Source organism: Sparus aurata, chromosome 12 (genome assembly GCF_900880675.1).
Source record: "Sparus aurata chromosome 12, fSpaAur1.1, whole genome shotgun sequence".
Taxonomy (NCBI): domain Eukaryota; kingdom Metazoa; phylum Chordata; class Actinopteri; order Spariformes; family Sparidae; genus Sparus; species Sparus aurata.
The window spans coordinates 3555181-3829503 of record NC_044198.1 but is presented as its reverse complement, the minus strand read 5'-3'; the positions used below and the strand labels follow the sequence as shown (position 1 = coordinate 3829503).

The window sequence follows — 274323 nt, the reverse complement described above, 5'->3', positions numbered from 1 at the left end:
GTGCACATCTATTTAGGAATATCAACTGAAACACGCTGTCAACTGAAATCTAAATCATTTATTTTGGAGAGGAGCCTTGACCGTTACCACCGTGCTGTGGTACCTCAACATGGCAACTGGAGATCGATAAGGATCCATAATACTCACGGCACCATTACATCTAGAAACTCAGTACTGTGGAATTAACTCCAGTGAATACTTTTAATCTATAACGTTAAAAATATATATAAATATAAAAATATTATATATCAGCAATTTCATTGATAAAATATAGAATTGTAGTTCCCTATTGTGGCCGCTGGATGGCGGTGAAAATCTTCATACTGTCCATCCCTATCTAGTAACTTCCCGATTGTCAAGGCAGACACGATTTCATAATAAAACTTCCGGTAAGAATTACAAATATATATATATTATCGTCATACTGGTGTAATTTCATCCTGTTTGAATCCTTGTATCAAGTTACCGCCGACTGTATTGTCATGTGACGCTACATGAATGGAGTCCTATGTTGTCATCTCACATGCTCAATGATACTTTGTAATGTATTAATAATATATTTGACATTTTTACTTTTTACCCCCGTCTTTGATTAATTTTTGAGTTAGTATTGAAAGAAACCTAAATATAGCTATAAGATTACAGATGTAACCGTGACATCACAGATCGTGTTTAAGAACTATTATTGTTATAAGTGGGGTTAATGTCTAAGAAGTTAAAATAAAGCTGGGCAGGATAGGTTAAAAAAAAAACACAGACAGTCATCGGCCCTTTAAGGAAGCCAGATTTTCTTTTATTTTATTGGCTCCATGTGGCAACAGAGGAAAAGAAAAACCCATCTCATACAGGAATTGATCTCAATCTTGGGAAAGTGAGAGTACACCAGTCTTTGGCACTTTCTATTCTAAACAAACATGCTGCTCACAGAGATAATCATCTGTGCATTTTTTTTTTAAAGTGGAATTTTGGAAAATACATTTGACAGTTTGACACTGACTGAAAACCACAAGAAGCAAGTCACACATGTTGCTATAAAGGAAGGCTGCAACCATCTTTTTGCCATTTTTACATGTATAAAAAGTTAGAAATGACCCCTGCATATTTGCGGGAGAAAACAGGATTGATCAAACGGCAGTTATTTGCAATGTGTTTCCAAGAGATGTAGACATGCCTCTCTATGGGTGCGGGTCCGTACGGAGCAGTGGCTCTTGTGCTTGTCATTTCAAAAACAAGTTGATTTCTTGTGCTCCAGTGGATTCTAATGCTGGTTATGCAGGGCGAGCACTGATTTGATCTCACTAGATCACTCCCCTACAACCAACCTTCGAATCCTCCACGTTGCTAGTTTCTCTGCTTCTTCGACACATTTTCTTGGAATGAATGTTTGAAAAAAGTGCATAGTGGCAGCCTTAGAAAGTGAACCGCTCATTCTGAGGGACATCAACAAAAAGCAGCTTTTCAGCGAGAATGTTACATGTAGTCGAGACATTTTCTGCAAGGAAACTATTCAAGATTCAATTTAAGCGACTGTTATACAACCAAGACTGTACAACTAAATAATAGCCATAGTAGCTGGCTATGCTTCTCACAAAGAACAAAAAAAAAAAAAAGTTGTTATAAATGAATAAACACAGTACTTGTGAGTACTTTCATGGGAATGCATAGGAATAAGAAAAAGACAATACACCCCGACATGGGTCCAGGGATGCAAAGATGGGTATACTGTCATATTAAAAAAAAAGGCTTAAAATCAGAGTGAAACATTTACTCAATAAGGCTAAATCAAGTCACAGCACATGAATCACTTCAGATATCCTCGAACACTGAACAAAGATTTCATTGTAGGTAAAGACAATGGCAGCAGAGGGAGGGAAGCCTCATGTTGCTTGGTTTTGTCACAGTGTCCAGTTTGCATAAGGCTTTATAATCCCAGTGAGAATAGTAAACTCTGCATGATGTTATATCAGCCACCACCTCTAACTTCTGATAGTCAAGCACACTATCAAAAAGGAGGCGTAATTATTCTTTTGTGTGCACAAGCTATCATCTTGTTGTTGAAAGTTAATATCTTGTTATCGTTTTATTTGTACACATGGTCTTGTTAATCATCTTCTTAGCAAAATTATTCACATTTTTTTTTTTTACAAGTTAATATCTTGGAAATGTCTCCTTCCCACAAAATGAATATCTTGTTCGTACAGGGATATAGTGTATCTCGTTAATACCTTGTTTGCACAAAATTGATAACTAGCTGGCACAAGTCAATATCTTGTTAATATTTCACACCCATACATTTATATTTTGTTTACCTAAGCTTTGTATTAGTTCTCTTGTTTGTAAAAGTTAATATCTTGTAAATGTCTTGTTTTCACAGGTCAGTATCTCATTTGCACAAACTGCCTTATTAACACAAGTTCATATCTTGTTGACATTTTGTTCACACAAATGGTTTGCACATGCTATTTTCTTCATAGCAGTTATGTTGAGACACATTTCAGACAAATTGTTCTGTTTGCACAATTTGAATCACACAAGTTTTTAATATCTTCTCCACAAAATCTGAACATCTTGTTCATGTAAAGTTTTTTATTTTTTTTAAACCTGTTACCTTGTTATCTTGTGCACATAAGATCACTCAGATCACTCAAAGAAAAGACTTCCAGGACTTGGGCGGTTCTGTAACAAGCTACTCTGATATACTCAATATATTATGTGAAGCAGGAAATTACAATTTCATCATGCAGAATCCATTGACGCTAATGCACCATGCTGCTAGGTAGCTTCCGTGGAAAGGAAAACATAAAAAAAATAATAAAATAAAACAAACCAAAAAACAATATATTAACACTCATATGATGCATAATCCTGTTTCCATTAGCATTAGTGTTTGAAAGAATGCAAGCAAATTCAAATTCAGACTTTTTAGTGCTACATAATAAATTAATTGGTTGTGTTTATGATTTTGCTTTAAATAAGAAGCACAGAAGACGTCACTACAGCAAACATTCATAACAGAAGCTAAAAGTTATCGTTTATATGTTTCTCTTTATAGTTATAGCTATGATCAGAGTACAGTGTCACTTAATTGTTTTGGTTTGTTTCAATTAAATAACGCTTATCTAGTGCCATCAGTTCAAAATGTTTGCTATTTTCATGGACTCGAGTTCAGCAAACACACCGTAGAATAACATATAAACGTTTTTGAGAGTTTTTGAGACATACAAACCTGTCAACATGCAATATTTGACAATTTAAATGAACAAATTTCTTCTCCTGACCTGATTGATGCCCAAACATGTCATTTTTTTTTAAGTCATGATTGGCATTAATCCCCATCAACAACATTGTATTAGAGCACCACTGGCTGTAAAACACAAGGGTTTTCTAATTGTAAAGTCACCGCAGAAACAAGCCGACATGTTTGACACATTTCAGGCAGGAGCTGTTAAAAAGTGACAGCAGATGGAAAGTTCCTACAGTAAAATGTTTTAAATCACTGACTCACACAACTTTTACTCTTTGTATAAAAGCAGCTCACAAGTGTGAAGGGCTGGCATGAAAAGCAATCACATGAAAGGATTTTTCTTTTTTTTTCCCCCGAAAGCAACACAACAGACAAGATCATAACAATATCAAACTTGGTAAAGTGCAAGCCTACAATATCTTAATCGTCATAACTGTCAACACAAGGGAACATGGAGCTTGATATTACAATGAAAATTGAAGAAAATGTATAAACTGCTTACTTTCCCAGACAAATGTAAAATGGAGAAAACAGTGGTAGTTTTCCTCTGCCTCTCTTCAAGTCATGGGAAAGTTGGAATGTAATATCTTTAAAAAATGGCCAAAGAACAAACTGGCCGCATGAATATTTCACTCCTCCTTTCAACTTTCAATTTCAACTTCATGTTTCATTACACATTCTATAGACTTACTAAATACTGAACAAACACATTTGTGCCAAAACATCGCTTTACATTATCTGTACACATACTCTAACAATGTCAATAAATATTACAAACACTAAAAATCGTGTTCTTCTTTTGATTTTTGTCCATTCAAAAATCTTAATCCCAACCAGCCAGGCATTGGCAACTTCCGACATTGATGCATCATTTGAATATTTTGGTCAAGGGCAGTTAACTGTCAGCTGGTTTCAGTTTCAGCATCACATCAGTGGCCTGTTCAATCACTCCCCCTGCTGGTGCCAGAAATAAATCACCAGCGGCAACAACCGACACACTCTTGTTACAGTACCTGCCTTCAGCCTGATTCCTACTTCGGGGTATGTTAAAATGTGGAGCACAATTCAAAACCAATTAACGTCTTCAAACAAAATGTAAAGGCCTGAAGCTAAACTAGCAGCCTGGACAAAAATATATTACATCCAAGCATAAATGTGCGTAAAAACAACCATTTTTAAATTGATAAAGGATAAGGCTGGTGATATCATAGATTTTTTTGTAATTATCCACAAATGCCATGGAAAGTCCCAAACTGTCACTTTATGTGACCTACCAACAGTTATAATTTTGACTCAGTCCCACACACACTGTGCTGCTGCCTAAAATAACTTTAAAGGGACCAAATGTGGATTAATCCACTGCTGAAAATAGTCCCTAACAAGTACACCATTTCATCCTGTTTGAGTCTAGTTTGCTATTTCTATTAGTTTTTAACAAATAATGTGGTCAATAGGAACCAATGTGCTCAATTGACAGGCAGGGTAACAATCGAGTGATGGACTAAATTGGATTGGATGGATTAAATATAATTAAAAAAAAATAACAACCACAGCCTTAACCTTTACACAACGACATTTCATGGCACTCTGCCTATATGAGATGTCTAGTGTGCAAACCAACATTTTGATCTAAGAATGGCAAGCACATTTTGAACATTTGCTCATTATGTTTTGGATATGCCTTATCTTGAAACAAATTGCTTAAGCAGGTACGGGAGTTTACTTTTCAGCAAATCAACAATTTCCTAGAAATGTTGTCATTGCAGTACCTGAAATATCCGTTTCATTCACAGTATTGACATAGACCTGCTTACAGACACTGCCACTGTTGAGCCCCTCTGTTAGTGGGGTAAAAAGGAGGGTTACTATGGTTCCTTTAAATGATAATTAGTTAGACGCCTGCATTCCCTCGAGAACATTTTTTTCGGAATTTGATTTCGGAACTGGATTCATATTCCATAAAATGCTTTTGAACCCATTCCTAGTCTTTTTGTCTTATTTTTTATTATTTGTATCGTATTCACATCCAGTAGCTCATTTAGGTTCTATCAATGAGGATGGGAAAGCTTTTTATTCTTTTCTTAATTTTTTCCCACGTTTTGGTCTGAAGTAGTTATTATTGAATGTTATTGAGTGCTAAAAAACACAGTTTCCAGCGGGAATTAAAAACAAATGTGACTGGTTTTCTCTTTTTGGGTCTAGAGTTATGATGGGCATGCCATGGCTTTATTGGCTGCACTCAATTTGGCCCTGCCAGTGTACTGCTTGTTACATAGCAGCAAGTGCAGAGAAACCCACCTACAATGGAGAGCAGGTTCCATTTGATAAAAAAAAGCAGCAGATGGCGGAGATATTGTGGTAACCTTTAGTTTAGACTTTTTACAGCTTTTAAATGTCAGCAGAGACACTACATTACCTTTTCCAGTTGGGTCCAGCCACTATAAGCTTTACAACGCTATAAATACATTTGGGTTTTTTTCTTCAAGCCTGCTGGTTGGTATAAATGACATGTGAACCCACCTGGTGGACAGCATATGTGCACACGGTCCTGTTTGTACTACACTGAGTGTCTGCACACACAGACCTTTTCATGCATGTGTCGGCTGGACCCTTACGGGGGTGCGAGTATCATTTTGCTTTTTCATCCCTCCTCAGCCCCATGCGTCATCTTTTTTCACAACAGTTCGATTTTTTTGTGGTTCCAGTAACAGAGTGAAGGTGGCAGCATCTGTAAGCTTAAAGCAGTGGATCAATGGCAGAAACACAGCATCAAGTAACACGACTGTGGTGTTTTGGCTAGTAACAAACTGTTGCTGTACATGCCATCTTATCTTTACACTCAGTCATCTCCTCTGTTCTCAAACTAGATTGTCTTCATTTGTTGACTCAACAACAAATGTACAGGCCCATGCAACACATGCGTTAGTTCCATACTTCCCAACTGAATTCCTTTTGAAATCCTTAAAAAGGTGGAGACCATTCTTTGTGGAAAAAAGAATAAAATGGATACATTTCTTTGCCTTTTTGCATGCAAATACAGCACAGTGATATGGAAAAGGAACAACTACCACTTTCAAATGTACAAGGCCCAAACAATGGGCAATTAAAGGTATCATTTAGATTGCTGGTTTATGTCATGAAGGAGAGTGATACCTCTACAACACATAACAGAACATGACCTCATGCACCTCAGCCTGCTACAAGTTAAGCTGTTATACAGTGAGCACTGTTTGGCAAACACAAAAATCCAGAACAGTAGTAACATTTTTGGTGAAATCTTTCAAATTTCAACTCAGTGTGTGTATAATGTGCTAATACTATATATGTTTTGAATATTTAGGAGTGTGTTTTTCCGCTCAGCACCAACCCACTCTGCCTTCATACAGATAGATAATGTCACACCTGGAAGCTGCCCAGGACTCTCCCATTCTCTATCCCTTAGGCTAACACAACCTTCATTTTAATAAACAATGATAACTGTTATTCAAAAACACAAAACCAAGACTGCCAACTTCTTTACAATTATCTGACATGAGGAATAAAGTTTAGAACCTTATATTTGGATGGGAATGTTGAGTTGAAATGTTATTTGCAGCCTCTCACTTGTTGGTTTTCTCTTATGTCTTACATGATGCTTATATTTATGAGACAAGCTGCCGACACTCAATATGGGGAATTTACACAATGTTAAACTCTCTTGCTTATCTATGTGAACATTTGGATGTTGCACTACACTTGCTTCCACGAGTAACAGTTAATGCAGGACATGAACTTGTATGTGCTGAATCAGTTATTTCATTACCTGTAAAAAACAGAGTGACAACTGTGAGGGCTCTGGCAGTTGAGTCTGTATGTACACGGATGCCATTCAGCCCTGTGCCAAGATGTTAGTAGGCTTCCAATGAATCATCCCAAAATAGGCTCTGCACGTCCAGCATGGTCGCCAGGTCCAGTATATGCTTCTGTAGAAGGCTGCTCTCCACCGTGTCCTGTTTGGGGAGCTCAGGGTACGACTCTGGAAAGCTCCGGGACTCCTGCCAGCACAACATGACACACACAACATGACACACCTGTGAGTCCCGCACATATCACTACAAACACACTTTGAGGGAATGGTTGGAAGGGAAACTATTTCCATCAGCAGCAGCTGCAATGACTTGTTTTGGTGTTTCACTGTGGAAAGAAATCTCCTGCAAACATGTTACTCCTCAGGTCATGCATGTTACACCAGAGAATTTGATGTCAGCTCCCAAAGTCGCAGATACATAATGTGCCTCATTTTCTCCAGTGCACAGTTTTTTACAACTACTATAAATGTAGTTGTAAGAATATGTCAGAGGCAGAGTCTGCCAGGTGCCAAATGTGGGCATAATTTCAGTTTGGCGAGTAAATCTCGTAAGACTCTCCTCCGCATTGACAGTCTGTACTGAGAGTCAGCTAACAAAAAACTCTGCCGAGCGTCTCTGTTGTGTTTTGGTGTCGTTTATCTCGGTACATTCATCTCTGCCTCTGTCCTCTGCTGTTTGTCTGTGCCGGAGTTTGACACACTCAGTGGGACTTCATGATGCATTTAGGTGCACACCTTAAACTCTGAAATCTAACTTGCTTTGTACAGCAAAAGATATGTGTGCCAACAGTGGCGCCATGGTGCATCTCATAGAAAACGTAAATGATAGTTGTCTTGGCATTAAAGTATAACAATAGCAAAGCCAAAAGTGCTGCACATTTGTTTTAAATCAAAAGTCAAATAAAACCAAGGATTTGGAGAATCATAACACACCCAATACCCACTGATAAAGTCGCAGTCAAAATGGCAGTCTTCAGTTCCAATGATGTCTACAGCTCTCATTTTTCTGTGATCAGTCCTTACTGATGGTGATCAGCAGACTAGCTTTAGTATTACCAGCAGCACCTGTGCTATTGCAGTGCAGTAGACTGTTATGAATTGTGGGATTCACTTAACTCTGAATAGACGAACCGGAGTGCCATTAGCACGAGTGTGCATCCAGTGTGAGTTTAAGTGTATTGTGTGTTGGTATTTTTGAGAAGTGGGACACACTTTGATATGTGCCTGATGGTGCGTGTTAAGTGCCTGGGTACTGCGACAGACCCTGCTCTTAACCATACCATGCATTTTTGCTATTCAAATAAAGAATGCCACTTCCTTAGGAGAACGACAGCGGCAGTGACTCACCCGAAAGAGTTTATGCAGTCTGAGTGCAGCTGAGCAGAACACAAAGCGGATGAGCAGCAGCCGGAGGAACTCGTCACCAAAGAATTGTAAAAAGGCTTGATCTGTGGAACAGTGAAAACAAGTATTTGACTAACTGGCTGATCAAGACATATTGATAAATGACAAATGATTTTAGTCTTAAATATTTTTATTCAAAGAGGTGAATGACGTTATTGAGGCGCTGGAATGCAGCAAACATTGAGCATCTCCTTTTACGGATTTGACACAGTTGACCATGTTATGCTGGACTCCACAATATTTGTTATCTGGGTGTGTACTGAGTTGGTTTTCAAATTACTTGATCTCGACAAAGTTTTTACCATTATTAGATTATAGTGATTTACTCCTTCCGAATGCTCCTGATAAGTTTCTAAAGAACTTAATCTCTCCTTGTACTGGTTTCCTCTTATCTGTGTACATACATGTGTAAACTAAAATCAATTTACTCTTGAAAAAGAGATTTAAATTGCAATGAGGCCATTACCTGGTTAAATAAAGGACATATACAGTCATCAACTCACAAAGAACATGTATATCATGGCAGTCTTCAGTTCCAATGATTTCTACAGCTCTCATTTTTCTGTGATGGAATGAAGGGTCGGAAACTAGTCAAACTACTTTAGCACAAATACATTAATGAAGTTTGGTTAAATAATTAATTTATTAAACGTCTTCTGAAAATGTGACCAAATCTGCTGGATCAATAATATACATACAGTAACTTGAACGATCAGTTTTGGTGATTAGAGAAAGTTGTGTGAATCTCATGTTCTTTGTAGCATGGCCTCTTAACTTCTTCTGAATGATTCTGATTGATAATAGCTGCTGACTTTTCTGGGCCCATTTTAACAGGGCTTGTTTGATACAGCCATTAGACTCAGCCACAAACAATACAATGGGAAATTCTAAGGAGCTCACCATTGATCTGATCTTGTGGATGGCTATCAAGCACCTAACTGAGGTGAAGATGACCAAGAGACATTTAGCCAAATATTAGAATTACTGTATGTATATTTTTGATCCAGACAGATTTGATCTCATTTTCAGAAGACCTATCACAAATCTAAAATTATAGGACCAAATATTATTATTTATGTCTGAGCATCTCACTGTAAGCACTGAAATGCATTACTTTTCCCATCCCAAAAAAAAAAGAAAAATCAAAAACATTGATGAATATATAATTTCATGCTCTACTACCATCTTAATAACAGCAGAATAAAAGAATCTAAAGATGTGCTACCTATGTTCCGTGACCGAGTTATCATCTGCCCAATGTCACGATAGACTTTACGAAGGAATTCTTGAGCCCTCTCCCACAGTCCTCGTCGCACGCTGTTCAAGCCGCACACCGAGGAGAAAGCCAAGAGTGGGCTGTAGAGGAACAGAGTGAAGAGACTCCCACGCTGAGACTGATCTGAACAGGTGAGCAGAGACATAGCAGAGGTAAAAAGTGAGAACATAACGCATTTTCTAAACAGAGACCCAAGCCTCACTAACTTCAATAGTGAAATCAAAAGGCTGACCTAGAGATGTGAGTACATCATAACATACATCTACGAAGGACATTTTAACACCAAAATAACTAAGATTAAAGTTATTTTCTTGGCGTCAATAAATTCCATATGCACACCCAAACCAACAATGAACCAAACCAAAAACTAGGTACACTGTTGCACTGGGTGAAATGTCCCTTCATTACCATGAACACTGTAGTTTATTATGACTCACCACACATGAACCATTCTGCTGCCTCAATATGATTAATCCACTGCTGAACATAGTCCTCAACATATTCACGTTTACCTCCTGTTTGAGCAATGTTTGTTAAAAACTACGGTGAAGAAAGTCTGAAATATTTGTGAGATGTTTTTAAAGTTTTATGTCTTCAGAAGGAACCAATGGGCTTGAAGCTGACAGCCACAGACAGTATGTCACAAAATCTTGAGATGGACTAACACATTGTTACCACCAGACTTGTCCTTTAAAGAACTGTTGTTCACATACCTTGTACACTCTTGGGATATACTGTAGGTGATAGTAGGCACACCAGAGGCTGGCCAAACAGATTTGTGAAATTCTAATGGATAAACAAAAGACAGAAGGGGTCAAATTAATAATACATTAATAATAACAATATACATTCACAGTGTGAACTATTACATAAACCATATGTTTATATAGTCCTCTCCCACCACTACTACCCTACTCCATGTAAATAGTACAGTTACAGCAACAAGAAAATAGTCAGCATTATAGACAGTTACCTTAACTTGGGGAGTGTAAACAGTACAACTAAAGCCCAGTTTTGTTTTTTTGCTGACATATGTTCACATTTTGGCATTATTAAATATGGATAGGTATTGCTTCAACTCAAGAAAAAAAACTAAAAACTAATCGCATTATAAAGTGTAAAGCTGTACAAATAAGATCAGTTTCACGGTATAATGTGATCATTTATATTGTCAGAATGTGATAATTATATTGTATGAACGAGATTAATTTCACATTATATTGTGATAATTTATATTTTCCGAACAATGTTATTGTATGAATGTGACCATTTATATGATTTGATTAAGTTCAACTTCATGCCTGGGTTGAGACAGGGCCAGATTTTGCTATTATTGAGCACCGTGGCAGGCATCGTGATCAGCACGTGTACAGTAAGGAGGATTTTGAAATGCATGGGGCTGTACAGAGGAAGGAATCAGTCGTTGTCTGGAGCTAGCATCATTTCTCATTGATCAACTGGAGGCACCATGGATACAAGCAACCCAGCACACCTAATGACAGTCCTATCTTTCTACATGGAGTTTGCCTTTGATAGTGATCAATAATGAATAAAGATGATGATAACAACTCAGTTTGACCGTGTATGAGCAAAAACTCCATTTAACTGGAGCAGGAGGAGTACTGTGGTGCATCTCTGTGTGTGCGTAATGTGGTACAAGGATCTCAGTCCTCTGATCGGACTGGACAGGTCATAAGAACTATCATTCTGATTAACATGGGATGGGGTGTGGGTGGGTAAAATAATTCAAGCTACTATTCATGCATTTAAAAATTATTCTTACTGTACACCTGCTGATCACGCTGTTCTCCACCATGCTCAGTAACAGCACAATCTCACCCTGTATCAGCCTAAGCATGAAGTAGAACTTAATCAAATCACGTAAATGACATATAATGACAAAATAAATGATCACGTTATAACGTGACAGTGTTTTGGTTTGTGTTTTTCTTGTGTGGCACCAATACACTTCCATGATTAAAGGTATGGCATTTAACTATTAAAAGTTTCTTTTTAAAATGCAAATAAAACTTTAAAATGTGTACAGGAAATTTTGGAGTTATAAGACCATCTAATTTATGATGCCAAGGTAAATTCTATGACATTCAATGATATCTGATTCTGAATCGAAAAATTTATTTTCAGATATGATACAAATTATGTGGATCTGGTGTTATTCTGTCTGACATGTTTTTTTCTGGTAACTTAACCTCTATTGACGTACCTTGTAGGCTGTGCTGTTTGAAGAATCCACAATGACAAAAAGTGGCTTCCGGGTGAAAGGGAATAAATCCCCTGGATGAAGGCTGCAACATAAACAAATTAATGTGAGGAAGCTACATCTCTGAGGTTGCTAGTTGAGTGCACATGGTTAGAGTATCTAAGCTTGCTGTTAACATAAAGTAGGCAGCATTCAGGTCTAGCAACTACAGACTAACTGTTAAAACAGAAGCATGAGGAATTCACATTCAAAGGCATGAACAACCTTCTTCTGTTAGACATTAGGGGATATTTCAGATGTTTAACTTTTACTAAAATGTTTTGAAAAATGACAACAGATACATTAGAGAGAAAAATAATCTCCAACCAGTGCATTTCTTTCTGGGCCTGATTCCTCTTCTGCACCGTCTCTCCATTCACCACGTCTCGATTTGTATTAGTGAGAACTCCTCCAAAATCATACGGCCCTACAGGAAATGTTCAGAGATAAAGGCTTCAGTTGAAACGCATGGTTATCAGATACGCCACTGCAACTCTACACTACATTGGTTAGCATCACTGCATTGCATTAGCAGGAGCAGCTGATTTAATGATGTATGTTACAGATTTCAGACAGTTGATCGAGCACCTATTAAGTCCTCCACCTGCACAGTCTGAATATCCATGTGGCTTAAGCAGTAAGGATGGGGCCATTATGTCTTGTTGAAAAAAGAACTGAGGTTATTCTATAGATTGCTGTGACAAATCACAAGACACTGACAGAGGCCCATTTAATACATGGAATACAAAACCAGTGCCCTCAGGAAAGGGAATTAATTCCTCAAAAAGTGAAGGCCCACTGCTTTATTCAAGTGTGTTGGTAGTATAAAGTACATCAGGTGCACCTGTTTGTGTTTCACAGATCAGATTTTACTATCGCCCTTGTTTTTTTGGAAATATTTAAAATTGCTGTCGTTATCTGTCTGTTAAAGTAATGTCTCTGTCATTCAGACGTCACCAAAATATTTGTTGTAGCTTCATTCAGCCCAGTGCTCACACCATATCTGGCAACTCGTGTGTGAGAAGGAGCTGTGGTACTGCTGAGGAACAGCAGAGAGTTCAACAGTTATGATATCACTATGCATCATTATGGCATTAAAAGACAAATTGGCTGTTTTTCTCAATTAATGATAATCATTAACGGGAGGAACATTCAACTCTGCTTCTCACAGTGTATCTTCTCATTCATTTTCACATTATCTATCTATTATATAGGGAATTATGCGAACAGCTTTAGAGTCCAACAGTGCAAAATATTCTTTTTAAATGTTCTTTTTATGTGAACAGTGCTTCCCAGGGCTTCAGACTAACTTTTTACAGAGATTGTTCTGATGCATTTAGGTGCACCAGCACATAATTTAGATGCACAGAATAACACACCTTAGTATCTTAACACATGTACATGACTGTAAACAGGATTTTAGGCACAAATACATATTTTTTGTACCCAGGAGCCCTGGTTTCAGATTAAGCCAGCTTGGTGTGGACAAATACATCATCAAATACCCTTTATTTTTATTCTCAGAAATATTAGCGTTTTCCACATAATGGTGAATGTCAATAGACAGGAACAGTAGACCGATGGAGGAAATTGCACATTAGTTAATCGATCGGACAGTCATGTTCTCTCAGTTGGGTATTAAAATAAACTTGAAAATGCTAAAATGGGTCGCCAAATTTGCCTGGGTGGCCCACCCAAGTGAAGGCTTTGTGTGTGAAGCAATGCTAACATGTGAAAAAAATTAGTGGTCCAAAATTTGGCATTGTACCTTCATAATCTGAATGCCCAGTAGGGAAGACTCCAGTAGCTGACAGGTACACTAGCAAAACGCTGTTGGCAGGCAATTCCTGGGATGGGGAAAAAGATAATGTAGCAAAGTAATGGGATTATGTTAGATGAAGTGATGCAGATAATGAAAAACCTCCCCAAGTTAGTACACGACTTGATCTTTAACCCATACGGTGCGATTTAAGTGAATACTGACCTTAAAAGAGGCAGACAAGAAAGTAAAAAGCTGGCTGAATGTTGGCTTGTACAGCAAATATTTGTGAGGGTTTTCTCTTTTAGCTGGCTTCTCACTGGGCTCCTGTGGAGACACATTTTATCGATTTACTCTTCTTATTTCAGTTTAATCTTGCTGCACTGAACACAGCATAACCAGTCTTGTGATTGTGTGTTAATTTGTTCATTTTACATTTATCACCGTGGGGAATGATGCAACTCTGGAGGGACTGATGCATCTCACTCAGCACTCAATTATAGCATAATTACATAGCTGCTATTACAGGCCAAAACATGGTGACATACAGGTATTTGCTACTGATTGGCCCTGAGAGAGACTGCATCATTTATGAGACATAACATGTTTACTGTTATATCCAGACAAGGGACTCACCAGCGTTCCTTGTTTCGAAGTCTGTGTGGCAAGGTTTACAGGTTCCCTCTCCAAAGCTTGAAGCATGCGGAACATATCGATGGTTAATTCGCTAAACTTCACCTAAAAAAAAAGAAGAAAATATGTACTGTCAAGAGAGCCTTTAAAGACAAATCAGGGATGCTGTAACTCTAAGAACTGAGCAAAAATGTATTTAAAATCCTCTTCAAATCAGGGATTTTAGTGTTTGGTCAGTCAGCTATTATAACAAGCAGAGGCATTCAAACTACTAGTAACACCTCCCAAAAAAGCCCTGTACTAGTTATGGTTAGAAACAAGACATGACTGAATAATTTTGTGGAGCAGTACATGGCATGCAACATGAATTTATTAGGACATGCATATCTATCTATACAGTAGTGAAACTATTAATCAAGAGAAATAAGAAGAAACAGAGTAGGGCTGAACGCTTCAAATTTTAGTTAAAGTCAAGCTTCAGCTCAATATTCACTGTGTGATAGATTTAAATCTAAGTTTTACTCGGGTTTCTCGTGTCGTTGTTGTAGGCATAAAAGCAGTTGCCTTGGGCCACGTCTGTTTGGTGAGTATGATTGGTACACGAGGATCATGGCACCTCTGATGGCAAGCATGACTGTCACACTAGAAAGACGGCGTGAATTTATAAAACCATTGACACACACATTTAAACATGGGTCAGACGCTCATCCTGTAGCAAAATTAATCACAGCCTCCGTGATTTGCTGATTACGTTGTTTCAAATCCCGATTTCTATTTAAAATCAATTAATCATTCAGCCGTAAAACAAAGACAACAGAGCTGGAGGTAATACTGGTAAATTCAATATATCAAAAGGTATTCAGTGTGTGTAATACTGTTTTCTTCAATATAACTGGTGAACAACACTGTTCATGTGTATGGATTAGAATTAGTGGGTTAAAACCTGGTTGTTACAGTTGCCGATGATTAGTGCATCTGCAAGGACGAGCTGCCCAACCACCATGCCTTGTTCCAGTGGAGGCACACTTCCCTCCTGCAGCCGATTGCTGGTGACGACGACAGAGTTGTTGTCATTCAGAATGACCACTGGATCTGCCTGGTGGGGAGAGAAACACCATGTGAGAGAGGCCGATCCAGTGTACTGGGCAGCAGATAACTTTATTTATCTAGCTGTCAGTCCACATGAATACTGCACCATGATTTTAATTTCAGTAACTCAATGTGTATTGCAGACATTTTTCTTTTATAAGATAAATAAAGATGTTGCTGGACTTCAATCAAACAAATATGTAACATGCATGATAGCTAGAAAGCTTTGTTGCATCTTCGGTCGGTACCTCTACAAAAGCTGCCACCTCCTGTAGAACCAGATTCCATTCCAACTGGTCCTCTGTGTTGAATCGCTGTGTGTAATCTTCTATCTCCTCAGATAACTCCTGCAGGTAGCAGACAGGCATGAAGTTCCAGTTGGCGTCATGCAAATTTGAATGCACATTTTTTTCACAGTACTGCAAAAGTTTAACCAGTTCTAGATTTATAAAATAAAGTCTCATACAACTTCCTTGAGCCAGACCTAACTTGCCGCAGTATTCTGAACAGGGAAAGTGGAGGCTACGATCAGAGTCAGCGCATCAGTTGAGATTTGATAAATCCCCTACATATTCTCAAAATAACAGTCAGTCTTTTGAATCAACTTGCCAAAGACGGGCTCATGCCAGGTAATAATGAGGAGGTGGAGAAAGTTGGTGACTGTGTTGATCAGTCTGTGGCCATGCTGGTCAAACTGACTACTTCTCTGATAAGGAAAAGCAGGATATTTTGGACATTCAAGTTTTACCAAGGCCATATCAAGTTCTGCTGTCACCTTAATGCAGAAAAGGTACAAAGGCAAGATTTATGAGCATGAGAATAAGGCCTTGCAGCTCCATGATCCATTACAGAATGTAGCTGCCTGGCAGGTACACTTTAGCCCAAAACCATCTTCGTTTCTCCATCTCTACACAAAATGAAGGCCTCTGTTGTGGGGGTTTTCAGAGCTCCTGACATCCCCAGCAAATTCGTTAATTTTCTTGTGCTCTAAAGAATTGTTTTAAGATGTGTGTTAAGGTGTAGAGGCAGATATACTGCAGGCTTCTGCTATTGTGCGACCAGGAGGTTGATAACACCAAAACAGGACACAGCCCTTCTGGGATTTATTCGGTCTTCTTCTAAGCCCAGCTGTTAGCTAGGAGACAAGGAACGTTTAGATCCACAGTTTGGCAGGGTTGCAGGCTGTTGGAGTTGATCTCCAACATTTTGTGGTCAGACTGGACCCTGTGCACCAGAGCCACAGCATGATTACATTCTCTGTGACTATCTAAATTAGCATATTTCCTGACAGAAGGCATGTAACTGAAGACTGAATGGTGTTTGGCAGCAATTAAGTTATTTTTTCTCCACACAAGCAATCAACCAAATGTGTCGCCAAGTGCTGTACCACTGTTCCTCCAGAATGGTTAAATAAATGGAACCAGTTTCATTACATTGCATACTATAGGATTATCTGTGATAAGATAGAGATTCTTCTTCGTCGTCTTCTTCAAGTTCTATTGTAAGATGTATTCCCAATTGGGGTGCCTTGATGTATGTTAGCTAGCTAAATAAATACATGAACAAGTAGTTATAACGGAAAGCAGTTTTATTCAAAGTTTTTCGCAATGTCCTGAAAATATATTGAACTGGGAACTCAAAACTGAGATAGCAGTGAATAACACCATTATACCCATATATTATAATTTTACCAGATTTCTGAAAAACTCAACTAGCAGGTGAATGAAGCAGTTCCTCTTAGGCCGTTTGGTTAAAAATTACAGAAAAGACTTTACTTATCAAGGAAACTAAAGTCTGGTTCCAATTCTCAGAAGAGCAATAGAAATACAAACACAAAATCACAAACTGGCATGGTTCGTCACAGCCCAGGACAGGAAGGCTCTACAGCGCTGGGTAACCATCTACCATCTTTAGAGCATCAGTGACATCAGTGAAGTGAGATGTCTGCACAGAGCTCAAAGATACTAAAAGACAACACCCACCCAGCCACAGTCTGTACAGTCTGTATTGATGCCATCTGACAACAGATACAGAAGTATCTGCTGCCGTACCACCAGACTACAGAGCAGCTTCACTCCTCAGACTGTGAGACCTCTGAACTCATCCTCAACACTTGATCATAAAATAGCTATTTTTTGTGTGTATCATAAAAGGGACTACAACTTAGATTTCATTTCAACCCAGTCATAGAATGAAAATGAGTTGGATTCACTCAGCATATTGTTGTAAAAAATAAAACTCGGTCCATACCTTCACCAAAACTTTGACTAGGTCCATCTTGTTGAGCAGTAAACAGACGACTATGTAGCGAGCATAATATCGGAGCTTCTTCACAACTAATTCTGGCCTGATAAAAGACAAGAGAAGACAATATGATCTTGTTAAGGCAAATAAATTTACATCAGACATTTTTCAATTGTCTTTCATCAAGGCTGCTACTACCATTACCAATATTTTTACACACAACTGATAATCCTGGTTTTTCTGCCAGTTATAATGGTTGAGAAATTAAAAAGGTCTGATAATCTTCCATATTTGTTTTCTTGTCTCCAAATCCCATTTGCAGACCCAAACCAACACAGAATGAGTTAATGTATAATGTGTGTATCACAGTCCGATATATTATCTTTCTCTGTGTCGCAGAGCTCCATTGTTGTCCAAAAACTATTGACTAACACATCAATGAGGAACACTGTTGCCCTGGGAAACATGTAACTTCATTACCATGTACACACACATCACCCTGCTGCCACATATACTCACTCTCTAGAGATTCAGATAAAAAACTCTTTTAAAACAATGCCCAACTAATGAAATACTTGATAATCTTCAAGATTTGTATCCTCAGAGGGAACTGAACTTTTGGCTTTAAGTCAGCAATTTGACAGGGATTTGATGACAGTTACAAAAATAAAGAATATCCCCAGCCTTATTCATTTCACAAAACCCTATGGTGATATTATAAAAGTGACCTTTGGTCATATTTTATTGAAGACAGAAGAATTTTTATTTTTTTTTTATAAAAAAGCACAGTAAATGTCTAAGCACTTTAATATATATAGCAAATGCATCTATATCCAGAAACAGTTTCTTATCATTTGAGAGAAAATGTTTAGAACTTACCTGTCTTCTTTGTTGACCTGAAAGTAGTAGGAGCGCTGACGGATGGCTGAGTAGAATGAAAAGGCCTCATTCAGGTAACTTGTTTCTGAGGTACGAAGGCTTGTAAATCAAGGGTAGAAAGTAGGCGTTATTTTCTCTGGAGTGGAAAAATTTTAATACATTCATAACATTTCAACACACTTCATAACTTCTGATTTAGTTACATTGACAAATAGATAAAATACAACAAACTTAAGGTTACTGTTCCTTAAAAAAAAACCTATTTTGTTATTAATAAGTGCAGTGAGACAAAGGTTACACAAGTCAGCATCAACCCCAAACCTTCATACACAAAAATCCATGGTTTTCTTTAAACGCAAGTACCACCATTTCCAATGAAAATCAATCCATGTGACTCAGGCTGAAATGTTTGCGAACAAGGTAATGATAAAGTTTTATTCTTGTTACATTTGGTTTTGTTCTTCCCCACCCTCTGAATCTCTCCTGGACGTTATAGTGACAGGTGACCAAGTGAAACACACAGGTACTTGAGTAAAATTAGAGATTTCTCTGGATTTTAAACATTCTGAAAACATTTGTGATAATGTAAGAACACAACTTAACGATATACACTTTTGAAGTACCTCGCCTTACTGTTTCTTTTTCCTTTCTTTTGTTATTGTAATGCAAAAACACCAAGGCAAATTCCTTGTGTGTGAAAACCTACTTGTCAATAACATAGAATAACACACAGAGCACCCCTTCTTCTCTGCTGCTTGTATCATTTCATCTGCAGTTTCAAACAAGGATATTAACAATAACATGTCCAGAATGAGAGCTTAGTTCCATCCTCCCTCTCAGATGGTTGGACAAAGCAACAGAGGAAAACAAACAACAGTGGGGCAGTGAGAGCGCTTGCTGACTTACTAATAGTGGTAGTAAAGCTGTCCAATTTTGGACGCGACCTCCCCAATCTGCCATCGCTTCAAGCCATACCGACTGTCCAGAACCTGCCTGTCAGTAAATGAAAACATAAAATACTGAGCACTAGAATGAGATAACTCAGAACATCTGGCAAATTACACTGTTTCTTTACCTGTTACATGTGCAGCTGTGTTTGTGTTAACATGAAACATATACAAATTAAGACCCATTTAGAAACCTTTTGAACCATACTTGATGAGAATATGGTGAAGACTAGTCCAAGCAAGTTCAAGTGATGTATTTTTTCTAAACTCATCTCGAGTTCTAAATTACTTAATTGAAGAATTACATCCAGATGCAACATTTTTCCTTAATTCTTGTGTGTGAATGTGATGTTGAATTAATGGATGGGACAGCTGAATCATAGCATCTTCTTTATTCATACCGTGAACCACATATTTCAAACATGGCACTCCACCAATTCTATCTTGTAAAACACTGTGAACTAATAAGAGATGGAAATAACCTGTGCTGCTGCTGAAACTTCCACAGCTTAGTGTAGACATCGAAAGTCCGACCAAAGTAGGACTGCCACTGCTTGTGTCCATACTGAGGAAGGTCTCTGTAGCAAAGAATACAATAGAGGGAAGAGGGGAGAGAAGAAAAAAACCAGTCTCAGACAGAACATCACCATATTTCTACAAACAAACAGTCAAGCATTTTGGGAAGTACAGCTGTTTGCGTCATGGTGTTTTAGTAATTTTTTTTAACACTTAACACAGGGTAATATAAAAAGGGTGTGCATTAGGGCTGGGCGATATGGCCTTAAAACAGCATTACAATCATTTTGACAAGATCAAACGTCACAACATTTTTTGATTGACTACCTCGATATGGATATTGAGAAAATATTGTAGTGATGACAATTGGTACTTTCACAAAATGTTATGCCAATGAGCTTTCTGATCAATAATCATCAGTAATGTAAATATAAAGACTAAGTAGCTAAAGACAAGTACCAGTACAACAGTCTGGTAAGTACAGAAAATGACATCTCTTTAATGTAACGAGTCTTAGTGCCAGGAAAAAATTACACTTATAAGACGATATATCATATCATATCACGATAACAATATAATATTGATATTTTGTCCAGCTCTAGTGTGCACTTTGGAATGTCTGAGATTGGATCCTGACTTTTTAAAATTTTCAAATAAAGCACACTTATGCAAAAAGACAAATGCTTTTAAGTTCAAAAGATTGTTTGCAAAATATCTGCACGGAACGCTTCATCAAACAGGTTGTTGGTCAACTACAGTACATAGTACAAGAGAGGGGTAACTCATGACACAAAACGCAGTTCAAACTAAGCACTGCTGATCAAATATGGATCTAGATTGCTGATCAAATATGGATCTAGATTGCTGATCAAATATGGATCTAGATTCTGTTATTGTATGAGCTGTTGAGCTGTAACATGTGTACGTTGGCAAACAGGCCACCATTGCTTGAAACCGACAAGCAAAACCCAAACGCCATCCAACTCTCAGAAAGTTACCCACCAATTGTCACATTGTCTTGTCACTGTTATAAGATACATTATTATCATTATTGTTATTAATGTCAAATTGATTGAAAAATTAATACTTTACATTGAAGGATCTTCCCAATTATTGAAATCAATTAAAGTAACTATTTCCATCATATTTCTATGATTTATATTTTATTTATTTCAGTATTTATTAAATTACATAAATATAATAAACAAATAACAAAGAAGATAAGACAACTGTCTTGCAATATTCAGTACCAATTCTTATGTCATTAACCATGTATATATAAAGTCCTTCTTGTCCTATTTTCTACTTCCTTTCATCAATTCATAGGCTCAGTTGACTTCAAAAGACAACATCTGGCCCTCAATCAACCTTATTAAACTGAATTATATATTGATGAAGAGATGTTTTTCATGTTACATTTATTTCTATCAAATCGGATGATCAGACGCAACAGCCAGATGTATACTTATTTAAAGCTGCAATCTTTAGTTTGTGCACAGTGATCAATGTTCGAAAAAAGCTCTGATTACTGTAGCTAACTATGAACCCTCAAAGTTAAATAAAATCATCAGACGGGGTACTGAACTATTTCAGTCTTTTCACATGGGTCAGAATTTGTGAGCCCTTTGAAATGGGTGTTATGTGGTCACAATCAAGTAACTGGCAGTGATTCAAATAAGACATCAAGGTGACAGGGTGAAAACAGGCAGTTGATTTGTCTATTTTTCCTAATCAATGACTTTTATGTATCCGCCTATCCTGGCCCTTTTCTTCCTCACTGTCAGTATTGTCTTGTTTGGCCCACCACCAGATGACAGGTTCACCGACTCCTGCTACTCCAGATGGCCAATCTGTCGGCTTGCATTCTACAGTATTTCTGGGCTTATTGTAGCACCTACTGTAACAATATGACAACAAAGACATCCAAAAAACTGAATAATATGAAGTGTCAGTTCAGTCAGTTAACACTCAATCAGAGGACTTGACCTTGGCTTCGATTAAAAGAAAAAAACAAAACAAACTCCAATTGGTAGATTTTGGTGGGAGCAGCCAGGCAACCTTCTTAAAAACTTTGGTGCATAACAACACTGATAAAAGTTTCAAGTTGGAAGTGAAGCCGTTTTTTATTCTACAGGCACGGGTAAGCTAAAAACATTCCCTACTGTGCAGTGAAGGGCATATCTTAGCTGCATTCTATATAAGCAGCTAAATTTGACTATTTTGAGCAATCTCAGTCTTTTAACCAAAGAAAACAAAATAAGACCTTTCCTAAAGCTACAAAAGAATATAGAGAGGAAGTGTGTCTCCTTCACTCTCTTACCACACCCTTACAGCCTAACACTCTCTCAGCAGGTAAGTTGGATCTTCAATAGACTGATGAGGTGAATATTTAGTTGATCACAGTAATAAGCTGTATATGTAGGTTGTTTGTCACTTCCAGTATTTCCTCTACATTCATTTAGGAGTGGCGGCCCGCCATATACAATTTTCTTTGTATAGTATATATAGTATTAGGTTTTAAACAGCATCCCAACTTTTATTAAATCAGGAGTTGTATCATATACCGCTTATATAAATATAAATACACATCACCGTATGTTGATCTAAAATGAGAAAATGAGCAGGGCAACGCTGAGTGATGCTAACAGTTGCCAAGTTTGTTACCATCAACACGATGTCTTGTCTCTTAAAATTCCTGATTAAAGTTTGTTTTTAACTGAACCTTAACCTTAACATTGTAACAACCCATGACAGTCAGACATGATACACACCCAACCAGCACCCTTCCACTCCCTTACATAACAAGCATACTCCTTCCTGCATTGGCACTGAGCATTGGCACTGGACATACGTCATGCACGGCCCAATCATCCAACATAAACATACTTCCTAGGGATGCTTGGCTGGATTCTTTTACATATCACTCCTGCACACTGCATGTTTCCTACAACTCACTGCTGGAAGTAAATGCTTGATCACAAAATGCAGCCAAGCAGACAGGAGACAACAAGGTAAGTAGAAACTGACCTTAGCCCATTGAAGAGTTGTTTGGATTTGTCCAGGAGATAGCAGAAATCTGTAACAGTCTTCCTCTCGCCTAATGGAATATCATCCTCAGTCTCAGCTCCAGTCATGACCCTGACTTTTCACACCTTATTACAAACAAAAAGAAATAATGTATGTAGCCTGCAAAAATGCACAGCATTTAAATAAATTATTGATTCATTACAAATATTGAATCCAGTGGGAACCAGACCAAAGGCTAATTGTATCAATGTTCATTTATGATTTCTAATACATCAAACAAGACATACATTTCAACCAGTAACAAGAACCTATAGAAATCTAACATGCTGATATCCTTACTGCAACTTAATAATGTTACTATTTGCAAATATTGGAGTTGCCCTACTTAAATATTAATAGAAATAAGAAACTATGGAGGAAATGTGTCACATGGTCACCTTTTTTAGGATGACCTGGGCTGTCCCAGATTTCATTCTCACAGTAGCTGCAACCTCCAGTTTGCTGAGATGGATGTGCAATCAGGTCAAAGCAGCACACAATCTGGTCGCAATGTTCAGCTAACGTGCCTTATTAAAAACATTTACAGCCTATGTAAAGTTTATTCTGCCATGAAATGACTGACTATAGGTCCACTGGCAGCCCTCGGAGATGTGTCTGTGTGATGGAGGGTGGCTGTCAGTGTCGCCAGAGAAAGTGTTCCAGATAACCTTAGCTGCTGTACTAGGAATGCACAATTTGAAAAAAACCTTCATCTTGCTCATCTTCTTTATCGTTAAGAAGCGCCTAGACATATATATGACTTAAATTTCATTAACAAACAGGTTCAAATCTGCAGACGCTCTCTGTGCAAGATTTGAATCTGAAGACGCCCGACAGATCTCATTCAGCTTTTTAGAGACTGGTCTCTTTGACGTGAACATGACAAGAGGCTCGCGGACGCAGTGATTGGATGGAAACACTATAATGAGTCGTTCGCTACAAGACAAAATACATAAAAGACGTCTGAGTCAAAGAGGTTTAGAGAGAAGCATGTCAGTACATCGCTCAGGGGTAGCTGGTGTGTTTTCAACCCATTACTAGCTATATTCAATATCTGAAATTCTCTCCTAAGCTACAATGTTTAGTGAAGAGCTCAGTCAATATTAACGTGCCTTACTGTTAGCTACTGATGAAACCAAGCTTAGTTGGGCGTTAAGCTAGAACACAGCTATAGCACACTAGTGTGTAACGCGAACAGCTTTCTGTCATCGCCAACATCGACGAATTAAGTCAGGGCACCTCTCCATTAACGTCACAGCAAAATAACGTCTGGTTAATAATGGCTGGATAACAAAGATAACCAGTGGAAGCGAATATGTGCAAGTTAATAAAGACAGGTTACACAGTCCGCCTGCAGCGGCTGCTTGTGTAATTCACATTCATTCTTACCTCGCCAGCCGGCTAACGTAATGGACAGGAGGACCACCGTGATGCTTTCAAAAATCAGAGCAAAAGCCACGACGAGCTCTGTCGGTGAAGCGCGACTTTGTTGGCATCTCACTGTGTGTAACTGAGCCTAGACCGCTATGTACCGAGCCGTACCCCCCGACAGTGTGAGCGGGACTGCCGTCCGTTGACGCTGAAATGCTACTCCGTATGAAAGGTTGTTGTCCTGTGACAGGCAGGCAGGAGGAGGAGGCGGTAGGGTGAGGACAGGACCGCGACAGTCCAATACACTCTGACTGGCTAGCTGCTTCCGGGTCAACCCTGTCACACTAAAAGCACTGACAGAACGCCAAAACACGTAACAATGTGTTACAATGTGGGAAGTATGTGACAACAATGAATTTTATTTACTACAGTCCGACTTTACCGGGAGACAAATAATCAGATTCACATGCGTGAGCAATTCATAAATCTTAATATGCATTCATACATTTAAGCAAAATTCTTATTCAAAATTCAAAACACTCTATTTGTCCCCTTTATTTATTACTGGTGATTTAAAAAAAATAAATAAATAAAAAAATAATTCATAAGCTTCAAAGTTTGTACGATCATTTAGTATCATCACCAAGGATTAACCTGCCAACCTAAGTTTGTGGTGAGCTATTGTTTTATCTTAGTAGTTCATCTGATTTTAACTCAAACCCTACCCAGCAATATTAATAAGGTAAAGTCAATACGTCAGAAATTGCTAAATAGAAGACAAAAAAGTACAGTACAACCAGTAAGAACCATTGGGTTCACCACGGCCAGGGTCACACACTGGGCCAAGTTTCAGACAATAGGATGTTAAATATCAGTGAAATTAAAAAAATATTGTGTTTTAAGTGTAAATGTAAAAACCAGTAACAACAGAATAGGACAATACAATAACAATAACAATAGATGTAAGTTAAGCACAAGAGTATTGACAATGAAATTGAAAGTAAAACTGGCAGTGATATTGAAGGTAGTAAAATAAAAAGTAAAAGTAATACTGCATCTGATAATAAATGTTATATTGTATATGATAGTAATAATAATGAAAAGTAGTATTACACATGTTGAAAGAAGTGACAAGGCCTCCTGTGGTGTTCTGTGGTGCTCCTTGGTGGTCTCGGTCCCTGGAGTGAGAGTCAGTAATCTGATAAACTGCCTCCAGGGATGTCACTCAGTGGTTAACTTGCACTTTTGCTAATGTAGATTCCCAGTTTTGAAAAAGAAAAAAGAATGTGTGGAATAAAAAGGTGATCCATTTGTCATCATTTGTTTTTAACCAAATTATAAGTCCAGCAGTGTTACAGGGGTGCAACATGGCAGCAAAAAACATTACCTGCAGTCCAAAAAGCTGCAAACAAGGTCAACTATGATTCTAATATGAAGTTTTGATTCATGGACGTTTGATATTTGCTTTTCTCAAGCCAAGACAATTTTGGCGAAAGCACCCACAAGCAATAGAGAACCAAAGTGACACCCCTTCTGGTTTGCACCAATGGATGATATTTTGGAAGAAAAAAAAATGTACAGAAGACAATAGGGAGAGACAAACATTTTTTGGATCCCATTGAAGTCATGAATCATACATATGATGTTTGTGAATTTAAAAAGAGTTTTTCCTAGTAAATAAAGTTGTAGTTTCTTGTAACTAAAGATAAGTTGCATCTAGTTTTGTTACAGCACTCAGTGAACTACATCATCTTGCTCAACACACGTCACCAACACCAACATGGCCACCAACTGTGCACAGCAAAAGTATTTACAAAGGTGAAAATCACAATAAATCTGCTCATATTGACAACTGCAGTTATTTGAAAGGAGAGCTGGTCAGTTCTGTGAGCTGCTCATATACAGGAGCAGCTCTACAATGTTTAAGTTATGGTTTTTGTTGAGCATTCAATGAGACAGCATCCCCAACTTGGCTGTGTAGTCTTTATAATGACATATTTTCACAGTCTGATATTTCATTTGTTTGATGACAAACTGAGACTTTATTGACATGAAAAATGATCTTTTAATTTGACAAACATCATAGATGTGATACATGACACGATTCAAATAGGATAACAAAAATAATTTGTCTCTCCATTCTATACCAAACAGCTACAAGTTTTTCAGGTATAAGGTCTCGTGAGGCAAACCGGCAGGGGCGTGAATTCAGCTTGCTATTGTCATTGGAAGGAATCTGCTTTGCATTCATTAACTTGTTATATTTTAAATCTACAGCAATGCTAGACCAATGGACTGATTTACCAAATCTGGTACCTGCATTACCCATGATGCAACTAGCCACTGAGTGACATCACTGGAGACAATTTATGAGATTACATGCAGCTTCCTCTGGAGCCACAAGGCTTAATACTACTTTAACAGATATGTAGTGGTACTCCCTGACACCTATAAATACACTTTAATGTGTGCACTTGGTTGAATTACCCTTTAAGTGCTTAATAAGATTATGAGCAATGCAAGGAAATTACTGTATGTGTGACTATTAGACAATATGTGACCGTCAGTAAACCAAATTATGGAGATTATCTATCAGTCCAGTGTTTTCTATCTGATTCAGAAAGAAGAAGAATTACCTCTGAAAAAGAGTAGAAGTATCAACTACCTCAAAATTGTGCAGTACTTGAATAAACATCAATTTCCACCACTGGATTGAACTGGTGTCAGGTGGGATTGAGAACACACACTAGAAATATTTTTACATATTTGATATTGGATACATGGACACATTCGATTGTTTAGACTACACCGTGCAGATGCTTTTAACCCACTGGGTTAAAATGGGAACAGTAAAGCCTGTTCCCTCATGATGGTCATCAGCTTATCACATTTTTCCCTTTTCTGTCACCTGAAGCATTCTTGCACATCAGCTTGTTCTCATTTGGTCCAGTTAAAAATCACGAACCATGCAAGTTGGGTCCTGTTCATGTAGCCACATCAGTGTTCTCTTTGTCTTTGCTGACATTTGGTCAATGTTATGACTACATTATAACAGTAGGTTTTTGGCAGAGTGACCACTCTTCAAAAGACTTTAATGAATCATGTTTTATTGAAATTACAAAACAGGGGAACGTCAAATAAAACCATTCTCTGCTACAAAAACAACTATGGAGCTGAGCTTGGACTGGAACATTGAGATTTAAATTTAAATGATATTGCTTATAAAAGCCACTGTTGCAGCAACAATTCTTCACACTACCAAAGTAGTCACATACACATAGTGATGAGGAAATGCAAAACTAATTGCCATTTTAAGACAGACACTTGTGGATATTTGCCATAAGAATACATACCGTCTGTAGAACAGGACACTTTAAAAACAATAAATTAATAAGAAAGTCTAAAAATTAGGCTTAAAATGGAAAACCCCCCAATTAAGGCAGAGGATGGACTCAGCAGCTGTTTATACAGTGGGTCTGAGGTGTTAAAACAGAAGCAGTAACAGTTTGTTTCTTAATTCCAGAAATTAGAAAAGTAGTCTTAAAAAAGGCAACTAATGAGATCAAACTACTCGAAGACATATACAGATGGGTGAGAAGGTAAAGGAAAAATCAACAAGTGTCAAAGAAATTCCCCTCATTTGGCATTTTGATGAAGGTGGTGGCGAGCACATCGACTGAAAATCTCCCATAGGTGTTCCATTCAATTGAGATGTCATGAATGAATGAATATGGTTCATATCATTTTCATTCATCAGGATAGAAATGTTTCACCACAGCATAAAGGTGATCACTCATAAACAACTTTGTGTTGATTTGCAGTGACCGTTCCCTCTGAGGGGACGAGTGGACCCAAACCTGATGAGCAAAATGCCCCAACAGCATGACCGCATCACCATTTGTTACATTTCTCATCTCATTTATTCAAGTTTTCCCTTTAATTTGTCACCCGTCTGTAAATCACTTTATTTGAATGTGTATTATTTGCATCTTATTTGCTTTGGTGGGATATATAGCATCAAAATTAAGCCATTTTACATTTTCTTATCAATAAAATATGAGGACATTTCCAAGTATCAGTTTCTCATTGGGGCTAGAAGAGGATGTTTCTTTCCTAACAAAGTGAGTGCGGTGCAAACAGACTAGCTTTGGAAGAAACCTTTTGCTTCTCAACATACTGTCGACCTGAAGGGATGCAACTCCCATGAATATCTTAAAATAGGTTGCATATAAATACGTTTGAGAGTTGAGATCTCCAGAGGGCGGGGAGGAGACAGAACTGGCTCTTGTCTTTATAGGAAGTAAGGGGTGGTTGTTCGGGGAGGTATGACACGCTCGGAGTCAGGGACGGCGCGGAACAGCTTGGGCTCTCGTCTGTTGACGTCTTTGAAGACCATGATGGATGCGATGTTTCCACAGCGGTAGCAGTAGTTGGGCGCCGACCACACGGTCACCAGTTTCTCATCAAACATGAACTTGTAGCCTTCATGAACTAGCTGATGTGCACGGCAGATGAGCTTCAGGTTGTTGATGTGAACAAACTATAAACAAAATGCGAGCATTACTTTCATAAAACTGATGCTACTGGTCAAAAGGACGTTTTTTCCACTGATTTATTTAAATATTGGCAACACATCCTACCTCATTAGTAACCTTGGAGCCAAACAGCCAGCCTGCACCTCGTGGACTAATAGCCCAGGTGTCCACATCCTCTGGATCAGACCACACAAGATCACAGAAGGCCCCCTTGTGTGGAATCTCTTGGTTGCGTTCGATGGTGCGGATCTGGTCCAAAGTCTTGATGTCAGGTGAAAGACCACCATGGACACACAGGACCTGCTCATCTATCAACTGGGATTAGAGATTAAAAGATGTCAAAATCAGGCAGTTTGGGATAAGAAAGATGTGTTTGATATGGTATGTAAAGTAAAAAGTAAAAAATAACCAAAAAGAATCTCATGAATGAAGAAACCTACACACCAAATATAAGGGTTAAGGTTAATCATCTAAGCTAATATACCAAAATGGAGATTTGCAAACCTCACTTTATTCTGCCTCTAACCCAGACAGCTTAGACAGTTAAATCAAACTTTTGGGGTGGCAGCATACAGTTGTAGCCAAAACTCATTTTACTTTACCAAGTACTAAGGGTGTAACTGTGCAAGTATTTGTCATTGGTCCAGTGAATGTAATCATACAAAGAAGTAGTCTGACTGTCACACTATGGCGAAAGCTTATGTCAATGGGCACAATTATAATTCCACACTCCAACCCAGTTAGTGGTGGTAATGCACCTGAAAGTTGTTTTCCAACCACATAGTATTGGTGGATTGGACAAGGTGGGAACACATCAAAAATGCTAACGCATAAAAGACTGCATCACCCAGATGTGTCAATCACCAAATAAACAAGCAAAAACACTAAACAAAAACCAAGACAGCCATCCAAACATTTGAACCCAATGTTTAAAAGCAGCCTCTAGATGTGAAAGCAAACAGAAGCAAAGACATTACCAAAGCAATGTAATGACATTTATTTACATTTCACATCAGTTTTACATGAAAATATGACCCATGTGATAGTTTACCAAACCAACAAACAAAGATCAACACTTTTGCTCAGAAGTGGAACTGAGGTACATTATATTTAGGTGTTTAAGCAATATGGGTTGTTGTAGTAGAAGTGCGTTATAATGGAATGCCATAGAAAATGATTCCATATAATTGACCCTGCTTTGCTGAGATTGTCAATCACTTGTAATTTCTTATGTTGTTTTATTAATTTGTTTTTGTGTTAATAAATCATTGGTTATTTTTCATGGGAGGTCATATGTCAAAGAACTCTGTTTTGTAAAAAAAAATAAAAAAATGAAGTGTTAAAAAGAGCAAACACTGTTTGATGTTGCACTATGAAGCAATGTAAAGCCGTATTTAGTTTCTCTACTATCCACCTGTGAAACAACCTTCCTGAGAACCTGATATCTGCTAAACCTGTTTAGAGCTCAGTTAAAGCTCATTTAAATCAGGGCTCACAACATTACTGTTTATCATGGCTTACTAACATCTTAGATACATAACATCTTTTTACCCAATTGCTTGCTTTTATTTTTACTTGTCTAAATACTTTTTAAAATGTCCAATGTCGCATTATTCAGACATTTCTATACACCTTTTAAAGCACTTTAAAATGCCTTGTGTCTGTACAGTGCTGTATATAAAAAAAACTTGTTTTGCCAGGGTGCCCCAATATCTCAGTTGGTGTGCATCCCACAAACAGAGGCTTTGTCCTGGGAAGCAGTGGCCCATGCAGGGTTGCTACATGTCAACTTTCCTTGCTCTTCATCTGTCCTACGAAATACAACCACGTGAAAAGGCCTAAAAATAAAATAAATAAACTTGCTTTGTCTACAGGCTGTACCAACTATCATAAGTAGTATTATACTTGGTGAAAACGGTAACTTGCACTACTGTCAGTTGAAAATAACTGAAAAGAAATCTAGCCTACAGCATTTCGGATTTTCTTACTTCTCTTCCCATTTTATCAAACCATGATCCCCCCATACTGAGGTACATAGCAAATTGTGACTTCTGTGTACAATGACACCCATGCCAAGTCCACTAAATACTATTCCTGAAGTTTGTTTGTTGCTGTGTGAGCATGAGTGAATTCATGTATATGTGTCAGAATTGTCAGGAACAAGCACTATGTTCTACAGGCAAAAAGCATAATGCAACCAATGTTAAAGAACCTTAAATGAACTTACAGCTGCCACAGTCAGCATGTCAAAGACTTTTGTGCAATACCGCCAGGCATTTGCATTTCCATATTTTGTTTGGCACTCATCTAAAAAGAAGCAGAGCATAAATGGAAACGTGGTTTGATTGGCTGGTGAAAAAAAAAAACATCTGCATGTATCAACAGTAACAGTGAGGCACATGTACATACCATAAAAGCCGTACACTTGTGTTATTTGTCTGCTTTCATGGTTTCCACGTAGAAGTGTGATACGATCTGGCCACTTTGCTTTTAAAGCAAGCAGGTGTGTAAATGTCTCCAAGCTATAATATCCTCTGTCTACAAAGTCTCCCTAAAAGGTGGAAAAAGAAGACACCATCAGAGACACCAACACATTGAACTGCCTCCATATGTGCATTCAAAAAACAGTTCAGTTTTTTCCTGGATAAAGTGCATCAAGGGATGCACAATAACCAATTACCTGCTTCTCATAGCATGATAGTGATAAGATAACTGATAATTTCACTTATTCAAAAAAATAATTTTCTAACCACAACCTGTCCTTTATACTTCAAAAAGCTTTTCTTACTTTTAGGTGTGCATTTTTTATTCTATTGCAACATAGAAAACTTACTTACCATGAAAATGTAATTTGTGTCTGGAACTTGACCTCCAGTTCTGAAGAGCTCGCAAAGATCATAAAACTAGACAGAAACATGAAGGTTTGTTAGTTTGTTTTAAAAGGGAATAGACTAAGGCTGTTTGAAAATACCACAATTTCAGCAATAAAAATCAAACAAACTCCAACTATGACAAATTGTACACAGACTGATATAAATGTGGACACTTGTTTTATAGCATAATACGTTTATAAGAATTGTCAATCTAGTAATGAAATTCATGGTTACATATTTGGATGCTAAATGGAGAACTGGTGTCACTTATCAATATATCTGTCGTTACTTAGGCTGTGAAATTCACAGGTATGTCGATTTATCTTTTTTCCTGCTACTACATTCCCAAATACAAAGATTTTTTTTTTTTTTACATTTTAAGAAACAAGAAAATGGAAGTGACTGTATATCAGTAATCTCAGTGTCCAGGCTGGATCTCAATATTTTCTAAAGGACAAACGAGAACAAGAAACCAGTTGTACTTACCTGACCATGAATATCTCCACAAACAGTAACTGGAGTTGAGACCGGCTGAACATTTGATTCTTCCAGGAGTAAATCACAAACATAATCACATAGTCTCTGAAAAATAAACATGATTTCAGTAAGAGGTCCCCTTTTACGATACATCATCATAACAGCAAAACACTGCAAGCTAACATCACACATAACCAAGGTTATTTTACTCAATGATGAGAAAAGAGATGAGTTGAGCTTTTCGTAGGCTTTCTATGTTTTTGTATTAAACCTTCTTTTTTTTTTGTATTAGTATTAGCCAAAAAAAGTCAGCCAATCTGAAGTCAAAGAGCTAAAATATGTGCTGGCTTATACAATTCTTTATGGATCTAAGTAACCTCCAAACCAGCATCCCCACAGTGACTGTGCCAGTCTCACGGTGGCTGTGGGGCTAACTAGGGTAAAAAACAAGGATTACCGCTGACAATACAATTGGAGCCCCATAGATACTCAATCTTAAGGGTCGATGTGATACTGACATTAGTAAGTGAAAAATCCTGATATCCTGGTATATCGGTCGATACACAATTTTTTTTTTTTTTACAGCAATCCCTAAAATATGGTTATCAATCAATATGTTACTGAGTCAGGATATTTTAGTTTAACAATAACATCTAATGTCTAACATTTCAGTACACTGATAGAGTCAACTTACGTGGAATGTAAAAGGTATACATTATTGCACGCATTTTTCTCCATTATCATTTTAAAAAAATGGTTTCATGTCTGCACATATTGGGCAACATATACACTTTTACAGATATATCTGTTGATAATAGGCTGAGAATATATAGGTCGGGCTCCCGGTACAATCGATCGGAAAGTGGTTTACAGTAAACTTTACATTACCCCGATTTAAAGTCGTAAAAATATAAGTTCGATCGGAAATTGATAACCACCGATCAATAATTGGCTTGGGTTTTGAGAAACACTGATTGATATTTTCTAACATTTTAAGGTCGAAACAAATAATCGAATAAAAAAAGCAAATAATCGACAATGTCAATAATTGTTAGCCCCATTTTACTGCACAATTATCAACTAAAGGTCAGAAACTGTCAGTGCAGTTACTACTGGTTTCGACTGCTGTGTGACAGCAGTATTTACAAGATCAAAACATAATTGCTGATGACTAGACGAGATGTTAGCTGACATGTTTGAGGAAGACGACCAACAGTTTAGCGATAGCTCTGAGGCTCTTTAAAGCAGATACAGGTTTCTAAATTAACCGTTTTGCTTTCTTGTAGCACATGTACATAGTACTTGCCTTATGCCTGAGCGCCACACATTTGAGACTGAGTAGCTATAGCGGCTAACGATACACACACTGATCTAGTCTGCCGATTAAACTTGCTGGCGGTAGGTTGCTGTTTGCGCTGCCGTGGTTGCCATGTCCGCATCATTCGTAACATTGAACTCTTATAGTAGCAGTCAGGGCTATCGCTTCCTCTTTGACGCTCCTATACACACGAAGCTGTTCAACCGCCTTTATGGACACCGGTGAAGCTGGTAAAATGCGCATACAAAGAATAACAGTATTTTCTATCACCAAGGAATAATTAATGCTAGCAGTTTAGTTAACGGTACTAGCCACGCTTGTTGAACAAACTTCGTACAGTTACCGCGTTTGCTTCCACTGATATGACCAAACCTTAGCCTAACTATACTATTTCAGCTTCTCGAACTCACCTTTAGATCATTTTCCGGCAGGTATTTGCAGTGTCTTGCTATTTCAACGTACTTGTCGAGGTCTAAAGGCGCCATTATCAAAATGCTAACGCCAGAAGATTGCTAAAGTAGTTAGCCGGCTAGCAAGTTCCTTTCCTTGTTCCTCTTCGCCGCTCCTTCGTCTTCAAGTTCCATCACGGCCGTCGACTCAACTTATCACATCCTGTACCAGCCTTCAAAATAAAAATGTGTAAGGACGAAACAGCCTCGTCCTAATGAAAAACACGTTCACTTAAATGAGCGAAGCGATACACCGAGTATTCCCTAACTTTTACCAACTTCCTCAATTTGTACATTGTTTTAAAAAAACAAATTGGCTTTTTAAGATCCTTTACACTGAAGGTCAGAGTAGAGTGGCAGTACCTCCGGCCGACTTCACGCTCTCTTTACCGGCGTTTGTCGTGCAGGGCAAATGTAACAGCACCCCCTGCTGCTATATACGCAAGTGTCTCTTGCACAATAATATGTTATCATAAACATGGTCTTAGAAGTGTATTTGTTTGTTATTGTATTTACTCCGGTTCTTTTGGTCATTTTAATCACATTTTTAATCAAGTTGTGTCACAGTTATGCTGTGAACGAACGGTTCCTGAAATTCAAACATGTGCCATTTCACATTTTCCTGTAGCCCTGACAGCAGAGGGCAAACCTGACCAAGTGACAGAGAGCACAGGACAGGAAACAGCTGACTTTGGAGGACCCACTTCAGAATCCTCCACTGACAGAAAAAGCACTTTCTTGGTAATGTTGCAAACTTAAGAGCAGAGTTGTGGATTTCATGGACATCCAGGCATTACTGGAGTCCGAATTCCTTATTTGTTCCAAGTAGTATTTACAGCAGTGGATAAAGTATTACAAATTCCTTTAATGTAACACAATCCAATACAAACCCTGCACAACGTAAAGCTTAGGCTAATATTGACTTGAGTCAATCAATTTTATCCAACACCAATCACAAACCCTGGATATCATTAATTTAACTGTGACCAGATTTTATTGTCTTGATAATCTATTGAACACACTGTACAGGTGTACATGTTATGCCCGGAATGTAGTGTAATGTTTTAGAATTATTAGTTTTTTCCCCCCCATGTACATTGTCCTATTTTTAATAATTAGGAGAAACAGGTGATTTTACAAGGTACTTCAAAGAACTTTAAGTTTTTGTTGATTCTGGTGGCCTTGTGGACAAAAGTAGAAGGTCTTTATGGCCTTATGGTGAAACAACGCAAACCTTGTTGTCATGCTGTAGCACCGGACTAGAGAGCTGCTTCTCTCCTCAGGCTGTGAGACTCCTCTTTTCATCATCACCATAACATTTCTTTTTTGAAGATTCATCCTACCCGAATAAGTCAGACTCCAAGACATTAAAGGATAAGTACACCCAAAAATGAAAATGTAGTCACTATCTACTCACCCTCAAGCCAATGGAAAATTGTTGTAGTTTCGTGATCCGCAAAACATTTCTGGAGCCTCACAGCAAAACGGTGTTGCTGCATTCTTCTGAACAACTGTAGCTGGGGACTTGTAAAACAATAAAAGAACTGACATACAGTGCATAAGATGGCTCCATACTGCTCGTTTGGCATTATCCAATTCTTCAGAAGCCCTGGGATCCCAAACTGATTTAAAAAAAACATTTAAAAAAAAATATATATATATTTATATATTTTTTACATTTGTATCACATGTGCCCAGCTCAGGCTTTTAGCAGAATGCTGCAACACTGTTTTTCTGTGAAGCTCCAGAAATGTTTGTTTGGACTACAAAACATCACATGACTTTCCATCTGCACGAGGGCGAGTAGATAATGCCTGAATTTTCAACTTATCTTTTAAGAATACCAACAATAATTACACCGAAATAACTGGTCTTTTCACTGATTGACTTGTTTGCTTATGTAGGTCGTATACAGTATACATTGAGACTGATTCATAACCAGTTAGAAGTTCCTTCTTGTACGTTTAAGTACAGGGTCATAAGCCAACAGTAATTGTAATCACTTTTATGTGGTATTCTATATATACATGTGATCCCTGTAAAGTTGTCCTAGTTCACAAATAAATGTTAAGCATAAATCCTGTGTAAATTTGTGTTAAGGTCAGATGTAGCTGCTGCCAACTGAACCATCATCAAGCTCCAACACAACCCAGTTATTACTCAGCATTCTCACTCAGTCGGAGGAGTTTTCCAAGCTCAGATACAGCTGTCTGAGTGTCAAGTAGTGTGTGATGAATTGTTTCTGTGACCAAACATGAATCTGCATCAACCAGCCAGACATTCCCACTTCCGTTGTTCTGAAGTTGTCTCCCACAAAGAGTTTGCATTGTGTTGCCTTCCAGACAGTGGAGCAGCTGGTCAGGTTTTCCAGCCCCTGCGTACATGAGGAGCAACTTGTTCTACATATTAGAAGAGAAGACAACAATAGTTCCACACAGGAGCTGCGGTCAAATGTACAGCAGAATCACAGAGCTGATGTTTGTTGCAGGGAAAAAAAAAAATCTCTCTCTGGTTGAGGAGCACATAAAGTTTGACCAAACAACTGGGTCATTTGTAGAATTCTTGTTCTTGTTTGAAATAGTTGAGATGGAGAGAGCCGAAGCTGTGCACCTGTGTTTACAAAGCATCCACAAGTTACAGCAGATGTTTGTGTTGTTTCTCTATCGTGAAGACACTGTGGTTAAGATCTGGTCAGGTTTACGCACAAAAGCACTTGGGTAGGGTTAGGAAAGATTATGGTTTGATCACAAGACCTTTGGCAGGTTTGGGGTTACCATCTGCAGGAGACCTTCCTTGGAGAAACAGGACCTCTCCTCATTGTACTGGAGCTGGCTCTGTAGTTGCTTCTCTTTTTGGATGTGCAGCCTGTAATCTCCCCTTCTTCTCTCCACCCAGCATTAGAGAGGTTCTTCAACCATTTTGACAAGGCATCCAATCTTGTCAGAGGACTAATGAAAATTTGTTTTTAATGATTTTTTTTTTTTTTTTTTAAAGTCCTACACCAGCAAAGAAGGAATCTTTCCCTTTATGTATCACTTCAGCTTTGTGATATGCCATGCTTTCTTTCACTAATGAGTTGCTGATCAGGTGTTCTCTGGAGGATGTGGTACCAGGGATAACAAACTCTTTTTGGTTCCCAAATTCCCCTCTAACATCATTTTAAAGTTATAATAAGATGAGATAATGCTTTATTGATGTCCTATACAGAAAATATAAGTGCTGTAAAAGCATAGGACAGAATACGCGCAAGAATAGTGTGCAAACATCTTCACAAATGAAGTTGTTTAATGAAATAACCCAAGTACTGGCAGACATATGAAGAACCTGATAGCAGGTAGTTAATTGGTATAAGAGTATTGGTTAGTTTCTAGGTCTCTGTGCAAAATATAATGAAGCTGCAACTTTCATACTGCACATGTAACCAATTAACATTCATTCTGCAGTAGTCACAGATGTTTTTTTTTTGGCTCCAGCTCCAATCTGCTGTGATGGAAACATGACAACCAGATGGGCAAGCAAATTTTTTCTCCATTTTCATTGGTGAAGAAAGAGACGTTCGCGCTTGAATACTCTCTCCATTGGTCTTTATTCAAGCAGCACAATCAGCATTGGGTTTTGAAAAAGAGACTGAAATAAAAGATAGAAAAAACTACTGTTCCCGTTCAAATAGAAAGACAACTTCTTTCCTGGCAATGGGAGAGGAATCTATTTCCTACTCACAGCAGGTTTCTTCTTGTTTAAAAATTATATAAACATGCTTGTTTGGTGGTGTAAAAATGATGTAATAGAGCATGGTGTGCACTGTACAATACTGCTGCAAAAAGGTTACATCGAACCAAAACCAGATTCCTGCCCAAGAACCCCTGAAAAGATTCATCTTTGAGCCATCTTTGGAAGACTGGTAAAAGAAAGTAAAACAGTATAGACTGTGTTGTCCTTTAAGCTCAGTTTGTTCATTCAGTTTATTCGGTCACGAAAACAAAGAGAGTTTGATTATTTGTTAAAATCAGGCAAAACATGTATTCTCATGAACGTTTCTTCATCAAACCTACAGACTGATCCTTTAAGTACAGTACTTGAGTAAATGTACTCTCAGTTATTCAGTATCGCTGATGGCAAGGACTTCTAAACTGACAAAAATGAGACCACAGACCCTTGTGATTATGTCCCACAGCTCCACATCTGATGAATGAATCTGAGAATTTTTATTATATATTTTCACCACACAAAGTGTATACACTTATGGTTGGAATTAAAGCGAAAATAAATGACTTCCCTTCCTTCTGCGGACCCCATGGAACGCCCTCAATGGCTCCTGGGGGTCCCCGGACCCCACTGTGAGAACCATCGTTTTGTCCCTAACTTAAAGTAAGTACAGCCACACACACACACACACACACACACACACAACAGCAGCTGGACATCGTCGTTATTTTACGGCATTCAGTTCCTGCCTTGGCTAGTCCGTGTTAACCAGAGACAGGCTGCGTGAAAGGGGTTAAAATGACGTGTGTGGAGCACATGGAAACTCGTAAAAGTGTCACTTGAAGAGGACAAAGACATCCCGCGGTGAGCTATAAGATCCCTGCAGTCGTTCATCCAGCAGCACTCACCGAGCCTCCTCCTCAGCTTCTCCTCTCTCGGCTCTGCACGCACAGAGTCTGTCAGCCTGCGTCTGTCTGTCTTCCTATCTGTCTGTCTGCAGGAGACGAGGATGCGGGCTGTCGTGTTTTGCGGCAGCATCTTTTCTTTGCACCTTTTTCTCTGCGTTCATTGTCTGCCGGTGCACGACCGGAGGACCGGCAGCAGGCGCAAGCTTCAGGTGAGTCAAAGCCAGAGTTTACAGCAAGGCTTCAGAGGTGTGCATGGAAACGCAGGAGAAAACAGTGTGCTGCACGCTGAGTGCGAGTGTGTGAGTGACTTGTTTCAAGACAAAGGACACAGGACTCAGAAGAAATCTACGGGTGAATATATTTAATGAAATGATCATTAAAGCCTCGCTGGGCGCAGCGGTTTAATGACAAGTTCCTCTGAAAAGTCTTGAAAGGTGCAGCAGCTAGACGTGAGGTAAAGTGAAGTGTCTGCAGTTATTTAAAGGCAGAGCTGCAAACTCCTGACTAGTTCCACACGAGGCTGTGCACTGAACCTTTAGTTCAAACAGCCACTCTGAATGCCTCTGTGCTAGATTTTTCTCGCTGAATGGTATGAAAGAGATGAGCCTGCTCAGTGAGGGTGTGTGATGGTGGAGTTATCAGCAGGACAGAAGCAGCTTCATGAAATATCTGACAGCTGAAGTTAGTTCTAACCCTGGGACACTCAGTGGTCAATTCACTTGTGACGTATGGAGGAGATACTGTATTTTATAAATGGAAAGGAGATTTTATTTTGGAATTACACATTTCTTGCGAGAAAGAAAAAAAATGCATGCTATGCCATTGTACTCTATCCCTGAACTGGATGTTTCAAACTTTCTGCAGCTTGATGGATTCCAAGTCTTCTTTCCGGTGTAGCTATCAACAGCGTGAATGTGGGAGTCAGATTAAGCAGGCAGAGGCAAGTCATCTGGCAACCGGTGGGGGGGTTAAAAAAAAAACTCACTTTGCTGACTCAAGGAAAAGGGATCAAACAGCTACTTAAAGAGAGGGAGACAGACACTCAGTGAGGGAGTCTTTTGTCCGTGCATCTGTGTCTGTGGAAAACAGAACAACACCGCCACAGCATCAAACGCCACTTTTCATTTTTATGATTGTCAATATTTGAGTGCTTGATTTTAGTTGACTTGTTGTTGACAGATTAATCTCAGTAGCATGCAGTCAAGCCCTGACAGCCTGTTGTGTGTGGACTAGAGGCCGAGTGATTAATTGGTTTGGTCGATTGGACCGTTTTCAAACTATTGTTATCGCTGAACTTTTGCATTGAGGATATGCTGAGGCTATCATCATCATTTGAAGGCCACTTCTGCTGAAAATATGTAAATCCTCTTATACGCCCTCTCCCTGTTAATCTTAAGTGAACAAACTGACACAGACAGGTAACTGCTGTACGTTAGCATTAGATATGCAGCAGCCATACATGCGCCACAGACTTTAATTAATGTCATGTTTTTCAATTTAGACTGAGAGAGACTAACGTTACATCAGAGGTGTTCAGTGGCGTGCGCAGACTTTTTGAAGGGCAGGGGCGAAAAAGAGGGGCACTTTAGCGAGCGTTTTGGCTCCCAAGAGGGCGCTTTAGTGCGCGTTTTGGCTCCCAAGAGGGCGCTTTAGTGCGCGTTTTGGCTCCCAAGAGGGCGCTTTAGCACATGTTTTGGCTCCCAAGAGGGCACTTTAGCGCGTGTTTTGGCTCCCAAGAGGGCAGTTTATCATGTTTTAACCAGCCAAGGGGGCAGTTTAGTGTGTTTTGCCAACCAAGAGGGCACTTTGGCATGCTTTTTTGGCTCTCAGGAGGGCACTTTAGCGCGCGTTTTGGCTCTCAGGAGGGCACTTTAGCGCGCATTTTTCAACAATTGGGCCACGCGGGGGGGCCACTGCCCCGTTCTGCACATCACTGGAGGTGTTTTTTTCATCAAGTAAATTCTCCACTCCATGAAGTACCTTCCACCCACTACTCTGGCTCTGGTTAGAAAATGTGGGCTGACGTTAAATCTTTGCGGTCCTGGAGCAATGTTAAATGTTTGAACAGCTGATTTTACCGGAGGCTTATAAGTTTGGCATTCAAGTCATATCTAGTCTTGCATAGCCAGACCTCATCTGACCCGTTTTCAGTTGGTCTCAAATATATAACGAGGCACCATAACCTTGTCCACAATAAGGCAGCATTCCCCCCCCCCCAGACGCATTGAGGATGTATTTGGGATCTGATTGCTTAGACCACCATGAGAAGTGGTCGGGCTGCATATGTCCACAACTCATGGAACCATGATAGATTTAACGTGGACTGATCATGGTGCATTTTCATTATGAGGATGATCGTCAATATTCTCACTTGAAGAATATTGATATTTTATCACACAATGTACAACAAAGTGAAACTGGTTCTCTGCATTTAACCCTTCACGGGGTAGCAGTGGCCCGCCAACATACAGCGCCTGAGGACAAACTCCAGAGTGCCTTTGGTCAAGGGTGCTGACTAGATAACTGACATAATGTGCATGTTTTGACAGTGTACTGCAGTACCCGGAGGCACAGGGATAGCATGCAAACCCCACAAAGAAGGGCCCTGCCCAGTGTTTGAGCCCAGGACCTGTGAGACAGCAGCAATGACCACCGCACCACTAAACAAATATGCACTCAATATCTTTGAAACATTCTTAATTAAATGTAAGGTAGACTTATTCTAGTGTGTTTTAGTGCATAATGAGTATTATGAGTTTTAAGCATATTTTGATGACTATCAGGATAAAATTGTTTTTTTCGCAATTATTTTGTACCATAACATTTTCGTAGAGTCAAAGTGCAACAACACTGCCTTGCAAACCTCTTTTAATTTCTGGTAGACAAAGCACAGGGAGTGCATCGCAGGTTAAAAACAACAGCACTTTCGGTCTCCTGATTCTTCTTTCTTTCCGTGTGTCTTAGTCATAGCAAGCTTGGAGCTAGGTGGGCATGTTTCAGAAACCAGGCTTCATTCAGCTCCACATATGCTCCAACTCTTTACCCATTTTTGATCAACCGGGAGTTAAGTGGAGACGGGCGCTGCCAAGATGGCGACAGCCAGTATCACACGCTTTGAGCTTCAGCTCTTCAGAACCCTCTGGGTGATGTCACAGTTTTTCTGTTCACTTTTTCATATAGTTAATGCTGTGAACAGAACTGCTGTCCATACACTTCGCTAGTTTGCTCTACATTAATAGGAAGCAATGGCAATATCAGTATGTCCATTTTCTTTAGTTATGCATGTACAACTACATTTCAGAGGAAAATGTTGTACTTAAAACCTAGTTACATTGTTTTGTCTGCAATTACTAGTTACTTTTCACTTCACTTTCACAACATTTCACACAAAAACATGGACGTACTTACAAAAAATGTACGTAAGTGATAATGGAGAAACGGATTTGTTTGAGTGAAAATGAATTATTGCTAATGAATTGGAAATAACAATCTAAGTTCAATTCACCAAAACAGCCAAAGCATTTACACTTAGGCCATATCCACACGTACCAAAACAATCCTTTTCCCCCGTCTTCCTTGGCATCGTTTCAAGAATATTTGCGTCCAAACGGATCCACTGTAAACAACTCAATACGCTGTATTTGATATTCCAGCCTATAGGTGCCGCTTGAAATTCACCAAAAACGGAGAAGAAGAGACGGAGCATGCACATAAAGCTTGTGCGCTGCATAAAAACAGACAGTAGAAGGAGAAAGCCCTTCGCGGTGGATCTAAAATGATGTGGCGTATGCGGTTGCCCATAATCTTTTTTCGCTCAGCGTAGGGGCAGAGGAGCCCTAGTAACCCTAACAGGCTCAATATCTTCTGCGGCATGAACACAAGCATGTAGTCCGCCATTGTTGTTGTTGTTGTTGTTATGAGACAGCGCGGGGTTAAGAGGTCGAAGGCTGGAGGTCGAGGGGTCGGGCGATTGCGTCGTCGATACGCAAAGTATGCGGATTCACTGTCCAAACAAGAATACAAGGGCAGCAAATTTTTCCACTTAGTGACCAGGTTTCAAAAAAGTGCTTTAAAAGGCACTGCATTTACAGGATCCACTTGGACGATCGGCCAAAACGATGCAAAACAGGTGCGTTAACACAAAAAAGCGTTTCCATGTGGATGGACCCTTAAAGGACGTGAGTAATGTTTATAGCGAAGGATCCACCTCTCATCTCCATTCATGCTCATCCTCTTTATCCTGCAAACATTCCCTTGGCACTTGGCATAATCAGCTCGTTTGTCTGCAAAACACAGCATGCCTGCTGATATCTGCGGTTAAATATTTACTCTTGAGAGATTTCTTCAGCTGTGTGTACTGTTTATGTCATGTTTGCACCAGTTATTCCTGCCAAAGGATGTCTTTTGGAGTTAATCTTATCACATTTTTAGTGGGGTGGTTTACAGGTTGAAATCAGCCCCCTTTTTTTTTTTTTTTTTTTAATCCCACCACATAAAGTTAGTCACTTCCAGTGTTGTCAGATCAGCATCCTCGAAAGCTTTGATAACACACTCCCTGTGTTGTACAGCAGACGACCTGATGTCATGACTGAACAGGGAATTTCCAGACATCTGCTCACTGTGTGTGATGCAGCTTTGTGGAGGTTGGAAGAAAAGATTTGTGTGCATGTGTGTGTGTGTGTGTGTGTGTGTGTGTGTGGTGCATACATTTTCTTCAGTCAAGTGCATGTTCATACCTGCATGCGCACATCGTATTTACATGTTTGAGTGACAACAACAAAGACTCCCCGATGTAACAGATGCCACCTATTAGATAAAACAACAATGCTCCCCTCTGTAGGCAGGCTCAGCACTTAATTTGGGTTGAAGCTGGGGCACGTCAGTTTGGGCGAGACGCCAGAACCACAGAATCCTGTGGTGACATGTTAGCTCCATCTCTACATACATACACAAAGCTTTGTTCCAATGGCATGTGTGGCTTTGGTTTTTTTTTTTTTTTTTTTTTTAAATGAATATTTGCCTCTTGCCCACAAACTTGCTTTAGTTCTGTCACTCACCATTCAATTTAGCAGCCTGTCAGCTCAACTGAGACTGTGGCTTCAACTTTGTTGAAGTGGTTAAAACCTCTTCAACCCTGCTGCAGCCAACACTGGGCCCATTTTTATGATTGTTGTGCAGCTATTGTTAAGACCGATGGGAGTTTATTTTAGGTTGCATTGTAGATCCCAATAAGATATAAAGCTGATAAAACTTGCGACAATGTATTTACAAGAGACTTTATTGTCCAAATAATCAGTGCAGTGGAACAGCACTTTTATATCAGCACATATCCAATAATATATATGCCGATACAGATATACTGTATCTGTGATTGGTCAATATCAGCTAAGAGTTTTGGCCAACCAATATATCAATCAGGATCTAAATGTGACTGTGTGTTTGACAAAACAAGTACATTTGAAATGGTAAATTATAATCAGTATTTTTACAATTTCTGACATTATATAGAAATGGATTGTTATTAGAATGGTGGTAGTATAGTTCACTTCATTTTTGTTTTTTAACTGTTATTTTTTCGGCTTTACTGCGGAAAGTATCAGCCTACATATGACAGAAATACATTCATCAGCATTGGAGAGGAAAGAGCAGGTTTTGGATTAAGAACAATTTGAGACTGTCGCTGCCCATGGCAGCTTTCAACCAGCCGGACTGCCCCAGGAAGATCCAAGATGGGAGCCTTACTAATCCAGCTGGGTTTAAGGCTGCTCCTGGCTGATGTCCAGTTGCAGGAAAAGGAAATGGACAAAATGGAACTCAGCTGACAAAACCCTCCTAACCCTGTTGTGGCCACAGGGACCTGCTTCAGAACAGCCTCTCAGATCAAGCTGTTGCACTGCACAGGCAGATCGCGTTCTGAGCTAATGGAGCGCAGGACTACAGCTGAACAAGGAGAGGCGGACACATCACTGATGCTCGATCACACACAGTTAAAGTTGACAGTGGCCTAGTGTTGAACTTTTGACACGAAGATGTCGACTATGTAATCATCACCGTCTCGTTGCTGCTGTTTACACTCGCCCTGACGCAGATTGGGAAAAAAATGTGTGTTGATTTTTATTTGTATATAAATAACTGTATATACGTCCTATGTTTGTGTAGCAGGGAGAAGTTTACAAACTCATTCTGTTATGCAACTCTTCGTGGTATAACGACAAATACATTTTTTTTGTACCCTGAATCATCAAAAATCGAAATTCCTTGCAGCTGCTTTAGCTTTCTGGGTAAATTACAGTGAAACAACCATGTATTGGATTTGTAATAGGTGATTAAATGGGTTCATATTCACTGCTTTTGGGATTGAAGTTATGATTTTAAATGTGGCTTATTATACCCATCATAATGCAACAAACCACTCCTCTGTTCTTGACAGCATAATGAGTGGCTGGATTTGGGCTCGATAACACACCTGAGTTCATTCCAGGTACTTTGGTGTTTTCGAGGCTGACTCAGGGCCAGTGTGGCTTTGTTGTTGTTGAGTATTTGAGCAAATATCAAACCATTATCCTGTAACAGTAGAGCTTTTTGAAGTTTCGCTTAAGCATGAAATTCATGTCATTGATTGTCCTGTCTTTACACAATTGAGGTTACGTTGCTTAAATCTTAAACTCAACTATTGTCCGTGAAATCAAATTAATCCTGTTTGTTGCATCATAATTTTCACGGGACAAAGAGCACAGGTGTTCACCTTACTTGACAGATTAGTGGCTGTTGGGATTTATCTAGAGGAGATTCATAAATCACGAGTTCATTCTGACAAGCACTTTATTACAGTAGCTTAAAGCTCTGAAGCTGTAGGTGGTCTGATAGCAGATGAAAACAGTACACACATATTTTCCACAGTGACCTGTAGTAACAGTCCCCATGTTTTGTTAGAGAAAAATAAGTCTTCAATTATCCAACAACTAATGATTCCGATGACAGATTATTTTTGTCAGGTGTTTCTTGTTGACCCCGGGGAAAATAGACCTGTTTACAATTGTGACATATATCTCAATGATGTGAGATTAAGTAACACCAGACAACCGTACACCAGCGTTTTGACAGCTCTCACCCAATAATTTCCACCCTCCAGCTAAGATCTCAGCCACATCAGTATACACTGGTCTAGCTTTTTGTCTGCTCGACTGCAAATGGCCCACTCAGCGACTCTAAACTGTACCATCATAGGCTAATGGGACAGCTGACACTGCTGGCTTTAAACAGTCAGATCAGCAACGCAGACGCCAAACTGTATCAGCAAGTAACCGACTTTACTGTGTGAGGAAGGAGTGTCTGTGTGTGACGGCCACCTGGTACAGCCCCGTATGACACTCAGGAAAATGATGTGTTTCAGATTCTGAGCTGAAGCTCTGAAATGTTGGTCAGACAAAACAAGCGTGGGATCATGGGAGTTGTTGTCTTAATTTTTAAACAACAACCATTGCCAAGGAAACTATCTGAAGTGACTCAAGCAGAAATCATATTCACAGGCAGGGGAATGTTTTAAAGTTCTATTGAAGTTTGGTCATGTTTGCTGACTTCTTTCCTCACGCTCTGACTTTCTCCTGGAAGTTCTAGCGACGGGCGACCAAATTAAACGCAGCATCACCTTGAATAAAATTGCAGATTTCTCTGGATTTGAATATTTGGGAAAGTGTAACTACAGGTTCTAGTCTTTTTTAGACAAATCTACATAGAAGTGTTGCATATTATACCTTTAACTGATAATAGAATTTATACATTTTATTATGACACTGATAAAAAAGTGTGATGGCCTTGGCCCTGATGCTGATACAACGCTGCAGAACAGTACAACCCTACTTTGGGCTCAGGAAAATTTAGACATTTCACTGAATCATTAATAATTCTTATCAAAAACACATTATTTTCAGCCTTGCTGCAGTGTCAGATCAATGCTCATGGTCTCATGTTGGGACTGTTACTTGCTTCTCATTGCCTGTCTTTGTCATTGGAGTTTCCAGTATTCTGTAATTGTCTCCACGGATCACTGCTACAGCCAGGTTGATAAACAGGGGTGAAGATAAATCCACTTATCAATCCCCAAAAAGTTAAAAAGTGATCTCTGTGCTCTCCTCCCGTCAGTAAACTGCTCGAATCAGAGCAGATTCTGATGTGACGTTTATCCCTCGGGTCTGGCTTAGCTCCGACACTCTAGCCACTTCTGATCAGCAGAGAAGTGGCTCCTCTGCAGTTAACACTCTGCATATGAATTATAAAGACTTGATAGCTTGATAACTAAATAAGTAACTAAGTAAGCTATCTAACTATGTGGCCCCTTAGAATTTAAGGTTTGTTGCCTCATTATTCAGCTATTCTTAACTTCTTAAATTCCTAACTGCATTTTTACAGTGTTAGGATTGATTTATTAATATTAGAATATCAGCAGGTAGAACTTCAAAGCCAAGTCTTATCAATGAAAACACAGGTGCACAGATAACTTGTTGTCTGATCTTTCATACAACTCACCGGGATCTGTTGAATCACATTATATTTGGATGTTTTGAAGGACAGTCCGATGGGGATTCTGGGCGTCAAAACACAACATTATTTCAGAAAACACATTATTACAGAGAATTAAGCAAATGTTTTGTGCTATGAGTCTCAGGGCCATTGTACAACCTGCTATCGAACCATACTCAAAACAAAACAAAGATATAAGAATAAAAACACCGAAGTGTTGTGCACCTGTAACATACGTAAATTTCATCGACACACAAAACAGGAAACATGCATATGCTGTCTACATACATACGTGCACAGTCGTCTAACCGTCCCCACAATTCACTATAAAGGGCTTTTTTTTTTTTTTGGCTTTTACATTTTATTAGACAAAAAGAGGATACAAGTTTAGGGCAACAGACTGGAAAGACATGAATGGAAGCTTATGCCATGTGTGACAGATATAAAAAAGTTTCAGCTCCTCCACGTACACATGTCATTATGAGTAGCTGAATATACATATACACAAACAAACAGACAGCCACAGAGACAAACAAACAGTGCTGTCTTAGACAAAAACAACCATAAGAACAAGAACATCAGGGGGTGGGGCCATATCATTCATAAATAATTCATATATGATATACAAAAATAAGAATGGGGGGAATCCCCACCAGAGACAGCATCCAGTTTTAACATTTCACCACAGCAGCATCATTAACATCGAGTGCAAAGTAATTCAGGTAGCCCACTATATGTTGATCCATGCTGTGTTTTTCACTTATGGTCTACTATGCCCTTCAACACAATGGTAGCTAGTCTTGAACCAATATAAGTCAAGAATGGGGACCAGATTCGATAGAATACCTCAGTCATACATCTGGACCTGTATGTTAAGTATTCCATGGGCAACATGTCAAAAATAACCTTATGCCATCCAGCGATTGTGGGGGGTTACTATAAAGGGCTTTTAACACACCACCAGTTACCTGGTTTGGCCAGAATTTAGTTTAGTGTTGAGGAGAAATGTAAGAGAAGATGGAGTTGAACAGGAAGCTGAATTTTATGGACCGTGAACTTGAATGTGATTGATCAAACTAAAAGACGGAAACCAGTATTATTTGGAGGCATAGTTATGGTTTTCGCAACAAAATGAAACAATTAAAGCGACAGAATCGGTAAACGCCACGAGTTCAGAGCCACGGGCTTTGGAGGAGTTAAACAAAGTGGTTTGATATCAAGTGGGAGGCCACTGTGTCATGTGGCACAGCCATTACACACGGCTACAGCCCTTATACAATACTGGTTGCATCTGAAAGTATTCTTACTCCCCAATAATACAGAAAAATATTCTTTATTTATGTACATAAAGACCATGTATTTATTTGTTTATTTACATGAGGATCATTGTCTTTATAATTATCATAATGCACATTGACAAACATTTACAGACGACAGTAAAAACGATTTTAACAACTCGCACATCACTGTTAAATCATTGTGAACGTTTTTCAAACATTAAATGTAATCTTCACATGATTTAGTGAAAAAAACAGCTCTAAATATAATGACACCCTAAATCACACTTTACCTGTCCTCGCAACATCACACTAATCAGACAGAAAAGACTGCATTCATGTGTACTGATATGCACGTTCCCTCCCTCTGTGGATTTTCATACATTTGGAAAACTGTGTGAAAAGGGTTGTTAGTACATTTTACATGAGTACACGTGGTTTGCATCAGTATCATCAGCATAAGAATGGATATTGTCTAAGGATCAGTTGAAAAATAGCTGTTGTTTATCATGGTTAATGAAGATTATGTGTCATTGTGATGACCTCAGTGACTGAGCCTTTCTTCGCAGGGATGGCCTCACAGCAGCAGTCATGTTGGTCCGAAGAAGAAGGGAAGACATGAACAGGACACACTGAACAATCAATACCATTTGAAGTCTGCACTGCCACCTAAAAATGACACAGAGTTCTGGAAGCGTCCTCGTTGTGGAGTTCCGGATTATCCAACCTTAACGCAGGTGGACCTGTCATACTTCAGCCTAAAGAAGAAGAAGAAGGGAGGCCTGAGTAGACAGCAGCGCCAGAAGCGGTTTGCGCTGTTTGGAGGGCGCTGGGAAAAGACTGACCTCACTTACAAGTAAGAAACACAAATACTCTGTTGGTTAATTCAGTCGTTCAGCTATTTACCTCAACTTTTGTCACTGTCATTTGATCCAGAATGTACTGATGAATGTTTTGATAAATATAAAATCAAAATCAATAAACATGATATATTTCGAAATTGGTCGTTGCTACAGCTAAACAAATCAGTCGTCCATGGTGATATATCAGTCATTATGATCTCATTGCAAATAAATCAGTATGGTTAGTTAGGGGTTTTAGCATTTCTCTGATTGTTGGTGATTTTTCGGTCAGATTGCCGATAGAATAAACTATTTTAGGTATATATTATATTTAGGTTGATATGTATCTTGGTGTGATGAAGAAATAAAAATGTATTCCCAAATACAATACCATTTTGTTACTGGCCTCAAAAATTCAGTTTCCGTAGGTCCACGTTCCTGAATGATACTGGATTTAGTTTCTCTGTCTTTCTAGTTAGATTTCAACTTGGTTTATCTGTCAGTGGAACTGTTTGCATGTTTATTTTATACTAGCAAAGCAACAGCTCTGTTCAGCAAAGCCTTTTTCTTCCAGTCAGAGTAAAGACACTATTCACCTGCAGAAAAAAAACCCAATCCATTTTATATTAGAGCACTTGATGAAACAGAACCAAGCTGTTGGCTTTAGTTTGAGGTGGACCTCATGTATAAAAAACGATAAGAGGGGGGTGGAGACATTTTTTCTTTGCAAGATTTCAACTTATGGTGCAACTTGTTTGTAGATTGAGTTTATAAAAGCAGCAAAGTAGGCGAGCCACCTTGTTGATTGTGGAATCCTCCTGTAATTCGAAGTTGCGTTACTTAACAAATATTATCATAGAGACATTGATGTTTATGTTTTTACCAGGTCGGCCGTATGACAAAAGCAGAGTTCCAAGTCAAGTCAGCACTGGCACTGACTTCTGCCAGACTATTTGTGTGGGTGAAGATGTGCTTACACTTCACACAGACTGTTGCTACATTGCAAAGATCCCTGTGCCGTCAGTAAAAACATTCACAAAGGGACTGTGCTCTGTAGGCTTTACCAGCATAGCTGTATGAGCACTCAACCAAACACAAGCTCAAATGTGACTCCTTCAGGGAGGATGACTTTTTCCCATCTTCAAAGATTTACATCCAACCTAAAACATTAAGCTGCTCACATCATTATTTCTATATCCGCAATGAATCAAATGACTGTGTGTATGTGAAGGGGTCACTGGGAGTGACACACTCTCAGACAGTTGTCTCTCGACTCTGTGGTTCCCCTCAGCTCTGTTTTCAGTGGAAAAGCTTGACAAATCCACTTTGCAATGAAATTCACCGTTGGACTCACATTTGTTAGGTGGCCAGATGCAAGATTAAACAAAAAGAAAAGTTTGCTGTCTAATGTCTAATGAATGTGTAAATGGGCAACTGTTTATAAACACATTTGGCATGATTAATTCATAGTATGTTGTGTTGTGTTTACAGGTTGTTGCACTGCTCTTAAGTTGTTTAAACTTGCCACTGAGTATAAAAACTTCTTTCTCTGAATAAGTGAAAAACGACTATGAAAATATTGACGTGTTAATGTTTAGCAGTTATAATGTTTGGCTTGTTACACAGAAACATCTGGGAAGTCATCTATAGTAACTGTTTGAAAAAGGGCAGGAACTATCAGAAAACACTTGGCAGGTGACTGGTTAACTTCAACTAGGGCTGCACGATATTGGAAAAAACTGACATTGTGATTTTTTTTAACCCTGCGATATATATTGTGATATGAAAAAAATACAGGAATTTTCATCAGATGACCTGAATAGCACGTTATGTTATGCTCCACTGCTGCTATCTTGTGGACAATTAACCTGCACTGATCTCACCTCTTTTTGTGAATGTTACGAGTATGGCTTCTGTCTGTTTTTTAGAGAAATGTTATTGTTATCTTTTATTGCTTGCTTTTATTGTGCTGGGACTTGAGTACATGTTTCATTCTATCATGTGCAAACGTGAATTGAATGACAATAAACAAACCTTTGAACGTTTTGAGCTCTCCATCTTAAAATGGAACATTCTAGCTTCATGATTACATTAAGTAACTAACAATGAGTGATTAACAGGTGATTCAACCTTTTATTCAACGACTGAAATCAGTTTTTTTGTTTTGGACGACCGTCAGATCTTAGTTGTGTTACCTCTCGTTGTGGCAACAGATGCAAGGCACTGTCGACACAGAACACGTGTTTGGTCAATATCATCCTTATTGTAGCTGAAATATTTCCAGATAACTGACGTTGTTTTTCTTTTTGGCACCAAGTCTTCGTATTTCGCGATTTTCTCTTGTTCATTGCTCATTTTTCAATGTTGTTACCAGCAACTCATTCCATGTGCAGGGGCGTGGTCTGCTTCGGCACACTGATTAAGAACTAACTTGATTGGTGGACCGCTGTGCATGCAGAGTCTGCGATGGGATGATGAGCCTCCTACATCGCAGGCCCTGCGATGTGACTATTGCGCACACGTACATCGCGATGACGCTCTAACTTCAACTAATCAGATTAACCACAGGAGATGCTGCCAAAAGAGTCAGTTGGTAAATCAAACTCATGCCAAGGTCAGTTGAGAGAAGAGCATGTAAGTCTTTTCCATGAAAAAAAGCCTTCACTGCTGTTCTTTGCTCTTCCTTCAAAGGAAGAAACCCTCCAGTTCTTTTAAATAATGCTAATGCTATAATGCTATACCTAACCTTTAAAGGAGCCGCATTTGTTGTTTTCAAATGACCACTTGTTTCTCTTGCTGGTCATTCCACCTAAACCACGCTCATAGCTGCCAGTGGTTCCTCAGAGGATAGATGCTGATTGGTCCAAACCACCAAAATTATTCAGCCACAAGCTTACAGTTTAAAGCCTGGCAAAATGAATTCCTGAAATAACATGAACATGTGATGTTACAAATACAGCCCTCTCACTCGGACACTTAGCTGTGGCAATCAATACAAAGTACAGCTGAGGCTGATGGAATTGTCATGAGTATTGCAGGTTTTAGGTGATAACCCAAAGCATTGGACGATGTGGAATTTTGACGATGTCAGAAGAAAAGAAATTAGGAGAGTCAAAGTATTGTGCTATTATACTGGGATATTCACAAGGTCTGTGGCACCAGTGGTTGTAATAGTTAACTTACATGAACATGTGGTATGGGTGTGCTTTAACTTTTCTTTACACAGCAGGACACACAGCTTTATATCTGTGTGGCGTGAAGGAAGTAAAGAGGTTCATATTGCATCCTGTCTGTCGTGTCTGAGCTCGTCCACACAGCTGAACAAAAAAGAAAGAGCCCATTCTCTAACCTTTAGAGTGTCTGATAACAAAATATCACAAGATGTACTGCGTGCAGTGACTGTCATGTATGTGGATATACTGACGTTTATTAGTATTTATTTTTGAAGTCACTGCACCTTTCCTACAGCTGCAACACGCTGGTGTTGGTCCAAGCTTTTACAAACTTACCTGAACTGAATGTGTCCAGTCATTTCATGCTCCAGTTTCCCAGCCTGTGTAATATTGCATGTACAGTGTTGGAGACAGTTCATTTACTTACGTTAACTACATTAATCATTTAAATGATTTTTGATAAGGAAATGCCTTTCTCCGAACCATTACCATTGACTGATGTTTTTAACATCAAGATGCCGACCATATTATCTGCCCAGAGATTTCAGCTCTCTTTGTTCCCTCTATGTAAATTCCTCCAGATGCAAATTCAAAAATGAAAGATGAGATCATCAGCAGCAACATCACAAAGCAACCAAATTATTTCTTTTAATTGTAGCTGGTGAATTCAATCAAACAGACCTCAAAACTTAAACAGTTCCAGCAGCACACCACATCCCCACCAGCGTAAGAAATACCCTGAACCATGTTGACACCAACATTCTTGGCAGGCACAAATCTCTCCCCTGCCCTCACTTTGGCCCATCAGACCATATCTCCCTGGTTCTCCTGCCAGCTGATAAAAAGGATCTAACCACCTATTAAAGCTGTTGAAATGTGGATGGATAAAGCTTCAGTCAGAAGTTCACACTTCACATGGGCTAGTTCAAAGTCTGGTTCAAACAGCACCAAAATATGTTGCATACAACATACTCAATCTTTCTGGAAAGCTTCATGTCAGAGACTTCCTTCTTTGCCCACATTGATAATATTGTACCAATGAGGCGTCCCGTGCGACCGCATCCCTTTGAACAACTTTGTAATCCAGACTTGCACTGCAGTTTCGTTTTGGAGACTTTGAAGTTTTGTTTCATATGCTGTGTTTTTCAAAATATAGTTATTTTTGTTGTGAGCAGGATTATTATTCATCCGTTGGCAGTCCCATGATGCCTTGATTACCCACTATAAGACATAACCCTCTTCCATTTAAGCCCATTGCCGTTAAACAGCATGAGCATAAAGTATTTTTTTATGTAGCCTAATATGTGGACAATAATACTTCAACTAAATAGCGTGTTGTTAACGATATGATGAGGATGAAGTCAAACTAATTTTGGATACATGTGGCGTTATGCGGTCACTGCTTGCAACATGATTAATGTTAATTAACCAATACACAAGCTGGCAAGCTCACAGCAGCTGACAAAGGCTAACTAGCTTAAAGCTAAAGATAGATGCTAACATTATGGCAACATGATCAGGGGAAACTTGAAGAAGTGCAATGTTGTGTTCTACTGATCAACACTGGTGTAGAAAAGTAGTTATGAACAGTTTTTTCACGAGTGCTCTCTAATACAGCACATTGATGTGTGTGTGTGTGTGTGTGTGTGTGTGTGTGTTTGTGTCCAATAGGATTGTTCGGTTCCCTTGGCAGATGAGTGAGGCCAAAGTGCGGCGTGTCCTGCAGGAGGCATTAAGTTTGTGGAGTGCAGTGACACCTCTGACATTCAGAGAGGTAACGGAGAGGTCCGCTGAGAAAGCCGACATCATTATTGACTTCAACAGGTAAGAAAGGTTCACCAGCAAGCAACACAGTACGCATTTATAAAGGAATGTACTCCTCTTTACAGTAGTCTGTACTGTAGTCTCTACACAACACAGCCACTTCACTACACAACAGACAGATCTTTACCTTACTCTAACCAAGTATTTTTGATGCCTCAACCTAACTGTGTTTAGGGTGTATCATGTAGTAGGCATGTCCTGAAGCTACTGTGTTATTGTAGAAGGACCTACTTGCCCTGCAAAGAGTAAGGGGAACTTTTAAAAGCAGCTCTCAAATGATCACGTGATTAATCACATGGCATGTATGGCAAAAACAGGAGGGCCCAAAGGCTCAGGAGGTAGGCAGGGTAAGAAACAAAAAGCAAACTTTTTCAAAATAAAGCTGTAAACCAAACACAAGCCCAAACAAAAAAGCTGGCAAGAGAAAAAGGGCAAGAGCAAATCAGAGAATAAAGAACCATGAAATTGCATTAATTGCATATCCAATTCATTTGCATGAATGCATGGCCTTTTATTATGAAAATTTGCCTTTTAAGTAAATGGTGTGAAATTAAATAGCATAATCCCATCGTGCCCAGCTGTGAATGGGAATCAGATGTTTTTTGTTTTTTTTAATGTTCCAGAATACAGCAAATTATAGTATAATTTACAGTGAGGAGTTATGCTCTGAGCATACATTTTTAAAATACTCTCCAAATGGAGTGTTGAGAAAGAGTTTTAGGGGTGTTACGAGTTTGAGTCAGAAAACACCCAACAGTTCATAAAATGTGAATGATGTGGTCATGGCTACATTTTGTATCAAAGGACTGAAACTGATCCACAATTTTAGTCCACATTGACAGCTGTGGTGCTTACTTATTTTATTAGATTTTTTGACAGTTAAAGAAACAGGTAATGGCACAGTTCATCAACATTGTTGCCGGACAGCATTATTACGTCAACGACTTCCATGCAACAAATTTTACATTAAGGTTTATGGACAAGGGAGTTTAAACAAGTTTCCATGTTTTGAAGTGTACAGGGCCAACAGGGGAAAACTGTGTGAAGAGTTTTGAGGAATATGTGTATGTAACCAAATGTTTTAAAAAAACGTTTAAATACAGACACATGTTTGCAATAATCTCAGCAATCCGACCTAGACATAAATCTGGATCCTTTTGTCAGAGTGACCGAGGAAAAACTGAACCAGCTGTGTCCCGGCCAAGCTCAAGGTCTGATTACAAACATGAATGAAAGCAACACAGTGCTTGTTGGCAGGGATTTTAATAGTGTGCCTCAGGCTACATTTTTCTGCTAAGATGAATCATTTTGCTATTCAGTTTACGATACTTCCATGTCATAACAACTCTGCAGATTCACTTTGTTACATTACATTACAGTTTCATAACCACTCTGCCAAGCCCTCTTTAGTTTGACCTGTATACACATTGCTTTCATAACTCACTTTCTTTCCTTCTTTTGAGGACAGAAACTTTAATGTTAAGTTCAAATTGCATGTAAAAGTAAATTATCATGCCCTCTGCCCGGCTTCTGCTATCTATCTAAAATGTTATCTTTATGGAAAACATGACAAAATGGCAAAAAATAATTCTGGATTAAAATCTGCAGACAGTATATCCGCTGAAGTTATTACAGCCACAAACTGAGTGAGCCAGCTAGCAGCTATGGCTCCTAAATTATTTAAGCATGCGATACTTTCATGTCCCCCCCCAAAGTCCAAATAAATCAAATAAATATGTATTAGATCAGATGCTAATGTAGCCTGTTATATGTGAGACCAGATGATTACAAGTTACATAACCAGAGTTGTTTTGCCACGTGTGTTTGAGATGCTCCGCCAAAAAGCTGTTTCAAATATAATTGCGTGAATCAAAACCTTTGGTAAATTAAAAGGGCGGTGTGTGGACAGAGTTTAATATAATAAAACATTCAGAAATTAACAACATTTTCAACAGAATGGGAAGAAACAACAGTGTTGACTTTATATCGAATATGTCTATGTAATCAGCTAGCCCCGGCCAATCCTGTTTCATAATACATCCTCTGATAGCCAACCATACGTTTGAGCTGGGAGTGTGCAAGTGGCGAGTTCACTTCTTCAACTTCTTTTAGCCTTTAGTAAAATAAGCAACCGAAAAAACTCACAAAATGTCAAGAAATGAAATACTTTTAATTCAGGTTTGTCTCTCCTACTGAACTAAGATGAGCTGAATTGCAATATTAACTCATAGCAAAGCACACCTCCAACTTGACATAAATTAATATATATCAAATAAAACCATTTTAAATCTCCCTCATTTCTAAACCCAGAGCAAAAGCAACATGAAGAGTGCGGCCCCGTTCACGTGGAGGAGATGATACATACTGTTTCAGATTATATATAGATATATAGATATCAAAATCACCAACCAATAAAATGTGAGCATACCTGGAAGACAAAAATTCAGAAATTTCAGATGAGAAACTACGATTTGCTTTAGCAGGACCATAGATATTTTTTATAGATGGCAGCTGGTCTAATTTACTGGTTAAGATAAAATCATTTAGAACAAAAGTTTTATTGGCCAGAGACCATATATTTAAGAGGGCACAGCTAACCAGAGGAGTGTAGTTAGAATTTGTATTGCAAGAATATTTGGTCAGTGGATGGAGATTTGCAGTATTAACCTTGTCACTCAAAGCTTTTGCTCTAGTAGGGTGACAACAATGTGACCAGTTAGAATAATGTTGTCTATTGGTAATGACAACAGGGATGGAGAGAGACTGGACAGCAGTTTGGTCATTCCACAAGGGGGAGCTGGTGTGAGTGAAGGGTGTTACAGTCCTTACTGTGGGTACAGGGGAGAAAGAGAGTTCAGGTAAATCATGTGATGTAAAGCAAGTGCTGACAGCTGAACAAATTATCAGCAAGCATATGTCCGCTTAGCCTGTTCAGCAGAAGACGTCTCTTCCAAACAGAGGATTACTCCCAGAACAGGTCAAAGTTGCAGATAAAACCAATATTGTGCACTGAGAATGCAGACTGGAGCCAGGTATGAAGGCTAAGAATCCTGCTAAAATGCCTGAAATCCTGAAGTCCTTACCAGCGTTTCTCAGGATGTCCAGGATTTCTGTGGCAGAAGCTCCGGGACGGCAGCGCATGACGGCATTTGTGAAACAGTTTTATGTATAATAGAGTTTCCAACGATCAATGTAGTTAGGGGGAGTAGAGGAGTGAGGGACAGATACCAGAGACGAGCCCCATTCATACAGACTTTTCAAGCCGGGAGTATTGCGCCCTTATTCTGCCCCACCTTCTGTATGTAAGATACAGTGACAGAATGGAAGGACAGTCTCGTTCCGCCTCTGATCTGCCAGCGGAGGTAGTAACATAGCTGTAACTGAGGCAAACAGACTTCATTGTATAAGGGTAAGCGGCGGCGCAGAACAGGAGTGTGATGTTTTGATGCTGTTCACGGTCTGACAACTCAACATTTCAAAACACTGGATATCACTTAAAATAAAAGACGCTCAATAAAAGAAAGACACTTAAACCCATAAAGCCATGTTACAAGACTTAACAATAGTAATGTTGTTAGCAAGTAGTGTCTTTGGCAACATATATCAGAAATGTATACAAAAAAGTCTGTCTTACCCAAAAAAACAGCACCTGTCCCCAGCAGCGAGAGCGAGGCAGCTCCTGCAGTTGAAAGGCGGTGATTATGCGACCTGATTTAGAGCAAAAAACTTGAACTCATGTCTTTGTCGCCCTCCACTATTGTGTTGTTGTAGTTAGTCTTTGGCAACTTATAATGAAAGTAAAATCACCAAATTTATTGAGGAAATGTAAGCCCTCCGTACCAAATCTTCATAAGGGTTAGGAGTGACCAGCCTGCCTGAGCTCCATGGAGGATGGTGCAAAACACATGCAGCATCTTGGTCTGTGGTGGCAGCAGCTGTCGTCCGGGCTGGAGCTGGGTCTTTGGCATCAGTTGGCTGTGCCATGGGATCAGTCGGTAATATGGCTAAGTGGTTTGGGAGAAGTATGGACGAAGTTAGGCAGTTCTTGCTCTTTCTTCTTGCAAAGAACTACCACCTTAGACCATGCAGTCTTTGATCTGGGAGTGGAGCAGAAGAAGGGCTGGCAATGAGATGATGGGTTCCAGAGGATGGTGTCTGAAATAAAAGAGTTCATGGCGGAGATCACTTTGGACTGTGTGGCCACTGTGTCAATGAAGTCGGATAGCAGAGGGTCCTTTTTCCGCAGTTAACCTGAGAGTTGTCAGATATCCTCTTCAAGGTTGAGAATGCCCTTTATTGTTTCTGGTAGTCAAGGCAGGGCATGGTCAAATTAAACCAGTTGAAAGCTCTGGGGTCTTTTCCAGAGTGGAGGCTCACTCTGTTTGCCATGTTGTGTGTCCCCATGGTGGCTGTCAACGTTATCCCCTTGGAACCATGAACCAGCTCCAAAAGCTAGCTGATCATTAGCTAGTCTTGCTGGATTTACCTGGTTGGCCAGTTTATCTGGCGATCAGATGGTTGACCAGTTTTGTGTAGCAGGTTGCTACTGCTAGTGTTACTGGTCAGTTAATTGCATACCTGCATGGCCATGCTGGTGTACCTACTCCAGTCTGGGATAACAGATCTGGTAGTGATGGAAGAGTAGCACTCTAGTACCTAGTATTTAGCTTGTAATTGTAATAAGAGCTTGAATGGTATTACGAGCTGGTCATTTGTAATAAGACCTGGTAGCTGACTTACTAGCTGTCTAACTCTAGCTCACACCCAGTTTAAACTGGTCAAGCTGGTTACCAGCTGATGTTGGATTTTCTGGAAGGGTAATAATCCAACAGCAGAGGAGATATTTCAGACCAAAGTCTTGGACTGACTGACTGCCAGACAGACATTGTGATCCATTTAGCCATGCTGCTAGTGTTAAAAAAAATAATAATAATGACGATTGACTAAATCAGATGTTGAAGCAGTCATAACAACCAATTACCTCACTAAGCGTGTTGGAGAATCAAAGGGGACTGTTTACATAAACCCATGTTAATCCCTTTCTTAATACACAAAAATTTAAATTACAAACACACAGTAAATGGTGGTTTTGAAAACATTTAAAAACCCAAACAAGAACGCCATAAAAACAGAAAAAAAACTTGATTTGTGCCTCCTGGAAATAATAGTTTGAGGAAAGAAAACATACACTTCCTACTCCTGCTCTTGTTCATTTAATATTCAGCAACTATCAAAGGAAAGTTTGTCTCTCCTGGCCGGAGTAATGTCCAAGTTAACAATTCCCAGAGCATGTGTTCATGCAGCTGTTTTATAGAGAGGAGGTACCTCTGCATCGTAGTTCTAGGATGGTAACAGTCGAGTCAGTTTTATTAATACAGCACTAGTCCACCACAAAATGTATCTCATGACACTTTCCAGTTGTGTGAACATACATAAAATGGGCGTTCCAAAACAATTACACAGGCAGCCAACATTGTAACTACAAATAATTTACCTACCTGGATTTCCAACTGCATGCAGAAATAACTTCAACTGTGTAAAATCACATTGCTTGTGCTTGTGTAGGTACTGGCACGGTGACAACTTACCATTCGATGGTCCGGGAGGAATCCTCGCCCATGCCTTTTTCCCGAGGACACACAGGGAAGGAGAAATCCACTTTGACTATGATGAGCATTGGATTGTGGGCAACGATGTGGGTGAGTGCATTTACAATGCTTTGGTTAAACAGTCTCAGTTTAGGTTGAGCAAAAACCGGTCTTTAAAGGGGTTTTCCTTAAAACTGCACCTCCTTTGTGTTCCTACTATAGACAACAGTCATTGTCTGATTTTACCGTCACTCTCCCTTTATCCTTTGCTGTAATGTTTAGGCACAGATCTCCTACAAGTGGCAGCCCATGAGTTTGGTCATGTACTGGGCCTGCAGCACTCCCTGGAGCCAGATGCTGTGATGTGTCCTTTCTATAGTGACTCCTACCCGCTGCAGCTGAGTGAGGATGACAAGAGGGGCATCCAGTATCTGTATGGCCCTCCTCGGCATGCACCGCCCGAGATGACAGAGACCAATGAGATAGACATTGGAATGGTATGACAATAATACTGAGAGTGGACCTCAAAGCTACAAATACTGTATTTCAAGATTTCAACAGTCTTGTTTTTTGGAGCCTCACATATTGGTCCACAGATAACAATATTCCTGTTATGTATGTCATTGTGCCCCAGCCGGATGCCTGCCGAACAAACTTTGATGCCGTGTCCATGATCAGGGGGGAGCTGTTCTTCTTTAAGTCTCGATATGTTTGGCGTATCCGCGATGGGCAGCTGCAACCAGGCTATCCAGCCCTAGCATCACGCCACTGGAGAGGAATTCCTGATCGCATCGATGCTGCGTATGAGGACAAGTCGGGGAACATCTGGTTCTTCCAAGGTTAGTCATGACACAGAAGCTAATTTGAAAAGGCTTGGATTTCTAAGAGAATATGTTTTCTCCAGAGAGAACTACGAAAAATGTATTGCTGTATTGTATTGTATTTAAAAATACAAAAACTGAAAGAAGATCAATATTAGAGACCCAAAGTGTTTCAAGTATCAGTTGACATGTATGCAGTAGGGGTATACGAGTTAGGGGTTAGTGGTTAGGTTAGGGTTTGGGTCCAGCATTTCCTGGTTCTCCAAAAGACAGGTGCAGTTTGATCTGGGGTTGCACATTTCTGGGTCTTCTTGGGTTTGGGAACATATCTTTGGATCTGTGATAACCTCTATTTCACTACTAAGACTGAACAAACACTCACCGAACTTATGGGCCAGGTGTAATCAAGGACATGGGTAAAAACAATATTAATGTTAGTCTTTGACATACAAAGTCCAGGTAAATGAGGTTCAAGTTTTGGGTTATATTCTTTTTTCCTACGACAGGTGACAGCTACTGGGTGTTTGATGCCGAGAGGAAGATTACAGGACCTGATTCAGTGAGGCAGCTGGGTCTTCCTGTTTCAGATATTCACGCAGCTTTGAAGTGGGAAGACAATCGTATTGAGAAAGTCTACCTATTCAAGTCCTATTCATACTGGCCCTTCAGTCTTCAGGAGAATCGAGTTGAAGATGTCCATCCTCGTAGCATGCACAAGTGGGAAGGAGTCCCCAGTCATATTGATGCAGCCTTCCGGGACAGATATGGTAAGGACTGGGAGCTGGGTAAAGCTACATGTTGACTTTCATATTTGTGTTCTCTGGCTGACTGTTGCCTTCTCTTGCCCTCCAACAGGCTACGCCAATTTCTTGAGTGGGCTGCACTATTGGAAGCTTGACCCTGTTGAGTTGAAGGTGCTAGAAGGCTACCCGCGCAGCATTGGCATGGATTTCTTAGGCTGCCATTCTGTCTAAATAAGTTCATACACCACATACATCTGTTAAGCTTGTGAAGAGCAGTGGGTTGATTTTTCAGCTTTTTCCCTATACAGAACACTGTTGCTATTTTGGAAATATACTTAAGGTTATTGTATTTCAATAAGACGTCTCATAACAGCCCGTTCTCACTCCTAACATGTCAAATACAGCAGCCTGAGTGTCAAGAGTGATTTTGTTTTTAAGTGATGTTACGAAAGCTAAAGTTAATGTGCGTAAATTCCACAACTTATGTTATATGATGTACTTGCGTTACGTTTAGTGACATGAGTTGATTTACTCACCGGCATGATTTAACCCAAGTATGTTTTATTCCCAAACCTAACTTAGTAGTTTTAGTGTCTAAACCTAACCGTCCTGAGACTGTTTGACAAAGTTAACAACAGTCCAAAAGTTGTTTTAAGTCATAATATGTAAACTATTTGTCAGGAAGCTGTTATTTTTTAAAGATTAATGGGATGTTGTAGATTACACATTATTATTATTATTATTATTATTAACTGTGGAGCCCAACTAATGCTAGAGTGGTAAGTAAAGCATCATAGCTTGAAGCTTAAGGCCACTGACTGTGCTGCTGTATTTGATGAGTCGGGAGTGAGAACGTGTTGCTCAAAATCTATTTAAATATTACAGTAAAGTCTTGCCAAATCATTGCCAGCTACAACCAGATTCCCTTTTTTTTTTTTTTTTTTTTTTAACAATGGCTTCGCATTGGGAAATACACATGAATGGTCTCTAGATTTTACTGTGAAAAGTCAGTCAGTATCTGCTTATCTTTGCAGGGCCGGGGATGATTTTGTCAATTTCAGGTGGGAATACACATCTAAAGAAGTATATCTAAAATTGTGGATGGTTGAATTTGTCCATATTTAAAGAGCGTCTCCTCTCTAGATCTTGGATTGGTCAGTAGTGCAGCACTGACCTGTGTGGGTTGAACTCTAGTACAATGTGAATTGTTTTGCAGTGGCTGTATTCTGGAAAGAGCCACCACAAGTTAGGAGTGCAAGCAGGATTTCCAGGCTGGGTGCAGGTCCTCTTTAATCTCTGTAGTGAAAAGAAAAAAAAAACGCAAATCAAACAACACCTAGTTTACCAGCAAAGTTGAGTCATTTATTAAGGTATCAAGGGATTAGGTCATACAACATGCCTGACCATGTCTAAATGCAAACATGATTTGTTTGAAATGACCACACCCGGGGTGAGGGCATAAAGCCTGCCACCTCCTGGGTGAATTCTGAGGATTGAGATATCCATAATATATTCTAGAAGTTCTCTGAAGAAGGTCTAGAAGGTCTGCCCCCTGTTTTCTGGAAAAATACCTGTGCCACCCTGAGATTGTTGGCATGTGTCTGCTTGCGTACTCAAGAACTGAAGACCAGTGTAGGGCAAGTTCCCTGAAAATGTAATTATTCATTCCGTATTACTTGTTGAAAAAAATTACTAATTGTGCATTAGTTAGTCAGCACAGTGCCATTAAAGGTGTTCTAAAACAACAACTCAAAACCTCCACACCCATAGGTTAGATCCTGTGTATTAAACATGTGTAGAAATAGAAAAACAGATACTGTGATTGAACAAGGCAGTCATCCGTTGTACAGGTATTAGCTTTGTCCCATTGACTGCACACAGCATGGAGGTAGAGCGCTTCACTGTGAGCTTCACACCTGCCAACTATGAACAAAATCAGCTCATTCCTGTATCTATACTTACTACTGGCAACATTAGCAAGAACAGACAACATAGTTATGTTTGTCAAATTTCTCCTCTTCTGTTGAAGGCTAACCAGGCCCTGCACCAAGTGAACACATCCTGTAACAGTCTCACCACTGAACGTAACCTCACATCAACCCTCCATCTAACTCCTTGTGAGACATTATCTTTTTGGTGACACAGTGACCATCTTAAAGCACATCATCTTTTAATTCGCCATGTTTCTGATAAGGCTTGGACCGCTGGTAGATGCTGTCGTCCATACACATACGTATACACTTAACCTCTGCTCTTCCTTACATATGTATAAATCTTGGCCCTTGTTTTATTTCCAAAACACGTAAATCTCAACTGTGTTTTGACTGCCTCAAACACTGACAATTCTGCTCTACAGAAGTTTTCCAACGAATAACAGAAAGAGGACTTTGCTGAACTTTAGGAGCAAGAAATCCAGACCAGCCATAAAATCACTTAATTTTTATTGATGCAGGGCTGTATTGTAATGACATGACGATTAATAATTTTCTTCCAGTCTAGTATTTAACAATTATACTGGCACTGACTGTGATTAAAGGTTTTTGCTTTTTTTGTTCTGCAGGTGATGAGTTTATGTCACAAAGGTGACAGGAGAATGTTATTCATTGACAGTTAGTATTGGAGATTTATTTGATCACACTGATTTCTCTAAAGTCACTGCAGCATGCCCAGAATAAACGAAGTGGTGTGGTACATCTTTGAATATGTACGGTGCTATGTAAGGTGTTATGTTTTATGTGCATGTATTACACAATTGAAAAAAAAAAAGTTATTTTTTACAAATAAATACACTACTTTGGTGCAATTTTTATGGAGCCATACAATAATCCCCATTTTCTGCTGAAGATCTTTGTTTCCATCCTCTGATTGTCTCTGATGATCTTCAGAAGAGATGAGGCTGTATCATTTTTCAAATGATTAAAAACCATATTATGTTTGGCTGACAATATAATGTGGTTTGACATCAATGTTGTGTTTCAGTCTTAATCAGAGACTAGAGACAGAGCTTCACTATGGTTTGACTTACTGTATATTTTAATCGATATTGTATTTGTTCATTTGTGTTACTATTTTGTATCAGTGCAGGACACTGATAATTGCATTGATTTGTAAAATACACTGTGGTGTCACAGTCCAGTGTAGCGTGTGCATGGTCAGGCGTGATTTCACATGTCCTGACAAAAATGTTTGATCTATTCTGATGTACTCTCAACATTCACTGATCTTTGTGCCTTTATATCCACTTGTTTGCGTCAGATTATGTATTTTTCGTGTGAATAAATCTGTTGTTTTTTTTTTTACCTAAAAACCTTTCCTATTTCTGTAAGTGATATAGTTCATGCTTTCAAGAAAAAACTGCTCACACTATGCAGAGCTTCAATATCTTCTCATTAAATGCAGCAAAGTGAGTGAATTCACTGAGTGTGTGGTGAAACCTTTGACACATATTTGCAATCAATCTCTTAAAATGGGAATATTTCCTAAAAAAATGAAAATAGCAAAGGTCATACCAATATACAAGACTGGAAGTAGACATGAGCTGTCAAATTACAGACCTGTCTCTTTACTGCCACAATTTTCAAAAATACTAGAAAAAATCATGTATAGCAGATTAAACGATTTCATCACTAAACATAACATATGGATTTAGGGCTAACAGGACAACTTCACTTGCATCAATGGAATGTGTTGAAGAAATAACAACTGCAATAACCTGGAGGGCTATGAGCTATTTACCACCAACAGAGTGAATAAGAAAGGAGGAGGAGTGGCACTATTTGTAAATTGTGATTTAAACTGTAAAAAAATAGAGAGTATGTCAGTACAAATAGAAAATATTATGGAGTGTGTCACAGTAGAAATAGACATGGATAAAACCAAGAATATAATAATAAGTTGCATCTATAACACCAGGATCCTGTATTGAGTCATTTAAAGGTAAAATGATTGATATGTATGATAAGATGAATGATAAGAAAACTATTTTTGTTTGTGGAGATTTTAACATAGATCTGTTAAACTCACATGATCACAGTAAGACAAAGAATTTTATTGACACATTGTACTGTGTAAACTTATTCCCTACCATCTTACAACCAACTAGAATAACAGCTGACGGTGCAACGTTAATAGATAACATCTTCACCAATACAATTGAGCAAAGAATAATAAGTGGACTGCTTCTAAATGATATAAGTGACCATCTTCCTGTTTTTACAACAGTGCAGTATTCATATGAGATGCAAACCCAGACAAATCCTGATTCTCACAAGAAGATTCGGTATAGAACACCTGAAGCCATTGAAGCTCTTAAAGGGGACTTAAGGGAGCAAAGATGGACAGACATTTATTTAAATAAAGATCCAAACAAAGCATATGAAGAATTTCTGTCTGTTTTTGCCACCTTATATGATAAACACTGTCCCATAAGAACAAAAAAAAAGAAGAAATATGATGACAAGCCCTGGATTACGAGGGGACTAGAAAATGCTTGTAAAAAGAAAAACTTACTTTATAAACAGTTTTTAAAATTGAGAACAAAGGAAGCTGAAAATAAATATAAAAAATATAAAAATAAATTAACAGGTATAATGAGATTCAATAAAAAGGACTATTACCACAAACAACTAGAAGAGCACAAAAATAATACACAGGGTATATGGAAAGTGCTTAACAGTATAATTAATAAAGGTATAGGAAAATCAAATTATCCAAATTATTTTATTAAAAAAAATCAATCAATCACAACCAAAACAAGGGAGATTGTAAATGACTTTAACAACTATTTTGTGAATGTTGGTTATAATTTAGCCAAGGAAATTGTGAACCCAGTAGTAAAAAATGATGTAGACGAAAGCACTATTAACATAAACCCAAATACCATCTTTCTTAACAGGATAACTGAGAGGGAACTAATTGATGTGGAAAAAAATGTAAGAATAAAAAATCCACTGACTGGATTGATGTTGATATGGCATTAGTAAAAGATATTATAGATAGTATAGCTAGACCCATATCTGCAACCAGTCATTTCAAACCGGTATATTCCCCAACCAAATGAAAATAGCAAAAGTCATTCCAATATACAAAAATGGAAATAAACATCAATTTTCAAACTACAGACCAATTTCTCTACTTCCACAGTTTTCAAAAATTTTGGAAAAATTATTTATCCATAGACTCGATCATTTCATAGAAACACAAAACTTATTAAGTGAACATCAATATGGGTTCAGATCAAACCGATCCACCACAATGGCTGTTATGGAACTTACAGAAAAAATATCGTCAGCAATAGACAAAAGGGAATACACAGTAGGTGTTTTCATGGACTTACAAAAAGCATTTGACACCATCGATCATAATTTATTAATGACGAAGCTGGAAAGATATGGGATCAGGGGCATAGCATATACATGGTTAAAAAATTATTTAGATAATAGAAAACAATATGTGCAATTAAATGATGAAAAATCTGACTTGCTGAGGATAACATGTGGGGTCCCACAAGGTTCTGTGCTGGGTCCAAAATTATTTATTATGTACATTAATGATATCTGCAATGTGTCCAAGCTATTACATTTTGTTTTGTTTGCTGATGACACGAATTTACTTTGCTCTGGTAAAGATCTGAGGCACCTTCTGGACACAGTGGAGAGAGAACTTGGAACGATAAAAAGATGGTTTGACATTAATAAACTCTCACTTAACTTAAATAAAACTAAATATATAGTATTTGGAGACCGTAAAAATTCAGATCAAACACAAATTAGGATAAATAATATTGAAATACAAAGAGTTAATATAAATAACTTTTTAGGAGTTATTATGGATGACAAAATAAGCTGGAAACCACATATAAATCATATAAAGAGCAAAATATCAAAATCTATTGCAATATTAAATAAAACAAAATACATCCTCAACAAATACTCATTACATTTATTGTACCGAACATTTGTCGAGCCATACATTACTTATTGCATAGAGGTCTGGGGGCATGCATACAAAACAATTACAAAACCAATTTTCATATTACAAAAGAGAGCAATAAGGATAATTAACAGGGCTGATTATCGAGACTCAACAAACAAATTTTTCATAAACCTACAGACCTTAAAATTCAATGATCTTGTGGACTATAAAACTGCTCAAATTATGTATAAAGTAAATAATAATATGCTTCCAGATGGTGTCCAGAGGATGTTTCAGACTCGAACCAGTCGATATGAACTAAGAGGGACTTATGTGTATACAAAAGCAAAGGTACGAACAAATGTGAAACAAAGATGTATATCTATTAAAGGAGTCAATCAATGGAATAATCTAGAATTAGAAATCAAACTGTGCAACACACTTAACAGATTCAAAAAGTTATTTAAAAATAATATTATTAATAAATATAAAACTGAATTATAAATACCACTGTGCTCATAAATTGCTGTATGTAGAATATGCAGGTTTTTTTTGTTTGTTTTTTTTTCCAAAAGATTTTTTTTTTTTAAATGAGCAAACGGAAAATGTTAATTTAAGAGGGGTAGGCAAAATAAGCTGATGCTTCAGCCTACACCTTTTCGGTCAAAGTGTATTGTATTGCTTGTTGTGTTTTTGTTTTGATTTGTTTTTGTTTTTGGTTTATTTTGTTTTTGTTTTGTTATGTTTTGTTTTGTTTTGTATTTATACTTTTATATTTGTCTATTGTATTTGTTTTTTTCTTACAAGACCGTATTAAACACACTAAACTAAACAATAGAGAAAAAAAAATATGCACTAGGAATATTCCTAGATCTAAAAAAAGCATTTGACACTGTCGACCATGATCTTTTATTAAAGAAAATGCATAGATATGGAGTCAGAGGGGTAGCACTTTCCTGGTTTGGCAGTTACCTGGAGATTAGGTGTCAGTACGTTCAAATTAATAACAACTTCAAATCTCAATTTCAGAAGGTCAGTTCCCCAGGGCTCAGTACTGGGACCAATGTTGTTTATATTATATATAAACAGCATATGTAACGTTTCTAAGTTATTAAAAATAACTGCAAAATAACTGCACTACCCCAACCCTGTTTGGTTACCTACAAATAAGGCACTACATCTAAACCCATACAGAGTGGGATAAGATTAAAAGAGACCCAACAGGTATTGAACAATATTTTATTATGTTGACGTAAACATCTTTCAACTAAGAATCATGTCTCACATATTTATAGAATGGCAGAATATACTTTCAATGTATAAGAGAAGGGGCTAGAACTCAATGTGATAACCGAAGACAGGACGTGGGAGGTTGTGTACTGACAGTCACAAAGGTATTAACAGTAATCTATGGAAGGAATTTGATTGGAAGACAAAAATTATAGATATAGAAAAGATATTTCAGGACTGCACTGGTAATCAGCATTTTATTCAGATTAAAGATCTCCACTTTGTTGGAGGAATTGTCGGATGACGGGAGATCATTCACATGTTTTCTGGGAATGTCCAGTATGACAGGCATATTGGCAGGATATAAAAGGGGAGATTGAAAAGATAATGAACATTGCCATTCTAATGGATCCTTTGTTATTTGTACTGGGAGTACCTCCAGAAAATGTAACAGAAAAAGATCAGAGGTACTGCGTCAACTTTTATCGATTGCAAGAAAAAGCACAGCTGTAACAGACAAGAAGACTGAAACACGTCTATATAATTAAGTATAGGACAGCAAAACTGCAAATGAAGATAGAATTTATTCTTCAAAGATGGACTCCAGTTATGTTGTATCTAAAGACCCAAGCAAATAACCAGATGCTATTGAAACTCAACTCAACTAAACTCAACTTTATTTACAAAGCACTTTAAACAGCCACAGCTGGGACAAAGTGCTGTACATAAATAAGAAATAGAACGTAAAACATAAAACACAGAACAAACAATATAAAAACAATAAAACAATAACAATGATAAAACAATAAAAACAATAAAACACTAAAACAACAGCAGTCTCATGCTGGGTTGAATGCCAAAGAATAAAAATGGGTTTCAAGATGAGTTTGAAAAAGATCTCCACTTTGTTGGAGGAATTGTCGGATGACGGGAGATCATTCACGTGTTTTCTGGGACTGTCCAGTATGACAGGCATATTGGCGGGATATAAAAGGGGAGATTGAAAAGATAATGAACATTGCCATTCTAATGGATCCTTTGTTATTTGTACTGGGAGTTCCTCCAGAAAATGTAACAGAAAAAGATCAGAGGTACTGCGTCAACTACTATCGATTGCGGGAAAAAGCACAGCTGTAACAGACAAGAAGACTGAAACACGTCTATATAATGAAGTACAGGACAGCAAAACTGCAAATGAAGATAGAATTTATTCTTCAAAGATGGACTCCAGTTATGTTGTATCTAAAGACCCAAGCAAATAACCAGATGCTATTGAAACTCAACTCAACTAAACTTTATTTACAAAGCACTTTAAACAGCCACAGCTGGGACAAAGTGCTGTACATAAATAAGAAATAGAACGTAAAACATAAAACACAGAAAAAACAATATAAAAACAATAAAACAATAACAATGATAAAACAATAAAAACAATAAAACACTAAAACAAGAGCAGAGTCTCATGCTGGGTTGAATGCCAAAAAATAAAAATGGGTTTTAAGATGAGTTTTAAAAATGGACAGTGAGGGGGCTTGTCTGATGTGTGGTCGTTCGGGAGGTCGTTCCATAGTTTGGTACTGGCAGTAGAAAAAGCTCTGTTCCCTCTGAGCTTCTGCTTAGACCTCAGTACCTCCAGGAGCAGCTGGTCAGCTGACCTGAGGCACCGAGCAGGAGTGTAGGGATGGAGCAGCTCAGAGAGGTAAGGCGGGACGAGACAATTTAAAGATTTAAAAACGAATAAAAGAATCTTAAATTGAACTCTAAAGTGCACAGGTAGCCAGTGGAGGGACACCAGAATGGGAGTAATGTGTTCCCTCTTACGTGCTCCGGTTAAGAGGCGAGCAGCAGCGTTTTGGACTAACTGGAGATGTGTGAGGGAGGACTGGCTGACTCCAAAGTGAAGTGCATTGCAGTAATCCAGCCGAGATCTAATGAAGGCGTGGATTACTGTTTCAAGTACTTTTGAGCAAGAAAGGGCTTCACCTTTGCCAGCTGCCTCAGGTGAAAGAAGCCGATCCACACAGGTAAAATAGAATGAAAAGCCCTTTGTCAACGAATGTTCAACAATGTTTGATATATATACATACATACATACATATATATATATATATATATATATATATATATATATATGAAATATTTTCTCCTCATTCATTTAGCAGTGGGTCAAACCAGAAGTTAGAAGTGGCCAGTGGAAGTCACCAGTCCACATGCTCTACCCGCAATGGAAGCAACACAGAACATTTGGGTCATTTTATACCTACATGTCAAATGTTTTTTGGATTCATGTGCCACTGAGTAACTTTCATAGGAACGAATGTTGGCTACTCCAACACTGTATCCAGTTTCCACCAGATATTTATGAGTGTCACACTGGAAGTCCCTGATTTAGGTTGGATGTAGCCACGCAGCAACTGATGCGTGTAGTTTTGTGTAATCCCCTAAAAAGGAGATGCACCACTCTATCATCCTGCCTTGGCATCTTAATGACTGTACAGTATGTTAAATGGCCACAAGGCCAAAATCAGTCATAAGTCCCTTAAAAGTAGGCTCAGTTATTCGCTGCACAGTTGTGGTGAGAGCACCTCAAGATAAATGTGCTGTCTGCAGTTTGAGTAGCAGGAACTCTCCCTGAGGGTCAGCAGGTCTACACATGTTCACACAGAACTGATGTGCATTTGTTATTTGTGAACTCTTGGAGTACCAGATTAGTGGAAGCCTGATGGTCATGAGTCACTTATTGAACACCACTTATAAGTGTAAGAGTGACATAGAGGAACCAGAAGAAACAAGAAACATGATGACACCCCCTGATCACAAATAGAAAAAGTATGTCATTTATAACCTCCGGGATGCTGCTGCTTACCTACAAATTATAACTTACGTATTTTTACTAGATCTCATCCAATGTTGTGTATTACCAGCACTGCACAAAAGCACAAACTGGCACTGACCAGAATGGAAAGACAAGTTTTAGATGGGCAAAGGAAGACAGACATTGGACAGAGGAAGACTCTGTTATGGACAAACAAGTCTGATGTGTCAGTCAAACCTATGGGAGGTGCTTCAGGAAGCGTGAAGTAATGTTTCTTCAGATTACCTCAACAAACTGACAGCTAGAATGACAAAGGTCTAAAGGGCTGTTAACTGCTGCAAATTGAAGATTCTGTGATGAGTTCAAACTTTGAAGGACAAAATTATGACTTCAAGTAAAAATCATTATTTCTAACCTTGTTAAAGTCTTGTCTGTATTACTTTTCATTTGGGAACTCATTAGATAAATTAAAGTGTGAGTTTTCATGGCAAACATAACATTTTTTGGGTGACCACAAACTTTTAAGGGAGCAATAATGTATATGTTAAGTTGATAAGGTGAAGATTTTAATAGATTTCCTTCGTATGGTTTTCAGTTTATTCATGTCAAATTTGTGTTGTTAAGTATTTGTTTCTTAATAAAGTGCCACTGATGTTTTGGTTTTTGAGAGGAAACAAACTGAGGTTCGGAGTGTAAAACTGAATGGCTGCATACTGCACCATAAGTGTAGAATGCTCTACGAGACATGCTGGTTTTTTACATGTCTGTCCTTCTGTCTTGAGAAGATGAGTCACATTCCAGTCATCCTGCTGTGGTTAGATTGGCATGTGCAGATGGCTGCATATGATCAGACATGTAAGATTTTCATTGTTTCAAGTGTGTAATAGTTCTAATGCACGGCTTCTCATGCTGAAATATATGAACCGACTGCATCAGCAGGTAAATGACTGCCGTGTTTGGCTGCCTCTGACATTTTGAGTCCGTGTTAATTGAAATGCTACACAGAATACAGTGATGGGAGATATACAGTGCCTATAAAAAGTTTTCAACTCTTAATTCTTTTCTCCTTTTATTGCTTTTATAAATAGAGTCATGGTCATCTCTTGTTTTATATCCTGCCATTGGACCAAAAATGTTACAAAAAAAAAATTAAATGATACAAAAAATGTATTAAAAAACATATGATGTAAAATAAGTGATTGCATTTAGTAGCACCTTTGGCCTTAATCATAGCACTGAGTCTGTGTGGCTAGTTCTCAATCAGGCTTGCACATCTGGATGCTGCAATTATACCATACCCATTCTTCTTTGAAGTCCAGCCACAAGTTCTCTCTATTGGATTGAGGTCTGGGCTTTCACTCGGCCACTCTAGAACATTCCCTTTGTTGTCTTTAAACCGTTTCTGTGTGGCTTTGCCTTTATGTTTCAAGTCATTGTCTTGCTGGAAAATAAACCTTCTCCCAAGTCGTAGTTCTCTTGTAGACTGAGTCTGGTTGTCCTATAATTTGCTGCATTCATTTAACCTTCTACCTTTACAAGCCCTCCAGGGCCTGCTGCTGAGAAGCACCCCCACAGCATGATGCTGCCTCCACCATGCTTCACAGTGAGGACGATGTGTAGTGTTTGGTGTCTGCCAAACAAAGTCTCAATAGAACAAAGACCCTTCTTCCAGTGGACCTTGGAGTCTCCCACATGCCTTTGGATGAACTCTAGTGGAGATTTAATGAGCCACTCTTCCATAAAGCTTCAACTGATGTATTTAACTGAACTCAGGGGAATGTTCAGTGACTTGGAAATGTTTTTGTATCCATCCCCTGACGAATGCTTTTCAATAACTGTGTGTGAGTGTTCTTTTGTCTTCATTGTGTAATTGTAGCCAGAAATACTGATTAACCAGTGACTGGACCTTCAGACACAGATGTCTTTATAATCACTTGAGACACATTCACTGCAATTGGGTGACTTGTGAGACTACTAGCACCAATTAGCTGGACCTCTGTGGACCTCTGTGGTCACTTTAAAGGGGGTGAATACCTAATAAAGGTACTGTTTAGAGCAATGTGTTACTGCTTCCAATTTCTGCAGAGAACAAACATGAAAAATAAACATGCACTGTATTGTATTAAACTGATTCAGTTAGCTAAATAAAGTGTGTAATGAGCAAAAACTAAAAAAAGGTGGAGAGGGTGTGGTCATAAAACACTCCTATCTTTGCCCCATGTGGATGACATTTTGGGGGAAAATGATGCTAGAAACTGATAAGAATTATTAAAAGCATGTTGTTTTGGATTAATGACATATTTTACAAATCATGGAGCAAATGACACTGATATTAAAGGGAAGCTTATGGTTACAAAAAAAAAAAAAAACATGGAGGAAATGCCTTCATTGTGAAAAACACTACGCCTGAACTTGCCTAAGAATTGGAATTATCATTTAATAAAAATTAATGCGGATTGTGCTTTTGGCATCCCCTTCTCTTGTATTTTTGAATTGTTTCTGTCTTTTAATCTCAGATGTTATGTGCTTATTTTTAGGTTTGTTTTACTTTATTTCACAAATGTTATATTTCTTTTTGTATAAAATTTAAACTTTGAGATTGTTACCACTTCGTATTTGTCACATTTTCTTTTGCTACAATGAAAATAAAAGGTCAAGGATGAAAAATATGAAAAGAAAAAAAAAAGTATGTGTCAAACTTCTTTACAGTGAAGAATTCTTTAAGATGCCTTCCCCAACGGTTAAGTTGATCACATCAGATATGACATGTGAGGTATCATAAAAAGTTAGGGTTAGGGTTAGGGATAGGGTTTGAAGCATCTTGGGTATGAACCATCTGTGGAGCTCCTATATAGTGTTAGTATGTAATAAACGCTTAAAGATGAAAAAAATAACATTACCATTACAAATGTATATTGGAAGACTAAAGAATTAGCTTTCTTTGTAAACAATTTTTTCACGTGTTCATCACGAATTACCAAACCAATTGGAATTCTTTTATTTGCAGATACAACAGAATCCCACTCATGTCTTGATGCTGAATCAACTGTCTCAGAAATTGGAGGGTTTCAACTTTTTTCAGATTTTGTGTAAGTTAGTAAGACCTGACTTTTTTTTTTATGAAAGTAAAGAAAAGGAGCATCTGCTGCTCCAAACCCGCTCTCTCTGGAGGCATCCTAGATGGGAGCTGAGACCAAGTCTGAGCACTTCACATTTATTCATGCCACTTTGTATTATTTCAATAGTATGACTCGTTTATTTGAGCACAGTGTCTTCCCTGTCTCTCTCTGTTCTCTATTCAAGCCTATGGGCGATTTGTTAAAGTTGGGTTAGGGACGCTAACTGGATTTTTTTTGTGGCAATTTCTGCGACAGTTCTCAGGATATTATTTTGTGCACGTTAACCAAGGTCCTCTCTCCGCTCTGCTAACAGAGAGTAACACTGGTTAACATTAATCTAGAAATTAAGACCACTAGGGTCCACTAACATAAGCTAACAAACAGCTAACACAACACTGAAGTTCCTTCAGAATAAGTGCAAAACCCTGAATTTCTCAGGATTGTACAAGTTTAAAGATAAAATAGGTCAAAAATTGCTGCGTTAAAATATCTACAAATGACTAGACCTTTGTTATCTATGTTAAGTTCTGTCCTTCCATTATTCCACATGTTTACAACATCATGCAAAGTAGAGAAATCTTTTTTTTAAATCTAAGTTTACTCAAGGTAACGGCGCGTTTCATTTGATTGCCTGTCACTACAACTCCAAGAAAGGGTCACAGAGTGAGGAATGAATTTCATCAACGTGACTGAACATTAGGGGTGGTTAATTGGCCAAAATTTCCCGATTCGATTCGATTCCGATTATTGACGTCTCGATTCGATTACAAATCGATTTTCGATTATTAACGATTATCGATTCAATTTTCAACTATTAACGATTATTGATCTTCCATTTAACATCAGTCTGCTGCTGAATTATTTCACTTATCTTTTGAGTAACACCTCACTGCACCTTCAATATTGTATAGTGTAACTGTAATATCAAAATTAAATTTGTTTTAAATGTAGTGTTTCACTGTTAAAAGAAAGCTGCCAAGCTCAGCAGCCGGACTCATGTTAGAAGCATTGTTGGTGACGAGAACCAGGGCGTGTTTCTCTATTCCCCACTTGTCTGCCATTGCTTTGAGAAACTCACACATATTTGCGCTTGTGTGGCTATCATCCATAGCTTTCGTCTGAAGTACGTAGAACATTAGCTTCCATTAACTGCTGACATAATGAGCTGTAACGGTCACGTATGAGACTGTAGCTCTGGATGTCCAGGCATCACACGTTATTGCTACCCTGTGAGCAGAGTTGAGGGACACTTGCAGGTTTGAAAGGTTTGTCTCCTTGTAAAGAGTTGGAATCGATTTTAAGTGTGAAAAAGCTCCGGGATGGAATAATATATCTTGGCTCCAGACTGTGGACCATGTAGCGGAAGCCAGTAAGAGAAGTACTCCAGTTTGTATTACTATTTCCAAAAAAAAAAAAAATATATATTTTTTTTTTAATCGATTTTTGGAAATTTAATAATCGAATCATTATCGTCAATATTATGATCGCGATTAATCAATAATCGATTTTTTTCACCACCCCTACTGAACATCATTTGAATATAATTATATTATGTTGGCCATGAACATCCCTGCCTGATTCACAATGAAAGACCTCAACTCCCATGATCCCACACATCTGCAGTCTTTCATTTTGCCTGAGTCCTAGATAGCAGCAGAAATTACAACTGTAGTTTAAGACCCCAATTTTTTCAAAGTGACTTATACACACCCAGATTCAGTCAATGCCCTCTTTAAGAGGGTGACTGATTACTAAATAGACAACTGCAGCCACACACTTGAAGTTATTTATCTAGTGATGAACAACTGGTGAGAAATCAACAAAACACTCAATTAAAAAGACACACAGGTTAACAAAACAACATGTTTTCAACAGGTTTTTTTTATTGTTATTTTTCATATAAAAACAAGTCCACTATAAAGGTAAAGCAATTTTACAAAAGAAGAGAACAAGTAGCAACAGTACATACATTAACATCATTCTCTGGAGTATGTTCAAGTTGAAAATCATCACTTTAAAAGACACCATTGGTTCTTGTCAGCTTGTTTTTCCACTCCCAGTAACACAGAGGCTCCAGTCTGCTGACACTGATGTAATGTGAGGCACAGCGCAAACAGAAGTAACAGTGGGAATAGTTAGTCCCTCATGCTTAGGCTACAGTATGAACTACCTATGTTTCAGCATGCAGATGAACAATGGCGCACAGAACTGATCAGAACTGGTACCAAGACCAGAATGTGAAAACTCTTTACATATCCAAGCCACTGTCACTGTCTGAAGACTTGTCTGGACAGCAGTTACATTATCAGGGATTGTTGTAGTTTGATTTTACACATGCATACTGGTCATTTCAGTCAGATGAAAACACTTACATCACCCACAGTATACAGGAGAAGCCAATACACTTTAATGTAGCTCATCAATGTTAACTGAATCTCCTGTGTGAAATATTTTTATACGATTATGGAATCTTTCACATGATGATTTGTTGGCAAGTCTGCTTACCATTCGCATCATCCCAGTTTGTTCCCAGCTTTTTCAGTCCTTCCAATAACTGCCACCAAAGTCAGAATTATCAAAGCTCCAATCACAGGGGCATTATGTGCTACTGTATTTCTTGTGTATCATGCACCAAGATTTGTTTTCCAAGTCCAATTTGAGTTGTTCAGTTGATAATATACCATAATATGTGGAAACAAAGGCCCATCACAACTTCTCAGAGCCCATGGTGACATCTTCAAGAGTCTTGTTTTGCCAGACCAACAGTCCAAAACTCAAACATATGTAGTCTGCAGTGATATATGAAAAACATATTTGACACCTTTTCACTGTTTTCTTGGGGAATAAGTCAAGCAACAACAAACACACACTCACTTTACACAGAGCCACTTCATGCTGGTGGAAATGCATCCAAGACTGACTGAGACACATTCTAGTCAGATGTTGAACAGGTGTAAATGCATCTGTGTGACCAATAAGTATAAATATTATTGCTTCCTCTAATAGTGTCACTATCTCAGTGAGCAGTCTGTGGAAATGTCCACTCACTGCCTGTTGTTCTTACATCCATGGCCTCTGTTGTAGACACAAAAGTGTGATGACGAGTGTAAATGAAATGTCTTAAATTTAATGAAGATTTTATCCAGATACAAGACACCTGGCACGGCGAGTGGGAATGGGGCCTTTGAAATGTTAATATTACTTTTAACTTCATTGCATGTGGTTCTGTGAGTCAGTCCTGAGACACAGAGCCAATGTTATTGTTTTTAGATCTACCCGTCTCTCTTTCCTTTCAAAGATGTTTAAATGTCCGCTGTGAAAAACACCTTCAGAGGTTGATGAGGCCAGGATTTACATTAATGTGCTCAATCATAGACACATAGATAAATTAAGACCTCTGTTAAACATGTCATAAAAGTCTGAAGAATTCAACAGGTGTAAGAGTTGTCCTTACAATACGGTCCAGATCAGCGTAACAGCACAATTAAAAGATGTCATTTCACTAACCAGTCATATAGATACAGTTAACCCAGTCAGTGTTCTGTACTGTGGCTTGACACATGTGATGTGAATGCATGGTGTGGTGTGTAGCAGTAACTTGTGTAGCAGACATAAGAAAAACCTTCAATGTAACATTAATGCTGCTTTGATCTGAACTGTTTCCATGAGCAATGTGCTACAGGCAGAGTAAAACATGATGACCTGTGTGCAGAGGAATGCCTGGATGTGTGTGTGTGTTGTGTCCAGTCGGTGGGGTGTCCATGGAGACTGACCACATGTATGTGAGTTCATTCATGCTTCCATCAATGTCCAGATGCTTCATCAATGCTTTACTGATGACCTGTGTGTGGAACTCCAGAGGACACATCATCTGATGTAGCTTCATGTCGCTTTCTACCAGGATGGAGCCGTGTTGGCCAGTCGTCTCATGCGCCTAGGAAAAAGAACGTTTATTCACATTATCATAACAATTCAATGACAAAGTGTAAGAATAATCTGAGCATCAGGGTAATAATGCTGTAGATAGACAAGCAATCCTGCTATCTGTGTGTTCACAAGCAGACACAGCTGCCAGTTTATGGAGTCCTCTGTCCTTACTGGATATAAGTGGGCATGGATACCAGAAACTTTCTGTTCTCTCTTACTGCATGAGTGGTGGGAGGAGAGACATGTTACTGACCGAAGCCGTAACAGTCTTCAGACAACTGCTTTGTCCCAAAAGCATTCATGAAGTTTGGTTCAATAATGAATTATTTATAGGTCTTCTGAAAATGTGAGCAAATCTGCTGGATCAAAAATATACATACAGTAATTCTAATATTGGATTGCACGTCTCTTGGGCATTTTCACCTCAATTAGGTGCTTTTGATAGCCATCCACAAGCTCCTGGTAGTCCTGACGGGATTTTTAACCACTCCTCTTACCAGAATCAGTAAAGTTCAGCTAAATTTGTCGGCTTCCTGGCACAGACTTGTTTGTTCAGCACAGTCCACATGTTCTGATGGGGTTCAAGTCAGGACTTTATGAGGGCCATTCCAAAAGCTCAGTTCTAGCCTGATTTATCCATTCCTCTAGCACTTTTGATGTGTGTTTGGGATCAATGTCCTGTTGGAACACCTAACTGCACCCAATTTTCTGACTGACGATGTTTAGGTTTTCCTGAAGAATCTGGAGATAATTCTCCTTCTTCATTATTCCATTCACTTTCTTTAGAGCAGCAGATCCACTGGCAATACTACCAGGACCATGCTTGACAGTGGGTATGGTATTCTTGGGGTCAAAGGCCTCACCTTTACAATCACAATCCCTTTATTGTCCCACAAACAGGGAAATTTTTTTCCCACAGCAGCCAAAGGACTGACCAGTTTTCTCTCAGCAGCAGGTCAGTGTTTCCTCTACATTCATTTAGGAGTGGGACCCTAAATTAAATTACATTTAAATTAAATATATATTTTTTTTTATTTATTGTTGTATTTTTTGTTATTATTTTTTATTTTTACATTCAGCCTTTAAAAAGCCATTTTCCATGCCAGTCATTCAATAAAAAGGGGGATTATGCTGGGCATAAAAGTAAAATCCGCAGTCAAGTGTCATTTGTTTACGCCGCCACGGCTCCCCGGAGAGCCTGCCCCCGCTGCTGAAAAAAATCCTAGAGGAAACAGTGCAGCTGATAGTTTGTGTTTCCTTCCTGATTGTGGCAGCGACTCAACTGTTTGTCAGAACTTTATTCTAACAAACAGCTGTTTCCACAGTTGATCTTGGGACCTGTAACTGCTTTGAAATGGCTCCAATAATGAGCTCTTTCAGATCAATATTGGGACTTTCCCATTGTAGTGTTTGTGGCTATGTCTAATTGCTGTATCAAACAAGTGCTTTATAAATGGACCCAGACAGTCAGCAGCTGTTATTCATCAGAATCACTCAGAAGAAGTTAAGAGGCCATGCTACAAGGAACATTTGATTCACACAACTTTCTATAATCCCCAAAACTGGTCGTCCAATTCACTGTATGTATATTTTTGATCCAGCACATTTGGTCCCATTTTCAGAGGACCTATAAAAAATTCATTATTGAACCAAACTTCATGAATGTTATTGTGACAAAGTAGTTTGTGTTCCACTCATTCCATCACAGAAAACTGAGAGCTGTAGGAATCATTGGAACTGAAGACTGCCATGATATACATGTTCTTAATGAGTGAATGGAAACATCTCACCACAGACTCTATATATTCATTGAATAGTCTGACCTTTTTGTATTTGACTGTCTCACCTTGTGTTCCTGTCTTGGTCTCGGATCTTCTTCTCCATCTCAGCATCTGTGAGGGTCTCCAGTAGGGGGCACCACTGATCTGCATCGCCTGTGTTGCGGATGGCAATCTCTACTGTGGGGAGTGGGTTCTCACTGTAGACAAATTGCAACACTAGCCATCGTCAAATGTAAACAGTTGCTGTTTGGATAGGTTAAGGCACAAAAACATGTCAGTGTAGACTACAACTACAAGTGTATCGTGTGATTTAAACAGCTTTTTGAAAATGAGTGGATGATTGACCTGAAAGCATAGGTCCTCTGATGCCAGCTGAGCTGACCACGAATGCTGTAGGCGATAGTGGTGACAAACTCTCCTCCAAGACCAAGCTCAGAGCACAACTTCAGTGCAAACGACTCCGGTGAGTTCTCTCTCTCTGACATGTCCCACTCAAACTGGTCCACCAGAGAGATGTTTCCAACGTGGATGTTCAGCTGAGGAACAAGATAAACATTATCTACACGTTGATGTTTCTATACCAATTTCCGACATATATACCAGTCCTACAGTAGCAGTATGTGCTTTTGATTCCCTTGTCTTTAATATTACAAAGGCTAAATCTCAATTCATCACTTTGTGAGAAAAAGGCCTGACATTCTTCCACCACTGGAAGAAAAACAGAGGATAGTCTTGACAAGACAACAATGAGCTGTGTAAAAAGTGCAGTCTGTGTGGAGACGGTTGGAGGGCTCATTGTAAAGCATGTGTTTTTAAACTGTGAGGTGCCTCCACGGGAGGGTACGGATTAGTTGAAGAGGGGTGTGAAGGGAGAGGCAAAGATACTGCATGAGGTGAAAGGAACAGGTGCATGTTGGTGATCTAAAACAACAGGAAGTACTACAGTTTGGCTGCTTGACACGGTAGTCAGCGGTTAGCAGGGCTGAGTCTGGCCAAATTTCAAGGGCTTTTCACCTCCTTAGGGGTGTTTTATTGTCTTTAACCATCAAATCACAATATTTAATGAAGCTTTTTTGACAGAGAAAAACAGAAAATCATTGTTATATTCTAAATTGAAATCAGTCTCTGCAAATTTAACTTCTTGGCCATCGAATGCAACACACTGAGGGGTTGCTTGTTATTGTTGAAAAATCCTGGCAATAAACCTGAAAACAGTCGGTATGACATCTGCGACTTGGGAGAAGACTTGTGTTCCAACAAGACAGTAACCCCAAACACAAAGCCAAAGCTAAACAGGGACAGCTTGAGAACCACAATGTGAGTGTCCTAATGTCAGCTGAGTCAGAGTCCTGATCTCAGACCAATTAAGAATTTGTGACTGAACTTGAGAAGGGCTGGTCAATTGCAATATCCGACCTGATAAACAAACAAGACAAGTGGGAGTAGATATTTAGACAGTGGGAAACAACAAGCTATGCATCTAGGAAATATTTTAGCTGGTTGAATGTTATTCAGTATTACTGAAAGCCTGCCCCAAAGAAGTCTTGTTCAAATCAGACTAACTGCTGGAGATCTGGTGCGGACAGAGATGCAAATCAGACCAAACTCTGAATTTATGAACACCAGAAACACATTCTTTACTCCCCCATTGTTTATCCAAGTATGTATGTATGATTTTCTTCATGTTCATGTGTTATTTATTTTAACTTTATGTTCATTCTCTCTTTAAAAGGTCAAAAAAAAAATAATGTGGCATGTTCTGGTACATTCCCTGTAAAACTACCTGATATTTATGAGGAATTATTATTCCTTTGGTTTAGCACAGACCTTGATGATGACTCTCTGGTCTGCCTGCTCTTCTAGTATGCTGTCGGTGGGGTAGGATTCTATCTGCTGGCGAATGGCTGAGGCAATGGCGGGAACAAAGGCCAGAGGGTTCAGATCCAGGTCATCACATAAAATCTCAGCAAACATCTCCGGGGTCATCAGTTTCTCTGAGAAATAGCAGATTGGTGAGGTCAGACAAAAGAACACAGTTGGAAAAACTTGACACAGCAGAAAGATTAGACAGGAGACAAACTATACGTTTTGGAGCTGGCTGATGTAGATATTTACCGTTCATGTTCCAAGTGAAGGCGTCTCGCAGTTTCTGTCCGTCAATCTCCATATCTAGACGAATGGGGACCAGCGCCTCGACCTGCGCTGCGTTCTCATGGATCACTGCAGGGTCGTGGTCATCAAAGCTGAGTGAGACACAAGACACAACAGAACTCGTTGTTGAGTACTACTGTTTTTCTGAGCAATTCTTCATCTTCTTCTAATATGTCTTACCACTTACACATTAAGATCAGTACTGTTTTACAGCTTCAACAATTAATTGATTTGTTGTCAATGATTAATCGCCAAATGTTAATTAATCAATTAATCAACCATTTCTTATATTTCTGTCTAGGAAAAGTTATTTAGAGATACTCATCTTTATCGTTTTATCTCCCAGCCCTAAAAGAGCCCAAAGATACTAAAAGACAACACCCACCCAGCCACAGTGTGTTCACCCTGCTGCCATCTGACAACAGATGCAGCAGTATCTGCTGCTGTACCAGCAGACTACAGAGCAGCTTCATTTCTCAGGCTGGGAGACTCCTGAACTCATCCTCAACTCCCCCTTTTCCAAAATAGATGTAAAACAAAGGACTCACACATGGTTTCGTATTTTAAAACCTTGCAAGTTAAAAAAACAACAACAAATGTACATTTATCTTTAAGTGATTACATTAGAATGTCTTTGGAAAGAAATCAATATGGGTGACTCTCTGAGGGGTCCCCCCCCCGACTCAGCCAATTATTATTCCATTTCACCAGCTTCATCAACTCTTTACATTTCACTTGAGATAATGCCTCGACTAACATGTCACCGATGTGACAAAACTTTTATTCATCTACAGTGTTTGAAAACCTATCGGCAATATTCAGCAGTCTATGATAGACAATTTAGTACCAATTTCCCTCGTTACCATCCCTCTGCTGCAGCTCAGCAAGAAAACTCTATCCAAGAAAGAATCAACAATGAAATTTCATTTTAAAAAGACTATCTGTGGAATATAAATTCACTTAATTTATTGTCTTTGTCTTTCCATCTCTCCATGCCCCTTTTTTCTGGGGGGGCATGAGCCATATTACTGAACCTTTTGTTTGACATATAAAAATAAACATGGTTCTCACCACAGGGGGAAGGTCCTCTTCTTGTCACGCCCCATTCGGTTGCGGTTGATGGTGGTGGAGCAAGGCACGGCATCGAGATGATGAGAGCTGTTGGGCAGCGTGGGGACCCACTGACTGCTTCTCTTTGCTTTCTGCTCTCTTTAGAGAAAGGATAAAAGACAATGTTATACAAACTATTTAGTATACACTTCCATAAAGTTTTAGGACTCGCAAGAAAAAGATTAAGATATGCTGACTAAATTCTGTTTGGGGCCAGTGTAAAGCAGGTCAACTGAACCACACATTCACTATCATTCTCAAACTTATTATTTTAAGCTTGGAAAGGAGTTCAATGTTTAGGCTTCAGTCAGTCATCATCTGATAGACATTTACCTGAGGTAAGCTGGGGGCTCTGTGCTGATGGACACCGCCTTGTATTTCTCATCATTACCCTCGAAGATTTCTTCACATTCTGAGGCCTTCAGCAGAGTAACACTAGTGGCTACAATTGGACAATGGGCAAGAAAACAGAGACACATATCAACTTAAAGGTCCAGTGTGGAGGGTTTAGTGACATCTAGTGGTGAGGTTGCCGCCCTTCCCTAAACTAGCCACTTACAAATGTGAGAAACACAAAAAGCCCTCTCTAGAGCGAGTGACTGGTTTGTCTGTTCTATAGAAACATGGCAGACACTGTGGAAGAGGACCAAAGTTTAATAGAATCACTTGTAGCAGCAATCATTGCATATGACCTATGGACTTCTAGACAAGGAGTAGTGCAAACTGCTTTTTTCAATGTCCATTGTAAAAGAACAAAAGCACAAGGCTCACCATGTGATGATGCTACGATTTTCTTCCTCTCCTCCACTGAGGCCAGCCTCCTCCATAAAGATGGATATCTTTTATACAGGGAGCCTCTGAACATACGCAGATAGTTTCCCACCTGGTGAGCAGAAGGCAAGTATTTCAGTAAAAAATCAATAAATAAAATAAGAAAAAAACAGATGGAAACACGAGTGGTCTTGCAGGATAATGCACACTGCCTACAAAGCTCTGAATTATTATTAAAATGTCATAAGTCTATGCCAAAGCCTTTTTCTTCTTTAAAGTAAATATTGAGTCGAGCCAACTTTGGCAGCATCACAGCCTCAATTCGAAGTGGACAGGTCAGTTTTACGTATTTGGAGACTAAATCTTTCAAAAAGCCCTCAAGCGCTGTCAAGTTTCAAGGGGAGGACCTATTACGATTGTTGCTGGGACTGAAATCTCCTCCTGAGCTGGGGTTGTCATGCAGACTTCCCTGCATCAGGTTTTCCCTCAGGATTCCTCTGTATTTTGCTGCCTTCAGGGCCTCCTGTGAAGAAGCATCCCTGCACTTCACGATGCTGATGTTGTGTTGTTTACCAATCATAGTGCTTAGTCTGAATATTATGTCTCATCAGATCATAGAAACCTCAGTCTCGAGCATGCATCTAGTCTACTGACATTGTGTTCATCTTAAAACCTAAACTTGGTCTGGGTAGACCACAAACACCCCAATTGTGTGAAGGAGCGGTATCGCAGGTCCTTCCTTCCTGCTGCTGTCAGACTATACAACCAGCACTGCTCCATATAGACCTCACCCTGTACTCTGCACTGTGCAATAACTCTGTACAAACTCATTTCATCACCCATATTTATTATACATATTTAAAATCTGTACATAAAAATTACTGTCCATTCTTGCACTATATCATGTAAATATGTATATACGTCGATTTGATTCCATTTTCTTCCTTTTTAATTATATTGTCTATTATATATTGTCTATTTTGCTATTGCTCTTGTCTTAATATTCTGCTGCTGCGACAAACAAATGCCCCCGTCTGCGGGACATTAAAGGATTTCTGATTCTGATTCTGAAAAAAGGACACAGTTGTAAGTATAATTTAATAAAGATTGTACTATTTTTTCTTTTCGTCAACAACTTTCTGACTGCTGATAAAATATCAGACGTCGATTAAGACTGAGGGGTGACATTCTTTTTTTCAAACACAGAACTCTTATGCACGCTACTTCGTGTAACTTAGTAACGTTAGTCCAGTACAAGTTCCTTTCTCAAAGGCAGGCTGCAGTCAGAAGTTACAGCTAAAAGCAAAAGCTGTTAGGTCAGCTGTTAGCTGTTTGACTTGGAACACCGTGCATTATTTTTGATTTGCCGGTTGTTGGCCTTACTTTACTCTGTTGTAACCCGCTATTCATTTTTACGCATTTCTTTGTTTATGCAGCCATCATTTGGGCTCGTTAGCATGCTAGCATCAACTAGCCAGAAGGATGGAAACTGAGGCTAACGTGCGGGCGCTCGGCATTAAAAGTCAATGAATAGATAGTCACATACCTCCGACCCAACCATGTAAAAGTCCCCATCTTGTTCTAACTGGAATTTAACTGGCTTCTGGCCAAACGTTTTACTGAGAGCCAATTGCATCTTTACACATTCGCTAACCAGCTAACTACTAAGCTTCTCTCTCTTCTTCACGTGTCTTCGTGTCCTGTGATAAAGCTGGGAAATCAGAGAACTCCTTGAAAAAAAAGCTCTAACTTCAGCTTTTTGCGTTACAAAACAAAAACATTAACTTCGAGAATGTCTGCTCTATACGTGTAAAACGATATAAAGCGAAGCCGACATTAAATTAAAAACAACAACTACTGCTGCTATGAATGTCCCGCTGTAAAAAGTATAGTCAAAGGATCAGCGATGTGGATTTTGACGCCTACAGTGTGGGCTTTCTTCTCCGAAAATCACGAACGCGACATTAGCCTTACTCTCAATTCATTTCAATGTAGAGGATCAATTTCTAAAGCCCATTACCGCCCCCTACTGATCTAAATCGGGATCAGCTCTGTGAAAGTTATCTAGTGTTTCCACCTCATTGGGGATAACGCAGAAGTTCTTGTAAACGTGTGCAGTATTACAATAAAAACTCAATATTTATATAGATTAACACAAAACACGTGAAGCACAAACATGGATATCTATGAATGTAAAGATGACACTGAAATCCAATACATTATATTAACTTTAAGACATCCCTTAATAAACAAAATGTTTAATCCTACTACAAACTGAACTTATTCCTACTCACAAGCAAAAAAAATTGGCCAAACATTCCTGATAGGTATTAACAACCCATTCCATACATGCTGCTGGGCTAGTAACCTGGATCACATGATAACACAGACACAGTCTACATGTGTGCAAATGTATTGTCACATAAAATAATACACTTGGTAATTTTTTGACAGTGGACTGTGTATCAGTGGCGGTTCTAGACCAGTTTTAATAGGGGGGCCAGGTTGGGGCCGGCTTTTTTGTTAGGGGGCACATACAACCCGGAAAAAAGGACAAATCCCTCATTCAGACAAAGCAGTGTTTACAATTTCAGCAATTTTGATTGGGTGGTAAACTGCTGAGACACTTTATTTCTGCCTTTCCCTTCAGACTCAGAGTTACGGGGGCACTGGCCCCTGCTGGCCCCCCCTTAGAACCGCCCCTGCTGTGTATTTAATTGTTTATTGCATACCTAAATAGCTGATTTAATGGAACAGTTCACCCAAAATTCAGTTGTTATCTCCTCCCCCCATGTTGATGGAAAGTCAGGTTTGTAATCCACAAAACATTTCTGGAGCTTCACAGCAAAACAGCATTGGGGAATTCTCCTAGACAACTGAAGTAGCTGGGGACTTTTCTTAAAACAGAAAAAACATCAAAGCAGCTCCCTGAAGACATGAACACAAATATCCAGAGAAAAATAAAGTTAAATGTCTCCACACAGCTCCTCCTGCCCTGTGGAAGCTCCCAGCACCCAAATCGATTACACTTGGGTTATGCCAGATGAGCTGTAGGGTTGATTCTGTTTCTTCTTTTTCTGTTTTAAAACAGGTTCAGCTGTTTAGGAGAATGCTGCAATGCTAACTTGTTGTGAGGCTGCAGAAATGTTTTATAGAAAAATGTAACTTTGGCCGACTTTCCATTGACAAGGGGGTGAGTAGATGACTGAATTTCCATTTTTGAGTGAACTGTTTCTTTAAGGCTGTTTGTATCAAATGAAATAAAAATGGAGTACAGCTAAGAAAACCCCCCAAAACCCGGACTAAATTAATTAAACTAATTTGTTGAGAGGTCTTTGGTTTCACGCAGTACTGCCTCATTTGAAAGAGATGAAAACCAAAACATAGTTTGCCACACACATTTATTTTTTAAAAAAGTGAAATGAAAAAAAAAGCACTTGCCATCTGAATAAATTCATTCTGATAATATTTTACTGCTGTCATTTTTCCCTCTTTCATATGACAGTGGTTGTATATCAATATTTTTTCTGAGATGAAGACAAACATCACCCGAGCCCAAAGGCTCACCGTCCAAAGTTCCATTCGAAGCTTGAGTTCTCTCCAATAGTCTTAGAGCAACGATCTGGCATCAAGAAGAGTTTCTGAGGATGATTTAAGCCCAAATACAAACACAACAGACGGTTATCTCCAAACCAGTTCTGGTTGTTTGGCATTCTTCATCCAGAACTAAACAAACATGTCAAAAACAAAGACCATGTTTGTCCCCTTCATTTCTCTGAGGGAATGTCCTTGGAAGTGACCTGATCGGGGGGCATATTTATCCTCCAAGGCGCTGTCCCTCTCCCCATGCAAAGCCTCCTGGGCGCTCCTCAGGCAGGGGGTTGTAGTTGGCATCCTCCTCTGGAGTGTCAAACAGCATCTTTCTGTGGGAGACACACAGAGGAGGATGACGGATTTCTAAAGACACACATATTCATTCAAAGTCGGTGTGGTGATTCTTAAGGCCACACATCATATGTACAAACAGACCATACATCTCTGCACGGCTGTCAAATTAAGAGAGGTAGTTTTTCTACAAGTTTCTGATATCCATAACAATTTATTCCTTTGTTTTATAGCTAAAAATTAGCTTATCGCCCACCAATGAATGTTAATAATCAGAGGAGATTCGTACACATTTCATTTGAATATGCTAACTATTATTAGCTCTGTCAATCAGCTTCCAGATCACAACAAAGGAAGAGAGAAGGAGTGAGGAATGCAGATTTTGTTCTCACTATTTGTTTATCCAAAACACATCATGTGCAGATACTCCTTGGAGACCAACAGCAAATGAACTAACACGCATTTGGAAGAAATCAGTCATTAGCTATTCTTTGAAGTGTGTCATTTCATTTTATACAGGCATTTCTTCTGTTGGGTTATAGTGTGCTCCTCCATTCATCTACCATAGGCTTCAAAAGAACTGTCACCACAGTCTAGCATCAAGCAAAGCATAAATTAACAATCTGTCTTTTTTAGTTTCCTTGTTTGGGGTCCCCTCACTGTGTTTCTTACACAAACTTACATGATAGATGGGGTCCTCAGCCACCTTCCACCACCTGGCTGGTTGGGGAAAACATCCTCCAGAAAGAAGTAGACATGACCAACAGCGATACCTCAAGAAAGATTTGAAAAAAATGTAAATTATGTTACATACTGGACACCACCAACCACACCACTTCCCCTTGGTTCTTAGCATTTCACCAAAGCACCAAGTAATTCTGACAGTGAGCGGTACCTAAAAGATCCACGATGATTGAGTTCCCCAGGAGAAGTGAGAATCCCATCAGCACCCAGGGCAAAAAGGGTGCCTGGAAGTTCAGCAAGCCAAAGAAATTCATACGCACGTTTGGGTTTCTCCGACTCCACACGTACACCAACATGATAGTGAAAGCTTGGCCCAGGAACACCAGACTCACAAAAGTGCCAAATATCTGAAACCTTGTTAAAGAACGTGGTAAATAAATACTGTGAAGACTGAACAAAGCTGGTGCCAAAAGATGCTGTTTTAATAGGTTCTAGCATTAAAATTTTATGTTGATGGCCAGGTACTGTTGTGCCTCAGGAACAAGCAAGGTGGAGTTAGTGTTCATGACATCAGCGACAGCTAGACACAGTGGTTATTGTCAAGTATGAGCTTTAGTTTGACACAGTACCTGCTAATGAAAAGCGCCACGGGCCAGTGGAATTTTAGTAAAAGTCAGTTTGTTATGTGGTACATAAAGTCCATCCATCATCTGAAACCGCGTATCTTTTCAAGGTCTCAGGGGGGCTGGAGCAGATCCCAGCTGACACTGGGCAGTGGGGTACATCCTGGACAAGTTGCCAATTCATCAGAGGGCTGACGTAAAGGGACAAACAACTATTCACACTCAGGGTCACACCTATCGACAATTTAGAATAACCGATAAACCTAACTTTGCATGTCTTTGGACTGTGGGAGGAAGCCGGAGTACCCAGAGAGAACCCACACAGAGAGAACATGCAAACTCCGCACAGAAAGACCCTGCCCCGGCCCGGTCTTGAACCCAGGTCCTTCTTGTTGCTGAGCAACAGCGGTAAACGCTGTGCTGCCTGTACATAAAGTCATTCAGACTTATTTCTTGACAAATAATTGAACACAGTGTATCAGTATGCATAAAAAGAGGTCCACTCCATAGCTGTCAATGTGGATGAAAACAAATGGTTTAAATGGAAGCTGTTGAAGCTGTATTTTTGGGTTTAGTGCAATATAACTAATCAAGAAGTTGTGAGTGAGAAGTCTAAATCTTTATGGTTTCAAATCAGCAAATTGGGGATCAAAATCTTACTAACAGGAGAAATATAGAATATTTAAAGGAAGCCAGACTGTCAATCAAGGTCTGACAGTAAGAATTGCTGCATGCTGGTTGGTCATGTAGATGCCTGTGTAACACCACTGACATAGACACACCGTTTTCATGTACAACTGCCATCAACCAGCAACATACCACTAGTCTAAGTGGTATGCCATTAACAACAGGCATGTGGCACACCAGTGGTGTATAACTGTAAAAAGTGTGTGTGTTTTTAGCATTTCATAATAAGCAGTGGTAAACCACTAAGTATCTACATATGACACTTGAATGGGAGGGGCATATCATCCACCACTTTCTGATCTCTGTATCACTCACTTCTAATTTAGCAGCATCTGTACTGTATCCCACAAGCTTGCAGTTAGGAGAAAACAGTAGCTTCAGATAAGAATCAATTGAAATTAGGGCTGCACCTAACAATATTTGTTATTTTTTTAATTTTTTTTAAATCAAATAATCTATTGATTAGTTTTTGAATTGTGTAGCCTTAAGTTTCACTTTCACGTTGGTTCGGTCTTGTCCCCCAGTTTAAAACACAGTAATGATCTGCCTCATCCTGGTTGTTTCTGTTATTTTCAATCAGTCGATGAGGACAAACGATCACTAGTAGGACCAGCATGCCAGTTGCATAACAACATAGCAGCTTTGTCTTTCACCAAACCGATCAGCAGGGGTTCCCAACATTTCACACACACAGACCATGGAGTGACACTCCCACACCACCGCCATCGATTACATCGATATGTTGCACCAGCCCTATTTTAAATAGTTACTGTACACAGTACAAGTGCAGTGGATTGTAATCAAGTGAAATTCTGATCCAACCTGTAATAACAGCTTCACATTCACAAACACAAATCACTTGTGGAAGTTAAAAGGGACCATTAGCTGCACTAGAGAGCTGTCAGTGTTGAGGTTAATACAAGTAATAATTGACTGAATTGTTAATTATGCTTCCTTATCTGCAAGTTCAAATGCTTTTTTTAATGTCACATTCACGTGAAGGATACAGTCATCAGAAGGCCACCAAAGAGGAACATGAAGACAAAGTCAGCCGTGCGTCCCCTGAAAGAGCCCTCCTCTAGCATACGACAGTATCTGTACCTGAAAGCAAACGTTAAGGAAATCTACAGAGATTCTGATATGACAATGTTCCAGACTTCATCATCATCATCACCTAAATAACACATCATACCTATTAATGTCAATGCTTTGAATGATTAATGCAGGGTTCTCCCCAGACGGTGGAACAGCGGCGCTGCGCCGCTATACCGCTAGGTCAGCGCCGCTATACCGCTAGGTCAGCGCCGCTATACTCCGCGCGTGACGGTGACGAGTGTCCGTCCGTCAGTCCCCTGGTTGACGGCTAGGAGCTTCCGGCTGATGGCGATGAGCGTCCGTCCGTCCCCCGGCTGACGGAGTTGATGACCGTCCGTCTGTCCGTCCGCCCGTGTCTCTCACCCCCCGGGACTGACGTTGACGAGCGTTCGCGCACCCCCCCAGACAGACGGTGCGCCGCTACACTAAAAATTTCTGGGGAGAACCCTGATTAATGTATTATAAATACAATATACATATAATATATATATCATATATATTATATTACACAATAGTATTAAACAGACGCGTGCGCGTGTGCACACACACACACACACACACACACACAAACACACGTAATTAAGTCAGACTCGAGAAGGATACAGAAAAATCATATTGAACAGGAAATTGAAGCCAACTGGACCAAAAAACAGGAAGTTGGTTATTAGCCGCCATACCTAGAAAAAGAGAAAGGGAGAATATTCAGCTGCATATAACATAAACACAGAGTGAGATCAACACATCCAGAGGTCATTTCCTTGGGTCAAAATTGCTTATCAAGCTGCATTTTATAAGAGATGCTAGGCTTTGCTTAACTGCTTAATATCTAGTCAACACAGTGATGAGGCGATATTTTGTTTTTCTTTAATATATATATATGTCAATAAAGAAATTCAGGAATTTACACCAGATAACTTGAAGTAATCAAGTGTTGTAATCTTAACTTTCATCTTAAATGCAATGAAGAACACAATGAAACACATCTCAAATCTGACAGAACTGAGTTAAGTTGCTGTACTTGACATTGCGCATCCTGTTATGTGACTACTGCACATATGCACATTGTGATGTCGATTCTGAAAGGATATATTGTGCAGCCCGATAACCAATCCACTGACAGTCTCATTAAACATGATGGATGTGCAGTATTTTTGACAAAAACTGATTCTTCAATACAAATGTAGCATTTCTTTTTAACCCTGATTTTAGCCAATGCTCTTGTGTTGGAGCCTGCCGCCTGTCTCAGTGTGACCTTAGTTTGACCGACTGCTGTGCCTATAATAGAACTCTGATGTTAATGTTTTATCAAAGATTTGATTGGCTGTACTGAAATATGATCCCCATTTATGTAGACAGACACCTGATGATATAGTGATTTACAGAGCACCCGTGTGCTCTAGGAGACAAACAAATGCAATTTAATTTTAGGTGGTCTTAGGTTTAGCAGTACATTTTGGCTAACTAATGTCAGGTCGCTGTATATAAATGTTATGTGCCCTGAATCCACCTCCTGAGGATGAAGACAGGCACTGGATCAGCTTACTCACCTGGTAATTCCTTAGAATCAGATCCGGATTGAAGTATAATTGAAATGGTGTGATGATCTCGAGTTGCTATGAGAGAAGACAAAACAAAGATTATAGAGATTTTAAAGATGATAAAGGTATTGTTGTTTCAGAACCAGCAGTCCAGACACAGCCCATATTCTACTTTGTTTCTATATACAGGTAGGACTAAATGTAGTAAATATAATCTGGTTAAATTATTTTTACAATTAACCTCATTGACAGGAAATTTCAATGTGTGCAAGTTTTCCAAAACTGACTTATCTATGTTTTTTGTTTTTTTTTAAAGTTACTATTTACTTGAACCTGTAGAATCCAGCAGCATGAAGCAGCTTGTTGTAACAGAACTTTCAGTGGTGTGTGGCAGAGATGAAACTCTGAAAACACCTTGCGAGGAAAGTCAACAGTTAGTCTCTGAATACTAAATGTGGTTTCAGCAGCTGTTTTTCCAAATCTCTTCATGCGCCCAATCAATGCCTGACATCTGTCACCAGACAGCTTAACAACCATTCACAGCTGGACCCACCCAGCCATAGCAACCCACATGAAGCCTGGTTGGATCAACGACCCACAAGTAATGACTCTGTGAGGACACCCCACACAGAGTTTAAAACCCTGCAACTCCCCTACAGTTAGTTAGAACTGACGAAGCCTCTTGGATGAAAGGTGAGACGTCTTCAAGAAAGTGAAACAAGTCCAGTTGACCTTACGATACAGCACTTAGATTTACCATGACTGGATGACTAAGAGCCTTCTTCAACATTTGTGCATCAGAAACCAAGGGTGGCACATCAACACATTATTTCCTGTTTTGACACGTATCAGTCCGAGCACACTTTGAGAAAAAGTGCAAAACAAAACAGTTTTCACTGATGCCTTTTATCTGACAGTTATATTTTCATACTGGCATTTTTCTCTCAAACACCTTTTATCATATCACTTTTTTAATTCGTGTCACTGTGTGTGTGTGTGTCACTGCCCACATTTCAGCCCCCTGCCTCTCTAAAACTAGCAAGCTAAACAACTGTTTTACTGGCACCAACAGATGATTCAGCCGTCCCTATCCCTTCAATGGCTGCAGTAAGACACAATTGTATTTAATAGCCAGTTATTTAGAATTTTTCTGATCATCAGTATCAGTGTTTTATGTCCAATTGCAGATATCATGAATTCATTTTCAAACGCTCTTCTTTGGCTCTGATGCAGCATCCTCTTTCTGACTACAGAAATCCGTCCGTGGTCTCACGCTTCGTAGCCTTTCCGCAGATCACAGTCTAGAGCCCAACTCAAATACTATTTCTCTATTTTGGGGCTTATGAACAGTTTTCAGGTACTTGTGCTTAACATGAGCATTTCCACTTCAAGCTACCTTTCTTTTCTTTTTCTTTTTACTTCGTCTCCACTGCAATTAAGAGAGAAATACGGTCATTCTAAACTGAACTACATTTATTTTACGCCAGGAATTACTTTGCACATTCATATCTGCCCTGAAATATATCATTAGTTTATAACATTAAATTATATGTAGTAATTAACAAAGAGTATAAGATGATAGCTAGAATAAGCTCAACTATGTCCATCTGAAACATTATATACACCTCTATTAACACATCAACAATAATAATGATAATGTAATACAACTTATACACATCTCTGAAAGAGAGGATTCTGCAAAATGAACCCTGCCTATACCTAACAAACAACTATTCAGGCCTTAAGTACAACTTTGAATGCAGAACTTAATAGAGTCCAAGTCCTATATCTTTACTCTGTTAATTAACAGACAAACAGATAGATAGGCTACATGATCTGTATGTAATAACAGATACTAAAAATCACGAGACATAAATATTATATTTATAGGTTATATTTACATATAGTATATATAGTACAATCACACAGACAAGTATAGTTTAGCCAGACTCTGGAAGATGTCCAGTGTTAGTTCCTTTTATGGAGATCAGCATAGAGTCAGCTGTTACCTGGCAGTATTAACAGCAAAAGACATATCAGTGAGTGAACCCTCAGTAGACTGCTAAATTATGCTACGGAAACGCAATTTAGCGAGCGCTTACTGGTTAAATGAATCCAAGGCTCCAGCCACATGTAGGTGCGATTTAATCTTTTAATAATTTGAATTAGAGAGTTAACATTCTGGATAACCAGGTTGAGACACGTATCCTTCTCGCAGGTGCTATAGCTAACCAGCTAGCAGCTAAGTAACGACGTTACGTCTATGTTAGGCGGCACCAAGCTATGTCCCTGCCAACACAATGATAACACGGATGAGTCTTACCACTGCAGCAGTTGTAAGGACACAAGCAGTTGTATATGCCCTGGTAACAACGGGAATCTGTAAGTACTCCTGTTGTAGTGTCTGGTAAGCCATTTTGGACAGACTGAAAGCTTCCGGCACTCTCTTGACACGTCATTCCACAAAGTGAAAGGTGTTGCGTTCATGCACGTAGGACAAATTGGAAAAATGTCAACCACTCTCTCTGTGTATACAAACGTGCTTTTGTATGTGTATACTTTAAGCCGTGTGTGGTTGTGTTGATGGCATTATGAGTTTCTGTATTTACTCGTTTCTGTATTTCAAAGGAGGGCTATCATGTCCGTCTTAAAATTGTTTTATTTTTTTGTTTAGAGATATCAAAATGCATCTATTGAAGCACAACAACAAAATTGTGTTATTTAAATAATTTTGTAAAGTGGGATTTAAAATATAAATATTACCTAAAATCTTTTAAGTTCTGCCTGCATATGAGAACACTCATGGGCTTTTGCAATTACATTTAAATATCATGTTTTTACACACGGTGATCTGTCATGCAAATTGATTTTTTTTTCTTTTTCTTTTTCTCTTAAAAATAAATAAATCATTAATTACGGTGTGGTTCATATCTTCCAGCAGGACACTTGTCTTTTCCTCCAGAGTCAGGAAACATCAGTGAAACATCTCACCCTGAATACTACCTGTTCCACCTTCTACCCTCTGGGTGGCGTTACAGAGCAATATATAATGTTAATGTCACTTTTTACATTTAACGTGTGTGTATGTGTGTGTGTGTGTGTATTATACATATATAACACACATATATTTTTTTAAAAACATTTATAACACATCAGTTATAGTAATGAGATCCTTACATGATACAAATTGTCCCATAAAACAATATTGCAGAAAAAAAGAGATCATCCATGATCACAAGGGGATTATAAAACACCTGCAAGAACAAAAATACACTATACGAAGATTTCATAAGACAGAAAAACTAAAGGTGCAGAAAATAAATACAAACAATATAAGAATAAGTTAGCTAATATTATAAAGAGATGTAGGAAGAACTTTGACAGTAAAATGATAGATGATTGTTATAAATATTGTTAATACATGTAAAAACGAGGATATCTACTGACTTGAAATCAAATAGACATAACAGTAGTGAAAAGGGTTATCGATGGGATTTCAAAACCACTAACAGCCATCTGCAACCTTTCATTCCAAACCAGTACATTTCCAACTAAAATCAAAATAGCTTAAGTCATTCAGCTGTACAAAACTGGGATCAAACACCACTTTACAAAGCACACACCTGTTTCTTTACTTCCACAATTCTCCAAAATTCTAGAAAAAGTTTTTGATGAATAACTGGACAAATTTATTGATGAACAAAAATTACTAAGTGACATTCAATACAGGTTCAGACCAAACATCTCAACATCACTGGTACTAATTGAATCAATTGAAGATATGCTGTTGGGTTATTTCTGGACCTCAGATAAGCATTTGAAACAATCAGTCATGAAATACTGAGTTAAAAACTGAAATGATACGGCATCAGGGGCATAGTATTGAAATTGGTTAAGAAGTTGTCTGAGTGGCAGGCAACAATTCATTCATTCATCGTGTTTTGACAATGCTTGTGGCATCCCCCTGGGGTCAGTGTTTGGTCCCAAATGGTTTATTCTGTACATTAATGACATAAGTAAAGTATCCAAAATATGGAAGCTGGTATTATTTGCTGATGATACAAATATTTCTCTACAACAATAATTAGAGGTGATCACTGCAGAAAATCCTTTCTGCCGATAACAGTCTAGAGCCCAACCCAAATATTATATCTCCATTTTTGGGGCTTATGAACAGTTTTCGGGTACTTGTGCTTAACATGCGTATTTCCACTTCAGGATACCTTTCTTTTCTTTTTCTTTTTACTTAGACTCCACTGCAATTTAGAGAGAAATATGGACATTTTAAACTTTGCACATTCATATTCGCCCTGAAATATAAAATTAGTTTATAACATTAAATTCATTGTAGAAATTAACAAGGAGTACAAGATGATAGCTAGAATAAGCTCAACTGTGTCCATCTGAAACATTACATACACCTCTATTAACGCATCAACAATAATAATAATGCAAATCAAGTTATATAATAAACTTATACACATCTCTGAAAGAGAAGATTCTGCAAAATGAACACTGCCTATACCTAACTAATAACAATTCAGGTAATTCTTAAGAACAACTTTGAATGCAGAACTTAATAGAGTACTCAATAAAATACAAGTCCTGTATTTTTACTCTGTTATTTAACAAACAAACAGATAGATACAAAATCTGTATGTAGTAACATATACTAAAAAGCATGAGACATAAAGATTATATTAGGTTACATTTACATTACAGCATATATAGTACAATCACACAGACAAGTATAGTTTAGCCAGACTCTGGACGATGTCGAGTGTTAGTTCCTTTTATGGAGATCAGCATAGAGTCAGCTGTTACCTGGCAGCATTAACAGCAAAAGACATATCAGTGAGTGAACCCTCAGCAGACTGCTAAATTATGCTACGGAAACGCAATTTAGCGAGGGCAGAAAAGGGGAAAAATTAAAAAAGCGGTTTGATAAAAATAAATTATCAATACATTTGAATAAAAAAATATAAAGCAAATGCTCAGATACAGATACAAATAGATGGTGTCAACATTGAAAGAGTTAATTAATACAAATTTCTTGAGGTGACAATAGGCGACAGACTCAGCTGGAAACTGTCAAGAAGCATTTCAAGCCACTACTGAGAAAGAACAACACGAGGAAGAGAATTGCTTGGTCCAAGTAACACAAGGAATGGACATTAGACCAGTGCAGATCCGTATTTTAGTTTGATGAGTCCAAATTGGAGAGTTTTGATTCCACCTGCAGTGTCTTTGTCAGGCGCAGAAAAGGTGAACAGGTGATTCCTACATGTGTGTTTCCCATCGAAAAGCATGGAGGAGACGGTGTGAGGGTGTGGGGCTGCTTCGTTGATGACACTGTTGGTGATTTATTCATAAGCTGCCAATGTTCATCATTTTATTTTTCAGTTACACATTCATTCATTCATTCATTCATTCATTCATTCATTCATATCTTTTGCCTTTTTCTCTTGATATTTGTCAACTGGCAGAGGCTACATTAGCACGAACATGTTTAGGAATCCCACGGGATTTTATTGTAACCGACAGAAACAGAATTATTTACAACAGGACTGTGGAAATCCTAAAAGAGACTAAACCTCTTCAAGACGAGTTTGAGAGTTTTAGAAGTGTGTGCGAAACCTGGAGGATTCCATCTCAAAAGTTGAAAATCCCGTTTCAGAAACCATCTTCTACATCCGTGTTGTACATTTGTGTGTTTTCTTTTGCTCACATGCTCATGTGTTTCCTATCCTCCACGACAACATCTCAAGCTGTTCACTGTTGCTAGCAGGGGAAGTCCTAAGTTGCATCGTAGTGATGAAGATGAGGCACGGGGGGGGTGACAGGATGTAGATTCTCGCGATAGTATCATGCGCTCGGTCCATTCAGTGCATTCAGTGCGGCTCCTGTAAAGATGGCGGTCAGCAGCATCCGAGGCCGCCCGTCACGGAGCAGTCGGATGCGAGGTGAGGCAGAATTTCCGCTCACGACGCGGCTTTACCGCATTCCCAACGAGATTTCACATACTGCACTACCGCCGACAGAGAGGCTGTACCGTCACCTGCTGACCTCATTCCTAACTTTGTGTTTGTGCTGACAGGTCGGAATGACAGCGGGGAGGAGAACGTCCCGCTGGATCTGTCCAGAGGTAGGTTTGAAGTGTGGGAGCGGCTGACACATTTAGGACTCAGCAGCATCACACTGAACTTCACAGTCACTGTCTGTCTGCCTGTCTGTCTGTCTGCCTCACCGCTGTGTCATGCTTTTTTTCGGTGTAGAGATGTTTCTGTGGGTGATGTTATGCTGAAACAAAGTGTTCAGTGCTTTGACTTTTACTGTCAGTGAATCCCCGCACGTTCTGCCTGCGTGTTTACCAACTCAGTCCTCACTGTCAAGCTACACAGGTTTAAGCGTGGTATTTCCGGTCTAGTCAGAACTTCTAGTTCGATAACCTACTGACTTTTCAGATAGTAATGCAGACAAAGTTAGTATCGCTGTTATTAGTAATGGCGTTAACAATGCAATTCTCTGCGCGTGTCAGTTTCCAAAAGCTTTAAAGTGGCACTATGTAGTTTTGGAGAAGAAATTCATACGCAGAATTTAGATATTTACAATATGAATATAGTCTGTTTGTTTATTCAGTTTATTCTGTCACGAAAACAAAGAGAGTTTGTTTATTTAGTTTATTTAGGCAGCCAATGAAGATCTTTCTCTTCTCATTAACATTTCCTTAACAAAACTACAGAGTACTTCATTCATTTAAATTTGATTGTCCTTTTTTTTTTTACCATGAACAAATGAAACAGCAAAAGAATAGTGCATATGAAAACAGGCAATTCTAATGATACGTTCGAAAAGGAGTGAGAAGAAGTGTGTAACTGTATCTAATCCCACCCCCTCCCCATTAATCTTTAGCTAAAATACAGCACAGGCTTCCTTATTTATTAATTTCTTATGAATACATGAATAAATAAATACGTTATTATATGTGTTTCTTTCAGAAAGTTACTTAAGTATGTCACACATGTCACTGATTTCCAAGATGTCCATTTGATAGGTGTTTAATAGTATGGTGTGAAGACTAATATAGATTTAGATTTATATCAGCCGCAGAAATGTTAGATAATATAAACATATACACTGCATGAGCGTAGCTATGGTAAGAAGGATTCACATTTACTATCATAACACCCTTTGCTTTAAAAAAGAGGAAAAACATACAAAATCATCGACCACTGCAGTGTCTGTTAAAGAGACTGACTTTGCATCCTAAGCAATACGTGAATTGCTGCAAACTGCTAATACTATGCTCTTATTTTGAAACGAAAAGCTGCCTGTTTTGATTGAGACCATTTTGCTTACTTGATGAAACTTCCAGTAAAGGAATTCATGGGAAAGTTCCCTCAACAGATGGACATGTGTTTGGGGAACATGTTCCGAATATCATGCACCCAACACCTTTTTGTCCTGAATTAAAGAATGTGTTAAAAGGTGCTCTTTCTGAGGCCAGTAATGCTCCGCCACAATAAATTATGAAATGCCCTAACTACTAATAGGAGAAGTTGCATTGCAGTCAGTGTCTCTGTCTCTGCAAAGCATGTGTGATTTACAGTAGGCAGACTGCCGATGGCATTATTCTGTAAGACAGATACAAAATATATGTATAGAAAATGCTAAAATGGGTTGCCAAAAACTTGAGCAGTTCTCGATATACCTGTGCATCCCACCCAGAAAAAGGCTAAAAGTCTATGTGTGGGAAACACTGCATTTGTGTGTTACTCGTGTTACGTGCAAGTGCTTATTTTCCAGAAACAGCTGGATTACCATACGTAAACTGTAACTCACAAGGAGACTCTGGTTCTCTCTCTTCTTTTTCCCCCCATCTCCTCTCTGTAATGTTACGATCATGAAGTAAAGAACGTTTCCCCTCCAGCTCCAGTCAGCAGTCAACATTACAAAACATAAACACTCGCGACAATGGAGGTCATCTCCACAGATCTGTGTTGCAGTCAGGTTGATAAACAGGATTGAACATAAATCCACTTCTTGGTCCCCAGAGTTAAAAAGTCATCTCTGAGCTCTCCTCCTGCCGATGAACAGCTCCGGATAAGAGAAGAATCTATCTGTTCCTACAGAAGGTCTGGCTCTGCACCAGACTCTCCCCTCCAGATCTGGCCCGCTCTGAGGAGCTGAGCAGCAGCTTTTAGGCTTGTGTTGGGGGCATTGCATATTGTATCTTTAAAGAGTTATGAATACATTTATTGAAATAATGATGCCATAACCTAATTCATAACTTTAGCAGGCCCTTTTGGTTTTCTAGTCAATGGCTAGTCATGCACTGGTGGAATGTGGGCTCCTCATGTCAGTGTTTCTAATGTCCTCTTTATGGCGGTCTCATATACATACATTTCATTGACCAGTGGGACAGTTCAGTGTTTCTGTCAATCAACTTCATCCCAGTGGCTGCCATTAACACTTGTTTATCAGTTGTGGGTTTTTGTTTTCCAGTAATTATCGCTAATAATTGTTTTTCAGTGTTCATGATTGATTTGCCACTTGCACTTAAAATCTGCACGTTCACTAAACCAGAGAAGATGATGTTGATCTTGTGGTGTTTTCAGTAAGGGCACAGCACACAAATGTAAACTTTATGAAAATCACAATGCAGCCAAGTGTAAGTGTTAACAGTCAAATCACAGGAGCTGCGATTCCTGATAATGATTAAATGTGTGACAAACTGTATTATTATAAAGTACTGTAAATCTGCAGAGATGTCCTGATCCACAGTATCTTGTTCAGCAGATATCAGTAAACAAGTTTGTTTGGTACAGACCCCAACAAATGTTTTCAGTTTAAGTGAAAATTGTGGTGAAACAAATGATCATTCCCACTAATCATGAATCATCTGTCGAAATAATCAGGTTTTTTTTTTTTACCATATTGTGCCACCCTATTTTTAGCTACCATTTCTCACCTCAGTGTTTTAAGGCTAGCAAAGTACAAACATTTAAGTTGTCTGAGCACACAAGAGATGTGACAGTGTCCTCATTACAGAGAAATAATATCCCTGTTAAATCACAGTAATCTGCACAGGAACTCTTCATTCTGTGCTGCATCATTTCATCCTAGAATAGAATGCCAAAAATGGAAAGAGAAAATGATGAAGGGTTCAATGCACCAGAGTGACTTACTTTATAGCTACTATCACTTTCTGACTTTCATCACATTAAAATCATCGGTGTGGCCGAATATAAGTTCTGCTGTTCTCATCTTCATGTTGGGAATATACTAAAAACAATTCCTACATTGTAATATATTTTTTTTAGAGCTGCAATGATTGACAAAAAGCGGAATTGAAACATTTAAGCTGTGGATCTGTGCACGTGGCAGACAGAGGGAAATAGTTCCTTTGCTGTGGGTACCAGTATTTACTCTCACTGTGTTTAATGTTTTCATTGTTTAGGTTTGACACCCTTCATTATGGTCACACTTTTTCCATTGACATCAAGTTGTAGTGTTACTTTGGTTTACATATAAAGACTATGTTGCCATTGCTGATTTCAGATCCTGCAGACAACCTTCGTGAGATCCTTCAAAATGTTTCGAAGCAGCAAGGAGTCTCTAACATGCGCAAGCTTGGTAACCTCAACAACTTTGTCAAGGTTTGTGACATTCACATCTGTACACCCTGCTGGACGGTTTGATAGTCAGTGACAATGCTCTCGGAAAATATAGGTACACTACCTGCTCTGAAGTTGTGTTTTTCTCCCCCACAGCTTCTCTGCAGTGTTGGCCACTCAGAGGAGAAGCTTGGCTTTTCATATGAGGAGATAATTATTTGGTGAGTATTTGGACTCATCGACAGTTGCATAGTTTTTCTGCTGGAGTATTCATGTTTATATGTCTTTCCTGATGTACCTCTCCAAAGCCTTCGGTTAGCATTGTTGAATGAGGCCAAGGAAGTGCGTGCAGCTGGGTTACGAGCTCTGCGTTACCTGATCAGAGACAGCAGTGTACTAGAGAAGGTGCTTCAGCTGCAGGTGGACTACTTGATTGCGAGGTGAGGGAACACTGCACAGCTGAAAGAGGCTGAATTCAGTAATCAGTCGTCTTCATGTCATGTAGTAATATAGTGGGAAGGCCCGCTGATTCTGGCAGTGTTTGTACTGTCATCATAACGATTACCGTAATGTTCCTAAATATAGACACACAGCACTCTCCCAGATGATGTAAAAATCCTGAGGGTTTAAGTTGTGGCCACAAGATTTAATTTGGAGAAAAAAACCCAGAGGAGCAAATCACACTTCATGTCATTTTAGTTGAGAAGAAACTTGGCGCCATAGTCATTGAATTCATCCATATTTAAAAGAGAATTGATTCAGTGTGTTTTCATTTTTCTCAACAATGTAATATTGAGCTTGTTCCTACCATGTATCTTCAACTTTAAAAAAAAATCCAATTTCCAGATATTTATATCTGATATCTAATTCGGCCACACTTTTGTAATGATGATTAAACCAGGGGTTTTCATACCAATTGCTGCAACTGTGAGGCATGAAATATTGTCGATAGGGTAAATGAATGGTGACTTTCAGAACCAGGGTTGCCTGAAACAAATCTTCCTACCTTGCAACTGTCTTGTATGAGTTATAACAGTGGCAATGTCCTTTTAATAAACCTGTCCTCTCCTTTCTGTCCCAGGTGTATAGATATCCAACAAAGTAATGAGGTTGAAAGAACACAGGCTCTCAGGCTGGCACGCAAGGTGAGATCCGTTCTATCTTATAGTTGAGAAAAAGAAAAATGGATAGAATAATTTCTAAAAAGATAACACTATAGGCACACCTTCAATCAATTAGCTACCCATTTGTCTTACAGTTCAGATGAGTGGTGCAAGGATTTTTGGCAGAAAGGTGAATTCAACACCTCTCTGCCAAAAATCCTTGCACCACTCATCTGAACTCATCTGATCTTTATAAGTTTCACACAATTAGCTACCCATTCTTCTTACAGTTCAGATGAGTGGTGCAAGGATTTTTGCATCTGAACTGTAAGAAGAATGGGTAGCTAATTGTGTGAAACTTATAAAGATCAATGAAGCAAAACCAGAAATATCCATCCATCCATTGTCTGTAACCGCTTTATCCCTTTGGCGGGAGTTTTTGCTGGAGCCAATCCCAGCTGTCTCTGGGCGGGGGCAGGGTACTCCCTGGGCAAGTCGCCAGCTCATCGCAGGGCCCTCAGTGATGGCAGAGGCCGCCATGCAAGGTGCCAACCGCTCATCAGGAGCAATTTGGGGTTCAGTATCTTGCTCAAGGACACTTCGACATGCAGCTCAGCTCAGCCGGAGCTGGGATTTGAACCAGCCGGCCAAAACCAGAAATATCTTTTTTTAAATTATATTCTTTCTTGTCAAAACCTCCCTGCTTACATCACCCACAGTTCAACTTCACCATTGACATTTAAGTCAGAGATTCAGTTGTGTTGTACTAATCGTGGTTAATGCTGCCTCGAGCCACGCTGCCTCAGTTAAAGATAGGGGTGGGCTGCAGAAGTCTGGTATGTTCAAGACTTCCTAACTCCACTCCTAACCCTACAGATTCATTTCATTCTCAAACTTGTGGTCTTTAGCGTCAACTGAAGCTGAGTCAAGTGACTCACATCACTTGAAGACATATCAGGTTAAATTTGGCCTCAGACCAGAGGAGCCATACAAATCACATGCTGTGTCTTGTAAGTTGATAAGATGCTGTAGGTATAATAGTTGCCTCAGTGCAAATACATATCTCTTTTATGCATGACAGGAATGTTAGTGTTCGAACAATAGTCCTGTACTGTATATTTGGGTGTTGTACTATTATCTTTTTTATGATAAATGAAAATAAATAAATGAATAAATAGATAAATGAATAAATAAATAGATCGATAGGTTAACATGAAGTTAAAAAGAAATAATCATACATCTACAGGTTTTCATTACTACTTCTTAGAGAAACTTTCTACAGAAAAGAAATGTGTCTATGAAAACTGGCAACAATGTGGTCTGTGTACCACCCCACATCCCTGCCTCCTCACCAATCCCCTGCCCATCAGACTTCCCATAGAAGGCTTTATACGTTACTAAAACCTCTGTCACCACAAATATCGGTACCACATGACAATCCATGTAGGTGTTTGGATATTTCCGTCCGAAACATCGTGGAAGATCATTTGACCTTCAGATTGACAAACCAACATTGCCATTCATATAGCCACACCACTAGCATTGCTTAAATGTAACTGCCCTGTGTGTTTGTGCTGCTGCCTCATACAGATGATCACTGTGAATGCACTGCTCTTCCCCTCCTCTGTCACCAATTCCCTCATTGCCGTGGGCAACGATGGGCTGCATGAACGAGATCGTATGGTGCGGGCCTGCATTGCCATAGTCTGTGAGCTCTGTGAGTACAAACAAACTGCACACACACACACACCACAAACGCACACACCACGTGCACACTCTCAACCTGACGTCAGCAGTGTAACAGTGTTGGCAGAACTCTGTGTGGCCCCTTTATTCTGCAGCCTTGAAGAACCCTGTTGTGGTGGCACAGCGGGGCGGACTCAGCACCATTCTTAAGAGCGTGACCGACTGTCAGCTGAGTCGCATCAATGAAGCTCTCATCACCACCATCCTGCACCTCCTCAACCACCCTCACACCAGGCAGTACGTCCGCTCTGATGTTGAACTCGAGGTACTGACGCATCACAAACCTAATATTCTGTACAAAACAGCTCTTAAAATATGTGTGATGGTATTTATAAAACACACATCTCACTTTTTTTCAGCAAATCCTGGCCCCATATACAGACTTCCACTACAAACCCACTCCCGATAAAGCAGACGGGCAGCTCAAGTGAGTTTGATGTCTCACTGTCTGTTGAAGCATGTAACATAAACCTTGTTTTTGTCACTGTTAAATATGTTTTTATTTCTGGTCCATAGGGAGGATAGGGAGGATCGATTCTTGGCCAGTAAAATGTCTATAGTTGCCTCATTTCGTTCCTGGTCAGGTAAATGGTGTAATTTATCTTTAAATCATGTGGCGCTTAGAAAATACTGTTTCTTCTCTACATCATGTTCATTTATGAATGCCTCATTAACCTTTCCATTGTTTATAACATTGCAGAATATTATTACTCAGCGAGAACATGTGCTGTGTTCCTCTGGCTAACTCTGGCCCCTTCACCTTGCAGGCATCATTAACCTCTGCAAGTCAGGCAACTCTGGCATCCAGTCTCTTATTGGCTTACTCTGTATACCAAATATGGAAGTGCGGGTAGGTACTCAGAAGAATGTAACAGTCAGATCTGTTTGCTCTGTGAAAGGTCACAACCTTCACCCATCAGCTAAAGGCTTTAATGCATATTTGTGTTCCAGCTGTGTTCATTTTGAAATATAAAATGTTTTTCATTTCCTTTCTAAATTCTTGTTTGAAACCATCATTTAAACCCTGCAAATACCCCTCCAAATACGGTTTTGAATTCAGAGGATTCCCAAGCGGATTGAAGTTGAGTTTCAGAGAAATGTGTATGTGCATTCACAAGACACAGAGTATTTCATTTTGTTGGATGTGGATTTTTACAACAAAAACATGGTAACTCTAGGTCAGCATCATAGGCAGGTGTCAAGTGTTCATGACGTATTATACATGTATAGTGGTCAATTAAATTCAATTACATCTTTTGGATTTACAACACCACTAATTCAGTCCGTCGAGGAAGTTATGATCGGAGAGACAGCGAGATCCTCCCAGTGGCACTGGCAGGTAGTGGCACTGCAGTGGCAGTCTGTGGCATGTCCGTGGCATCTCCTGGCACCCGCTCAACAGGTCAGAAATGCAAGAATAAAATAAACACACGAAAAATATAAAATCTATATATATTAAATATTAAATATAAGGATAAGAATAGTACAATATGTAGAATATTTTACATTCACTTTAACGCTATGGAACAAATATAAATATATATTTAAATAATATTAAGAAGTGCAAAACAAAGAGAAATTGTGCAAAACTTTGTACATTAAAATGTATAAACAAGTAGAGATGCCACGGACATGCCTCAGGTTGCTGCAGACTGCCACTGCAGTGCCACTACCTGCCAGTGCCACTGGGAGGATTTCGGTGCTACTGGTCCAACCCCCTGAGCTTTTCAGCAAATATGACCAATCATTGCAGATTTCTGCGAGTTTTACAAATCACAGTAGTCCCCCCATGCAAACATTTAGCCCTAGCCTAGCTAGCTCTATGCTAATGTCCACCTAATGTAGTTAAACTGTATTTCACACTACTAGTGCAGTGCCCGTAAGAAAAGTGTATTCCTATAAAAAAAAGTGGGAGGTTAAGCAGCTTTTTCATGGATGGCCAAATGAGGCTGTGTTTGAAGGTGGGACGTCAGGGATATTTAGGTTTGTTGTGAAATCCGATATTCCAGGATTGGCTGTTTTTGACTATTTTTGATTTTGCCATTATATTTCACCTTAAAAGCTATTTACTTGGTGTCATTATTTTCAGCACAACCTCACATGTGTGACTGTACAGTTCTTTTTCATTTTGACAAACTGTATTAACACAATGGACCTAAAATCACAAAAAAAAACATAAAATCCGAGCTCAGGTCTGCCTGAGCTCCTTCCAGCTGAATGAAGAGCTGCACTGCCTGCTCCACATTCAGCTTCTCCTCATTATTCTGACTCATTAAACAAAAAACCGACTCCACTACACACTAAACACACTACACCAAACACTACATAACACACTAACTACACACTCCAAACAAGCTAAATGTCACAAATCTCTCAACTCTCAATATCGCAGTCTACACACCGACCGTCGTTGCCTGTCAATCATCCGCCTAGGTCCCTCCCACAACTTCCTGTTCCTCAACAACCAAACTTGCTGCTTGGACACTTTCGTGACAAAAGCCCGCTTTTACCATTTCTTCCTGCACCAGACACAAAGCAAACGTGACGGCAATGTTCGCGAAAAAGTGCGGCGGACATTAATTACCCTAGGTCCGGTTTTGGACATGCCGATGCGTCCGGTCCGTCGCCTCGGGAGGTGGGCCGTGTAGCTAGCGGCTAGCTACACATGAACATCCACAGATTCCGATAATCAGGTATAAATCTGCTTGTTTCTTCAGGTATGTCGTGGGCTTGAGCTCTGCAGTGATTGGCTCTGGTGGACAATGCTCGGCGGAATTTGTAAAGCATTTATGAAATAATTTATTCACGGTATCATTGCAGTCCAAACAAATGCTTAGATGCACACCACTGAACCACGCAGCAGCCATGTTGAAAGTCTCGGGTCAGTGTTATCCTTATCCGCAGAGATATTTGACCAACAGACAAATACACACACAGAGATTCCTTGTATTTATAGATAGAAAAACATCCGCAGCTCACAAAACGTGGGCCAAACCTCCGTGGGGTATTGTACGAATCATGGATCAACTACGGTCCGTTACACCTTTAAAATTAGCATTAGCTAGCTAATTATCTTACCGAGGTGAGTCTTTATCACCCAGTGTGCCAACATGCCTTCTCTTTAGATGCTCCATCATAAAGATTGTGCTCCCATGCCAGGCAAGGTCAGCTATGTAAATGTTGCAGTTCACAACTTTTCTGGCCAAGTTAAAGAGTGGAATGTCTCACACTTTAGATGAGTTTGGTCGTGAAGCTGTTGCCATGTTGGTCACTTCACTCAACTCCAATGAGTGTGGTGATGCCCCATGTCAGAGCCTGTGTGAAAAACACCCCAGATGACATCACCAACTGATCGACAATTAAATTCAACGGCAGCTAGAGTGGACAATGATTTTTTGAATACGTTGAATATATTTGTTACACCCCTAATGGAGACATGATTAGAAGTAAAAATCTCATAATGTTGAAGCCTGGTGTGCAAGATTTACTCCAAATGGCAAGTAAAATGAAAGAAATCATAGTGTGTGTGATATACAAAAAAAACTGCCTTCATGTGCTTTACTTAGGTCCCCATTTTCATTGCACAAAAGCACCCAAAAACATTGCAACATGTTTCATACATTTTTGTCAGGCCTGGACTAAAATGAGGACTCAAAATTCAACAGACTTTTATTCTGAAATAGTTGGGCGTTCAAGACAGAGAGACAAACGAATAGGCTATAAAACCTAACCTGACTACACTGTCGGCAAGAGACAACAAAACAAGGAAATCAAAATCACTCCGGGAGGAGGAAAACGAGAAATCAAAATCGCTCCACACAGGGAGGAAAACTAAGACCAAGTAAAAAATCTGATCTAAGAAACTAGAAAAACAAGGACACTCCAAAAGGGAGGACAGAGGATAACTATCTACTCTGATCTGTACAAGAAAACAAAGTCGCTCCAAAATGGAGGGAAAACAAAAGGCCATTTCTGAAAATGAGAACAAAAAGGCACTATCAAAATTTACAAACAAAAAAAAAAAAAAAAATCACTCTTCTCGAGGCACAAGGAAAACAGAACAAAAACAACATAAACTTTGAATACTTATCAAGACAAGACTGTGACGAAGGAGACAAATGAAATGAAGACACAGACTATTTAACATATGAGGGAGAGGGGAACAGGTGGAAACAATCAGGAATCAGGGATGACGTCAGACCGGGGACACAAGAGGAAGGGCAAGTGACCTGAAACGATAGGGAGGTTAGATTTTCAAAATAAAACAGGAAGTTCACAAGACAAAAAACCAAGACAAGACAAGACCTCACCGCTGTGTGATAATTTTTTAGAAAAGCTGCCATGAAATCAGACATGTTGGGCTACAACGATTCCAAAAAGCCCACTTAATCCTGGAGGGATAATCCATTCTACTCTAAATAATCTACAGACTATAGTGTCAACAGTCATTAAAACTACCATCCACAAGAGTCTCTGTTTTGTCCTTATTTATTTTTTATGGCATAGACACCTTTATTAAGCAGCAGACAGATAGGAAATATGGGAGAGAGAGGGGGATGTGACATGCAGCAAACGACCTCCGGCCGGGATCGAACCGGGTCGGCTGCTTTATATGGCATGCGCTCTAACCACTCGACCACCTGCGCGCCTGTTTTGTCCTTATTTAGTTGGTTATACACCAAACTCTAATGTCTAAATGTTTTAAACCGAAGGAAACTGCTCCATGATGTTGATTGAGAAGAAAAGTGAAACATGGCTATGACATAATCAGTAATTGATTTTGTATGTCATTTCTATTCCCATTGTGTGGCTGAACACCAGCAAGCACCAATCAAATGACAGAACATTAGTTTTAGGTTTCAGCATTTTTCAGCATTGGAGCATATGTAAATGACCTAGGTCTGGTTCTGTATTTTCGTTTTAATGTGTGTGGACCATGATAAGCCCAGAAACAGCTGGAGGGCTCACTGAACTAATTTCACTGATGCTGGTCGGACCACTATTTTACATATACAACCTTGATTCCAAAAAAGTTTGGACACTGTGTAAAATGATTTTTTTTTAAAACAAACTAAAAACCAATGCAGTCATTTGCAAATGCACTGTGTTTACCAACAGCAATGTTTGATCATGTGTTTGACAAAGTTGTGAAACTCATCCCATCCTTCCCCTGCTTACAATAAACCTGTGGATGTGGAATTACTTGTTGAAGGGTGAATATATAAAAATGGAAAAGCACACACCTGTTTTTAATCATGTTTTACAGCGCTAAAATCACATATTTTCCCCCACAGAAAGGTTTGTTGGAAGTGTTCTACGATATCTTCCAGCTTGTCATACCTGTAGGGACTGCAGACTTCAATGAAGCACTTACTAGTGTAGGTGGGTATGGTCACATCACTTTGATCAACTCCTTTATTTCAGGGTTCATATGGGTGCTTGAAATCCTTTAAAGTGCTTGAATTTCAATGTTGTGTTTTCAAGGTCTGAAAAGTGCTTGGATTTTAGTTTAAGTGCTTGAAAGTGCTTGACATTATAACTCTGTGTCTTTAACAACTTTGGGATCAGACTGGATAGTTTGCTTATTACAAGGAGAAATAAAATCAGTGTGTGTGTGTCGTCACACATGCAGCCTGGTAGCAATAGAGAAGGATGGCTAAGGAGAATGTGAATTTGATGCAATTTGGACTGATGACATGTTCAATATTAATAAACTTTGATGAATAAGCGAACAGCTTATAAAAATTTATGTCATAAAAGAAAATTACAGGGTGCTCTCAGGTCTCTCTTTGTCTCGGTGCAAGTTTGCCTGAAGAACGCCAAGTGACTTCCCTTTTTTTGGATAAAACTTTTATCAACTTTATTATTAACTTTATTTTCTAAAGTTTTTGCTATTATGAAACACAATTTTAGATGTTTACAGCATAATACAATGTACATAATTGTGATAAAAAGTGAAAGAAAATAATCATGAGTATATATATATTCCTGTAGATATGTATTTTACCCCAGCGATAAGGTGCTGGAAACCCTTAAAAGTGCTTGAAAAGGGCTTGAATTTGACATTAAAAAATGTGTACGAACCCTGTTATTTGGACTTGTCTGAAGTTGTATTAGAAGCTAAATTGACGCCGTTTCCTGTTTAGACCCCAGTAGATTTCAGGACAGCTGGAGGTTGTCAGACGGATTTGTGGCTTCAGAGGCACAAACAATTCTCCCACGTCGACCATGCTCAAGGTGAATCCTGTTTGTAGATATTATCTCATGAGCACTCGTGTGCTGAAAGATGATGTAATTGAGATAACTGAATAGAGATTTAAAGTTGAATTCTTGTTCTGTTCCAGGCCGAACCTGATGGACAACTACCTGGCTCTGGTGCTTTCTGCCTTCATCAAGAGTGGATTACTAGAGGTTCAGTCATTTACCACAGAGTAGATGTTATTGGTTTTATCATCCTGTCAGCATTTGTATCATTCTGTGTCTGACCTCCGCAGGGTCTGGTCGAGGTGATCACAAGCAGCGATGATGCCATATCTATACGGGCTACCATCCTGTTGGGAGAACTTCTCCATATGGTAACTCCCTCCTATGGCCCAATTTATTGATCCAAACTGGAAATTCCTAAAATAGTTTTTGTGTATTAAAATGCTTCTCTCACCCAGGCCAACACCATCCTCCCTCATAGCCACAGCCACCACCTACACTGCTTGCCCACCCTCATGAACATGGCAGCCTCCTTTGATATTGCTCCTGAGAAGAGATTGTGAGTACCTCACCCCAGGGGTGCTGCAGATGGGACAGGCTTAGTGAAGATGATGTCAAACTAATGTCCAATTCTAATGTGTTTTCTTAAACAATGTCAAATAATTGAAATAGATGCTTTTTGCAGAAGAGCAAGTTCTGCAGTCAACTACCTGAAGTGTTTTCATGAAAAGAAGAAGCGAGGAGCAAAACCTTACAGTCTGTATTTGGACCACATCCTCCGCACATCAGGAACATCGCACTACTGTCGAGACCAGCACTTTAGACCTCAGAGAGACATTTTCATTGTCAAGGTACACACATGACCACATATTGATCACATATTCCTGCAGTGTGTCTTATGCGGTTTCAGGGCTCTATGTTTTTTACTTAAAGTGAAACTCTCGCCAAAAAGCAACCAAGGCTTTATTTGTGATGGAATATCAGTCAAACCTTACTGTAAATGCATAATTACGACAAAAGAGGCACTTTTAAGATTCACCATAGTTTTGTTTTCGGGCAAGCTAATTTTCAATGGGGTGCAGGGGCACTCTGACATTAGCATAAAAATCGATATTTTTAAAACAGTAAGAAGGCTCGACACAACATGAAAATTTGCTCGTAGCATCACCAGGGTCTCTACACATGAACACGAGCATTGACAACAATGTTCTCAATGCTCGTGTTCATGTGTAGAGAGCATGTAAAGACCCTGGTGATACTAAGAGCAAAGTTTCATGTTGTGTCGAGCCTTCTTACTGTTTTAAAAATAGCGATGCTTTTTGATCCTAGCGTAAAAGTGTCCCTGCACCCCATTGAAAATTAGCTTGCCCGAAAACGAAACTACAGTAAATCTTAAAAGTGCCTCTTTCGTCGTAATTATGCATTTACACAAAGGTTTGACTCATCACAAATAAAGCCTTGGTTGCTTTTTGGCGAGAGTTTCACTTTCATGAATCTCATGAAGGTTATCAGCAAGTTTTTGTTCTGGATTTAAAAGGAAAATTTGGTCCTGAGCTCTGACTATGGTGGAGTTGTACATTTGGGGTGAATGTTTAAGTGGTGGTGAACATAAGAAAGAAAGAGGGAGGAGAGTTAAGATGTATGTGTGTCTGTTCGTGCGTGTCTGTGTGTGTTTGTGTTTTGTGAATTCGCTGACCAGGTTCAGGGCATTTAACCTGTTTTGCCATATACAAATGATGTCAAACTGACCATGACCAGTTGTGAGTGGTGCTTTGTGCTAGAAGCTATCTGTACCCGTGTATGTGTACATGTCTGTGTGTGTATGTGTGTTTGTGTGTGTCTCTGTGTTTGGGGAAGGGAAAGGGAAGCTTTCATCTGATTTCAATAGAGCACTGAAATGCTGCAGGGCCCCTGCATTGCAATTGAAGAAAACACAGGGAAAGATTCTGAAGGAAAAGTATAAAACATCTCCACAAATCTTCACTGATTTGACCCAAGCAGTAAAGAAAATACAGTCAAATACCGAAATACAACGAAGTACAGAAAACACAACTGAATACAGATAAATAACGTAGTGTTGTCTGTGTTTCACTTTTAATATTTCCATCACTTTCTGAATTGGGTTGTGTTTTCTGTGTTTCTCAGTTTGCTAATGTTTCTCGATAATATTCCCATTCAAATTTCTTGGTGCTTACAAATGGAAGAAAAATGAGACAACACCTTCAGCTCAGTGTCTACTCTGCAATTGAAAGTATTCTCACGTTATCCACAACAGTCTGGTTCAACAGTTCAGACATTCATACCCTCACCGCTGGAACAGCTGCAGCACGGACACTGAACAGGTTAATCCCATCTATGTGTGACGGTGATATGTGTTGTGCATTGTGGTCCTGTGTTTGTTCTTATTCCCTGTTAATTGTGTATATGCCATGATGAAGATGAAACCACACAAATTCTTCCGCCGTAGCTCTATATTCAGTAAAGTTAACTTTAATGACTGCATATAAAATTCTATGAATAAATTCTATGTTAAGGTTCACTTCAACGGCTGGGATACGTTGTATGTTTATGTATCTAAAAACAATTCAAAAATAAATTGATCTGAAAGTAATTATTAGATACAACAGCTGAAGGAGTCTTAGGAAACAGGATGAGAGAGAAGTGAAATGACATGCAGCAAAGGGCCACAGGTCTGATTCCAATCCTGAGCCACTGCGGCGAGGACACAGCCTCTGTACACGGGGGGCTCACTCTCCCAACAGCTAGGGGTGCCACTCTGAGGTGCCACAAACCAAATCCATCTCTCAATGAGTAATGAGTTAGTAGAAGTAGAGAACAAATTCATTATTTTATGAGCTACTAAAGCCAGCTGTGTATGTCCTGTAGGAAACTGAGGATGCTCTGATGACCAACATGAGAGACAGCCACATCCTCAACCACAAAGAGAACCTGGACTGGAACTGGTGCCTCATTGGAACCATTTTGAAGGTAAAGGTGTGAATGATCTGTGCTTTCATTCGGAAACAAACTGGTAACTTATTCTTGGGATGGATACTAATTTCTACTAGGTGGGGGTCATCTGCAGTTTTCCAGCTAATATTGCTATAAAGTACAAGATGCTTTTAATGGTCTTATATTCTATTTTTTGTTTTATTCTTGTCTCCAGTGGCCAAATTTAAGTTTACGTAGCAATAAGGATGAACACGTGCACAAGTGAGTTGTTCTATGTTCATGTGCTCTCTCATTTAGTTTTCAGCACACTGATAAACAAAACCTCGCACATACATTGTTCGTTTTTTTTTTTTCCTGTACAGATTTGTGCAAAGGCTGCTTTTTTTCTACAAGCCCAGCAGTAATCTGTATGGCAGCCTGGAGCTGGAGCATCCCAAGGCTAGACAGCTCACTGTGGTTGGCTGCCAGTATATAGAGTTCCTCCTGGCATCTGAAGAGGTGAAGACAAACAGTTGTCCCCAACTAGTAGCACTTCTTTACATTTCTTTGCATTCGTTGCAAGTTATTTCTGTTGTTTTACAAATGTGTTTGCTGGATTATCTCAGGTTTGGTTTGGAGGCTACACAATTCAAACAGGGCGATTTTTTGCGGTGTGGGTCTGACAAAATGTTGCTATTTATTGCATTAAGGGACGCTTTTGATCCAATGATTTTTATTCATGTTAGTGTTGTGGCTGTAGGGATGGAAATGACAGTCTCTTGATCAGTCCATTACTTTGGTCCAGACTGAAATATCTCAACAACTATTGAATGGAAATGTTGACAATTATGGTCCTCAGAGGATGACTTTGATTGCTACTGACTTTGGTGGTCACCCTCCGACTTTTTCTTTAGCACCGTTATTAGTTTGACATTTTTGTTTTAAAGTGAAATGTCTAGCAAGCTATTGTATAGGTCTCCTTGATGGTTGGTTCAAACTTTCATAGTTCCCAGAGGTTAAAGCCCCTAACATTTTTTGATCATCAGGTAAAAATCAATTTCAAGATACTTTGGTTTATGATTGAATACTTACCAGACTTGTTACATTACCCCCAGCCTCAGCTGTACTTACCAATTCTCATCATGTTAAAAATACAATCTGTCATAGATAGAGATGAGACTTAATGTTGCTCAAATATGATAATAACAGTGTGCATTTGCAAATAACCCTGGAGTAGTTGTGTAAAGAATGAAAAAAAATAGAGATTTAATTTGAAATCCTCCTTTCTCATCTCCACACACCCGGTCAATCACTTTGTGAGGTGAATATGAATCTCGAATTATTGTTTAAGACATTGTTGTACACAGCCCCACTAATTCCACCGTAAGAAAGGTGTGGTGAGAGGGGATTTCTGAAGCTGTTTGACCATCTGACATGCACTTCTGATGGGGTATATGGGTCTTTTAAGTCTTAAATCAAGAGAGATTCTTCTTTTATATATACACGAATCTTGTGAGTTATCCAGTGCTAAATAATTGGAGTACTGTTTTTATTTTGTAGACATGAACAACACATTACCATAAAAAGCTGACATTAGCCTTCTTGGAAGTCTTATGCTTTGAGAATCAGAATCAGAATTCCTTTATTAGTCCCGCAAACGAGGACATTTCTGTAGTACAAAAAGATACAGAAAAGAGGAAAAAGCTCAATGGTAAGAGAGAGCTGCTGTAACTGGCTGCCACTCATGCGGCGCCATCTTTATACGAGCCAGTTTCCAAACTGGTGCCCTTTCTCATGCTGCTTTGATAGAAATTCTTTCTGGTGTTGATCCACCAAATTCAGTACCTACTATTTGATTTTGGTTTGGCTTGGTTTTAGTGTTTTACTGAGAAAATGTAAAACAATATTCAACAAAATTGATTTACCTGAAGATGAAGGAATGTGTCACCTTTTAAACTGCCTCCCTGTCAACCCGGCATCCTAATCAGTCCCTCCAGAAAAACGCGATTATGTGATCGCATAATTCATTGCATAATCAGGCAAAGTCCGCGTATTTATGCGGGGGCTGCATTTTTTTCGAATACACCGCACTTTCGCCGCATAAATTGCCTATTTCCACGCAAAATATGCGGGGCTTGCATGATTTCATAATCCCCGCATTTTTATTGCAATAAAAGTCACATATATCTTAGCAGAAAGTTGAAAAATGTTGCCTTTACTTCACACAAGAGCAGCCATTTTCCCCTGTTGCCATGGGAACGTTATGAAGTGACGTAATTACACGACGTGAACATCGTCGAAAAGCTGAAAACCCCGCGATGAAGCCCGCAAATCAGTCTCATTTGCCAATAACAAAATCATACTAGTTTCAAAAACCTTCCAGTTGTAAGTATATTAGTAGTATGTACATTTACGTTACAGTAAGAGATTGCACTTGCATTGGAAGCACTTATTTTAACAGAAGATGTCTAAAACAGGAAGCACACATTTTATTTTTTTATATTTTATTTATTCATTTTTACAGAAGTTGTAGCATATTCCTTTTGTACAGCTACAGAACTTGTTTGACTCATCAATGTTTTGTAAGTTTGAGCCATGTGTTTATTAAGGTCTGAAATAAAACAAGCTGAGAACTTAAATATTCCCAGCACTTTCTGTGATGTAGTATGCTTGCATATCATAGGAAGTAATCAGAAATGACTCTATACTAGTAGCCTAGTGAGAACAGGGTGTTGGGGGAATCACTTTTTTTTCTCTTTTTCATCAAACCGCAGTTTTTGCAAGTTCCTTCGAAGTTCCCGCAATTTCATCGCATAAAATTGCATAAATATCCCACATATTCCATCGCATTTTTTAAGAAAATGTGCCGCATAAATCAAGGATTTTTGCCCGCAACAATCACAAAAAAACTCCGCGTTTTTCTGGAAGGACTGCCTAATCCACTTTTGATTGTCTGTCAGGAAGGTCAGGCTTACCTGGAAGACCTGGTGAGGGACATTGTCCAGTGTCTCTTCTCCTCTGCTGGAATCAAACCTGACCGCAGTCTGCAGGGCAGTGGGCTGCTAACCACACTCAGCCAGTACTACTTCCTCTTCCTAGGCACCCTGTCAGCCAACCCACATGGTGTCAAGATGCTAGAGAAGTGCAGTGTATTCCAGTGGTAAGCATCTATTTTTTAAATATGTGTTAGCAGACAGATTTTCGGACGTAAGGAATCTTTTTATGCAACGTAAGGAATCTTTTTTTTTAAAATAATCTTATATTTATACAATTATACAATTTCTGTCTGATAGTCGGTCAGGCAATCAATAACTAGACAGCTTGTCATGAAATTTAGTACAACATTTGTGGTGCAGACAGATACATTCTAAGGACTTTAGTGATGCCCTGACTGTTCCTGTGCCACCAGCAGGTTAACTTATTCTGTGAAATATTTAACCGGTAACCCAAATGGACTGACACCTAACATGGTAAGGATGCTGAGAAGGTTCCCAGACGATGTCTCCTATTGACTTTGATGATCCCTGGACTTTTTTTTTTAGCGCAACCATGAGGTTGACATCTGTGGTGTTGAGTGAAATGTCTGCTGATGGCATTGAATGGGTTGCCATTACATTTGGAACACAAAATTACATCCCCCTAAAAAAATCGTAATCACTTTAGTTAGCCCCATACAATGTCTACACAGCCAATGTAGTGAACTAGCACATTAGTGTAGCAACAGGAGCATCAGTCATCTGTCTGTGTCTACAAAGAATGTAGTCATTGAGTCAAGTTCACCTGCATTTTGGCTGCACTCAGATTCCAATACATAATCACTGTAAGTATAATTGTGAAACGTAATAAACTAATCTGAAAACGTAATGAATGCATGTGTAGTGCTAGTAAACGGTGGTGCGAAGGACTCCTGTGTAGACGCAGTATTTTTCTAGCTCTAAAAATGACAAAATGATAATTTATGACCTAATATCTGCAAAACTAATAACATTCCCATCAGCATCAGCTGTACTTGTGTTTTGCATAATTAGCAAATGCCAGGTTCAGATGAATATATTAGCAAGCTAACTTATTATATATTTGGCTGCCAAGTCTTAGTCTTTTTTTTTAAACATTTGAACCAGACACAATCAGATCTTATTGGTCACTGCATCTTGTTGGATCAATCTTTCAAGGTTCTCTTCTCCTGATCTTGTCATTCAGTCTATAACCAGCTGCTTCCTCCCATTTACTCTGTCAGCTTGTTGAACGTGTGTAGTCTGAAGAATCAGGAGCACCTTTTGAAGCTGACAGTCTCCACGATGGATTACAGTCGAGACGGTTTGGCTCGAGTCATTCTGTCCAAAATCCTCACCGCTGCCACTGATGTAAGGGTCGACACAACTCTCTCTGACATCTTCACCGCAGCATTCTCTGGTGTGATCAGATACATTAATCGTTTGTGTAATGTATGGCTCAGTACTTAACAACTATCAAGTGCACTTTTTAACTATCACTCATTGTAACCTATACGTTCTTTTCAATATCAAGTCTTTTAGCAGGAGTTAAAAATGTCTCTGGGCAATGAAAGCACTGAAATGTTGACAGTTGAAACTGCACACAGCCTGTTGTTTAACAGTCAACAATGTGTAACACACATGACACACTAAGTAAACACAATTTGAGAGCCCAGTTATTTGATTTGTGAAATTGGTCATTATAACAAATCAAATATCTCTTCTCATTTCTTTAACAACCATGTCAAAGACATATCCTGTGGTCATGGAAAAGATGTTACACTGTTTCAGAATGGTCATATGTATCAAGCAAAGAAAACAAGATTGCTGAAACTACAAAAATTGGGTTAGGAACTGTCTGACGCATTATTAAAAACTCATTCTAAAATCAATTAAATTAAATTTAAAAAATTCACTTTGGGGAAATCAAATGGTATAAAATCAGCAATATATGTTATATGTCACAGTTATATTTAATAGGGAAAGTAAGAGCATTTCCACACACACAATGCAAAGACATATCCAGGAATTGCGACTAAACAGCTGTGGTCTCTGGAGCAATTGGCAAAAGGTAATGTGTTCTGATGAGTCCAGATTTACTCTGTTCCAGAGTGATGGGCCCATCAAGGTAAGAAGAGAGGTGGATGAAGCAATGCACCAATCATGCCCAGTGCCAAACTTACAAGCCTTTGGGGCAGTGTTATGATCTGGGGTTGATTCAGTTGGTCAGGTCTTAGGTTCAGCTATGATATGTGCCCAGATGGCATGAGCATATTCCAAGATGACAATGCCAGGATTCATCAGGCTCAAACTGTGAAAGAGTGGTTCAGGGAGCATGAGACATCATGTTCACACATTGAAGGCCACCACAGAGTCCAGACCTGAACCCCACAGAGAATCTTTGGGATGTGCTGGAGAAGACTTTACGCAGCAGCCTGACTCTCCCATCATAAGTACAAGATTGTGGTTAAAAATGAATGCAACTCTGGACATAAATAAATGTTGTAACATTGCATAGCCTTATCAAAAGGATGCCACAGAAAATGCCTTCCATAATCAAAGCTAGGTGCTCTAAACAAAATATTAGAGTGTGTGACTTTTTTGGCTGGGGAGTGTACATATAGTGTCATGAACAGATGCTTTAAGGTCAGAAACGATGGGTGCCAACCTGTATGTGATCAGATGTCTAACTATTATTACAATGCAGAAGGGCTCAACAGCCATGCATTTACATTGATTTACAACTTTTTATAGATTTTTTACTTTTCAGTGTGACTTCCAAAAGATGAATAATCTTGGTATCAACATAACTCAGATAACTCATGTTAGGATGGTGTCAAAAGTATTGTATCAATCAAAATAAGTTGTATCAGATAGTGTTTGACTGTATTTTCTTGTCTTTTATGGTTTGATGACACAGACCTGCAGGTTGTATGCCACTAAGCATCTGCGGGTCCTACTGCGTGCCAGTGTAGAGTTCTTTAGTAACTGGGGCATCGAGCTACTGGTCACCCAGCTTCACGACCGCAATAAGACCATTTCCATGGAGGCACTGGAAATCCTTGATGAAGCCTGTGAAGACAAGGTGAGGGAGCAAACCAGCCCAACATAAATGATGCATGAAGTGCTGGTTTTAAATCACTGGCACTTAAAGAGCCTCACGTGTGTTCTTCTTCAGGCCAACCTGCATGCACTGACCGAGATGAAACCTGCACTCACACACCTGGGGGACAAGGGTGTACTACTGCTGCTAAGGTAAACTATCCATTCATCCATGGCAATAGACTTGTCAGTCTGACTTGGACTTAATTTATGTCTCTGCGGGAGGTGGGGTAATTTCAACATTTCCTTCTGGGCATGCATTTGTGAAAATCTAATCCCTACCCCAGTGACTATTACAACTATAAATACCTACTTTTTTTCTGAGTCTTGTGTTATAAAGTGGATCTACAATTTTTTTTGTTGCACCATCATACTAGTGCAGTGCCCATTCCACAAAAGGCTGTTCACCACATATTACATGCGTTAATTATGTAAAACGATTACATAAAAGAACACGTCCCATGATTCACAAACAGAAAGGAAAAATTATTTGACAAATGTATATGATTAATTTGAGTGTTTCTGTTGTGTGACCGAATGGCTTTGTATGACTTTTACAAAGCACTTTGTGTTGTTGTTGTTGTTGACAGGTGCTATACAAATACTTGTTTCTGTTGTCACCAGGTTTTTATCTATTCCAAAGGGTTTCTCCTATCTCAGCGAGAGAGGCTATATCACTAAACAGATGGAGAAATGGCAGAAGGTACATTTCAACCAGCGTACATCCACCATTCTGTTTTTTACCCTTGACATTAATGTTCCTGTGTGCCCTTGCAGGAGTATAACTTGAAGTATGTGGACATGATAGAGGAGCAGCTTAATGAGGCCCTCACCACATACCGCAAACCTGTTAATGGAGACAACTATGTACGCCGCAGCAACCAAAGGTGACCTACCCTGCTTACTGTACTGCTTACTGTATTTGAAACACAAATACAAAACACAAAACAAATATAATGGAGGCACGTGATTTACAGCAGCTCCACTCCTTTCACCACCATGATAAAGCTATGTGCTGGGATGACAGTGTTAGTCTGTTGCTTGGTTTGTCTTTCAGTTGGTCTGTTGTTCCGTGCACCACTTAAGTCCTGACAAACATCTCATAATCTACTGGATAAATGCGCAAATGTATTGTTCCCCGGAGAATTAATTGTAATGATTTTGGTGATCCCCTGACTACTCTTCCTGTGCGATCATCTGACCACAATATTATTTACGAGATACATTTCCAGGAATATACAACAAAGCTTAGTTGTAACTTAATGCAGCTTTGTTCATGTATGGTATTACAGGTTACAGAGGCCAAACGTTTACCTTCCTGTGCACTTGTATGGTCAACTGGTTCATGATAAGACTGGCTGCCAGCTACTTCAAGCACAGGTAACTTCATCTGTTTGTTACACATTACCTACACACAGATGTACATCCTGAGAAGCAATTAGAGGTGTGTTTTTTAAGCAATGGCCAGGTTTCAAGATGCTCCAAAACTATTGGAACCCACAGACACCTACGTGGGGTTGTTAAACCTATACATGTCATTTAGAGATGTAATTTCATACTTGAACAGAGGGTGGCGCACCTCCACTATACTCCCTCATAGCTGGATTTGTTTGTTTCGCATGATCAATTATGTGCAGTGCAGTACAGTCAGTTTCATTAGATATGTTCAATTACATGTTCTAAAAACTTCCATCAAACTAATGAAAGACTTATTTCAGATTTGTGTAATTGTGTAATTTGTGTACATTCATATTTGCTGAAAAATCTCAAGTTAACTTAAAGTGAATTGATATTATAAACACCATCACTTGGGATTTTAAGGATGAAGTGGTCTCATTTGAGTACATTAGGGAGTTAACTGCTATGCAGCCATCTTTGATTTGCGACTAGCTGCCACAAGCAAGTAGCTTAGTTAGCTGTGGAGCTCAGCCTGTTAGTTGATGAAAGTCGTCCTGCACCACAACCTCGGATCATGCGGGGTACAAAGTGGTATTACAAAACACAACGGGCCAGGGTTTAAACTAAAATGCTGGCCATATCTGAAACATTGCCCATTTAATATTTTTGTACCTCACAGCTGAATCACAACTCATAAAGCATTTGACTCATCAGGTGACAACCGTTCATTCGTGTACACATTTTAAAGCAGGTTTGTAATTTTGGGCTATTGGGGTTTTGGGGAAATAAAGGGGTATAAATACCGTGGGGTTTACTGTGGTTGCTCTATTCAACAGGAGCTAGCTAACACTGGCTTTTTAATTTGATGATGATCATCAAGTTGGCCTAGTTTTTTATCTGACCAGGAAAGTAGCATGAGTAGTTTAGTTAAGCTAAGGTTAAAAACTAAATAGGTTTAGTTACAATGTGTCTGTGGACTTTGTTGTTACTGTTGCTGCTGCTAAAAGGAGCCTGTTGGTTAAATATAGCTTCAGAGATGTAGCAGGCATATGATGGGCTGAAAGGTTAGAAGGATGTGATGATGCCATTGTCATGAAATTCTATCATAAAATTGAAAAAATAAGCATTAATATTCTAATTGTAAAACTTTATTTCATATGAAGTCAGGTCATGAGTACTAAACCTTTACTTTAATTCTTTGCTTTAATTACTGAAATTCTTGCTTTAATAATTTTAGATAAACATTCTTTGGGCCACTCAGCTCAAAGCCAGGATGATCAAGGAAGGCAAGATTAAAGATGTCATACCACAGAGTGTTGGCTGCTTTGATAGGGTGTCTTTTATCCCTTCTTTCCTCTTCCTCCTGCAGAATGTGGTTCCTGATTTGAGCTACAGTGTTCGATCTCCTGCCCTGGACAAATGGGAGGGCATCAAACAATTGAAGGCAGCACTTTGGGCTTTGGTCAGCATTTATAATTCTGTTATGATTTCAATTTAATATTTAAAATGATGCAGTCTAAGAGAGGGAAATCCACAGTGGATGTTCACCAACTGTCTTTTCTACCAGGGGAACATAGGCTCATCTAACTGGGGTCTGAACCTGCTGCTGGAGGAGGGGGTGATCACTGACATTGTGGCGCTTGCCTACCACTGTGAGGTTCTGTCCATCAGAGGGTAGGACTACAAAAGTGCTTTACTTTGTTTTAACTCAGCTCACTGCACAAAATGAAGGCACATACACAAACCTCATAAAAAAGTCATAGCCACATTATAGGCTTAAAATGAGGTTATAGTATTTGTTTATATTTTAAGCATTATTCCATTGATGCTGAGCTGATTTGTTGCAAGTATTAAATCTGGTTTGAGTGCTGAAACACGACACGTATGGGTAAAGCCAATCCAAGTTCAAGAAAATAAAAAGCTGTCATAGCACTGACATTACTTCATAAATGATTATCTACACTGGCTGCAGTTCAGTTTAGAATTGATTTTGAAATATATCTGCTTGGTTACAAGGCCTTAAATCGTAGGCCCTTAAATATATTTGTAACCTGCTCAATGGCTACAGCCAGATCCTCAGACCATCAGACATGTCTCCTGAATGTACCTAGAATTCAAACTTAATCAGGTAAAGGTGCATTTGGTCATATTGGGCCATCCTCTGAGACAAACTAGCTGGTGATCTGTTTTACTGAAACTTTATCTTCTTTGCTTTTGCAGGAATAGAATAGGGATTATAATTACTTTATTTTATCTATGTCTATAAATATGTGTATGTCTACATTGTGTGGCTGATACGGGTCTTTTTTTTAATTCATGTAGAGTATTGATATGTGTTTTCTATCTTATTTGTTAACCCTTTAACTTGTAAAGCACATTGAGTTGACCTGTGTATGAAATGTGCTATATACAACTAAAATTGACTTGACTGTGGCTTCTGGGCAGGGCGTGTCTGTATGTGCTGGGCCTTATCAGTAAGACGAGGCAGGGATGCGACACGTTAAGGCAGCAGGGCTGGGATGCTGTCAGACATAGCCGTAACACGATGTGGCCTGTAGTCCCAGAGGAGTTGGAGCCGCAGTCCAGACCCTTCAACCTCATGTCCTTGGTCCCCAGTACTCTCATGCTCACAGAGTCCACTGGCTCCAGGCACAACGGCGAGAATGACTCTGTACAACCCAGTAAGCCCAAACTCTCCAATAAAGTTAAAGAATGATTTGATTACTTTTATAACTCTGTTACAAGAACTGCTGCTGTGTTATTTGCAGGAGTGTATATGCTAGATGATGAGAGGCTAGAAGGCTGTGACTTCTCAGAGGAGTCCTCTTTGTTCATGTGCCCCAAACTGAAGGACCGAAGCCCTTTCACCGTGCTGGCCTCATCCCGCTTCCGCAATCGCCTTCTCCATTCGCTGTCTCTCCCTGGGAAGAGGCCTTGCACCACCCCTAACTCTAAAGGCAGCAACCCAGGCCAAGCAGGAGAGCCGGATGGAAAACAGGGGCTCAGACTCCCTATTGCAGAACCTACCAGCCACTCATTTGTAGCAACAGATCTTTTCCCTATTAACAATGGCCATCTTTCTAAAAGCCCCTCAGGTGTGGGGAATAAAGCCATTGAAATTAGCGGGAGCACAGCCAGTATTGGGGAGGTGGAAATGGATGGGTCAGGGGTGAGAACTGTTGACCACCAGCGGGAGAAGTGTAGCTATGAGCGGTTGGCTGAAGATGGGCCCTCAGGGGGCAGTGGAGCCCAATTTAAAAGCCGCAGCCAGAGCTTTAACACAGACACCACCACCAGTGGCATCAGCTCCATGAGCTCCAGCCCCTCCAGGGAGACCCTGCCCTCCACCATAGACACCGACTGCGTCAGCCTTAACACTGTGGTAAGCGCCCAGACCATCCAGAACGTGCACTCACTGACACCCCAACCCTGCTCCACACCACTCTCAATTCCCAAGTCCTGTTCTACCTCTCTTGTCCCTCCTGGCTCCTCCCACACCTTGCCCCGCAGAGCCCAGTCCCTCAAGTCCCCCTCAGTGACCACCCTGAGCAGCTTAGCTGACTGTAGCATATACTCGAGCTCCCGAGAAGCTTTGGGATATGCCACACTGAAGTATTCCAGTTCCCACAATGGCTGCACGAGTCCTCGGGACGCTCTAGGCTATGCCACCCTAAGGAGGCTGCAACATCAACGCATCCAGCCCTCTCTGTCCCACAGCGAGGCCATGGCCTCCCCAGCCAAAGACATACTCTTCACAAATGTCATCACCATGAACACAGGCAGTTTGGACTCCAGACTCACTTCACGAAGGTATCAGTAATGTTTAAGATGTTTGATATTCTTTTCTTTTTTGTCTATAAATGCAGAATTATTTAAGGCAACACTCTTAACCTACAGTATATTAGCTGTCACAGAGCTACTGTACAAACTCAAAACTTCCTCCATCTGTCTTTATAGGTAGGCTTTTAATGTAAAAACAAGCTTTCATGCTTTATAAGAAATGGGAATACATGATGGGTACAAACACCTTCATAAACCAGTGGCTCCTCAAATGTGGCAACTCTGAATCAATTTATATATCAAATATAAGAAGAATGTACACAAATTACACAGTTCCACAAATCTGAAACAAGTCTCTCATTAGTTTGATGGAGGTTTTTAGCACATGTAATTGAACGTATCTAGCGAAACTGCATTGCCACTGCACATAATTGATCATGTGAAACAAGATGATTATTTTGCAGAAATACAATATGGACAGTAGGAATGAAAACTACTAATACTTTATGTGCCTTTATCCTATCGTCATCTCTCTTCAGATTTCTGAAAGCTCTCAGCTTTGCATCTCTGGATAAGGAGGACCTGCTGAGCCCAATCAACCAAACTACACTGCAGCGGTCCTCCTCTGTGCGCTCCATAGTGTCCAGTGCCACCTATGGCTCCTCAGATGACTACATAGGCCTAGCTCTGCCTGTCAATATCAACAGTATGTTTCAGGTGAGGCTGATAGTCTATAAGAATGCTTTTTGTTTAGAAAACACCAGATGACCATTATGATTCTTCTCTGTGAAGCTGAGGTGAGTGGGATGTGACCTTTGTTATTGGACTCCCTCAGATTAAAGAAACACCATATTTCCAAAAGAGGATGAGCCCGCCTTCTGAAGACCGCTCTGCTAAATTCTTCTCTGGGGACTCTGATGGTGAGAATTTAGAGACAGGACACTTTCACTACTTATCACTGTCAAATGAACAGTTAGTCCACAGCATGTTTTGCAATCCCATCAACCATTGCTATTTACTTTAACTTAGATAAAGCTGGAATTTCAGCGTTTTATACAATCAAATACAACTCTAACATAATTGTACATGTTATCGTGTTGAAGAAGTGAGGACTTTAACCTTTTATACATTCAGGCTTCTGGAATTTTACTGGGGATGTAATTTGCTCCATCTCATGAAGTTCTCCATACTTGCATATAAGGGAAAAGAAGAACATTCTGTTGTAAATTGATACACGCATTGATTTTTGTTAATGCCTGGTTAACAGAGCTGGAAACCAAAGGCACAGTGTACAGCAAAACCAGTAAAAGTTTGTACTTGGAAGTCTGTGTTGAGACCCGTGTTTGAGCCTATACCAGCTTAAGTATGTTTTCAGTGACTGCTGTGTGTATCCTCAGGCCCCAGTGATGAATGTTGCCCAGCGAGGCTTCGCGCTCAGATCAGTATTACAGAGCTGATGGCAGTGAGCCGGGCAGAACAGCAGCAGATGCTGGGCTCAGAGGAGACAGGCCTGCAAGAGCACAGCGATAACAACTGCCTGTACTGCGCTGGACTGTCTGTACTTGGTGTGAACTCCCATGACAGCAACCCAGGTGGGATCCTGTTTCTGGTTAAATGAAACTGTGCAACACACATTGTTATGGTATATCTGTTAAATAAGCTGCCAGTTTTTCACCAAAATGTTTTGTATTTCATATAATATAATTTCCTTTCCTCATCTTCTTTAGATCTAACAGAGGTGCCCCTGTTCTCAGAGTGGTACAGTGCACCTCCAGCAAATCATATGGAGGTCATGGTCCAGGCCAAGCTGTCAGGGGGGTCTTTATGCAGTGACACTGTGTCCCAGGGATCTGGGGCTAGCGGTCGCAGCACAGAACTTGTTTTGGGTAGGTACTGGACAGAGTTTTAGTCCAACTTTCACATTTGAAGTTTGTAACTAATAAGGTACAAGGTTAATCTATTTATTGTTTTACATAATGTATGCAACACTGTACATTATTATGATTATTATTACTATATTTATTGTTATTATTGGCCAATAAGTAAGAAGGTTATTGCGATTATTGCAATATTGAAATTCCATCTGATAATAATAATACTAATAATGAATAAATATTATGTTGGATAATAGGGAGCATAGCTATAGACCAAAGCCGCCACCCGGTTTATAGCAGTAAGTGCTTTCCATCCACCTGTTTTTACATGGATTTTGAATTTGTTTATGAGAAAACAAAAACTAAAATTTCGCAAAAAATCATTTCATCGTTTGTCTCAGATGGAAAAGTTGCTGTATCAGATGCAACGAAGCGCATTAGAAACAAACAAAATAGGGAAGCAGGAGTGTCATATTTCTGTCATGTTTACCATTGTTTGAGCTTTCACTGGAGCTTTTCAATGATGTCATCTCATTGTATCCTCTTCTTCTGCGATGTCAATGGCACCGACTCGAGAATTAGCCTCACCAAATATTCATCCTCATGAACACACCCCTAATCTTCACCTAACAGTCGTGGATGGATTTTGTTTTGTCAGTTTTTTCTGGGAAAGCAGTTAAAATTTGGATGGAACCCTGACTGCTGTAACTTCAGAGCAGAGGCAACAGTGAAGTGAATTTAACACACTGAAGACCGACCAGTGATTCAGCTGGGTCGATATATTGGCTTGCTGATATTAGATGATTATAGACAATATTATTGGTATAAACTGCATGAACTTCCATATTAGTGCATCTCTTGTTTCTGATTTTTACTTTTTACTTTTTTACCTTGGCAGGGGTGAAGTCCATTCCTGAGGATGCACCGGCTGGCAGGGTCCTGCTGAGAAAAGAGGTTCTCCGTCTGGTCATCAATCTCAGCTCATCTGTGGGGACCAAAAACCATGAGACCAGTCTGTTAACGTGAGTCTGACCCCATCTTTAACCAAACAAAGTTGCTTTGTTACATTTAAAGTACATTGCTTACATCTGTCAAGCCTAGTCTGATGTGTTTTGTAAATGTGTTTTCCTGGTAGGATCAAGGAGAAGTTCCCCTATGCATTTGATGACATCTGTCTATATTCAGAGGTCTCCTACCTGCTGGCTCACTGCATGTTCCGCCTGCCCTCCCGCCGCTTCATTCAGGAGCTCTTCCAAGATGTGCCATTTATACCAGTAAGGAGAAAAGTATTTTATATTTGTGATAGATGTGTTGAGGTGGTCACGACCCCAGAGAAAAAGGTTGCTGAAAGTGATACAAACCTGCAAGTAGCCAAAGAGGTCTAAAGGCCAACAGACATAGTGGTGTCCTTGATGTGATGCAATTAATGCTCTGTCCTCTTTCAGAAGGCTGAGCTCCCACACTATACATACACTGGCTATGAGCACAGCTGCTCTGCCTGGCTGTGTTAGTTGAAGCTGTGGAGGTGATTAATGCTCAGAATATGGCTGCAGTTGTGGTTGAATGATGCTATTGATATGGCTAAGGAAGCTGTACTGTGTCTAACCTGTACTGCTCTTTAAGTTATCAGTCTAGCTGCAATGATAGAGACTTGTGCCTGAGTAGTCACAGTAAAGTGTTGCGTACTCGACTTGTGATCACATTATATCATGATATATTTCAGCCCGTCCGTCGCAAAACGCAGTGCAAAGGATTGCAAAAGATTTTCAGAAAGAAATCCTTTTCCAATTTCCCTTGCTTTATTGTCCGTGGTTGCCTTGGGGGATACGGTGACCTGCAGTGCAAAGTTGAAAAAGCTGAACCGTAATCATAAACTCCAGATGCAGCAGCAGCCTTCCTCCTCTCCTGCAGTAGGTTATTTCAAGGCGTGCAAATCCCAAAACTGACAACATGAAATTGATTTATGAATCTAGTAGAGGCAAAAAAAGTGACTAAAGTTGTATTGTCAAAAAATGAAAGATTAAAGGTTAAACCCAAATGTAAATAAGACTAAATTATGACTTGTATGTGTTTAGCCAGCTGTGTTCCCCTTTTAATGAAAAGATGGTTTAGATTTTTAAATTTTTTTATTTTAGTTTTCTTCTCAATGTTCAGTGGACAGGTGGTGAAAAATGCTCCCTTAAAAAGCATTCACAATGGCTGACATGTTTCAGCAGCTACAGCTACAGTCTTCAGCTACAGTCTCCAGTATCTTAAGTCACATGCTCAGCTGAAACAAAGTCTCCCTTCTACTTTGAAAAAAATGCACAACTTTAAATGTACCCACATGTGGTGATTGACTGCCTGTCTGTTTCTCAGATGTATGAAGAGGCAGAGAGCATCCTGTCCTTGTCGCCACAGAAGGCCCCATCTCCACGTCCTGACATTTGATTCACTGCTCTGTGTGCCTGCTGAAGCTTAAGTCAACCTGAACTCAACTTTGTGAAGTCCCTATCTATCAACTATCAACTCTCAACTATCCTTGAATAGTCACTGACCTAATACACACACATCCTCACTGCAACCCCACATCCTCTCCAGCTGACAGCTTTACACAGGATGACACACGTCCGTTGATGCCAGCTAAGGTTGGCTTTCCTTATCCACATGGTCCCCTCAACCTTGTGAGGCTGTTACTCAAAACACATGAATTAGCACAGCTTTTCCCAAAGTCGATCTTTGAAATGATACTAAAAAGATGATGTGTCAGACAGTTCCTCTACATTTGATACAACACTAAACTTCTCCTCATTATGAGATAGGACTCTTTTGTTGTGGATGGTGATTGGTCTTATGGCACATGATTGGAGGATATAAAGCAGATGGAGTAAAGCCAGGCAATCATCAGATTTTTCCTTTTCTCCTTGTAATTTAAGTTATTTTAGCACCTATTAGTATGTATATTAATACAACATACAAGCATTTGAGAGCCCTTTAAGCTCTTGTTTTCATCATTACACTGATAATGGAGGAATCACTTCTTCTCACAAGGTAGCAATTACTGTATTCACTTAAGTTTGCCTAAAAAAGAGAAAGGTTTCAAAGGTTTATAAAATCATTAAATGTAGTGTGATTGTTGTTGTTTAAGGATACTAGGTGATTTTATTTATAAGTAAATCTGATCAATGCTAAAAAATACCTGCATCTCTTGACTTTTTATTATTTTGTTGGAATAAAAGCAATCTCAACCACAGTTGAGTGGTTGATATAGTTTTACTGAGATTTGTACAAAGTCGTCAAAGTGGAATCGACATTCCTGAGAAGTACAGGAAGAATTTAACCACAGGAAAAAAAAGATACCTGCTCTGTAATATCAGCAGGGTCCCATGTTGATGAGTTTTTGTCTGTGACAGTTAAACATAGAACTGTTTGGATTTTGACCTTTTTTTCACTCAATGCAATCTAATGAGACTGAACTGTTAGTAATCTTATTGCAGAAAATGTAAGCACAGCATGCCATTAATAAAGAGAATAATGAGAATAATAATAATGCTGGGGGAGTCCGCTGAGACTGTTCTCCATGCAGCTGTTGATGAGAGACACTATAGAGATGTTTTGTATAGACATTGCCTGTGGGTTTGGCTTTAAGGTTTGCTCTGTTTTGGATGGAAGTTGAAATTTTATGAAGAGACTCCTGAGTTTGAAAGTTTTTGACATGACCTATAGCTCGTTGTATCATATTTTAATTTTGATATTGTGGAATGACTAAATAATGTTTTCAATGACTGGTGATGTTTGTGTCCTTTACTGTTCGTCATAGTTACACTGGGACAGGACATGACATTGATCATCTTCTACAATTTCCTTGACTGTGAGATGAACACTCCTGGTTTTCATTTCAACTGTATTTACTGTAGAAACCTGAACATCAAACCTTTTCTTCACCATCAACGTTCAGTTTGGTTGTCCAGTAGACTGTACCTCGTGATAACAGAAGAGGTGCCCGTTTGTTACTAAACAATAAAGTCATTCAGATTGTTACTCCCTTATTTCCTAACTTCAAATCTTGTTTCCTTGTACTGCACTGGTACTTGTTTAGTTGAGAAGAATTATATATACCTATATACATAGGTTGGTTATGTTTTGGGGTCATTCTCAAACTATTAAAAGCCAAATTAATATGATAGTTTTGTAAAAAAATAATTTTTTCCAGTTATAGTTGGTCAAAATGAATATATTTGTTTTTATTTGATCTGTATGTGATGACAGTTATACTGGGTTTTTTATGGAGCAGTAAGCAGAAAAACTTCAGGAAAACTAAATATTGGAAAAATTGAAATATGACCTAGTGAGGGTGCTAGATGAAAAGTCACAGAATTATAATCAAGTGATTACAATTCATCCCAAGAGTTGTCCCCTTGACTGACAGGCATCTACGCCTAAAATGAAGACATGTAACGGGAACATCCAGAGGAGCTGTGTGTCATCCTCAATCAGCTCTATCCCCAGGACCTGGGATTTACTGAAAATATGGAAACCCTGAAATCACACAGCATTAAGAATTAAACAATTTTCTGTTTCCAAACACACACACACACACACACACACACACACACCGACACTCACACACAAACCGCTTCTCAACACCTTCAACAATGCGATATATCAATTTGTTCCCCCTTGTTTATTTATTGTCTGGCTGTCTCCAATGTGTACACTATCTTTGTTTTTCAGACGCTGTCATTCCTCATGTCTCTCATGTCTTGTGTTGCATCACAAAATTAAACAAAAAAGGTTAGAGTTGGAGTACAGTTTTATGCTAATAGATATTAGTATGTATTTCATTGAACACTGATTTATTTTATTACATACGGAAAGTATTCCCAGCGCTTCACTTTTCCCACATTTTGTTATGTTACAGCCTTATTCCAAAATGGATTCAATTCATTTTTTCCCTCAAAATTCTACACATATTACCCCATAATGACAACTTAAAAAAAGTTTGTTTGAGATTTTTGCAAATTTATTAAAAATAAAAAACAAAGAAATCTCTTGTGCATAAGTAGTCACTAGTCACCTCCTTGCACTTGCACTGTCTCTCAGTTTGTGAGGAAGGCCTGCTCATATTCCTACCATTTCTTAATGATGGATTGAACTGAACTCTGGGGAAGTTCAGTGACTTGGAAATGTTTTTGTGTCCATCCCCTCAGTGGCGGTCCTAGCTTGCATGAAGCCCTGGGTGAATCTGAACTTCAATTAATTGAGCTAAATCACAGCGAATAAATCAATTCAATGTATTTGAATTACAGATGACTTTACACTACTAATTAAAGCTAGGGTTGGTAATTCTGTTCAGAAACACTTTTTAACTGTATTTGTATACAATCTCTTAACATCCAGATAGCAATCAAAATACAAAATGATTCGGAAAAAAATCCATGGTCTGTGGCAGCAACAGGACTGTAAAAACTTAATCCAATCAGTTTTAACAGTCTGAAGATATTGTATGGAACGCCTATCTATAGTGGGCTATCAGTGTTGTCTGACCAGTCCAGTTTATTGTTTAGATACGCTCCGACGAACCTGTAGTTGTCCACCATCTCCACCCCCTCCCTGTTTATGGAAACAGGTGTTGGGGGGCTCTTCCTGCACCAGAAGTCCACCACCAACTCCTTGGTTTTCCTGATGTTGAGCTGAAGGTGGTTCCTGCCACACCATCCTACAAAGTTCAAAGCAGGTAGACGATGGTATCCTCCATGCCGATGTCAGTCTGGTATGCAAAGTGCGGTGGGTCTAGGCAGTCGAGCCACTGGTCCTGCAGCCTCTTAAAGGTCTTCATGACATGTGACATTACAGCCACAGGTCTGAAGTCGTTTGGAGCACTGTGGCATCCCTTCTTTGACACCGGGACAATGCAGGATGTCTTCCAGACTGCTGGCACCTTTTTTTGCCTCAGGGAGAGGCCAAATAGGATGCGTGAACACTCCTGCCAGCTACTCCGCACAAGACTTGAGCATCTTTGGGCTGATATTGTTGGTCCACTGGCCTTGTTGGTCCTGGTCCTGGTGAGCTGCCATCTCAACTGGTCTTGATGGTTGGGGTTGTTGTTGTTGTTGGGGGGTTGGGATAGTTGGGGATGTGGTGAGGGGATGACGGCCTTTGGTCTGGACAGAGACCTGAGAGAGGGAGAGGGTGGTAGTGTTGGGAGGTTATTTGCAGAAGCTGTCATTGCCCGGGTCTTGTGATGCGACAGAGAGATGGGCAGTGTGGGTGGGGGAGGGGGGTGTAAGCCCGGCCCCAGGTGGGGAGTCAAATCTGTTAAAAAAACAAGTTTAGCTCTTCGGCACATTTCTTTGTCCCCTCCACTGCTCCTCCCGCCCTTTTCATGCCTGTGATGTTTCTCAACCCTGCCCATAACTCTTGGGGGGGTCATTCTGCTGCAGCTTCCCCTCTATCCTGTTCTCGTAGCAGGCTTTAGCTCTCCTCAGTTCCCTCCTCAGCTCTTCCTGGATTTCCTCTCGTGCATCCTCATTGTCCTCTGCCATGAAAGCTCCCCTCTGCTGGTTGAACAGGATTTTGATGTCCCTGTTGATCCATGGTTTGCTGTTGATGAAGCAGCAGCAGGCAGTGGTCTGATTTGACGAGTGGGGAAGGGCTGTGTCATTAGCCCCATTCACACTGCCCTTTGAGTGCGTGGATCCTGTGCCAATTCGCATCCTCCTCTATGTGCGTACCTGTGTGAATGGATAAGCTGGTGGCGCGGAGTGGGGGCATGTTGGCATACTGCAAGTCCAAGGTCTTGTCCCCTCTGGTGTTAGTCAGTCAGTGTCTTTTGAAATGTTAACAATGGTTAAAATCTTTGTTTACTATGACGAGAGTGTTAACAGTAACAAGAATGGCTGCCAAAAACTCCAGGGGCAGTTAGTTAGCCTTAGTTCCACAGCTAACAGTTTGATATCTGGCGTGCATGTTATTGCCTTCGTCGTAACATTTGGAGTCAACAAAGAAAGTAAATCCATCATCCAACTTCTTACCGCTTTGTTTGTCCCTGTCTGCCAGAACTAACAAGTAGCTAGCTTGTTCCACTGAACAGCCTGGTATCTTCCTGTTCAACCATGTCTCCATCAGGCTCAACACACTGCACTCCAGGCAATCGCGCTGTCTGTTTATTCCAATTGTACTGTAAAGTGTCAAAATCATAAAAGGTATACAGTTTGTGTAGTGTTATTTATTAACATGTGTTCTCATGAACAGTCTTACATAATTCAGTTGTTATCATTAGTGCATCATGTAAAGTATAAGAACTGTAATGGGTTGGTTCTTTATGCTAGTAGTGTAAAGAAAGGGCATTTATCATTTTCAAGATTTTTCTCAAACAATTCAGAAATAATGCAAAATAAGGAGTAATTACAGAACAATATAAATAGGTGTCGAGCAGAGTTTCAGCACTTGATGGGATTTCTCCAAACATGGTCCTTTAATTCTAACCGGTACCCTCAAATGAGCCCAAAATCTTGCAGGTTTGAAGCTTGTATTCAATAAACTTGGTGTTCTGTGACAATCTCACTGACTCTGTGCCCTGTATTGGATTTTCACAGCCAAATTCACTCCTCATCATACTCTGCAATATGAAATAAGTTGTTGACACGTCCCATGCTGGTGACCAGCATGGGATGCTGGTCACCAGCATACCAGCATCAATATACCAGCACCAGCACCAAAACACAACATATGCTGGTCTATGCTGGTTTTTCCAGCAGGGTAGGTGGTGTTTTTCAGGAAATATAGCACCAGTAATTTTCTTTTTTTTTAAGGGCAACTGGTAACATCCACCACAAGGGGGCACACTAAACTCAACCTGTGCAATCTAACTATTGACTTTTAAATTCCTAATTATTTAAAAATCATTTGATTAATGGGGGAAATTATTACAAAGCTTTACATTGTTATTATTATTTTTTTTTAATTACTGTAAATGGCTGCTGATGTCAGAGACCAAACTACATTAGGATTCTGATGTTTCTATGGGTTACTATACTATATTTATAGGATGACCTCATCATCACCTTTTTTCACCCCCTGAACTTGTAGAAAAACGCATCACTCCGACAGCGCTCACAACTGGAAATTGCCAGCTAGCTGCTACACAAATAACCAACCAACCACCCGCAGGCAGAACCCCGACTTACCAGCTACTGACTTCAGTTCAGCTGTTTCAAGGCTTTGAAATGAACAAAGTTCCATCCATATTTGATAGGTTCTGGAAAGGAAAAAAAGGAACAGACTGAAGAAAGCTGCAGGCCAGACGTTGCATATTAAGCCCAGGGTACTCTGATGTTGGATTTGTATTCAGCGGACCATGCCCCCCTGTGTTCCAATTCCATCGCCACTTACACATGTTCTACATCTATCTGGCCAACTCTTTTTTTCTTTTTTGATTTTTTTTCTTTTGAAGAAAAGCTATATAAGTAGTGATATGTTAAGGATATAGATATTAGAATAAGCCAAGGTTATAGATAAGTAATACTACTTTATTTACAAGTTATAAGCTTATGCTATTGACAAGTATTGATAAGTTAAAGTTCCAGATATATGTAGTGATGAGTTTAAGTATATTCACAAGTGATGTAGATAAGAAGCAGTAGATGGACAAGTTACAGATATAGATAGGTAGAGCCGTGAAGTTTCATCGATTAATTAATAAGTTGATTGGCAGAAAATGAATTGGAAGCTATTTTCAATATGATTCATCCTTCAAGGTTAAAGCTTCAGGAATTGTTCCAGCTCTTCCACTGAGAGTAGTTGTAGGTTTTCTCTGCTTTGTATCATTGTAAAATGAGTATTGTTGGGGTTTGGACTGTTAGATGGACAAAAGACATTTGAAGACGTCACATTGGAATGAAATGGGATATCCATTTTTCTTTTCTTTTTCTTTTCTTTTTTTTGAGAAGTGATTGGCAGATATATTGATAAAGATCATATTTAGTCAGTTGCAGCCCCATAGATCAATGGTAAACTTAGCCAGCCTCAAAAACAATGATAATTATTTCAGTGGCTGGTAAAATCTGAACATACACTAGCCATTTGGCTGGTGGACAAAAAAAGCTTTGCACCCTGTACATATGTGAAAAGATTAGGTTATTTATAACTCATGATAGGTTTTGTGTAGATAAAAAATTACAAGATTGGCATCTGTGTGTCATTAAGAAGACAATGTTTTTTCACCTCACGAGTTCACGCATTTTAACCAGTGGACACTGACCCATCACATGTACATTAAATAAGTAGGGGGTAGTCTAACAACTGTATTTTCATTTGCTCCTACTCTTTATTTTAAAATTCTTAATTAAAAAGTACATTAAAAGACATGTACATTGATCTGTTAGTCTTCCCTGTGCCACAGAGCTCCATTGTTAAACAATCAATAATTAAAAACATATCAATAGGTCACACCATTTCACCATAACACCCGTCCCAGTTACTTCCAAACCATTCTCCCCCTTTTCTGCCTCTAAACACACACACACACACACACACACACACACACACACACACACACACACACACACACACACACACACAGTGACCTGAGTGAACAATACTATTTGTGACTCACTTTTGAAAATGTATTTTGTAGGAACCAGCGGGTTTGGGAATGAGTACCATAAAACGACGGACTAATATTTTGCTGGTCTTGGACTTTCCTTTAGATTTGTTTACAATTAAAAGAATATTTAATACCAGCAGTAATGTCTTCCTCCAATGTCATTATTAATAATGTTTAATTAAATTCTTACATCTCAGTGAATAAACTGATGATGAGAAGGTAAAGCAAATTTCAAGAATCCCTTCTTAAGTGTTAGTGTGTTACATTTGTGTGTGACCATCAGGAAACATGTATTTGGATGGAACATTGTCAAAAGGTAAGTATAAGGGAAGGCTTGACCCTCTTAAAGCCCTCTCCTGCTTTTACTGAGTCAGTAGAACAATATAGATGGTTTAATGGTTTAAAAAAACCTTCACATCCCCACTTACTTTGTTTTCTCTAAACTAGTCATCTCAACACTCTAAACAAGAGTAACAGAGGAAAAGGACTTCAGGAGGTCCTACTGATGATCCTCCATTCCAACTAGTTTTCCTACACTACATATGTTAATAAACTGACAGCAAATTTTGCCATGCTGCACCAAATTTGATCATTATACAGTGTCAGATCCATTTCAGCCACAAGAGGTCAGTGTATATATGTATGTATATATGTGTGTATGTATATATATATATATATATATATGTTTAAATGTACATGTGTATATATATGTGTACATATATATGTATATACATGTGTACACGTTTTTTCAACATTTTCATTTCTGTAATAATGCATGGATCTTTGCTGTATTAAGGAGGCTAGTATCTATGAGTGAGTACAAAAGGAGACTGATGGGCCTTGGTGGAAGTATGCACCTTACTGAGTGCCATTCTAGTTTTTACTACATTCATTCAACCTTGACAGAATGTGTACTCATAACTGTCCTACATTCCTGTCATAAACATAAAACTGTAATACAATGTGATGACATTGAAACTGGTAATTGTCCAAACAGAACAAGGGCCCTGTACTTGTTCAAACAAAACCAACAGAAAAGACTGACTCTAATCTGTCAGTGTTATTTAAAAAATCTTAAAAACATTTCATTGTATTTCATGTAATTGCAGCATCATTTCTGGCAAATGATTCCACTAATATTATAGTAAGAACTGGAACTTTGTCGTAATAATAGAGCACACGAGCTGACTCAGGACGAGAACATTTACTTTACGCATCTGGAAAATGTGTGTGTTCATGTTCCTTCATCTACGCTATTTACAAACAGACTTTATCTTTAAAGGTTCAGATGTTTGTTTTTGACCAAGTCAAACCCGCTGGCTCGAGGAAATGTTCGGAGCATTCAATGGAGACACTGGGATGTTCGAGCCTACAGGCGGCTCGTGAAGGCCTCATCGATGCACCTGCGTCTACAGGACGCTGGCATAGAGTCGCGCTCTGATTGGCCAGCTGCTAAGAGAGGCGGAAGATCTATGCGGAGCAAAGCGGGTGATTAGGCAATACACCTGACTGTCAAGATAAGTGCGCCCACCTGTCACTTCCTGCTGTCGGTATTTATTCATTTTCACTTCTCTTTTCGTCTAGAGATAATTTGGCACGTCACTGCCATGTTTGTATGATTTCGTCTGATGTATCCCGCACGGTTTGTGGACCCTGCGGACCAAACGTTACGACCTTGGCTTCATGTACGGCTCAAAGGAGGAGTTAACCCCCCTGGATACTGCTGTGAAAACAGCGCTTGGGTTTAATTAACCGCCGCGGCTGGACACGTTTTAATGTGAACTCATATTGTCGCATTTATTAATACAGCAGCAGCAGCAGCAGCAGAAGGAGCAGCCGCAGCAGCAGCAGCAGCAGCGAGGGAATCTGCCTGGTTGAAAGGTAGGCGCTAAAGAGGCATTAGCTTGATGTTGTGCAGCAATGATACACACAGCAGCAGCAGAAGGCCTGCCAGGGGATTCATATAGGCTACAACGCCGTGTCATACGTATCTGCCTTCGTGACAGGACATTATGCGGACAGACAGACAGACAGACAGACCGTGATTAATGGACATGGCCGCTGTGTTTACGTGTGTCGTTGAGGCGCGCAGGTGTTGTCTGGCTGCGACACTCGCCGCGAATCTCAGCTGTGAAAACATGTTTGTGTGTGGTGCAGGGCCGGCTTCAGCATTTATTGGGCCTGAAGCAGAATATGACCCTCCCACCCTCCACTCATGCTAACCCCCCCTGCAGTGTCACAACTAGAAACAGCAGATTGTTGCCATATTGCTATATACCTTTATAGTTCTCCTTAGTTCAAGATTGAAGTTAATTGAATGAGGGATATTAGAATGTGCTCCACTGAAGTAAAGGGACAAAAAGTCTACCAATTACTATAGAAAAACAAAAAGACAAACAAAGACTTAAATAGTGTTGAAGCTAATTCTTGCATTTGTAGATATTTATTTTAACCTGGAAAATGGCAAATACCACAGTATGATAAAAAAAAAAAATAGTAATATAAGGTAAAGGTATTGTTTTATTATTTTAAGGATAAGGATTCAGAAATGACACAATGTTTGACTCTGAGTCCCACTACATCTATTTTAGAAAAAAGGACTGCTGAGGATGAACTGAGGAGTCTCAGAGCCTAGGGGATGAAGCTGCTTAGATATTTCTGTATCTTTTGCCAGATGGCAGCAGGGTTTATGACGTTTCCAGAATTAGTCTTCCTAAGTTTCTGTAGGAAGAACCAGGATGGTGATGTGTGATGACCAGTGTTGGGGCTTGTTACTCAAAAAAGTAATATATTACACATTACACATTACTCTCAAAAATAGTAATGCCTTACATTACATGATTACTCCCTGAAGAAAGTAATTAGTTACATTACTCGTTACATTACTCGTTACATCCATGTTGCTCCACGGTTCCTTAGCAACAAGCTTTGTGTGTGTGCGTGCTATCTCTGTAGGTGCTTCCAGGTGCTTCGTTAAGTTTGAGGTAGTGTTAGCAGCAGTGGAGAGAAGTTACCAACACGGACAAAAGTGTGCACCTTACAGTCAAGTTATTTTCCTTACGTTCAACAAACTCAAAGTAATGTTTGTATCTCCAACCGTCAAAAGTGGCTATTACGCAGCGGAGGGACTTCAGGCAAGTCTCATGCAGCAGCATGTTCTGCTCGTGTTGTTGACGCTGCCATTGTTATCCCATCTCCCCTTGCGGTTGGCAACTAACTAATCGGTGATGGTGAAAGATACCTCGTGCCAAACCCCAACCAATCACTGTTCCATTATCGATGACCCCCCTCCCCCCAGCAACGTAAGGAACGAGCTTGGCGAACTGTAATGTGATTACAACATTCAGAACAGTAATGCTTTACACTACTCGTTAATGAATGAAGTAATGTGATTACAGTAACGCGTTACTTTGTAACGCATTACACCCAACACTTGTGATGACCAAGATAGGTTCTCAGTGATGGTAATTCCAAGGAACCTAAAACTATTCACCTGCTCCTCCTCAGCTCCAGTGATGTAAACAGGGGTGTGTGTCTCTTGTTCTCCGTGCACCACTCTGCATGATTGTTGATTTTCTCCAGGTATGAACCATTGTATCTTTCTTCCTGTAAGAATTCACTATGAACTTAAGTCTGACTACATTCGTGCACTAAACTAAATGTTAAGATCACAAATCAGAGACTAGCCCTGATCCTAAATCACAGAGAATATGGTCTTTATTTTATGTCTTTACTGAAAACAAAACAATCCACTCATTTAGTCTACAAAATATCAGTAAATGTCCATCCAGTGTAAACGAGTTACCATCACGATTTTCGCGTTCATTTTTGCTTGTTTGTAACGATTCACTATTTGCTTAATGCATTATAATGTAGAAAACTACAAACTCATGATGTAATAACAATGTAGTGTGTTGAAAACTTGCCTTTTGAAGTAAACATGTATGTAACGCTTTGATCTTACCCTCACTGAAGTTACATAGTGCGAAACATGGAGATTTCATCAACCGACTAACAGCAGTTGGAAAACAGACAGGGGGGTCCACCCTGCCACTTGCTTAACACTTTGCACGTATATATAGCCAATATGTGTATTTATAGTATACAAGCAAAAAATCCTCACATTGGAACCCTTTTTTTTTTGTGAGTGGGCATATTTGCCTGATGGATAACTTAAACGATTGGAAGTAAGGAAAACATCACTCGCTCAGGGGTGTCATGATTCTCCAAATTCCCGATCTGAACTTTTCAGGACTGACTTCTATGCCATTGTTTGACTGTCTCATCTGGATCTGTAAAGACCAACAGCTCATTTACTTTTTTATGCCCTGACTACTGTTATTTACATTTTCAAAGTCTTCTTTAAAAAGATTGTGATATTTTGCAACAACAGCTTGACTTTATTAGTGTTAGGCAAGTTCAAGTAATATTTACCAAAAATAAAGATGATAGAGTTCAACAAAAAATACCAGCCTTCAATGATTCAACAATAACCAACAAAAGATAAAAATGGAGTTTGCTAGAAAGTTAAGTCACTCAAATCTGTCCTCAGTAAACCTTCCTCCCAAACAAATCAATACAAGAAGAAGAATCTTTATTAATCTTTGTTATTACGTATTTATTTATCACATTTAATATATATGATATAAGATTATAATCATACAATGTTCAATGTATTGAAACTGGTCGAGAGCACTGACTGGATCATTAACCTAATGTACATGTTTCTGATGATGAAGGAAACGGGAGCGCATGGGGAGAACTTGCAAACTCCACTCAGAAAGGCCCAGCCCAAGCTGGGATTTGAACCTAGGACCTTCCTGCTGTAAAAAAAAAATGCTTACCATGCTGTCCTGGATTTTTTTTCTATCTCAAAGAAAGGATCTCTGTAAACCCAACTCAACTATTTGAGTAACCTCCTGTACCAATCAGTTGAACGTCTCCATGCACACAGGTGTCTGGAAGCACAGCTGCAGGCTACAGGTAAGATAGCTGTGTCGACTCTGAAGTGTTCACTCACTGTGCTGTGGATGTGCGCAAGTGGCATGTGTGGAGAGAAAGAAGTACTGAGAGATTCGCTTAGCCTCATTCGGAATTTAATAACTGAAACTAAAGCCTCATTTTGATTGATTTTCAATTTAGAATTGAAATCGTGACACCACTCATTGGTTGTGAGTGGCTCTTATCAAGTCTTGGCTGATGTAAACACAATATCAGCCTGAGTAATGAGATGAAAATGAAATGACAATTCAGTCTGATCATCAGCCAAAACATTTCATATTTGAATTGTGCTCGTTTAGGGCCCTCGTGGTCGCCCTCAAAACCTTGTAGGGGATTGCTGGCTGCAACACAATTGACATTTCAGATTGATTGAGTGTCCTTCAGTCTGACTTTTTTTGTAAAATGCCAAATGTACATCTGCCAGAGGCTACCATGTCAGCTAATTTACCCTTATGCGGATGTTAACACATGACATGACAGTACATTCAGAACCTGTCCCAAACCTGTCCTCCCCACCAGCAGTGTGTGTGTGTGTGTATGTCCTTGATTATTAAAAAAAATGGAATGGAGAGTATAAATAAACAGGAACGCTGTGGGACATATTTTCTGTTTCCCAATACAAGCAGGAAGCAGCCGTCACCATGGATACTGATGGGTACATTAGTGCCTGTTCTGTAAAGGCAGAACATCCCAAACCCCTAGATGGAAGGCCTTTTATCTAGAACATGGCTGCATGTACATGTACTTTAATACATTTCCTTCCATTTCTTTTTAAATTTTTCATATCGTGTTTTGTGGCTTTGTTTAAACGCACCATGAAAAGTCAGTGTGATGGAATTTTAGGGGATTTTCACACCTAGCGTGTTTTGGTTTGGTTAAAACGGACCCTGGTGCATTTTCAAGGTTAGTGCAGTTCGTTTGGGCTGGTGTGAAAGCTGTCAATCTGACCCAGGTGTGGACCAAACAACCAGACCAAGACTGCTTGAAAAGATGGGTCTCAGTCTGCTTCTAAGCGGACTTTGTTTTGGTTCATTTGTGGTGTAAAGGCAAGCACACCAGTCACAGGATTTTTCGCTGAGAGATATGTGATTTTAACACTATTCCAAGCGCTTCATAATTAATCCATCTGCTGATTGTGAATTATAGGCTACAGGAAACGCATGTCAGTGTGGTATTTTCCCTGACAAATAAGTTAACAGTTGTTAAAACCTCTGTGCGTGTATTCTACACTATGGACTATGACAGTTTGCTGTTAAAAAGCCTAGACTCATTACTGTTACAGTTGTTCCAGTATCGGAAATGCTGCCGATACCGACATGTCCAGTATGCAAGGCTGTAATATCGAGGGGTTGCACGAGTGTTGCCAATTTCATTAACTGCTGTCTCATTTAATTTACCCACCTGGGTCACGATGATGTGCTTATGATGCAGGATAACAACTGCCAAAAATTACCAATCAAGAAGTTGTCTGTCAGTCTAAGACTATGACTTTGTGTTAATTCTTCTTGGTTTGTTTGTAAAATGTCAATGTGAACAGGAACTGGACCAGAACTGAAATGCAACAATGTATCAATATCTTCAGATGGTCCAGATCAACTGAACTCAACTACAGGATCTTAAAACACCCTGAGTAGGAGATTTTTGTGTATCTATCTATAAATACAAGGAATCTCTGTCTGTGTGTGTGTGTGTGTGTGTGTGTGTGTGTGTGTGTGTGTGTGTGTGTGTGTATGTGTCTGTTGGTCAAATATCTCTGCGGATAAGGATCACACTGACCCGAGACTTTCAACATGGCTGCTGCGTGGTTCAGTGGTGTGCATCTAAGCATTTGTTTGGACTGCAATGATACCGTGAATAAATTATTTCATAAATGCTTTACAAATTCCACCGAGCATTGTCCACCAGAGCAACCACAGTCACGTGCTCACCAGAGCCAATCACTGCACACCGTGGCCACGTGCGCACCAGAGCCAATCACTGTAGAGCTCAAGCCCACGACATACCTGAGGAAACAAGCGGATTTATACCTGCAGCGGCGCGAGCTGGACCGGGATTTTGCCGGCGGTTCGGTCCATTCTGTTCTGTTCTGTTCTGTGCATCTAAACTGACTGTTGTGGATTAATGAGATTAAACGAGTCCGGACCGAGTCTGTTCGGGTCTGAGGAGATCCGGAGATGCGCGGACAACAAAGTGGAATCGGAATCTGTGGATGTTCATGTGTAGCTAGCCGCTAGCTAGCTGCTAGCTGCTAGCCGCTAGCTACACGGCCCACCTCCCGAGGCGACGGACCGGACGCATCGGCATGTCCAAAACCGGACCTAGGGTAAATAATGTCCACCACGCTTTTTCGCGAACATTGCCGTCACGTTTGCTTTGTGTCTGGTGCAGGAAGAAACGGTAAAAACGGGCTTTTGTCACGAAAGTGTCCAAGCAGCAAGTTTGGTTGTTGAGGAACAGGAAGTTGTGGGAGGGACCTAGGCGGATGATTGACAGGCAACGACGGTCGGTGTGTAGACAGCGATATTGAGAGTTGAGAGATTTGTGACATTTAGCGTGTTTGGAGTGTGTAGTTAGTGTGTTATGTAGTGTTTGGTGTAGTGTGTTTAGTGTGTAGTGGAGTCGTTTTTTTGTTTAATGAGTCAGAATAATGAGGAGAAGCTGAATGTGGAGCAGGCAGTGCAGCTCTTCATTCAGCTGGAAGGATCTCAGGCAGACCTGAGCATTGCCTGCATTTAAATGTAAATAGTTACATATAACTTTGTACATTTTTAAAATGTATGCACAAATTTAGCAAACAACAATTTATATTTGCATTATAAGTAAAAAAAAAAAAAATGGTTTGTTAAACATATTTGTGGTTTTCACAGTAAAAAAATCAAACTTTTTCTACTCGGATTTTATGTTTTTTTGTGATTTTAGGTCCATTGTGTTAATACAGTATGTCAAAATGAAAAAAGAACTGTACAGTCACACATGTGAGGTTGTGCTGAAAATAATGACACCAAGTAAATAGCTTTTAAGGTGAAATATAATGGCAAAATCAAAAATAGTCAAAAACAGCCAATTATGCCCTGGAATATCGGATTTCACAACAAACCTAAATATCCCTGACGTCCCACCTTCAAACACAGCCTCATTTGGCCATCCATGAGAAAGCTGCTTAACCTCCCACTTTTTTTTATAGGAATACACTTTTCTTACGGGCACTGCACTAGTGTCCAAAATATAATGAGTGAACTAGCCAGATGGAATTTGGATTTTAGTGGTGTTTTCTCAATTATTTGTTACATGGACAATGGCGTCAGTACTGAAGTCAGTGGACTCTGCACACACTCAATACACTCATGGGACTGTTCACCTGTTAAGTTTTAAATTTCGCACAAACTGTATTTGACATCTTATTCTTTTATTTAGGGGATTTGGGTCTGATTTAGGGGTCAACTGATAAAGTTTTTTCACAGCTGATACCAATTATTAGTTATCAAAAATAACCTTTTTTTGGGACCAGTATGCATTTAGAGTAATTATACAAATGTTTTTAAATTTAGAATTTAAGATGCCACAAACTCCAACACAGAGCTTAGCTGAACTTGCTTTAAGCATTTGTCAACATAGTTCTATGAAAAGTTTCAAAATAATATACAACCGTATTATTAGTAGTATTAGTATTAGTATTAACAATGATATTCATATTATTAGAATTGGGTTTAGGATTAGAATTACTAATGCATTAATGTGTTCATCATTTTAATGTCCATGAGGTTAAGGGGAAGCTCATATTCATTTCTTTTACACTGCTGTATAGTTTAATCTACAACAGTACATCAATTTATTAGTTGATTTTTTATTTGTTTTATTTAATATTAATCTAAATCATTAAATAAGTTGTACAGTTATCCTTTGCACTTCTGTTCTGTCTCTAGTAGCTAACAGTGATATCCTGCACCTCTCTAATGTTAGAAACATTCAGACAAGTTCAAGAGACACTTCAGTTATGGTGCTCCAGTTAAATTGGTAAGACTTAAAGTATGACTGGCTCAGGTATGTGCAAGAACTAATGTTAAAGCAAATCATTATTTTGCAAGTCAGCTATCTTATTTCGCTAATGTTACATACAGTGTATAAAAACATCAACTCATACAGGGGAGTAACATTACGTTTGCAGTGGGGATGTTTAAAAATGTTCCACCTTTACTGGCTCAAACGTTACTCAAAGCTATAACATTACTTTACAGAGGTGTTTGCCTGCCAGTGCGTGTCTGTGTATCATGCAGTGAAACACTAAGCAGTGGGGCACTTTCTCCTTCAAACGGCTGTTGAAGCTTCCTTGCGGCGGCACAATTTGTGCGTCATGCAACTAAATTATTAGAAGGAAGATTGTGCTTTGTGAAGTACATATCAACTACACTAAAATTGCCCTTTCCTCTTGTGGTGGCTGTGAGACTAACAGACATAAGAATGCCTTGTTTCAGATCAGTTTCCTCAATGTACTGTACATATACAATGAGAATTGCCTCCTCTGTCACATGCCGAATTGAAAATGGGCCTATCTTGATTTTCTTTCAACGTTTTCTGTCTTTCACTGTATTGGTGTTGTCACGAAAATTATGACTTCGGTACGATACCTGCCTAAAATATCTCGATACCAATACTGAAACGATACCACAGCGGAAAACTAGAACATCATCAAAAGTAATGGAATAAAATATCAGATGACAGAATGTGGAACTTAAAATGATTTATTTCTTTTTATTAATTAAAACACTTCTAAAGTCAAAATAAAAGTATGCATTTTGTAAAAGCTGCTGAGCTTCATAGCTTCTGTATCCAAGAAGACAAGTGTCTTCTTGTTTTGTTCATTTGTCTTTGCTCTCAGAGATTATTAAATAACCTGATTTTCAATTAAAAGCTCAGTGCTTGTAGTAGAAAAAAAATTAACAGCACATTAACTACAATTTTATTCAGCTTAAAAATAATGAACATAAATGACATTAACTGTAAGTCTGGCAATTCATATAATAAGATAATACTTTAAATTTGCAATTTGCATTTCATGTTGATAAAGTTCAAACCCTGGATTATTAGCCTGCAAACTACATTAGTGCACTAAAGTACAACACACATGACCCAGACCTGGTGGAGGTCTGTGCTCTAATCACACCATTTTCTAATAAGATAAATTACAATATATATTATAAATTATTGACAAAAATGTACATGCTATGATTATATTACTAGTACTGATTGACTTAAAATAGATAATTCATAAGTGGTGTTGTTGATCAGCAAACTTGTGAACACCAGCGCATGTTATGGTAAAGTTCATGTTACCAGTGTGAACGTTGCGTTTGCATACAGAAATGTGTGGGACCACATCGGACTGTTCAACAGTTAGCTTTACCCCTGACTGCCTCGTGCAACTCTGATGGTGAAAAAAGTTCGCTTGACTTCCATACGGGGGATATTTATCGTTATCTATCGCCAACCTGCAGCTCTTTTAACTATTTGGCTACTAAGTGGCATGAGTGCTCTTGCCGACCGTCCTAGGCTTGTTGAAATAGCAGACGCACAGAGCGAAATATGGGAATATTTCACTTGCGCTGTCGAGAGTGAGGGCAAGCCCACGGACACCACAAAGCCCGTCTGTAAACGATGCTTTAAATCCGTAATGACGAAGGTATGGAAGCGAATCTGTTCCATAATTCAAATTAAAATGCATAAACAGAAATGCTTTTTCATTTTCAGAATGTAGCTGCATTTTTTGACTCATAAATAAAATTAGTAATAAAACAGCCAAATTGCATTTTCATTTTCTTCTTCAAGACCGCTCATTATGTAACTTAATTCAAATAAGAAAGAAAAGGACATTTAAGATTTAATTTTCAAAAGATGGTCCAGCAAATAGGTACCAAAATTCAATTTGAAATGTCAAATTTGAAAATTAAAATGCATTAGCAGAAATGCTTTTTCATTTCAAAGTCAGAGCTGCATTTTTTGACTCATAAATAAAATTTGTAATAAATCATCCAGATTGCATTTTCATTTTCTTCTTCAAGACTGCTCATTTTGTTACACAAAGAAAAAGAAAACTGCTTTTTCGTTTTGAAGCCTGCCCCCCGCAAAAGAGGTCCAAAATTCAATTTGAATTCGCAATCCCAAACAGGGATTAAGATTAAGAATAAGACACTAAAAATTTAGCGTCTTATTCAGATCATCAGGGGAAAGGCGAGAAATAGATTTTTATTGTAATTCACATGCTGCTCAGAGTCATCGCAGTCCACGGCTCCTCTGCAGCAGCGCTGGGGTCTCTCCTGTCCCCTCCCTCCCGTGTCTTTAGCCCAGGTGAGACCCAGAAGCGGACAGGAGGCTGTAGCTGGATGCAAGGAGTGCTTATTGTAACACGGACAAAGTCAGAGTAGGAAGAGAGAGTGAGAGAGAGAGGCTCCTCGCCTTTGTCGCTTTTTTAAAAAAAATTTTACTTGCTCCTCTGGCACTCCTGATGGGCTCCCGCAGTTCAGAGTGCTGTTTTCACAATATTAAGAACCCGCCAAATGTGGACAAAAGCAGCCCAAATTTTATTTTCAAATTTTAAATTCAAATTGAATTTTGGACCTTTTTTGCGGGGGGCGGGCTTCAAAACGAAAAAGCAGTTTTCTTTTTCTTTGTGTAACAAAATGAGCAGTCTTGAAGAAGAAAATGAAAATGCAATCTGGATGATTTATTACAAATGTTATTTATGAGTCAAAAATTGCAGCTACATTCAGAAAATGAAAAAGCATTTCTGTTAATGCATTTTAATTTGAATTATGGAACAGATTTGCTTCCACATGAAGGGAGTCAATACACCTCTGTTTCGCTCTACTCTGTGACTGTCTGTCACTATGAAACCACGCCTACTGTGGCTGCAGGCAGTGAGGAAGCAAAGAGAAGCTGCACACGGATGCGCTGCCCCGCTGTTGCACAAAGTTCATAAAGTACCGATACTAATAAACGTGAAAGAGTATTGTTCTTAACGGCTGGGTTTGCGGTACCTATCTAGTATCGGTTTACCGTGCAACACTACACTGTATTGTTGGACTGTGGAACAGTCTTAAATTCGTTAGCCACCTGGTCCACATTGTATTTCAGCCTGTTGAATGCAAACAGGTTTAATCAGTGTTTCCCCAATGTTGTGTGGCTTTTTGGCTTTCTTCTTGGTACCCCCTCTTTTTCTTTTTGACAGATTCAGCATTCTCTTCTACCTGACGCTTCACCATCTCTTCATCATCTCTCTGTTTATGTCACTACATGTCTGTGCATACTGCAGGAGGGATGTTCACGTTACATATGCCCTTATCCTCGCAATATTTATTTCTAAACTTTTCTATAGTATTTTTTTTAGTTATTTAACAAAAATTATAATCTCATAATTTAGCCCTTAAAGTGAGTTGTTTTTGTCAAACAAATAAATTAAATGCTGAATACTATTTTTAACACATTAGTGTATATTAAAATTATTACACCCGTTAAAATCAAGAGGGCTTCGCAACCCCCCCATGGATCTTTGGTCCCCCCCTGGGGGGGTCAGGCCCCCCGGTTTGGAATCACTGATCTAGAGCATCACTGACATGTTTTTTGTACTGCTTACTCACAATGTCAAATGTGTCCATAGATTTCTCTGTGGCCTGTCACTTCAATGCCTTTGAACTTGCCTTCAACGAGAAGTCCATGACCCTCTTTATTCATCTTCATCATGAGTGCAGGCCAGGCATGTTTTGTGGTATCCATACACAGGGAGCATTGCTGTCATTGTGGCATGGAGCACACAAAGTCAATTTGTTGAGTTTTTGTGAAATGATGACACTGAGTTATTTGTGCACTTGTGCGCAGTGTAGTGCCCTTGTATTGAAAATGGACCTTTTCTAAGAGGGTGCTAACTCCAGTGTATTGCTGTAATTAAACTTGCTCCATCGGGTCGCAGAACTGCCCCTCGGCTGATTGTCACACCTCTCTCATTGAGTTGTAATTGCACTGAAAGATGTTTCGGTCTTCGCCTCGTTTCTCAGTTTCTGATGGCATGGGACTTTTTTTTTTGTCATATGGAAAATTACTTTTAGCTGTGAGATAAGCAGATGTGATCGAATCATTGACTGTGTTCTGTAAGTGCAGAATATGTCAAATTGGTAGACCATTTGGTAAAGCCATTTGTCCTGTCTGCCCTTATACTGTGTGTTCTCCCTACTCTCAACAGTGTTATCACCTATAGATAATCTCAGATAATCAACAAACCAGTCATCCAGATGTAGCTCCTGAAGAAAACGGTGAATTTCACCAAGCTGTGTGCCGTGCAAGTAAAGGCAACAAAAAATAATAATCACATGAATTACCCGTGTTACACAAGCTGAATATTATCTTCACGTTTTGTCTGAACGCACCATTAAGCAGTTCAGGAGCAATGTTTTCTGCAGGAGAGAATAACTCCTTTTGGTGTGGTAAATTTGCAGTGAATATTTCGATTTCATGACAATTTAAAGTGAGTCACTATAAGTTTTTGTAACTGTTGGTCACATAAAATAAGACAAAACGTGAGACTCTGGAAAGTTGTGAAGGCACTGGATCTGTCTAATCAAGCAGTTTCAGTCCTAGCAGGTAAGAGTAAGAGATTCTTTTTAGATTTAAAAAGGAAAAAAAAACATAGTATTGAATGAGTGCTGTCCTTTACCTCAAGTTTAAATATTTAATTTGTGGAGAGGAAACGCTGTAGTGATGCACATGTACTCAGGATTGTATAAAAGGAAAGTAACATAGTTATCAGAAATATTAGGAACGCCAAGAACAAAATGTGTGTTCATTTATGTGTTTTTTTCTGGATACTCTTCACTGTGTTTGCTGTGGCTTCTTGGACTACATTTTTGACAAAACTGGATGGTCTGCCAAAATCTCCATCTTTAAGCAATACTACTAATTGGACTCGGAAAAAATGTTGTCATGATACGGTTCTATCTTTGTATTGGTGAGCTAAACTAACTAGAAGTTACGTGCACCCTCCGGGGCTTCGCCATAATGTTTTTTGTAATTCTGCTAAAAAAAGACATAATCATCCTTAGAAAAGTGTAAGGATCTAGCCAGGGGGAGACAAGTTGGAGGCACCATCTGTTGTTCAGCCATCCATATGTCAGGCACCACTTATCTATCTATCTATCTATCTATCTATCTATCCATCTATCTATCTACAATACTCAAAAACAATGTTATGTTTTGAAACGTATACATAGTTCAGGCTTTTTTGCCATATGGCAGTCAAAGCTTACACACACATTGGAGCCGTAAAAGTACACCAAGCTAAAATAACCTGAACCAGAGACAATAACAGGTGGCTAAAAGATGCTACCAGCGAAACCTTTGTCAAAAGGGGCTGACTTAGCCTTTGATCAAAAACTAGCAAGTTGACAACTTTGTTAACACAGCCAAACATCAGGCAAGAGCAACAACACAGGACAATTTAGCAAACCAGCTAATATTACTGACTGTTCAACAGCAACAAGTCCAGCTCAGCATCTGTCTGCAGTCTTTTATTCAGCAACACAGACAAATAAAAGCCACTCCGAGGCTCTTGTCTCTTGCTCGGTCACTGTCTCTTACTCTCTTCTTCGCCTTAACCATCAATGTCCTCTTTGGTGGCTTCTCCTCTCTCATGATGCCCGTAGAGGCTGGCGAGTGTGGGTCAATTGGCTGCTTTCCTGGCTCCAGTCTTGTTGCTCATTCAGCCCTGAATCTGAAAACCTCCTCTCAGTAGTTCAAAGCTGCTGTGATAATGGTGTAAATGGCAACACAACCCAGTGGGTTTTTTGCTAGGCTGGTAGAGTTTAATTGTAGGTATTGTGTTGAGCAGTTGCAGGTTGCTATCAGCATTTTCAAGGCTTAATACAGTTTGATACTACCCCTTCACCAAAATTACTATACTAAAACAAGCACAGTCGCTGAGACAGAGATACCAGTCCCCCGTTATAAGTTACTGTAACATTAAACATTTTTGAAGCAGTTAAGGTAACTTAACTAATGGTGCTTTAAAAACACAAACTTAGTAATTAAGCAATTTAATCATTGTCAAAGACTGTATTGTTCATCATCTATTGAGGTATGTTGTTAACACTGTACACAAGTAAAAAGAAAAATACCAAAACTGTCTGCCTGACACTTATTCTTGGTTTACTGCTGAGATTTCTGTGGGAGAAACTCCTTTACTCTTGAGCCACCCACTGCACCCACATGGTTTGGAATCTCCTCGGAACTCCTACATTTGGTGTGGGCTGTAGGCACTATCATTATGCTAAAAGTAGAAAATAATTAGAAGAAGCATTTGGTGGGAGACTGTTTTTGATAGTGAACTGTTTAAATCAGCTTTTTTATTTTTATTTCAAAGGCTCCACGTAAATGCAACTTCTGTTTGACGTTGCAAGTGCTTATCTAACCCTTTTGTCTATACTGATGTGAAGTACAACCTGTACAGCTGCGGGTCCATTGTATCCAGGCTACGGGCAGGGAGCACAGGATTAGTAATACCTGCCACTTCTTTGTATTGGAGGTCCATGTTTAAAGTGATAGTTTGGGTCTTTTGAGGTAATTTTTCCTAGTCAGTGTATTACCTGTGGTAGATGACCAGCTCTCCCCCGTGTGGAGAAGGCACCGACGGCAAGACGTATTTTTGCCACCTGACTTTGCACCCACAGGGCAAATGTGTCGTTCTTCTGCCGCTAAGTGTCACTGTTGGATCCATCATTTTATCTCTCATGTGTTGAATTGACCCTTTAATATGCCAACATTATCAGATATTATGAGAGAGACAATATCTCTCCAATTTCTTTCATGTTTTTGTTGGTTGAATTGGCTTATACTTGTCTGCAGTTAGGGTTAGAAAAGACAGCAAAGTGACATCATCTTTTGACATCAAACCGCAATGTTTTCTTTGTACATCAAAAATAAATATGAGACATAAGATGAGCATGTCGGCTTACATTTACAAAATTATTAGAACATGTGACTCACAGGTATTGTTTTCTGCCCAGGTGTGTCCCAGTACATTGATTATTCAAACAATAAGTACCGCTCAATGGGGTTGTCACGATACCAGAATTTCAGTTGTCGATACCAATAGCTGTGAATTTCCACGATTCTCGATACTAATTTGATACCACGAATTGAATTCTCTAAACAAGTCGGGGTGCCTGTCTTTGAGGTGTTTGGCCAGGTTTGACCTTCTTCCTCCTTTCGTTTGAAAACGTCTGAGGCACAGTTTGCATGTCGGCTTGTTTGAGTCTGGAACTGCTCCGTATTTATCCGCTTTGAATGCAAAATATTTCCACACGCGAGTCTTAGTACCTGTCTTGTCGACGAGCCGACGTGTTGTGCTTTCACTCTCACTTGCTGAAGCCATTTTTTTCTAAGACAGCAGGTTTTCTTCTTCAGCGCCGCTGACTGCTCTGTGCTGCTCACACGCGTATACTGCCCCCGTCAGTTCCGCCAAGAATCGACACGGCTCGCCGAGTGAAAAGTTGTATATTCGGTTCTGACGGTACCAGAAAAAAGCAAGTATCGAATTATTTTTTCCGTGTCGGCATCGAATTGGTATCGAAGTATCGGTTCTTGTGACAACCCTACCGCTCAATGTCTGCACTCAGTTTCAGCTTTTAGTTTTGCTTTTGCAGACTGCTTTTTATAGTTAAAAAGGTGTACAACATAAAGTCCAGAGAGCTGTCTATGGGAGAAAAGCAAGCATGTTTGAAGCTGAGAGAAGATGGAAAATCAATCAGAGCCATTGGACAAACATTGGCCATAGCCAGTACAACCATTTAGAATGTCCTGAAGAAGAAAGAAACCACTGGCGTACTCAGCAACAGATGTTGAACTGGTAGACCAAGAAAAACCTCAGCAGTTGATGACAGAAAAATTGTGAGGGCTGTAAAGAAAAAAACAACCGCAGTGACATCACCAACAACCTCCAGTGGGCAGGAGTGAAGGTATCACAATCCAGCGTTCACAGAAGACTTTGGGAAAAAAAGTACAGAGGCTACACCAGAAGATGCAAACCACTCTTATTAGCATTAGCAATAAGAATAGGAAGGCCAGATTGGAATTGCCAAAAAATTACAGAGACAAGGCTCAAGTGTTCTTGGACAAAGATTTATGGAATGATGAGACAAAGATGAACCTTTGCGAAAGTAAAGAAAATGTGTGAAGAAAGAAAGGATCTGCTCATGATCCCAAACACACAAGCTCATCTGTGAAAGAAGGTGGAGGTAATATTATGGCTTGGGCTTGCATGGCTTCTTCTGGGGTGGGCTCATTGATCTTCACTGATAGCAACTGAACTCAGAAATCTACAATTTAAGGAGAGATTGAAGAAGTTGAAGGTTTTAGACTGGCCAAGTCAATCTCCAGACTTCAACCGTATTGAACATGCATTGTACCTGCTAAAGAGGAGACTGAAGGGAGAAACCCCTCTAAACAAACATCAGCTGAAAGAGGCTGCAGTGAAAGCCTGGAAAAGCATCACAAAAGAAGAATACAAATGTTTGATGATGTCAGTGGGTTGCAGCCTTAATTAGAGATGCACCGATCGATCGGCAACCAAAATTAAAGTTACATTAGAAAGTAGTTTTTGTTAAGTAGGGTTAGGGTGAGGTGAGTTTTGTGACACCACACTGAATATTAGTGTTATTAAATATTTCTCCCAATAGAAATTCCCCCAAATTATGGCAAAGCACATTTTTTCCAAACAAAAAATTGTAGAATAACCAGCAGGAGACCACTGATGTGTGGAGTGATTTTGGTGACACTACACTCTGAATAAAAGTGAAGTTATTGAATTTTTCGTAGTTTCTCTTTCAGTGTTGCACTTTGAAGACGGTCCCTGCGCCCTCGTCTCACAGACGGCTGATCATACAGACCAGAGTTAATGTCCAGACGCTCGTTTTGATTAACATACGGTTGTAGCTCGTTGTCTTCCTACGGTAGGAAAGTTCCGTCGTTTGTGTGTTAACAAGGTTTCATATGAGTTATTGATCCGGGAAGTTCGAATCTGTGAATATATTTCCAACTTTACCGGACTAAATCCTACCACATAAGTCAGTTACGTATCATATCAAACCGGCTGCGCTCGCTCGCTGTGCTGTAAGTTTCGTTCTTCTGTTTTGAGACGCTGCTGCTGTGTGAGAGGCTTTCACGTGAGATCATCGTGATGATGAGGCTCCACCTGTGCGAACCGCCGACTCACTGAAGTTACTGTGAGTGACTACTGTGCACTCAGGTGGCTGTAATTAAAGGCAAGCCCGCTACGCTGACCGGGCCAGGGGCACAGAGGACACTGTGGCCATACGATGAGTTTTTTTTTCACGCTGTATCAGCAAAGTGGGGGGTATGGCCGCCGTGAAATTCCCACCCTGCATGCAGTCAATGCACTGTCTCTATATTGAAATGTCATCTGATCGGCCTGATTTGATCTATTTTGAGAACTCCGATCAAAACCGATAGGGGCATTATCGGCCGATTGCGATCGGTTGCCGATCGATCGGTGCATCTCTAGACTTAACCGTGGCTCTTTTATCTGGCCTAGGTGATAATATTCATATTATCTATATTTGTGTCCTATGGATCATGTCATGCACCCACATCATCCTTGCACTGATGTCCCGATGTCACACAAAATCCAAAGGGATAGTAAACCACAAAGGTGCAGTGTCAATCCTACAGTGGCAGCTGTCAAGATATTATTGTCATAGAGACAAGAAGCTTGAGCAGTATTTTTTCTGACAGTGCACAAATGCTTCATCTAAGGGCTCCTGAGCACACAGTCAGCGCTTTTCAGCACACTGGACATAAACACTGGCCTCTGTCCCTCCACTTCGGTCTTTCCGTCCGCTTAACTGCACAGAAATGTGTCTATATGAATTCAAATCCTCCAAAAGGCATCAACACGACAGATATGGCCAAGAGATGAAGTTCACTGAATGCAATGAACTGCGGTGAAGCTGAGCAGACAACTCCTGACTACCTGTCATTCAATGCAACCACTCCCCTAAATATGTGCTACTTTAAAGGTGCTATCTGTAAGAAAAGATGATTTTTCAAGTTGTTTTTAGTCTCATTCCCAACTTGTCAAATAATGAAGAAAAAAACTGAATTAGGGGATTTTAGGATGGGTCAGCCGCCAGCCCAAAGTGACAGTTTTTTAAGAATGTCATTTTTGTGAGTAAGGAGTGAGACTCAGAAAATCTACTTTTCTTACAAATGGCACCTTTAAGCCTTAAAAGGAAGGTTATGTGAATTTCCAGGCACATACTCTTATTTTGGGCGTCCCAGTATAATCGATTTACGCACTTTAATTTTCAAAAAACACATTTTTCTCATGTGGTGCATTGCTACAGGACCCCTTTGCACATTATGTCTTGAATGCTGCATTTTATCAGCATCTTGCCTCCGTTCAGTTTTTGATGAGAGTTGCATATGCGCATAACTCAATGGATAAGATGTAGGGCGGGGCATGCTGAGCAAGGTAGTATGATCTAAGATAATGCCACTACAGCTGTTAACCATGGCTGCAGTACAGCTGTATATATTTATATGTAATATATTTATTTATTAATTACAATATATACAGCTGTACTGCTGGACTCCAAACCAGGCATTTCAGGCAATGCAGGAGCACTGGAATGTTTTTTGTGGGAGAGAGTCACTGCCTTTTGGCTGTATTTCACTTTTGCATGCACAAAAATGCTACAAGATAGACTAAACTCAAGGCAAACCCCCAAATTAATAATATGAACTCTTTGATATAATTTGAATGAGTGAGTTATTTTACAATTCATCCCCGTATAGTTGACATGAAGGGATAGATTAGGTATAGAGACTAATACTGTTTTTGTACCAGGCTGTAAACGTGTTAATTTCTGCTACAAAGTTAGACATGGGCTGTAGTGGGGATTGACTCACTGTTGGAGCCAGCCTGAAGTGGCCATTTTAAGAACTGCAGATGGCTATTGAAATGGCTTCATTTCAACACGGGAAACACTGAATACTTAATATTTTCAGCGATGCCCTGACTTTCCCTCTAGTTATAGATATTCAAACCATAAAATTAAGACATTTGTGGATTTTACTGAAGTGCATCAAGAGCTTTTGGATGATAATATCACAATATTCATGTTTAGCAATAGTTTTCTTGGATCCCTGGTCTATCCAGGAGGCATTATGTGTGTGTGTGTGTGTGTGTGTGTGCGCGCATGTGTGTGTTTGTGTGTGTGTGTGTGCCGCTTTAGTCCTCAATCTATGAGGATCTCTGAATGTAGGTCCCCTGTAAGTCTCGATCTGATTAGGTGTAATGAAATTCAGCTGGGACACATTGGACAGATCCAAAGCATGTGCTTGTAGGCTTAACAGTATGGAATGAGAATGTTTGTTTGGAAAATATAATGTGTGCATTAAATCTGTAGAAGCTGTTGGCTGTATGTGTATGTATTTGGATGTTGTTGCTGAATTGGCTCATCTTCTCTGTCCTCCATGTTTCTTTGATTCAGTCATTCTCTTCCTCTTTCCTTGTCCAGCACACCCTGCTCACCCACTGTCTTTGATGCCAGTGTGTCTATCATGTAGAGGAGAGAACACAGTATGTTTGAAGCTGTTACTGCCCACAAGATACTGTGGACGACAGATACCGGATTTTTGAGACTGGTACCAATATTTGTGTTTGTGAGGTAAAAAGATGTGTTGAATACCTTAGGTATTTTTCTTTTTTCAATGTTGACCAAAATACACTGAACAGTTACTTTTTACAGAATACCTTTTTTTGCATCGTCCCCTAATTGTGATGGTGTTTCTCAATAATAAAAACCTATCTTGGCACTTCTATACGGAAATTTTCTTGTCACTTATCAGCCAACGTATATGCAGATTTCGAGATATCTTCAATAAACTGATATGGGACCAGACATATTGGCCTGGCCCATGTGTCAGTCTTTTTCTAAGCAGGACTTGACAAGAACTTAACTGATATTTCTGATCTGAGATAGCAGGAAGGTGTAGTAGGGCAAAATATGAGATGTAGTTGTGCTAGAATCTACTGCTGTCCCAATTCAATACTCCATGCTAATTGTATGCAATATATACTAGAGCCCGACCGATAAAGGATTTTTAAGGCCGATACCAATACAAATATTTGGTGATTTAAAAATCCGATATTCTGATATATCGGCTGATATATATGTATATAAAAAAAAAAAATCCAGCAACACGTAACAAAGCATAAACAGCTTTCTGTAACATTAGTTATTTGTAGTTATTTATGAGTCCTCACTGAAATAATATGATAATGCAGTTTAAAAATAAACATGTTTGTTTTATTGTCACAACAGAACAGTGGAACATCAAAATATATCACAGGGTTTGTGGTGTTCTAAACACGAGTGTTGCCAACAGGGATGTCGTTGAGCAGGGGTGCCCACACTGTTTTAGCTTGCGAGCTACTTTCAAAATGACCAGGTCAAAATGATCTACCTACATAAAAACAGAAAACATAGAAATTGACAGCAGTAATGCACAGGGCTGACAAACAGCCAACAATACTGCACACAGTTTACACACTGGGAGCTGGTGGTTTTCTCCATAAAGTTTTTGAATGACTGGAAAATGAACTCTCCCTGCGTGCTTTCTTTCTTTCATGTGCAGTAATGTTAATAGCTCCTCTTCTTCAGTCGTATCTGTAAACACCGTCCAAATAAAAACACACAACTGGGCTGTGTCGCTGGTGTCTGTAGACTCTTCTAACTGCAGTGAGAAACACTCGCAGTCTGCAATGTCTCTCCGAAGCTGCTGTGTCAAATCCTCGGCCATTACTTCACAGCACTGTGTAACTGTACTTCTTGATAGCTGGATAGCTGGAGAGCTTTGATTGATGATAATATTTCTATAATATGAAACAAGGAGTCACCTGCCTCAACGAAGGCCTCTTTTATCATCTTAGCACTTAACAAAGTGAAACAAACAAAACAAAGAATAAATGGAGCGTCTGTCAGTCCGCACGGAGGGAATAGCTCCGTCCCTATAAACAAACTTGTGTCTGGAGGCTCCGTGCACACAGCGGGGTGAAGTGACAGCAGAGGTCCAGGAGCTCCTGTGCAGAACACCTGAACACCCCCCCCAGCAACGGCGGAGCAGTGACCATCCAACATCACCGCGAGGCGGTGGAGACCACAGCAGCAGAGGAGAGCGACAAAGGAGCCAGGCAGTGAATAACCCTGAGGTTGTGGTGGAGGGAGGACCAACGGTGCAATGATGGACAGCCCACAGAGTATTGAATACGCCGGTTTGAAAGTTAGCGTTGCTAGGCTAACAGCTGATCAGCGGAGATAGTCCATGGAGCCAGTTGTTCAGGTGTGCAGCCTTTACAGCCTCAGAGCTTGTAGAGACAACTTTGCTTTCTTTTTCCAACAGAAAAAACACAGTTATGCTACGGATTCAGAAGCGGCGATATTCTAGCCAGCGTCCTCTCGCATGATAGAGTGACTCACCCGTAATGATGCTTCGATGCTTCGGAGGGAAGTCAGTGTCGTACTTTTTACAAACAGTTCCAAAGTGCCTCTCAACATTCCCCTTCTTCGGAATAGCGATGGTAGTTTGACAAATGCAAATTTTCTTTGTGTCCCTTCTTTTGTTGATATCATTTGAAGCCACTAACCAGGACACTTAGCTTGCTTGTGTTTTGCAGTAGCCACGGCATTTGCACATGCATGGTGACCTGTGACCCGTGACCCGTGACCCTACAAGAAGAGATCTCAAACTGGCCATCCTGTACGTCAATCAGGTGGCATAGACTCGACCTGTTGTAGAGTGCCCTCTGGTGGACGCAACACTCATAACATGGTTGGAGGGTGTTTCGTCCGTTTTCATTTTTCATTTTTCAATATTTATTTATTGGCCATTATAAATGCAGATACCGACAGTTTTAAAAATGCCTAATATCGGCAGATAATATTGGCCTGCCAATAAATCGAAAGGACTTTAGGCGTGCAGGTAGTGTCTCATCCAGACTTGATTACTGCAATGTACTGTTTTCCAGCCTACCCAAACCTAATGTGAGAAGCCTTTAACTTCAGAATACAGCTGCTAGGATCCTCACCAAAACCAGATAATTTTGTCATATAACACCCACCCTGTCCTCCCTACATTGGTTTCCGATCCAGGCTAGATCCAAATTCCAAGTGCTACTGCTAACGTACAAAATATTGCATGGACTAGCACCATTTTATTTGCACCTTTTTTTGCCATAATATTATAAATTTAAAGGGGTAATATTCCAGGAACAAAGAATATGTTTTTACTTGATGGAATCCTTGATTCACTATTATTACTCAGAGAATCACATTATGTAAGTCATTTTACACTTTTAAAGGAGTACTCTATAGTTTTGGTAGACCAATGTTAATGAGAAGAAAAAGATCTTCATTGGTTGATTTTTTTTTTTCTGCCTCAGCAATCTAAATAATCAAACTCTTTGTTTTCATGACTGAATAAACAAACTGACCTAAAGGACAACACAATTTATACTTTATATACTATATACTATATATGTGGCAGACCCTGCCAGCGTTCTCGCTTCAAACAATGTTCTGGAACCTTATTTCTCTCTGAGAACAGCTTGTTAATTCACTCATGGGAAAAATACATATTTCTGAGTTTGTATTATTACCTCTTTAATATTGTAAATATGAAAATTCTGAGTTATAATTTCTTCTCCAAAACTACACCCCCTTTAACTAATGGAACTGGATTTGATTGCTAATCTCGTTATTGTAATGTTTTGCTTGAGCTTACTAAGCAGCATTCCATGATTAGTTTTCATTTGTTCCATATGTCAGCAGTTCCTCAAATCAAAAATTCAAGTGTTAATAGTATTTGTATGGTTGCTTTTCCAGTGTGAGCACGCTGTAGACTGAAAGCCTGATTAGAATAAGTGTACAGAATAAAGTGGTACTGGTCACAGTCTCCTGTTGTGGCTGGAAGTTGGTGTACATTAGTGTATGTATACTTCCATCTAGTGGTAACATTTGTGTGTCACAGTTCATGGAGCTTTCTGACTTTGTGTTCTGACTATGAAATATTTGCATGCAAGTGGCTGGTAATACTGCTGCTTTACAGTTTTAGTATTGAAAGCAAATATTTTTGTTAAGGAATGTTATAGGATTATTGGTAAATTATTGTTGATAGAAACACTCACTTTTTAGAGTAATGACCCACACGTAATGCATAACACATGATGGAATGGTCAAAATATTTACAGAGAATAGCAAATATCTCGTGCTGGACAGCCCTCAGCTTTACTACATTGTACAGGATTGTATTTTTCTACCTCAGATATAACATTTATTCTTTGGTGTTGTCTAGGGCACCTTGAAAAACTGATGTCAAAATCTGGCCATACATATATCTCATGAAAAATTAATGCAACCACATAATTATTAAATTGATTGAAATCTCAGCTTATTTGAAGGTCCCCTTTCTGCTGTACTAATGGTTGAAGTGATACAGCATCTTGTGAAACATAATAAGACAGATAGCAGTACAGTAACAGTGACAGCAGCTGACAGAATCTTTAGAGGCAGAATAGATGAATATATACTAGGGCTGGGTGATATGGCCAAAACCGTTATTGACATTGATCAATATAAAAAAAACATACCATGATAATTATCACAATATATATTTAACAATAATAATAATAATGTTGAACTGACAGTTTTTTGAGTATTCAATGGAACCTACTAACCAAATGGCTTTATGTGACACTAAATCATATAAATATGTACAACAAATCACTTGTTTCAAAAGTGTCTTAAACATTTTAGAGGTAGTATACTGAACTGAACATTGATTGAAGAAAATAATAAAAAGTTCAATGTTGAGGATGATTATACTACTGTGTTCTGTGAATACTGCACATTCTTGGGCTTGCATGTAGTGGTTAAGTTTAGCTTCATTAGCCTCCTGTTCTGTAAGGCCTGATGTGGTTCGGACGTGCCACCAGACCACATATCAGCCATTTATCTTGTTATCGTGAACATTTTTATCATGAAAATGATTGAGATTGTTTTATCACCCAGCCCTAAAAAATATCCTCTGCACCTTCATAATTTAAAACTATAACTTTAATTATTATTAGGTTACAGCTTCCTTTGACTGTACAGGGTCCCACAAGGGCCGTCCTGATGAGCGATGTTACTTCCATCTCAAAAATTAAGCTCCAATCAAACACAATGTGTATGGTCTTAAATCAATGTTGGTGATATAAAAGCATAAGGACTTTTTTTTTAGGACTTTTAAGATATATTGATATATATATTCAAATGAGATATATGATAAGACAACATCATATCAGTGTTGTTTAGTGTTTGGTTACAATACCTTCCCAGTGTCTTCCATAAAGCCATGCCGGTGTTTGCATCATTCATCACTTGTACTCTCTGCGCCTGGCCCCACTCTGTCACAAGTTTTCTGACAGCATGATGCCAGACACAGTGCCGGTCCACACGGGGAACTGAAAGGGGGGACACTGTCGAATGTCTGGATGTTCAAGGTTGCAGTGCACGTGTGAAAGGGACTCTGGTTTGTAAAAAGAAAACAATGGTCTGTTATCTCAGTTATTTGAAAATGGTCCCAATGAGTGTTCAGTTCAGTCATTTTATTATCCCAGATGGGAGACTCGCTTTTGTATTTGCATGTTTTTTTGTCTTGTGCTCCTGACTGTAAATCAAGAGCACAAAAACAAATGGTACAAAAATGTTTCCTTTACAATATGGTGGACGAGCAGCAGAACCAGCACAGCTGTATAATTTGTTACGCAGGAGATGAAAACCTGTAACTTCACTCTACTTTGATAAGCCTGATCAAACCTGATCTGACCTTTGTTTAAAGCAACTGAAGGTGCATTCCCAGAGATGGGCCTATTTTTATTTGGTATAGGTTATTTATTATTGAATCATTTTTTATTTACATGTAATATATTGTGCAGCTGGGATGGGAACCATGTCTTTGTGTTTTAATTTGATCAGTTTGTTTTACTAAAAGTGCCTATTTCATCTGGCTTTGACTTACTAGAAAATATCAAGATATCTATCATATATTGCCATTCAGCCTAAAAATACCAAGATAGTATATGAATTTGTTACAGAATAACAGAAACGACTGACATTTTATTTACACTTAACATATAAGTGAACAATTAGACTCACAACTCAGCATTTTTGTTCTTCAAGTGGCCAGTTTCATTTATTTTGCTTGAGACTATCCTGTATAAAGTTATGTTCTGAGACTTCTCAGTTTTGTGCCCTTTCAGATTTTATAGCTTGTTTATGGCATGTCTCCGTCACCTCGCACATGGGCAGGTTTTGTCTGTCTCTTCCATCTTTTTCAATAAATCTTCATCTTCTGCCTTACTTCTTTTTCCTCTCTCTTCATCACTTCAGTCAATCTCCCCATTTTTCCTGTCTTTTTACATTATCAACTATCAAATAAAAGCACAATGCCCCAAATACATTTCTTCAAACCTGTGATGGTTTGATTTTAAAATCACTTAGTGTGTTGCACACTATAAATTGGGGACTCAAAAGAGACACGTGTAAAAAGGAATAGCTAAAATTGAGGCAGCAGAGGCTGAGATACTTTTACTTTCTTGTATGGTTAAAAAAAAAAAAAAAAAATACAGGATCTTGTGTCTCCCATCATAAACACAATTGCATCTTTTTCTTTAAATGCTTTCTTCCTGTTAGATGCCAACATTTCATAAACTCCAACCAGTTTGTAATGCAGGCGTCCTGAACTTTGTAGTCCCCGAGAAATAGCTGGGTTATTCTTCCAGACTCGATAAAACTCCATGAGAGACACAGAAGTCATCATACAGAGACTAGTAGTACCCCCTGTGACAAGTACTGCCATTTGGGAGTTCCATTGCCATAAAAGCTGTACCACAACAGTGTTTGTATTGGTAGTGTGTGACAAGTGTCAATACCCAAGGTTTCTTTGGAGAACATTGCATTGTAATTTGATGATTACCGCTATTCGGATCACCTGTCAGTGGTTTTGATGTTGTGGCTGATCTGTGTATTTCTCAGGAGTGGTCCCACCAACATGCAGCCTTTCAGTTGGCCATTAGAGGGTGTTAGACAGCTTGACCATCTGCTTGCATCTGTGGCTTCTTTCATGCTGTCTTATTTTAGTCACTTCCTCCAGAGTTCCCCAGTCAAAAGCTTTGCACCATTCAGGCAAGTTAGTCAGGGATTTAAGTCGGGATTTAAACAGATGTACTTTTCCTCCCACGGATTGAGCAGGCAGAGAGGAGTGGCGATCTTGAGATCCAGTGCTGTAAATGATGAACACATCTGAATATAAAGATAAAAAAGGTAGATTTGTTATGATTATAGGAAAAATGGAGGGTACGTTGATGAGTCTCTTTAGCGTGTATGCTCCTCCTGGTAGTGACTGGTCCAATTTTATAAACATTTATTTGAACTAATGACAACAAAAAGCCAAGGGATCTTGATATCTGGTGGCGACTTTAATATTCGAATAAACCCATAGACGGACTCTTCTAATGGAAAGTCTGAAGCAAAAAACATTATTAAAAGAATCAATATTTGGGTATTGTAGATGTATGGAGAGAGGTGAACCCAATGGGTCAAGACTACACACACACTACTCATCTGGTCACAAAGTCTATTCTTGGATCGATTACTTTTTTACATTTAAAAAAGACCATTGCAGATTAGATAAATGCAAAGTAGGCCCCAGCACTACTTTTTTACATTTAAAAAAAGACCATTGCAGATTAGATAAATGCGAAGTAGGCCCCAGATTATGTCTGATCATAATCCTACATGTTAGTCCAGTTAGTGGATACTAAGATTAAGAGTACTCTCCGGAGGTTGAACTCAAACATTTTAAATAATCCAGCTACCAAAGAAAAACTGAATATTGGAATTAAATCATACTTGGAACACAATGATAACGAAGAGGTGATGCCATCTGTGCTCTGGGATGCACTGAAGGTCGTGATTAGAGGCAAAATGATAGCCATTTCCTTTTACGAAAAGAAAATTTGTTCGTTCGTTCGTTCATTTCGTTCGTTTTTCTTTTCTGCTTTTTCCGTGAGGGTCGCAGGATGTTGCCGCTTTTTTTATCCTCCTGAGGGGTTACGGGGCTTACTGGGGCCAAATCCAGTTTTACTCATGGGTGTAGGCCAGGGTACACCCTGAATGAGTCGCCAGCTCATTGCAGGACCCTCACTGATGGCAGTGGCTGCCGCACAAGGTGCCAACTGCACATCAGGAGCAATTCTGGGGTTCAGTATCTTGCTCAAGGATACTTCGACATGTAGCTCAGTCCCGAAAAGAAAAATTGGACAATAAAAACTTAGAAGACAAATTGAAGAAACTCCAAAAAGAACATTCAGAATGTATTTTATTAATTTGATTTATTTTATTAATTTAATTTATTTTTCATTTTAACAATCATGAGAGGTAACCTGCCTTTTCTACACATGTACAATGAAATTGTTAATGGCTTTCTCCTCTGGTAGTAGAGACAAATACTGCAAATTAAGAAAACGAAAGTATACTAAATTAAATATATAGTAAAAATATACGTATAAAAAGATATACAAAAGTATATACTGTATACAGTAAAGGCAGAAGTAGCAGCTTAAACAGTAGCCCTTTTTAGATAGAAAAGATGGCACATTTGCTCCAAGGTAAGGGCGGCAATGTGCCAGCCTGTCTTGCTAAAACGAAGGCGTTATATTCCTCCTTTTCCAAAAGCCGCCTCTGAGGTAGGCGTAAACATGTGACATGACGTGAAGCTTGAAGTTGGGCTGTGAACAGTGACAAAGAATTAGTCTTCAAAATAAGAGCTTTACATTGCACCCCATTGGAGTTTAGAACTGGGTTCTTAGCGGGGGGCTTTTAATTTGAAAGTAGCGATCGTTCTTAGCTTTCCGACACAACATCAAGCTAACACAACCAAACAGCTACAGAGACCGAGGAGACGCTAGCATCTCCTGGATCTCAGCGGTTGTCCAGTTGCTCATCTTAATGTTCACGGATGAAATGATGGACTGACTGCCGTGATCAGCTGTTTCAGGGTTTTAAAACTCCCCGGCTGTGGGTCGCACAACAGTGCAGGTCATTGACACCTCCGCCCACCTCACGCAGAGGCCGGCACATTGTCACCTCGTTTTTAGATGGCAGGCGAGGCGGAAATAAATGTACCCTCCGAGGCGGAAAATCGGCGGACCAAAACAGACCCCCAATTTGCCGGCCTCGGTCTAAAACTGCGGACCGAGCCACCAAAAGGACGGGCAAATTGGCGGCTTGGTGCCCTGTCTCAGAATGGCTAGTGTAATTGGCAAAATAGTGGTGGCGCAATATAGTATGTATGTCAATCGCTGCTGCAGTTTCTGTGGGAGGGATTGTTCATTATGGGGGGTGGATGGAGGTAACAGCTCTAGGGGAGAAGCTGTTTCTCAGTCTGTAGGTGGGGGATTTTATTGTCCTGAACTGTCTGCCTAGAGTAGCGTTTCAAATAGGGAATGGATAAGGTGTGTACAGTCCTTACAGATGCTGTTTTCTTCAGCCTGGCAGCATAAACAGTGTCCAGTTTAGGAAGCTCTGTCCCAGCGATGCGCTGGGCTGCTTTACCCACACGGTGCAGGACTTTGCTTTCGGCAGCAGTGCAGCTGGCATACCACACCCTTGTGCAGTTGGTCAAGATGCTCTCAATGGTACTCCTGTAAAAGCTGACCAACAGTTTCCGTGGGAGCTGGGCGTGTTACAGCTTCCTGACGAAAAACGGTCTCTGTTGGAAGTCATGCTATGCGGAGTCGAGGTAAAGTCTGAACAAGTGAGTCTTTTGCGGAAGATGGCAAGTGACTCTGCTGTCCTGGCATTGGTCTAGAGTTTGTTTCGCCACTGAGGCGCCAGAATAGAGAGGAATCGTGATTTCACTGAGCGACCTTTATTTGCTCTCAGCGATGGTGGTACCAGCCGGCCAGCTGATGTAGTGGAGCGAGGAGCGAAGAGCTCGTGCTGGGGCGTGTGGTCTAACAAGTGTTTGGAGGTAGATGGGTGCAGTTCCGTTGACGGCCCTGAAGGCTAGTCCCATCATCTTGAATCCGATATGTGCTGCATCAGGAAACCAGTGATAGTCATGGAGGAGGGGAGTCACGTGAGAATTTGGGTAGATTGAATATGAAGCATGCTGCAGCGTTCTAGATATGCTGCAATGGCCAAGAGCGAGTTGCTGTAGTCCAGGTGGGAGATGACTAGCGCTTGGACCAAGAGTTGCGTTGCGCCCTTTGTTAGGAAAGATTGGATCCTGTGGATGTTAGGGGGGCAAATCTGCAGGATCGGGTCACAGCAGTGATGTTTGGGGTGTCTGTCATCGAGGATTATGCCCAGGTTTGTGCAGGCTTTGACACTTGACACTCCATGTCATGGCATCAATATGTTTTCCACATCTTGTATGGTTTAATGGTCAGATATTTGGGTAAATTATGCTATCAGTGGCAAATGTGGCTTTGAGTTGCTAGCTTTGAGCAGAGATGTGGAGTAGGCTTGAGGCCTAATAAACCTACATTTTTTTACGGCACACCTCTGGATTTCAGTCAGACACTGGCTCAAGTTACATCACCTGAGCCGGGATCTAAATATACCTCTATACCACTGCTGATAACTGCAAGCCACATGGCTATGTGTCTTGATTCCGACTGATGTGATAGTGCTGCTAAAAAACGTGGCAGCTTGAACTAACACACGCATATACAGAAGAAACTGTTCATAATGCTGTAAAAGATTTTACTAACTTTAAAGCTACTTAAGGGGAAATATGATGCACAGATCAGATTTAAAGATGCTTAAGACTTGTGTCTTGTGTTTCCAGGCATGGATGAGAGGTTATGTGTGTCCCTCAGCTAAAGGCTTCTGTCGCCCTGACCTGTGCATCCCACCAGTCCCTCTGTGAGCATGTATCGCAGGAACGGACTCTCGGATGGCACCAGCATCAACTCAGTCACCTCAGAGGTAAGAACCACTGCTAGTCTTGTTAAGTTAGGCCTCAGGGCTGAACAATTTTGATTTGTTTGTCATAACTGCTGTCACAACTGGTCTCTTTGGGTCATAAAAAAGTGGGAGACACATCACTCTAATGAACTAAGTAAGTAACTGAAATATAACAAAAAAAAAACATTGGATGTAAACAGTCAGCATGAGTAACAGACAGTCAGCGTGAGTAGCAGACAGTCAGCGTGAGTAGCAGACAGTCAGCGTGAGTAACAGACAGTCAGCATGAGTAGCAGACAGTCAGCGTGAGTAACAGAGTCTAGCCTTTATAAGCGTGGTGACACAGGGCTGTGGTGGCACCAGCAGGCATTGATGACCATACCATCCAGCACAAAACTGCCAGAAAACACACAGACACTGCTGAGACGAGCAAAGTTCAGTTTTGATCCATCATGAAGTTCCACAAATGAATTTCCATGAACTGTGTTTAACAACTTAAAGGGAAACTTCGACCTCAGTTTCTGACTTAATCATTCATAAGCTGCCATTTAAAAATATTTTCCTCAGCCAAGGAGGATGTGTTTTTGGTTTGGTTTGTTTTCAACAAACTTGGTGTACGGGTGTAAAAAGGGCCAGTGAAGAACCCTTTAGATTTTGGAGAAGGTCCAAATCACAGGGATCACTAATTATTTTTCACTTTCAAGATGTTGCGAGATAGGGCACCCTGCCCTGGTGCAATAAATGCCAGAGGCCTACATCTTAAAATCCAGTAGATGGTAATAAAGTTCAGTAGAAACAAAAACACAGCTAGTTGTAGAATTATGAAGACTCCTTATCACAATCCACATTCGCAGGCACCAGTAATCCTCTGGGGTAGTCTGCAGATGTAGTTGCTCAAATAAACAGTACCACAATGGGAGCAGAAATACACATACAGATATTATGAAATTGTTTTATTACTAACAAATTTAAAATGACTTTTTGTCATCCTTGCGATGAACATAAAGTTTTCCATAGCAACTGCCTTTAATAATAAACTGCTATGTCCATGATGTTATTTCAGTCCAAGCATTTGGTATTTCTTCCATGATAATTAAGTGCGAAAGTTAATACATAAACATATTTGAAATATTTACAATTTAAAAATGACATTCTATATGTACAGTTGAGATGGTGAGGCTTCAGCCTGGCGCAACCATGTTTTGACATAATTCCAATGGTTATGGTCCACACATATATAGAGGTTGCACTTTGCACAGATTTGTATATCCTAGAAGAGTGGACTATTCGCGTCCAGGAGGATTATTGGCAGTGTATTTAGAGAAGCAGAATTACAGCTTTTGTTTACAGTTTTCATGAGCAGCTAACTGCATTGTCATTAGCAGGGCAGTTGCAGTCTTAATCCTCAGTGATAAAAGTGATGTACAGAATAAAGAGCCATTCATCTCTGATGGTGAGTGCTGTTGTATCCCCACAAAACAAGTTGAATCAGATGTGTGTAAATATGGATTCCAAACTAAAGAACCACAGCGAGATACGGTTACAGTACCAACATTTATATATCCTTTATTTGTTTAGGAAAGACTTAATGATCTGATGATAGATCTGCAGACGGTGATCTGTGATAAAAAAAGGTGTCTAAAAGAAGATGTCCTATTTCTGAAAAAATACTTGAAGGTGAAAGTGACTCTAGTGTGTTTAGGTGGAATTTATTTGTAGTTTTTTATGATTATCAGGATAATATCATGAATCACAATTTTGTTGGACAGACTATTCATGTCGTGTTTATTGGAAAGATCAGCTTTTCTGCCTTTATTTTCCACCTGTGCTGCACTTGCACATAGTCTTTATCCAAAGCATCCAAAAGAATGACTTATACAAATTTCCTCTTGTACATGAGAAGTGCACATGTATAGTGTTTTTCTACCATACCAAACAAAGCGCTTTACAATTGGCCTCATTCAGTGAATTTACACATACACACTCCCACATCGACAATGATAGAGCTTCCATGCGAGGCGCTGACCTGCTCATGAAAAAAGCAACTTCGGCTTCAGTATTGGTTTGACATTTGGACAGAAGGATAGAACCGCTCATGGAATGAACCCATCCTATTGTTCTCTTATCCAAGTATTATTTATAACCTTTCCATTTAGTGTTTTTGATTAAAATTCCAGAGCTGAAACTTATTAACCCTGGAAGGATAAAAAGCCAACATTCAGAGCAGATTGCCTCAATGCTAAATAAAGAGGCTAAGGGAAACTTCCGTGGTATCTCTGCCATAGTATTATATTTTGAAAGGGGTAATATTCCAGGAGCAAAGAATCTGTTTTTACTTAATGGAATCATTGATTCACTATTGTAACCCAGTGAATCACATTATGTAAATCCTTCATATTTTTAAATAAAAATGAGAAGAGAAAGAACTTCATTGGCTGATTTTGTTTCTGCCTAAACAATCTAAATAATCAAACTCTCTGATTTCATGACTGAATAAACACACTGACCTTAAATGACAACACAATTTAAACTGCTCTACTTTGTTTATATGTGGCGGACCCTGCCACCTTTCCAGCTTCAAACAGTGTTCAGTGACCTTATTTTCCTCTGAGAACAGCTTACTCAGTTTATTCACATATAGAAAAAAAAAACATATTTCTGAGTTTGTATAATCACCTTACAATTTTGTAAATACTAAAAAAAACACTCTTTGAATAGTTTTTTGTCACCTGATGATGACTGTAATAGTGTGAAACCATTGACTGGCTTGTATGTGGCCTCATCCAAAAGCACATGTTCTGCTGCATGTCTTTGTGCACATGCATGACAATATACAAAAGTTGGGACCCAGACAACAAACTATTGCTCCTTAGTTTAGATAGTGGTCAAAGGGGGAGCCTGGCTGAGGATATCTTATGTCTTGTATATGTGTGTTCATGTGTGTTCTTGTTAGTTTAGTATAGATGGAAAAAATCATCTTGTGTCAAAAAATCTGAGCAAATTCTGTGAAGTTTAAGCCAAACTGTCAGTGTGAGATCTTTTTATGCGAAGTTTGCACTTCGCTAAGCTGACAGAGAGGAGGTGGAGGACCAGGGGAAAAATATGGAGTGAAACTAAATTGATATAAATGAATGAATATGAATGATGTAGGTGCAAACTTGGATCCTTGTTAATTTGTTACTTTCCTTATTATCATTAGTGAATGATAAACATCGTAGAGCATAAACATTTTGTGTTTCTATAGTAGGACATGCGAAAAAATTCTGAGAAACGCTGCAGTGGATAGAAAAGAGGCCCGTAGATCATCAAAATCACAAGGAATTATTGTTTGAAGATCATAAATGCCCAGATAAAGTGTTAAGGGCAGTCTGACCATCAGTGGTTGATTATACAATACATCACTGATGGCACCTTAAGTAAGATTTTGCAGTAGCAGAGTAATGAGACATTTTGCGACTGTGTTTTCTTTTTTTTCCCTCCAGTTGAATATTTGAGCTTCACTGTGTAGAATGATGTGTGTGCAGTTTGACGCCAGAAGCCACATTTCCAAATTCATTGCTCAAAGTGTAAATGATCTCTGACTTCTGGTGGTGCAAGGATGAAGATGGCTGCATATAAATTCCGCTCTCGACTGAACTACCAGAAACCCCCCGTCAATCAAGGAGATTTATTTTTAAAGTGTTTATTAAAACATGAAAATGGGTTTTTCTCATTAGCCTCCATTCCCAATGTCATAAACGTAACCATGGACAAAAATATGTCTTAATTTAACTGTTAGACTTCCAGAGCAGTTTTCAAGAGGACATTCAGAAACAACTTGGTGAAATGAGAACAGACATTAACCAGAAGATGGTGGAGACGGCGAGTAATATGGAAGCTACGTTGCAGAGAATTGAAGAAGCCGAGCGGTGCATTGGAGAGGTGGAAACATTTGGCAACCCAGGTGCAGTAAATCCAGATTGACTTAAAATAGGGTTATTGAAAAAATAACCCTATAATAATAGGGTTTATAATAATAAAAGCTCATTGAACTTGAATAACAATTGTGTTGCAATAACATTGGATTTATGGTATCAAGGAAGGGATGGAAGGGACCTCAGTAGTTCGCTTTGTGGAGAATCTTATAAAAACTGAACTGGGAGAGGCTATTGGTCTGAACGAACTAAGCATTGAATACGCACGAAGAGCACTTGGACCCAAACCCGCCAAGACTGCCACCCCGAGATCAATGCTTGTGAGGTTTCTGAAATACACAACCAAAGAGAAGATTATCAATGCGGCGTGGAAAAAAACCATCACCGTGGACGGGAAAAGGGTCTTTTTCGACCACAGCTACGCAACGATAAAAGGAGAGGAGACTATGTGCCAATTAAGAGAGTGCTAAAGAGGAGGGAATCTGCTGAGGATTTATGAGCAAAGGCCTCCACTGTGACCCCAAGGCTGACTGAGAGAACATGGTCAGCCTCCCGCTGGGACAAGGCAAAAAAACACACTGCGCCGAGACAGAGGGCAGTGTCTGCGACAAGCTCCATGGATTCCAACAACCGCCTTTAATGGACACAGATGTTACTGTTACTGTTAATTCACCTAATTTCAGCATAATATCAACATTCCCCGACCACTGACCTTGTCTACATCTTTATTATTGAAAACTGGACAGTGACAGTAGGCTGCATTTTCTCTATGAATGTTGAATTTTATTTTATGTAATTTTTTTTTCTTCCCCTACCCAAACTGTAAATTAAGATTAAGCTCTCCGCTGTCCTATACAAGACATTGTTTGATTTTGTCTGGCCAGGGATTTTATTTTTAATTTGATTAAGGCAGTCAGCTACCCACACAACTATCCCAAGGGAGAATGTCCCCCTACACAAGAGGTCAAGGGACGACGTCTTTGATGTATGCCCAATTTTTACTTACTGGTAGTTCTTATTATAGCTGTTCAATGCTCACTGTTCATAGTTCTTGTTCATTGTTATGGGGGATTACAAGTGAGTGTCTAAAAGACCTCTGGTTTACCAATGCATAAAAAAGAACTTAAGGTAACTCTTTAATGTGAATGGCTTGAAGAGACCAATTAAGTGGAGGAAAATTATTTAAAAGGCAAAAAAGGAAAAGGCGCAAATTATATTCTGGTTAGAAACCTATGGAGCCAGAACAGTGACTTTAAAATTTGGCATCCAAAAAAAAGTTGGCATTGAAAACAAAACCAGTACTGAAAAAGGAAACATTGTCATTGAAACATTTGTATTGAAAACAGTTGTATTGGCATTGAAACAAGTATTGGCACTGAAAAAAGAAAGTAATTCAAATAATTCAAAACCGAAAATCTTATCATTTTATTTTATTGGGATTTTTTGTATTTTTCAATGACAATCTTCCGATTTTTTCTTCATGTCACTTTTTTTTCAGTGACAGATTTTTTTTACAATGTCAGTTTTTTTTCAGTGTCACTGATTTTCAGTTTCCACGCTCTACTTGCCCCTCCCCTCAGGCCCCTCCCTCTCGACGCCAAAACAGTGACAGAAAGTTGAAACTGCAAATCAGTGACACTGAAAAAAAAACTGACAATGTAAAAAAAATCTTTCACTGAAAAAAAAGTGACATGAAGAAAAAAATCTGAAGATTGTCATTGAAAAATACAAAAAAATCCCAATAAAATAAGATTTTCGGATTTGAATTATTTGAATTACTTTATTTTTTCAGTGCCAATCCTTGTTTCAATACCAATACAACTGTTTTCAATACAAATGTTTCAATGACAATGTTTCCTTTTTCAGTACTGGTTTTGTTTTCAATGCCAATTTTTTTTTTGGATGCCAAATTTTAAAGTCACTTTTCTGGCTCCATAGAAACCAACAACAAGTCAAGAACACAAAAACATAAAGAGGTTGTACTTATTATTCATCCTTGAGAACAGGATACACGAGGGTGTGGCTATTCTGATGCCAAATTCTTTTCATTTTGAACTTTTGTACAAACCGCCATGATGTCTATTCAAGGATCGATTTATATGAATATCAGTGAAAGAAATCGACAAGGCTATCTCCTCCTTGAAATCCTGCAAGTCTCCGGGTACAGACAGATTTCCAGGAGAATGGTAGAAGTCACTGAGGGAAAAATTAATACCATTAATATTATGCCGCCATTTTAACCAAAAGAATGTAGGAAGCGATGCTTTTTTGATTGATGAGGACCAATGTGGATTTCTTCAATGTAGACAGACCCAGGGCAATATAAGGAGGACTCTACATACCATTGACTACATAAAAAAGGAAAAACTAAGGTCTGTCCTACCCAGCATAGATGCAGAAAAAACCTTTGATTCAGTGAGGTGGGGGTTTCTCCATAAAGTTATGGGGAAATTTGGTTTCCACAAGAAGTTTATAAAGAGCATCAAAACATTATTCCGTATTTCCAGAGTTGAGGTCAACGGACGTCTGTCTAGAACCATTCACCTGCAACATGGCTGTCGCCAGGGCTGTTCAGCCAGTCCAGGGCTGTATTATCTATTTATTGAACTGCTTGCCCAGGCGATAAGACAAGATTCAGGTCTAGGAAGTATTATGATAAGAGGTACACAGTCGTAATATGCCTTTTTACGGATGAGGTCTTGGTCAGTCTAAAGAACCCAGAGACTGGAGTTCCAAAATGTAATGGATTTTTTGCAGACATATGGAGCCTTTTCAGGTTACTCCCTTAACATTGATAAAACACAAGCTCTAGTGTTCAATTTGACCCTTTTCCCCTGGATTTTGGTAATAGAATAATAACTATTGAAACAAATATTTTACCCAGACTCCTTTACTTGTTTCAGTCTTTACCCATTCATATTCCTGATAGGCAATTAAGAGAATGGGATAAGGTGGTATCTTGATTCATTTGGAATGGCAAAGCCCCTATGTGAGATACAAAACTCTAAAGCTGCCAAGGCACAGCCAAATGTTTATTAGGGCTTATAATGCAAAATTGTCTGGTAAAATCATTGGTGAATTATACAAGTAAATAATTAAGCTATGAGGCCACTCAATAGATTAGATAAAGGTAAAATGGGAAAAACAATTGGTTTCTGAGCCAATCCCGGTCCAGTATTATACAAACACGTACTGTATGATGTCAAGACTTGAAGCCTCCAGGTTACAAACATTGAGAACCTGGATTTTACAGTGAAGTAGGAGACATCATTGTGAAATGAAAAACATATATACTTCTGCAAAAAAACATGACAAGAAACATTAGAGAATTTGTACTGTATGTATGCCTAATACGTGTGTGGAGGTTGACATTCTACATTTTGTCATCCTTGTTAAGATAATAAATCGTTTGTTGTCAAAAATTCTCCCTTGTGCCCCAGCAGCAGGGTACACAGGTAAAAAACAGTTGCTATGACAGTTTAACGTGTGTTTCTCTCAGGCTAGCAGCAGCTCTGATTCTCTGGATGGACCTTGTGTGGACTACGCCAAGAGCTATGATGCAGTTGTCTTTGATGTGCTGAAGGTCACACCGGAGGAGTTTGCTGTGAGTATGCTTCATATGTCACTCAGTTTTGATGCAGCATACCAGACCGAACAGATCTCACCTGAAGCTCACTATGTCTTACCTGACATGCTCGGGAGGGTGGAGGTTGGCTGTCAGCTAACAGCATTCTTTTTGAAGAACCAGAGTAACTGTACTGTTTACCCTATAAATAGTGTGTGTGTGTGTGTGTGTGTATAACAGTATTATATTTTATTATACTATACTGTGTATAGTATATTGTTTCTTAGCTTCCTACATATTGAAAAATAATGTGGATATCTTTCTTGTTTGTCAGAGCCAAATCACTCTGATGGATGCACCAGTCTTCAAAGCGATACAGCCAGAGGTAGGAGGGCCCTGTGTCAAGAGCATAATTTCCATTTAACATTGTCCAGCTGCGGTGTAGCCCTTTAAATGACTGTTTGTTTGAGGTGTTTTGCTAGTTCATCTCATTTCTTAATAATTATCTTTTTGATAACTGTTAGATACTCTTACCAGGCAACAACAGCTCTTAAGTGAACAGCAATAACTTGTTACATTTTACTTCTTTGAAATAGTTGTACAAAAGAAAGTCCCAAAGAAAACCTGTTATGTTGCTCTTATGACATTCACAGCTGTCACTCAGCTAAACCCAGACTGGCCTTAGTGGTTGAACTGTCCACTGGAAACCCTGCGTGACCTCTGTTAGCCCATGAAATTCTGTCACTGAAGTATTTGCCTCCCACCACAGGCCCTACACAGAGTGTATACAGGGAGGAGAATCAGGCAGAGATGGTTGAGACATCATGGAATGAGAATTATAAATCAAATCCAGAAGAAGCTTTCACAAGCACATGTTGCACGTTTTAATTCACTCATACAACATGGCCTCCGACTTGCATTTACAGCTGCACAGCCATGAACTTTATTTTTCCTATTTAATTTTCAAGAGTGGCCATGCCTGTTGAGCATGCTGTTTAATGCGTCCAACACTCGATCCATTCCAAGGTCTCTCAACACACTCTGGCTAGAATCCTTATGCCTTAAAGTTCCAGCTAGTTCCAGTTCCTTATTTAGACCTTATCTTCCTGATGAAAGCAGCCTGCTATGGATGACATCATGACATGGTGATTGGTTGACAAATGACTGGTTTGTGTCAGAGAATGTGAAATACCAAATCACCAACACACACAAGTTTGGGGAACAAATTGGATGTCAGATTTAATACAACCCTGATTCCAAAGCTTCAGATTTAGACTGATGACATATTGTTTTTGATATGAAACATTACCATCTTCCATTTTATAAAGCCTAGTCATACTTGGGAGCATCGTTCACTCTTGCTTTCACTAATGTTTATTACATTCTGTTCATCAAACATATGAGCATGCCATACACAACGCTGCCTTAGCCCATGTAGTAGTATCCCTTTTTAGAATCAATTCAGCTTTTGATTTAGTGCTCACTGAGGGATCAGAAGTCCCAAGCTTTCACTGTTTGCTTTTGACCATACCCTTATGTCGCCTGACTCTCTGGATTCTCTTATATCTGTATTATACCACTGTAGATGGTGAAATCCCTAAGTCTTCATTTGAGTGCAATTGAATTGAATGTTGTTCTTGAACTGTTGTTTCTTTCACACCTTGAAGATTTAGAGCTCTGAGGGGAAACACTGACAATATGTAATGATTTTTCATGAATGTGATCTAATCTGAGGGTATTTCATATTGGCACAAATGGTCACCTGTCACTGGCTCAAGTCCAAAAGTGCGGTATTGTCATTGATCATTGCACTGGTAGTGGAATTGGTTTGATTTTCTGATTTGCAGGAACTGGCCAGCTGTGGATGGAACGGGAAAGAGAAACACAGTTTGGCTCCCAATGTGGTCGCATTCACACGCAGGTTCAACCAGGTATGTCTTATAGAAGTTCTCATAGTTCAATCTCTTATACATGTCAAATAATTACACTAATGAAAGTTACTGGGGAGCCCAATTAGCTCACCTGGTAGACAGTGCTGCCCAAGTTAGTCCTCAGCCATCGGCCAAAAAAAAATCAACAAATACAGGTTCAGCTCAAAAGACACAAAAGGCTTTATACAACTTTTTAAGAATATATTTAGTATTACTCCCCAACAGCTGGAAACAAACTGTGATGCCTAAAATTAGTTTACAGGATGATTTTAGCCACCTTTACATAAGAACTCCAGTCAATATCCAGAGAATCAGATCAGGATATTCCCCATGTCTGCCTGTTCATGCAGCACACAACAGAAGATTTTCCATGTCAGATGTGTGTAAACAAGTTGGAAATATGCTGCATGGTTCAGGTTAGGGGTTGCGTCTGGGTAGAAGCATGTAGGAGGCAGGATATGATGCAAAAGATACTCTGCAGAATCCCTTTCTCTTGATTTGGCTGAAGATTTGGCAATGGGCCCGAACTGCCATGAGCATATTTCTTTCTTCCTCCGGTTCACAGGCATTTTATCTGTCCTCATTGTCGGTGTGTAAAATAGCTCTTCTACTCTTTCTTTCTCTATCATTGGATATCTGTATTCTTCCTGGTACGTTCCAGTCACTCGATGTGCACATCATCGACATGTATTTCAATATCAATTTGTTGTGTCTACATCTTTTGGTTTCTCTTGCAAGTCTCCAACTTTATTGGAATGCAATTCTAAATCAAACTGTTACACCCAGACTTATATGTTAGTGCGATTATATGTTTTAAAATGTTGCTATGTTTCAGGTGAGCTTTTGGCTGGTGAGAGAAATCTTAACTGCCCAGACGCTGAAAATTCGAGCTGAAATACTCGGCCATTTTGTCAAAATAGCAAAGGTGAGTTCAAATTACTGAATAATGCCAAAGTGTTTTACTCATAAAGAGCATCTTTTTTGTGTTACAGATTTATTTTGTAGCACTAGATATAAGTAAGTGATATTGTGCAGTTTAAACACTGTTTATCGTGTACATGTATCTATATATGTGTGTATATATATGTATATAATATTGTTGTTGTCAACTTCTTTCTTGCTCTGTTAACAATAGTATTAATGCTCAGTTTATCAATACATGCAGTGCTGTACAAAGTAAAGTCGTAAGTCTTGTTAACATTCTATGATAACCATCATTAATGAAATATAAACTGATAGTTATTTCATTCTTAACAAACAATGAAATCTTTATAAATCATTTATAAAGCAATTGTAAATGTTTATAAACATCAGTTTTATAATTGCATCCAAATGTTTATAGATGAAGTACACAGAAATGATCTATTTACAATGTATTATGAACATCAGTTGCAGCCTTTCAATATACAGTTACTTAATAAATAGTTTAGAAATTATTCAGGTTAATAGCAATGGTTGTCATAATGTTACCAAAGTTACTCAAATACAATGTAGTTTACATACAGAAAAGTATGTGATATTAAATGTATTAGTAACAATTATCTTAAGTAATCAATTAAATGTATTGAAGTAAAAGTAGAGTATTTGCCTCCAAAATGTACTGGAGTGAAAGCATGAAATAGCAGAGAATGGACGTAAATGGAACTAAAGCTAAGTAATACTATATAATATATTCGATCAGTAAATATATGTTTTCAGAGGACAAATGATGCTGTTAATCTTCAATGTTCCAATAGAAAGCATTAATAAGATTAACAATAAGCCCATCTTCAGGCATGGTTATGTGTTCAGAAATGAAAGCCTGCTGCTGTTTTACTGTTTCAGTGTGGATTTTTATTTCATGGGTCACTGCCAGTCGCTCATAAAACAATGAGGTAGTCTGTGATGATGCAGCATACAGGAGCTACCCAGGTACTTTATTGCATTGTGTGAGCAGTGATGGAGAAAACAGACACACTGATGGCAGAAACACAATGGTGTTTCTCCTCTTGTGGTCTGATCAGGGAACAGAAGTAGAAGAAGTTTTTCTCCGAGGTCAGAGTGTGGGATGGAATGGAAACTCGGAACTGCCTCTTCTTCAAAAATTGGCAAAAATATATACGACTGAGATGAAACGTGTGAAGCATGCTTCATACATGTGACTGTAACCAATTCCAGATCGTTTCACTATAGTTGTACTGTAAATAACATTTATATAGTGAACAAATCATCCCCCTATAGGGAATCGCACTGCATTTTGTCATTAGGTTGGAATTCCCACAAATATTTTGATTTATTGAATATTACATCTGAAACAGTCAGATCAAATCAAGGGAGTTGTACTACATTTATCTGATTTGTTTAAATGTGTAGATTTGAATTCTGTTTCCCATGGATATGTCTACCATCCACCCTAATTGACCTGCACAAAACAAGTTTTACGAGAGATATTTCATCGCAGTCTTGTGTCGTGATTAGAGTTGACATTCAAAGTTTGGGTGGATCCCACAGGATTTTCCAGTAACAAATATGGTAATTTCATTCTTAAGTTTGGGGACTGGCTGTACTACTGGTTTCTTTCCTAAGACATCTAATAGTGGATAATGAGGTTCGCAAGTTATTACAACAGCTGTCAACAGACTGAATTTCTGATAGATGCCCTTTTATTCTTGTTAGATTTAAAAGCATAATTGTGCTCTATAACAGTACATGTGGCATTTCATTCCACAGATTAAGCTGTAGATTTCTATCAGTAATAATAAGACTGGACTTGCCAAGTGCATTTATGAGATCTGGGAAAATGTTGACATTGCTAAAAAGAAGTAAGCTTGATAGATATATACCATATATAGATATGTTTGGAAGAGAACATGAAAATGAATGATAAAATTAGAACATGTATCTGTTGTAACAATCAAAGTTTACTGACCACTTCTTGCTCCAGCTGTGACTGGTTGTAAGCTTGAGCAGTTTTCTTGTCGTACTAATGATGTCACTAGGTATTCTCATGTTTTCTCATCTAATAAGTTAGATTGGTGACTACAGTGTTATTATGACTGAAATAAATAATTGCAACATCTGGCAACATGACGGTGTACAAGGGATTGCGTTTTATAGACTGCTTCTCAACACTTAAGCCATGGGGGCACCTGCCCTGTTGTTTTTAAAGACTCGTGATGTCTAAGTTAAGCAGAGGTAATTACTGGAGCATTCTTCAGTGCTAACAGAAGTTGTTACACCAGTTGTTACACCTGTGGTAATGCAGTATGTAGTACAGTACTGCATGTTGTTCAAATCTGTGTTTGTTCCCAGAAACTGTTGGAGCTGAACAACCTTCATTCTCTGGTGTCAGTGGTGTCAGCTCTGCAGAGCGCTCCCATCTTCAGACTCAGCAAAACCTGGGCGGTAAGTCATCCGCTTCATGCACTACTAAAACAATAGTGCTGGTGCTCCTTTTTCAAACAAGTGTGTTAATTGGCCACTAATTATCATGGTGACTACAATTAGAATTTCTACAGGGAAAAAGTGCTGGCAGTCACAAGACAAATATATGTAAAGAAGAGCCTCTGATAGTTGATGTACTCGAGGTCTTGCCACTGGGCAGGGATCTTCACAAGATCCTGGGCAGTTATTGCCGGCTAACAAGATCACACACCTATCAAAATGAATGGAGAAAGCCCTGCACCTGAAGGCTGTTGTCATTTGCCTGCATTTCTGTATGTGTAACTTTGCTGTAACCGTTCATGTAATTGGAAGCTAACCTGAAGCCAGATACATGATGCTCTGGTCAGGTAACTAACCTTAAACCACAGACCCACACCCTGCCAGACTTCTCTGAACAAGATTTGAAAAATTGTTTGTTTTTTAAATCATATCCTCTGTATGAAACTCACCATGTAGAAACAACAGCTCATATATAATATTATGAAATATTTATATAATATACTGCAAGTTTTAAAAAACTTTCCATCTGTCCTTTCCTGGACCTCAGTGTTGTGCTGGAGGTTTTAGGTGGATCAGATCTTCGTGGAAGGTTGTTTGTGATTTTTGAAGATCATTCCTCAGAGAAAATCGAGATAACACGTGGTGCTTAGCTGTCTACTCCATATGATTTACTTCCACAAACCAATCCTATTCTTTATGTTTCTGAGTACTAAAGTGTGGCTGGCTGCTCCTTTTTTCCCCAAACAGGTTGTTTAAATGATTAGTTCCATATCACATTCAGCTGTTTGTGAGCTGTGAACTCTTATAGACCTTTTCTCCTCCAGGCTATTCAAATACAGACTGTTTGGTCCTGGTTTTAATATTTAAACATGACTTCTGTTTTTACACCACTTGATATAGGACCATGAAAAGTGGATGCTCAGCGCCAAGACACATGGAGAAACCTGGCTCCTGTTGATGTGATTTTATGAGCCAGTACAGAGGGACACTTTCTGCATCACTACAAGGCTTTTCATCACCCACATTGTATTACAGATAAAGTGAGATGAGAGGAGTGGAATTTGCAGGGTTACCAACTCAAATCAACAATGAGGAGATCAAAGCTGTCACGATAGCGGATTTTCATTACATGATTATCAAACCCTACAGATTTCAGTCACTGTATTATTGCAAAATAGATTGAAACACAAACAGGGAGGTTGAGACAGAAGCATGACGTTTTAGAGTCTGCTAACTTTTACACCTTATTTTCACCCTCTACTTGATATGCAAATAATTAAAGGTCCCGATTCATTGCTATTAAGTTTATCAGCTCCAGTTAGTGATTTAAAATGATTTTGTGTTGAACGTTATTCCAACCAGGGCTGCAACCATCATATATTTCTTTAAATTTTGATTATTCTGCCAGTTTTTGCTTGCCAACATCATACATTATCAATTCACTACTTTACAAGACAAGGAAAAGCCACATACCTTAATATTTGATATTGATTTGATAAAGCATCCTTTACATTGCTTTTCAAAGTAGACATAAATGATTAATTGATTACCACCATAGTTGCTGATTCTTTCTCTGTAGATTGACTGACTAATTGTTTCAGCGTTAATTCCACTTATGCATGTGATGCCATCAGCTACTGTCAGTTGTTTCACTTAAGACTACAGAATCACTACCTCCAATACTGTACATTCGTCATGTATCGAGACAAGATTCAAGATTTTTATTGTCACTCTGGTTGTACACTTTTCTAAAATCATTTTGCTTAGAGACTCTACTACAGAAATGGTAAATATGTGTTGGTAAATTAAATTTATATTATAATAATGATGATGATGATGATAAAAAATGTAAAATGAAGTTGGATGATAAGTTATCACATCAGCGGTCAGCAGACTGAATTTCTGATGGATGCACTGTATTCTTGTCAGATTTAAAAGCATAATTGTGCTGCACATATTAAGTTACAGAATAAAAGCAGTGACATTTACTGTAACGGTGATGTTAATTAGTGATGCTTATTTATTGAACAAGAAATGCGCGTGTGTATGTGTAGTACCTCTGTCCCCCTCCCACAGTGGATTCTTTAACACAGCTGTTTTTACTCCCTCATCTGTGGCTTGAGGATACAGACCTGGAGAGTTGCAGCTGGTGCCAGTAGGCCAATTGGCTGTCTTTGGGCCATGCATGTGCTCACATTAAGTGTTGTTGGTAGGGTGGTCACCAGTTCATTGGTTCGTTTAGTATTTCTTGTTGATTTTCAGTTGTTGATTACTTGAGACTTTGATTTATTAATAGATCATTTGAGCGCAGATCTTCTTGTTCTTACCCTCATCCCCTCACCTTTCTTGGGGTAATAACACTTTGGCGGCAGGTCCAGGATGTCCCATTGGCACTAGTTGCAGCTCTCACCTGGTAGAATATTTTATCCTCCATGCTCTGATGAGTAAGTGAGACGAAGCTGTGCCCAGTCAGCAATTGCCAGAGAGGGTGGAGGGCAGTATCTGAGGATGCAAAGGAGACGATGCACACACGCACACACACAAAGCAATGCGGCATGTAACAGCTCTACAGTTATTCTAAATGTTTGTTACTGGGTTGGATAAGTCATGGATAAGTCTTTTTTTTATGGTGGAGTGTTGAGGATGAATTGAGGAGCTGCACAGCCTGAGGAAAGGAGATCTGCATTCTGGTGGTACCACACGAAAACTTAATCCTACATAGACACAATTAGGTACGTCCCTCCGATTGTGGGACAGAGACCGAAAGTAGGTGTCTCATGTCAGGAATTTCTCAATTTTGTGTTGTTTCTAGAAACTGATATACCCACCAGCACCTCTTCAGGTTGAGGGTTGTACACTTGATGGAAACCAGTACCACTCAAGAATCTTCCAAGTCACTTACTTTGTGGCTCAGCTACAGCACTGGGTCACATGTTGGCAAAAACAGACTTTGCCAAATTTGTCTGAAGCATTCAGGATGATGCACTGCAAACCTCCTCAAACTCACTGTGCGTGAACAGTGTCTAATTAGTTGGCTACTGCAGCCGACCGAAGAGGGGGAAAAATCCACTCCGATATGTTTCCTGTGAAATTATTCTTGAGTATAATCCATTAGAAATAATTGTTAGGAACCAGCCAGAGGAAAACCGTGGCGCAACATGAAAAATGAGACTCTCTTCTTCCAGGTCCTAAGAATCACCAGCATTTTCCCCTGACAAGTGTTTGTTTTTATCATATTGAACAACACAGAATCTACATAGATTTCTATCTCTAAAGCAACAGTCCATCAGTCTGTGATTTCTATCTGTATAGTTCTGGGTTTTGGAACACAGACAGTTTGATTTGGTTCATTTAAGATGTTGGTAATGAGGGAGAGGAATTGTGCAAACATAGTTTCAAAGAAGATGATCTAATGTGTGTAATTTTTCTTCTCTGTTGTTGTAGTTGATCAGTCGGAAGGACAAGGCCACATTTGAGAAGCTGAACTATCTGACCTCCAAGGAAGAGAACTATACCCGTATGAGAGAATACATCCGCTCCCTGAAGATGGTGCCCTGCATTCCTTATCTTGGTGAGTCCTCCATCTGTGCTTGATTATCATTATAACTCATATTTAATTATCCTTTTAAAGCCCCTCAACAACCTAGATGACTAAATTATGTCTGAAATCCAGTCGGCTGTTCCAAGCCTTGCAAACATGCTTTGTATTGTAATATATATGGTTGAGCTGCACGCCCCATGATACACTGCAAGTCCAGATGTTGTTGATCATCTTTGTCCTGAGATAAGTGTTTTTCTTCCTTTCTTTGCACAGGGAAACACTTGTAAATATCACATTTATTAATGGAATGCCACTCAGTAGAGCGCCTACCTCTGCAAAGGCCCAACAGACCCCTTTTGTACTCACTCAGAGAGACCATACACCTTGATATGTCTTATTTTTCATCCAAATCTGGCCAGTACTACCTAGAATGAAAATATCTCTGTGTAACAAACATCCCGGTGCATCTTGGAGTTGTACAGCCACCACTAATTTCCCTTGTTGTGTAGTTTACTGAAGAAGCAGAGCATTGTGTTGACCTTCAGAAACCACAATCAGACTTGTCACGGCTAGCAGGTGTTAGATATTTTGCTAATAGCTTTAGTAGCATCCTGATGGAAAGCATGGATGGCACTGACTGTGTTAGTTGAAAGAGTCAGTAATTCCCTCATGCTAAATGGGCATCAGGATAACCCTCTGATTTCTGTGTGCACTGAGCCTGTGGTGTTCAATCATCACTCCAGTGTATTACCTCAGCAGTCAAATCTTCCAATCCAAACACATTTTTCTGCTGAGAAGCAGTGCTTGATTGATTAGTGGTAGGACCATAAATGAGCTAACAATGAGAGCAAGTACAGTACCTACACAGCACACTAGATCATGTAACAAAGCAAGGATTTTTCATAAGTTCTTCTTGTAAGACAACATTTTTGCCATTTGATTAGTTCCGGTCTAGTTGTTGCATTTAACAGAAACTATTCAAAGTGTCCTGTTGTACACACAGTGGGAGCAGGGACAGATTGTTGCAAATAATGACTATTGTAATTGAATTAGGACATTTCTCATTCATGCACACGCCAACCCCTGCTAGTCTGGAACGCCATCTGCTCAGAGAGAACAAGCAAAAATAACAAGAAAAGACAAGGACATCCAAAACACAGCAGCATTGTATGATTATTAACAGTACCTTAGAATCAATGTTGGGCTGCAGTTTTTAAGAAATTAGACATTTCATATCGACATATTTACTCTGTTTACGGTGCTCTTTGTTTTACTAGTAATCCAGAAATGTAATCTGTGATTGTAGTCTGAAGTGTGGAGCTAAATGAAATAAGATCATTGGAAAACAAGCAGGCCTGTACATTGTTTATTGCAAGATGGATTACATACAGACTATAAATAATCTTAACAAAACAGCATATATATACACAGAGTACCTGGTACATACTGTATCTGCACAATGATACAGTGACTGATCTTTTCAACAGACCAGGAAACCTTTGGTGAGAAATAACTGAGTTGTTCTGTTTGGTTTCTGTTTAAGTGCAGTGTAGCTGTTTTACCTGGAAAACCTGAAGTGAAATTATATTTACACATTTTAGAGTTTTGTGACATGTTTCTGTAAATTCTGTCAACATTTAAAGGCTTTGATCTAATTCACAATATCCATATTACATAGATGTTATGGATCAGCTTGGATTTTATTGATCGGTTTATTTGTTTTACTTTGAACAGAGTTGATTTAGTTTTCTCCTCTTTATGCTAAGCTAGGCTAACCACATCCTGACTCCAATTTACTAAACAACTAAGTGAACTGATCCTTTAAAAAAACCCAGAGGTTTAGTGCTCCTGTATGATTTCTTCCAAGGAAGAAATGAACTTTTTGAAGCATGGAGACCTTTCTGAGCACAAAAAGTGTAAAGTTTGTGCCGTAGCACAAAATATCAAGTACCAGAATGTTCGGTATCAAATCATAATTCTTCAGAAATTCCATAAGTCATTGGAGATAATATAACAGTCAATGGTGGATGAGAATTTAGTGAAGATCATGTCTGTATCAGCCTCATTAGTGGAAACAAGCTGTTTGGTCCAGGTTCCTCGTACTTTGGTTCAATCTTGAACTGTTTTGTTCATACCAAGTCTAAGCCTTCGCTCTCTCTAAACATTTTTTTCAAATCCAAATATTCAAATGAAAAAGACTTGGAAAGGAAATGAACCTGGTAAATTAGACAGATTTACTGAAACCTTTTTGAAAATGTTATCAAAATCAAAAATGTCCATCCTATAGAATTGATCCCAATGTATGTTGTACATACATAAAATATATATTAAAGTACCAATATAAATTTGAAGTAGTCGTTTTTTTGGCTAGCAGTCAGTTTTGACCTCTGGATATAATTTTTATTTTTAATATCTATTAATTAACATTAATATTTGATTCTGTACATAACAGCCCAAACAAGATAGAAAAACTATACCTGTAAGGGTACCAAAAAAATTCTGTTGTGTCATTGCATGAGCCTTTGCAATTTGACTTGACATTATGAATATACAGTAAGCATCTAACAGAAAAAAATGAAGAATAAAAATCAAATCAAGGATGTGTTTGTGATATAGAGATGGATCCCTTTGTTGGAAATGTTCCCTAAAATCTTTTCAGGTTTGAATGACTGATGAGTTAATGGAAGGTGTTTGCATTAGGTCGTATCATCATGGTAACTTTCTTCAGAGAATACGCCCCTCCTCTGAACTCAGCCCAGTAGACCCCATCCTGGTAGCGGCTGCGGTAATGCCCACCACGGTACCACACGCCGTTCAGGTTGGAATGAGCACAGGCATTGTACCACCATCCTCCCTTCTGGTAGTGGGCACAGTTACCTGGAGACACAAGGAATCAAATCAGACCAACTGGTGGACAAGCAAGCTGGTGTTGTGCTGGTTAAGGGGATAGGATTATCAACAGTGACACTGTGATCCACCTTTGTGTATGTGTTTGACAAAAGCTCTCATGCTTCGTGGCATCACTTCTCTGTGTCTGTGTGTGTGTGTGTGTGTGTGTGTGTGTGTGTGTGTGTGTGTGTGTGTGCGTGTGTGTGTGTGAGTCACACTCTTGTCCATGTGGGACTCCTGTGATGGTTTCTGTGGACAAATGTAAACCAGCACATGGGACTGTATTGATATGTCATAGTTGATTTCTAGTTGTGGTGTTGTTCTTCCTTTTATGAAGAAAATCTGATCGATGTGTTTTGGAAGGAGATAAAAAAGGATTTTTTGCCATGTGCAGTCAAGACTAGCCTCATTCTGTCACTGTTAGAACTTTGCTTTCTCTCGTCAGGTATCAACTCTGGCAGGAAACTACCATCTTTTATGCATCGAGTTTTTTTGTGCATGCCCTCTGAATGAAAATACATTTGTTGTGTGCTGTAGAGAGGTTGAGAATTACCCTAAAAGTCATATTTGCTGGAACAAAAGTCAGCCATTTCCATGTAAATAAATCCAGGGGCAAAGAATATTCATCTTCAGACATACATGTGTGCTTAGTTAATTCATGGGCGAACAATTTAGATATCTGAAATTAGCCAGGCATTATCTCGGTGGCTCGCTTGCCTAAATCTCTGCGTGCATCTTGGCCAATTTTCTTTACCTTATTACCTTCATTACCTTTTGTTGATGTAACTAACACACTGATCTAATAGTTAAAGGTGTAGTTAAAGCACTGCTGTTGGGATGGACTCATTATTGAACTGATTGCCTAACCAATATTCAGCATTTTTTTTTATATCTGAGTTTTGATACTTGAACTTGAAATGAGCTACTTTGGCTCTAATGCAGCATCCTCTCTGGGTCTGTAGTCGCCACTATGTGGTCTCACTCAATGTCCTGCCCACAACACTTTCTAATTTGAGACAAATCCCAAGTAGTAAGCAATCAGTAATATTAATCTACAAAGAGACTAAGCAAATAAATGTAGAGGAGCAGATGTAGCAAACAAAGGACATATTGAAATAAAGTAACTCAAAATTGTACTTAATTTTGTATAGATACATTCCATTACTTGTCATTCTGCATTTTGACACTAAGATTTTTATTTTTACAGCAAATATGTATTGGTTCCTACACTGATTAGTTCTGCTCTGATTTTCATCCTACTGCCTGCATTCATTTCTCAAGCAAATTTTTGTGTCCTTGGTGTTATAAACGACAACAAAAATACACTAAACGTGTGTGCTGTGTGCACCCTGTATGGAGTGTGTGGTTGAGCAAGAGAGAGCAAGGGGCATGAGTGGAGCAAAGGAAAAACAGGTTAGGAGTTGGTATCAGTGACAATTAGTGAGTGCAGTAATGTCCCTGGACAAAGTTACGATGTGGGTTTGGCTGTCTGGTATAGCTTCTATAACTTTATTTACTATATTAATTTCAGTGTTTTTTAGTTTTGTTTACTGTAAACAATGTGCTTTCTTTTGCTAGTAGAGGTGGTCTTTATTTCAGGTGAGGTGGTACTACTTTCTTATAAACCATACTAGAATATTGTGTTGGGGAAACCCTTCAGTACGAAACACTGGTAACTATTGGTGGTTTCATGTACTGTATACCCATAGAGCCAGAAGACAGAATGCTGACGTGCCCTGTTTCTAAATCCATCCGTGGTAGCCACTTTGCCTGACCCAGGATAAAGAGTGAGAGGCAGCACACGCTCTCACATTAGTCTATCACAGGGCAGTGCCTGTATCAACTTGTCACTGTGGGTACATAACTAAACCCTGAATACTGCCAATAATGATTTACTCATACAGTATGTAAACCAAAACATTAGTAGTTTTGCAAGTGACAGCCCTCCAACAGTTAGGATTGCCATCTCTTGCACTATACCACTGACCTGCATAAACATCATGGTCCCTGTCCAGTGTGGTAAACTGCTTGCTGTTGTGCCAGGTAAGAGAGTCTCCAGCATTGCCATGGTATCGGCCCACTCGAAGCCTGTAGAAGTCCTCCTCAGATTCGACACGGAAGCTGGCATACTCTGCAAAGGTCTTGCGCCCCGTCCAGTCTTCAAGGGTCACCAGGAGTTTGTAGTTGCCCTGGTTGGTCAGCCAGTAGATGTTCTCGAGTCCTAACCAGTATTCACCATCAATGTTTCCAAACCCTTGCTAAAAAAGGAGAAAGCAATTGAATAAGTCAGGAATAATGTGTATGATTTAATAGAAAATGCCATAGCAATTATCTTATTTTAAAAATTAGGTTGTTTTTCCTCCCCTTGGATACATCCCTGGACTTTCAGCAACAAACCACCCATGTTTTCCAAGCATCATTTAAAAAATGGTATGACGTTGGAGCAAGGGGCCAAAATGGCAGGACATGTTTAAGATCCTCCCTACCAGAGCTCAGTCTGAATCCCTGGCTTCAATTACACAACACATGGATTCAGTCAGGATGGAGTCCTTGTCCCTGCCAAATGTGAGCGTATAAATTGGCTTTAAGTGCGTTGTTGACTCATTGAGTGTGGGTTGCAGAATGATTAGGTTGGAACTTGGAACTACTCCATTGTGTTTTGGTCTTGAGTTCAAAGTACTGAGAAGATTATGCAGATTGGGATGTCCTCACTTCAGGCCACAGGATGTAAATCTTTGGCCACTAAGTGTTTCACCCTGTGCACCCTACTTTACGTAATGTGGGTTCCACCAGTACTAAATGGGAAACACTGCATGGTTACACAGTGCTTGGATTACTGCACTGGCTGCAGAATGTTTCATTTATTTGAATTGATTTTAGCTCTGCTCTGATCTCATAGATTTGATTTGGTTGAGTTTTTCTTATGATTACTTATGTAATACACTGTGAGAAGGATTGGACTTCAGGATTTCAGCTGTAGGCAGGCTAAATGGAATGTGATATCATCACAGAAATCACTGAATTAAATCTTTTGTGTATTTTTTTTAATATCAACAGAGCAGTTTTCCAAATTCTTGTTTGTACGATTCCAATTTTTTTTTATACAGCAACAGAGTTCATAATGTCATTGTTTAGGACAGTGTCTATGTGACCAAACCCCTTCCTTGCAGCTGTCAGCCTAACGCATGCCTATAGCCACTGTAAAGGTAATTCTGACTAACTGGGTTTTTCCGGTCTAGCCAGATGGCTGCCTGCCAAAAATCAATTTCTGCTCAAGGGTTTCATCCTGTTTTTTTTCCCACGACTGTCGCCAAATGTTGCTCATGGGGAAAATGTGGGGGCTCTGTAAGTACATTCATTTAGGAGTATGGTTTTGACCTGCTCAATTTGGAAAGTGTCATGAGATTACTTTTGTTTTCAATTGGCGCTATAAAGATAAAGATTGATGGATTGATTGACAAATGCTACTTTTCCACAAATTAGAATGCACAACCATGTCCACATTACTTAGACTACCTCAAATGGAACCTGGTGGACACCAATTTTTAAACTGAGTCAGGCCCGCTTAACTGTAACTTAATGTTGCTTTTAAACTTTCCTGTATCCAATATCCTTTATTTAACTAGGTAAAAAACTCATTGAGATTTAAAACCTCTTTGTGAGTGACCTGGCTAAGATGGCAGCACAAAAGCAGAACGGTTACACCAAACACACAAGACAAAAATAAAATACGATCACACGTACTACAGGAAAACAAGAGTGGGATTACATGAAATAAATATAATAAATGGGGGGAGAAAAAAGAGTCTAAAACTCAACTCAAAATAAGCTGTACGTGCTCATCTGTGAATAACCACATTTTGTCAGCAAGTTTTCTAGAAGCAGATACTCATTTAGCTTCAAACATGAACAAAAATTGCCTAGCCATGACTCAGCTTTATGGAAGATTGATGTAAGAATAGGGTTGGGTACTTCACATTTAAACCTACCGGTACCTAGAATTCCGTACCAATACCCAACAGTACCCGTTTCCTGCACTTTACTCTCTCTAAAGCAAAAGTGAAATTTAAGTTGTAACCATGGAAACCAGCCTGGACACAACAGGCCTCATGTAAGAAGTGTTTCCTATTTTTGTTTGTATCCACAATTTTCCCTTATTTTGTAAGTACTCTCTGATTTCTGGGATTCTCCAATTTTTTCATATTTTTGATCTCCTCTTTGGTAGGAGAACATTTTTAAAAGTGGTCGAGCGCACACTTAGAAGTGCAACATATGCGACATAGTGCAAACACATTTTTTAAATTTTAGGAACATAAAAAAAACGCATAATATCATAACTTTTAGATTATACGCCTATATGTTTTAGAGAAATTAAAATGATTGGATTGTTTAATTCTTGATAAAATGATGCTAATTGAGACTATAAAAATCCTGGGATGGTCGTGTGCGTTCAGCACCTGAATCATGGCTTACCTACTGCTAATAGATGCTTTGGAAAGCCAGGTCTCACAGAGAGTGTTTTTAGAGATCACACAGATCTGTTAGATGAGACACATGGATGGCTGCTGAGTCGCTTCAAATTGCCACTAGCACTGCTTATGGATAAGTGCAATAACCTGGAGCCTCAGGTTAGGCAGAATACACAACGGTCAAATCCCATACCTCCATACCTCCAACTTCTCAGCACACTCTCAGTTTTGACCACAGGATAATTTCAAAGAGAGATAGGAGACAGGTCAGACATTTCGCAGTCCTTTTTGAGCCGTGCGCTTCCGAGAGTCATGAAAGCGAAAATATCATCCATGCCCCAGTGCATATCATTCCTGTACACTGCTAACCAGCAGGTAGAGATTTAGAGTGCTTTTACTGTAGCTTGCCAAATATCATTGGTGCTGTAGATTGCACACATACACAAATCACAGAACCCTCTCCAGATCCATTCTCATTGCTCAACTGAAAGCTGTATCACTCTGTTGACATCCAAATAATATCAAATACAAACGGCCACCTTTTGAATGCCGTGGCCGTTGGCCACATTGATCAGACTACTCCTTTGTGCTGCAAAATACACTACTCACAATAAGTTAGGGATATTGTTATTAACATGAGTGCTTTTCCTATTTGGTCTGAATTTTAATGAAATAAGTAAAAGTTCCCTTTGATATTACTAATAAGGAATGAGAAGAAACACCATTTTCATTAGTTTAATATTTATTACCCCAAAAATTTAGACAATAACAAGGATAGCCCCAAATAACAAAAATTGACAATGTCAGTAGCGGGTGTTTCCACCATTTGCCGCAATGACAGCTTGACAGCGACGTCTCATGCTCCTCACTAGCCTCATGATGTTGTTCTGAGGCAATGTGTTCCACTCCTCCACAAGTGCTACACGTAGTTCTGCCAGGTCACGTGGGGGTGAGGTACGATCATCCAGTCTCTGCTTCAGCTGGTCCCAGACGTGCTCTATGGGGTTCAGGTCAGGGGACATTGCTGGCCATACCATATGAGGCACTCCGACTTCCTGAAGTCGAGCTGTGACAATTCTGGCACAATGTGGTGGAGCATTATCAACCATGAACAGAAAGTTGGGGGTGTGCTGGCGGAATTGGGGGATGATGATGGGTCCTATGATGTCTCTGAGGTAAGAACGTGCAGTGACTGAGCCATCTACAATAACCAAATCTGTTTTGCGCTGACTGGTGATGCCTGCCCAGACTGTTGCACCTCCTCCACCAAAGGGAACCCTGGGGACCATGTTTACCTCGGCGTATCGCTCACCTCGCCTTCTCCGGGAACGCTGACGACCATCATTTCTGTGCAAGGTGACCCGACACTCATCAGTGAACAGGACGGTAGACCACTGCTGCATTGTCCAGGTCACATGGTCTTGTGCCTACTGCAAACGTTCACGGCGGTGTCTTGGTGTCAGTGGAGTCACCTGCAACGGTCGTCTGGCATTCAAGCCAAAGCGGTGGAGTCGGTTTCGAATGGTTTGTCTGGAAACCCTAGTACCCCTCACATCTCGTAACTGGGCCTGCAGCTGTGTGGCAGTTGCATAACGATGTCTGAGTGCGTAGGTCCTTAGGTACTGGTCATCGTTGCGGTCTGTCACTCGTGGGGCTCCACTCCTGGGTCTGTCACGAACTCTGCCAGTAGTTCTGTGTCTTGATGCAAGTCTGCTGATGACACTTTGAGACACACCAAGTTCACGAGCAACATCTGACTGCCTGCCACCGACCCGAAGGCGCGCTATGGCCAGGTGGCGCTGCTCGTCCGTTAAGTGACGTCGTGTGTTCATGGCTGTTTGAATGATGAACTTGGAATGACTTACTGACAATACCAGCTTTTTATACCCACAGAATGTTGAAATTGATGCCACATTGAAAAGGGTTGTCTTTTAGTTTTTTGGTATTGGCCCCAATTTGTAAGGCACACTGTACACAGTGAGACCATTACGTGGAAAACACAAAATGAGGTGTGTCTATCACCCCAATACAATTGCCTCCCTATCCCAAAACTCTCTGTAGTGAAACAAACAGCGTATGTATGAAATCCACTGAGTCTCTCACAATATCCCTAACTTATTGTGAGTAGTGTAGTTTCGTGGGGATGTGTCTCTTCAAGGAGTTGGTGGTGATGGGTGGCTGATTGGTTGATTATTTGTAATTCTAAAAACCACCATCCAGCTTAACTTTTATAAAACAAAATGTTATAAAAATGTAACAGTTGAACAAGGGTATGCCCTCACTCCATGGCTGATGGCCTCCCTGCCAAATTCTCAGACCAGACAGGAACGCTCTTACACCCACTCCCACCCACAGTTGGGCTGAAGGCCAGGTGGATATGGACTGACGTTTTTGACCTTTGTGTAATGCCAGTGGTGCATACTGCCACATACTGTGTGTAAATGTTGCATTGTTTAGTCAGCTAAAGCAATTTGGCTTTGTATTATCGGTTCTATTATTGGCTATAATTTCATTATCAGCCGATAAACAATAATTTAAAGTTTCCATTATCGGGCTGATGATTTATCTAGAACCTTCTCATACTAAGCTCAGAATATTTTTTTTTTACCTTGTACGTCTCCCAGTTCCTAAAGAAGTTGACAGAGCCATCCTGGCGTCTCTGAATGACAGTCCATCCACCAGGGTCGTGTCTCTGGTCACACCAAACCTGCATAAGTTGGTTGCTGTTGTCTGGTTTCAAGAGATACATGCCGCTCGTGGTGTATCCGCCCTCCAGAGCCTCGAGACAGTCTTTGAAAGGGCCTGCAAGAGAGACTGAATGTTGACTAAAAACGCTGTGTACTGTATATTGACCAACAAAGGCTTTCATGACAGGCATTCATTTTCACCAACATTCGAATATCACAGCATAACTCTAACAACCTGCACAAGTAACAGACAATCAAATCAAATGGTAAAACATATGGACAGAGAGCTCCTGGAAAAGTGAAGTCACTGTTGACCATGAGTTACATGTGCCAAATATGACAAATGTTTTCTAGTCTCTCTGATGTTGACAGCAAACCGCAGTAACCACAGTTGACATTACATGGAAACACAGAGACAAATCCATTAAATGGCAAAACTTTATTCAAATCTCATCATACTATTATGCACAGTATTTACTGGATTAATTTGTCCACCTAGGAGTCCTAGAAAGTAATACTAAAAAGAAGAAAGGGTTCCAGTTGTACCAATTGCGATAGCCTCTTTTGACCTGAATATCAACAAATGGTCAGAAATTATTACAAGGATAGTCCAAAAATCTATTTTATCTAATTTTATATTTTATTCACTTTACACAACCCAGAAAGTCTGTGATGTACATGAAATATTTCCCAGTTTAGAAGTACATAACAAATGCACAGCTGAGATGCTGAGGCTTATGATATGCACAGCCATGTTTTGACATAATTCTAATCGTTTATAACAAATAGAATAGATAGAAATGTATGCAGATAAAGTGGTTGTGTTTGCAAATGAGAATATCATAAAAGACTGGACAATTGGCCTTGGTGGAGGTCTGTGCTGTCGGAGTGCCCTTGATGTTAGAAGGATATTAGGGGGACTTAGATGAAGCAGCAGTAATCTATTGATTAAAAAGACGTGTGAAGATATGAAAGTGTCGGTGTGCTCTTCTACTTACCAGTGGGCTCATTTGTGAAGCTATATGTAGCACTTGGCATTGTGGGCAGAGGAGGTGGTAATGCTTTGGAGTTTTGGTCACTCTGTATCTCATTGGTCATGGAGTTGCTGGTGTGGCGGGTGTAGGTGGGTGGATGGAAGGGCCTGTAGCCTCCAGGAGACAATACTGGTCTCTGTAGAGATGGCTGATGCATCACAGGAGGCTGATGCATCACAGGAGGCTGATGCATCACAGGAGGCTGATGCATCACAGGAGGCTGAGGCATCACGGGAGGCTGTGGACGAACAGGGCGGCTCCTTTCCTGCACCACTCCATATGAGTATCCTCCTCGCTTACAGTGCTCCTCCAGCTGTACCAGGAGGGCGCTCTGGTTGCTTGCGATGGCTGACAGATGCTGGTACTTATGTTCCAGGTCACGGTAGCGTGTAGCTAGCCTTCCCATCTCATTTGTGTGGTTGAGCACGCGGGTCTCCAGCTGTGACACCTCGAGAGCATTGTCTCGTTTGCGGATAATCTCATGCAGCAGCTGCATGTAGAGCTGTGTAACTCGGGAGTTCATGTTGCGACTCTCTTTGCGCAGTAGTTTGACTTCATTGACCACACCCCCATCTACCTCTACCAATTGCTGCAATGCTTCAATCTGCCGTCGCTGCTTCTGCAGCTCACTGTTGAGCAGCTCTAGCTCCTGCTTATTGACCCTGTTCTCCAGCAGGGCATCTGGCTCCTTGGAGTTCACACAGATGGCCCCATTATTTTTCTGCTGAGGGACAATGAAGGTATAGGAGCATTTGTCTGTTTGGAGAGCACTGTGATCAATCACAGCACGTTTTTGCCGTTTTGGCGTAAAGATAAACTCTCTGTCTCTGACCTCATCGCTGTTTCCGATTTCCTGAGTTTCTCCCTGGAGAGACGGTCCAGAGAGCAACAGGAGCACCAGCAAGAACACCACAGGGAGAATCATATCACAGTCCCGCTGCACCCGAACCAAGGATTTCTGGAACAGACAGGGAGATTATTAATAAATGTCCTTCACACACATTCGTACATCATTTATTAAGTGATACTGGCATATTGCATTTTTTTTTTTTTTTTTTTTTTGCAGTTACTTGGGTGTTATGTCAAATATTGAATTTTGCATACCAATATCCCCACTTGTAATCTTTACATGATTGAAACTGTACTCACAGGCAGTAGAACAAGCTGAAAATACAAAGATGAGTTGGCAAACACATCCAGTTGTTATTTTAAGCTCTGTTTTTTTAAATTAATTTTATTATTATTTTATATTTCTTCACTCTCAAGCAGTTTTTCATAATGCAAATATTTCTACCATTTGTTATCAACAGCTGATGCAAGAAACACTATCTGAAAAACATTTCCTCATTTGGTTCTTTGATTACAGTCACTTTAAAAGCATATTCACATAGGTGTTTCCACTTCTATCTAAAAAGTTTTTCATTTTAAATTGTTACCTTTCTTTACAGTATATACTTAAATATGTTTTCTGTTAGATTGGATTGCACTCTACGTTGATTACAGCCAAAATTGATTGCTGAACAAAATTGCAATACAAAATGGTATAACTGTTTCTAAACTATTAGAGATAAGAAGACACCAAAGAAATAAACTATATTGCATTAAGTGGCCCAACTCGATCCCATACAGTGAAAACAAGTCCCTTTTACTAAAAAATGTGAAGGCTTGCAGCGAATGTGTTCCCTGTTTCCAGTCTTGGCTTAAACCTTTGTATAATGGCATGCCGTGTTTTGATGTTGATTCTGTCGGTCTTGTGGTAAAATGCTATCATAGCATTGGAATTTTCAATAACAGAAAACACAAAGGGGAATCTCCCCTGACACTAGCAGTTGGGTTGTTGGAGATCATAATTTTTTCATCATAACATGTTCTGCCAACTCTTGCCTCAGCCAGGTCAGTTCAGTCTCTGCTAGTGGACTTCCTCCTTTTCCACATAATATAACAGGGTCTGTAAATATCTAGTTTAGAGTTTTTAAAGGTTACAGACAGTAAGTCAAATTCATTACTCACACAAGTACACCATATATGCAGTAGTACTTACTGTGTTAATATTTCTGGCAGAAGGCCAGTTTTTTGCTCTTGGTTTATGGTTGGTGGATGAATGGTTGAGACTGCTATCTGTTTCTGTCTCAGAGGTGTTTTCCTGGATCCTGGGGACTTTTTAAACTAACTATAAATCTACTTAACCACAATCTCTCAACCACAGGGGCATTAATTTGGTCTGAGCCTCTGTTCTACAGGTAGTGTCTTATTGCCCACAAGCTATTATCATTAGTGACTGATGACACCCTGAAGCAGACAAATGGCAAGAAAAAAACTAATTCAACACAATTTTGATACTTTGGTCCTTTGAAGAATGGCAGCATTTCTTTGCTTTATTTTAGTCTCCAATTTTAACGCTACAGCCCTCCATACTAAAATTGATGTGTAACTGTAAATTATGAGATCACAAGTCCGTCAGCTTAACATTAGCTATATTCCCCGAATTTTCACAGTTCCTCAGAAGTTGTGAAGATATTTCAGTTTGTGAATGGTTAGATTAGCCATGTTTCTGCTGTAGAGTGGAGTGAATGAAACTAAAAATAACATGCACTCCCCACTAAGATTCACTATGTTGACAGATGGAACTTTACTTCTTGATGACCTCAGTTTCAAATGAAACTAAGAAAAGTAAAAAAATACTTCTATTAGCTGAAATTAAAAAAATATCTAATTTCTGATGCTAGGGGTCTCTTTATCAGCGTAAAATATAAATATGTTCCTTGAGTGTTGTGTAGGGAGAGCAGCTGAGCAGCTCTGGAGGAGGGCTTCTGGAGCAATAAACACCTAGTTAGCAGAGCTCAGAGATTACTTTTTAACTTTTGGGATGTTTATCAACCTGACTGCAGCAGTGATCTGCTGTGGTGACCACAATTGTTGGGTGTTTATGTTCTTTAATGTTAACTGCTTACTGGAGCCGGAGGGTTAATGTAACTAGAGTGCTGAGTTTAGTCAGCCGCTGACCTGAACACACACACACACACACACACACACACACACACACACACCCTCGGTTAATGTTACATTAACACGTTACGCTATTTCGATAGTGAACGCACCATTAAACAACCACCATTGCTGAAGGGAATCTATCTGATGTGACTCAAACACAAATGTCCACAAAAGGTTATAATGTATTTACATAAAGTTTAGCCACGTTATCAGACTTCCCTCCTCATTCTCTGACTCCATTCCAGAGTAAGCGTCAAGTGACTAAATGAAAAGTACTGTTAACTTGAGTAAACTCTGGTTTGAACATTCTTGGAAACATTTGAGATAATGAAAGTACACAGCTCAACACAATATGTAATAGGTCTAGTAGACCTATTATATCTGTAAGATGGAGACTAAATCTTAGGCAGACCAAATCTCATTGGTTATTTGTGTAAGTAGGCACACATTTTTTAGCTTCTTCTATTCATACGTATAATAGAAAAATGGCCATTTCATCACGAGGTTTTAAAATGAATGCAAGCAAATTTGCTAAAATCGTAGCTTTTTTTAGGAGTGTTGATGCTGGTTTGATTGTGCATTGCTGGATGACTCTATGTGTGTGAGTGTAGCAATCATTGATGGAAAACAAGAGGCACAGGTGTCATTTAGATAACATTAGACAGACAACTTGTTGTGAGTCTAGCTTAAAAAAAAGCTTGCTCTAGTCTCTGGTCGGGCAGAATACTCCCTGCCATTTAACAAATTCCAGTTGTGTGACATTTACATTACAAAGTTGTGGAAATGGAAGCTCTTAGTCCGGAAAGAGATTATTGGAGTTATTCCAGGCCTCTGCGTTTTGGTGCCGCTGAGACGGTCTGTGTTGAGCTTTGGTGCTGTAAAAACATGTAGTGATGATGTTGAATAGGCCACTTGTAGTGGGATCTGATGATTTTTACCAGCCTGTTTCCATTTCAGGTTTAAGCTTCCTGAACATGTACATGTCGCTCACATAACAATATTACATGTTCCACTGCAGACAGAAGACAGTTTCACCGTAATGAAACCAGGAGTGTTTATAGATTTGCACGTAAACACAGAATCTTTTGATCTTTTTGATCCAACGTTTGGAAACAATGATGCTCTGTTGCTCCTGCCACGGCTGCCAGATGTGCCTCACCATATTCACGCATAAATTCAAACTGCTTTTTGGAAGAAGTGGAATGTGTTGATTATTTACTGTGGTGGATGCTAACTCAAACGGTTTCTCCTTACACAGTAATAATGTTGTATTCTAGCTTTAAATAAACATTGAATCCAACTATGAAAGACTGAAAGAATCAGTAAAGCAAACACATCTAAATTCCATTTAACAGCTGAGCTTAGCTTCTTACCTCATCTGTCTATTCTCTCAAAGAGCAGAAGGATCCTCAGGAAAACTAAATAACATGACTGCTCATACATTCATTTCCAATTTTCATGACTGCTGAAATATATTTGTGAGTCTTTTGTAATATTTATTGCTGAAAGGCCTACAGCTTGTGACTGTCATCTTGCCAGTGACCATTCCTTCTTCTTTTGTTGTATGGTAAAGTCAGAGCTCAAACTACAGCAATGTCTTCAAGTTGATATTAGATAGCAGAGATGATTTAATACTTGAGTGGAACAAAGTGGTTAAAAGTCTCTGCTTCTCTAACAATAAGTTGCTATTACTGATATTGAATAAATACAAACGGGTGCAGCCTCCCCTGTGTGGGTCTTCAGTAATGAATCCTGGTGTTTTATTGGTAAACTGATAATTGGGTATCTGCTTAAACCTGGCCAAGTCATGTTTGTTAATCTTCAGAAACAACAGAGATGGGACATACCATATTATTATTTCCCGTGTCTGAAATGAACATGTTTTTCCTTCGTTGGAAGTGAGTTCATAAACTTATACAGTGGAAGGCACACAAGTGTGATGCATCAGTAGAATGTTTTTTTGAAAGGTTGAACAGCAGGAATGAATCTGTAGCCAGGGGAAGATCTGCTGATTCCAGCATTACATCTGGGATCCTTATCAGATCTTAAAAGCATGGCCATCCTGGCCTATATCTCTGGATGCACACAATTCAGTTTCAATCTGTGAATCCGGATTTTATGAGAGGGTTGTGAAAGTAATTTCACAATGTTCTGCATATATAATCTCTGTGCAGACAAATGTCCATATAGTGACAAGCTAGTACAGAAATGTCAAGGAGCATTTTCAATCACCAAACCCGAAAGTATACTTGTCAAAAATGTTCTATTGTTAGTGAAAGGAGCTCTGTGGTTTGATCACGGTTATTTAAGCGGACTCATTTCTAAACTAATGTTTGTTACTGTTGCTCTCTGTTAGCGATGCGTAGGGAGACACTGAGGCAAGGCTCCCACGAACATGCATGAAGTCACAGCTTTTGAACCTCGTGGAAAATTGGACCTGAGTCAATCACAAAGACATCCACCGTCCAGCTGCATTAAAAACCTAAACAAACTGTCCACAGGCAACCGAGAGAGACGGGGAAGGTCTCGTTTTCCCCATCACGTTACAATCTGCTCCCTCAAAAAGTGATTCATACATGTAAATTGCAACATTTGTTACATTGAGCTCCTTTTAAAGTGCAAGAGAATTGCCCCCCCTGTCAAATTCATACTCCAAACGAGGCATTCTAACCTAAACTTTATCACTCTAGGTTAGTCCTTGGAAAGAATATATCAGTATTGAAGGGATACTCAGTATTACATAATGTTTGGGAACTCACCAGAGACACATGATGACAAAAATGGATGACATCATCAGGGTTATTTTCTCATACTGGATTTAACTCCCTCGGAGCCAAAGAAAACGAGAGAGCCTTTTTCAGAAGTACCACCTACCATGATCAGTAATTTGATTTTATGCATGAAGTCCTAGGTGTCCCACTGCTGCTTCTAGCTTCCAGTGATAATTAAAGCTAATATCTTCTTTTGAAGGTCCACACTAAACTGATAACAGGCCTACAAATATAATTTAATCCATCTAAGATGCAGTAATCTGTTCATGTGTCTACTGTATTTGCTGCTTTTAAGAAGACTAGATGAATGATTTCTTGTTTTCATGGGATGTGGTTTTAAGTGCGGTTATTTGAGGAGCACTGCGGTGTTTTGTCTGCCACTGTGCTCTCATGAAGATCAATTGTTTATTTCCTGCTCTCTGCTGAACATGACATGAAGTAATTCAGCTTGGCCCCAGAGCAACTGAGCAGGAGCTCTTCACAGTCAATCATACACAACTTTCATCTTCTTGACATAATGTTTCATCAGTTAATTTGTCAGTGAAGCTGACATCAGAATGTTCTCAAGCTCACTTGTATAGCATTATTCAGATGCAGTTGTTTGTTCTTGTGTGTCCATATGTTTTATCAGGGGTCATCACATGGCTTGACGTCTCAGCAGCCAACAAACCTAGCTAAACTCTTTGTCTTCTCATACACACACATTCCCGTACTGTAGCTCAATGTAGAGATGAAACCTGTCAGAATTAGCTGCAGTGGGTCAGGGCATCTGTCAGATCTCTAGTCACTGGGAAATGCAGCACAGACCCCATAAAATTAGATCACCATCTGTCAGACAAACTTCTTAAAGGTGTCAGCAGACACACAGACGACCACACAGAAGACAGGAGACAGCCCTCTGTGATAGACGTCACAATAATTCAACAGCTTCAAAAGCGATAAATGAATTTGTCACGCATGCTTTATCCCGCCTTCTCTCCCACTTCTCTCTTTCTATCTTTGTCACTGTGTCTGTTTCTGGTGCTCATTCATTATAACCCACACATGCACACACATGCACACAGCAGGAACAGTTGCCGGTGGCCGCTACTCGTCTGCGCCACAAACGCGGGTCGGCGTCTGGACACAAAGGCATGACAGGCCTGTGGAGCCCTTTAAACCACAGGGGAGGGACGGGAATGAGACACCCAGCCCTCCTCATTCAGCAGATTTAGTTCACAGGCTGGCTGAATAATGAAAAAGCAGAATTACTGAAATAACTGTTGAGGCTATTGGAATTAATTTTCAGTTCCTGTGCCTACCTGAGGGTGAATGGGCTGAGAGCTATTCATTCAGTCGTCTCTATTATCGCCCTGCTCTCAAGCTCTCAACAGGCTTCTTGATGGTTCAGTAGTTTCTGAAAATGTTTATTCAGTGTATGAAATGTGGTGTGATGCATTTTAACCACAAGTCATAACATCAACACGCTCCTGGCAGTAACTCAGTTTGATTCTTTGTACAGTCTACCAGTTACACTGTCAGCTGTGTGGCTTCATGAGAGGAAAATCTGTATTTATTTTCAGAAAAAGGAGTCATGACCTCATCATGCTAAAACATGGGCGAGATGTCTTCCTGTCAAACTTAATATTCAAGCAACATTGTATAAACAAATGAATGATTCCTTTCAAAAGTATTAAAGGGACAGTTCACTTCAATCAAGCAAGCATATGTTCCTTCTACATGTACAGGTAGTGCTGTTTATCCATCTAGATATTTTTGTTGTGAGCGGCAGAGTTTTGTTTTTGATATTGGGAAAATACATTTGACAAACTCAACAGCAATGTCTCTTTCCAGAAATCATGACCTTGTTGTTTGTAGTTTCATGTAGGAACCATTTTCTTTCTACCAAACTATATTTATTTATATAGGTGCTAAATAAAATAAAATGATCACCTGCCAACCGTATCACCGCGTCACAGATGGAAGCGTGCATCCACTCATGGAGGAGAGGCGAGCTTATGAGGCTCTCTGGAGGACAAACCATGTAATGGAGACACTGTTTCTCAACAAAGGTTTGTGTTATGTACCGCCATCTTAAGATTTAAGGATAAGTTCACTCAAAAATGAAGATTGAGTTTTGTTTGTCATTTCTGGAGCTTCATAACAAAACATTGTTGCAGCATTATGTGTAGCATACAACTGAAGTAGATGTCTACTGGTTTTAAAAATAAAAGAGTCAAATGGCTCCACACGGCTTGTCCAGTGTAGTCCAAGTGTCGGGAAGCCCCGGGATCCCAAAGTGATATGGTTGGACCTTATTTACAACTTTTTTAAAGCCAAAATCTTCACTGTATTTGTTTGTCTCCTTTTAGTCCCCAGCTATTTCAGCAGTTAAGGAGAATGCTGCAGATCTGTTTTGCTGTGAAGCTCCAGAAATGTTTTGTGGACTACGAAACGTCACCTGACTTTCCATCAGCATGGTGAGGAGGAAGTCAGGTGAAGTTTTGTTTATGGAACAGACAGATACTGGTTCAGGTTGTTGGGTTAGTTCGAAGGAAGCTTTTCGAAATAAATCCTGCGTTTTTAAATGTATTTGGTAACTTATTAGCCTTTTTCAAAATCTCCTCGGTTTGCAGTTGTTGTGTCTGAGTATTACATTATTAGGGACAACAGCACTGTAAACTATTTTGTAACTGCACTGTATTTCATTTATACAAAATCATTTGAATCCTGTAATGAAGCTGTGATAAATGAGTAAAGCTGCTGTAAGAAGATGAGCTACATCGGTGGAGCATGACACATCAGAGTATGAATCACAAACCACACCCAAAATTTTGAATGAAGTAAATTGTCGTCAATAATTACCTATTGCAGTATTACCTACTCAATATTATCTACACTGTGTTTATAGAGTAAGAAGATGCACATATCTTTACATTTCTATGTCTGTTGTTTCATATTTTATTTGGGATATTAATTCCTCCTTAATTGTTTTGTTACCATCTTTTCTCTATCTATATTTATTTTTTAGAATCTTCCTTTACTCCGATATTTCTGTTCTAGTAGGAGCAAGTGTAAAGTACCCAATTTCTGATACCAGTCTGTTCAGATGGACTTTTTAAAGCACTTAATGTGTCAGTCTCTGTCCATGGCTGCACACATTAACATTTTTGGGTGAACTGTTCCTTTAATGATGCGTTGGCAGGGCTCATATTTTCAGTGTTCTGAGTGGCAGTTGAAGCTCCTGAAAGCGTAGTCTACTTTGAATATTTCCATGCTAATACCTGAATAAAAAGGTTGGTACCCGAGTGGAATTCTGGATTTTATTTCATAACTATGAAATGTTCCCAAATTCCAGGGGTCAGGAGACAGTGGACATTCCTACATATTCAACTGTGTCCCAGTTGTATTTTTGACTGCAGTCTGGAAAGTTTTGCTCTCAAACCTTTTCTGTTATATTGCATAATCAAGACACAAAAGGAAATTCATACAGTTGCACGAACATTACTCTAATATGATAATGAGCTTTAGTTGAATGCACTGAAACTTAAAATTTTAGGTTACTGGAACAAAGCCATTCCTTACTTGTTCCGAAAGTAGAGCGTAATGAGTGAATTTCAGATTATTTAAGTATTTATTTCAGGCTACAGCTTCTTTGACAGAGTTGCTAAATCATCCTGATGGGGGTTTTTTTTCCCCAGCAAAGCTGTGTTAATTCTAAGCTTAATAATTACAGTATGTACAGCAAGTAGCATCATTCAAAACAGGATCATTGATAATGCATAATATTACATAATATAATCTTATATAATAACCAGGGAAGAGTTTGGGGGGGAGTGGTTGTAATGGTATTCACTGTTAATGAGTCATATGAATAAGATAAACAAAACACACAGAACAAGATTTGTCACATGGTTAAGTTATAAAAACAAAGACTTACAGTTAAAAGTAATAAAGTTATATTCACACTGGGAAGGAAACTAATAAGAAGCAGTGTTCTCAGATGATTTCATTTGATGAGTAAATTGAATGATCAGTGTGCCGTTCAGTCAGTCCATGCACTGCACATCTTCTGACAAGTTTTTCTTCATGAGATTTAACAGTGCAGTGTAAAACTTGGAATGACTTTGAAAACAAAAGAAATGTCATGCCAGCTCCCTGTTCAACACCAGCTCAACACAAACACACGTGATTTACTATGACAAAAACACTATTTATTTGATGTAATGTAAGTTTTTCTACTCCAGAATATAGATAAGAAGAAAATAGTGATTGATGAGAAGGCACTGAACCGATTGACACACCGGTAGGTCAGTCAGAATGATTGTTGAAGTTGTCATTGATGTCAAATCTGTCAAACAGAAAAAATGATGCACAAGACATGTGGAATATTTAGCTAGAACCAAAGTCCTTGATTAAATATTTACTCTGTGTATCATAATGTCGCTTAAACATGCAGCTGGAATACAGTAACAATATATAGATAAGATATAGATACTGATAATTACTCCACTCACCGCTTATCTCCTTTCTTATATCCTTTGGCTTTCTGGCAAGTTTGACTTCAAGTCGTCACCACTCACAGTCACTCCACATTTCCTCTTTTTGTCTGCTTTTCTCTCAGTGGAACTTCATATTATTTCCTCCACCTGCTGTCAGAATCAATCCTCCATGAAAACAGTGAAGGAAATGTTCCAGCTGCGATGATGTCTGAAGCTCTCCTCTTGTAACTTCATTTATCTGCAGCAGCTCACGTGTGTTCCTCAGATAGACTCAGTTTCTCCCAGAGACTCGACCTCCCTCTGTCTTCCTGCCATTACAAGCGGAACACTTATTGTTGCTTGAAGTAATTAAGCCGCAAGCCGCAGCGACGCCCCTTTCCCCTCCCCTTGACAACAGGGAGATCATGGAGGCATGAGACCGAGGCTCCCAGTCCCCCCACCTCAGCCCTTGTCCCCTGCAGCCCCCTGCATCTCTCAGCCCCACAGTCCTCCTTTTTCCATTCCTCTCCTCCAGCCAGCCTGGGTTTCCTCTCTCTGGGAGAGCTGACCAGTTGCACATGTCCACAGCTGCGTGTGTTGCCGTAAGATCACAGGTTTGGAGCATGTGGATCTTGACCTGTACTTACTGAGGGATCTCTGGGAAACAGAAGTGTTTACCTTAAATTTTTTTTCCTGTTTGTTTTTTCCTCTGGTTCAGTGGAGAAAAACACGTTTATTTGATCTTCCTAGCCTCATTGCAACTCCTATAATCCTGGGCGTTAATTAAAACAGAAAGAAAGTAGTTCCCGAGTTTGATTTGGGGTTTTTCTGTTCATAATATGACTCTTACACAGACTTTTCAAGTGAAGATGTTTATATGTGAACCGGGGTGGAGACTGTCCATTCCGACAGTTTACCAAAATCAAAGGTGGAAGGGTTTGGACAGGGTTTGTTATGTTGTCATAGTAATCACTGGTTACATAACACCTGCTTTCAACAAATATTCAATGACTCACTGTATTTGCTTTTAATTGCAAGTAATGCTCACTTACTTGTGATGTATGCTAGACTTTTTGAAGACGATGTTTATCAGTCAGACATTAGGAGAAACTGCTCTTGGAATGGAAGCTCATGATGATTAGGGCTGATATTTTAGTTCCAAAAGGTTTTACAGGGACATTCTCAGATGGGTTAACATCACTCTTGTTCAAATGAGCTGTATTCTCATCAGAAAGCTGCAGGTCTTTTTGAAATATGCTGGAGTGATGGGGCTGGAAAATTGTAGACGCATTCAGTGCATGATCTGGCTCGAGTCTTTGTGCTGGAGAGTATCATTCGGCTTTCTTTTTCTCAAAAGTCAACACCATAGTTGACAAAAACGACAAAGAAACCAAGAGGCTTTACAGTGCAACAACAACGATCACCATTTAAAATCCCTGAAGGTAATATTATGTCCGTCATTATAGTGCCATCATGCAAAGTTGAAACTTGCCTTGGAACACATTCAGATGCAGCAGAGCGTCAAACCAGAGCCATGACTCTTCCTTTCTTTGTTCCGACTCTTCCTGTGTGTGTGTGTTCTATCAGGAGGAATTCTTTGGGCTTCTTGTAATGGCTTTTGTACGTCATGCGATCCTGTGTCTTTTCCTTTCTGTGCTTTATAATAGAGGACATGCCCCAGCCCATGACTGCTCTCCAGTCTCTGTTTTCTCTCTTCGTGCACACAGCCTGCTCTGATGGGCCTCATAATGACCTGCAGTGGAGCTACAGCTGCTTGAAAGCAAGTAGTTAGGCAACGGCAGCGGGCTGTGAACTGTCTTTGCTGCTGCAGCCCAGAGAGAGCTGACTGAGTTTACTCTCTTTTGACCACAAAACCATTTAGTTATTCAGCTTACAACTTACAAACATTTCACCTTTACTGTTGGTGACCAGTTGGTGATTGGTTGGTATTTAAAGAGAAGGAGACTGGCAACACACATTGATACATTTCTGCAATGTTGATATGAGGGGATTGCCACTAGTAAGCACCTTTAGGAGATTATCCAAAAATACTACTGGACACACTAATTGACAAGTGATACAATACCACAGAGCGGTTTACGAAGGTGTTAACAGATGAAAAGGAAAACAAACAAACAAAAAAGTAACAAAAAGAGGTAATTAAGAAAGACGTGCGAAAGACAAATATTTCATCAGTGCCAATCTTCCAGAGATGGAAGATTTAAAATTCCAGATCTTTAAAAAAAAATACACGTTGTGTTAAAACTGTCAGACTTTTTCCCTCCTCTCTGAACTCTTGTGAAACGTGAATTACGTGCTGTGCTTGTTCTTCTTCTCCCTCTGTTCATTGATCAATCGCAAACCAACTGTGAGGGTGCAAACAAACACCATCAGAGTTTGAAGATCCTGTGCTTAAGTAATTAAAAGCAATTTGACTTTGTAGCAGTGTCTCTTTTTATAAGCTAGAATTACTATTATACCAATGAATAGCTAGTTCTATACATTTTCTTCTAGGTCAATAATTGATCAGCCCGATAAATATCCTGCAACTCTAATTTAAAAGTCAGTGACTGCAAGAAGACCCTACTTCATAGAATTTCAAGCAATCTGAGATGCCAGTTGTCTCAGTAGCAGCAAAACTGTGGAGGAGATGCATAACAAACTGTCTTCAAATAAATCATGTTTTTATAGAAATGGCTGCAAAAGCACTGGAAGCAGCTGAAAATGAAGCATGTATCCACATATCAGCTATATGGTACGTGTAACATTAACCCTATTTGAGTAGCAGATAAGCAACAAAAAGGCTCTGAAGAATGTAAAGAAGTATTAAGGCATACAATAAGGCATCAAATACATAGTGTTTTTGTAGACGTAAATCACGTGTGTTTGTGTTGAGCTGGTGTTGAACAGGGAGCTGGCATGACATTTCTTTTGTTTTCAAAGTCATTCCAGGTTTTACACTGCACTGTTAAATCTCATGAAGAAAAACTTGTCAGAAGATGTGCAGTGCATGGACTGACTGAACGGCAATGACAGTGAAAGCTCAATCCAGTAACACTTTTTCCAACATTATCACACAAATTAATATTTGTTTATAGGAGCTTTATCTATTGTGAAAAAACTATTGACAGCTGAGCAACTCAGCATTGTATTGTTGGCAGAATGTGTGTGAATGGTGTAAAGAGGTGGCGGACGCCTTGTGACTGAACTTTGCTTTGCGTCAGAGAAGCAGGGAGACATGCAGGTCTTGCAGACAGAGCACAGCTGAAACACATTAAACCACACGCTCATGTGTCGGGATGACATCATTGGCAAATATTTGCTAAACATTTTGTGTTGTGTTATACACATGTAATATTTAAGCTGCAGCTGCCAGCACAGCTGATATCATGGACAGCCAGTATATTGCAATGGGATTTGGGTGTAGTGTGGATAAAATGTAACCCACAGTGGAGTTGGGAAAAGATTTATAGTTCCTGCAGATTCAACAAATCCATCGTCGTCTATATGTGAGCACATTATTTTATTGGATTTCCCCTGGTATACTTGATGTCTTGGACAGACCTTTGTTGCACTGTCAGCAACAGATGTCAGAAACTAAAGATAAAAGAAGCAACATCTCCACAGTTTTGTATCCCACACAGCCCTTGATATTATGAGGTGTAACGAACATTTTGATCATAAGCCAGTGAGGCTTCAGACTTTCATCATCACAGGCTCAGCTAAAATGAGCTTTGAAATACTACCAAACATCGTCTGAGGTGCTACCCAATATTTCCACAACTGGTTTCCATCTTCTCCTAACCATCATCATAGAGCCTCAGTTTAATACTTTGGCAATGAGGCAGTCTGCACACATCTTGTAAACTTGGTGTGTAATCATTAATGATGAAGCCTCCCCTGCTTTTCCCTGCTTCATTTCAACTTCTGTTTTCAAAAGGTTTAAAGATGAAATCATAACTTTCCACATGTTCTTGGTGCAATTTTCCAGCATCATCTCAGGACATTGTTGTGTGTAAACAGCTGCCTCGCTGGCAAATGAAAATGTTCTCAAACTGCTAACATCCCTCAGCATTTTTTCTTTGGGTATTGATTGCCAATTAGGTAACAAGCTTGTAGCACCAGATAGACTGACAGCCAAACCAAAGATTTGTTTAAGTGCATTCAAAATAAACTTGAAGCCACAATGCCCATCAACACTCAGTGGTTATTACCACATTATTGAGTATTCACTGTGTTTTGTTTTCTGGAGGACAGTTCACTGAAGTCTCGGTTGGGGTGGCTGATCGTTGCAGTGATTTTTTTTTCCAACACAAACACTTGGTGAGAAGTTTTTGCCGGTGACGGGCGCTGTTTTTTGGACAGAAATGTGAGGAAGAGTCAGTAGGACAGGCAGGAGGACAGACACTTCTTCACGTATAACTGCAGTATTTTTTTTCCTCATATAAGTTGCCAAAGACAGTTACAGTTACTACTTGCTGTTGTTTGATCCTGTAATGTTGCTTTGTGGGACATTTGTCTTTATTTAGTTGAGTGAAGGACCTGTGTAGTTGTCACACATCAGACCAACACGCCCTCGATACACACGGCCAGCTTATCCATTCACACTGGACCGGTTAGCCAGTACTGCGCCTCTGACACTGCCTCCAGAGGCAGATCAGCACTGGAGCGAAATTTCACCCCTCGTCGCCCTCGAGACTTTCCCACAGAGGAGGAGGCGGAGAATTGGCGCAGGACCCTCCTATCAAACAGCAGTGTGAATAGGGCCACTGACTAATTTCAGAACTCACCAGGAACTCTCAGTTTCTCTACTTGTCTCGGTATGTTTATAGAGTACTATAGAGAGTTTACAGAACCTCAGGATAGACATATTGATCGATGATTTTCGCATACTTGGGCTAAAAATCTCCATTGCAATCTCCCAGAGCCCAATACTCAGATTCAGATTCAGATTTAATTTTATTTGGTCCCCTTCAACTAAGAGTCCAAAACCCCAAGTTGAAATGGTAGAAAACAGACAAAAGCCAAAAATCCTCTCACTGAGGAAGTCTGAACCAGAGAATGTTCTGAGTTTGCATTTGATAATTTAATTAAATTATAACATACTGTAGATTATTGAAATAATGGCAGATACTGCTTTTCTGTCAATGTAAAAAAAAGATCAATTCAATATTTTAGTATTTGTATTGATTTAACACTAGCTACATATTCAATGTTCACACCCCTGGTAATGTTACAGAGCACAAAACATCTGGTATTTTGAATAACATTAGTTACAGATATTAGCTTTGAAACATGAATTTTATTGAAAGTCCACATTGAGAAAATCAGGTAAATCATGAACTACTATAACAAGTAAACACAAATGACATGTTGATCAGAGGTGGACAGATAAATCAGCCCTGCAGCAGTAAAGTTTGACCCTGAAGAGAAAATGTATAACAGGTTTAAAGTAGAGACAAAGCCAAGACGGACACTGATGACCACTGTCTCAGACTGACTGATTGTGCTACAGCTCTCTCGTGTGTCCCCGGTGCTTAAGTTGAAAAGGCTTTGGCCCTTTCCAGTTCAGCAGTTACAGCATTGTTTGGCCTCTGGGAACAGGCTGCTGGACCACACACTGAGCAGCATGGTAAGAGATGATGTACCACAGAGTCACTGCAGCAAACCCACTCTGACATAAGACATGTAGAAACTGACAGCTGACTGAGTTTTGCTAGTTGTTCGCTCTGCTCATTGTACGAAGGGAAAATAGTTCCTCTTATCTGATCTGAGAACAACTCACGATTGTCGCTTTCACAGTGTTTTATAGTTTAAAAGGTTTATTTTCATTCTGCAAACAAGTTAAAGATTGAGACAATACATGAATTTATCTAAGTGATCTTAGAGGGTTTGATGCTTAGATGGTTACATAAATATCTCAGGTCTGACCTACTATGATTTCTTTAGTGACCGACATGCCAAATTGTATTCAGATTACATGTTTAAAGGGGCTCATGAGAATATAAACCACAATCAAAAAGATTTCAACAGGAGATGATGTCTGCCTCATCAATCACAGTTCAGCTGACATCAGCTGTACTGACTCCAGACCTGACATCAGCTGGCACTGATGTGAGTGATGTAACACACTGCTGGATCAACAGCCCTTGCTCCTCTGAAGATTTTTGAGGATGAATGTCCATAAATCTGCTTGGAAATCAAATACAGAAGGCGCTCCTTAAAACTGCAGCTCTTACTACATGATCATCAGACTTTTTATATCAGTAAGTAATTCATTGACTGTTGCCATGGTTATTGTGCAAACATGATCTTCAGATTCACCCAAATTCTAATATTTGTATACATTAATATGATATTTTCGAACTTCAGGCCTAAAAGACTGGGCTGAGGTAGACCTGACTACTGATTGACTCACTCCACCGCAACCATACAATCCCTGTATGCATGACCCAGACTTATATAACAACTATCAAAATTTATACTAAAAGAAAATGAAACAATATTTACACTTTAAACACATTTTGAAAAATAATATGACTTCCCTCTTCTATCCATGTGTTGATAACCTGTAGACATAGAGCCTCGATAAACAATGGGGGACAATCGGCCAATAGTGAGCGTTTGTGGCCCTAGTTGTTGGGGTGTGTCCCACATTGTTGGCAATTCTGAGCTCTTGTCTGTGACTTTTGGCAAACTTGGCATGTAAAAACAACGGTGGAGCCCAACCGTGAGAAAAACCATGCTGATTGGCTGTTCGGTAGAGCGAATCAATGCACAAGAGGAGAACTGGAAAAAGACAGGGAAAGACTCTTGAGCCTATCGCTGTAGCACCCTTGATTTAACCCATTCAGTGTGGTTTCTCCATTTTTTTATCCTCCCAGCTGTTCATCATATCATGATTCTCCAGATAAGGATTTTGGAATGCTGCCGAAACACATTTTTCACCTGGTAATTGTGAAGTCTTAAAGGTAAAGGGGCACTGTGTAGTTTTGGTGAAGAAATCCAAACTCAATATTTACAATATTAATAAAAAAGCTGTTCTCAGAGGAAAGTAAGGACCAAGAACACTGTTTGAAGCTAGAAAGGAGGCAGGGTCCACCACGTATAAACAAAGAAAACTGAATAAATGTGTTGTCCTTTAAGGTCAGTTTGTTTATTCAGTCATGAAAACAAAGAGAGTTTGTTTATTCAGTTTGAATAGATTGATAATAAGACACTTAGAAATGAACATTTATTCAAACAAAACTAAAGAGTGCTCTATTAAAGATTCATTGGTCCATGTACAGAAACATCAAATTGTCCAGTTTTTCCCAATATATTGTTTTTTCATGTCAGTGAAAATGCCACATATGTAACACTTGACAGGAAGTCTCAGTTTCAGTGAAATGAAGTCACAACATTAGTGAATACATCTTGTTGCACCCTGTATGTCAGAATGGAACAGTCTGCACAGGTGCAGTATGGGTGAGCTCCTCAGTTTATTGGATGCCAGTAACTTTTATGAACATTCCCAGGATGTCCACCTGTGCCCTCTGGTGTTTTCCATAGCCCTATAAAATGCTACGTCTACCCTCATTTTCCACATCTTATCTCAGCCACTTATTTATCCACAATACGTTTCCATAAAACCAAACAAAAATGCTTGTCTCAGGTCTGGATATCACTGCATGTGCAAATGGCCTTTAGCACCCTGTCTGTCCCAGTTAACCTTCATTTATAGTTTAAGAGACAAAGCATAGATGTTAAAGTACAGAGTCGTTATATTTAGGCTGCTTCACAAAAAATGGCCGAAGAACTTTCTCTGACTAGAGCAGTAGACTTCCTTTTTCTTGCAGTTGGTCTAAAGGGAAAGAGTGTATTGACAGTGTTGAGGCTCAGCATGAGTTTCCAGTCTGGTGATTAGTAGCAGTTAACGCAGAGTAATTAAAACAAATTGTTGGAAAGTTGGTGATATACATAAAACCCAGTACTAGATGCTTAAAGGCTCCATTTTATGCTCATGTTAAGGATCATGTTTTTATTTCAAGTGTTTACTGGAAAATGTTTCCATGCTTTAATGTTCAAAACATTATTTTGATCATACTGTCCATGCTGCAACACCCCTTTTTACACCCCTCTGCCATGCAACATGCAGTTGGTATATGCATAAACCAAAATGTTCATAGTTTAAGATGTATGTTGCAGTCCTGCAGTAAAATAAGCAGTGGATATTATTCCACATCCACATGGTAACCACCATATGACACATGCGGCAGTCTAAAGGAAGAACTGAGGTAATGGGGATTTTACCAGGAAAGCTCTGTGATCTCATGCCCAGATTCCAACATCTCTTACCTCCTGGTAAATGTTCATTAAACTAACTTCAGGTTATAGCAGCCTTGTGGACAGTAAAATCCTTGCTAAATGTTTTAAGGAGCCATGTAGGTCTACTTTCCTCTGTGTCTATAAGCCTGTGGAGGCCAACATGTAGTGCCTGCTTGTGGTGCCTCTGTACCAAGCTTTAGCTCCATGTCTTGGTGACTGCTGCTTGGTGTCAGGTTTACACGAATAATAGCTTTTTCCATGTGCTTACACATCATCTCAATATTGATTAGGCTGCACATATAGAGTAATACAATTCTACTGATGTGATATTTAACAGCATCAACAGGAGCGTCAGTGTTCTACTAAAAACCTGGATTGACAGGATCAGTCAATAATGATGTGTCTGTAATATGATTTAAAGGAACAGTTCACCCAAAAATGAATATTCCGTCCTCAAATCCTCCCCCCATACTGATGGAAAGTCAGGTGAAATTTTGCAGTCCACAAAATATTTCTGGAGCTTCACATCAAAACAGTGTTGCAGCATTCTCCTAAACAGCTGAAGTAGCTGGGGACTTAAAACAGATCAAACTACAGGAAGGATTATACTGGACGAGCTGTATGGAGCCACTCTTGTGTGTTTTTTCATCTTTTAAAACAAGTCCTCACTTTCCCTAAAAAGTCGTAACACTAAAATTTGACACTTTTTGAAAAAAACTGAGCATTGAGTTTTTTAACACAGAAAAAGAAAGGTAAAGAAAGAGCTGGAGAGAGACGCCTGTTTCACAGAAAGGGGATTGGAACAACCTGTTCATGATGGCAAGAACAGTGTCTGTTTTAATCAGGAGAGATTTACATGTACAGCCTAAAGGAAAAAGAAAAGAAAAACAAACATGGGTGGAAATCTGTTCATGCCTACTAATCAGTCTGCTAACTAAGCACAGTTGTGCCCTCAGTTGCAGCTGTGAGTCATTAGTTCAGGGTTTTCAGTGTAGTTCTTAAAGCCTGATCAAGCAGAACGATCAGCGGTTTTGAATTACAGTACTGTAGGTTGCCAGTAACCTCACTAACTCCAGAGCCCTCATATGGTAGCACAGTGGAATGTTGTTGAGATGGACTCCTGTCCTTGAAACCTGTCATCACGTTATTCGTGTGTCCTTTTTTGAATTCATTAACTGACCACAGTGACATAACTCAAAATCAGAAATCATGCTTTTCTTCTACCAAAACTCAAACATCAGTCACATTGAAAGTACCTTCGTCTGCTGTCTCAAAATGTAAAGCCCGCTGGCAGAAATGTATAAGAACTATTTGATTCAGAACCTTTGAACCCCAAAAAGTGTCCAGTCCTGCTTTATCCAAATAAGAAGCACCTCCAGAATTAAACCAGTACTGTCACTATGACCAGAAAAATGTATTCATGCACTCGTCTTCTCTCGACTTGAATACACATAATGTCTCTCTCTTGCCTCCAGCTTATCCAGAATGCAGCAGCTCAGCTTCTTACTGGTTTTAACAGACACCTTCACATCACTACTATACTAGCTTCTCTCCATCGACTCACCGTTCAATTTTAGTTCAGATTTCTGATCACTTAAAGTGAAACTCTCACCAAAAAGCAACCATGGCTTTATTTGGGATTGAACATGAGTCAAACCTTCGTGTGAAAGCATAATTACGACGAAAGAGGCACTTTATTTACCGTAGTTTCGGTTTTGGGCACGTTAATTTGTGCATGGGGGAGGGTTAGGGGTTAGGGTTAGGGTTAGCTATTTTTAGAACACTAAGAAGGCTCGACTCAACATGAAACTTTGCTCGTAGCATCACCAGGGTCTCTACTCATGAACAAGAGCATTGAGAACATTGTTTGTGTACACAGAGTTTATGAAAAAGAAGGTTTTTGAACTATTCACGTTAGCTGCTGCAGCTGCTGCAGCTGCTGCAGCTGCTGCAGCTCCTGCGCGTCGCCGTCATGGCAGACAAAAAGTGTTGATCCCCAAGTGCGACCTGACAGGCAGGAGAGTAATGGTGAACCGCTCCTCAAGCGTGCCTGTCAGGTCGCACTCAGGGATCGACACTTTTTGCCTGCCATGACGGTGACGCGCAGGAGATGCAGCAGCTAACGTGAGTAGTTCAAAAACCTTCTTTTTCATAAACTCTGTGTACACAAACAATGTTCTCAATGCTCTGTGAAGTCGTCCTTTAAAATTCATTCAAGTCTGTCTTTCCTTTTGTTCTTTACGCTGTTCTTAATCTGTTTGTCTGCTTCTAATTCCTCTTCAGTGATGTCATCTTCTACATATAAATATGTACGTTTACTGATAAAGCAAGTGTATCATTTAACATAAAAAAACGAGTGTCAGGGTGGTTAATCTCACCTGAAGTCAATGTCATGACTAGTTTACCCACACAACAATCATGACTTGTTTTTTCGTTACCAGCTCTTTCTCTAGTGGGCATTCAAGTGTTATGCAGTTCTAAAATCAATGATGACTAAAGCTCTCCAAGGATAACATCCTTATATGAACTGCTGCTATTTACTGTAGGTCTTTTAGGGAAGCAGCTCCAAAATAAAATTACAAAATGTATCAATTCACATAAATCGCTTTCATATTTCTGTAAATCGAAAAACAGTTCCAAGTCGAGTTTAATTTAAACTTTATGATAGCTAACAATAAAGTGATAAGGATAGTTCAGATAGAAGATTACTTGAGTTCAGTTCAGTATTTCTGTATTTGCAGTGCATTTGTAAGTGCAGTGTATGTACTGTGCAGTATTGCCAAATATGTGTGTGCATTTTTCTTCCGTCTGTTTGTGCACGTCAGCTTGTTCAATGGTGGACTTTCCCAGCCACCACAAACAGTGCTCAACCAATGTTATACAATTTTACCATTTTGATAAATAGTCCTCAAAGTCAATGGGAAACCAAAATCGCCAGTTATTCATCTGCATTGGTTTTACTGTTTATTGTTCAGGATAAAAAAAGACTACGCTTTTCTTGTGTGACCACAAATTGCTGTCGTCACTTTTAACAACAGCTGCCAACATTGTGCTGGTATCAATATAAAATGTGGGCAAAACCTTCATTGGGTGCTCACTGATTATACTTTCATAAAATGCTGCTAAAAGTTAGAGAGAATGGAAATGAATCTGCACACCAGGGGCAGGCAGGCAGGGCTGCTGATGTGTCAAAGGATCTTCTATTGATTTGGTTTGCAGGATAAAGGATGCAGCACTGTGTCAGATATATAATCCTACACATTCAAACTTAGACACTAACACACTTATCGCTATGCATATACCTGCAAATAAAATAATTCTGCAGGTTTAGGAAGATTTCTCATCAAACTCAACTGGATATATGAGTGAGTGCAAAAGGAGACTGGACTGCCTAGGGCTGACGGATTTAAAAAGCGCTCTACTGAGCGCCATTCTAGTCATAAATGGGTTTGTTTTAAACATTAGACTTTGCTCATATTTTGTGGTGTGCTGTAGAGAATAATTCAGGAAATGTGAGAGCAGAGAGACAGGGCTGACGTGCAAAACACAGGTCTCTGATCACATTTAAACCACGTATGTCACAGTGACTATCTTAGACCACAAGTTAACAAGAGGCCCTTGATTGTCTAAATCAATTATTAGTCCTGTCTCCTGCAGTTCACTATGGTGGGCCACCCTGCTCTCTGCAGCCAACCCAAGTAGAATTTAATTTGTGTGGTTTTCAGTGGAAAAGATGGTGTCCAACATTAGTACAGTTATTGAGCAACCTGACCTGTCTCAGCAGATCAGTACTGCTTGTTTTTTGAAACAGCAGGATAATCCTGGTTGAAGAGGTAATATGTTGAAAAATGTGAAAGATTATGTGGAAAATGGTGTGCAACATGTGTATAGTGTCAGCTGACAGAGCCAGGATATGTGAAGGGTCTAACAGTGATCATTCAATTACAGTATTCTGCTGGGAAACCTTGACAAACACCACCAAGCATGACAATAGACTGGATATACTGTATATGGAGTGTTTTTCAGCAAGTACAATACCCCAAATCTAGCATATAGTGTTGAGGCTCAGTGTGAGTTTCCAGTCTGGTGTTTAGTAGCAGTTAACATAGAGTAATTAAGACAAATTGTTGGAAAGTTGGTGACTAAGCAGATGTTTTCCAGGTTATTTCTGACACATTTGAGCTCTGTGTTTTTTTGCCTCGTGTCCTTGGAAAAAGATGCCAGACATCAAACATGCAACCCTTCCACTTGAATAAAAAGTTACCCCTTTCTGAAAATTCTTTATGTTAACAAAAATGTGGCTACTGAGAGACATTCTTTGGCATAACCCAACACAAGAATATCCAAGTTAGTATCCAAGCCAAAGAGAAATAAGAACTTGACAGAGAGAGGTCCAGTAAAATGAAAAATAATATGCATACCTCCCACCTCTAACCTTGGAATTCCACTGGTTGCATGTGCATTGCAGAACGGCTAAGGCCTTGCGCCGCGCTCCCTCGTCCATCCACACCCATCAGCTGTGTTTTGACCGAGTTCCTGCTGTAATTACAAAATCACATGCGATCCCAGTTATACTTGTAAGTGTCAAAACACAGCAACAAACAGATAAAGGATTAGTGTTCCCAACTGTAGGATAAGAAGAATGGTGGACTTGCTTGGATATGTCACTTTTTGAGATTTTTGTGCTGGTGTCAACATGGAGTGTTTTATTCTGAAAATGAACCCGATTTTTTATTGTGTTTTGGTGTCTGATTTCCTATCTGGTCTATGCTGAGTTTGGCTGAATTGATGCGCTTGCTCTGGCAAAAAGATAAGCCATGGTAAAAAAAATGAATAAAATTTGACTAAAATGTAAGCCCTGTGATGACCTGGTGACTTGTCCAGCTTGTGCCTCGCCACTTGCTCACTATCAACTCAAATCGGCTCCAGCCCCACTGCAACCCTGCAAATGATAAGCAGTTACAGAAAAATTGATGGATAACTAGATAGGTGTTAGAACTACTTGAACAACTACTCTTGCTATCAGAACAGCGTTTGTCATAGCAAAGCTTGTGTCAATGCCAGGTTGCACTAAGTGGCTTACTTTCTTGTGCTGTCCTCTTTAGGGATCTACCTATTGGACATGATCTACATTGACTCAGCCTATCCTGCATCAGACAGTATCATAGAGACAGAGCAGCGGACCAACCAGATGAACAACCTTCTGAGGGTCATCTCTGATCTGCAGATGTCATGTAAATATGGTAAGAAACAAGTCTACATTAACATATCTACACTATCAAGCATATGTTGTGGCTTTGGCATTTGATTCGAACCCTCTGGGCCACAATTACATAGCTCTGCCATGATGGATTTTGTGCTAAAAAGCATGTATTAAAAAAAAGTGACTTCTGCGTCTTCAAAATTGAGTCAATCAACATTAAATTGGGTATACAGCATCGTGTGATACACATTCATTTTACAAATGAGCAATGACTTGGTGATAACTCAGTAACATTAGTCCAATCATCATAAAACTCAGTAGAAATCTTCAGGCTGTGTTTTAGAAAAGGTCGACTAAAACATTTTCAAGCCCGACCTATAGGGGTGCCACAAATAACACAAATGTGTACCTGAAAAACTAGTGGCCAAAATTTTGCTGAGGGCAGCTTTCATTTCAACTGACTGACCCATTTCCTGTTTCTTTCTAGATTACTTGGTGACCCTTCCACATGTCCAGAAGTATCTGTTGTCAGTTCGCTACATAGAGGAACTCCAGAAGTTTGTAGAGGATGACAACTTCAAGTAAGTTTCATCACGGTGACTGGCACTGCACGGCAGTAGTACACTTTAACAGTCATAACATTTTGTGTTTATGTCCTCAAATGGCCAGATTACCAAGACAAGTAAAACTCTGTTCACAACATGAGCTTTGTCCAGCACACGGAAACATGGAGGTGGCCGTGAAATTGATGGGGTCAATTTGCAGCACTCGGGATGGAAAACGACAGGCAGCTGGTTTTATCTCTCTCCACAGGGAGCTCCTTCATCCAGCAGGAACTGATGACTTTCTCAGATCTTCTTCTCAGAAATAGGTTTGGCTGTCTATCACAGCTCATCACAGTTTGGATTTAGCACTTGATTTTCAGGGTTGGATGTCATCTTGAATTTGTGGTTATACTTAGCCTATTTATTCCATTTTTAGAGTTTACATAAATTTTACATCACATTTTTAATGATTCATTATGTAGAGATCTGTTTGGATAAGAACTGTAGCTCTGCAAATACAGAAAGAGTGGATCTGTACTGACAGACTTGAAGCAAGATTATATAACTTTTGAAAGTAGAAACTAGAAACCATCTTGTAATGGGATCATAATTACATGAGAGAAGTCAGTTTGGTGAAACAGGTGAACTTATGTAATCTTATCACAAGATGGTCTCTATTTTTCCCTAATGTGTTAGGACAGAGTGGACAGAAATAATTAAAACTGGGATACAGTGATCTGCATTAAGGTGGGCCAGGGGCGTTAGATGTGGAGGCCAGTGCCCCCTTGCCTACTTTCTATCCCGCTCAAATTTGCTTTGGGGCCACTGTTTGTGTTTCCATTATTAACATAATAATACAAACATGCTAACAGCAGATTGTATACGTTTTCATTTGTTGTTTTTAATAGTTAGTGCTGATATTTTTCCTACTCTTGAATTGAAACTCTGCGCTGTACTCACACACGAAATATATTTGTACTTTCTTTCTTGCCAGACACCTGGCAGCACTTCTGCTGATTTTTTCATTTTTAATAAAACAAATGCAAACAATGTTACATGACCAAACAACAGTAATGTGGTAGCAGGTAGTGTCTTCAGCATCTTATGTCAACTTCATATGTGTACCCTCCCACAACTGTACTGTATGTTATGACACACTGGAAGTATCTTTGTGCGGCGCTGCTTGTTTCAGTGTGAACAAACAAAGGTGGCATAAGGTGAGCATTCTTTTGCTACGTTATTGCAGAATTTCTGGGTAAAAGGGCTACAGACACAGAGCATATTAGCATTCATTTGGAGTAGTGTTCGTTTCCAGCTGAGGAATCTGTGTCTCCTGAGAAGAATATCTTGCCTCTTTAGCTGATAAATGCCCTACTATGCTCACCAGCTAGTAGCTGTGTCTGTTAAAACAGCTACCTACTTCATCTTGAATTGGTATGGCTGGAAATAGCTGTCGACCAATTAATCTTCCATGCCTTCAGGTTGAATCTGGAAATGTTTAATCCATTCTGGTTGCCTCCACTTCAACGACATACAATACATTAACTTTTAAGAGAAGTCATTAGACATTAACAAGTTCAAGTCCGTTTAACCGCATCTAAATGTTTGCTACAGCAGCCTATGATGTGCTGGTAGAGAAAGACCAGAGCCTTTCAGAGGGCACCATTAACCTGCACACACTGACATAACTCAGAGAGGAAATACATGTTCAAGATCTGTGTGTTTGAATGCAAGTTGAAATGTAAGAGAAGCTTTTCTGCAGAACATGTGTGTAGGCTGGTCCCCAGAACCCATCCTCAGTGCTGTCAGTCAATTAAGTGTTGTACTCTTTTCCACTGGTAGACATGTTGAAATGGAAAGAAGAGAACTACATCAATTAGATGAAACCTTTAATGCAACATTATGTTTAAATTATTTTATTGTATTTTGTGCCATTTGGTGCAACTGTCATAGATACAAATCCCAGCTTTGTGTAACAATTTGTAAGATGTGGTGTGATGTTATATGCTAACGACAAACAACGCTCACTCAATATGTCAATGCGTGGTCTTAGAATCATGTGTTTTGAAGTAAACATTTTTTTTATTTGCCATGCTCGGCCACTGTCTCTTTCTCTTTTCTTGGCTTCCTCCATCAGCGATCTCTTTAGTCTCTTCAACTCTGTGATAATGTCTGTAGGCTGATAACCCCGGCTCTGATGCCTGCATGCCATTGTTACAGCCGTCCAAGGATGTACAGACAGCTATCAATGGTATAATTTGATACTAGAGAAAACTGATGATTGTCAGGCATCTTTTGGAGTGATAAGGAGCTTTCACGAAACTCATTACTACACCGATCAGCCACCACATTGAAAGGAAAAACAGGTGGACTGAATAACATTAATCTTCATGTTACAATGCAATGTTCTGCTGGGAAACCTTTGGCACTAGTATTCATATGGCTGCCTGTCAACATGCACATCCCACTTAAACACTGTGGCATACCACCCCCTAAAGGCAACAGCACTCCCTGATAGCAGTGGCACCGCAAGGCAGGACAATGCAGCTTACCATACAAAAAAGTTACTCTGGAATGGCTGGAGAAACGTGACGATAAACTCAAGGCAGCGCCCTGTCCTCCACATTTCCAAGATCCAAATTGACGGAGCATCTGTGGGACATCCCAGAAAAAGTCTGATCCATTGAAGGCCCCATCATGGATCCAGCTTGGCTCTGACCCATCAAGTCCAAGTCACAGGACCTCTGTGGGTGTTTTGTATTGTCTTTCACAAGAACGTTGATGTTGGGTCCTTTGATTCCTTAGGGTTGCGAGGCTTGGCCTTCACGGATTGTACTCGTTCTCTTGTATGGCATGGATGTTCAATCAGATAGGGATCTGTGGAATTTGGAGGCCATGTTGACCCCATGAGCTCTTTATCATGTTCTTCGGGTCATTCCAGAGCAGGTTTTGTGATGTTTCAGGGCTCATTGGTTTGCTCGGGGGCCACTGGCCATGATGATGTGCCAGGACCCAAGGTTTCCCAGTAGAACTTTGTATTGTAACAAAATTATCAATATTATTTTCCTCACCTGATAGTGTTTTTTTAATGTTGTGGCTGATTGGTATGTATTCTTGTTGGAACATTTCACTGAAAGCTACAAATGTCATCATGATGAGACTAGAGTTTTAAGTCAGAGACTTCCCAAGGTAGGATTCATCCATGGATCCCAAATTTGATGGTAGTCTTTGTAGAGATATTTCAGTCCAGACCAGCAGTGGTGGACCAGCAGACACAGACATTCATTGCCATCGATAGGGGAGTGATGCTAAAAACTCAACAGTGGCAACAAAATGCATGGACTTAAATCCAGCAGATAGTTTTAGTCTTTCTCATTCTTACTGGTGCCCTGACCGCCCTCCCAAAGACCTCCACATTTTTGTCAGACTGCGGCTTGAAAGGAATAAATCCTGTGGCTACTATGAGGTTGTCTTGAACTGGTCCAGCCACAATTATGTAACCTTCAGACTTACAAATCATTTTCAACATCTTCACCTAGGGATTGGCACACACAGACACACAGGCAGACATAATAACAGTACATTTCCTACAGTTCCTGTCGGTTATATTGGGTGTGCATTAAGTTTGAAATTAAATGGAAATCTTCCTCATGGTCATAGTTACTCCTCCACTAGTGTATTATGCTATTAAGTGTGGTCACTGAGCACTTTTATTTGAGGAGAAGAGGAGTAAAAGTCTAGCCAAGGCAGATAACTAGCTCTAACTAGCAACTGCTGTACAGCCTGCACAAATAAAAGCTACATAACAACTAATTTACCTGTCACTTATCTAGTGCTGACTGGGAGATACAGTCCAGTGTGCTCCACATTCATTGCCTCTCCATCATACAGTGTTGTCCTGTTACATCCTTTCTGGGAAGATATTAACCAGTTAGTTACTGGTTGATGAGAGTCTGGCTACCGAAAGCAAAATTAACCAAATCGGACATCCCTATCTTATATGTTAAATAATAATGGTTCATCTTGTGATGCCACTGTATATAATCAGTGCTATCAGTATTATCAAGTATGTGAGAAATTAAAGTTGTATGGACAGAATATTAACATTGATCACATCCAAAAGAATGTCATATGTCTGTTTAAAAAAAATAAAAACTCCATGGAGTGAAAGTCCATCTTAGTTTTAGTAATATTTAGTCAAGGTTGTCCTTTTTATTTATTTTATTATTTTTTATAGTCCATTTTTGTCAAAAACTCTGGAAAAGTTTGTCTCCTCTTAGTCAAAGAAAAGCATTTAAGTCTTTAGTAAGAGAGGCTGTCTGGTCTTATGTCATCGTTGTGTTTCTGGAGCTCGCAGTCATGGTTTCCAACTTGCTATTGTGATCTCAATCCTGCAATTGTTTTCTGACTTGCTGTTGTTGTTTTTTTTTTAACTTGACTTTGTGATTCAGCTTTGCTGTTGTGATTCGCACCCGTCAGCCACCAACATATTTAAAAGAAATTCTAAACCATGTAAACTAAAAACTATAGCAGAACTATAAAATATAGAATATATGAGATTTAGAATATATTAGATTTTATCCACAAAAACCACAAAAGTCACCACTCCATGCTTAGAAAAAACATCTGGACAGTGAACTTTTCTTATAGTTTAGTCAGTATTTGAGTGTAATCTGTGTGTTGTACAGATGTGTTTATCATGTTGACAGAGTGTATTTGAAGTTTGCAGGGCACTTTCCTGCCAGCACTTTAAACGGTCATTCACAAACACAACCAAACTCGCTCTCACTAACGAATGCCTTTTTTACCTACAGTTCCTTCTACCGCAGTGTTTCACTAAATACTTTCCAAATGAAGAGATGAGTGGCAGAATCAAATTTACCAAGGAACAGAATTAATTGGGACAATTTCCATGTGCTGGTTGACCAAAATGAGCCTGTGCAGACAGTGGGAGAAATGTGTAATACCTTAGTCAATACAGAGTTGCCAAGTTAGGACTGTGGAGTTTGAAGTCCAAACTCCCAAAGATGTGAGGAAGCAGTCTGATCAACTGGTAGGGCAGCATTCACCAGCTGCTCAGTTGGGCTCTGGTGATTACAAACTTGTACCTACTGTACTGAGAGAAAATGATCTTAACTCCAAGGTCACATTTGCCAAGGCACAGTATTGGAGTATGAATTTGAGGTACTTGTACTTTACCTTATTTTCGATTTATGCAAGTTTATACTATGTTTGACAGCTGTAGGCACTAGTTACTTTTCAGAATACAATTTTTCATATTGTCAAGTGAAAATGTGTATCTCCAGATTGTGAATGTTTCTGATAAACTGAAGGGTTGAGCCTTCCTTTATTTGTCAAAAAATTCAGAAAACAGGTTTTTCTCGTGCTTCTCACAGGACAGCCCCACTACGGACAAATGATGATCTTATGGAAAATGATGCATTGCTGTAGATTACACCAACCAACAGTGTATCAAGTAGTTAAATGAGCTCAACTTCCTTAAACCTCTACAGTAGTAAAATTACACATACGTATTCTTTTGTTGTATTGCAGTATTTTCCCAGTGTGGTATTAGTACCTAAACTTAGGTACAGGTTTTACATTTTCCAAATAAGTTATTTTATCACTTACAATATATATTCAAAGTCTGCAGTGTTTAGTTCTTTGCCTGTGTCTATGCAGGTTGTGTTTAGGCACAGTTTTGAGTGACGGTCAGTAACCAATTGATTAAGCCATGTGCTCATATTTATCAACTCACGTTTTACATTAGCAGATCATGAAACATGTTTGAAGCCTCATTGCTTAGTTGAGTAATGCTCAGATGTAGGCTGGTTCTGATTTTGTGTTAATTATCCTGGGTAATAAATTGAAGCCACAGTAAAATGGTCTGTAATTGGCTTTGTGAGATCTTCAGATACACTGTTGGTGGTTCAAAGACGTGTACTTTCTGCATCATTGTCTGTCTGATTAACTCTGTGATGTAGGGATGCCAGGACAGCAGTATCAGCTAATTGGAGAGTAGCAGTAAGTTGGTGTTACTGATGGTAATTTTTTGTGTTGCAGGCTGTCTCTGAAGATTGAACCTGGCAATAGTTCACCTCGCATTGCTTCTTCTAAAGAAGATCTGGCAGGTAAGACACACATGCCTTAGAGCTCCACTGGTCTGATAGTCTTTCAATGCCATTGCTATATCGCACTTTGTTTCATAACAGGTTTAGTTATTTCATTTTCATTCGGATCGTTCGATTAAATAATATGTCATTATTATTTCTTTTTATTTGTCAGGACAACAAAACCAACACTTTTCAGACAGTACATTTTTAAGCATGCACCCATCAATTGTAGCTTGCGACGGAAAGTATAAAAAAATGTTAGATAGTGGAAAACCGATCATTTTCGGAATAAATTATTTTGGTGGCAGTTTTAAGGAGCAGCAGATGTTCGTTGTGGTAAACTAATACAGTTTGATGGTTTTAATGTTATATTCTATATCTGTACTCTATAATTTAGTCGCACAATAGTTTCCTTTGTGATAACTGAAGTATATTATTTTCCAGCCTTGACTCGGTCCACAGGTTTTTACAGGTACAGTAGTTACATGCTATAACTATTTGTAGGCAAGCATACTGAGTTCCTGGAGTGACTACTGGTTGCTCTTCACCCTTTTAGTGACAAACAAGCTCGACGTCAGTGTGTCTGACCAAGAAATAGACCAGGTCATGCTCCCCTATAAACTGTAAACCTGTAGATTTGACACTTTTGGACAGATTTAGAAAAATTTTTATCTAATGCACAAAAGAGAGCCTGTTTATTTACTTGCCTTACTCTTCCTTTATGAGCATAAGTTAGAGATCTGTTTGATAAATAACTTACAGTTTGTGTGACCAAAGTGTTTAGGCCAGAGCAGAGTGAGAAATGAGCAAGCACAACTTTCTGCAGGTTGAGGTAGTTACATCAAGTTTCTGTACTGACAGTTGATTAATTACATTTTGATTGGGTTGGAACAGCAGAGACCTAGCTGGCTGACCTAAGTGGACTGCACAAACTGCCAAGTTGGTGTTCCATCATTTCCTGCTTATCTTCTGTCCTCTTTCACCTCTCTGTGTCCTCTTAAGTCATGGTGGAGGTGAGGAGGCTATCTGAACACCCTCTGAAAGCTGCACAGAGACAAACCACTTTCTTCCTGCATTTGTAAAGTGTACAGAAGGCCAGCGCAGTGGGAGCAAAAAGTTCCATGAAGAGATGTTGCACAGGGCCGGTCCACTTCCTTTATTTTCCTTTTATTGTGTTTGCTGGGGTTCAGAAGGGTTCATGTTGAGTGGGCTAAGATGATGTAATGCAGCTTGAACAAGCCAAGAGCTGGATGTAGGTCAGGATAATAAAGAGGGGTGAACCCAGAGCCACATCAAAGGGGACATGAAGCTCTGTGTGTGAGCTGCGCTATCATTGACATACGTGTCAGTTTAGGGTCTTAATCATGATCAGGAGCATGGTTTCAATTTACCAGTCCATCTATGTTCTGACCCTCACCTCTGGTCATGAGCTGTGGGTAGTGACTCAAAGAATGAGATTGCAGATACAGCCAGAGTAATTTTCCTCCGTAGGGTGGCTGGTAAAGCTGCTGCTCTTTTTCACTGAAAGGAGCCAGGTGATGTGGTTCTGGCATCTGACTTGGATGCCTCCTGGGCTCCTACCTAGGAGCTTTTCCTGGCAGGACCATCTGGGAGAAGACAACCGGGCAGACCCAGTACTCGCTTGAGCCATTATGTATATAATCTCATCATGGAACTCTTATTCCCACATTTCCTTAAATTTAGTCATTGTTTATCATTAGTGATCAATCTTTCATATGAAAGTTATCTTTACACACTTGACTCCTTATATGTGTTGATTATAATTTGGACCACACCATTGTGGGATTAGTTTTGATTTCTTTTTCATAGTAATCCCTCAGTTGCAGGTCTTACAAAAGTTGAATTTGTATCCCAGAAATTCTCATGTCAATGCTGCAGCTCTTCTTAATTTCTAATGACAGACTTACGTCCACTTTAAACAAGTCTTTCCCATTCCTGCGGTTATGGGAGACCCATGCCTCGCTCTTTGGGAATCTAGACTTTCAAATCGGACTCTTGCTGCTTTTCTTTACTTTAAATTTCTGACTGTTTGCTGATTACAGCCTGTGGTTTGTCAGTGTGTTCTTCAGGGGCAGGCAGAAGGTAAAAAAACAAATTCAAATAACAAAGAAAAGCACGACAGTCTGAAGGATGCAAACTAATTAAAGATGAAAAGATCATTAAGCATTTGTCAAAATGATAAATACAGAACAGGTCGCAGTCTGTTCACCCTGCTACCAGTTGGCAAAAGATACAGAAGTATCCGCTAGCATACCACCAGACTATAGAGCATCTTAATTCTCCAGGCTGTGAGACTTCTAAACTCATCCTCTGCACTCCACCATAACATTTTTTCTTGTGTGCCATAAAGGGAACACAATATGCATTTTTGTGTACAACTCTGTGTTGTAGTATGACAAATAAATCCGCCTTGAACCTTAATTTAGATTAAAGGGGGTCAGCAGTTGCAGCCCTGATGAAAACACCAACCCACAGTTTCTGGATTAGGCAATGCACAGCAAGGCAAGTTTATTTGTATAGCACAATTCAGACACAAGGCAACTCAAAGTGCTTTACAGGCACACACAAATTACATTAAAGGACATAAAAATTTCATTTAAAAGACATTAAAAATTGCATTAAAAAAACATTTTAAATAGCATTTTAAGACCAGTAAAAACATTAAGAAACAAACATCAAAACAAGTAGGCTAAAATAGAGAAGCTTTAAAAGAAACAAGACTGTAGAGTCAGAGTCATAATGCAGTTCAAAGACTTGAATTGCTTCAGTTAAAAGCAGTGGCAAAAATAAATGTTTTAAGTCTTGAGTTAAAAGAGGTGAGTGTTGGAGCAGACCTGCAATTTTCAGGGAGTTTGTTCCAGATATGTGGCGCATAGTAACTGAAAGCTGCTTCTCCATGTTTACTTCTGACTCTGGGGACTGAAAGCAGACCGGTACCTGACTTTCTCAGAGGTCTGGATGATTCATAACGCGGCAGCAGATCAGAAATGTATTTTGGCCCGAAACCATTCAATGCTTTATAAACCAACAACAGGACTTTGAAATCTATTCTTTGATAGACAGGAAGCCAGTGTAAAGATCTAAGAACTGGAGTGATTTGATCTACTTTTTTGGTTCTTGTTAGGACTCGAGCAGCAGCGTTCTGAATCAGCTGCAACTGTCTGATGGAGTTTTTAGGGAGTCCTGTGAGGACACCATTACAGTAGTCAAGTCTGCTGAAGATAAATGCGTGAACAAGTTTCTCCAAATCCTGCCGAGACATAAGCCCTCTTATCCTGGATATATTCTTAAGGTGATAGTAGGCTGATTTTGTAACTGTCTTAATATGGCTGCTGAAATTCATGTCTGAGTCCATAGTCACACCGAGGTTTCTGACTTGGTCTGTAGTTTTCAACATTACAGACTGAAGCTGAGCAGAGACTTTAAGTCGTTCTTCCTTGGATCCAAAAACAATTATTTCAGTCTTATCTTTGTTTAACTGAAGAAAACTCTGACACATCCAATCATTGATTTGTTCAATGCATCTACTCAGGGTATGTATGGGATTATAGTCCCCTGGTTAGATGGTTATATAAATTTGTGTGTCATCTGCATAACTATGTTAGCACATTTCATTGTTTTCCATTATCTGAGCTAGAGGGAGCATGTAAATGTTGAATAGTAGAGGCCCCAGAATGGAGCCCTGGGGTACTCCGCTTGTCATTTTCATCCGTTCAGATGTGAAATCACCAATAGACACAAAGTAATCTCTCTCATTTAGATAAGATTTAAACCACTTTAGTGTTGTACCAGAGAGTCCAACCCAGTTTTCCAGTCGGTCCAGTAGTATATTATGGTCGACTGTGTCAAACGCAGCACTGAGATCCAGTAATACTAAGACTGAGATTTTTCCGCTGTCTGTGTTTGAATGAATGTCATTGAGGACCTTAACAAGAGCCGTGTCAGTGCTGTGATGTGGTCGAAATCCTGATTGGAAAGCATCAAAACAGCCATTTGTTATTAAGTAATTGTTCAGCTGTTGAAAGACAGCTTTTTCAATTATTTTGCTTAAAATTGGGAGGTTTGAAATGGGCCTATAGTTATTCATTACTGATGTGTCTAGAGTTCTCTTCTTCAGGAGTGGTTTAATGACTGCAGTCTTAATGGCTTGGGGGAAGACACCTGAGAGAAGAGACATGTTAGCAATCTGTAGCAGATCTGGAATCATGCAGTCTGAAACTTTTTTGAAGAACCCTGCTGGTAAAATATCCAGGCTGCAGGAGGAAGACTTCAAATGCTGTATAATGTCTTGCAGGTTTTTGTCATTGATTGGATCAAATTGTGTCAGGGTATTAGAGTTGGGTTTAGGTGGACAAAACGACAGCACACCTCCAGTACCTGGTAGAGTGGCACTGACCGCTTGTCTAATGTTCTGAATTTTGGCAGTGAAGAATGATGCAAATTCATTACAGGCCCTGGTAGACAGATGTTCAGAGGCTACTGGCACAGGAGGGTTTGTTAGCCTGTCGACAGTAGCAAACAAGGCATGAGCGTTATTTTCTCTCCAAGGGGCCCTGGCTTTTCTCGGGGGAAAACAGTAGTGATATCAACTTCGTAGCAGGACCCGGCACATATCAGTAAGCGTTAATTGTACTGTCAGCATGGACAGGATGTGCTTCGCTGTTTTCAGACTGTAGAGGGCGAAGATTATTCAGAGGGGGTGGAGGGGCACGATGACATTTTGGCGATGGTGGTTTCAAGCGTGGCAGATTTGGACGGGGTGTGAGTCTGAGTCCAACATTGACCAGCTTTTTCATCTCATCCGTGAAATCGAGGAGGGGGGAAGAGGGGGAGAGGCTGAGGCTGGCTGGAGAGGGCGGAGAGTTGGTTGGGGTTGGTGGAGAGTGGATGTCCCCTCTTGTTGCGACTGGGGGGGGACTCCTCCTTGCGGGGCGAAGATGGCAGCAAGGACTCCTCCTCCTGGCACAGCTGACTTGTCTGTTCGAAGCTTATCTCAGGCACAAGTATTTCTCCTTCCAAGGGCTGTCTTATCAGTTGTTTTGGTTTGTCTTGCCTGCTGTCCTTGAAGGGAGGAACTGGTGTGTGGTGCACAGAGTAGAATATGTTGGAGGTTAACAACCTTACTCCTGACTTGTTAAGGCAGAATCCATCTGCCTTAAAGAGGTGTCTGCGTTCCCAGCAAATGTTAAAATTGTCAATGAAGTTCACCGATTGAGCGGCACATGTAGCTTTGAGCCATCTGTTCAACATCAACAACCTGCTGAATCTCTCATCACCTCTACGGACAGTTGGTAGAGGGCCACTGACAAACACCACAGTATCGAGAGATCTGACTTTGTTCAACAGATCAGTGAAGTCTTTGAGTACTTTGGTGTTCTTCTTGCTGCAAAAGCTGTTTACCTCCTTCACAGCAACATCACCCACAATCAGTGTTTGTGGTCCAGTCATTAGCTCTTTCTGTGATCTTTTACTTTTGGATTTGGTCTCATATCTCTCCTTGTTCATTGACGGAGAGCTTGCACGGTCTTGATAAAGTTGAGCAAATCTGTTCTCCAGTTGTATTTTTGTTATTTGGGTAGGTTTGCTCTTACTTTCTGTTTTCACCGTTGTCCACGGTTGTTTCCTCTTTGGGACGGGCGTTGAGGAGGCACTCTTTTCAGAGGAAAGTGCAGGCCAACCAGTTGTATCACAGATCTCAGGACGCTGGGCTCTGCCTGTTACTCGTTCTCCCAAAAATGATTTATCTTTAGGCTTTGCTCTAAGAGTATACCAGCAGGGAAGAATGTTCCTGGGCTTTTTATCCAGTCCCCAGAACTCCTGTTTTGTCGAGTCATTGTCGGGGCTAATTAGCCGCGTGTTAGCAGGCTCTTGTCTGCTGTTTTGATTCCATGGGAGAGTAGTTTCGTTCCCAGATAGTCCATTCACTTCCACATTTACTTCTATTTGGTGGATCTTGGTTTCCAGCTCAGCAATTTTCTGAAGGATGTTCAGAAAGTTCAGGTTAACGAGAGGCATTTTGGTGCTAGTTAGCTTTAGTTGCTAATAGGCTTTAGCTGCTAATAGGCTTGTGCTACTTCGTAGGCCTCATTCTGAAAGTACTGAGTTCGGAAAAAAAAGTGAAATAAGGCAGCAGCAGTCAATTAATTGTTGTCCTAGTGGTTTGTAAATATCCAGGGGTCACTGCCTGTAATCTCTCAGTGAAGAAAAAGAATAACAGTGGAAAGAAAACAAGCAGAAGCGAGAGCAAGCAGAAAAGTGTCTGCACCCAAGCAGATACAGGAAACGTTAGTCCTGTATCTGCAATCAATTCAACCCAAAATTCCCTATCAATTTTGCATGAAGCACTACATGGGAAATGTTCAATACATTACAGGCCAGTGTGTCATTGTGAGAAAAATGCATATTTCTGAGAAAAGAATCTTGTAATTACAAAAACTGAGCAGATTCTTTTGTCATTGTGACAACTGTACAGCTAACGATTAGCTGTACAGTTGGAGTGTTACTCTAATTGGGTCAAGATGGATTTTCATTTATTTTCATGGAAACCTCCTCAGTTTGTATATAGTCATTAAATGTGTTTGTCATAAAGTTCTCGCTCACCAAGTGAGCTCATTGCTCCTCAAAAGTTGTTGATGGCTCATGAAGGTGATTACATTAAAAGTCTTTTTATTCAGTTTAGTTTGTTTTGTAATAATTAATCAGCCTGACATCACAGGAAACCCACAGACAAGAGAATAAATAGTCTAGTTGTGTTTGACATGCTGTGGCTTCATAATTCATTGCAGCTAATGAGGGAACCAAGCTGACTGAAACTACAATACATTAGCTACATTTTAGATCAATCAACTCATATGATTAATTTACTTGAGTTTAAAGTTGTGTAGAGATCCCTGTATCCCTGACTAAAATGTCCCATGAGCAAGTAAAAGATGCCACTAATTGCAGTCAAACAGCACCAGCATGTCAGCATTCCACATCAGCGTCCTCAGGGACCAGAAACATTGATCTTTTTCCATAGACTCATGTCTCACAGGCTGGCCAACCACATACTGGGACTGGTTTGTGGGGGTTACCATAGTCACTGCTATTCTTTCTCTTTGTTTCTCTCTTTCACTTTTCACACATTTTTTCAGACCTAGAATTCACACCATTTCTTGAAATTTAACCATTAATTGCTTGTCACTGGACTGACTGAAGGGGACTGTACTCTAAGGGAAGGAAAGGTTTAGATTTCACTGCATGTAAATTAAAAAAAAGTATCACTCTGTACCAAGAGTGTAACATGCTTTAGTCCCTATAATGCTCATCAGAAAAATCATTTGGGAAGGAAGCATGCATCTGAGCTATTACATGGAAATGTTTGGCTGCAAACACCATGTTGCCTGAGGGTGAACGTTTTCTTTCTGTCACAATGACAAAAGAATCTGCTCAGTTTTTGTAATTACAAGATTCTTTTCTCAGAAATACGCATTTTGCTCACAATGACACACCGGCCTGCAATGTATTGAACATTTCCCATGTAGTACTTCATGCAAAATTAATAGGGAATTTTGGGTTGAATTGATTTAAATTAGAATCATTACTAGGGATACTGACTAATTATGATTAGTCTTTTAAGTAAGAGTTCTGAATTAAAGGGGCACTATGTAGTTTTGGATAAGACATTCAAACTCAGAATTCAGTGAGCATAGACAGGTTCTAGTCCTGGATTACAGTACAATGACATCAGATATTCTACTTCATATTCATGCCATGTCTCCACTGAACTACTTAATCGGTGGAGGAACTAGAACTCAGTATATATAGTACATATAGTACCTGTATATAGTACATATTAGTTAGATTGTGTGTATTAATTTTGTGTTACATAAAAGACTTCTGAACGTACATGCTGTCTATTTGATATTGTACAAGGGTGAATGTTGCCAACCTCTACTCTTTTAAGGACTCCAAAATCCTTCAACCATTACAGCTGTTATGGTAAATTTGGTTGTAGTCATTAAGTTAATCATTAATCAGTTACAAACTGACAGTTTAGTACCTTTTTATGAGACTGATTTGGTGACTTGGCTATCTTTTCCCTTCTTCACGGGTGGTGCCTGAGGTGCTCTAATGTAAATTGGATTTTATTACTAGTCTTAATATTGATTAATCATCACAGATTTGACCTATTGTTATTATTGCTATTGTTATCATCATCATCATACTTTTAGTAAAGTTGTTAGGGAAGGAAAGGTTTACCCCTTCTCCCAAGGAGTATGTTTTAAACCTGCTCAAATTGGAAAGTGTCATGAGATGACTTTTGATGTGGATTGGCGCTATACGGTTAAAGATTGATTGATTGATTGATGCTTGATTGACCTATAAAGATCAACTTAGCCTGTAAGTACTGTGTAGATAGGATGCCAGTACAGGCCAGTATGAATTATGGCTTGGACAGCCCATCATACACCCTTGTGTAAAGCCCTGAAGTACCATCAATCATATGGCTCTTTATTCGGGGGATTTTTATATGGCTTGTTAGTCAGAACTCAGGATGTTACAGATTTGTTCAGGTTAGTTCAGATCAGAGTAAATGAATCCTGCCTAATGGAAAAATATAAATTCATCCAAACTTGTGCTTTGAATGTTCACTCAAGCAAATACTGAAAAAACTCTACTTAAGCAAAAACAGCATCCTATTTTTGTTTTCAGCCAAACATTTTGATTCCTTCTGCAGATGTGACCATATCTAACATAAGTTATTTCCTTTTGGCCTTTTGATTTGTTATTACTAGATGAATGGGAACCTGTTGTTGTGGATGAACTCTTCTGAATTTGGTGAGTTGTTTTGTCAGGGATCGGGAGGGTCCGAACAACTGCAGATGGCGTTTTCCTCATACTGGTCAGCTGATCATTTGGAGTTATGTAACATGGCAGAAAGCGGCTGTTCTGGCTGTGTCCACTGGCGTGTTGGCACATTCAACATAAACAAGTGTCATGCACTTCACACACTGCCAAACAGAAGAATTTGGTTTACTCACTCTCTCCATGTACGAGTGGCATGGTGGACTGAGCAGAACATGTGCAAGGACCAAAACACGTGACTTGATGCATTCACCCAGTTCATACATCATTGTGTGTAAGGAGGGACAAAGTTGTCTGATGATGGAGCTGTACGTGACTTCGGCTGTGATCATCCCAGCATTATTATCTCATTTGTATGATTATGTTCCATGAATCATCTATTTTGGGAAGCTTGGGACTGAGCCTCTCGTGACTGAATTATTTTAGACCAAAACGTGGCTAATTCATCCAAGCTGTTTTATGATGTCTTTGCAGCAATTCAAGTAGCTGAGTAAGCACTCACATGTGCTCAGAGAAGACCTAAGAGCTAACAACCATCATCTGGAATGTCCAGTGTCTGTTGTTATGTCACAGCTTTCCTGTTTTTCCCAGCTTTTCTGAACCTGACAGTCCAACTGTGTGTGTTTTAGCCATCCTATTGGTAAGGGGATACATGTAAGGTATCACCTCTGGCTTAGTCCAAAAGAATCTTCAATTCACAGGGTAAGATGTGAAACAATTCAAGCTCGACATGCCTATTTTACTTTTAGTTTTTAACCCAGATCCCTGTTGATCGAGGTTACCGAGTGCAGTAATTAGGAAAAAAAACGAGAACATTTGGCACAATATTTACCGAGTATCAGAATGGCAGCTAAAGCGAACCTATGGGGGCAGACATAACCGAAAGTGAAACTTAGCGCCATAACTGTGCAAGATGCAGTCATGAAACTTTACAGGTGTATAGTTGAGATCAAAATGAAGGTGGTCTGTGGTCGGAACTATGGTTACTGAGAACTCATGTAACGATGTAGTAATGACCACTGAGTACTCATGTTAATGAGCATCATGGCTGATGTGTTCCCATCGCAAGATGCATAACAGACTTCACCATTACCCCTTCACCTGAACAATTTATGATGTAATGCATGGTATCACTGTAATCCTTGACCAACAAAACATTGGGGGAGATGTCACCTTTCCTGTGTTGTCATGTTTGGTTCAGGAGATGTGATGCAAAATACATAATTCATGGCGGAAAGTAAAATGGCTGCCATGGCTGCCACATGGTGGGTTTGCCATGGCTCCATCTCTGACAAAGATCAGAGGCCAAAACCATACAAGTGTACCAAGTTTCATGTTTTAAGGAAAAAGTGATTTTTTTTTTTGCATGTCTTCTGGACTATTGATAGAAAGTCTATTTTATGTATTTTCATATCAGAATCCACTCAAGTTTTCCTCCACTAAAACAAAATATCTCCTGTGCTTACGTTAGCTTGAACAAGGCCAATAATATCATACCATCCACCCGTCTATCAGTCTTCCACTTAATGTAGTGAGAGTGTCACAGAGCTCAGATTTCATGTCAGAAACACTCTGCTGTGTTTCACTGATTACTGTGCAAACGCACTAATTCACTGATATGTGGAAACCTGGATCATATGTATGGAGATGATGTTTTCTAATTGCATGTACTGGCTGCATTAAACAGCCCAAGTAGCAGTGACAAGTCTCTCCCTACCTGATCGTTTTTAAGCAAAGCGTGAATATGAAGGAATACATAAAATTCTGCCTTCGGTTTAATGGGGGAAAGTTGGGAAAAATCCCTTAATCCATCCCTTTTTCCAGATCCACACCAAAAGTCAGTGGAGTCTGTTCTGGGCTGACACCCATCCTCCATCTAGGTTTCATGGAAGTCTGTTTGGTAGTTCTTGTGTATTTCTGCTGGCAGTTCTTGTGTATTTCTGATGGCAAAATCCCACAAACTTGGGTAGTGAATCTGGGTATTTTGCTTGAAGTAAACTGCATCAAAAATGGAACACTGAAACCTCACTTCACTTTTCTGTAAATATAACTTGTTGGATAGTTAATTACATTTTCCACATGGTGTCTTAATCTTAGCTCACTTTAGCTGTTTGCTAACTCTTAGCTCAACATTTTTTGTTTGTTCAACTTTGATCATTTCTACACTACACTATCACCACAGAATTATTTTTTTTTACCTCTTGGCATCATTGGCAAAAATCCCTGCAGCAACGCAAACGAGTGTTACTTTACAAGCTAATGGAGGAACATTAAGTCAGCCTTTATCCCAGAGGGATCACATTATCCTGCTACATTAAGTGAATTCGGTTAATCTAACCTCACCACATTATTTTTCATGATTACAAAATTGCAGATGAGGAAACAGTTTCCTCTTGTTTTGGGAAAAGATTCTAATTATAAGAAATTTTGGAACTCTGTCTGAACATATCTTTTTCCTTCACGTCTGTTTGTTGTCTGCAGTGTTTGAACTTTTTCTAATGCAGCAGTTCCTACTTTTCACGAGGCTCTTAAGGCTAATTGTACTTAATACCACAAATTAACTTAATACAAGTCCAAAGTATTACAAGCTGGGCTTTCTGTGCACAGACTGTCCCGCTTGGTCCGAACTGGTCACATCTACAGGACTGAATGGCCTCAGTGGGTTTTCAGTGAGAAGGAATAGAGAGTGACTCAGAGGTTCCACTGGCACATAATGCACATGATAACACTGCACCAATTCACCAATCCAACACAGGCCTGCCAGAAGGCAGAGCTGTGGCTTCACTGATGATAGGATTATAAGGGGCAGATCTATTACACGTGTACACATAGAATATGTAGACAGAGTCATAACAGTAGTTGAGGGCAGTAGTCCCTGATGTGAACAATGATTTTTATGTAAAGACTTGATTAGTGATTCAGTGGCTCCATCTTGTGGATTTGCTGTAAAACATTTTAAAGAAGTGCTATCCCCGTGACATGGACTGTAAAATATCAGTCCTGCGGTCCAACAAAAAGTGTTTGTATTGTCAAGGTTTCCAGCCTCCTTGGAATTATTTTTGGTTTACTTTCTGATATATAATGTTGTATACTAAAGAAAGAGCACAACTGCCTCTCCTCCAGAGCTGACTGGCTCTGAGCAGCAGCTCTGCCCCCCACGCTCCACTCAGCCATCCCCACAACGTCTTTTGTCCTGCTTTGATAGAGGGACCTCTAGCGGCAAAACAGACTAATTGTGTATGTATGTATGTGTTGTTGGGTTTTCTTTTTAAAACAAACTGCATACAGTCTCAGCAATCTTTCTTTACCAGTACAGTGCTAGCCCATAGCAAGCCTGAGAGATGAAAACCATGACAAATAAAGTATGTGAAGAACTTGCCTCCAAAGTTGCTTCTGCTCCTCAAGCTCATTTCTTTGACTGCATGGTAATGACTTTTTACATCAGTGTCAACAAGGATGGTACTTGCAACATTTTCATCAGCCACTCTTCTGGAACCAAAAAATAGCAGGGAACAAGAACAGGATTTTGAGAAAAATATGCCAGTGATTGAGATACTTTTAATCAACCGCATTATCAACAATTAGTCATCTCTGATGTAATTACACACACGCGCTCAGGATAGGATTGCAGCTTATAGCAGTGAACAGTGATGACCTGTTTTCTGTGTTTCAGGTTTCTCTGAGGTATCTGCCTCTATGAGGTATAACCGACGGCCTACTTGCCCTGACGCCTCTGTTGGGGTTCATATACCCACCCCCCCTCCCTCTCACCACAGGAAGAGCCATAGTCTGGGAAACAAGTGAGTATTACAGACCTTTCCCTAAGTTAGATATATTTTCTTGTATGAATTAAATCAAACCTGCAAACTCTTAAGTTTAGTGAGTTAAGTAAGATGTGGCCATGGGCAACTACAACAACCATTGTAAACCTGTTTCATCTTCATTAACTACCACTGCACTATAGTTTCTCTTTTGGTATTTCATTTATACATTCCAGCCTTAATATCAGTTGATTACTGATACATAGTGTAGCTTTAGAGAAAATATTCGAAGCTATATAATACTGTGTTGTCTATACCTTCCCATCATCTCTATATTTTGAAGTATGCACGCCATGACTCAGGTGAGGTAGAACCACACTGTAGCAATATAATGTGTGGGGTGAAAGCTAAAGTTTGCATGTTTCATGCTCAACATTTCATGCTAAAAGAATAGCAGCTTGCACTGGACTAGGCACCATGAGAGTACAGCTGGAGGCTTATGCAACAACCAGCTGCAGTACATAGGCTGTTGACCAGTCCAACAAATATAATATCAGGGTCAGTGGTATCAGAAAAGTATTCAGATGCTTTACTTAAATGTAAGTACCAATAACACAGTGCAAATATACTCATGTACTCATGTCACATGTCAATCAAAATATTACTTAAGTAATATTACTTAATATTGCTCTTCATGTTTTAGTGATCAGACATGTTCTATATAGATCAATAAGTTAATATTTCTGTAATGTTGATACACATTAAAGGTGCAATGTGTAAGAACTGTAGATGAAAACATCTTTTTTTAAATGGACTATGATTATCAACAGAAGGTGAAGAAATAACCGCTTTGACAGTGCGATGTTGCACAAAAATGCTACATAACACAATAAATTCAAGGCAAAAACCCCCCAAATCAAAACATTTGACCTTTTTTAGTAAATGTAGCCATGCAAGCAACACAGAGCAACAAAACCCAGCAGAGAAATGATCATAATCAATTTTGACACATGCTGTGTTGAATCTGTATGATCTCAGACATTGTGTCATCGGGTAATATGAGATGAAAACTGATCGGAAAAGAAAAGGAAAAGATGAGTCTGAGCTTAAATGAAAAACGTTCCCATTTCCCAGTTTGAATCCATTGTTACATTTTACAGCCACCATCTGTGTGTTTTACTTGCTGTCTAATGGTTGACCTTTGTCCACAGTATGATGTGTCAGTATGGTATGTCAGAGAGCAGGAGTGCCACGTTTCCCATAGAGAAAGCACGACACCTGCTGGATGATAGCTTCTTGGAGTCTCAGAGTCCAGTCAGAAATGATCCACACAGTACATCAGTGTCCAATGGCCTGTCATTAGGTTTGTATTTACTGTACTGTTTGACAAAATTATCATAACAGCCACTTGTGTTCTATTCATGACAAAAACAGTTTAGCTGCTTCTCCATTAACCAGTTTCTGCTGATGCTTTTTTTTCTCATAAACTTGAGACTAAAGAATAAACCTGTCTATTATTGCTGTTTTTCCCAACAGGCAGCAGTGAAAGCTCTTTTGGGGAGGAGCTGTCACCTGGAATGGAAAGGTAAAAGCCAATCGTAACGTACTGTATAACCTACCTACCTACCTACCTACCTCAAATCAAATCAAATCAAATCAAATCAAATCAATTTTATTTATATAGCCCAAAATCACAATCACACAATCAACTACCTAACATGCAGTCTGAGACCACTGGTCAAAATACGTCTGTTTGAATGTATTTTTTTTTTAAATTTAATACAAATCATATATAATCAGTTTAACAGTTTGAGTGAAAAGTTCAATATTTGTCCATGAATATCTTAGTATTTGGTTTGTCCCCCTTTTGCCTTCATGACAACATGCACTCGAGCTGCATGGACTCCACAAGTTAGTGTAAAACCTGCTGACTCATGTTATCCTAGCATGATGTGGCAGTGTTCCACAGAGCTTCTTGTGATGTCACAGACTGCTTCTTGTCATGTCACAGACTGCTTCTTGTGATGTCACAGACTGCTTCTTGTGATGTCACCGATGATGTTTGGCTTTCTCAGTCTCACCTCATAGAAGTTAAATGTGGTTGAGGTCAGGTGACTGAGGAGGACAGCTCAGGACAGTCAGGACTCCTTGGTCTTCTTTGGTCTTCAGTAGTTGTGTGGAAGCTTTGAGGTGTGTTTGGGCTCATTATGCTGCTGCAGGATGAGTCTTTCTCCTCAAAGATCAAACCAGAGGGTGGAGCATGTCTCTGAACAATGGAGTGGTGCTTCTCCTCAGTCTTAGATATTCTGAAATTCACGCATTCATTCAAAGATTTCACACAAATTGTTACACTGATATTATCATTTATAATCAAAAAATGTATTGCATTTGAAACAAATGCAACAAATAAGTAATGGTCTCAGACTTTTGAACCTGACTGTATATTCATTAAACCCTGAAGGTTTTAATCACTTTGAAATTATAGATGATACTTACAGCATTAAGGTGTTTTTTTTTGTATCTATTACGATAACAGACTTAGGTCAAAACATTTTTGTTTTAAAATCCACTTCAAAGTGATCATCAGCGTACAGTAAGGTTCTGTTAAAACAAGGCTGATAATGGTTCATATTTTTCTTACAGTCAACATATCCCATGAATAAACTAAACCAGCAATGTGTTAGTCCATCACTCAATACTTTGTGACTGACCATGCCTGTATGTGGCTGTCAGCCCTGAGCCCATTGGTCCTACTGAGGATATAAAACCTTTAGAAAAGTCCTAACAAATATATACTTTCATTTTTAAAAAAGCTCACTGTTTGATCAAACGTTACTCAAACAGGAGGAAACGGTGAAGTGGAAATATGGAGCTCTCATTAGTGTTTGGGCAGGACCCTGTATATGACAATGGGTCAAAATAAACTACAATGTGTTCTTGGTAATGAAGGAATATGTCAGCCAGTGTAACAGCGTGGCTCACTGATGTGTTTTTAATAGCTTTTGACAACAACAGAGATCTATAGCACGGAGGAGGAAGATATATCAGATACAGATCGGTTTGGATCTGTACATGAGATTTGTTGACAGTACGAAAAATATCAACAAGGACATCAACATACTTATTCTTTAAACTTTATCTAGATTCTGTGCCTCCAGTTTGTATCTGTGCCCCTGGAACATTCATTATGCATATAATATCGATGTATTTGAGAGTTGCCAACATCCTACGTCAAATTAATCATATTATATATCTATGTTTGTCAGAGCAAGAATATAGAATTAAATGTGTCATTTATGTCGATGATTGGCAGATTGAAAGCCGGCTGTGGTCGATCAATATGATCATGTTTGATCTCTCAGTAAATGGTTTGAAGAGGCTTTGGTGTTACAGTCTGGTCACATTAGGCACACTGAACAGTTCTGTTAACCAAAAGGCCAATCCAGTGAGTGCCTCGGACTGACTATGACCATGTGTGACAAACAGGGGCCGCATGTATGCCACACTGGGCCCCAACTGGAGGGTCCCGCTTCGCAACTCCCCCCGGAGCCGCAGCTATGTTTACAGGTACAGTGAAGTGGGAGAACGTGTCACTTTGAATGAGGATGAACTCATCTTTATGGGGAAATCGGGGGTCACTCTAATGTGTTTTATCTCACCTCATCCCCTCACTGCATGCTGGTGGAAATTAGGTATCATTTCAGATGCTTTTAGAAATTAAATGGCCACCGAAGTACCAAAAATGCAGATAGTTTAATGAAAACTGTTGACAGCCTCTTCTGCTTATTATCCAGGATAACAGGGACACCAATCCTGGAAATGAAATGTTGATTCTAACAGCAGTAAAAAATCAAATTTAAAAAAACGTAGAGTTGTTAGCTGTGGGTATGGGGGGCAGTCTCAGAAACCTGCAGGCCTGGGTGGTGTTTGTATTTGTTTTGTAAGAGGACAGAAGGAGATATATGTGCAGATGGGACCTCACATACATCACTACAGGTCATCTGCATTATAGAGGTGTCTTTAGACAGGCCATACAGGGGTGTGATATCCAATGCTATCTGTATGGTACCTTGTTCATCTCCTTCAGGAATAGAAGTTATCATTGTAACATTACATTTTTCTGCTATAATGCGAACGCAGCTAAAGGCTCTAAGATCAGCAAAATGTCTTCATTATTTGTAAATGACAGGAAACCCCAGTTGGGAGGGTCAGATCAGATCATGACCTTGACTTTGTTCTACTTTACTCCACTGCTACAAACTGTAGTCACTGTAGAGGTGGTGGGCTTCTGTTCGTCTCGTGTCTCACTTTCTCACTCAACTATAAAAGAAGCTTTGGGAACAATAATGTCACTGTTTGTCACATGCATGCTCAATATGTAGGAATCACAGTCGTAGAGAGCCAAGGTCATGCCCCCTCCAGTTTTCCCCATTGGGCCTTATTTCAGAAAAAATGTATGTAGTTTGTATGGTAGTAAATGGAGAGAGTGTCATTTTTTTGATCTGGCTGAATTGCGCCATGAATCTTACATATGATGTTTGTCAATTTAAAGCATCATTTTCAACAAGTCAAGATAGTTGTAGTTTGCTGTCATTGATGTAAAATATCATGTAGTTTTGTGTTAAAGCACTCAAACCAACCAACCAACACCAATTCAGCACAGAAAAGGGACTAAAAACGATGAAAATCACAATAAATCTGCTCATATTGACAACTGCAGCTAAGTGGAAGGAGAGTTGGTCAGTTCTGTGAGCTGCTGATATACAGGAGCAGCCTTACAATGTTTAACTTACAAGTTTTGGTGTGCGTTCAATGAGACAAAGTTTTTCTCAAATAAGGTCCCATGAGGGAAACTGGAATGGCCGTGGCTTTGTCTCTCTATTGTTGTACACTGTTTTGTGGAAACACCACATAAGCTATCCAGAGACACCCCTGCACCTTTGACTGCAGTGAATTCTGGATTGTTGAGGCTGGTGACAGAAATGAGTCTGCCTGCCTGTTGTTCAGTCGATTGCTCGTAGTTGGATTACTAAATACATATTCTTCCGTCAAACTTTATTTTAGCTGTACAGGACACCATAGTTTAATCTGTGTGGCTAGTTACTTACACAAATTGAAAAATATATCACCGACGTTGCCCAAAAATACACTGCGTCACAGTGACTATTTTTTCTCATGGTGTCCATCATTGAACTGCACACACTGAACTGAGCACTGGTGAGCAGCGGGGTAGTTTCAGTTGCTTATACTGTTCTGTGCTGGGCCCTTTTTTGCATCCTTTCTCAACTTTCTAACATGTTTAGCTCCTCCGCTGCAAACTCCTGCTATGGATGCAGCGAGGCCAGCAGTGTGACTATTGAAGGACCTTTGCGGAGAAAAACGCTGCTGAAGGAGGGAAGGAAGCCCAGGGTAAGGTGGTCTCTGATTTCACTGTGTTTTTTCCTCAATTGTGGTTGACCGTGTCAGCAAATACATCACCTGACGACGGTGAGTGAGATATTTTCGGGATATCCATTTACAGTGCTTGCTGTGTTACAGTTGTCATCATGGACCAGATTTTGGATCACTCTGTCTGGATCAACACTGACATTCTATGGGGCGAAAGCACTGAGGGCCTCTGAGAGGAAACATGTAAGTTTGATTCTTAACAAAAAAGAAAGAATGTGTAAGATCGGTCATACATGCAATCTCTAAGGCAAGTGTCAGTATTATATACAGATGTGCAATTTCAGTATCTGATAAACCTGCATGGATCTTTTACTCAAATTGGTCTTCCTTTGTTTTTTAGCACAGTGCTGTTGTCAGTCTGAACATCCTACAGTGTGCTTCTTGAGCTTCTGTACTTTGATCACCCGCTATGAAACATTACTCTCTTCTATTTAAAGCTGTCAGTTGCGTTTGTGGGAGCATCATCAACTGTCGCAAAAGTTCTTTATCACCAAAAACATCACTATGCTCAATGGAAGCTCTCTTTCAGCACGCTCATGCACAGAACAGTTACATTTTTTAAAAAGTGCACACCAGTTTTGGTGTAGCTATGACCTCTATGTCCCCACGCTCCAATATAATGCCATTGCCCCATAATACAGAAATGTACATTAATGTACTGTGAGGGTACCTGTAGGTGAAGTTTCTGTCCTGATAAAATTATTACAAGTGATGTCTGAACACAAGTGGAGAAACACATTTTACACCTTTGTTTTATTGTTATTATTATATATTATATATTATTACATGTTGTTTTTCCACATACATGCTGTTAATCTCATTCACTGTAATTCTTTTTGCCAAAGTATAAGTCCAGTCCCTGTAAGAAGGTATGTGTCACTGGGTGGATGGTGGTGCTGCCAGATGACCCTGCCAGACCCAACATCTTCCAGCTCAATGACCCAGACAAAGGTCAGCTTCACACCGCCAACAGGGCCCCTGCTGTTTTCTTTTTCCATCATTTAAAATCAAATCAATCAACATACAATTGCAATACAAATGATGTGTCACTTCACAGGCAATGTTTACAAGTTCCAGACAGGATCTAGGTTTTCAGCGATCATCTGGCACAAAAACCTGGAGGAGGCTTGTAGAAGCAGTCGACCTCAGGTATGTTCAGCACACACACTCGTCTGTTTGTACCGTGGGTCAGGTTTGGTCAGATGAAACAACTCTTTTCCTGAAGAGCCAAATTAATAAAAATGGAGGTATGGAGTATATGGTTTGCAAAGTTCCGACCATAAATACTGGAATCAACAGCAGAAACAGGGAGACAAAAACAAGGTACAAGGTAATGTATTCATCATTATACAACACAGGGTTGCAAAATGAAATGAAAGTTTAGTTGAGCTCGTCATGCAACACAAATTAAAGCACATATATAAACATATTAGTATAGGAATATACAAATATACAGTGCATCTGTTGAATCTGTGTCAGGGTGAATGTAAGCAGCAGCAGCAAACACAAATACACTGTCCATCAGCTGTGACTGTGTGAACACCAAGCATCAAGTCCACCTCTCCTCTCCCAGCTGCAGTCCTGCACTCTGTAGGTTCTAAAAATGGTCCGCCTGTTGAGTGTAACAGCTTGCTGATATGTGGTGGAGACAGGTCTCTGTGGGCACAACAGTCTCACGCTGTTTTGCCAGCCTGAGTCCCATTTTGTCCATTTCCTTATCCTGTGACCAGACATTAGCCAGGAGCAGCCTACAAACCCAGTCGATTAGCATTGCTCTTATTCTGACTGTCTTCCTCTTCCTTCCTGATGACAAAAAACTGATGGTTAAAAAGAATATAAATGGAGATGTGCAGTGTATGGTCTGCAAAGTTCTAACCCATGAATACTTGAATCATCAGCAGCAACAGGAAGACAGAAAAGACAATGAGTAGATTTTCCTCCATCTATTTATCTATCAATGCTTTCATCGATCTATTCCCAGCTGAAGGAGGCAGCTGTTTTCAGTGATAACCCAGTCTACGCTACCTGCACAGCACCAAACAAAAGACAACATTGGCAACTAGCTGGTGAATGTAGTTCTGAATTCAGCTGCTGAAGAGGAGGACATGGTGGAGACCAAAAATAGCTAGCTAAGTCCAATAGTAAATATTGGACTTAGCCAGAAACATGACACCACACTCGGCTTAGCTTTGTTTATTCTTTGTGTCTGCTAAATGTTTAGATATATTTGGTTAAAACATTCAACATTATTCTTTTTTCAATGTATAGCCTGTTGCACAGCCCCCAATTGGCCAAAATGAATCTGTGTTGCCCCCTTTTGTCAGAGCTAGCAGCTTTTTCCTGTTTCTAATATATTGTTAAATGTTTTTTCTATTATCTCAACAGATACCAGCAAACCTCATGTCATTTGAATGAGAGCAGATTTGACCCAGAAGGACATTATCGTGCCAAAACCATTTGTTTGAAAGTACAGACTAAATGAAGACAGACAGTGGAATTTAATGGTATCTACTGAAACAAGAGAGTCAAGAAGCATTTGTCACTGAAGAAGATGCTCTATGATACCGGACGTGTGACTACATATGCCAACATACCAGCTGTCTTCTTCATAAAGACTAAGTATTATGTGAACTCTGGAAAAATCCAGTCAATGGAATACTTTGGTGAGCTTTTCCCTTGTTTCTTTTTCTAAGCTTCCTTGTTCACTGTCATCGTTATGCTGCTAAAAAATGTGAGCAAGCACATAGGGTTGTTTTTTTTGGCCCATGTTGGGTTACTGCTTGAGTGAAAAGATGTGTCAGTACACAAATGTGGACAACAGTGTTAGCTGACTGATGTTGGTCTTCAATTTGCAGACCAGTGTGATACGGACTTCAAATAGAGGTCTGGTTTTAAACACAGAGAGTTGTTTAAACCCCCCCTTTGTGAAACTACCATTGGAATGTTTTGTCTGCATCATACCAAGGAGGAAGAGTAGGAAACAATCGTAGAACAAATCCCAGCATGTGAAGGTGGATCTATCAGAAAGGGTGTGGAGTTGTGACCTCATTTGAAGGACTTGTTAATACCATTTAAGATCCGCACTGCAGCCAAAAGGACAGAAAATGAGACTTCATCATTCTCAGCGCTGTGACATACAGCTGGATATTGTTTGTTCCCAAATAAGAGCATCTGTAGTCTTACAAAATCAATCTGGAATTATGAAGTCGGCTTTTAGAACCTGTGTTGACTTGTTGGCCAAATGAAGGATCAGCCATGGATCAGTTCACCTGTTCACTCATCGCTACCTCAGCTGGTAGTCCTCCTGTAAAAGGTATTTGCTGATGTACATAACAAGGTTTACAAATAGCAACAATTAATATTTTGTACAGAACAAATAAATACACCATGGAAACTATACTGAACAAGGTGATAGTAACAATCAATAAAGAAGAGGACAGCCAGCTGTTGTCTACACACCAGTATGCTGAAACAGCTGGTGGAGTGAATTTAAAGCAATTTACAATGAAGTACCAAGCTTTCAACAATCACGTCTTTGTAAATACTGTATTTATTTGTAAAAGAGTTTATTTTTTGACAGTTGGCCATTAAAGGGAAACGGTACGATGGATAATCTATGATGGGCCACCTGATGCAGGACACTGCTCATCAGAGAGACTCTTAGGTGGAAGCCACCGTAAAACTTTGATTGTTTGGTTTCCAACTGAACGACCCTGGAATAAGGGAAGACCCCATAAGCATTGGGACGGTTTCAATAATCATGCTTTGAAAGCAAAATGTTGTGTTGAATTTAAAGGATAATTCTGCCTCAGAATGACCTGGGTTGTACTTTATTTTTCATAGGTTTGGCCATCATTTCTATCCTAAAAATAACATTGTGAGATCTGGGAACACGGCAAATTACGTTTTAATATCTCTGGCTTGTTCACTAGTGAGGGTAAGATGCTCATGCAGAGATATTTAGAAGGCATCAGGTGGTTCTGGCATCTGATTAATATGGCTCCCTGTTGAGGTTTTTGGTGCGTGTCCAATAAGGATTCAAGATGATTCAAGATTCAAGATGAACTTTATTGTCCCACTATGTGGGAAATTTGTTCTGGGCCATTTGCCCATGCTGCAGCCACAAGTAACACAGAACATACAGTTACACACAATCACATACAATAGATATGCACATCAATATCATACAAAGTGCCAGAGTGCAAAAAAAAACAAACAAAAAAAAAAAACATGGTGCATTGAAAAGATGACTAAATAACACCAAGTAAAAAAGGCTTGAGGCTTGAGGCAGACCCAGGTATCCCTGGAGGGATTATCCCATCTGGCCTGGGGGTTTCCCAGCAAGAACCGGAAAATTGCTAGCAGCTCTTACCTATTATTTTTATTAAGCCAAAGTATTTTTCCCCAATAGATGGCTATACAAACTAATGCTGTATTGGTTAAGTATTTTGGAGCTCGGGTGAAAGATGGGAATTATAACAGTTGCATTCCTGACAATGTTCTGCCATCGCAAAATACATTTGGTGCCATTTCATAGCCACCACTCAGATTTATTCTGTTTTAAACTTTATTAACAACACAATAATATTCACCATCACAAACCACTATCTTACAGTGAATGGCAGGAGAACCAGGCCTGGAGGTTGCCCCTCAGCCTTGTTTCCAATGTGGCTCGGTGGCCACTCGTGGTATTGCAGCAAACAATCCCCTCAAAACATTTTCCCCATAGACCGCCATTATAAAAGAGATGTCTATAAAACTGTTGACAGGATACCAAGAACTACAAACAAGGTTGCCAATGACTCTTTCTATGATGAATTTTTGATCCACTGAGATTTTATATTTGTAAAACTTCTGTCAAGCTGAGAAAAGTGATTCTAAAATCCGTGTTGTCATCACAATGACTATGTAAAGTCTAAACTTTTTTGGCGTATGGGCTAGGCGAGCAATTCTCATTGGTTTGAATGGGTGCTATCTTTGCATCTGATATGTAGTTATTACAAAATCTTTGAGACCCTGTCATACAACTCTTAAGATTTTTCAGCATGCAATTACTGTGATATCTCTGAAGGAGACTTGAATGACAGGGTCACCGTCATTACAGCCTTTAATAATTAATACATAGATGGCCCTATACCAGGCACAACGATCAAGAAATGATTATCCTCAAATAAAACAGAGACAAAAATAAATGTCATATTTATTGTTTTAATAATAAGTACCAATTCAGAAACTTTAAATCTATGTGTGTTTTTTTTACATTGTGATGTTCAAATCAAGCCTGATGTTGCCTTACACATAAAAGAGTGATCCCAGTCTCTTTCACACTGTGAGGCATACTGCTTACCATTTAAACACTGGTATAGGATTTGTACTCCTAGGTATTGGTATCAGAACTGAAAAGGTGAGATTGGTACATCCCTAGTCCAATCGCTTGATGTTGCCAGATCTCTTTATTGATTTAGGTAATTAGTGTTATCATAACTGATGGAAACAATGGCCAAAGCTATGAAAATAAAATTAAAGTTTTAATAAACTGGAATTATCTTTATCCTATAAATTTAAATGAAGTTTAACGTTTACTAATAGATGTTTCCCTGTTGTATATCACAGTAACTGTCAGTCATTGAAATCAGCTATAGTAGTAGAAAAAAAATATAGAAAAACAGGAACGAAATGATCACGTTGTAAAGAATGAAATGAGTTTCATGTTCTTTGTTGTTTTTCAGAACTCATTCATGTATTGTACTTAGCTGAAATGTTTTACAGACTAATAGTCTGAATTTTTCAACTAGTCCAATTTTTTCTCCAGTGTTCTCTTCTGTCTTTTAATGAATTAAGTCATGAAGGGTCTCTCACATTCTAGAGGCCTATAAAGGTGATTATGCCTGCATCATCAACCAGCATATCATTCTATAAATGATGCTGCTGTGTTTCAGAAATCCAAATTTACTGGATATAGTGGATTCTTTTCATTTCAGTAGGAAAATCAATTGGCAAACTCTGACTGACTTTCCCATCACGCTCAGCTGTACTCTGTGGTGTTTAGTGCTACATAGAAGGTTAGCATGCTAATATGCTCGACCAAGATGGTAAACCTGGTAAACATATACCTGCTTAACATCAGCATGTTAGCACTGCATGCTGACATTAGTATCAAGCTGAAATCATTGCTTTGCCAAAGTGCAGTCTCACAGAGCTGCTAGCAAGATAAAACAAATTTAATTATGAAGCTCAATAAGCAAATTATTAGTCTGTCATCATGAGACCAATCATGTCTTTATGATGACAAAATGTAACAAAACAGCTAAAGAAATTAGCCTCTTTTTAGTGTTGGTCTTAAAAATTTGATCAGGTTCTAAATTATTGATAGTAACCAATGTAGACTAATGTAATGTAGACTTTCGCAGACTTCATGTAATGGATTACATATCCCAAACAAGTTTCAGGAGACTGCCAATTGACAAATTGACTTTCAAAATCAATGGAAACCAATCGCTGCCAATAAAGATAATTTAAGACTAATAATTATTGAATCACTGGTGAATTTTAGACATTACTTATAAATATACCATGGAATATCCACTCCTACTACTCATCACCTGTGAATGACTGAGCCTGTGTTTCTGTATAGCATTTATTGTACTATTTGATTATTGTTGCTCAGCCCACCAAGGTGCTCGGCATTGATTGACATTGCACACATCTTTATTTCCACAGTCACATTTTGCTTTCATGTCAATGTGCTGTTGCAGTATATTGAAATGTGTTATTTATTTCACATGAAGGTTTAAACTGCCCTCGAAAGGTAAGATGAAAGAAACAATGGAACGATGCTCGTTTAATATCTTGACCAGAGTTGGATGTAAAATTCACTATTCATTTCATCTATGTGTGTCCAGTATAAACAAAGGCCTATACAGTCAGAGGGTATTGAAGGGGCTCTGTGAAAATTCTGTGTTGTGCTGCAAGCCGACATTAGTTTATGTTCGTGGACTTTAGCTGCTGTTGCTGTATGCTAGCGGAGAGAGGCACTGAGAACGTGCATACAGTCATATTCTTTGGACTGTCCAACCTGAGTCAATAACAAAGAAATCCACAGTCCACAGGCTTGTACAGGCAACTGAGAGTGACGGAAGATCTCATTTTTCATGTCATGTTACAATCTGCTCACATATCACCAATGTGAATGTACAGACATGTAAATTCCAATGAATTGTTACATAGAGCCCCTTTAATACCATGGTATAGCTTTGGTGTACTGGTTTATAATCAAATACAATAATTTGTTAAATCTACTTTTGTTAGTAACTGAAAAACATGCAGAGAAGGTAACAGTGAGTACTGTCTGCAGGGATTGCCTTAGGCTGCCCCCCAACAGTCTGTAAGGGGGTATGCCAATAAGTCCAGTCTTCATGAAGTGAAACACATAATGATCCCTTGGATTAAGGGTAGGTTATTTTGAATATACTGTATCTATGTGATAATTCAACTAAGTTAAATGGCTTATGGCTGGTGACCCACCATTTAGTTACAGTTTTTGGACACACCAGCTTTAGATTATTGAAAAATCCAAAGTAATGACAATTAGAGATTTTTTTGTGTTTCTCACACAAAGCTTTTAGAAAAGTTATTGTGGTGGTATCAGTACGGAAATTTGGTTACCACAGAAGGGCTATCATTCCCCATTTCAAAAGATAGCTGCAGGTTACAGCGCCCAGCAGCTGTGCCAACTTATTAGTATGTGTTTTATTCACTTCTGATGTAGCTAGGCTAGCATTTCCCCCTGCTCCCAGCCCTCGTGCTCCAAGTACAGGAGGCTAAATACCCAGACTAGGTGGTGTGGACAATAACTACAGGGATGAAGTGTTTTATCATCCGACTCTGGCAAAGAACACAAAAGCTTGTGACATACTTGTTTTACCAACTCTCACCATGAATTAACTAGGATTGGAGGTGGACAATATATATATAATGCCACAAAAGTTCAATGAAATCATGTGCTCCCACAGATAGGATATAGGTGAGCTTTACAGCTGTTGATGGCATGGCTGAATCTTGTTTCGCCAAAATCTCGGCAATTGTCAAATTTCTACCATCTCATTTATTTATTATCCATAACAAATAATGTCCTATTGCCCAACCCTAATTAGGGTTATTACAAATTGTATGTGGTACATGGTGGCTCTCACTGGTTTGTACTGTCTATTGTTAATGCTATGATCATAACAGAAGAAGGTGACAAGGACTATCAGTTTCTCTTCGAAGCTTTCTGCCACTGCCGTGGTTTGTTCAGTCTACTGCTGACATAACATCATGTCATGATATCTTTAATACTGCTCATGTGCTTAATGGCATCTTGCTTGTTGATGTGTGACAACACTCTAAATGCAGTATATACTGTAGGTGAAAGCCATCATGTACACACGCAAACACACACAGTTAACAGCAAGTAAATTGTGAGTCAAAGAACCACAATTTGAAAATGTCAGTGTGTTCCTTGGACACTTTGCCATCATTTAGCTTGAACTTTTCAGTATTGGACTCATTGGTTTTATACCAAATATGTGCCACCACAGTTTTCATTTACTTATCTTTATACAGTTAGTTGATAAATTAAATGTGACCAAGTAAAAGATGTTTTTTTATAGCCAGTTGTGATGGAGCTTTGAATGACTGATGTGAACTTGTTTTGTGTGTGTTCCCCCAAATAGTTAGGAGCATCCTACTACCAAGTCAGCATGGGAGTCTTTTCCAAAATTAAGCCATGACCCAACTTTTCTCTCACAAGTGTTGACTCACAAATCACAAATGTGGAATAAATTCCCTCATCATTAGCAGTGTTTTCTCTACCACTGATTATCCAAATCTGCATTTGATGCAAATGTAGTGTATGTTAGCATTAATATGTACATATTTACATCAAATCACTTTCCAGTCTGTTATTGCTTTACCTTCATCTTGATTGTTTTGGTACTTGTATATGTCAGATCGAATTTTTTTTTCTGTTTTTATCCAGTACTCAGAGCAAAAAAATAATTGTGTTCATTTGGACATTGCATGTTTTTTTGTGTACAAAATTTCTAGTGTTGTAACTGTGAAAAAGATAACCACTGGGTTGTGAATATCAGTCTGTAATTATTTTTGCTAAGTTATTTTTTACCATGGCATTGCTATATGTTGCTGTATTTTTCAGCTTTGGACACTGAATTGGGAATAAAATTTATGTACAGAAAGTTGTTGAACTTCTGTTGTGTATCTATGTTCTAAACATCAAGACTGTGTAGTTGTCAAAGCATCCTCCTCCTTTTGGAAAACTTAAGGCACTATACATCTGTATCATAGTAGTGGTCTGTGAACCAGTCCTAGGTGTGTGATGTTTTCATTTTCTACCTTAACTACGCTGATCTGTCAAAGGTGGGAATAAAAGACTTTTCCTATAACATTATTAGGTGCTGTGAATGCCATCATCACCCTGCCAGTGACGCCTCTCTGCAGACGGCTTCAAGTCAAGATGTCTCAATATTCTGTTTTCCTGCTTTTTGTGTGACTCGGGTAGGGGGAGCTTATCATACAATGTAACTATTGTACAGTTCTGTCTGTCCTTTAGGACAGGTATATCATTCTTCAGAGGGTAAACATTAAAATAACATCAGCATTGTCCATGTGAGAGTGTTGTCCTCTTCCTCCCCACAGTCTGCTTCCTCTGATTTCTTCTCTATGTTGTGTTGTATGATAAATCCGCAAATTGTAGAGTGGCCTTTTATCGACCAGTCCAAGGCACACCAATGTATTAAACCTGCTGTTTAATCAATCTTTCAATAAATGTCTATTTGTATAGCACCAGCTCACAACAAAAGTCATCTCATTACAGGGCCATACTCCTTGATTAATGTAATTATAGTTCTTGAAGTAAAATATTCAATATAGTAAAGGTTTTTTGTTTTCTAGCTGCGCTCTTGTATCGAAATATAAAATCTTGTTATGTTTGAAATACTTTGAAGCTTTTCTTTTTTTTTTTTGGTTACGCTTATATAAGATATTTACTTTTAGCCTGGGAGCCCGATTAATCTGCGAGCTCATGTTTTATTAATTTGCATTTGGAATTGGTCCTTTTCTGATTCCTGGAGTAGTTCCCCCAGCATTGCTATATATCACTGAATTTCAAGAACATTTAATCTTTGGGTTACATCATGAGTTCATCAGCTTTGGTATAATAACATTAACACACTTACACATAGCCTTTCTTCTTTAGATATGTTATTGTAGTGTTATTATTGTATTCCATATTCTGTTTGAAGTATATTAAACACATTTTTTCCCCCCTATGAAGAAAACTTCTTCAGGTAAGGGTTAGGTAATAGTTAATGGCTCCCAAATACCCACGCCATTCACCAAGTCCTATGTAAATGAACCGTCATTATTCAAAACTATGTGGGTGAGATAATACTGACATGTACTGTAAGAGCAGAAAAAATGCGTTAACTATGAAACTAATATGGATGCTGCCATATTTCTGTACTAAATAGAAGCCCTCGAGGAACAGATGGAACTCAAATCATCAAAGAAGTGTTGATGCATACATTTGCATAGTGAGACCAGAATATTACAACTGTAATTCCTTTAATGTTGTAGGGAAGTGATGGTTACCTCTGATGACCATGTCAGACTTTGTTTTATGAAAAATGAGCCAACTTAGTGATGGACAAAATCTGACTGGACAGCCGTGCTATCTGCTCTGTAAGGCTCTTCTGTAACATTAAGTGTAAATTGGCACTAGCACAGATAGTACTGCTAAAGCTAATGGGAATGTCAATAGTCCTGAAGTATGTGATCTACACTGCCCTGAAGCTGCTGCTGTTGTGGCTGAAAACAAGCAGCTTATGTTGGCTCCCATTTTAAAATGGTGGCATTATCAAACACAGACTCAAGTAGGTGTGCATTTGCTTTTCTTTATTTGAAAGACTGCAATATTGAAGCCGATTGTAGATTGATGCAGGTGACCAAAGAGCTATGACAATGCAATAGTGAAATAACATGGCGAAGAGATTGAAAGCAATGGCTATTAACTCAACAAAAAACTTGGATGCGCCATTTCATATCGCTGCTGGCCAGTTTCAAGTTATCAATTCATACACAGGTCACGATACTGTATTCTCACTTTTACTGAATGCTGTTGGAAGGATAGTATGTGGTGCAATATTCAAGACAGCAGTAGAAAATACAGTGTAATGGTGGTGTTTAATTAAATGTGACAATCCGAGCTAAGAACAGTCTGTACATCTGCTGTGTACAATGATCCATTTGAGAAACAGGTTACGGTCTGTATGTCAGAAACTGATCTGTCATAACTGTGGTAGGGTGCACACGGTGCAATCCATGTGTGATCTGTGGCCTGCTTAATGCAAAGGAAGACATCAATGAAAGTTCTGGAAAAAGCACTCATTCATGGTTAAAGGTAAAGTTCAACCCCAAATCAGTAATACATATATTTGTTGAAAGCTATATATATATATATATATATATATATATATATATATATATATATATATATATATATATATATATATATATATATATATATATATATATATATATATTTCAACAAATATATATATGCATTCTTGATTTTTGGGTGAACTGTCCCTTTAAAGTTTCAGTTTTGTAGAAGTTAAAAAGCAAACAAGTTGGGACAGGATGTTAAAACTAGTGCACCGAATGGCATTATTTTACAGAGTTTCCCTGGTTATGCCAGGAGAACAGCTCCTCAAAGTTTAAAACAGCCAACTGCCTGTCAAGTCTCTTCCTTAGCTGTGCAATGCATTGAGGCCTTTAGAAAAATAAACCTGATGTTTTACACAGTCAATGATTCATTAAAGCAATTCACTGAGCAATTCATGTCAGGTAGATAACTATAAAATTACAGACATCTTAGACTGTTAGAGCACAGTAAATATGAAAAATTAAACATAAAAGTAAGACTTCCAATGCAGTCATCCTTACTGCAATGTGCCGAGTCATCAAGGAATTCTAGTCTGTAACATCGAATGAACTGAAAAGGCACATCACATTTCTCAAGCAGACACTTAAACCAGACATCCCTTAGAAAAGCATATTCAGTGAATTACATGAAACCTCACAAAGTTTTACATGGTACAGAACAATGTACCAAACCACTTGTCACCATACGAGTCAGTACATAGCTTCCTTGGGGATAGTCTGTAAAACCCTCCGAGAATATCTCCCCTGATGTCATAATGTCATGTCCAAGAGATGCTCTCCATTATTTACAGCAACTGCGTTTAAGGCAACCCTGCATTTCTTCAAGGAAACCAAAGTTTCTGCGAATCAGCACAGTGACCAGCTTGGCATTGGGCACATTTGAGCTACAGCACATTTCACATAGCCTTATCCTGGTAGAATAAAGCTCAGTGGCCGAGGTTGGCACCCGATTTAAAGACTATGGATTAATGGTTGGCTACAAATACGACTGCACAATGCTAACCTGATCAAAACGCTAATCAGATGAAACATTTACACTTCCATGTCAAAGTTTACACCAAGAGATTTTGTATGTTGTGTTTATTTTTACTCGTCACTGACACATCTCGGCTTTCAAGTCTCTTTGATTTCAGTCTTTGTCCAAGATCAAGACCAATGAGACGCTTATAGGTTTCTGCAGAGATCAGGTGCAAGTTCTGACCAATCACTGAGTCTAGCTCATCAGTAATAGTTACCATCATCTTTACCTTACATTTCCATCAGTGAATGTTTATGTCTAGAGGAGGACTGTATGCTGAGGAAGAAACAGATAAAAACAAAATGCTTTGGTCCATGCATGATCTATCTTGGCTGTTCAGGTTCATATATTCCAGAGCGCACATGACTGTGGCTCATGTCCTAGCAGTGTGGGGATTGAAGTCCTTGCTTTCTTCTATCCGTTCTCCTTCCACAGTACTAAGTGAATGCTATGGTCGGGCATGCTGGTGGCAAACACCAGTCCAGAGTCATTGCCCCCATCTAGGCCATTAAGCCAGGAGGTCACACCGGCCAGGAAGCTGGATCCTCTTTTGGATTTTCTGTAGGCTGGTAGAGGCCAGCGGCCCGAGATAGCCTCTGTCCTCAGGTCCATCACATACAGAAAGTGGTTGTCAAAAAGGAGCGCAAACACCTCACCATAGCTGAGCAGGGACAGGTTGGCTGGGTCCTGTGTTTTTATCACCCTGGGAACATAAAAACATGCTGGATTAGGAGACTGTATGATCACCATAAATAAGGGCTTCTATCTAAAAACATGATTCCAAACTGGGATAACAAATGTCATGTTTGTGGTAGTTTTGCCTAATGCAATGCACAACAGTGGAACACCATTTTTGTTTTGAATACAGAATTACGCATCCAAAAAGCATTTGTATTAATCTCCCCAAACTGATTTCAGCCCACAGGACTCAAATGTTACAACTGGAGTGCTGAAGTATCCGGAGTGTCATAATTCTCCAAATCCACGATTAAATTTGACTTTCAATAATAAGGTTACAAATCTGTTTGAATCAAACTTTGTTTTTTTTGTCTTTTTTTTCTGCACCTATTTGATCAACAGATCATTGGTTTTATCCCAGACGACTGTCATTAACATTTTCAGATTCCTCTTTAGTAAGATACTTTATAGTTGTTTACGACGGCTTGACTTAATTCTGGTGGCTTGTTGTAGGGTAGGGTTAGACAATTTCAAATAATAGTCAAAAATAAAGATTCCAGAGTTCAACAACAGCTACCAGACTCAACATTCAACGACAAGCAACAAAAGATAGAAATTCCGTTTGTTACAAAGTTTAGTTTCTCAAATGTTTTCCCAAAAAAATCAGTAAAGGATCTCTGAAAAGGAAATAAGTCCCACATCTCCGTCGTTGTCTGTGTTACCTTCAGTACCGGTCAGTTGTCGTCTTTGTGCACAGAGGAAAAGGATCTGGATATGCAGCTGCAGGCTACCAGTTATCTAGCTGTGTTGTCTTAAAAGTGCTGTTTTTTTGTTTTTTTCTGCAGATTAGTGCAAGTATGTGCAGTTAGAGGAAGAAAGAAAACACCAGAAGCACTCCTCATTTTGATTATCAAAATTGAAAGCTAATTTGGATTGATTTTCAATTCAGAATCAAATCTGTTTTGTGATCTCCATAGGAAAAAAAAAAGGAAAAACAGAAAAAAACTGTTTGTCACAAGGTTTTCAGGTGATGACAGAATTATTAACTATTGACAATGGTCAACTATTGACGATAGCTATGTTGTTACATTATCTCTGAAAACTGATAATGTGACTCTGTATAGCTCTCACTGTATGCTGTATATTAGACTATTAAAAGGTGCTATTTCATTACATTCCATCGCTTGTTATAAAAAATGCAAATGGATCAGTCTCCTTGATTACTCATAATTAATATTGGCCCTGACAAAAACATATTAGTTGATCTCTAGTTTAGATATATAGCTGATGATGGTATGATGGACCACTCCTTAAAATGTCTAATATTTATGTCGTGTACACTATTTTACCTGAGAATCTCGTAACTGGCAAAGTCCCACTGATAAACTCCGAGGTCAGAGCTGCAAACGATGTAGCGTCCATCAAACTGCAGGCGAGGCTGAAGGCTGATGCTGCGATCCTCTGACACTGACAACGTCTTCAGACACTTGCAGTTGATTTCTCTCCCTAAAGGCCAGACCTGCAGAGGGAACACAGGGTTTACTCCATCTTAATGACTCAGTGGCTCACACCAAAACAATGATAACAGCTCCAAATTAGTTAATTTCTTTACTCTTTGAAAGTGAAAAAACAAAAGAAACTGGAGACAAGAGCATTACCTTAATTTCATACTTATCAGCACTTAGAAGGATATAGTCACCAGGACTATGCACCATAGATTCTACTTCACATTTCTGCAGTATCACCTGATGAGAAACAACACAAGACATGTTTCACACACCAGGCATTTCATGGTTGACCTCTAATCATGTCAGCTCAACACTTTTTTAAATTAATGCTGGGAACACATTAATAACATTTTAATGTTGACCAAAAATGTATAAATAACACAAAAACTCTTCCAATAATCAAACCATGACAGGGTAAAGTAAGCTGACCTTGGTGACCCACTCGGTGTGTCCAGTCAGGGTGTTGAGACAGGCACCAGCAGACAAAGCCCACACCTTCACAGAGAAGTCTGCAGAGCCGCTGACCAGCAGGTCCAGTTCATCATTGTAGTCTACACTGAAGACTGAGCAGAAACAACATGTCTCACACTTTGACTTAAAACAGTCAGTTGCAAAATCTGAATGTTTGGAAAAGGGGAAGAGGGCGGAAGTTTAGCCTAAAGGCAGCACTAAAACTACTGGAAACTACAAACACCAGACTCCCCCATGATCCTTCGCTACAGTGTAGCTGATGTGGATCTCTTGCTGCGATTGTGTATGATGTATTTAGGGCTGTCAAAGTTAACAAGTTTAATGATGTGTTAACACAAATTCCTGTTAACGCCATAATTTTTTTGAAGCCCGATTAATGCACACACGTTGTGACCCTCAGCTCGCTCTGTAGTTTGCAAAGTCAGGAGGTGATCCAGCAGTAGCGTTGTTGATGGCAGCAGAAACAAACCTCCTTTAGCAGAAATGGATAAAGCAAAGGGTCTTTTGAATGGCAAGTTCAGCTTCAATGCCCTGCCAGATGGTTTTCTCCACAAGAAAAGTTATTTGCATTAACTGTTGACGTGAACTGAGTTACCACCGAAGTACGTTCAGGCTCAAATACCACTTGCTAGCTGAGCACAGAGCCAATGCAGAGAGCCCTCCCACCCCTCACCAAAGGCAGACAACGCTGGATAGTTTGCAATGGAGACGTCTGAACAACTCTACATGGAGACAAACTTTCAACAGCGATTGCTTAATGTGTAGCTGCAGTTTGCAGGCTGATTTACATTGTTCAGTAACCTTTGCAAGTGTAAGGTTGGACACCGCACTGTGTGGTATTACTAAGGAATGTTACTTTCAGGTCAGTATGCCCATCTGTTGTTGCTTGTTGGGCTGGAGAAGTCATGTTATCCTTTTAGCATATTTTTTGAGCATGCAGTACCTTTGAAGTTATTCTGGAGAATATTCTGGACAGTATTTATGTATTGACTACTGACTATATATGATCAGTGTTTGGGTTTTTGCAATACTAATAAACATATATTTGCATAAAGCAAGCATATTTGTCTACTCCCATGTTGATAAGAGTATTTAAAACTATCCCTTTAAGGTACATTTAGTACAGATCAAAAATGTGTAATTAATTTGCGATTAAATATTTGAATTGATTGACAGCCCTTGATGTATTTTATGTATTTTATGAATTTCTCTTTGAATACCATCTGTAAAGCAAATTGCCACAAGGGGACACTGAAGGTTTACTCTACAACTGTTACAAAAAGCATCACAAATTTGGAAATTGCATCATACACGCACACAGTTCACTTTTCAAGTTTCCAAATAATTCAGTTTAACTGATAGCAGCTACAAAATATGTCCAAATCCAGTTTGTGCAATGTGTGGTCCAAACCCCTGATTTAAAACCGTGCATTTTTGTTTTTGTAATACAATGTCATTTCATACTCTGTATCTGGTTAAAATGCATTTGAAAATGACAGTGCTTTAATTGTGAAAAGCCCTAAGAAAATAGAATTGCGTTTTTCAGATGGGGCTCACGCAGAATAAATAATTGCTGAACATTTAAACTCACCTGCTCCTGTGTGGCCTCGGAACTGCTGGATTTTAGCCCCTGTGCTCCACTCCCAGCATGCAATAGTGTTGTCAAAGGATCCGGTTACCAGCTTCTGTTCATCAAACTTCACTGTGGCGCAGGTGTGCGTCTGAATTCCGTAAATACACTGCCCAGTGCGCACATCCCATAATTTAGCAGACAGGTCATCAGATCCTGAAAAACAAGAGGACATCATGTTAAGGCTGTAAGCTCTGACACAACTCCATAATACCACGCCAGAAGGACACAATGACTTTCCTTCTGATTGGCTCAATGTGCATCAGCTGTCTCTCGTTCACATTTTCAGCATTTGTGATGTATACCCATGACACAGTTTAGGCCTTTTCCTGGGTCAGGAGGTTTTAAATCTATCTTTTGAAAGACAAAGGTTGTCGACTCTTTCACCTGCTATTCTGTGTTTGCGATACCAGATATTCATTTCAAGCAGACCAATCATAAATCATACTGACCAGGGGGTTGAAAACAGGGTTGACTAACGTGGCTGATGGTAAGGTGTAGGATTAGGTGGTATGTGTAAGTGGTTTCATTGAAAAAGTTTAGAATGATGGTCCTGCTGTCCTGCTGCCGTGGTACTGCATGACTCACAACAATCCTCATTATTATTATTGTAATTATTATGTTTTAAAGCTTATATTATTACTATCAATAATGAGTATTATTGACAGTAAAAATTATTACATTCTTTATTATTATTAAAATAATTCATAATTCTAATATATCTGTTATTATTGTTGAGGCTTCTGTGCATCTCCATGCTCTGCGCTAACCAACATGAATTTCAAAGCCTAAGAGAAATCACTCTTTTGTGCATAAAAAAAGTCTTAAACTTTCACTTCAACTCGTGACAAATTGGAGCAAAAACAGGAGTGTTGTATTCCACATGACAGTTCTAAACAAAAACAAGTCCCCAGCTACTTCAGTTGTTGAGGTTGATGCTGCAACTCATTCTGCACTTATCTTTAAAGACAGGCCACCAAGCTGTAGCAGGCCCTATTTTCATGGTGGCACAACAACCATGTCCAGCTACCCTCAGCCTGACAGTCTGGAATTTCCTGATTTGTGTATTATTTTGGTATCAAGTTTGCGCACATAGCACAGGTGAGAGGAAAGGAACAGGGGGACAGGAGAGGGATTCACTCAAATGAGGAAGTGTAAAAAGACTTGTTGATCTTTTGGTAGAAAATGTGGTTTGTGCTTGAAATAGCCATCTCATGAACATATCTATTTCCAGACTAATGTCACGTTGCTGCCACAAACAAACTAAATACTTGCATATAATGTACAGAATATTGCTTAAAATGCCTAAGAAACTATGTTAACTACACACTCCCCAGCCAGTTTAAATCAATATCATGAAATAATGTATCACGTAAAGCAGAAGTATCAGTCTGCATGATTTAGCATCCCTGCCTAAATGTCTGCAATCAGAAAGACCTATAACGATATATTATTTCTTACGGCTGCAAAGACAACACAACTACCACAAAAGTCAGGGAGCTGTCCATCATGCACAGTTTGTAAACTCACACAGGTCTAATCAGGCAACTTAAGAGAAGGCACCTGTCCAGGTGAACATGACAGGGCTATTTTCTATGATGCTACACTGAGGAAGTGACTGACACCAAATGCTTTAAACTTCCATGTCATAATATGCAAGGCCAAACAAAGCAGCATGATTAACATGATGTGAAAACAAGGGGTCTCTGTCTTGCCATTAATGCAATGGAAATTACTATGTGTACTGCGTCATGGGTCACTGTTGGTGAACCCTACCCAAAGGGGGATGACCAAAAATTGTTCCAGAGTGACATAATGCACTACAACAGCCCTAGGCATCAGACATTGATCGTGTTGAGGTTTTTCCTGAAGCCGTGACAGAGAAGTCTGCATAGAATTGTAACCAAGCCGTTTCCACAGTAAAAATGAACCATTGTACCTGTGCAGAGGAGGCCATCCTTGTAGTAGAGGGCATAGACTCTAGCACTGTGGCCGATTAGGGACGATGTCTCAAAGGCCTCCTGATCCTTCAACTGCATCATACGCAGTTTAGCCTTCAGGTAGATGCCCTTCCAGTGTGATGCATCCTGAATGGACTCATCAATCCTCCAGCCCAGCTCCCGACACACACCCTGCCACACCTCTGTGCATGAGCTGATCACCTACAAGAAGAAGAAGACGATTGTTGGAATGTTTGAAGACTTATGCTGGTAAGATTACAAATACTTTAGTACTAGAAAGGTTGAGCCTATATATAGGGTAACTTAATCATTATATATATATATAAGTATATCAGACAAAGTACACACTCTTTATGACAACTTGCAGTGATTGGCATAAAACAACCTTTAGCAGTTGAACTTGAGCTTCACCTGAATTTCTTTGCCAATACCAATCATGTGTTGAGCAGTATACGCCTGTTTTTCTACAGAGACCTTTGTTAATTTGCCAAAATAAGCCACAACCTTCAAATGTGGTCTGAGCAGAAGCAATGGTGCACAAGACCATTTACTAAATAAAACAGCAGAAAATTGCAAGGAATTCTCTGTAAATCAGCAACTATGTGATCAAACAACAAATGAACATAATTACACTTCCACACAGAGATTGGGTGCCAGATTTCAATACTCGATTTTGGTCGATATCATAAAAGTGAATTGAAGTTACTCAGGATAACTAGCCCTCAACAGCATGGACAGAAATTCTACTCGCACCGAGGCAACCTGTAGGAGTTAAAAGCTATGACATTTGTGCAACAGTATCATTGACAATTGAAATCATGTATACCAAGCTTGTATATAACATTGTACCAAGCTATATCTTGTTGTTGTCTAATTATTAAGAAGACAAAACATTAATAAGTCGTAGTGTTGATGAAGGTTCTGAGTCATCCAGGTCATGGTAATTCTCTCGTAGGCAACTAGACATTTCAGTTTCTAGAGTTTTCAAGAATCTGAAACAAAACCCAACAAAACTGTCAAACTGTGGTTTAACTGATTTGTGCAGAGTCTGAATACACTCAATGCACTGACAGGTAATGAAGCTGCGGAGCCTTCACCAGAAACCTCACTTCAGCTAGTGCCTGACAGGGAAGGATGTCTAGTTTTACCGTAAAAATGTTCCTTAATTTCTCTATCCTCACTTTTTCTTTGCACCCCAAATCTTACACGGGGGCACGGCGATGTGGGGGAAAGACATAAGAGAACTAAATGAGGAGGCATATATGACAAATAAGAAGCACCAAGAGAGTGCACCACCAAATCTCAGGAATTTACCTTATTCCATTGTTTGCAGACCGAGCAGCACGTGAGCAAGGTCTGAGGATCCAGCCAGCGCAGCAGGTAGAAGGCTAGCTCCAGAGGAAGGAGGCGCAGGAAGTCACGCTTGAGCAGCGTCTCCAGTCCATTAGACAGATGACGGAGCTGGACAGCACCACTTAAAGATATAAGGTGGTCCAGAGACTGGTTGCGTTGCTGGTCATTTAGAGTGAGGAAAGTGACGGAGACTGACTCCAGCCACCCCTGAAAGGCCGCCTTCTCCATGGGCACATGAGAGCGACCTGCAACACCTACAAGAACAAAGCAGGGTCTGACTATACACAAGATGACAGGAGTGACTCAAGCAGCTACAGAGGAGGAATCTGACAAACAATAACTTGGGGATATGATAAGCGATACAAATATCATGTTTTTCTTGACCAAGTCAAGAACCCGAGGAATATTAAAACTGTGATGAAAAAATAGAAATCCGATCTAATCAATGAATACCTTGTTGACTGAACAAAAAACAAAACAGAGTGAGAAGGTGAAATTGGAATGTATAGTAAAAGGTTTCTGTTGTCTTTAAATGTGAGAATGTGTTGCTTTTTTATAATTTTTCATTACATAATAATATTTATATTGTATGAAGCCCGACTGCCTGGATTGTTTTGTGCCACTACCCATCTGTGACAAGCAAAATGGGCCAATAATATCTATCAACCAATATATTGGTCGGGCTCTAATAATATAGGTACAAAACATTACAAAATATGGAACCACTTCGTTGAATACATATCTTGCAACTGTAGATTACAAAGTAAAATGACAGCAAAATCATAATGCAAAATGCAGGTGTGCTGTTGATCTCCATATCCCCTCTTTCATAGCTATATAATGTAATACTGATTGGGATTGTTATTCAGCTGGTCACTCCCAACAATCATTCATGATTTTTGAAGGATGCAATGTTATGACTGATCAAATGTATCACACTGATCAATTTCAAGTAGTTACATAAGGAAGACATGGGACCAGAGGGACCATTTAAAAGCCTTGGACTGCAGCAGATAGAATGACTTGTCGACATTAATAGCTGTGCTAATATGCTGTCAGTCATGTGTTCCTACTAAGTCCACAGTCCATGACAGTCTGCTCTCAATATATACAGTCTTTAAGAAATATAGGTAATATTCTATGGATAACATTAAACAATTTATCAACGAGCAATATAACCTACCTGACATGTAGAAAGAACTTGTGCCATACATTTGCTATTTTACTCTGTCAATGACACCAGACTGTTAAAAGGAAAATAGAAACAGCTGAAGGCTTTCACGTCTGGCTTCAGACAGCCCTCCTAGCTATGCCTTGGCTAAATAAACACTACTGGCCTGTTAGATAATCCATGCATACATCTGATACATTCATTTTATTGGTATTGCGAGTAATCATTTTTCACATGCAATTGTATTCAGTCTAAGTAGGCTACCTTGCTAGTTAGCAACTTTTGTAGCAAACGTTAGCTAAGTAATAATACTACACATGAATAGCAAGTTAGCAACGCCTGGTAACGTCCACACAATTAACGAACATGATATGCTAGCAAATTGTATTGCATTTACAATATAAACTCAAAATGTCCACCAACCAGAGAGTTGCAGGGAGTTTCTTTATCGCCACTTTCCTGGCTTAGTTAGTTCACATAGCGAAGTTAGCTGTCGTAAGCTAACCTGACAGCAAGCAAGTTGAAGGGATTGTCCAAGTAACCTAGCTTCGTAGCTAACGTTAGCTAACGACCATGATAAGAGTACCTGATTCACTTAATTGTAAATTTGATCATGTTTCTTATGATCAAATCTTCTATTCATTCCCTATCAAGGAGTTTCTAGGTTGTAGGATAGAAGGATGGCAGCTTCTGACAGCATGAAAACCTAAAGATAATGGAAACGCTTTTCATGCACCGGTGACACTTCAGCCTCGGTACTGTCTTACAGGAGGCGCCGTTACAGTCTTTGCCGACTCTTCCGCGAAAATAAAGACATGAAGGAGACACGCTCACAAAAGTAAATTAAGTATAATCACTATAATTCTTGCATATATATCCACTTCACCGACATATTTTTTTTGTTAAAACACGGTTACCTTGGTATTTTATTCTTCATTTAACCTAATTTGCCTGTAAGACAATGCTGAGGACGAAACTATAAGTTTTTCAGGTACACTGGCTTCCGGTGTCGCGCAGAATGTTGAACGGTGTGGTGTAAGATATGTGACCGACCGGGTCTTTCTCATGACCGGCCCTCTCGATGGTTCCGCTTGATTGGGGTTCATTTTGCAGTGAGGTGGAACCAAAATATTACATGTTACCATAAATGCGAGAACGACTTATCTCTTATTTCAATTAGTCGCGCATATTAAACGACGTGAGATAGGAAGCCGTGTACAGTAGCTTGTGGTGAAGAATAATTCCCGCCACAGGGCAAACAAATTACGAATATTAGCGAATATTTTCTCGCACTTATTAGTGTTGATGCCGCGGTGCCTTCCTCCTCTGTGTGTTATAAAGCCTGGAAGTTGCCATTACAGACTTTTGCAACAATTTATCATACAAAATATAATAGATTCAAACATTTAATCACCTATGAACCGATGAATCAAATAACTTAATTCATGATAAAATTATGTTATATTTACCAATTAAAAATGTAACCTCCTTAGTCATCGTTGAATAATAAATTTCAAATTTAATTTGAATGGCTATATTCATTATAAAATATTATATAATTTTACTTCTTGTTTCCTTATTTAGGACTGTGACTGATTGTAAAAACTCACAGTTTATTTGTTTCTCACATTAACGGTTGAGGTTTCCAATATTGCGATCACTTTAATTTAAAGGTGGTTCTCATAAACAAACACATTTTTCCAATTCCACACCTCTAATTTGGAGATATACATCAATATCAGAGTCTGTCAAGTTGAGATAATCCTGATGATGTCATCAGGGGCATTTTTTTGATGAAGAAGTATGACAACCTGTTCGTGCCACTGAAAGGACTCCAACAGAGATGTTTGGGGATCTCAGCAGTGTGTAAGCACCTGAAAATAAGAATACGAATTTTGATACAGGAAAGGTTTATGAAAAACATTGGCAGCAAATGTATTTACTTTCTGTATATGACCTGTGCTAGTATTAATCAGGTAAGAAATAAATCGAGTATTATATGTATGTAAAATGTAGTTCATCATCAAAGAAAGTCAGAAAGTCATCTTCGTGCATTTGCAGAGCGGAACAGAATGGACAGCTGTTACAGATCGTGTAATGATGGTTACTTTTACATTATGTTGCAAAGCCATGTTTGTGCAGGTGCCCAGAAAGAACAAACCAAACACTGGCTAAAGAGAGGGCCTTTTACATTTGTTGTGGGCACAGTAGGGGAGGGTGAGATGAGAGGTATTTAGATGGTCACAATCTTCAACCTCACAATGACATGGCACTAAATTCTACACACTAGATCTTGAACAAAATTTAATATTCAGTAAAATTTTCTGATTGTTACCTATGCCTTCCAGATTAGACTGCCTAAAACTCAATAGTTAGTCATACAGTACATCATTTCCACTGCATCTTCTTTCTATAAAAGCACGGAATCTCTGTCTGTCTGTGTGTGTATGTGTCTGTTAGTCAAATATCTCTGTGGATCAGGATCACACTGACCCAAGACTTTCAACATGGCTGCTGCGTGGTTCAGTGGTGTGCATCTAAGCATTTGCTTGGACTGCAATGATACCGTGAATAAATTATTTCATAAATGCTTTACAAATTCCGCCAAGCATTGTCCACCAGAGCCACCACAGTCACGTGCGCACCAGAGCCAATCACTGCACACCGTGGCCACGTGCGCACCAGAGCCAATCACTGCAGAGCTCAAGCCCACGACATACCTGAAGAAACAAGCGGATTTATACCTGCAGCTGCGCGAGCTGGACCGGGATTTTGCAGGCGGTTCGGTCCCGTTCTGTTCTGTTCTGTGCATCTAAACTGACTGTTGTGGATTAATGAGATTAAACGAGTCCGGACCGAGTCTGTTCGGATCTGAGGAGATCCGGAGACGCGCGGACAACAAAGTGGAATCGGAATCTGTGGATGTTCGTGTGTAGCTAGCCGCTAGCTAGCAGCTAGCTGCTAGCCGCTAGCTACACGGCCCACATCCCGAGGCGACGGACCGGACGCATCGGCACGTCCAAAACCGGACTTAGGGTAAATAATGTCCGCCACGCTTTTTCGCGAACATTGCCGTCACGTTTGCTTTGTGTCTGGTGCAGCAAGAAACGGTAAAAACGGGCTTTTGTCACGAAAGTGTCCAAGCAGCAAGTTTGGTTGTTGAGGAACAGGAAGTTGTGGGAGGGACCTAGGCGGATGATTGACAGGCCGAACGACGGTCGGTGTGTAGACAGCGATATTGAGAGTTGAGAGATTTGTGACATTTAGCGTGTCTGGAGTGTATAGTTAGTGTGTTATGTAGTGTTTGGTGTAGTGTGTTTAGTGTGTAGTGGAGTCGGTTTTTTGTTTAATGAGTCGACACAATGAGGAGAAGCTGAATGTGGAGCAGGCAGAGCAGCTCTTCATTCAGCTGGAAGGAGCACAGGCAGACCTGAGCATTGCCTGCATTTAAATGTAAATAGTTACATATAACTTTGTAAATTTTTTAAATGTATGCACAAATTTAGCAAACAACAATGTATATTTGCATTATAAGTAAAAAAAAAAATGGTTTGTTAAACATATTTGTGGTTTTCACAGTAAAGAAATCTAACTTTTTCTACTCGGATTTTATGTTGTTTTTTTGTGTGATTTTAGGTCCATTGTGTTAATACAGTATGTCAAAATAAAAAAATGAATGAATGAATCAAAAACGGCCAATTATACCCTGGAATATCGGATTTCACAACAAACCTAAATATCCCTGACGTCCCACCTTCAAACACAGCCTCATTTGGCCATCCATGAAAAAGCTACTTAACCTCCCACTTTTTTTTATAGGAATACACTTTTCTTACGGGCACTGCACTAGTTACACCTAAAATGTGGGCAGTTTAATACTCATCCTGAAGCTTGAATAAGGGTGAGGCTCAGGTCAGGTTAGATATCCCTTGAGCCAAATCTTTTGTTTCCTAAGAATTCACATTTCTGGGCATGTATCCAAATCTAATTGCTAATACTGGAATTCTAATGCAGTGGGTAATAGCTCTTTCACCCTTCGTAGGCAATTTGAACAATTTTCACACCTCAGTAGGTGTTAGCTTGAGACAAAAGTCATTCCACTAAGATATACTCATTATAAGTTGATTAACAGATTGTTTGTTCACTCAGAAATCAACGTGAGGCCTTCCATTGTGGTTAGATTAACCTGATTCTGGCACCCAGGCAAGAATGCAGTGCTGGGCCACTATAAGCCCTCTACACTTGAGTGGTTTGCTTCTGTTCTTGAACGTTCTGGATATGTCACATTTCTGATAAACTACACAGATAACTGTATGTGAATACATTTGAGGTGAGAAACACAGCAACCGGTTAGTCATCTTGTCTGTAACCCACAGTGTAGGTCATAAGTCATGAGTCATGAAGACTCAGGAGTTTAAAAGCTGGCAGTCACACCAGCTTCTAAACACTCTGCATGATTCATGAGAGAACTGTGATAAGATTTAGTGTCTGTTGATGTTGAGAAAAAAACATGCTAAGCTCATTAATATGTCCCTGCTAACACAGTTTTTAGTTATTACCGTGCTGTTCCGCTTATGGCACAGTCAGTCCTCCTGGTCTGCTCATCCTGGTTAACAGGGAACTTGGGTGGAACGCTGACACCAAAAATTAGACTGATCTGGGCTAAAGAGCTACTGGCCTCAAGGATGTTAGTGTCAATGTCTTTCAGACGACACAATGGATGACTAAGAGATGGTGTCCCAAACACTTCTCATTTTTTGCTGCTCACTCCTTGTGTGGTTTACCGCTTCATCCTTATCTCCTACTGATTAGGAAGGAACCTCCCAAGGACAAGAACAACAGATCAGCAATGGTAGTCTAATCCCTCTGCAGGCCTTAGTATGCATCATTCCTTATTTTTAACATTAATGTGACTTTACATGTAAAAAGAAACACCTTGTGGAATGCAGTGTGGTTGCTGGTGTGAGTATATCACTTAGCTGGGGGTTGTTCAGTGATAAAGCCTTGGGGTAGGGTTAAAAACATCTGTCAGCCATTGTGTCATGTACAAGTGAAAGGCTTGGATACCAACTTTTTATGGTATGGGTCATATCTCATTATGAAACAGGTCAATCTGTCTTGGCATCTCAAGACTCATCTTCACACACAGATAAATCACACAAATGAGTCAATATGATTATGTAAGTCAGTAGCATTTTGGACTCTGTGCTATATGCAGAGTTAAATATCAGGATAGGTAATGGTTTTGCTGGAGATAGTCATGTTCCACAGAGGATGATTACATAAAGGAAAGCAGCACACATACAAGACTATACTCAGGCCGGTAGAAGGAGAGTAGATTCACCAGAGGAAAAAGCAGCAGCACAGTCACTGAAATAATATCTTGGCACGTTTTGGCAAAGAAATACATTCTAATTTGTATGTGCCCTACGTGCCATCTTGATATTTCAACATGTCACATTACATGTTTATGAACTGACACCATGTTGATGGGGGATGGTGGTGGAGTTGCAGCTGTGTTTGTGGCAACAAAATCAGGCATTCTAAACTAAAACATGAGGTTTTATGAACCCTGACAAAGTGCTTTTGTGCCTAAACCTAACCAGAATGAAAACACAACATTCACAGGATAAAACTGCACATTGAACCAAAAAACCATAAAGTTGCAAAATAAAGAAATGTAGCATATCTGTTTTTTGCAGAATATATTGCAACGTTTATAAACAGTTGAAGATTATGACTGTTGCTTTGTCCATGTCAGGTCTTCCTTAGAGGATTAATTCCTACAAATTAAAGTGAGCACTTCACATTTTCCCCAACCACGCCGCTTGAAGCAAAACATGATTGTGAATCCGGGCTCCATAAATATAATTCACACGACAGTTTAAAGGGTAGATTACCATTTAAATGTATGCTGTATGTCATTAAATGAGTTGAAGTACACACTGCAGCCTCTGGGCGCCACTGTCAGGCCTTTAGATGCCTTTCACACGACTCCAGACCTGCATCAACAGACACAGTGGGGTCGTTTAATCTGTGTGAAATCACAATGCAACACACTGCGGTAGCCAGAACAAAACATGTTCATGCACACATTGCCAACATTCCAAACATTGCTAAGGTGAACACCATAATTCCATTGTTTACCTGGTGAGGAGTTGTTTACCCCTTACCTCACTGAAACAGTGGATTTAGTTATTGATACTTTCCATAGTTGATTACCTGTCCTGTGGTAAAAGAGTAAACTTCTGTGCAGTTTTTTGTGTCTGATAGAATTTCTAAGTCTTGACATTATTCACATTAGTGCACCCATATGCACAACGCACAATATCCCAATCATGTGCCAGTTACTGAAGGTGGCACAAAGTTCATGGGTGCAAATCTGTCCAGTTGGCCGTTGGGTGTCAGGCACAGCTGGTGTTTGGGGCAGGGCGGGGGATGGAGGGACCAGAGGGGGGTAACACACCTCTAACAGGCAAAGTGATGGATGTCTGACCACTAAGCCGCATATTACAAAGGAGTCACTAAAGCGGCTGAAGACACTAATAAGCCGCTGACGAAAACCTGGCCTGGACTCACTGGACTGCACAAGTCAACACAACGCCTGATTGGTTCACACAAGGACACCCACTAGATTAAGGGTCCCTCAAAACAAGGCCAACGTGCTTCCAGTGAAAGGAGCAAGTATCAATAGTCTTATAATAGTATCCAAGTTATTGGACATTCATCAACACAAATAGTAGTGTTTAGATCTGTAGAAAACTCTTTTTCAGAAAAGTCAAGGAAGTTTAACAGATGATCCAAGACTGCATCACACTGTATAATGACAGTGATTTTATTTCTTTTTATTGCCACCTTGGAAATAATAAAATGTAACAGCCCATCCATCTGTGATCTAAACTTTTTATTCTGTCATGGCTCATCAGGCGAGAGGTGGGGTACGTCCACACTGTAAAGTGATATTTGAGTAAGGGAGCAGTTTAAAGGTCACCTATATGAAGGGTTTTAATAAGTTACCCTTGCTTATAAGGAAGCAATGTTTTTTGAAATTGTTGTGTCTTACAGCATACACACACTTTACTACTGAGTTTAGTGTTGCGCTTTAGTTTTGATCTTTAAGTCAGCCATTAGTTTCTATTTATTTCTGTATTATATGAAAATGACTCTCAGAGAACTGAAACTGGCTTGAAACTAGGTAATGATTTTGAAGTAATGGTCAAGGAAGTATTTATTTTAGATTTTTCAGGACATTCATCCATTTATTGGACAGTTGACACTATAGAGCCAGACAGATAATCCCATACAGTGTGGGGTATGGCATCCAACAAAGCTGAAATTAACCAAGGTTTATTGTGATTAAATGTCCAGATATTAAACACCACTTATGTTTATATTCTGAATATTCTCATTATTTGTTTGTTTTTTTTATTAACATGCAATTAAGCTAAAATTCTATAAGCTAGTTTAGATTTAGCTGTTCTAAATTAATTGTAATAATTATTAAACATTTTAGTGTGAAGTGTAACTGATGAGTGACTGTAGCTAAAAAGAGCATTTCATATATGATGTTCATGATGACGAAAATCTTTAACAGACTTTAAAAATCTGTATTGTTAGCAAAGTCTGATAATCCGCATACACCACAAGGTTTTATTTGAACAAATACTGAAGAAAGTGATTTAAACAATTAAATCCTTACATCACTAACGAAATGTTGACGATTGGGCCTTGTATGCTTTAAACTAAGGGTGTTGCACAATACCGATATTGATGGTAATTGTGATATTCAATAATGAAATATCGATATGTGTTTGTAGTACACATAATATTAATATCTGAATATCATCATCATATTTCTATAAAACCTAAAACCTATGTAAATAATCCAGTGCCTCTTAAATCATTTTCTGTTTCTTTCTGTTTTCTGTTGTCAAAGTAATAAAAGGTAATGCACCTCATCGCTCGTCGCCCCCTGCCATAAAATGGAAAAAAGGCAAAGGCATAATGATGAAACAAAACCAGTTTGTGAAAGAACCACAAGACCATAAGAATATGATTTGTTACCCAAAGAGCAAAACACAGATGAGCAGTTTTGTTAGATCTTGAGAAACTGAACTGCATATTGTGTCATTTTACCACAGTTCATTTTAAATTCTTTGCAAAATAATAAAAACAAACTTCATCCTGTATGTTGGATTGGATAATGGAAGCTCATTATGAAGGGACCGCGCGATCAGCTGAAAAAAAATATTTGTTTTGTGATTTGTACCAGAAGGAACTGAGCGTGGGACCATTCAAAGGGTAACAGTGTCAGTTCCAGCTAAACTCAACCAAGAGTCATCGAACTGTCCAGTCTAATCAAACTATAAACAATGTAAATGTTACAAAACGGCTGTAGCTCAGTGGGTAGAGCTGGTGGACCAGTGATCAGAAGGTCGCTGGTTCGACTCCCCGGCTCCCCTGGGGTGGGACTGAGCTACATGTCGAGGTATCCTTGAGCAAGATACTGAACCCCAGAGTTGCTCCTGATGTGCAGTTGGCACCTTGTGCGGCAGCCACTGCCATCAGTAAGGGTCCTGCAATGAGCTGGCGACTCATTCAGGGTGTACCCTGGCCTACACCCATGAGTAAAAACTGGATTTGGCCCCAGTAAGCCCCGCAACCCCTAAGGGGGATAAAAAGCGGCAACATCCCGCGACCCTCACGGAAAAAGCGGAAAAGAAAATGAAATGAAAAAGAATCTTACAAAACTATAACTCTATGATGATGTCAGTCCTTTTCTAA

General features: G+C 39.4%; 9 protein-coding genes across 9 annotated transcripts; 3 read left to right on the top strand and 6 right to left on the bottom strand.

Moving 5' to 3' along the window:
* Positions 1–767: 767 nt before the first annotated feature.
* On the bottom strand, positions 768–24859 carry scai (suppressor of cancer cell invasion). The gene is made up of 17 exons (XM_030435236.1): positions 24554–24859; positions 23126–23250; positions 20065–20160; positions 19542–19628; positions 18636–18734; positions 17763–17859; positions 15761–15859; positions 15367–15519; positions 14427–14528; positions 14016–14117; positions 13800–13878; positions 12359–12458; positions 11996–12077; positions 10485–10557; positions 9721–9894; positions 8439–8539; positions 768–7278 (listed from the first exon to the last, which is right to left on the bottom strand). The coding sequence occupies exons 2-17, from the start codon at positions 23230–23232 to the stop codon at positions 7132–7134; spliced, it is 1698 nt and encodes a 565-aa protein (XP_030291096.1). The 5' UTR covers positions 23233–23250; positions 24554–24859; the 3' UTR covers positions 768–7131.
* Positions 24860–27625: 2766 nt separating this feature from the next.
* Positions 27626–34339, bottom strand: LOC115592817 (serine/threonine-protein phosphatase 6 catalytic subunit-like). The gene is made up of 7 exons (XM_030435978.1): positions 34149–34339; positions 32430–32525; positions 31908–31973; positions 31480–31621; positions 31298–31377; positions 29176–29385; positions 27626–29075 (listed from the first exon to the last, which is right to left on the bottom strand). The coding sequence occupies exons 1-7, from the start codon at positions 34221–34223 to the stop codon at positions 28827–28829; spliced, it is 918 nt and encodes a 305-aa protein (XP_030291838.1). The 5' UTR covers positions 34224–34339; the 3' UTR covers positions 27626–28826.
* LOC115592816 (stromelysin-3-like) lies at positions 33854–64148 on the top strand. Its single transcript, XM_030435977.1, has 10 exons — positions 33854–33968; positions 34816–34928; positions 38893–39009; positions 49167–49453; positions 54284–54436; positions 60002–60135; positions 60307–60521; positions 60659–60863; positions 61352–61612; positions 61701–64148. The coding sequence occupies exons 1-10, from the start codon at positions 33950–33952 to the stop codon at positions 61817–61819; spliced, it is 1623 nt and encodes a 540-aa protein (XP_030291837.1). The 5' UTR covers positions 33854–33949; the 3' UTR covers positions 61820–64148.
* Positions 64149–76528: 12380 nt separating this feature from the next.
* Positions 76529–86352, bottom strand: LOC115593138 (SWI/SNF-related matrix-associated actin-dependent regulator of chromatin subfamily B member 1-like). Its single transcript, XM_030436528.1, has 9 exons — positions 85952–86352; positions 84406–84517; positions 83968–84076; positions 83596–83733; positions 82489–82616; positions 82201–82367; positions 80719–80909; positions 80439–80570; positions 76529–78599 (listed from the first exon to the last, which is right to left on the bottom strand). The coding sequence occupies exons 1-9, from the start codon at positions 86039–86041 to the stop codon at positions 78560–78562; spliced, it is 1107 nt and encodes a 368-aa protein (XP_030292388.1). The 5' UTR covers positions 86042–86352; the 3' UTR covers positions 76529–78559.
* Positions 86353–87789: 1437 nt separating this feature from the next.
* Positions 87790–95395, bottom strand: derl2 (derlin 2). The gene is made up of 7 exons (XM_030434641.1): positions 95241–95395; positions 92927–92992; positions 91983–92056; positions 91292–91385; positions 89186–89381; positions 88973–89063; positions 87790–88328 (listed from the first exon to the last, which is right to left on the bottom strand). The coding sequence occupies exons 1-7, from the start codon at positions 95331–95333 to the stop codon at positions 88223–88225; spliced, it is 720 nt and encodes a 239-aa protein (XP_030290501.1). The 5' UTR covers positions 95334–95395; the 3' UTR covers positions 87790–88222.
* Positions 95396–98758: 3363 nt separating this feature from the next.
* On the top strand, positions 98759–131693 carry LOC115592775 (rapamycin-insensitive companion of mTOR-like). Its single transcript, XM_030435903.1, has 38 exons — positions 98759–98880; positions 99015–99062; positions 102479–102576; positions 102691–102755; positions 102843–102974; positions 103616–103679; positions 105228–105354; positions 105479–105648; positions 105743–105810; positions 105900–105967; positions 106151–106233; positions 110678–110765; positions 111530–111620; positions 111728–111794; positions 111878–111958; positions 112046–112146; positions 112273–112438; positions 114474–114575; positions 114754–114800; positions 114902–115037; positions 117479–117678; positions 118756–118882; positions 120432–120596; positions 120690–120766; positions 121238–121316; positions 121391–121500; positions 121906–121993; positions 123381–123473; positions 123579–123685; positions 124457–124692; positions 124780–125821; positions 126331–126508; positions 126627–126711; positions 127189–127383; positions 127519–127677; positions 128564–128687; positions 128801–128939; positions 130024–131693. Exons 1-38 carry the CDS (start codon positions 98829–98831, stop codon positions 130093–130095), a joined length of 5130 nt encoding a protein of 1709 aa, XP_030291763.1. The 5' UTR covers positions 98759–98828; the 3' UTR covers positions 130096–131693.
* Positions 131694–138697: 7004 nt separating this feature from the next.
* LOC115592456 (ras-specific guanine nucleotide-releasing factor RalGPS1) lies at positions 138698–253942 on the top strand. Its single transcript, XM_030435186.1, has 20 exons — positions 138698–139132; positions 168209–168348; positions 175741–175845; positions 176141–176191; positions 177654–177737; positions 178573–178662; positions 181029–181121; positions 184605–184731; positions 219415–219552; positions 220000–220093; positions 226121–226188; positions 238712–238838; positions 240011–240162; positions 240336–240384; positions 242286–242366; positions 244103–244208; positions 244338–244430; positions 245093–245198; positions 245305–245396; positions 246633–253942. Exons 2-20 carry the CDS (start codon positions 168292–168294, stop codon positions 246660–246662), a joined length of 1743 nt encoding a protein of 580 aa, XP_030291046.1. The 5' UTR covers positions 138698–139132; positions 168209–168291; the 3' UTR covers positions 246663–253942.
* Positions 186052–206444, bottom strand: LOC115592457 (angiopoietin-related protein 2-like). Its single transcript, XM_030435187.1, has 5 exons — positions 206039–206444; positions 195745–196738; positions 194668–194861; positions 189578–189848; positions 186052–187578 (listed from the first exon to the last, which is right to left on the bottom strand). The coding sequence occupies exons 2-5, from the start codon at positions 196703–196705 to the stop codon at positions 187379–187381; spliced, it is 1626 nt and encodes a 541-aa protein (XP_030291047.1). The 5' UTR covers positions 196706–196738; positions 206039–206444; the 3' UTR covers positions 186052–187378.
* Positions 253943–256113: 2171 nt separating the features above from the next.
* fbxw2 (F-box and WD repeat domain containing 2) lies at positions 256114–266543 on the bottom strand. Its single transcript, XM_030436748.1, has 8 exons — positions 265963–266543; positions 264330–264622; positions 262994–263216; positions 261016–261210; positions 259383–259516; positions 259104–259190; positions 258795–258964; positions 256114–257470 (listed from the first exon to the last, which is right to left on the bottom strand). Exons 2-8 carry the CDS (start codon positions 264594–264596, stop codon positions 257182–257184), a joined length of 1365 nt encoding a protein of 454 aa, XP_030292608.1. The 5' UTR covers positions 264597–264622; positions 265963–266543; the 3' UTR covers positions 256114–257181.
* Between the last annotated feature and the right edge of the window lie 7780 nt (positions 266544–274323).

Bases quoted from the DNA above. Each gene is read 5' to 3' on its own strand.
- LOC115592456 (XM_030435186.1), top strand. From the start codon at position 168,292: ATGTATCGCAGGAACGGACTCTCGGATGGCACCAGCATCAACTCAGTC. The intron at 219,553-219,999 runs GTAAGAAACAAG...GTTTCTTTCTAG, and splicing joins GCAGATGTCATGTAAATATG to ATTACTTGGTGACCCTTCCA. The intron at 226,189-238,711 runs GTAAGACACACA...TCTGTGTTTCAG, and splicing joins TTCTAAAGAAGATCTGGCAG to GTTTCTCTGAGGTATCTGCC.
- derl2 (XM_030434641.1), bottom strand. From the start codon at position 95,333: ATGGCTTACCAGACACTACAACAGGAGTACTTACAGATTCCCGTTGTT. The intron at 91,386-91,982 runs GTATCCTTCTCG...GTTTGCTTTCAG, and splicing joins CTGTTCAATATGATTTTTCT to GTACAGATACTGTCGTATGC. The intron at 88,329-88,972 runs GTAAGTTTGTGT...TGTCTCCCACAG, and splicing joins CTGAGGACCCCATCTATCAT to AAAGATGCTGTTTGACACTC.
- LOC115593138 (XM_030436528.1), bottom strand. From the start codon at position 86,041: ATGCAATTGGCTCTCAGTAAAACGTTTGGCCAGAAGCCAGTTAAATTC. The intron at 82,368-82,488 runs GTAAATATCTAC...GCTATTTCTCAG, and splicing joins CTTCACTTGGAACATGAACG to AGAAACTGATGACCCCGGAG. The intron at 80,910-82,200 runs GTCTGTGCTAAA...CTTGTTCCTCAG, and splicing joins ACCAGAGAGTCATCATCAAG to CTGAACATCCACGTTGGAAA.
- scai (XM_030435236.1), bottom strand. From the start codon at position 23,232: ATGACTGGAGCTGAGACTGAGGATGATATTCCATTAGGCGAGAGGAAG. The intron at 13,879-14,015 runs GTCAGTATTCAC...TCCCCATCCCAG, and splicing joins TCTTGTCTGCCTCTTTTAAG to GAATTGCCTGCCAACAGCGT. The intron at 7,279-8,438 runs GTGAGTCACTGC...TTGTGCTGGCAG, and splicing joins GACTGCATAAACTCTTTCGG to GAGTCCCGGAGCTTTCCAGA.
- LOC115592817 (XM_030435978.1), bottom strand. From the start codon at position 34,223: ATGGCGCCTTTAGACCTCGACAAGTACGTTGAAATAGCAAGACACTGC. The intron at 31,974-32,429 runs GTAAGTACAACT...GTTTCTGTCTAG, and splicing joins GTGGAGATATTCATGGTCAG to TTTTATGATCTTTGCGAGCT. The intron at 29,386-31,297 runs GTAAGTTCATTT...CTCTAATCCCAG, and splicing joins ACATGCTGACTGTGGCAGCT to TTGATAGATGAGCAGGTCCT.
- LOC115592816 (XM_030435977.1), top strand. The intron at 54,437-60,001 runs GTAAGAAAGGTT...GTGCTTGTGTAG, and splicing joins ATCATTATTGACTTCAACAG to GTACTGGCACGGTGACAACT. The intron at 60,522-60,658 runs GTATGACAATAA...ATTGTGCCCCAG, and splicing joins ATGAGATAGACATTGGAATG to CCGGATGCCTGCCGAACAAA.
- fbxw2 (XM_030436748.1), bottom strand. From the start codon at position 264,596: ATGGAGAAGGCGGCCTTTCAGGGGTGGCTGGAGTCAGTCTCCGTCACT. The intron at 259,191-259,382 runs GTCAGCTTACTT...GTTTCTCATCAG, and splicing joins ACACCGAGTGGGTCACCAAG to GTGATACTGCAGAAATGTGA. The intron at 257,471-258,794 runs GTAAAATAGTGT...TTATGTTCCCAG, and splicing joins GCCAGTTACGAGATTCTCAG to GGTGATAAAAACACAGGACC.
- LOC115592457 (XM_030435187.1), bottom strand. From the start codon at position 196,705: ATGATTCTCCCTGTGGTGTTCTTGCTGGTGCTCCTGTTGCTCTCTGGA. The intron at 194,862-195,744 runs GTAAGTAGAAGA...TCTCTCTTGCAG, and splicing joins CTTCACAAATGAGCCCACTG to GCCCTTTCAAAGACTGTCTC. The intron at 187,579-189,577 runs GTCAGTGGTATA...TTGTGTCTCCAG, and splicing joins GGACCATGATGTTTATGCAG to GTAACTGTGCCCACTACCAG.
- LOC115592775 (XM_030435903.1), top strand. From the start codon at position 98,829: ATGGCGGTCAGCAGCATCCGAGGCCGCCCGTCACGGAGCAGTCGGATG. The intron at 115,038-117,478 runs GTGAAGACAAAC...ATTGTCTGTCAG, and splicing joins TCCTCCTGGCATCTGAAGAG to GAAGGTCAGGCTTACCTGGA. The intron at 126,712-127,188 runs GTGAGAATTTAG...GTGTATCCTCAG, and splicing joins CTTCTCTGGGGACTCTGATG to GCCCCAGTGATGAATGTTGC.